General features: G+C 42.8%; 1 protein-coding gene across 1 annotated transcript; it reads right to left on the bottom strand.

The window, feature by feature from the left end:
- Positions 1-65785: 65785 nt before the first annotated feature.
- Positions 65786-268397, bottom strand: GC (GC vitamin D binding protein). Its single transcript, XM_077476444.1, has 13 exons — positions 268253-268397; positions 177955-178024; positions 163275-163407; positions 160602-160813; positions 148860-148992; positions 146270-146364; positions 134926-135055; positions 125688-125884; positions 115400-115532; positions 98006-98103; positions 85527-85659; positions 69294-69347; positions 65786-65935 (listed from the first exon to the last, which is right to left on the bottom strand). The coding sequence occupies exons 1-12, from the start codon at positions 268308-268310 to the stop codon at positions 69294-69296; spliced, it is 1446 nt and encodes a 481-aa protein (XP_077332570.1). The 5' UTR covers positions 268311-268397; the 3' UTR covers positions 65786-65935.
- Positions 268398-288358: the final 19961 nt, after the last annotated feature.

The following is a 288358-nucleotide window of genomic DNA, read 5'->3' as shown; positions in this document are numbered from 1 at the left end:
GTGAACGGACCCTGAATGTTAGATAATCTAAAATGAAACGGAATGTAATGCCGTGTACACACGAACGGACTTTCCGGCAGACTAGGACATTCCAATCATGTGTGGACTAATCCGATTGTTTTTCATTAAAAAAATCTGACGGACCTAGAAATAGAACATGATTCAAATTTGTCCGACTGACTCAATTGCTATCGGGAAAACCGTTCGTCTGTATGCTGGTCCGACGGGCCAAATACAACGCAAGGGAAGCTATTGGCTACTGGCTATTGAACTTTCTTTTTCAGTCCTGTCTTACGTCATCACATTCAAAACGAACTGACTTTCGAATGGACTTAGTCCGTTCCTGTGTGGCCAAGTCTGTTCATTCAGAAAGTCTGTCAGAACTCCGCTGAATAGTCAGTCGGGAAAACCATTGGACCTAGTCTGACGGAAAGTCGGGTCATGTGTATGCGGCATTACCGTACTACTACTTGCAGGTGGGCTAATGTTAAAAAAAAAACACAGAGGGCGGTTGCAATGCTCATGATCATTCACCAACCAGCACCACTGGCAAGGGCAAAACTATGTTTTCTTTGGTTAAGGTTTCTGCAAACTGATGTTGCAGGCTTCCATTCTAAGTTGTAATACTTTTATCTTTTTCCGTGACTGTTCAGATTCTGGCTTCTTTGTGTTCTTCTGTTGCCTAGAAATATATTTTGCTGTGATGAGATAATAGAACAATACATCATATACGAGTATGTAGCATAAAACAATAATTTGTTGCTGGTTGGGGAGCAATAGATTTCAAAATGGCACCCTACTGCCACCATGTGTCTGATTATTAGATGGCAAAACTGGAGAAGTGCACAAGCCAGTGCTGAGTGAAGGATAATTTAAAACATAAATTACTTGCTGAATGATAATAGGAAACACTAAACACCTGTAAAATATGTTACTCATGCTTATGCAGGCAAAATGTTTATGTATGATATATATCAATATCTTATACAGTTAAAGCATTGTATTACTGCTTAAATAGCAGCTTTTCCCTCGAGGTCAGCGAAATTGTTTGCACGGTAAAAATTATTATGACAAGCTTTACAATTTTTCTTTATGCCGTGAACCATATTTCACAAAATATGGATTTCAGTGGTGCCTTTGTCACCCTTTATTGAAGATTATAATTCATACAAATTCATACGAAAGGGAATTTGTCATTAAGCAATACATCTTCCCATTGCCTCTTGTCTTTATCCTGAACATAGCCATATAAAACAGCATACCTAATCATAACTAGAGAAGAACAAACCAATGTAAAGGTTTGTGAGGCACTCTAAAGCTGAACTCTAGGGATAATATATTTTGCATACTTACATTGGGTCAGCATGAGATACCTGATCAATCCTAGTGGAAGATAAATCACTGTAGTAGCCTGAGCTACTTAAGTGAGGTCTGGGGCACTGGTGGCTTGTGATCATTTTTTTTTTTTGGGAGGGGCAGCAAACACACCTAGGTGCGCTCCGAGCGCATTTTCAGCACCCCAAGCCCATCCGATTTTGAAGCCTATTAGAGCGTCTGGCTCTAACTGGTGCTTCAAAAAAACACTCACTCCACATTGGAATTCATGCGCCCCGCATCCTGATGCATGGATGAGGGGTGGCAGTGGTAGATAAGGGATGCGGTGCCCTTAATGGACAGACTGCTCCTGGTCTTTCAGGCCCTGAGCGGCTTCCCTTCTGCAAAGTAACCGCGGGGGGTCACTTGGTTGACATGGCTGCCATTCAGAGAATGCCTTAGCCCTTGTACACACGTCGGAGATTCCGATGGAATGTGTCCGATCGGACTGGTTTGTTGGATATTCTGACTGTGTGTGGTCTACATCGGACTGTTTCCATCAGAGTATCAGACGGACCAAGTTTTCCAACTTGTTGGTAAAATTTTCAGACAAAATGCTCCGATCGGACATACTCCGATCATGTGTAGAGAATTCCGATCGGACAAAGTGCCACACATGCTAAGATCAAATTCCTACACCAAATTTATTGGCTACTAGCGTGAACGTAGTCCCGTCATAACGAAATAATGAAATAACGTAATCACGTCGGATTTTCCGACAACTTTGCCCGACCGTGTGTATGCAACAGTTTCGGACAAAATCCGTCGGACAAAATCCGACGGATTTGGTTGTCGGAATCTCCGACCGTGTGTACAAGGGCTTACATTTTTTTCTTATTGAACAAGGAGGAGGGGGGCAGAGACATCACTGCCGCCCCTCTCCACGTCATCCAATTAATTACTTGCCTGCTGGGCATTTTTACTCCCTTCCGGCCCAGGCCAATTTTCAGCTTTCAGCGCTGTCACACTTTTAATGACAATTGTGCGGTCATGCTACACCAGGGGTTGGGAACCTATGGCTCGCGAGCCAGATGTGGCTCTTTTGATAGCTACATCTGGCTCTCGCCTCTCAATCCGCGGATCGCGTGGTGTGCCGATCCGTGGATTGAGCCCATAGGAAAGGCCGCGGCTTCGGCCTAGCTCCGGAGCCGTGACCATCTTGGTACACCCTGGATCCTGGATCTGCATATTACAGTGGGGGAGATGTGCATATTACAGTGAGGGAGATGTGCATATTACAGTGGGGGAGACGTGGATATTACAGTGGGGGGAGATGTGGATATTACAGTGGGGGGAGATGTGGATATTACAATGGGGGACACATGGATATTACAGTGGGGGGGAAACGTGGATATTACAGTGGGGGAGAGATGTGGATATTACAGTGGGGGAGAGGACGTGGATATTACAGTGGGGGAGATGATGTGGATATTACAGTGGGGGAGATAAAGTGGATATTACAGTGGGGGAGACGTGGATATTACAGTGGGGGAGACGTGGATATTACAGTGGGGGGAGACGTGGATATTACAGTGGGGGGTGATGTGGATATTACAGTGGGGGAGATAACGTGGATATTACAGTGGGGGAGACGTGGATATTACAGTGGAGGGAGACGTGGATATTTCAGTGGGGGGAGAAGTGGATATTACAGTGGGGGGGGGGGTGATGTGGATATTACAGTGGGGGAGATAACATGGATATTACAGTGGGGGAGACGTGGATATTACAGTGGGGGGAGACGTGGATATTACAATGGGGGGGGGGGGTGATGTGGATATTACAGTGAGGGAGATAACGTGGATATTACAGTGGGGGGGACGTGGATATTACAGTGGGGGAGATGACGTGGATATTACAGTGGGGGGAGATGTGGATATTACAGTGGGGGAGATGACGTGGATATTACAGTGGGGGAGATGACGTGGATATTACAGTGGGGGGACGTGGATATTACAGTGGGGGGGACGTGGATATTACAGTGGGGGAGATGACGTGGATATTACAGTGGGGGAGATGACGTGAATATTACAGTGAGGGAGATGTGGATATTACAGTGGGGGAGATGATAATAAAGAACACTTGATTCTTATTGTGAGACTTATTGTACTTTAAAAGTGTTGGTCTTACATAAAATGCACACATTTACTTGTATTTAGTTTTAAACATATTGTATGGCTCTCACGAAATTACATTTTAAAATATGTGGCGTCCATGGCTCTCTCAGCCCAAAAGGTTCCCTACCCCTGTGCTACACTGTACCCATTCGACATTTTTAGATTTTTCTTTTCACACAAATAGAGTTTTCTTTTAGTGATATTTAACCACTTACAGACCGGAAGATTTGGCCGCTTAATGACCAGGCCATTTTTTTGCGATACTGTGATTTAACGGACAATTGCACGGTCGTGCGACACTGTACCCAAACAAAATTGACATCCTTTTTTTCTCACAAATAGAGCTTTCTTTTGGTGGTATTTGATCACCTCTGCGGTTTTTATTTTTTGCACTGTAAATAAAAAAATAGCGACAATATTGAAATAAAAACAATATTTTTTACTTTTTTTACTTTTTGCGATAATAAATATCCCCAAAATGTTTTTAAAAAACAAATTTCTTACTCAGTTTAGGCCAATATGTATTCTTCTACATATTTTTGGTAAAAAAATAAATAAATCACGATAAGCGTGTATTGATTGGTTTGCTCAAAAGTTATAGCGTCTACAAACTATGGGAAAGATTTATGGTATTTTTGTGGCATTTTTATTATTATTATTTTTTTTTTACTGGCAGTGATCTGCGATTTTTAGTGGTACTGTGACATTGTGGCAGATCGGACACTTTTGACACATTTTTGGGATCATTGACATTTTGTTTACAAACGTTTTTTATTGAGGGTTATTGAAACATGTACAATAAAAAGGTCAACCAGTACAAATGTTGCCATAGAGAATAGCATACAATGGAACATCAATAAACCGTTAATCTCAGATATGTCAAAGTTTGATATGCTAAACCCAACCAAGAGATCTCATAGAAAAATTCTGTTGAGCACTTGTACCTCATTGAGTAAAAATAGAAAGAAAAACAAAACAAAGAAAGAGAAAAGTAAGAAGAGAAAAGAAAAACTAAAAAGATAACAAAAATGCTACCACAAGTGAGTGTCATCGAAAACTTTCACATACCCTGCCATTAAGCACTGTGCTCAGCCAGACTGTCTGGCCTTGGGGTTATCCATCGCAGAGAAGTCCAAACGGACCATTTACGATCAAAAATCTGCATGGAGTCTTGCAACGTGTGGTGTAAACGCTCCATGAGCTTGATCGACTCCATGCGTTGCAGAACTTGTTCCCATGGAACAACCGGGGATCTCCAGTGCAACGCCACAGTCCAATGAACTGCATTGACTAGTGTATGAGCTAATTTCTGAGCCGGGGGAGTTAGTCCCGGGATGTCAGCAAACAAAAGGCCAATCCGGCACGTGATATCAATATTAGAACCCGTAACCTGGAGTAATTTATCAGCGACCCGTTGCCAAATGGGCTGCAGTACTCCACAGCCCCAAAAGATATGGGAGAAGGAGCCCGGCTCCGGACATCCACGAAAGCAACTCCCCGGGACCAGTGGGCTAAATCTATGCAGCCTAGCAGGGGTATAGTACCATCTTGTGTGCAGTTTTAATGCAGTTTCCCTGACTGCCAACGATTTCGTGCATTTACGCATGTTTGAAATCATATCTTCCCATTCCTCAGGGGTCATTTCGAAGCCAACTTCCCTCTCCCAACCCAGCATAGCCTGTGATTTAGCCGGTAGCTGTACCTCTCCAAGAGAACGGTACAACCAGGAGATATTTCCCCGATCCCTGGATGAGGACTTACAGATCCTTTCAAAATCATTAGGAGGGGGACGCCCCCTCTTCAAGTAATGAGTGGTGTAGAAATGCCGAACCTGCAAATATTTATAAAAATCTTCTCTGGGCAACCCGAACTGCTCCTGGAGAGAAGCAAAGGTGCAAAACGGCGGTTCTTGGGAAAGGGCCTCAAGGGTAACCAGGTCTTTCTGAGACCATCCCTCAAAGCTCTCCGGTGCCGAAAAAGCCGGCGGGAATCTGGGGTCCCCCAAAAAAGAGGCCAGGCCGGGGCAGGGTGGGCACAGGGCATATCGCTTTTTATATAAAGACCAGAGTTGAAGGGATTGTGCAACCACTCCATTCAAAGTGGCTAATTGTTTGGGGCGAACCCCATCCATCCACAGGAGGCCCGGGAGGTAAAAAGGATTCACCGAGGATCTCTCAAATTGGATCCATGGGACCGTACCCGGGGGATAATGCCACTGTGCCAGCTGCACCAGCCTGGCCGCAAGGTAATATAACCATAGATGAGGGAGCCCCAGACCCCCGCGGACCGCTGGCCTGAAAAGTAGCGTCTTGTGCAATCTAGGTTTTTTGTTTTGCCAAACGAACCGATTGATCTCTTTCTGTATACCATCAATCGTGTTCCGGGAGACATATAGGGGCAGTGCTCTAAAAAAAAATAAAAGCTTCGGAAGGATAGTCATTTTGATGGCCTGGATTCTACCCAGAAAGGAAATCCGATAACTGTCCCATGATCGCAATAATTGTGTGACGTGAGCAAAGGCTTTGGGATAATTTGCATAATACATTTTAGGTAAGGAAGCAGCCAACTTGATACCCAGGTAAGGCAACGAGTCGCAGCACAAAGTAAAACCGAAGCTCGCCTGTATACCTGCAAGAGTGGCATTGGGAATGTTAATAGGAAGGGCCGCACATTTTGCAAGATTGACTCCCAGACCAGACATGCCATGGAACGAATTCAACAAGGGGATCAGGTTCGGCAGCGAGACCACAGGGTCAGATAAAAATAATAGTACATCATCTGCATACATACTCAGTGTGAAAACCTGATCCCCTTTAGAATACCCATTGATATCTGGGTGTAGACATATCGCCCTGGCAAGCGGCTCCACCGCCAGGGCAAATAGCAGGGGGGAAAGGGGGCAACCCTGCCTAGTCCCCCTACCAAGCGGAAAATACTCAGAGGAACATCCCGGGAGTTTAATTCGGGTGCAGGGGCGATGGTACAGAGCCCTAAAGCCATGCACAAAAGCCCCTCCGAACCCGAATCTAGACAGGACGGATTCTAGGTAAGGCCAGGTGACGCTATCAAACGCCTTATGAATATCCAAGCTTAGCAGTAGTACCTTTTTAGAAAATAAATTGGCGTCCTGAATAATATTGGTGGTTAGACGGATATTGTCCGTAATTTGGCGAGAAGGGATAAATCCTGTCTGGTCTGGGGATATCAGAGTGGGGATAATATTAGAAAGTCTATTTGCCAATAGGCGGCCAAATAATTTCAAATCATTATTAATAACCGAAATTGGTCTATAATTTTGGGGGAGGGAGTGGTCTTTGTTCGGTTTGGGAATCAAGGACATGTTCGCGAGAAGCATGTCCTCGGGAAAAGTGTGGCCTTTTAAAACATAATTGAACAATTTCGCTAAATATGGAAGTAGTTGGGGTGAAAATTTTTTATAATATGTAGAGGTGAAACCGTCTGGTCCAGGGGCCTTAGAGGGTTTTAGTGATGAAATGATAGTCTGGAGTTCCTCCGTACTGCAAGGGGCATTCAAAGACAGAGATTGCTCCACTGTTAGGGAGGGGAGGGGAAGGCCATCAAGCCAATCCTTGACAGCTGGACCCGGCATGGGGGTCGGGGCTGCCAACAAGTCCCAGTAAAATTTAGAAAACAGTCCCAAAACCTCAGCCGGATGAGTGACCAATTCTCCCCTACCATTCCTGTAAGTGTGTGGCGGTCTCAAAGTAGCATTCAACTTCCTGGCAAACATCGCAGAAGCCGAGTTACTGTGCAATAAAAATTTTGCCCTTGACCACCTTAACGCCTTCTCCGTCTGCTCAGAGAGAAGTGTGTCTAGTTCCGCTCGTTTAGTCAGGATCTGTGCAAATATGTCCGGGGAATGGGAGTGGCCATGCGTGTGATATAGTTTCGCCAATTCCTCAGTGAGTCTAGAGATGTCATGTAGTCTCTGTTTTTTCTGCGTGGCTGCCATAGAGATCAAACGACCTCTGAGGACCGCCTTATGAGCGGCCCAAAGGGTAGAGGGGGAGACGTCCTCATTGTCATTTAAAGTAAAATATTCCTTCATTTGTTCCGCAATCTCCATCACCAGGGCCGGATCCGAAAGCATGGAGTCATTAATGCGCCACGAGGCCTGGGATGGGGCTATACCAATATGTGCTACCGAGAACGACACCGCCTGATGATCTGACCAGGGGCAAGGGATAATACAAGCCTTAGATGAATTCGCTAACAGTACCGGAGTGCTAAATATATAGTCCAGTCTGGAATAGCTGTCGTGAGGATGGGAATAGAACGTATAGTCCTTGGCTCCCACATTATGGGCGCGCCATGTGTCAAGTAGTTGATGGGAACCGAGCAGACGGACAAGGGATCTCGGAAAGGCATTAGCAGTACTCACCACTCGGCTTCTATCCAGCTTAGAATGTGCCACCAAGTTGAAGTCACCACCTAACAACAGATGGGGGGAAAGGTATCTGTCCAAAATCTGGAAAAAAGAAATAAAAAAAGATGCCTGCGAGGTGTTAGGAGCATAAACATTAGCCAAAGTGATCTCCTTACCATTCAGCAAACCCTGCAGGATGATAAATCTACTATAGGGATCTTTATAGACGTGTTTAACCTCAAACCGAACTGAATTTCTAATAAATATAGCCACCCCCCTAGATTTCGAGCTAAAAGTAGTGAAATAATGTTGCCTGTAATGTCGGTCAAAGAAGCGAGGGTGATTGGTTTCTGAGAAGTGCGTTTCCTGTAGAAACAATATATCCCCCCCCCATATGTCTATAATACCGAAATGCTTTCCTACGTTTTTGAGGAGCATTAAAGCCCTCTACATTATGGGAGATTATTTTAAGACCCATGACAGGAGAAAGGAGAACGCTAATATTAGATAAGAACCCTTACCTAAGTGCAAAACAATTCCCAGAGCAATCCGGCCCAGCAGGGGAGAACCCGGAAACAGGGACCCCCCTGTTGAGTTACACACATATCCCACCTTGCTAGCATTTGACAGTAAGCACAATAAGGGTATACGATAGTACATTCCAGGATGGCAGGGCACCCAATACAAAACTGAAGACAAATTCGCATGTGGTAAAAGAAGAAAAAAAAAACTAAAAAAACACCTGAAGAAAAAGAAAAACAAAGCATTAGTAAAACACCATGGCTTCGGGGGTATACCAAAAACAAAACCAAACGTGTGGGTACCCCCGACAAAAGAACCAACAGTCATCAGTCAAATGGACTCTAAAGTCCAATGCTCTATTCCGTAAGCACTGTCAAGTTAGAATGCAGTGCGATTCCAGACCCCAGGGTCCAAGATCCGGAGCCCGAATCCTGATAGCAGTAAAGACCGGGGTCACCAGTCACTAAATAAGAAGAGCAGGGGGACACTCAAGCGTGAGCAGTGAGAATAGTTCTGGTGAAAAAGGCGCCGACCATTCGACACCAAATAAAAAAGTGATTGAAGCATATATTAAAAGGGGAGAAAAAAAAAAGAGAAAACAAAAATAGTCATGAAAACCTGGGAAAACCTGTAGTAAAGCTGGTAGCGCCACAAATGATTCTCAGAAGAGGGAGCTCATTCGTCCGGGAGATCTTCAAAGATGATCACATTTGCAAGTCACGGAGCTCTTGACGCTGTCGTCTACGGTCCCGCTGTGGAGACGGAGTAGCCCAAATAGGCGAAGGACGAGGGGTGGAAGGAAGCCTCTGAGGTTGTTCTGGAGCCAGCAGGCCGAGTTTGATAAGCAACTCCTTTCCTCCTTGCAAAGTGGTGACGGTATGGGTTGTTCCGTTGTGAGGGACTTGCAATTTGAAAGGAAACCCCCAGCGGTACCTGATTCTCGCCGTTTGCAGAGCCGCGGTAACTTCCTTGAGGTTCCTCCTTTTTTCCAGAGTTGCTGGGGACAGATCAGGGAAGATTTGAATTCTCACTCCATCTAGCTGAATGTTAGGGGTATTGCGGGATGCACGCAGAATTTCCTCCTTAATGAGAAAGTCCTTAAGGCACAATACAATGTCTCTGGGCGGCTTATCCTCAGGGGGTTTGGGCCTCAAAGCCCTGTGAATCCTGTCACAGGCAAATGCGGTTTCCGGGGAGTCCGGTAAAAGGGACATAAAAAGCCTCTTAATGGTTGGAAGCAGATCTGTTATCTGTTCCGGGACCCCTCTCACCCTGAGATTATTGCGCCTGTTTCTGTTGTCCAAATCTTCGAGATTGGCCTGCAACTGAGTAACTGTATCTGAGATGGAGTCATAATCTCTGCGTAGGTCTGAATACGCCAGGTGCAGTTCATCATGCTTGGCTTCCAATAAATCTGTCCTCCCTCCCAGCGCTGCCAGCTCCTGTGTCAGAGTGTTAGTTGATTTATGGAGTTCCACTTGGAACTTATTAGCCAGCTTTTCGTACATGGCTGAGAGGCTGGCATCTAGCTCTGCCTTAGTGAGGTGCACAGCGTACTCACTTGATGGTGCGGTGGACGCCGGAGGGAGACTTGGGCCTGGCGTGGCTGCTGAAGCCTGCGGAGGCTGGGCGCCATTTTGCGACATCCCGCTCTGTTCCCTCGTCCGGAGAAGATAAGTAGTCAGGGACTTCTGAGTAGTTTTCCCACGGCGAGCTTTACGTGTCGGCATGCACCTCTGAATCCCCAAGGGGTATAGGCTGTAACCGATCGAAATTGCAGGCTGAAATCCCCTCGGGGAGTGATATTACTCTCACGGGTTCACGGAGCTCTCACTCCATGCGTCCTCTCCTCACCGCGCCGCGCATGCGCCCCGGGATCATTGACATTTATACATTGATCAGTGGTATAAAAATGCACTGATTACTGTGTTACTGGCAGGGAAGGGGTTTACACTAGGGGGTGATCAAGGGATTAAAAGTGTTCCCTAGTTAGTGTTTCTAACTGTATCGGGATAGGACTGACTGGGGGAGGAGACATTGTTACTACTTAGTATATGTTTACACACACAAATCTCTGTTTCTGCTCTCGTGCCTGTGATTGCAGGTGGCCGGCGGCGATTGTGCCTGCCGGCCATGCGCATCGGGTTCCTTGCTGTGCGCATGGCGTTCCAGCGGTGCGCATTCACCTGCTATCACCCTTAAAAGGTGCAGATGTACGCATACAGCGGTTTGCGATAATGAACCACTTTGCCAACGTTTATATGGGCGTGAACTGGTTGGCAAGTGGTTAATCCCTACTAGGTAATTTAATTTTTGCTAAACAAATGAAAATAGATCGAAAATTTGGGGGAAAAAAAAACTTTTTTCATAGTTGGTTAGTTTTGCAAACAGGTAATTCTTCTTCTTCACTGATGTGCTCTAATGAGGCTGCACGGATGGGCACTGATGGGCACTGATGAAGCGGCAGTGATGGGCACTGATAGGCTGCACTGATGAGCAGTGATGAGACAGTACTGGTGGGGACTGATGAGGAAGCACTGATGAGGCAGCACCGATAGGTAGGAACTAACAGGTGGCACTGATAGGTGGCACTGATAGGCGGCACTGATGGGCACTGATAGGCAGCACTGATATGTGACACTGATGAGGAGACACTGGTGGGCAATGATTGGCAGCACTGGTGGGCACTGATAGGCAGCACTTTGGGACTGCACTGATGATCAGTTTAGATATCCCTTTCACACAAGCCAGCTTACGTCGTGATCAGCTATCATTGGACACAGCTGATTACATGGTAATGGGCCACTGCGATTGCCCATTTACCCTAATCTATGATCAGCTGTGTCCTAAGGATGCAACGATCACAGAGCGCACCACCCACGTGCCCGCGGGGGGCACGCAGGCAGCGAGATCAAATGAGGATGTCCATGGATGTCCTTCCGGCAAAGTAAGTTCATGCTGTAGCCGTCCTTCGGCTATAGTGCGGGCAGGAACTGGTTAAAGAATGCTTTGCATTCATAGAACAAAATAGGTGTTTCCTAAATGGTGCCCTTGCTTAAGCAACTTTCCTGCGAGAAATAAGCACAGTTCAAAAATAGTATAATCTATAGATTACACAAAAACAAAAAATGAAGAAGAATGTCCACAAGTGATGTGATGATGAATCATATTCACAAATAATGTGACGATACTAGAAATATAGGGAGAGATAAGGATAAGGAGGAGGATTATAGTGGTGCCAAAGACTACATCGACACAATTATGTAAAAAACATAAAACAATATATTTTATTTGAATACACAGTACAAAAACAACTAGAAAGTGTGACAATACTCCTGATGTGCACCTCCACCATCCAACATCTTATAAAGTGACTTGTGCGTCAATGCCAGCACCAAAGGCTAAATTGTCTGCTTACCAGCTCCTGTGGGCCTCTTGTTACAGAAAGTCATTTGCAATTGTGGCTATAACCCAGCCAGGACCTGTGCAGATTCCCTGAACGTTCCTACCCTTAACGTACTCCTTAACTTGGTACGATTATCACAGGATTCACCAACAACATAAAAAGCTCCACATGGTGTAAGAGCCTTAAAACTTTATTCAGGTACTGTATACCTCATCATCCAGGGGCACGGGCAGTGTGCTGAATCAACACTTATATACAATACAAGATAGCCAAGCCTCGATCCTGAACCTTGGCCCGCCATATTCCTATTATACAAACTTAGTAATCATACCTCACTCTGATATAAGCCCTTGTACACACGGTCGGAGATTCCGACAACCAAATCCGTCAGAGTTATTCCGACTGATTAATTCCAGACGAGGTCCGGAAGTGATGTTGCATACACACGGTCGGACCAAGTTTTTTCGGAATTTCTGGCTGCCAAGAACGCGGTGACGTAAGCCGCGTACGGCGGGACTAGAAAAGGGAAGTTCAGCACCACGTCCGCCACCCTTTGGGCTCCTTCTGCTGATCTCGTGTGTATCGTGTGTTAGTAGAAGTTTGGTGAGAGACGATTCGCACTTTTCAGATTTGTGATTCAGTTTGGTACTGCTCTTCAGTTTCTGCTTGTCTTTGCGTATCTGATAATCTGTAGTCAGTAAGTATTTGTTTCTCATTGTGGACTATATCTTGGTATATTACGCTTTGATTTACATTGCTTATTGTCTGCTTGCTTCTGCTATTCAGGTCGTTCTTTCAGGCATTGCTGTTTATCTGTGCTTTCTGTTGTCCGTTCTGACCAGCCGACCGTTTTCAAACCATGTTTCATCTACGTACTCATCCTAGAGTTTGTGCTATTCAGGGGCTTCGTGTTGGGGTTCTTACTTTGACACAAGCCCGGTCCATGAACAGGGAGGGGAGGTGTTTGTGGACCAAGAATTGGTTGCGCCAGCGTGACCAGTTCTCGCACATGCCTTTGCTCTGTGAGATCCGGGAGAATAATCCTGATGATTTCAGGAATTATCTCCGGATGACGGACCCCGTTTTTCACTGTCTGCTGGCTTTGCTGACCCCTTATATCAGCAGGCAGGATACCTGCATGCGGCAAGCCATCACTCCGGAGCAGAGGCTCATCGCCACGTTGCGCTACTTGGCGACAGGGAGAAGCCTTCAGGACCTCAAGTTCTCTACAGGCATCTCCCCTCTGGGGATCATTATTCCAGAGACCTGTTCTGCCATCATTCAGGTCCTGCAGAAGGACTATATGAAGGTAAGTTTTATCCTTTAACATCACATTCTATGTATTTCATGCTTGCTAATGTCTTGCATTTCTTTCCTCATTCCTTAATTACCATCATTGCAATATGCTCTAATTCATATGCTCTGCCCCTTTGTCCTCATGCATATTTGCCTCACTAACTTCCCCACCATGCTCTTCTTGGCCCATAAAACTATAGTCTAGTCACTTACCAATGTCTTTTGTCAGCTCCATAGTATTTCTTTCCCCTAAACACCCCCTAAAATGTCTACAAATGTTATGTGTGTGCTTCAATTCATGCAGAGTGAGTTTTTTTTTTCTGGTTGTGCCAAACTCATTAGGAACCCCCCTCCCCCCAACTGCTAGCTCAGCTGATAGCAATCCTCTATCTGCTGACATTACCAAACCCAATACACACTATATCTACCTTTTTGATGCTCACATTTATGGACAAATTCACCAAAGCATGTAGTGCAAGGGCCTGCCTCAATACTTTCAAATTCTATAATTTTTTATTTTTTTCCCCCTATTATTATCTTGATATGTAATAGCAGAATGTCAAAATGTGCTTCCATTTTGTTTTCTTTTTGGTATTATGACACTTCTTACCTGTCCGGTGGGCTGCCAATAGTGTAAGTAAGGAGGGGCTTCCCAAAGTATCACACATTATTTAGGCATTCAGCTCTCAATCAAGTGGAGAGGGTTACCTGTCCAAAACACCCCCCCCCCTCATTTTTTAGCAAGGGCCCATCAGATGGGGGGGGGGGTGGGGGGTGATGACTCTGATAAGGGGACCTTATACTTTAGGCTTTAAATACTCCGTTCCCAAAATGTTAGACTGATCTTGGCCAAAAATGTTGGTGTCTAATCTGCTTGCAATGTTGATTTGCAAAATTACAAATTTTTGGTCTTGTTTCACTCCACAGTATCCTTCAATGCCACAGGAATGGCAGACTGTGGCCTCCCACTTTGCCAGTCGTTGGGATTTTCCCAATTGTGGAGGTGCAATTGATGGGAAGCATGTCCGCATCGTCCCACCACCCAACTTGGGGTCATACTATTTTAACTACAAGGGGTTTAATAGTATCATGATGTTAGCGGTGGTGTCTGCGACCTATGACTTCCTGTATGTGGACGTGGGGCAAAATGGAAGGATGTCGGATGGTGGAGTGTTCTCACGGGCAGAGTTCTACTGGCGTCTCCAGAGTGGCAGTCTGGGCTTGGCACCCCCAGAAGAGAATCAGGAAGGACTCACGTTCGTCTTTGTCGCGGATGAGGCGTTTGCCCTGGCAAAACATCTGATGCGACCTTTCCCAATGAGGACCCTCACCCCGGACCAGAGGATTTTTAATTTACGCCTGTCCAGAGCCCGAAGAGTGGTGGAGAACACCTTTGGAATACTGGCCAGCCGGTTCCGCCTTTTTTTACTGCCTATCCACATGGCGGAATACAAAATCAATCACATTGTGCTGGCCTGCTGTGTTCTGCACAATTTCCTAAAAAGACATTCTGCAAACTATGCGGTCTCAGTTGGCCAAGAAGCGGACTTGCTGGAAAATGAAAATCTCATGGGCCTTGAAGCTGCTCGTCCTGGCTTGCCCCCCCAAAGCGCCCGTGAGGTCAGAACCCAATACATGGACTAATTTGTGGGTAGGGGGGCCATTGATATGCCAGACAATGTCTGAGTGGCATTTTAGGAATAACTTTTTCTTTGAAACTCCAAGATTTGTTTTCATTTATTGCTTGGCTTGGTTTTAGGTGTCTCCTAGGTAAATTTATGTTTTTTCTTGTTGTGCCTTTTTCACCAACAGTGCAAACCCAAGTTCTGAGCGAGATGAGGGGACAGTCTCTTCTTCAGATAATCTTATTATGTTGTGGGTCTGCTACGCACACACCTTGTTTTTTGGTAACTAATGTATGTAGTGCATTACTGACCAAAATCTTGCTCATTTTTAGCTCCATGGCAGGAAAATGGCATGATTGTGAAAATTAACACATCACTGTGGGTGTTATTTACTAAAGGCACATCCACTATGCACTACAAGTGCACTGCAAAAGTACACCTGAAACTGCACTTGGAGTGCAAAGTGGAGTTACCTTTAGTAAATAACACCCATTCTCACCGAAAACAAAAATTTTATTCCAAATACATCTTTTGCGCAATGAAAAAGGAAGCCACACATTGTTGATAATTTAACTTTTTAATCAAAGCACATTCACATGTGCATTTAGAAAAGTGTTTTACAACAAACCAACAAAGTGGGTGTATCAAAAACAGTCATTCAGGTAATTTTTTTTAACTTTGTGTTTTTGTGTAAACAGGCATGTATCAAAGCGTAACATACAGAACACAGGAACTAACAAAGTTCAACTTTGAAAAGTGAACACAATATCAGACATGAGTATGTACAAACTGGGCTGATATTGCCTTCATCACATGGGGTGTCACCCCTGGAAAATCCAAATTTGGAAGATGCACACATGGGGGATCATGGGGGATCAATGTACATGTTTTGGGGCTGCAACCCCTTCATCTCAGCCACTTTCCACAAAACACGTTCATTGATCCCCCATGATGGGAGATAGCGCATGTTGACACACTCTGTGCATCTTCCAAATTTGGATTTTCAAAAAATACAAAAGTTGTGGTTTAAAAGCCAAAAAATAAAACCCTAGCTAGGTTGGGATGTTTCACACTCTCCCCAAAACATCAATGATGTTCTTCATTTTATTTTTAACGTCATTGATGTTTTGCTGTATATTTTCTAAATCCCGATTGCACCCCATTATCTCCCCAATCAGGATCTGGGCACTTTCACTGGTAAAATGGGATTCTTCTTCCACATCACCTACAAAACAAAGCAAAAAAACACACCATGTATTATAAATATGGTGACATACATTGATGAGCTTACCGGAAGCTGTGTTCTTCGACACTCACCTGTTGTGGTGACAATTTTTCCAACTTCAACAATCTCTCCTTCCTTCTCCTCCTCCTGCACCTCTGCTTCTGGTTTTGGAATTTTGCCTTCTTTGGGAGGGGTGGGTTCCCTGGTGTCCTCATACTTGCCGAGTCTTCTCTCCCCTATGAGAATGTAAAAAAAGAATAATTAGCACACAGAGGGCAGAAATAGGAATATGAAACATTGCTTGGAAGTGTAGTACAATTGTGTTTTTTGGCCGAGTTCCAAGGTGAGAACATTATTGTGGACACTTTGTTAAGCTGGAATACTTACCTGCAGAATTATGTTTCTTACGAACGAATGAAACCATGAACTTGAAAGTGGCCATTTTAAAATGCACAACATGAAATCAAAGCACATGGAGCATGTATGCAAGCAAGCATAATCATATGAACACACGACAACTACTTACTTTTTTGAAGAACACGCTTGATCCTTATGTACTGCTCGTGCTCCCTCAGTTTCAGGTCTGACCAGCGTTTTCTCAGTTGATCCATGGATCGGCGTACCCCAAAATTCTTCTGAAGACTCTTCAGAACTTTATTCATGATCTTGGCCTTTCTGATATTTGGGTTTGGGTAAGGTCCATACTTCCCATCATAGTCGGTCCTGTTCAATATGTCCACCATCTCCACCATCTCTCCAAAAGACATATTTGAGGCCTTAAATCTTCTCTTCCTGGATCGGGACGTTTCAGGCTCTGGGCTTTCCTCACCCTCCTCCTCATTAGTGGAACTCTGATTGCGCACCTGCGTTCTCTCCACCATGTGCTCTCCCCACTGTGCCGAAAGCGAAAGGGCGGGGAATAGTCTAGAAAGAACGTCAGGGGCGGGCGGAGTTTCACGCATGTGCACCGTATATAAAACGCAACACACGTGTGTCGTCCGTACAATCTGTGAACAGAGGGAGAAGCTGACGCGCCGAACGTGCAAACGAAGGTAAAATTTTGAACTTGGTACATCACTAGGCTATACTGCTTCTAGATTGAGGCCTGCATTAGTGGAGTTTAGCCTGACATTAGGGTTTGTCTTGTGTTATGTCTTGCAGACATTATGGACAGGTTCAATGATCATAGCTTCCTCCCTCTGTTCATCGATAAATACAGGGAGATGCCCTGCCTATGGCAAGCGACACACCCTCAGTATAGTAACAAACTAAAGAGGCAGGCAGCAATGGAGAAACTGGTTGAGTTTGTGAAGCCGGTGGTCCCCAAGGCAGACGTCAACTATTTAAAAATGAAAATCGGTGGCCTGAGGAGTACATATCTGAAGGAGAGGAAGAAGGTGCTGCAGTCCATGCAATCTGGTGCTTCAGCAGATGACGTTTATGTCCCCAGGCTGTGGTATTATAACAGGATGCAGTTTCTGTCAGACCAGGCTGAGGTCAGAGAATCCCTCTCTACTCTTCCTTCCACGCGTCCTATGCTACATTCCACACCTGCTGAGTCTTCCGATGCCCAACCTGGGCCTTCCACTCAGGAAGAACTGGGGGAGCCCAGCTTGAGCCAGGTATAGTATTGTTCTACATATTTTCGGAGTATAAATGAATCATGTTAACTTGATTTTTGCTCACTAATTGTTGATTTTAGAAAGTGTTTCACATATCAATAGACAGTAGTGGCCAAAACCTTGGGGACAAGAATGAAAAATGCTGGGCTCAGAATGATAGTCTTTTCTATTGGTTAACAATTTGCAACAGTCTTGATGTTAAAATTGTGTGTGTTTGATGAACCAAAAACTAAAACTATGTCCCTATTTCATACACAGAAAGACATCAGCCAGGAGGAGGGTGTGGAATGCAGCAGCCAGGAGGTGGCTGTGGAAAGTGGCAGCCAGGAGGAGGCGTGGGTAAGCGGCAGCCAGGCGGTGGGCGGGCAAAAGAGCCTGACAGAATGTCAGGTCCCTCCCCTCCGCCTTCCACGCAAAAGGGCGAGAAAGGGGGGGAATGTGGAGGAGTGGGCCCTAAGGCTGATTGGGGAAGCATCAGCGGCCCTCCAAGCCAAACCCACCTATCAAGAGGCATTTGCCGCCTTGGCTGCGTGCAAGATGGAGAAAATGGAGGAGGGGCAACAGCTCTTGTGTGAGGAGGTAATTATACACATCCTCAACAAGGGTCTGTTGGGCCAAATGACACAAACAACAAACTTGTGTGATTTGGGCCATGCCCCTCCTCCTCCTCCTCCTCCTTCTGCCACACCTCCAGCACCACAGCCACAGCCTGGAAGGAAGCGTGGAAGGAAGACCAGAGAGTGATGACCTGGGTTCAGTCTGGTCTGACAGAAGATGCAGCCTGTTGTAGTACCACAGCCTGGGAACATAGATATCATCTGCTACTGTTCTGGGTTTCTTAGACTTCAGGACCAGACTTCTCTCCCTCCCCAAGTTTTGCATTTAAATAGTTGATGTGTGCCCTGGGGGCCAAAGGCTTCGCTAATCTCCCCAGTTTCTCCATTGCTGCCTCCCTCTTTATTTGTTACTGACACCTAAATAAAGTTTTTTTTTTTTGTTTGAAGAAATACTTGCGTATGTGTTTTACATCAAAAAGGCCAGTTTATTTGTGAGCAGGCAGGTACATTTCAAAAAAACAAAGTGAAATGAATAACAAGGGGCACCAACATTAAACAACCTCCTGTAGATTAAAAAAGAAAAACAAAATATAAAAAATATAATAATGTTGTTGTGGTAAGTTTACACACAAAACACACCCCAAAAAATGGAAAGATGAGCAAACTGTCAAAAAAGGAGATGTTTATGAAAAAAAACAAACACAAAATTCACCCAAAAAACAATAAACAAAAAATACAATTGTGCAGATGTGACGAATTCAAAAACTGTATTGATGAAATGAGTAAAAAAGAGTCAGGAAATACGTTCGGGAGAAGTGTGTGTAACTATGAGCATCAAAAGAAGTTCCTTCTTGCAGCATTGTAAAGAACAAGAGAATGCGCTTCATAAACGAATTTTTAACATTGCAGTGTGACGAATGTGCTATATCGATTACGAGCAGTAGTTTTACCTGAGCGAGCGCTTCCGTGTCCGAATTGGATTGTTAGAATGCGTGGCACCTTGTCCATCGGAGTAGGCTACACATGATCGGAGTATGTTCGATCAGAGCATTTTGTCTGAAAATTTTACCGGCAAGTTGTAAAAGTTGGTCCGTCGGATATTCCGGCAGAAACAGTCCGATGCAGACCACACACAGTCGGAATATCCGACAAAACGCTCCGATAGGAAACATTCCGACGGAATCTCCGACTGTGTGTACAAGGGCTAAGAAGTCAGTGTTCCATGTAGATCAATCTTTGTTCTTGTAATAAACTCCTAAATGACCTTAAAGTCAACTTAGTCCTTAGTCTTCCAAGATCCTCTTATCTCATATACTTGTTTGGGTAAATCAAAAATCTCTAAATATAAAAATTCAAAAATTTTAATTTTAAAAATAATAAGGAAATGTGATAAAACTAAAATTTTAAAATTATGTAGGGGACCACAACTTTGTGACAAAAAGCGAGATCTGCAAAATACTCACCATACCTCTCAGCAAATAGCTTGGGGTGTCTACTTTCCAAAATGGGGTCATTTGGGGGGGGGGGGGGGGGGGTTGAACTGTCCTGGCATTTTATGCACAACATTTAGAAGCTTATGTCACACATCACCCACTCTTCTAACCACTCGAAGACAAAGCCCTTTCTGACACTTTTTGTTTACATGAAAACATTTTTTTTTGCAAGAAAATTAAGTTGAACCCCCAAATATTATATATTTTTTAAAGCAAAGGCCCTACAGATTAAAATGGTGGGTGTTGCATTTTTTTTTCAACACAGTATTTGTGCAGCAATTTTTCAAACGCTTTTTTGGGGAAAAATACACTTTTTTTAATTTTAACGCACTAAAACACACTATATTGCCCAAATTTTTGATGAAATAAAAAAGATGATCTTAGCCTGAGTACATGGATACCAAACACAACATGCTTTAAAATTGCGTACAAACGCACAGTGGCGACAAACTACATACATTTTTAAAAGCCTTTAAAAGCATTTACAGGTTACCACATTAGATTTACAGAGAAGGTATACTGCTAAAATTACTGCCCTCGATCTGACCTTCGCGGTGATACCTCAGATGCATGGTGCAATTGCTGTTTACATATGACGCCAGACCAACGCTTCCGTTCGCCTTTGCGCAAGAGCAGGGGGGACAGGGGTGCTTTTTTTTTGCTTTTTATTTTATTTTTAAATGGTTCCTTCCATTTTTTTTTAAATCATTTTTATTGTTATCTTGGGGAATGTAAATATCCCCTATGATAACAATAGGTAGTGAAAGGTACTCTTTTTTTTTTTTTAAATGGGGTCTATTAGACCTTAGATCTTTCCTCTGCCCTCAAAGCATCTGACCACACCAATTTTGGTGTGATAAAATGCTTTCCCAATTTCCCAATGGTGCGGTTTATATCCGGGAGGAGGGACATTCCCTCTCACTGCTTGTAAAAGCAGTCTAGAGGCTAATTAGCCGCTAGGATTGCTTTTATATGAAAGCCAATCACTGGCTGAAAAGAATGATACCAAGATGATACCTAAACCCGCAGGCATCATTCTGGTATAACCATTCAAAGCTCAGCAACATACCAGTATGTTGCTGGTCCTTTTTGGACATATATTGTTGGCTGAACGAAAAAAAGAGATTGATCTGTGGGTATGCCCACCATTAGAATACCTCCTTTCACCCACTTCTAATGATGGGCATACATGCACCATTTATATATGCCGAAGAATGGGGGCATCCTCCCGCAAAAGTTATGCCGCGTACACACAGTTGGACTTTTTCACGGGCAAGCCTCCGTTGGAATTTCGACCATATGTACGCGGCATTAGGAGAAAATCGCTCCTCCACCCCTGCTGCCCCCATGTTTCAGCATATATGCTCTTTTTTTTTTACATTACAGTAAAACAGTAAGAACTTACCATACCATACCTGCAAAGCAAATACCAAAAAAACATAGTAAAAAATAAAACTTTTTTTTTTTTTTTTTTAATCTTTATTTAAATTTTTCATTTAAGTTGCGTACAAAACATAATCAAGTATTAAAAGAAAACCATAGGACCAAAATACATTCATGCCCTTCAATTTTTCACATTATCCTGGTTTTCTTTCTTTACTTCTCGAGTTCTTCTAAAATATCTCCCTCCCACCCCTCTCCCCACCCCTACCGACCCATTACCTCGTTAAAAATCATAGATTGTCTAAAGATTTTCCAGTATTTCCATTTCACATGGAATCTCTTTCTTTCTCTTTCTTCCTCCATTCCCAGCCCTTCAATACTATACATTTCCTTAACTTTTCCTAACCATTCCTTTACTTTGGGTGCTTCTATTTCTTTCCATTTTTTCGGAATCAGACTGTTTGCCACATTTATTAATGAACTTGTAAGGGAATTCCTATACTCCTTAATTGGGGTATCTACTGCATGGAATAGGCATAACCATGGGTTCTCAGGTAACTGTATTTTAGCTATTACTTCTATATATCTTATTATTTCTCTTCAATATTCTTTAATCTTGGGACAGTCCCACCATATATGGGCCAAACTTCCCGTTTGTCCACAATTCCTCTAAGGCCGCGTACACACGCGCGGACTGTTTGCCCAACCTTGTTCGTCAAACAGTTTCGGCAAACAGTCCGCTCAAAATTTGCATGAGCGGACTTGCCCACACACGAGCGGACTGTTTGACGAACAAGGTTGGGCAAACAGTTCGCTCAACTTTTGAAATGAACGGACTCGCCCACGTAAGGAGGAGGCAAATCCGCCCATTTCGAGCGCGTGTACAGGTAGGCGGGGCCCGCGAAGGAGACGTCGCGGGCTCCGCCGCCTGGAATGGGCTTAAAGGGGAACCCCAACGCCGAAAAAAATCGGCGTGGGGGTTCCCCCAAAGTCCACACCAGACCCTTGTCCGAGCACGCTACCCGGCCGGCCAGGAAAGGGGGGCGAGCGAGCGCGCCCCCCCTCCTGAGCCGTACCAGGCCGCGTGCCCTCAACATGGGGGGTGCCTTGGGGAAGGGGGGGCCGCGCGGCCCCCCCCACCCCAAAGCACCTTGTCCCCATGTTGATGAGGACAAGGGCCTCTTCCCGACAACCCTGGCCGTTGGTTGTCGGGGTCTGCGGGCGGGGGGCTTATCGGAATCCGGGAGCCCCCTTTAAGAAGGGGGCCCCCGGATACCGGCCCCCCACCCTATGTGAATGAGTATGGGGTACAATGTACCCCTACCCATTCACCTGTGAAATAAAGTACAAAAAAAAACACAACACAGGAAAAAAATATTTTATTGCACAGCTCCGGGGGTCTTCCGTCTTCGGGGGTCTTCTCGCCGGACTCCTCCGCTATCTGTGTGTAGCTCTTTTACTAGCGGAGGAGTCCGGCTTTCTTCCTCCCCGCCGCCGGCCTCTTCTCCCGACTTCGGGGGTCTTGTCCCCCTCTTCGGTTCTTCTGCCGGGCCACCGCGCCTTCTTGTAGCTCTTTTACAGGCGGTGGCCCGGTCTTCTGTCGCCGCTGTCGTCGTCGCCGCCGCCGCCGCCGCCTTCCGTTCTTGTTCTTCTTCTTGTTCTTCTTCTTCTTCTCCTGGAGATGTTGACTCGACGATCTCTCCGGCCGGAATGCCAGGGACACGCTCCGCTGCCACTTATATAGTGACAATGGGGCGGTGTCACATGGTATATGTCACATGGGTTGGTCACATGGGTTGATGTCACATGGGGACTATGACATCGTAAGGGGGCGGGGTCACCATGTGACCAACCCATGTGACATATACCATGTGACACCGCCCCATTGTCACTATATAAGTGACTGCACAGCGCGGCTCTGGCATTCCGGCCGGAGAGATCGTCGAGTCAACATCTCCAGGAGAAGAAGAAGAAGAACAAGAAGAAGAACAAGAACGGAAGGCGGCGGCGGCGGCGACGACGACAGCGGCGACAGAAGACCGGGCCACCGCCTGTAAAAGAGCTACAAGAAGGCGCGGTGGCCCGGCAGAAGAACCGAAGAGGGGGACAAGACCCCCGAAGTCGGGAGAAGAGGCCGGCGGCGGGGAGGAAGAAAGCCGGACTCCTCCGCTAGTAAAAGAGCTACACACAGATAGCGGAGGAGTCCGGCGAGAAGACCCCCTTTATTTCACAGGTGAATGGGTAGGGGTACATTGTACCCCATACTCATTCACATAGGGTGGGGGGCCGGTATCCGGGGGCCCCCTTCTTAAAGGGGGCTCCCGGATTCCGATAAGCCCCCCGCCCGCAGACCCCGACAACCAACGGCCAGGGTTGTCGGGAAGAGGCCCTTGTCCTCATCAACATGGGGACAAGGTGCTTTGGGGTGGGGGGGCCGCGCGGCCCCCCCTTCCCCAAGGCACCTCCCCATGTTGAGGGCACGCGGCCTGGTACGGCTCAGGAGGGGGGGCGCGCTCGCTCGCCCCCCTTTCCTGGCCGGCCGGGTAGCGTGCTCGGACGAGGGTCTGTTGTGGACTTTGGGGGAACCCCCACGCCGATTTTTTTCGGCGTTGGGGTTCCCCTTTAAGCCCATTCCAGGCGGCGGAGCCCGCGACGTCTCCTTCGCGGGCCCCGCCTACCTGTACACGCGCTCGAAATGGGCGGACTTTCCGAGCGGGAACAGCCCGCTCATTTCGAAAGTACAGCGGACAAGCCCACACACGGGCGGACTGTTCGCTCAAACACAGTTTCAGCGGACAGTTTTTCGGAATTTCCGAAAGACTTTGTCCGTCCAACTGTCCGCTGAAACTGTCCGCTGAAAGCCCACACACGAGCGGACTGTCCGCCCAAACACTGTTCAGCGGACAAGGTTGGGCGAACAGTCCGCCCGTGTGTACGCGGCCTAACATTTCCCAGATTGTCCCTCCTGGTACTTTGCCATTATATCTGGGGTCCTATACCATCTTACTAAAATTTTATAATTTGTTTCTATCATCTTACTATTTTCCGTGGATCTGTGCACCATCTTCAATATTTTTTCTATATTTTGGTTTTCACCCCGTGCTCCTATCTCTTCTTCACATTTTTTAATGAAAGTTGGTACCTCCGCTTCACATTCCCGCCTCAAGACCTTATAAAACTGGGCAATACCTGCCCTTGGGGTTTTCCCCTCACATATCCGCTCCAAGGCAGTCAAATTTTCTCCATCTCTAAGCGGTTGTGGTAGTCTTGAGACGAAATGTCTAAGCTGCAGGTATCGCCACTCGTTCAAATCCATCCAATCATTTTCTTTCTGTAATATTGCTAGTGTTTTCAATTCCCCCTCTTTAATTATGTGTCGTAATTGCATATTAGCTTGTTTTATCCATTTCCCTCCTATTGTACTTTTACCAGGTGCAAAAAAATCATTATCTTTTAAATAAATTAAAGGGGAATTATATTTCCACTTGTTATGTTTGTGTATTCCCTCCCATACTCTAAACACATTTTTTGTGACCAAAGGTGTTGTCTTCCCTAGTGATCTATATTTTAAAGTCCAGATTTCTCTACCTAGATTTGTGCCTGTTCTCCCCCCCTCTGCGGTTTTCTTTTTTTTTTTTTTTCTCGTACCCTCCTGCCTCTCTTACGCTATACAGAGACCGGGAAAGAGGGATGAATGGTACGTTTTTCATAGGTTCTTTATAGGATTTTCATAGGTGCCCCAGCAAAATAAAATACAAAATAAAATACAAAAAAAAAAAAAAAAATCCACCAAGTCGCAGAATTTTCAATTCCATCTAAACTAGGGGGCCTGAGAGGGTTAAGTGACTGGAGACATAAGAGAGGTCTTGATGGAGCAATGATTTTGTTTTAAAACTATGAACCCATGAGATCTATGGAATTTAACGGTTTGTATGAACTGTACTAACGAGAGGACCTATTTAAATGTCAATGACTGCCTAATAACCCTAGGAGCGGCTCAACTGATTAAATGCTGGAATTACTAAACTGATAGCTGAAACTAGTATTGAGTTTTTAGTTCACTTAAGGACTATGTATTGATACAGCTTAGTACTGATTTGAAAGGTTATGAACTATGTGACGAACTAAGCTGTGAATTAAGTGATGAACTCTGCGATTTAACTATGCGATAAGCTCGGAGCGATATCTACTGGAGAGTAACTTTCCATTTTGTGGTGGATAGCAGCTGATTAGACAATTGGGTCAAGCTGAAATAGAGCTGCAAAAGTATAAGGACATTCCCTTTTATTTTTTTTCCCCTATGCGTTTTTTTTTTCCTCTCTCTCTGCGTGTCCTCCCGCCCCTCTTACGCTATATAGAGACCGGAAAAAAGGGACGAATGGTACGTTTTTTATAGGTCCTTTACAGGATCTTTACAGGTGCCCTAGTAAAATAAGTAAAAAAAAAAAATCCACCAAGTCGCAGAATTTTCAATTCTTAAAGCAAAAGTGAAGAGAAGTATCCCATCTAAACTAGGGAGCCTGAGAGGTGAAACGGCAGGATATTCTTCTCTCCCCTTACCCCTCCTTTCAAATCAATAAAAGCAAAGATTGGAACCGAGAGGTACTCCCCTCTATACAGGACAAGTAATTTGTCAAACAAGATAAATAAACAAGATACATGATGAGGGGAAGATCACATAAAACAACAGAACCTAAAACCCCGAGGGAGAGTTTAAATACTAGTGTAACTGCTAGTTCAATACAAAAATATTTGACAACTAAAGAGGGTAACCAAAAAAGCCCAGATGTAGAAAAAAAAACATCCTTGCCAACCAAAAACGCAAAAAAGGAAATGGCTAAGTTAAAAGGAGCCCAAGGAGATAAAACAAGAGAAGATACACAAACAGAGAGAGAGATGGAAACTAACGAGGGGGAAGGGGAAGAACAGCGAAGTATAGCTCAAATGCCCACAAAGATCGAGATGATGGCAATGTTTGAAAGGATGGAAAGTTTAATTAAGAGCGAGATTACAAATGTCCGGATGGATCTGGGCCATTTGCTGCGGAGAGTAGAAGAGGCTGAGGAGAGAACTGAGAAACAAACACAAGAAATTGCAGAATTAAAATCGCAAGTGAAAGCGCTGCAAATAAACCAAAGAAATACCTTTTATAAAATGGAAGCACAGGAAAATCAAAATAGATGCCAAAATCTAAGGATAAGAGCCCTCCCAGAGCAAAATGGAGAGAAACTGGAAGAAAAAATAAGGAAAATATTTAACCCCCTACTAGGACGAGAAGAGGACGAGGAGTTAAAGATCGATAGAGTACATAGAATCAGAAAGCCTCTAGGAATGAAGGAGGAAACCCCACGAGATGTCATTGTTAAATTCCATCGGTATACAGACAAGGAGAAAATATGGAGGAACCTCAGAGAGAGACACCCGTTGCAATACGAGCAAACAACTTTGCAAATATTTGCGGACTTGTCAAGTGAAACATTATCCAGAAGAAGACAATTAAAACCATTACTAGAACATTTAAGACAAGCTAATATTAAATATAGTTGGGGGTTCCCTGCAGCATTGATAGTACATAGGGATGGAAAGACGGTTAGATTGAAATTTCTGGAAGAAGTACAGGACTTTTGTACAGAGTTACAGATTCCAACCATTAGTATACCTAAACGATCGGAAAGAGAAGAAACACTAATTGAAGAGGGAATAGGGCAGAGAGCTTAATGTAGGGGGGGGGGGGGGTAGGGGGAGAGGGGGGAGGGGGGGCTGGTGTAATTTATTACAAAAGAAACGAGATGGGAGAGGTAAAGTAAATAAAAGTTAATGTGGGTATGGGTGGAAACGGGAAGAGCCTCCCTGGACTATCTGCTCCCTCCTCTCCCCCCCCTATGTCTACCGGGCCTTCATGGCTGGGGGGGGGGGGTGGAGGGACACGGAATGCCGGGCTTGGAGCTTCACCCCAAGGGGTGAGGTACATATTCCAGGATGGGGATATATTCTGGATATAGGTACAAGGACCAAAGAGGGGTCTGGGAGGGTTGGGAGGAGGTTGGGAGGGGGGGTGGGAGGGGTGGGGGGAGAAAGAAGACCCAACAGCAGAGAACCTCGCTAAGTGAGAAAAGAGAAAAAACCAGCTTGACTAAAATCTATGTCTATAGTTAATTGTTTGTCATATAACGTAAGGGGGCTAAATGAATCAGTAAAGCGGTTTAAAATTTTGAAAGAAATAGAACAATATGAAGCGGGTATAGTGTTCTTACAGGAAACCCATCTATCATACGAAAGCAAGATTAGAATATATTCCCCTAGGTTCCCGGTGTGGTTTTATGGAGATTCTTACTCAAGGAACTCAAAAGGGGTAGCTATCGGTATAGGACCGGAGGTATACTATAAAATAGAAGAAACATTAGTTGACCCGGAGGGTAGATTCCTCTTTCTGAAGGGGAAACTATGGGGAGTAGACTATACCCTCGCTAACATATACTGCCCAAATAGAAGTCCAACGGTTTTTCTGAAAGGAATATTGGAGAAATTATGGGATTTTAAAAGAGGAAGAGTAAATATAGCTGGAGACAGGGCCGGCGCTACCACTAGGCGGACTAGGCAACCGCCTAGGGCGCACTGCCGCCTAGGGCGCCCGGCCGCTGGTTATTTTATTCCTGGCTGCCTTGCTGCAACTGCTATGAATGTCAGTGCCATGTCAAGCAGCGGCGCCATCCGCCCTCCCCCTCGCCCCGCTCTGGCTTTCCACAGTAATCCTCCTCTCTTCTGGTATCATCTCGCTCACGCAGTGTATCATCATGTGTCCAATCAATGTTCAGACCAGTAACATACAGGGCACCGCACCGCCTCTCGGTGTCTCAGGCAGAAGCCCCCCCCCTCCTCCCCTCTGCTCTCTGTCAGACTCAGTCCTCGCTCTGTGACATTATCCTCATGATGATGATGATGATGATGACACACACCAGCAGCCGCCCCCCCTCCACTTCATTCCAATCATCCAATGGTCTGTGAAAATAGTTATGCCACACAGGCAGGCACACTGCAGCCGTTCCCCCTCCCCATCCCCCTCACCTGTCAGTCCGACGGTCTGGGACATTAGCTAATAGCTATGATGAGTCTGACTGACACACACACAGGCACAGTAGCAGCCGCTCCGCCCCTCCGCTCTCTGTCAGTCCTCCTCTGAAATTACACATGCCCTTTGATAGCACGGAGCCCCTGGCCCCGCCCCCACGCTCTCCTGGAACGAATGATGGACAGGGATGGATGCAGGCAGAATGCTTGCATCATGGGATACAGGCTACAGCATGACGGCGTCAGCGTGGCGCCTGACGGCCACTCTCTGGGCTTGGGGTCAGGTACATGCAGCCTGGAACAGGAAGAGAAGAGGCACCGCACCACACGAGGCAGGTACACAGGCTAGCAAATACAGTGGAGTTGGTGCCAGCAACAGGTGTTACTGGTGTGACCGTGACGTAAGTAAAAAAACTTTTGCTTTCTCTCTGTTACACCCCTTTCACACTGGGGCGTTTTTCAGGCGCTAGAGCGCTAAAAACAGCGCCTGTGTAGCGCCTGAAAAAAAACGCCCCTTCCACTCCAGTGTGAAAGCTGGAGGGCTTTCACACTGGAGCGATGCGCTGGCAGGATGGTGAAAAAAGTCCTGCTAGCCGCATCTTTGGAGCGGCGAAGGAGCGGTGTATTCACCGCTCCTAAAATGCTCCTACCCATCTAAATCAATGTGGCAGCGCAGCTATACCACCGGCAAAGCGCCACTGCAGCAGCGCTTTGCGGGCGGTTTTAACCCTTTTTCGGCCGCTAGCGGGGCAGTTTTAACCCCCGCATACCGCCGCTAAAACAACAGTAAAGCTCCGCTAAAAATAGCGGCACTTTGCTGCTGAAGCCCGCACCGCCCCAGTGTGAAAGGGGCCTTAATGTGAATGACATTATGTGAATGTGATGACCATGAAATGTAATTTTAAAATGTGAGTGTATATATATCCATTATATTGACTGTTGACTGATCTGCCAAATGTTCCCCCAAGTCTGTAATTTATGGGCGCTGGTGAGGCGGAATTGTTGAGCGCTGGTGAAGCGGTATTCTGGGGGTGGAGTCAGGGGCAGAGCCAATTGGGGGCGGCAAAATGAGGTTTCGCCTAGGGTGCCAAAAATCCTTGCACCAGCCCTGGCTGGAGATATGAACATTTGTATGAATCCACAAATGGATAGTTCGTCCCGTGTGCAGGGGATTGGGAAGGAGCAGAGGAGAATAATAAAACATAGGCTATATCAGTATCAGCTAATGGATGCGTGGAGAACAATGCACCCAAGGATACGAGACTACTCGTTCTATTCCCCTGTACACGGGACGTACACAAGGATCGACTACTGGTTAGTGGAACATAGGGTTCTGGACGAGGTGATATCCACAGATATAGGAATTAGAACATTGTCTGATCATTCTCCAATATGCCTGAAGATCAAAATCCCAGGATTTCAGAAATCTCCTTTTTCCTGGAAATTGAATAGGGAACTGTTGGACGAGAAGGGAGAGGAAGTAATTAGAAAGGAATTGGAGTTTTTTTTTACCACTAATTTAAATGAAGAGAATATGGAAAATATTATTTGGGAGACACATAAAGCTTATATAAGAGGGATATATATTTCACTAGGTACAAATAGGAAGAGAGAAGGTATTAAAAAGAGTAGGGAGTTGAGGGAGGAAATCCATGGATTAGAGCAAGAACATAAAAAGGCAAATGGCAGGGAAAGTGGACAGGTAGTGGACCTATTACATAAACTGGCTATGAAAAGAGTGGAACTTGGGGAATTAATGGAACAGGAAATGAGGACGATATATAATAGGATTACTAAAGAGAGATATTATAGCGGCATTAAAAATAGTAAGATCTTAGCAAAGATATTGAGGAAAAAAAGATCGAAGAATTATATAGAGAAAATATTAAATAAAGAGGGAGAGTCGGTCTATAAAACTAAGGAAATAGCAGAAGTTTTTAGAGAATATTATGGGCAGTTATATTCCGTGAGAAAAAAAGAGACAGAAAAACAAGAGATGAAGAGAAGGGGAAAAATCAAAGACTATATATTTCAAGCAAATATCCCTAAAATACCGGGGGAATTGGCGCAGGAATTGGAGAATCCAATCTCAGTCCAAGAAGTAATACAGGCAATAAAAGAGACCAAAGGAGGGAAGAGTCCAGGGCCTGATGGCTATATAATAGAATATCTAAAAAAGTTTGGAGACATACTAGCCCCAATTTTATGTGCATATTATAATGGACTAGGTACAAAATATGGACTGAGCGAGGAGGCCTCCACTGCGACAATCTCCACGATATTGAAAGAGGGAAAAGAGAATACAATATGCTCAAACTATAGACCGATCTCACTACTCAATACGGACGTTAAATTGTTCGCAAAAATATTGGCCGCTAGAATAAAGAAGTTAATGCCTAGCTTAGTCCATGCAGATCAGGTGGGATTCATTGAGGGGCGAGAAGGAAAAGATAATGGAGTAAGGTCAATATTACTGCTTCAGAGGATGAAGGAGAGTAGAATCCCCAGTCTACTCCTATCAATAGATGCTGAGAAAGCTTTTGATCGAGTAGACTGGGGATTCATGATGGGTACCCTAAGGGGAATGGGGTTTGGACCCAAAATTTTGAAGTGGATAAAGGCACTATATAACAGCCCCAAGGCAGTGGTAAGAGTTAATGGGGTACTATCAACAGCCTTCAGAATGAACAATGGGACTAGACAGGGGTGTCCGCTGTCCCCCCTATTGTTCGTTCTGGCATTGGAGCCACTCCTGGAGACGATAAGGAGAAACCCAGATATAAAGGGGGTTGAGATAGAGGGGGAAATACATAAGACAGCCGCATTCGCGGATGATATTCTGTTTTATGTATCTAGCCCACGAATCTCCATGCCAAACTTGTTAAAGGCTTTACAGGAGTACGGGGAATTATCTAACTTTAAAATTAACCCAAGCAAGTCAGAAATCTTAAACGTAAATATAAATTCGAGAGAAGAACTTGACATTAAGAGAGAATTCCCATTTCTATGGCAAAAAGAAATTAAATATTTAGGGATTAAACTGACTGCATCAATAGAAAAAATATATCAAATAAATTATATCCCCCTTCTAGAAGAATTGAGAGAAGAAATAAGGAGAATGAGAACAAAGCCCCTGTCATGGTTGGGAAGAATTAATGCCTTAAAAATGATTATTCAACCTAAAATCCTTTATAAATTTCAGCTATTACCAATATATATCCCCCCTCTATATTTTAAAATGATAAATTCTTTAATTTCTAAATTTATCTGGAACAACAAGAAACCTAGAACCCCACTAAAGACTTTGCAAAAGGGAAAAGATGAGGGGGGTTTGAATGTCCCAGACTTTAGAAAATATTACGAAGCAGCAGTGTTAACACGGGTGGAGGAATGGGCAAAATTTGAAAGTAAAAAAAGATGGGGAAAAAAAATAAAACTTTTTTTAACGCAACCTGTGCCTAAAATATATATATGCCGAAGCATGGGGGCATCCTCCCGCATAAAAGTCATGCCGCGTACACACAGTCGAACTTTTCCACAGGCAAGCCTCCGTCAGAATTTCGACCGTATGTACACACATTAGGAGAAAAATCGCTCCTCCGCCCCTGCTGCCCCCATGCTTTGGCATATATGCTCTTTTTTTTAACTGTGGTGGTGAAATCACCTCCTACAGCACTGGAGTCGCAGCTTTATGTATCGTGAGAGCAAACGCTGTTGCTGTCAAGATAAATAAATTTGCGCTGCAGCTGAATGGCACACCTGAAAACAAAAAAATGGTTAACAAATGGTTTACTGTTTACTGTGTTATTAACATAACACAGTAAACAGTAAAGTATAAAAATTACATACCTGAAAAGCAGGCATGATAAAACATAATAAAACATTTCAGAAAAGGAATACAGTAAAAAAGAGCAACAATAGAGAGAGAATATAGAGAGCAAGAACAATAAAACGACAACTATTTTTCTTTTTTTTCGTTTATATTATTTTTGTGTTTTTTTTTGTGTTTTTTTTACGTTTTTTTATTTTATTTTTTTTACACTTTTTTTTGTAACTGTAATTGTAGCAATTGTAATGGTTCAGGTCTCTCAAAATGCGATGGCATCTTGGGAGACCCTGTGTAAGTGTGTCCTAGTTTGTGAAATGCTGTACACTACGCTAAAACTTTACTAGTGTGTGGTAGCATTCAAAACATTCACTAATGCAAAGACTAGGATTGTCAGGACAGCGTGGATAATAATAACGGGTTTCACGCCTATATCCGCGCTTGGTACAGACACAACATCTTCTTTGGAGGGTTCGTTGGGTAGGAGTACTCTGGAGGACATACAGAAAATGCCTCTCATGCAGCCGGCTTACTGCATTTGGTTGGGAATGGTGAGGTGCAGAACCGTCTGGATACAGAAGGTCTGTGACAATCTCTTCCTTGAATGTAAGGGATAACATCCCACCTGAAACTCTGTATAGCACATGAGCGTTCAGCAAAGCCAATTGAAATAAGTAAACAGACACTTTTTTGTAGCAGCGTCTGGCCTTACGGGCAACTAGATACGGCGCCAACAACTGGTCGTTGAGGTCCACCCCACCCATATTTTGGTTATATTCGTAGACACAGAGGGGTTTCTCCACAACACCAGTCACCATTGTAATTTGGGCTGTCGTGTCTGCATGAAGGGAGATAAGAACGAAAACATTCTTATTATCCCTCCACTTAATAGCGAGCAAGTTAATACACCGCAAGCAGGCTCTCTTCCCCAGCCTAAGACGAGAATCTACAAGCCGTTGGGGAAAGCCCCAGCAATTAGGTCGCACGGTGCCACATGCTCCAATCTTCTGATCAAACAAATGACTAAACAGTGGCACACTTGTGTAATAATTGTCCACGTACAAGTGGTACCCCTTTCCGAATAAGGGTGACACCAAGTTCCACACTATCTTGCCAGCGCTCCCTATGTAATCTGGGCAGTTCTCCGGCTCTACGTAACTATCTTTTCCCTCATAAACCGTAAAGCTCCATGTATAGCCTGTTGCCCTGTCACAGAACTTATAGAGCTTGACCCCATATCTGGCACGCTTGCTGGGAAGGTACTATTTGAAAGACGAGTGGCCATAAAATGTAATCAGGGACTCATCATCATCAACGCAGACAACTTGATCAGGAATAAACAAGGCTGCAAAACGTTGGTTGAAGTGGTTTATGTGGGGCCAAATTTTGTAGAGCCGATCGCATTCAGGGTCTCCACGAGGACGACAAAGTTCATTGTCGTGGAAGTGCATAAAACGCAAGATCTGCTCGTTTCGTTTTCCTGGACATGGAGATAGAGAACACGGGCATATGGTCAATTGGGCGCATGGACCTATATGTCCGCAACGTTGTGAATTTATGTATGCCCATATAGAGGGAAAGGCCCAGAAAGGTCTTAAATTCGGAAAACGTAATTGGTTTCCAATCTGTGGCAAGGGAAGGCAACTGGAGATTAGAGGCGATGTGTTGGTCCACAATAGATCTATAGAGATCTTCCATGAAAAACAGCAAATAAAAATCAAGTGGCATAAAATCAACTGTTTCCACCTAAAAATCCGGATTGGCCAGTGAATGGGGGAAGTATAGGTTCTACAAAAGTGGTGGGCACCCAATCAGGATTGGCGAATTCGGCAGGAAGGACACTATTGGAACAACGGGCCTGCCTTTGTCTTCTTCTTGGTGGCAGCGGGACACTACTTGTGCTTGTCACCTCGCCAGCTTGAACTGCACTTATGGGACTTGCCACGTCAACAAGTGTTACTGCAGTGATGGATGTACGTCCAGGGTGTACTAGGCTGCTGGTGCTTGCCAGTTCACCAGAAGAAATAGCGGCGCTAGTACTGGCTCTCTGCTCCATACGAGGGACCTGCAGTTCTTGCACCTCAACAACATCAGAAGATTGGGATCAGGCACGCCTGACCTTAGCAGAGACCTCACCTTCATCACCAGAGCTATCTGTCATGGAGCCACTGTCCTCTACAGGATTGTATTCTGAGCCTGAATCTGACAGATGAGTGACCTCCTCTTCACTATCTGTCATGCTCAGAAACATGTAGGCCTCTTCACTAGTGTACTTTTGATTTGCCATTTTGGGCTCTAAATTTACTGGAACAACTAGTGAAATTCACAGGTAAAAAAAGCACTTAGGCTGTCAGCAACTGTATAAAACTCTACCAAAAAAACTGTTAGCGATCGCAGGGATCAGGCCTGACTCTGCGAACACTGCAGTTATGTGTTTAGTGTTTTGTAAGTGACAGTGATCGATCGATACTGCACTTGGGTGGGCTGGGCTGGGTGGAGGGGCAAAACGCAGGTGCTAGCAGGTATCTGGGCTGCGTTTTTTGGAACCCTAAACTGCTGGGGACGCTAGTATAGATCTGATCAGATCAGATATTGATCTGTTCAGATACTATACCACTAAGGGAGGTGTATGCTTTGAGCGTGGGTGTTAGCGGTACTGGCACGAACCTGATGCTGCCTGGGGCGACGCAGACCCTATCTAACCCTAAAACCTAATTGATATCACCCGCCGGGCGATCAGGGGGTTAAACCTTTATTGGGTAATAAATGGGGGGTGCCCTGATGCTATAAAAAGCAAACCAACCAGCGTAACCCATAACACTTATACGGTGATCACTGGTGAAATGGTTAACTAGGGGCAATCAGGGGGTTAAAACCTTTGTTGGGTAATATATGGGGGTACCTGACGCTATATAAAAACCTGACAGAAAACCTAAATAACTAATTAACTAACTGGCTAACCAGCATCACCAGTGACACTTATACGGTGATTAATGGTGAAAGGGTTAACTCTAGGGGCAATCAGGGGGTTAAAACCTTTATTAGGTTGTAAATGGGGGTACCTAACGCTATAAAAACCTGGTGGTGAACCTAAAAAATAACTGGCTAACTAGCGGCACCAGTAACACTAATGAAGCGATCAGAAAAACGATCGCTGGCAAAAGGGGGTGAAAGGGTTACCTGGGGGGCAATCAAGGGGTTAAACCTTTATTAGGGGGGGTCGGGGGCTACCCTGGACCTAAAGGGGAATAAAGCTAACTGCCCTGACACTTTTTACAGTCACAAATGACACTAAATGCAGTGATCAGTAAATAAATGACCACTGCAATCAGTGACACTGTGACTGAGGGGGAAGGGGGTGATCTGGGGGGTGATCGGAGGGTGACTGGGGGGGGTGATTTGTGTGCCTATGTGTACCTATGTGTCAGTGTACTGTTGGTGCATTTACTTGGATGTCTTCTCTCCTCGCCGTTCCGGTCAAAAAGACCACCACGAGGAGAGTGACATCACTTCCTCCTGCCTGTGTTTACAGTTCACAGTCGGGGAAGCATCTCATTCGCCAGGAGCGATAGCGAGGGGGCTGGCCAGAAATCAATGGCCGTCACCTCATCACGGATCGCTCCTGAAGTGAAACGGACCGCCGCCGCCAGATCGTACCCCCCACCCGCTGGAAGGCAGGCATGTACAGGCACGTGCATGTGCCTGTCCATGCCATTGTGCCGATGTATATGTACAGGCGGCGGTGCTTATATGGTTAATACAGCGCATTCTTTTCTTCTTTAGAATGCTGGAAGAATTAAGTTGTTTTGCTGCTCATAGTCACACAAACTGATTTCTTCATTATTTATCCTCATCTCATGACTAATATTCTAGTTTTTAAAAGACCGATCTCCATAAATAATGTTTACAATTATTTTTTTATACTCATCTTTTATCCTTTTTTATTTCATCAAGATTTATTTTACAAGTACTTCAAAATTATTTTATAGTGATCTCCATATAATTAGAATTTTTGGAGTGCCAAGTTACCACAATAACATTATTATCTTGAATTTGTTCTTAACCTTAAGGAGGTTGGTGTCCCTTGTTAATTTGACATAGGGGGTTATTTATGAAAGACAAATTCATTTTGCACTACAAGTGCAAACTACAAGAGCAAAGTGCACTTGAAATTGTACTGAAAGTTCACTTGGAAGTGCAGTCGCTGTGTATCCGAGGGGGACATGCAAAGAAAATAAAAAACAGCATTTTAGCTTGCACATGATTGGATGATAAAATCAGCAGAGTGTCCCCTCATTTCAGATCTACCCCTCAGATTTACAGCGAATGCACTTCCAAGTGCACTTTGCACTTGTAGTGCAAAGTGGATTTGCCTTTCATAAATAACCCCCATAGTATTTTTGAAATGTACCTGCCTACTCAAAAACAAACTGTCCTTTTTGAATAAAAACACATAGGAAAGTATTTAGTGAAAATAAAATATCCATTTATTCTGGTTAACAAAATAAAGAGGAAGGCAACACTGGAGAAACTTTTGGAATTTGTGAAGCCTTTTGGTCCCCAGGGCACACATCAAGTCAGTGGAAAACAAAATTGTGTCCATATAATAGGGAGCACAATCTGGTCCAGGAATTCCAGAGATCAGGACAAGCAGTATCTGTCCCCAGGCTGTGGTACTACAACAGCCCGCGTCTTCTATCAGACCAGACTGAACCCAGGCCATCACTTTCTTCTCTTTGCTGCAGCCTTCACTCCACGCTTCCCTACAGCCTTCCTTGGAGGTTGTGTCTCTGCTGGTGGACTTGTGGCAGGAGGAGGAGGAGGAGGAGGAGGAGGAGGAGTAGGGGCTTGCTCATTTATATGGCTGTTTTCAGTGAGCTGGACCCTCAAACCCTTCTGAAGGGCCTCAGCAAAAATTCCCTCACAGAGGAGGTGCTGGCCCTTCTTCAATTCCACCAACCCGGTGGCCAGATAGCAGCCATAGGCCTCTTCAGCGTTGGGGGGGGGGGGGGGGGGGTTCCTCAGGAACTGACTGGCTTCCCTAATGAGGGCAAGTGATGCCTCCTCTGTCATTGTCCCCTTCCTGGGCCTTTTGGTGGTAAGGCGGAGGGGAGTCACCTGGGATTGTGTGAGGCTCCTACTGGACCAAGACGCCTCTTGGCTGCCACTGGTCACGGCCTGCTCCTGGCTGCCACTGGCCACAGACTCCTCCTGGCTGACACTTTCCAGACCTTCCTCCTGGCTGAGCTCATCCTGTGTATAAAAAAGGGACATAGTTGTAGTTTTTGCTTCATCAATCACACACAATTTTCAGCTCATGACTTGCAAATTGAATGTTAATAAATAGAAAAGGCTATCATTCTGACCCCAGCATTTTTCAAGCTGGTCACCAACATTTTTGACCACTACTGTCTAGTGATATATATATACATAATTTTTGGTATAAAATCATTGATTTGTAAGCAATTATAATATCTTAGTTAACATCATTAATATTAGGACAATAAATATTTCTAAAAACGAATATGAATGAATGAATGAAATACTTGTATAGCGCACAATGCGAACTGAATCGCCTCTAGGCGCTGTGGCGAGCTTTGATCATCTGCTAAAAGAGGAAGGTCTTGAGTTTTTTCCTAAAAGCCAGGTGATTTTCTTCCAGGCAGATGTTGATTGGTAGAGCATTCCATAGCCGAGGCCCTTGGACAGCGAATCTCCGATCACCCTTGGATTTATACCGGGCTTTGGGCACGAGGAGGAGGTTTTTGTTGGCTGATCAAAGACTGCAGTTTGGTGTGTAATGATTTATTTTCTCCATTAGGTATTGTGGAGCTTCTCTATGCACGGCTCCAGTATAACTGGCTCCAGCTGGGTGCATTCACTTCTTCGAGGATGGAAGGCCCAGGTTGTTCCTGGGAAGCCTCTGCTGGGGCGGAGGAAAGGGTGGAGAGAAGGCTGTAGGGAAGGGTTGAAAGAGATTGCCTCGCTTCAGTCTGGTTGTCCAGAAACCGCCATTTGTGGAAGTACCACAGCTTGGGGACATAAACATTATCTGATGCTGCTCCTGATATGAGGGGAGCCTGGATCTTCTTGTGCTCCCGCCTATACAGTACATGTTCCTCAAGATCCCAATTTTATTTTCCAAAAATGTAATTTTTACTTCGGGGACCCGAGTCTTGACAAATTACAGAAGTGTCTCCAGTGTTGCCTTCCTTGCTTGCTTATATAATACAAACTGTGTTTGACCTCCCACAGATTCCTCATCTCCCTATACTTGTCAATAAAAATGCACAAAAAAATGTGTTCTTTAAAGGGATTAATTTTTTTCTGTAAGACAATACACAAGACAAAAACACTAATGGCAGTCCAAACTCTCATTATTATTATATTATAATATATATGTAATATATTATAATATATTATATTACATCTTATCCCAAAATTGGGCACACACACACACACACACACATCGGACGTACGACGCGTGTTAGCTTGATATGACAAAAACAAAAATGTCAATCTAAACTCTTGTTATTATCGTAGCCCAATATAGGCCTTAATCTGGGCCTAGTTCAAATGTTACCTTTGTTTAGGACGCTCGTCGCTGCCGTTCATCTGACACAAATTGGACCTATGACAGATGCATGTCAAACTCCGCTTGTGTCGCCCGCTCCTGACGTTCTTTTTGATGATTCCCCGCCCCTTCTCTCTTCGGTGCGCAGTAGGAGTGGATTAATAAAAAATAGTGGAGACACATTGTGGAAGTAGCACGGAGGAAAGCCTGGAGCCACAAATATCTAGATCCATGAGGAGATTGAAGGCCACCAACATGGCCTTTGAGGAAATGGTAGAGATGGTGGGGATTTTAAGGAGGTAGGATTATGATGGGAATCATGGTCCATACACCCATCCGAATTGAAGAAAGGATGACATCATGTCAACTGTGGTCAGCACCCTGGAGCAGAAGTTTGGGATAAGCCAGTCAAAAGAGCAGTTGAGAAAGCGATGGTCCGACATAAAACTGAGGGGGCGGATCAGTATCACAACATCAAGAAGGAGCTTCAAAAAAGTAAGTACTTGTCGTGTGTTCCTATTATAATAATTAACTTGCATGCTGCTCCATGTGCTTTTCTTTACTATTGTACAGTTTGAAATAGCTACGTTCCTGTTCGTGGGCAGTCGTTTGTAGAAAACATTGTTTGTAGGAAACAGCGTTTGTAGGAAACATTGTTCTGGTACAGGGTTATACCTACATTTTGGTCATGCTAATTTGTTCTATTTAAATAACGTTTAACCAGATTTTAGCAATGCATATGTGTCTTTTAACATTTTAAAAGACAACAATGTGTGGCTTCTTCTTTCAATACTCAATACCAGTTTTGTGATCATTTTGTGTTTACAGTGACAATGGGGCTTATTTACTAAAGGGAAATCCACTTGGCACTACAAGTGCACTAGGAGAACCTAGTAGACAGCCAAAAAGAAAAGCAAGCAATAAATCAAACTCTAGATTTTATCAGAAAAAAAATAAAAATTAATACATTTTAAACATTTTCTGGCATTTTAATGGCCCCCATACCCATAAAATAATTGACATATCTCTCTCGAACTCGACGGGTGCTTTGGGGTGCCAAGCCAGTACGGCCAGTATCCAGACCTGTCAGGGAAGATTCAGGAATAAGTGTGGCCTCAGGCCCAACTGAGGATAGATAATTCTGAGATTGTTTCCTTAAAAAAGTATGTATTATGCAACAGCACAGGATGATGTGGTTTATTTTGTAAAAATATAGATATGGATTGCTGTCAGAAACAGGTGGAACCGGCTGGCCATTATCCCAAAGGTATTCTCAACAACTCTTCTCGCTCTGGCCAGCCGGTAGTTAAAAACCCTCAAATGGGGTGGTGGCGCAATGTGTATATGCTTCCAGGGCCGTCTTTATCGCAGGGCAAAAGGGGCAGCTTCCCAGGGCCCTGTCATTGTTGGGGGCCCTGTGCTGCCCACCTTTTGAGCCCTGCACTGCCTGCCGGCTGCTTGCTAATGTCACTTGGAAAAACAGAAGCGCTGCTTCTGTATTTCCAAGTGATAGTGCTCCTCTCCCGGCAGCCGTTCTGGGGAGTGTCTGATACACACATGCTCTGTGAGAGCAGAGGAGGAAGGGGGCGGGGAATCTGCACAGGGAAAACTACCTCCCACTGGCATGCTGCACGGACATTGGGGGACTGGACAACATACTGTGAGTAGCTTTTAGGACAGAGGAAAACTCTGTACTGGAATGGCAGGTGGGGGGGGGGGGGGGGCTTTGAGGGAGGAAAGTTTTACTTTGTACTTGGGGGGAGAGTGGAGTGTGGAGCTCTGTACTGGAATCTGGAGGGGAGAAGAGCCATGCATCCCTACACTCTGCACTCACCTCACCACCTGCACTCTGCTCCCACCCTTCACCCCCTCCCTGCACTCTGCACCCACCTCACCACCTGCAATCTACACCCACCCCTCACCCCCTGCACTCTGCACCCACCTTACCACCTGCACTCTGCACCCACCCCTCACCCCCTGCACTCTGCACGTACCTCACCACCTGCACTCTGCACCCACCTCACCCCGGCACTCTGCACCCACCCCTCAACCCCTCCCTGCACTCTGCACCCTCCCCTCACCCCCTCCCTGCACTCTGCACCCACCCTCACGCCCTCACTATGCACCCACCTCGCCCCCTCCCTGCACTCTGCACCCACCTCACCCTCTGCACTCTGCATCCAGCCCTCACCACCTGCACCCTGCACCCACCTCACCCCCTGCACTCTGCACCCACCCCTCACCACCTGCACTATGCACCCACCCCTCACCCCCTCCCTGCACTCTGCACCCACCCCTCACCCCCTCCCTGAACTTTTAACCCACCCCTCACCCCTCACCCCCCTGCACTCTGCACCCACCTCACCACCTGCACTCTGCACCCACCTCACCACCTGCACTCTGCATCCACCCCTCACCCCTCACCCCCTGCACTCTGCACCCACCTCATCACCTGCACTCAGCACCCACCCCTCACCCCCTGCACTCTGCACGCACCTCAACACCTGTACTCTGCACCCACCTGACCCCGGCACTCTGCACCCACCCCTCACGCCCTCACCCTGTACCCGCCTCGCCCCCTCCCTGCACTCTGCACCCTCCTCACCCTCTGCACTCTGCACCCAGCCCTCACCACCTGCACCCACCTCACCCCCTGCACTCTGCACCCACTCCTCACCCCTCCCTGCAGTCAGCACCCATCCCTCACCCCCTGCACTCTGCACCCACCCCTCACCACCTGCACCCTGCACCCACCTCACCACCTGCACTCCGCACCCACCTCACCCCCTGCACTCTGCACCCACCTCACCACCTACACTCTGCACCCACCCCTCACCCCCTCCCTGCACTCTGCACCCACCCCTCACTCCCTCCCTGCACTCTGCACACACCTCAACACCTGCACTCTGTACCCACCCCTCACCACCTGCACTCTGCACCCACCTCACCCTCTGCACTCTGCACCCAGCCCTCACCACCTGCGCCCTGCACCCACCTCACCCCCTGCACTCTGCACCCACCTCACCCCCTGCACTATGCACCCACCCCTCACCCCTCCCTGCACTCTGCACCCACCCCTCACTCCCTCCCTGCCCTCTGCAACCACCCCTCACCCCCTGCACTCTGCACCCACCGCGCCCCCTCCCTGCACCCTGCACCCACCTCACCCCCTGCACTCTGCACCCACCTCACCCCCTGCACTCTGCACCCACCTCACCACCTGCACTCTGCACCCACCCCTCGCCCCCTCCCTGCACTATACACCCACCCCTCACCCCTCATCCCATGCACTCTGCACCCACCCCTCACCACCTGGACTATGCACCCACCCCTCACCCCCTCCCTGCACTCTGCACCCACCCCTCACCCCCTCCCTGAACTCTACACCCACCCCTCACCCCCTCCCTTCACTCTGCCCCCACCCCTCACCCCCCTGCACTCTGCACCCACCTCACCACCTGCACTCTGCACCCACCTCACCACCTGCACTCTGCTCACCCCTGTCCCTGCACTCTGTAGGTAGCGCACCCCTTAACCTTGCACTCTGCACATAGTGTTCCCCTCAACCCTGCACTCTGAAAGTAGCGTACCCCTCAATGCAGAATTCTGCACATAGTGCACCCCTCAACCTTGCACTCTGCACCTAGCACCCCCCCAACCCTGCACTCTGTAAATAGTGCATCCCTGCACTCTGTACCTAGCATACCCCTGAATGCTGCATTCTGTGCACCCTTCAACCCTGTGTGTATGTAGCACACCTTTCAACTATGCACTCTGTACATAGTGCACCCCTCAATGCTAGTGCAGTTTAGTCACACCCACAATTTGATGCAGAGGTTATGATGTACAGTAACCTCTAGCAACCAATCAGTGAGCAATAATGATTTGCAGTTACCTCTAGAAACCAATTAATGAGCAGTGATGTTTTGTAATCTTTAACAACCAATCAGCAAGCGGAAATGATGTGCTGTAACCTCTATCAACCAATCACAATCGCTACCTGATCTGCTGCAGTAAACTCATTGTGAGTCTAGCTGGGGGGCGGGGGAGGGCATTAAAATGTTTGCCTAGGGTCCAATCAATATTAAAGACAGCCCTGCATGCTTCCCATCTATCACCTCTCCACAGTTGGGAAAGTCCTAACGGTCGGCAAAAAGGGAGGCCACAGTCTGCCATTCCTGTGGCGTTGAAGGAAACTGTGGAGTCAAAGAAGAAAAAAACACACAGATTACACAAAAACATTCTTGCACAACATCAGTATAACATTTATTTGAAGGAGTATTTAAAAAAGACAAAAATATAAGGCCCACTTATCAGATTCCTCACCCCTCTCTGATGGTCCATTGATAAAATTGTATGAGGGGGTGGGGTGGATGGTGGAGAGTTATAAATTAATTTAAGGACACTCATTACATTTGGACACATTTTAGTGGGTGGGGGAGGGTTAGAAATTAATTTAAGGACACACATTACACTTGGACACATTTTAGGGGGTGGGGGAGAGCTAGAAATTAATTTAAGGACACACATTACATTTGGACACATTTTAGGGGTGGGGGAGGGTTAGAAATTAATTTAAGGACACACATTACATTTGGACACATTTTAGGGGGTGTTTCAGGGAAAGCAGTACAATGGAGCTGACAATATACATTGTTAAAGGGACTAGGCTATAGGTGCATATGGGCCCAGGATAGCATGCTGGGGAGGTTAGTGAAGGCAAATATGCATGTAGGCCAAAAAAAGGAGTCTTAAAAAAGCTTCCAGCATGCATGAGAATAAAGGGAACATTCACAGCATAGTCCAATCATGATAATTAGGTAAAGATGAAATAAATACAATACATTAGCAAATATTAAATACATATAATGTAATGTTAAAGGATAAAACTTACCTTAATATAGTCCTTCTGCAGGACCTGAATGATGGCAGAACAGGTCTCTGGGATAATGATCCCCAGAGCCTGGGGGGGGATGCCTGTCGAGAACTTGAGGTCCGGCAGACTTTTCCCAGTCACCAAGTACTGAAACGTGGCGACTAGACTCTGCTCCAGGGTGATGGCTTGCCGCATGGCTTGCTGCATGGCTGCTCATATAAGGGGTCAGCTTAGCTAACAGGCGATAAAAAACAGGGTCCGTCATCCTGAGATAATTCCTGAAATCTTCAGGATTATTCTCCTGGATCTCACGAAGCAAAGGCATGTGCAAGAATTGGTCACGCTGGAGTAACCAATTCTTGGTCCATGAACTCCTCCTCGCCCTGTTCATGGACCAGGCTTGGGTCAAAGTATTAACCCCAACACCAAGCCCCCACACAGCACGAAGTACGAGTACGTCCACTCACCATGGTTTCAAAATGGTCGGCTGGTCAGAACAGACTTAAATGAACATACTGAAGAACTGCAAGGCCGTGAAGAGCGAGCTGAAGAACAGGAACAAGTGGACAAGAACGTCCTGATATACAGGTATGAACTGACCAACACACACTGAAAACCAGATACAAACCCCACAAGCACAAAATGAACTGCAGTAAAATGATCCGAATAAGCTGGAGTCTGAAAAGCATGAAACGTCTCTAACCAAACTTCTACTAACACGAGATAAACATGAGATCAGCAGAAGGAGCCCAAAGGGTGGTGTACTCGGTTTTTAACTTCCTTTTTCTAGTCCCGTCGTACGTGCTGTATGTCACCACGTTCTAATGTCTAATGTCTATTTTCACCGCGTCAGACTTTTGGAGTGATTGTGGGTGGGCAAGTCCATTTCAGCGGAACTTCATCGGAAAGACTGTTGGAGTTTAGTCCGATGGAAAGTCCGGTCGTGTGTATGCGGCATTAGTTGCATAAATTGGCTTTTAGGCACTGATCTTAGCCAGGACTCATGGTGGCAACTGTCCAAGGGGATTGTCAGGGAAGGTTCCATTTGCTGGTGTCACTGCCTGATATTTGGCGTGCAGTACTGTTGTCCACCAGCAGATGTCTCCTGGCAGTCTGGAACTGCAGGGGAGCTTTTCCCTGTGGATAGTACTATGTCATATTTGGGCCGCAGTACTGGCATCCGCCAGCGGATGGGTCCTGGCAGCGTGGAGCAGTCAGCACCTCTTGCTTTTACTTGAGACATATTACAGGCATATAAATACCCGGCAAACACTCACATGCTTGCCTTGGTATTGTCCTTGCGCCCTGACCTGCTGCTTTGTGATCTGATCCTGATAGCTCACATCCTTAACCTGGTGGTGCAGCGGTTCTTGGGCAGGTACCCGGGCTTACAGGATGCCCTGAAGCAGGCCAGGAAAGTCTGTGTGCATTTCCGCCAATCATTTAATGCCTGTGCTCGGCTGGCTGAGCTCCAAAAGGAGTTGAACCTTCCCAAGAACCACCTTATATGTGACATGCCCATCAGGTGGAACTAAACGTTGGCCATGCTGCAGCGGCTGTACACGCAGCAGAGGGCCATCAATGAGTACCTGTGCGACTACGGCACCAGGACAGGGTCAGGGGAGCTCGGTTTTTTGGAGGCGTGGTGGCGGAACAACCTCCAACACTACTGCACCTTGTCCTGCATCCTTCCCAGCTGCCAGAAGAGTGACCCAATGGGCCGTGAAAGACAGGTAACATCCCTGTCCATGCCTGCTGGACCATGAGTCAGCGGTAATATGCACCTTACCACTGACCGCCCTGTCCAGCGAGGCAAGGACATTGCCTTCCACATGCTGGTAGAGAGCCGGAATCGCCTTCCGTGAGAAAAAGTGGCATTTGGGGACCTGCCACTGAGGAACCGCACATTGTACAAACTCACGGAAGGGGGCCGAGTCTACCAACTGAAAAGGCAGCAGTTGAAGTGCTAGCAATTTAGCCAAGCTAGCATTCAACCGCTGGGCATGTGGATGGCTGGGAGTGAACTTCTTTCGCCGCTCCAGCAGCTGGGGCAGGGACATTTGCCTGCTATAATCGGACGTGGGTGTACTGCTAGCAGAGTGCCCGGAAGCACTTGGCTGTGACACACCTAATTCTACACCTTCATTCCTCTCAGAGCAGGTTTCAGAGAGGACTGAAGGTCTAGTGGGGTTGGAGATGCCAGCTGATGAGGAGCAAGGAGAGGTCCGCTTTGTTCTTTGGTGTGGGTCTTTGAGGTACGCTTGCCAACGAGCTGCATGGCAGGTCAACATATGTCTGGTCAAGCATGTGGTGCCCAAGCGGCTGATGTTTTGGCCACGCGAGATACGCTTGAGACATATGTTGCAAATAGCAGCGGTGCGATCTGATGCACTCGTCTCAAAAAAGGCCCACACCAAAGAACTTTTAGAATAACGCGCAGAGGCAGCTCCCTGCACAGGCGGAGCTCTGCGGTGTGATTTAGTCGGTGTGCTGCCCCTAAGCTGGCCCCGGAGGGCATCCTGCCTCGTTGGACATGTGCCTCCTCCTCCTCCTCCTCTCTCCTACCAGGCACCCACGTGGAGTCAGTGCCCTCATCATCCCCTCCCTCTTCATCGCTGTAGCAAACCTGGCAATATGCTGCAGCTTGTGGAACATGACTGCCAGATTGCTGTCCTTCTTGAGCATCCCCTCTCTCTGCATTCACGCTACTGCCTTCCTCTAGCTGAGTGTCATCATCAGAGCCTACAAAACACTGGGCATCCTCCTGGAGCATGTACCCAACACTGTGCTCAAAGAGTTCACGAGACTACTCAGGAGGACGTGGTGGGTCTAGGGAAGGAGTCACTGATGATGACATTGAGACGAGGGAAGACGATGCGTTGGCAGCTGCTTTGCTAGTACCCTGAGACTGGGTGAGAGAGGATGAGGAGGATGAAGAGGGCTTGGTCATCCACTCTACCAAGTCGTTGGCATGTTGCGGTTCAACATGTCCAGCTGCCGAAAAGAAGGACAAGCGTGTCCCATTGCCACGTGCTGATGACAATGCACCGCGTCCACGACCAGCACTGTTGTCTCTAGACACAGAGCCTGCTTGCCCTCTTTTATCGGCTCGCGCCTGTCTGCCTCTCCTTGCTGGCCTTCCAGACATGGTAATGGCCTGAAGGGAGTTGGGTAAAACAGCAGTTGGGTAGTGTATATTGTGCTGGAGGCACACAACACCCTCTAACTCCTGCAGATGCCTTTATTATAGAACACCAGAGATAAAGGGGTATACTGTAATGGAGTCACACAACACCCACTAAGCCCTGCAGATGGCTCTATTAGAGAACAGCAATAAAGGGTAGATACAGGTGTATATTGTGCTGGAGGCACACAACACCCACTAACTCCTGCAGATGCCTTTATTATAGAACACCAGAGATAAAGGGGTATATATACAGATGTATACTGTGCTGTGCTGGATGCACACACAACTTCCAATAACTCCTGCAGATGGCAAGTGGGCTCAAATAGAGAAGAGCTATGTAGGTGGATATAGCAGTGTGTACTGGGTACAGAGCACGCAGACAGCACGCACAAGCTCCTAACACTACTGACTGCAAGCTCTATTATAAAAGATAGATCACTAGCTATATAGGTGAGGTGAATATAGCGGTGTATACTGCTGTCAGGGCACGCAGACAACAACCACTACAGAAGAGCAAGATCGAAAATCGGCCGATAACGATCGGTGTGTACTGTGTTGAAGGTACACAGAACACCCACTAACTGCTTCAGATGCCAACACACTACACAAGGCCGCCGCGCTGGCGGCCTTATATAGTGTGGGGCTTGTACTACACAGCCTGAGCTATGATTGGCCACAGGCATCCTGCCTGTGGCCAATCATGGCTCTCCTCGCTGCTGGCGCTGTGATTGGCCAAGCATGCGAGGTCACAGTGCATGCTTGGCCAATCATGAGCCAGCAATGCACTGCGATGACGCAGTGCATTGTGGGCCATGAGCGCCACACGAATTTGGCGCGAACGGCCCATAACGTTCGGAATTCGCAGAACGGGCGAACAGCCGATGTTCGAGTCGAACGTATGTTCGACTCGAACACGAAGCTCATCCCTACAGTCCACACAGTTCTGGTCTTATCTGATACGTGACAGGGATATAGGAACTCCTGTCAGTGTGCTTAAAGAAGGTAGATGTAATACGTTTATCCTCTTTCATTGAGATCCTCAGATCTAAAAAATGTATCTCTTCCATACTAGCTTCAAAACTCAAAATATTTCTTTATTATTTTTAAACTGTTCCACAAATTCTCGTAGTTCAAGATTACTACCATCGGCCAGGAGGAGGACATCTATCTATATACGGTATCTGGCCATAGGACAACCTGATGTCTCTGTTGGGCATAGACAATGTACTTCTCCCATTTAGCCATGAACAGATTAGCCAAACTGGGGGCGTATTTCGCCCCCCGTGGCTATTTCTCTGTCCTGGTGTTAGTCATAAATTCCAACAGCTCCATAATAAAATCTAACTGCAACCGAGAAAGACCTGAACTTTGATCAAGATATACTGTAACTTTATGGCTTATGTCATGATAATTGTGTGTAATCACTGTCTTTGTGTTCCTTTTCCAGAGACCAGGAAAGAAGTAAACGGCTTTGGATACTAACATTTGTGTTCTGTTTGCAGGTCCATCAAAGTGAGAACAACAGTGGACAAATATAGCAGAAGAGGGGTTAGATTATTGTAAATGCATAATCGATTATCACATGGTACCATGAGCTCATTAATTAGTAATTGTTTGCAAACAATGAAAAAAAAAGTTAAACAATAGTCAGACATTAATGGAAGTTACAAATGTTGTGATGAGGTACAGATGTTTTGTTTTTGTTTTTCCCATTAACTAATTGTCTTTCAGATTAAAAGGAGCACTTACTGTTCTCAGGAGGAAAGTCCATGGATGCCTTTAATTAAAAGTTGAGTGTTTGTCATTGTTTTATGGTGGTTGTCTTGTCATGTTGTTCTTGGGTGATAATGGCCAGATTTTTTATTTTTTTCTAAAAAAAATTTTGGTATTTGTTTAGTGATCTATTTTATTTTTATTTTGTTCAGGTGGAAAATTTGTATGTTTAGTCCACCTGAAAGGGGGTAATGAGGATGTCCTCAATTAGCAGCTGGATACATTTTGTTTAAGACAAAAAGTTGGTAGGAAACCATTCTAAGCCACTGGAGTTTTGTGTTTTTTCTTTGTTTTTATTTTCATTCAGGTGGAAAAGAGTTCCAAAAGGTTTAGGCTTTGTCCACCTGAAAGGGGGTAGTGCATACATTGTAAAGATACAGAAATGCATTGTCTTTTTAGCTTGTAAAATTAGAATTTTTTTGAGAAGCAACATTGACATTTGTTTTTAAACATTTTTGATCATACTATGGGGATCCATTTTACAGTGGGTTCAGCCTAAATAGGTCGGGTTGTGTGGATAGTTTGGTCAGAGTTGCAGAAGCCAGGAATATGAAGTTCCTGGGTTCCAAGGAGGGAACTATAAGTAAACATGGTAAGCGAGCAGATGTTATGGATAAGAATTTGATGCTGCTCTTGTTTTTCACTTTCAGAATCCTGGTGGAGCGAGATTGGAGAGGTTTCTGGAACATGGATGACAGATGATCATCTGGTTGGCAGTTTGTCTGTGCCACACCACACCACAAATTTGTTTTGATAAACATCAGGAGAGACGGGACAAATGGAAAGATTCACTTTAATACTTGTTTTTTTCTTATGGACAATTTGGTGCTAATGCTGAATCTGAAAGACTGTGCCTATCAAGAGAACTTGTGAATTTTTTTTGCCGGATTCTCTCCTGATGAATGCAAACATGTTATTAATATATGAGCAATAGGTTGGAGGTTGGGGAAGGAATATGACACATCCAATCCGTTAGAACATGAAAATGTAAAATTTGTGTTTTTTTGTTGAAGGGAGGAGTTGAAAGAAGAAAGTTTTTTTTTTTTATGTATGACATGTATTGATATAACGGAGTTAATATGGTGCAGGTACCCAGGAGGCAGGTTGGTACTTATGCATAATAAGGTATCTGTTGGCCAGACTAAAGGGTGCCAGGTGACACATCAATGGGGTGAAAACTTCCTCGTAGGGGTGGTGTCTCAATCCTAGCGGTCCTATAGAGAAGCTTTTGGTTATTGGACATGTGGGACACTAAAACTGGACATGGGGGACATATGCCTGGTTGGTGTCTCACCTGAGAGGTCGAAACCCTGCACAAACAATGCCAGTGAATACACACGGGAGCATGCTCTGTTAAATAAGGGAACAGACGCTGGCTACCAGGGTACAGTATGCCTTCACCACATGGCACTGCAACATCTCACGGTGGTTGATAAAAACCCTATAAATCACCCTATATGTGCTGAGTATACACTGAATCAAGTGCGGTCATTGTACCAGTTCCTTACTCCTAGAGATGTGCGAACACAGAATAAGGTCCATGCAGGATGCTTATTTCTGAGGAGTAACCCGAAAGAGGAGGGATGTATTCAGCACTATATTGGGGGGGAATAATAGCTGGGATGGGTGTTGTTAATGGAGTGGACATCGGCCTCCTGAGGAACAAACTCACAGCCATAGCTTCAGAGAAGGAGCATGACTTTGTTACCCAGAGAGATTGGTGGCATCCTTGAAAAAAATTGACGAAGTCACAGAAACACCCAGGTTACAGTGGCTCTGGATTTTGTCAACCATGTTGAGAGGTTGGTAGAGAGTGTGACAGTACAGGACAGAAATCTGTCATTGGCTCTGGCGTGCACGCCGTGGCAGGCGGAAATATCAGCCAACATCAAGCTGATTGTAACATCTCTGTATGGCAGTGGCCTGATGAGTTAGCATCACCGCTCAGTAAGATTTTGCCAAAACACGTCGCTTACACTAATCCAAAGTAGTGGTCGAATGCCTGGATGGGCTGCACTAATTTGGATTGTGAAAGGTGTTATGCTTTATGTTCCCATATACAGAAGTGCAGACTCGGTCTGTACATTTGGTGGCATCAATGGGCTTGCTGACTGGGGATTCTATCTTGTTGCATTTGAGGCTAAATCACCCACATATGATCAGAGAAGATGGAAGCTGGAGGCAGGTTGATATTTCCCTCGGTCGGAAGCATGACCATGATGTCCTTTGTATGCCAGGTCAATACATGGGGATGAACGAATAATGTTGGGAAGTCATTTCTCTCTGTGTTCTGGATGGAGAGATCATTGCTGGGAAGGAAGCACCCGGGTATTATCTGGGATGTAGACGAGTTTGTTTCTTTGTCCTAAAGAATACCGGTGTAGCGTTAGTCATGGAACTAGAGGGTTCCTTGAACCTAACCATAGGTAGAGGTGCATGGTATACCCTGGGCATGTATGGTCTCTGAAATTCAGGCACAGGGGTGGAATTGTGTGGGTAGATTGTTGTAGATTGCTATGTGTGGTTAAACTCGATATTTATATAGAAGGGTCTCCCATTTCTCTATGCAAGTTGAGGGACGATTTGACGGTAAGGTCTCTGTGTACAAGTTAGAGACTTTGCTGCCAAGTCAGAGCCCTGCAATACCGCTGTAAGCAAGCCTGGCGAATCCCAACCTATATTTACAGTAAAAGGTTATAGGAGGTTGGGAGTGGGGTGCGTAATACATATATATGTATATATTATGGTAATAAGTTGATTAAGTTATTTTTGTGGTATAGTGTGACCTATGGGTATTGTAGGCTAGTAATATGGGCAAGAAAGGCCCTCCTCAAGACTCGGTATTTGAAAGCTGGTTGATATGTTACTCTGAATGCGTGCTGGTGAATGGTGAATGAATGGACACCCCTTGCCTGTACTGCCGTCCTGAAGATACCGAAGATACAGAATGGTGACATGGAAGCTGTCGCTGAAGAATGATGGTGGTGTATCACTCAGTGGCAAAGCAGCACATTTTGGGAAGCACAATACTGTAAAACAATTATGGACTGTTCCCTAGGACCTGTTTCTGCACATGTTGAAAAACACAACACGGTAAGACCATTATGGACTGTTCCATGGGAGCTGTTTCTGAAGCACATGTTGAAAACCACAACACCTTACACAGCTAAGGACTGTTCCATAGGTACTGGTTTGGAAACACATGTTGGGGAGCGACATGCGTTAAGACAGTTATGAACTGTTCAATAGGAGCCATGTCTGAAGAGGGGTGGTATGCACCTTTTAGGATTTAATTCATATAATACTTCTGGTATTTGTTCCTGATTGAGACCGCTTTGTAATCAGAAGAACAATGGCTTGGCTCAGACCCACCTGCTGTGATATGTATGATTTCAGGCTTCAAAGGGAATAAGAGCTAGCTAGACGGCTCAGGGCTAATAGAGACACTGCCCATAGTGGACAATACAGCATGCTTCCTGAAGAATGGGCAGACATATGAAGGATTAAGTCTTGGCGATAGCTATTGGATGGAAGGCAAATGGGGGGGGGGCTACGAGTGGGCGTGTATGTTTGAATGAAAGGATCACACACACACAGACAATGCTCTCTCTCTGTTTGCTGCAAAGAGCCTGCCATAAGGCTGTGTTTCTGCTAACCTGATGATTCGGCCATCTTGAGGCCAACTCTGGGTGATGACTCCGGCCTAAACCTCATGATGAAGGCCCTCTCCTGGTCTGAGCCTAGCCAATGCAGCAAAGCCTCACGGAGGGCCTTGTGATAAGTATCTTTCATATTCTTGTATTATATGTTCTGTTTGTAAGCTTTGTGAGATTGTAATGTCTTTTTAATACTTTACGTTAGCTTTCCTAATTTCTTGGGAAATAAATAAGATAGTGTTTTACTAGCAGCAGTGTGTGTGTTTTCATAATTAACTTTATATCAGTGTGCCCAGCAGGGTTTTATAAACTAGATAATTATGGGAAGAGACAAGTTAATAGTAGTTTGTAGAGTACATAATGTCCTTCAAGGCCCAAGTGATGTGGTATAACCGTATATAGAGAACATACATCGGCCGTAACCAACCATAACCCTTTTTTTGGTCTGAGATTATATAACAAATTAATAATGTGCCTTGTGTTTTGACATACAATGGCATTATCTGCACAAGAGATTAGAGATAGTGGTCAATGTCAATGATCATATATTATTGGCGCACTCGGCACTAAGAACAGTTTCTCTTTTTTATTCATCATGCCTTGTCTAAATCCCCTAATAGTGATCATTTCACGCTCCCTTTTGTATTTAACAACGGGATGCATTTCCAACATGTATTTGCATCTATCAAGTAATCACGATTCCACCCCCTTTATTGCTGGTCTGATGATCAGCTCCCTATTTTTAAATAAGGAGTCTAGGCCCAACTCTAAATCTTTTTGCATTTTCACTTGTTTTACCTTTATCTGGTCTAAGTCTCTCAAGACAACATCTTGAAAAACTTTAAGTGAAGGAGCTAATGCTCCAGGTAGGTTAAACAAGGTAGCATTAAATAGATTAGAGTGTTGAAATTCCGAAGAAACAACTATATTTTCTTTGATAGGATTCAACAAGAATCGCTTACTATTGAGTTTTCGCACATACTTGTGTACGTCCATATATGTCTGGAACTAGCTCAATCTCCTCGGTGGAGCAAATTTCAGATCCATTATCCAAAATTATTTTCTCCTGGTCTGACAAAACCTGTTGGCTTAGATTATAAATCCTCACTCCTTTTATGTTATTTTTATATTGTACCCACCTCCCGCTCTAGATCCTCTCTTTGTTCCACGGTTCTCTTTATACCTTGATTGGGTCTGGGAAAAATCAAATTTTGGTTGCCTTGATTATTAGAAAAAGGTCTATAAAATTGGCTTTTTCCATTGTGACTGTTATATCCCTTGGGGGCATCATATTGATATGCCTCTGGCTGTCTATTAGAAGTGTTACCATTGTACCATCCATTAATAGATCTATAATCTGCCCCCCCCCCCCCCCCACCATGTTTTTGAGTAAAAAAAATTAAACAGTAAATAGCAAACGCACAGTTTTTACTGCGGCAGAATGGCTCTCATGGGAGAAATCCCATATGGGTGGGTCCTTCCCTTTTTCGGCCACCAGAAAGCACTGTGGGGGAACCCATGCACGTGGTTTATATACACAAATCCCCATGCTGACGCTTGTGCACATGATCATGAGTGCACAAGCGCCAGCATGGGGATTTGTGTGTGTAAACGTGCTGTCTGACTCTCCTATTTGGTCACATCCCCATACAGTTAGAACACACTGAGGAAACACACATTTAACCATTTGACAGCCCCTTAGTGTTAACCCATTCCCTGCCAGTGACATTTACACAATAATCAGTGCATTTTTATAGCACTGATCTCTGTATAAATGTCAATGGTCCCAAAAATGTGTCAAATATCTCTGTTCCATCCGTCACAATGTCAAAATACTGCTAAAAATCGCAGATCACTGCCATTACTAAAATAATAATAATAAAAATACCATAAAAATGCCTTAAAACTTTCCCATAGTTTGTAGCCGCTATAACTTTTGCGCAAACCAATCAATTTATGCTTACTGTGATTTTTTTTACCAAAAAATGTAGAAGAATATATATTTGCCTAAACTGATAAAGAAATTTGTTGTTGTTTTTTTTGTTTTTTTTTAATTTAGGGATATTTATTATAGCAAAAAGTAAATTTTTATTTTTTTCCCAAATTGTCACTCTTTTTTTTGTTTATAGAGCAAAAAATTTAAAATTACAAAGGTGGTCAAATACCACCAAAAGAAAGCTCTATTTGTGAGAAAACGCAAAAAACGCAAATTTTGGTACAGCATTGCTTGACTGTGCAATTGTCAGTTAAAGTGACGCAGTGCCATATTGTAAAAAGTGCTCTGTTCAGGAAGGGAGTCAAATCTTCCGGGGGTGAAGAGGTTGAATTAAAGAAAAAAAAGAGAAAAATGTTCCATGATGTGTCACGTGTCCATATTTGGTCATTGATCTCAACCGGCAGACCCTGTTTTCTCTTAATTGTCCTAGGACGTGTCACAGATCCATATTTGTTCAATAATATCCCCCAGGAGACTCCACCCCCTTTAAAAAAAAATCTGTCTGACCCCATTAGGGAGATTTTCCCTCATTTCCTCCCCTGCAAAAAAGTAGTATGTAAAAAAAAATCATGTAACATGATTCAGATTTGTTGCTAAAGAGCTTCTGAAAAAAAAAATGTTGGATAAACCATTTAACACTTGATGTAGTACTTGAAAGTGAACACTGCACATACAAATGTATGCTTGTGGATCAACCCTGTGGCAAAATGAACGCAAAATATTTACAGCTTTGCTTTATTTGCCGTTTTAATAGCATAAAAACAACATGGGGGGCACTCAAGTGTGATATGCATGTATAATTAGAATATTCAATATCATTGCTGTAAGTGTGAATAATAAATGTACATTATTTTTATATATGTGACTAACGTTTTAAGGATCTTACACCATGTGGAGCTTTTTATGTTTTTGGTGACTCCTGTGATAATTGTACCAAGTTCACAAAGGTCAGGAGAGTTTCGGGAACTGGCAAAGGCCCTGGCTGGCTCATGGCTGGGTTATAGACAAGTGCAAACAACCTACTGTAATGAGAGGTCCACAGGAGCTGATAGGCAGGCATTTCAGCCTTTGGTGGTTGCACTGACACACAGATCACTTTATAAGGTGTTGGATGGTGGAGATGCACATTGGGAGTATCATCGGATTATTTGTTAATAGGATTCATCATCACATTACTTGTGGACATTCTTCTTCATTTTTTGATTTTGTGTATTAGTGCAACTCTATAAGTTATACTAGATGTGTAGCTGATGTCAGATGAGGGCTGGGAGTAAGCAGAATATTAGCCTCAAACTCTAATGGATGTCCCCCTATCCTAATAGATCCATGCAAATGCATTGTGAAATAGGTGGTAACAATGTTGACTGGGGTACCTGGGGCTTATCAATGGACATGAGAGCAATGATAACTTCAGCTTTGGTGGTGTTGCCCCAACTCCCCTGCGTGCAGGTAGCATGGACTTATCCTTCCTTTAGCCCCAATACAGAAATTTTCAAGTGCATGGATCCATCTGACTCCTTTTCATTCTATGCATGTGCACCAAAGCCACATTCATTCCTATAGAGATAGCTATAGTACACTGCAAGTGACTGATGGAAGCTGCCATGAATATGGCTTTTCCCATAGAAATAATTGGGGCTGCGGTGAACGTGTGTAAGCAGATGGTTCCAAGAGAGCTCTAAAGTGTTAATAGTTTTCTGTTGCCATGTTTATGCTCTAAGGTTCTTTCAGGTCAACTGTGATTATGTGTACAACTAAATGTTACATTGTAGCTTGTTGCAACTGTTAGCCCCTGTACACACGGTCGGAGATTTTGCCAACCAAATCCGTCAGATTTTGTCCGTCGGATCTTGTCCGAAACTGTTGCATACACACGGTCGGACAAAGTTGGCGAAAAATCCGATCTTTCAGTACGTGATGATGTAATTTCGTTACGATGGGACTACATTCAGGTTAGTAGCCAATAGCTTTGATGTAGGAATTTGATCTGAGCATGCGGGGCACTTTGTCCGATCAAAATGCTCTACACATGATCGGATTAGGTCCGACCAGCCCAGTTGGTCGGGAAGTATTTCCAACATGTTGGAAAATTGGGTCCGACGGAGATTCGGACGGAATCAGTCCGATGCATACCACACACAGTCGGATTATCCGACGACACGGTCCGATAGGACACATTCCGACGGATTCTCCGACCGTGTGTACAAGGCTTTAGTTTGACTTGCAGATTCGGAAGGGTTAACAATGCTGGTCAGGTTTTTCAGCTCTTTTTCAGAAGGTTACCGCCCCCTGTAGGTCATACCATATATATATATATATATATATATATATATATATATATATATATATATATATATATATATATATATATATGGGCTCAGTAATGACCAAGAGTGAAGAAGAATTCCAGATCTTTGGTCAAGATGTAGCTGTCGGTTTGCCCCTTGTGTGAAACCAGTCGGGGTTCCAAGGGGCCGAGATCTACATGGACTCATGATGGACTTTTGTGGCTTATTTATTGCCTTATGAATTTACTACCTATGTGAACTCTTGTCTTGCTATGGATTACTTGCATGGACTTTGTTGCTTAACTCATGTATGACTACTTCATAGGGCACTTAGAGAGCTTTGTACAGGAATGTATGCTGAAGATGTCTTAGAGACCTCTTCCTGTGTACCTTCTACTGCTTTAGTAAATATCTTTGTCATTTAGTTCAACTGCCTAGTCTGAAGTCCTTAAAGGGGTGCATATAAGGCGTATTAAAAGAATAGGTCTTACAAAAAGGGGACTAAAAATTTTGAGAAGATACAGTAAAGAGGTCTAATGAGCAGAATTCTGTCCAGAGGAAGCTAGAGTGCCATTGCTAAGGATTACCATATTTGTGTCACTTGTCTCTGTAGCCAACCAACCAGGAAATGGGTGACATGGCAGGGGTGATGGATTCTCTGGTAGCGAAGGGGGGTCATGCTTTGACCCCTTTATTAGCAACCAGTTCCCCAAATTACTAGGAATTACCTCATGGCATAGAGTACCCTGAGACCTAGCCTGGAGTCATGGGAGAGAAAGAGACAGATGTAAAGGGGCCCTCGGGAAGAAAAACAAGCAAGGAGTTACGGAGAAGTGTGTATTTCCTGTATCCATTAGTAATATATGGAACATTTGCACTGGGAGTGAGCTGACGGGACTGCTGCGTTGGTGTAGGCCCTGGTTAAAATGGTAAATGCACCATGGTTCTGGCTCAGAAATGCTGCTTAGTGCATGCATGCACACGCCCCCTGCCTTTTTTTCATGTGCAATATACTTGCTCAGTTACTCAGAAATTGTGGCCTGCTCATACAGACTGAATAGCTGTGATGCAAATTTGTAACAGTTTTCTGTCTTCAGTAGCCAAAAAGACTCTTCATTTTTTATTTCTAGATGCAGACTGCTTGCTGCAAATCTGTACAAATTTTCTCTTTACAATTTAAAGATACACATTTTTTTTCCCACAATGCAATATTCCCATACAGAGATTACAGCTTGTGTGCAAAACTATAACAGTTGTAGTTCAGATGAGTCAAAAGTACCTGGGGTCAGTGAACATTACAGAAGTTTGGGTGGCAAATCTGCACCCTATTAAAGTCAAAATGAGCCGAATGTTAAAGATCAGTTCTGGCTATTTTCCAGGCTAATAGGCAGAGGACTGTTAAACAAATAAAATGAGGGGCCATATGCCCTAAACACGAGGGGGTACCATCAACCATGTTAAGGAGAACAAATGCCTTTTCCCCCCAATCCTGGTCCAGTGGTGTGGGGGTATGTGGAATCATAATCTGAAAGCCCCCTTTAACAATAAGGAGGCACACAGATACTGTCGCCCCAACCATGTTTTTGAGTTAAAAAAAAGTAAACAGTAAATAGCATACACACAGTTTTTGACAAATCCTTAAATAAAGGAAAAAAATTTCCATATTTGGTCATTGATCTCAACCGGCAGACCCTGTTTTCTCTTTATACTCAGATTGATGTGTCCTAGGACATGTCACAGATCCATATTTGATCAATAATGTCACCCGGGAGACTCCACCCCTTTTTGTATGCTCAGCTGTCATCTGTCGGAGCTGTTATTCTTGGGTGAACAGTCCTTAGGATCGGATCCTGTCAGTGTTTCTTTTTCTCAGCACATCAGAGGGTATTGTTCATCACGATTGACGTGGCTCTGCAGTTGTGGAAGTCAAGCTACCTACCATGCTAACTTTATGGCTAAAGTTAGAATTCACAAAAGTAGTGCTTATTCTTTGAACTCAGATATAGACAAGGGGAAAAAAATATATGATTGTTTTTTGTCCAAAACAGGAATTACACTTGGAATCTGGTGTCCAATGACATGAGGGAAGAACTAACACTATTTTGTATCACTGTAGTATTATTACTATCTTGTATGCCATGCAAATTCTCGATATAGTTTCATGAAAAGGAAGGTATTGCAGAGTTGGGTTGTGATTGGAGGAGGAGAGTTACATTCTCTCGGCTTTTGGGTAGTGTACTACAAAGGAGCAACATATGGAATGACATATAAAGAGAGGCCCCCAAAAGAGGATTGGGACTTTAAGGGCAACTGGATATAAGTGCAAGAACCAAATTTATGGTAATATGATTTATTAAATATTATCATAAAAAAGTCAATGTATACATAATACTACAATTGTCTAATTAAGAACAATATAAAAAAAACTATACATATGCAATAAGTGTACAATGGCAATGATGTAGTCGGCTAAAATAGAGATAAATTCTGGCGCGTTTCAGGATCTTGTCCTTTCTTCAGGGGCATACTGTTGTGGAGAACAGTGTGCATCTTTTGTCAAAGAGAAGAAAAAATCACTGCTGGGAGTCCCCCAAAGGTAGAGGGAAGTGAAGTCCAACCTGTTAGATTAAAGCAATGTTAATAGACCAAGTGATGAAAATTGACCACTAAATATTGATGTTAGCTATACTTTGAACATATATATGTTCTCTTATGGGATTCCTGCAACCTAAATACTTGGCTTTGATTGCCTTGTGACAGCTAGCTTCAATACTTAGTGATTTATAACTGGTTTTGTCCAATTAAAAACACCTGTGTAGAGACAGTATGGCACCCAGCTGTGTTAAATCAAAACCTCCTCATCCTGATAATACAGATTTATGACTTTGGGAGAATGAACTTTCTATAACCCCACCAAATGTGTTATATGTGTTATTGTTTCTCACTATACAATTCTATGTGCATAACTTTCCCATATTCCACATAATTATTTCAAAACCACCTGTGTAAGATGAACTTATCTTATCTCTGTGATTTATATGCATTTCAAGGATTGGAGACAATTCTGTATAACTTGAATCTATTCTAATGAACTTGCACCCAGTAAAAATATCAGCATGAAGCAGAGAGGTCATCAACATTTAAGCAATCTCATGCAAGCATTCATTAAATGATTATAAAGCTGAAGTGCTAAAAGAACTATCATAAATGAATATAAACAGGGGGGAAATGTTAGAGAATTTAGATTCTTATTTTATAATCATTTAATGAATGCTTGCATGAGATTGCTTAAATGTTGATGACCTCTCTGCTTCATGCTGATATTTTTACTGGGTGAAAGTTGAAGGAATCGTTGAAGGAGTCCTCAGACACAGGGAATGCATCAGCAACCACACAGGGTCAGTACTGTGGTTGCCATCACTATTTAGATTACACATATTTCTCACTAGTTCACCCCATTTATCGAACCATGTCTCAAAGAGTCCAGCTAGAGGATTTTCCACACAAGAATTTTCCACCAATTCTTCGGACAGCATCTGCAATCCTTGCAGGGCCGTCATTATGCTACCATCGGGGGCTGTATTGTTAGGAATGAAAGTGCAAAAAAAAGTTCCGAACATCTTGCACTCCCCTCCCTTCTCTGCCAACAGCATATCAAGAGCAAAACGATTCTGCCAGGCTGTCAATGAGGTTGCATCCAGTTGGCTGGCTTCTCCTTTAAGAGCATCTCTGGTATAGTTCACAAACCTTTGCTGGTTATAGTAGATGTAGTTTATCCAATCAACATTCTTGTTAGGTTGAATCCACAAAAAGATGGAGGTGAATCTGGTGGATATCTGGTCTTGTGCTTTGAATTCATTAGGGACTCCTCGTAGTACATCGTACTCTTGCGGTGTGTTCCTTTTCATTAGGAAATATTGTTTCTGAAACTGTGGTGACTTTATCTCATCACCTACAGGTATCATATAAAAGAGGAGAAGCAAATAGGTTAAAGCACAGCTCCCTTTCCATTTAGGAGGGAGTTTGGGCCTAAGTTTCATATCACTGCACATTCACCACACATCAGCTAATTGTTTCTTTTGGTTTTTAAACCTACCTGCTGTCCACTATCCTCGGTGCTGACAAACCAGGTGAAATTCCCTGGGACCGCTCCGCTCTAACAGAGGGGGGTATACTTCGTATCTTGGTGGTTGAATATAATTTCTTCTCTTTTGTACATTCAGTATTTGTGACATTTTCTTTGAACATTCTTATTATACATTGTCAGTTTTTTTTTCGTCAATTAGGAAAGGAACAGTCACTAGCTGGGGTCGTGAGTTAGCACATAAGATACAATTCCCCAGCCCCTTGGTCTTGGTTGTCCATCTTACCCATTCTATCCACTAATTTTTATCTCCAAACCCAGTTTCTATACATTACTGCTCTTTTTTAGATGAAGTCAGCTTTGAACAGGTCTGGATGTGACTTTATTAGTGGCATGCTGGTGACTAGGGATGAGCTTTGTGTTCGTGTCGAACACATGTTCAACTCGAACATCGTCTGTCCGTTCGGTGAATTCAAACATTATGGGCCGTTTCGTGCCAAATTCGAGTGGCGCGCCACGGCCCATAATTCACTGCGGCATCGCAGTGCATTGCTGGCTGATGATTGGCCAAGCATGCACTATGACCCGCATGCTTTGGCCAATCACAGTGCGGAAAAAATGGAGAGCCGTAATTGGCCAAAGCCAGGGGGTTTAGTATACGCCCCACACTATAAAAGGCCACCTGCGTGGAGAGAGATAGATGGAGAGACAGTGTGATTTAATTTTATTTGAAGCTGTTGCAAATACAGTGGGTGTATTGTGCCATCTGCACAGTGTACACCTAAAGCTACCCCAATTGCTGCTGTTCTGCTGATCCTATCCGCAGGCAGCTGTAGCAATTACAGACGGTGTATTGTGCCATCTGCACAGTGTACGCCTAAAGCCACCTCAATTGCTGCTGTTCTGCCGATCCTATCCGCAGGCAGCTGTAGCAATTACAGTCGGTGTATTGTGCCATCTGCACAGTGTACGCCTAAAGCTACCCCAATTGCTGGTGTTCTTCTGATCCTATACCACAGGCAGGCAGCTGCAATAATTACAGTCAGTGCATTGTGTCATCTGCACAGTGTGCACCTAAAGATACCCCAATTGCTGGTGTTCTTCTGATCCTATACCACAGGCAGACAGCTGCAGTAATTACAGTCGCACCTAAAAGACCCACACCAAAGAACAAAGCAGACCTCTCCTTGCTCCTCATCAGCTGGGATCTGATGAGTGTCTTACCCTGATCTTAACTCAGTTAGTACACAGACTGTTATAACAGATACATATAAACATATATACACCTATAGTACAAAGATGATACATACTTTTTAACTTTGTTAGCAAATGGAGCTCCAAAACCTTTACCTTATTTACCTGTCAGGACTTACCTTTCCTGACATTTCTAAACTCGTGAGTATTATTCTCCTGCTTTTAGTGCCCGCTTCAATTTAAATTCTTCTGCATAATTTTAACACAAGAATCCTTGCTTAATGATATATTCAAATCATAACATTTTACCCATTTCTCGAGATATTGTACATTATCATTGTCTAATTTGTACATATGTTTAATATCATCACTTATTTAATTTCACACACTTCTGGCCATTTTAACGTACGTACGGGGTACTTTAAGGTCTTCTCACACAGACACTTATACACAATGTTTTCGTTAACTTGCTGATTGGCACAAATTCAGAGGTTACTGTACTTTTTCAACCCTCCTAGTCCTGTGCTCTACTAGAAAACATTGGTATTCCTATACCTTTATACACAATATTTTTGTCAAAAGTCAGATTGGATTATGTTGTCAGAAAATCCGATCGTGTGTGGGCTCTATCGAACTTTTTCTGTTGGAATTTCCGACGGAAAAAGTTTGAGAGCTGGATCTAAATTTTTCCACCAACAAAATCCGATCGGACTTTTTCTGATCGTGTGTAGTGAATTCCGATGCCACGCATGCTCAGAAAAAATTTGGAGACAAAAGCTATTGGCTACTAGCCTCTACGTTGTCCCGTCGTATGTGTATAACGTCAACTCGTTCTGAACGATTACATTTTTGTGTGACCGTGTGTATGCAAGACAAATTTCTGTCAAAATCCGTCGGAAAAAATCAGACTGATTTTGTGGTTGGAATGTCCGACCATGTGTATGGGGCATTCGTCTTTTCTGCCAATTCTTGGGAACCTGTCATCTGATAGGGAGCAGTCTGTCGACCGGCCTCTGTTAACATCAATTCAGACGGAGGACTTTGGAATAAGGAATCTTGTGTGTTCTGAGATTCTCCCGTACGGTAATGGTCACTGGTGGTCAGGTCCCTTCACAGGATATTGAGTTCTGGCTCGAAGACCAATTTGTGAGTGAAATTCACTTGAGACCACACTCTGGATCAAGTAAAGAAGTTTTCTTTATTTTTGACTCGTATGAGGAGACAAGTTACAATAAAAGGACTGATATTTGCCTATTGGTTCGGACTGCCTGTCACCTGTGCAATAGGGCTGCATAGACAGCCAGCCTGATAGACACCTATCTGAACAGATAATTGCCCACTGGTTTGGACCTGTATGACCTGTACAATAGGGCAGCATACATAGAGTTCAGTCTTATCCACGCCTATCTGACTTGTCTGTCTAACAATTGTAGAACTTGCATTCATATACCCTTTTACAAGCCTTATCTTAGCCACCTCTCCTAGATATGATTGGTTACTAAGATCTATGTCAATGTAACTAACCATACATTTGACACCTGTTCTACAACCAGACAAACTTATTAATTCCCAGAATTTCTATATGTTCATTAAAGTGATTTATAACTTGTTTTGTCCAATTAAAAATACCTGTGTAGAAACAGCATGCCACCCAGCTGTGACCTCCATGTCCTGATAAGACAGATTTAAGACTTGGGAGAATGAACTTTTAATAACCCCACCAAATGTGTTATATGTGTTATTGTTTCTCACTATACCATTTTATGTGCATGTATACATATTTGGATCTCACAAAAAGTACTGTATTATCTACATAATAAATAAATATAAATATATATATATATATATATATATATATATATATATATATATACATACATACATACACACATACACATACATATACATACACATGCATCAGTGCTATCCCATTCAATGTATTTTAACAATTTTAATGAGGGCTCAAGCAGACTTTTGTTTGAACCTGTCAAACTTAACTAATGTACTGTACATAACGTTCCCATATTCCACATAATTATTTCGAAAGCACCTGTGTAACATGAACGTATCTTATCTCTGTGATTTGTATGCATTTAAAGGATTGGAGACAATTCTGTATAACTTGAATCTATTCTAATGAACTTTCACCCAGTAAAAATATCAGCATGAAGCAGAGAGGTCATCTAAAGTTCAACATTTAAGCAATCTCATGCAAGCATGCATTAAATGATTATAAAATAAGAATCTAAATTCTCAACAGTAGTATGAAGCCCCTCCTACTGTTAGCAAAGTTTTGCCACACCCACAATTCACTGCAACTTACTGTGTGCGCTGCCTAATTATGCTCCTCTAGGTGTCTAAGGCTGACCCCTCTGGAGAAAAAAAGGATCTATCTACAGATAATTGACTTGGAAAGCCATTCCATTTTTATGGTGGTGTTCTTTAGGAAAAGTTTTCTCTTTGTTTCACGGCAGATTATTAATGAATATTTTAATTATACATGCGCATCGGACTTGAGTGCCCCCAGTGTTGTTTTGTATGCTATTAACCACTTCCCGACCAGCAGACGATGATGTATGTCGGCAGAATGGCACGGGCAGGCAAACCGGCGTACAGGTACGTCCATTTAAAATTGCTGCCAGCGGAGCACCCGCGTGCCAGTCGGGACCCCCGTGAGTCCGGTCACGGGTCCCGCGGACTCGATCGCCACGGGGATACCCCCGATCATTTCACGGGGAGGCTGAACGGGGAGATGCAGAAGTAAACAGCATCTCCCCATTCTGCCTAGCAACAAGTGACACTGATCTCTGCTCCCTGTGATTAGAGCAGAGATCAGTGTTCACTAACACACAGCCACGCCCTCCACAGTTAGTAATACGCCCCTAGGACACACTTAACCACTACACTGCCACACCCTGGTTAAACCCTTCACTGCCAGTGTCATTTATACAGGAATCAGTGCATTTGTATAGCACTGATTGCTGTATAAATGACAATGGTCCCAAAACTGTGTCAAAAATGTCCGATGTGTCTGCCATAATGTCGCAGTTACAATAAAAATCACTGATCACCACCATTACTAGTAAAAAAATACCATAAATCTATCCCCTATTTTGTAAACGCTATAAATTTTGCGCAAACCAATCAATAATTGCTTATTGCGATTTTTTACTACCAAAAATATATAGAAGAATACATATTAGCTTAAACTGAGGAAAAGATTTATTTTTTTATATATTTTTGGGGGATATTTATTATAGCAAAAAGTTAAAAATAATGTGTTTTTTTCAAAATTGACGCTCTTTTTTTGTTTATAGCGCGAAAAATAAAAACCGCAGGGGTGATCAAATACCACCAAAAGAAAGCTCTATTTGTGGGAAAAAAAAGGAAATCAATTTTGTTTGGGAGCCACGTCGCACAAAGTTAAAGCGGCACAGTGCTGAATCGCAAAAAGTGGTCTGGTCTTAAGCCAGCAAAATGGTCCGGTCTGAAAATGGTTAAAAAGGAAAATAAAGCAAAGCTGTGAATATTTTGTGTTCATTTTGCCACAGGGCTGATCCACAAGTATACATTTGTATGTGGAGTGTTAACTTTCAATTACTACGTTAATTGGTTTATCCAATGGCTCCAGTTGCTGTCTCTGAATCTGTGAGGAGAGAGAAACTAGCACAGCTACAGATGGCTCAGCACTGGATCTAGATAGGGAATGCATTAAGGTAAAAAATGTCTAGGCTTTAGAACCACTTCACTTTAAGAAAAAATTGGCTATATACACAGTTTAAAAAAGTTTAAAAAGTTAACCATTTATAAAGTTGTTATGTTAATAATTTTGTTCATTTTAATTGTGTTTGCATTTTAATTGAGTGAAGTCTCAGCCAAGAAAAGATATGAAATACTTTCTTCTCCGGTTCATTATGTTATCTCTGATAAATTAGTCCAGCTGGGCACGCCCTGGTGTGTCTGTTTTCTTCCCTGAATCTCTGCTCAGACCCATTAGCTTTGAAAACTACTATAGCTTTCTAGCCAATATCAAACATAAGAAGAGAAAAAGCTGGGTCTGCTCTTTTACATTTACAGAAAATGATAAATGCAAAGATTGCAGAAAATAACTTCTCTGAGGTTATCAGTAACTGAGAGATAAAAAATTATTCCACGCCAAGGGTCTTTTTTTTCCTTTTTTATAAAAATTGAACAACTGCGCTTTACATCTGTTTTTGGTCGTTTATCTTGTAGTAAATAAATGATAAACTTTAATATTCAAGTTATGACTATAACATTTATTTAAAATTCATGATCTAAAAATCCACAGAGACAAATCATTTGCTTTAAAAGATTTACACTTTGGAATTGATAGTTTTCCTTCTTCATCAATATATCCTCATTTCTTGTATTTGGTTCGAAACCACCTAGTCAAAAATAAACAATAATCAATATCATCACTATCGTCACCATAAGTTTATCAAAAACAGCATTAATATAATCAACTTAAAGTGTTTCTAAATGCAACCACTTTTTTTTTTTATTAAAATAATAAACATGTTATACTCACCTACTCTGTGCAATAATATGGCAGAGAATGGCCCCAAACCACTTCTTCTGGCGTCCCCTGTTCGCGATCTTGGCTCTTTCCCTTCTGTGTCTGCCCCTATAGCAAGCAGCTTGCTGTGGGCACAGATGTATGGTATTCCCAAGCAAGGCTGTGTATCCATAGACACACACAGTGTGGCTGGGCCCCACCCCCACTTTCTGCTCACAGAATTTGACTGACAGTAGCAGCAGCCAATGACTCCCACTGCTCTCATTGTAGTAAAGTAAGTGCATGGAGATGGGAGAGAAGACTGTAAATGTAGGACTCAAGGGTAAGGGTTGGACAGTGGTGTAGTGGGTAGTACTCTCGCCTACCTTTGAGCTGCTGTTTCTGGATATCTGTCTGCTTTGATGGTTTTGACTACCTGCCATGGGTGTCAATTCCATCCACTGAGTATAAAACTTACCTAGAAGTTGGAATCCCAACCAAGACACTACCTGCCTGGAGTTTGCATGTTCTCCCTGTACTTGCGTGGGTATCCTATGGTATCCAAAAATTGTTCCTAGTATATTAATGTTATTTGAGGACCTTGGATTGTGGGCTCCTTGAGGGTAGGGACCAATGTGAGTGTGTGATGTATGTGTGGAGCACTGCGTAAATTGACGGCACTATATGGGTACCTTAAATAAATAGACAAGCAACTTAATGAGACACAATGTACAGGGATAGGGACAATTGTAGACACTCACAAATAGGAACTGGATGGACTGGTGTCTTTATGTAAGTGTGTGTGAAGGGAAGAGGGGCACAGCAAAGCTGACAAAGCCTATCCGCGGCTATTGTACCTGCTTATACAGGCCAGGCATAGAGGTCTCAGCAAGGGAAAAGTCACTAATACAACAGTGGGAGTCAGAATTGTTATATTTTTCCATTTTACATGAATCGTCCCCCAATCTGAAAAGTTTTCCAAGGTAGAAAGCATTGAAGCTACTGAATTAACATGCTAGCTGGGCAACTACAATTTAAAACGTATAGATCAGAAACAACTGCCACTATATTTCTGCCATGACTGGTTTCCTTTAAATCTGTAATGCGTACAAATCCTATACTCTAAAATACACTTTAGCAAAAATGATAATATGTCTGCTTGAATAGAAAATGATGAATATCATATTATAATAATATAAATTTGAAGTATAATTATTGAGGCAATCATTTATTTATGGTGTAATAGACATTTTCTGATGCGGAACAGTGGGTTAAAAAGTCAAAGTACATAGATTAATTAAAGCTGGCATAAACTGATAGGTCAGTGTTTCACACTGTTTAAAATCCAGAGTTTTCTGTACTAGTGTCTCTCTGTAAAATACAATAGAGTGGGATGATAATGTGTTATCAAAGAGGAAAATACCAGGAGATTATACAGAATGAGTCTGTATCATTTGCCTTTTATATGAGGTGACTTTTTTTGTGTTTCTGATTTCTAGCTCCTCTTCCCTTATTCTGTCATTTAACCTATCAATCAAAAGTTTTTTTTCTATATCTGACTTTTAGTACTTTTTAACTTTTCTGGCTAACAGGGGTTTTAATAATTCTTCTCTATATGAAAAAAAAGCTTACGTAGACTTTAAAGTACAACTAAAAGCAAAACTTTTTCTTTTGTTTTATATTGAGTGGAGAGCGATTAGAACACTTATCAGGTTTTATTGCTGCCTGCACCTCAGTAGAGATTCATCCTCTCTATTTGTCCTGTTTATCATTATCATTGAAAGTAAGTAAAAAATAAAATCACACATTTTAGGTTGTCCCCAGAAAAGTAATAGAGGGGAACTCTTCCAGTAGGGACACTAGTTCAGATGATCTAGAGGACTCCAAGGGATTCCCTTAATGTGCATGGATTTTCTCTCGCTTTCTGTTTTGGCTATGGGACAGGAAGTGAAGGAAAATCTTCCTAATGGGACACAGATGACAAAAAATAAATTGACAAGGGTTATGACCTCCCCTTAATATATCTAAAATTAAAAAAAAAAAAACGATTTGCCTATAGTTCTACTTTAAGCGTGGCTTGGTATACCATGATACTTTTTTGCACTGGGACTAAAACTATTAAGAAAAAAAGTATAAAGGGATCTACAAACCCCTTTCAGCTGCGTACCCTGGAAATTATATTAAACAATGTGATACACAGTGCAATGTGATGGGTGAATAATATATAAATCAAGCAGCAGATAGTAAAGCTCAAAGCCTCAAAATCGAATTACTGTGATTTCATACCACGCTAAACACATAAATGTGAAATGATTAATAAATGCAATGTGATTAAAAAATAAAAGTATAAATGAATAAATTAATTTAAATTAATAATGTTAATATAAATAAATAAATAAAAAAATGAATGTCCACTAGTCCACCACCAAATAAATGATCCCATACAAAAGTACTGATTGGGTCTTCTAATTCATCAAATGTGACGAGGAGAAACAATAAACTAGAGTGTCTCCAAAAGTGTTTCTCCTTCCACCAACTTCTAGGTAAGTATCCTACTCAGTGGATGGAATTGACACCCATGACAGTTAGTCAAAACCAGAGAAGCAAACAGATATCCAGAAACAGCAGCTCAAAGATAGGCATGATCACCAAATGGATATGGTATATGAATCAAGAAGAAAAGTACAGAAGATCCTCATAGTGCAGTAACATTCAAAAGGGTAATTTATTAAAACTACAGGTCACATTTACAAGCAGGAAATAAAATCATGTTCATAGGAAATGACATGGACGCCGTCCGCGTTCCACCTGCGCTCCAACAAGTGGTGGAAATGATGTGGCACCTATCACAGGACCCGATGCGTTTCGTCAGCAGCATCAGACTTCATCAGGGTCATGTGTGGGATCATTTATTTGATGGTGTAGTATTGGACATTTATTCATTTATGTATTTATTTGTTAATTTATATTAACATTATTCATTTATATTTATTAATTCATATTTTATTATTTAATCACATTGTATTCATTAATCATTTCACATTGTGTTTAGCACGGTATGAAATCACAGTTGTTTTTCTTTACCCAAAACTATTAAGGCTTATTTATACCTTAGCAATGTGTTGTATTTTACCGCACATTACCACAATGTAAGTATGGGTGTGCCTTAGATAAAAAAGTGAGCCTTAAAAAGAGACAGAATTGATAGGCATTTATAACAGACAAAAAAAAACAGAAACATTGGTTACCTATTGAAGAAGACAAGGTTCCTGAGAACAGTTGTTTCCGATGATCTTGTTTATCTAAAAACAAAATAAAAGAAAAAAAGTGTATGTTAATTTGAGCAATTTCTCTGAATTGTGTTTAAACTAAATTGAACTTTGGAAGAAAGCTCTGAAAAAGTACAGCACATAAGAAATCAAACTAAATTATTGAAAGTTCCACTAGTTACTAACTGTCTGTTCCATATACCTACCGGTATCTTTCTTTCTCGGCAATGATTTGAACAAGATAGTAATTAGTATCCTATATACATTACAACAAGGGTCAGCAACAGGTTGATCACAATTGTTCTGTTGATCTTGGCCATCATTGACGACACTAGCATCAGGTACCCTGGGCTCTTGCCTGGTGCCTGGGTGCCAATGCTACTCCTGTGCATATTCTCTATTGCTGTGTCTGGCTGACATAAAACATCTGGGCAGCCGCTATTCTGTATTAGGGATGAGCTTTGTGTTCGAGTCGAACGTACGTTCGACTCGAACATTGGCTGTTCGTCCGTTCGGCGAAATCCGAACTCTTGGTCCGTTCGCGTCAAAATTCGTGTGGCGTTCACGGCCCACAATGCACTGCGATGGCGCAGTGCATTGCTGGCTCATGATTGGCCAAGCATGCACTGTGACCCCGCATGCTTGGCCAATCGCAGCGCCAGCAGCGAGGAGAGCCATGATTGGCCACAGGCAGGATGCCTGTGGCCAATCATAGCTCAGGCTGTGTAGTGCACGCCCCACACTATATAAGGCCGCCATTGAGGCGGCCTCGTGTAGTGTGTTGGCATCTGAAGCAGTGGGTGTTCTGTGTACCTTCAACACAGTACACACCGATCGTTTTTGGCTGATTTCCTATCTTGCTCTTGTGTAGTGGTTATTGTCTGTGCCCTGACCGCAGTATACACCACTATATTCACCTCACCTATATAGCTAGTGATCTATCTTTAATAATAGAGCTTGCAGTCAGTAGTGTTAGGCGATAGTGCGTGCTGTCTGCGTGCTCTGTACCCAGTACATACCGCTATAATCCACCTACATAGCTGTTCTCTATTTGAGCCCAATTGCCATCTGCAGGAGTTATTGGAAGTTGTGTGTGCCTCCGGCACAGCACAGTATACATCTGTATATACCCCTTTATCTCTGCTGTTTTCTGGTTATTGTCTGCGTGCCCTGACCGCAGTATACACCGCGATATTCACCTCAGCCTAAGGCCCAATTTTTCTGCCCCTGTTTAACAGGGGCGTTTAAGTACAATTTTTGATGCAATGCTTTGCAGCAGGGCTAATTCCAGCAAAAAAACTAGAGTATATGGAAGAGGTTGCAGTGTGGTGGCACCAGCAGCAGTGCCTAAGGCCAAATTTTTCTGCCCCTGTTTAACAGGGACATGTAATTACAATTCTTGATATAATATTTCACAGGAGGGCCCCTTCCTGTGCCCACCCAGAGTAACGGTGAGGACTTATAGTGTTGTGGCACCAGCACCACAACCACCAAAGGTCAATTTTTCTACCACTGTTCAACAATGGCATGTAATTACAATTCTTGATATAATCGTTCACAGCAGGGTGCTCCAGCGCCCACCAAGAGTCACTTTGAGGGCTTACAATGTTGTGGCAAAACCAACACCTTGTTCCGCCATTTCTGCAGAGCATATAGGGCAGGCCCCTACTTTCAAACATCCAACTTACAAACATCTCCTACTTGCAAACGCAAGGAGACAGCAGCAAGTGAGATGAAAAAAGATGGACGACAAAACAAATTATACAGGGGTGATAACCCTTCCCTATGTTTTCCAAAAAGCTTAAAAATAGTTTTTTTGACTGGAGCTACACTTTAAAAATGTACCAGTTGAAAATTACAAACAGATTCAACTTAACACAACAAACCTACACAGTCCCTGTCTTGTTTGCACCGCCTGTATACTGCTGTTCTGAGTATATAGGGCCTGGGGGCCACACGCATTTCCTTTTTTTAATATGGGTACAGGGTTCCCCTTAATATGCGTACAAGACCCAAATAGGCTGGTAATGGGCAGGGAGGGCTACCCATGCCATTTTTCTCAATGATTTTCAACCATATTGCAGGAACCAGATATAACATTAAAACCGCAAGCAGTTTTAAATGGTGTTATTTCCGTTTAATGTCATTTTGTGCAGGGACTGTTCTAAACATGGGAAACACGTGGCACTTCACAGGCATACTACAGACACCCCCAGGCACCATATTTAAAGGAATATTTCACTTTTTTTTTCACTTTCATTGTCAGTAAAATCAGTGCTCCCGCCAAAACGGCAATTTTTAAAAACATTTTAGGCATTGACCCATGTCCCCTGGGGCAGGAGGCAGGTCCCCAAACCCTTTTTAGGACAGTATCTTGCATATTAGCCGTTAAAATTAGCACTTTCCATTTTGAACGTTTGAGTCCCATAGACTTCAATGGGGTTCTAACGTTCGTAACGAACGTGGGGTCTGTTCGAAAGTTCTGGTACGAACCGAAGCGGGGGGTGTTCGGCTCATCCCTATTCTGTATACACATGAGAAGGGTGTCCTTAAACAGGGCAAAGCCAATCATGGAGCTTTTCAGGACTGCTGTCTCCATCTTTCCATCTCGCAGGAGTAGGGACAAGGAACGTATGCACGTAGGTGTAAGTGTGCATATATATGTAAATGTATGGGTGTATGTATGCGGGTGTTTGTGTGTGTGTGTGTGTGTGAGAGAGTTGTTGAAATGCCTTATGCGGGCTTCTGCTGTGCTAAGGTTAAAGAGGTGTAATAAATCATAGAGGATGCTGTGCACTGGGTTCTATATACAGTACTTCGAATGTGGATGTATATGTTACATACTTCTGACCCCTACACTTCATTTGTTGGTCTATATGTTACTTTTACTTTTGACCCTTGCACTCTGTACATTATACACTTCTGATTCCTGCACTTTGTACATTACTTCCACCCCTGGCCTTTGCACTATGTATATTACACACTCCCAGCCCCCTGTACTCTGTATATAACATCATTTTGACCCCTGCATTCTATATGTTAGAGAATCCTGACCCTGCACTCTGTATGTTACACAATGCTAACCCCTACACTCAGTAGGTTACATACTCCTGACGCCTTCACTCTGTACTTAACACACTCCTAACTCCTGCACTTTGTACATTACACACTCCTGGTCTGTACCTTGTACATTATATAATGTTTACCTCTGTATTGTGTGTTTGAAATGTTCCTGACCCCTGAACTCTGTTTGTCATGAACTCCTGATCCCTTCACTCACACATTACATATTCATGACCTAAGAGCACTACATTTTTGAAAGCCACATAATAAAATAGAATTTAAAGTGTTTGGGTAGATTGACATTTATCTTTGCTGAATATAAAAATGTACTTCTCATTGTTTAATCATATACTGTACAGTACATCTGCACATTTTTGACTATTTTTTCGTTTAGTAATGGTCTTGTTATTGTGTTATTTGCCTGGTTTGTCTATGTAGTTTTAAAACTGTACATGACTTTTACTCTGTTTTTTTTAAATATAGATTTATACTTCTACCCTCCTTTGGCAAACTGTATATCAGACAATATACTAAGAACCATTGATGAATGATTCTAAACAAGAAAGTATACAATCGCAAATAGCAAAAAGTCCACTTCACCTCAGTGCTCAGGAATAGTCTAATATTTCAGTAAATAGAAAGCCGTTACTATAAAATGAATAATAATGTAATTCATATATGAAAAATGCTTAAGAATCCAAAGAAATGTAAGCAAATGTAAGCACTAGCAGAGCTAGGTAATGGATAACTCCGTCCATATATTGGTAAATCATGATAACAATCCCGAATTCTTCATAGCAGCACTGACACACTGCTGATAATCCATGCCATCTGTATACTACTGTAATAGTTGAAAGTGAACCTCCTCTGGTCAGCGGATCCACAGCTGGACTAGTCCTTAAGAATAGGATGCTCCTTTCTAGCAACGCTCTCACTGTGGGTTGGCAGCCTCGCAATATTAGTGAACATATGGGGAATGCAATCTCATAACATGATACTGTTTGATAAGCTTTATTTTCAAATGACCCCCCAAAAAGTTGCACTTACAAAATGTAAAATTCATATAAGCACGTAGATAATAGCACATCAGATCGAGTGTATCACTCTCATTGCTCCTAGCTGGTGTCAGTTGCGGTAATTCCCGGGTAGAGCTCAACAATCGTGAGTCTAAATAGGTGGCAGTGTGGGCACAGCTAACGCATTTCATCATCAACTTCATCAGAGGGCGGGGCCACACTGCACAGCTCACTTTATTTATGAGCTGTCAACAGAGCATTTACCCTGTATCTTCTCAGTTGCACTAATCAGGATTAGACATAACAGGATCCCATCAGTAAAGCAACAGGTAACACAATGAAGCAAGAACTCTATAGATCATTATTCCATTAAAGGCATGTTGTTGAACAGCTGCTATTCACATATTAACTATATATATATATATATATATATTAATCACTGAGCAGTAGATCTATAATGCATCCGATGTTATATCTTCAACTGAGTCTATACATTGTCTGATTAAAATTATAATATAAAATAACTTCATATTAGTGTGGTTATTTTCACAACCACTCACGTGTGCTCTGCTAAAAAATGTCATCCTGTTATATATAAAGAAAACATGTAACTAAAAACATTCCATTACATATAAAAAAAACATTATTACATATAATGATAAAATTGGAGATAAACATGGATATGTAAAATTATAAAAATAGAACACATTAACATTACAGTGCTGCTTTGCAAACAGCTTCGCAAATCTATGTTAAATAAACGAAAATTCTAAAAATGTTGACACATTTAAATAATTTAGAATTAAATAAAACAAATTTTTATAGTGTTAATAAAAAGATGAATGGTGATTCAATCTCACACAATAACTCCCCATTCGTAATATATTCCTGTATGCAAGTTGATGAAAGTGGTGTAATTAATAGCTATCTCTGCATGACTCGAATTGTGTATAGGGGTGTATATATAAAATGTGTATACATGCGACTCATTAACAGTCAATGATGAAACAATTTCAATCTAATTTGACATTTATACCTTTAGGCCTAAGCTTGTTGGTCATAAAAATTCATTTGGTTTCAAATTTGGATAACTCTCTGAACAATCAAATGTGTTTTTAGTTACAGCTGATGTAGCATCACCATATACTATGATTCAACATGATAATGCTATGTGAGCTCTTAAATAAGGCTTACCTGTAGCTACCCCGGATATCTCCTAAACCTGCACGGTTTAGGAGATAACACCTGTATCAGCATGTGCCAATGTCATTGGCACATGTACACTGAAGCAATGGCATGTTTGTGCCGTTGCTTCAGCTAGTATGCCATTACCAGCAGCTCCCACACGCATGTGAGGGAGTAACGTCATCAGCGAGCTGTGTACTGGGACCACTGCGGGGGCTTTGATCTAAGGTGAGTATTTGATAATGAGCTAGTATGCTATGCATACTAGCTCATTATGCTTTTGTCTTGCAGGGTTTTTTTTATTTGTGGGTTTACAACCGCTTTAATTGGGCATTAAGTCAAAGAGATGACTTTCCCTATGAACAGAAGAAGTTCTTGGGGCTGGTGTTAGATTTTTGTTGATCCCATCATTTTTTTTGGTATGGTGGTAAATTCTATACACAGAAGAGAGGTGTAGCAATGGGTGCCAAATTTTCACCAAGTCACGCTAATCTGTTTATGAGCTAATGGAAGGATAGGTTTATCTTTGGTAGGAGAAGAAGTGAGCTTCTCTTCTACAAAAGATTTATTGATGACCTACACTTTATTTGGGTTGGATCTGAAACATTAGTAAGAGAATTTACTGAAGGACTAAATATGAACAATAACAATATTCAATTGTGTTGTCACTGGAGTAAGGATCATGTTAACTATTTGGATGTCACTATAATGTTGTACAGTGATGTTATAACCACTAAAGTATTCTTTAAACCAACGGATAGGAATAGCTTTTATCTATATTTATCTATACACAGTGGATACCATCCCCTGTGGTTAAGAAATGTCCTAAGTGGACAATTCATGAGAGTAAGGAGAAATTGTACTTTGGATACAGATTATACTTCCCAGACACAAATCATAAACGAATGCTTTGTAGGAAAAGGTTGAAAAGTATCCTTTTTGGATAAGGCGATAGATGAAGTTGGTCAGACTTCTCAAGAAATATGTTTATGTCAGGTCAGCTAAGACCAGGTGACAGATGCACTCCATAGGAGTCGGAAGTGCACCACTAGGTAGTTGACCTTAGGACTGACTGCTGCGGATTGTACCCAGGGAGATTCAGGACACAGGTCTACAGGATCAATAAACACAGATCCCAATGGGAGCTGGAGCATAGATTCCCCAGTGCGCGGAGTCTAAGAGCCAGCGGGTGTTCACTAGAGCCTCCACTGGTAAGGATGGACTTCGCTGCAGTCTGGCTCCAGGTCGTGACCCCTAGGGTCTCACAGCTCATGTTCACAGTAGACTACAGGAGAAGGAAGCAGCAGACTGGAACGACAAGGATAGTAAGGGGATACGGTAGAGGTCAGGGCAACTAACAGACAGGAACAACAGAGTACACGCCAAAGGTTCAGGGTCACAGGCAGACAGGGATGGTCAGGGACATGCAAAAGGTCAAGGTCACAAGCAGACAGGAATCGTTGAGAACACGCCAAGGTCGGTAACAGAGTCAAACATAGAGCACACGGCAAGCAGGAAGCCAAACACACAATGAATACACAATGGTTGATCAGCACTGTTGGCTTGCAGTGCACAGGTTAATATAGGGTTCCCTTATAGGGCCTGGGGTGGAGCCATGCTTAGAGGAGAGGTTATAAAAACCACCAGGTGGAAGGGGCTGGCCTCTTAGTCAGAACACATGAGGGGAGGTAAGCAACCAGAGGAAGATCACTGCATAACCATGACAGTTTAAGAGGAAGAGACAGAGTTGTGGATAGCAAACATGAATGGGGATTCATAAGCAATTTCCACACACAGTATAGAGAGGTAAAGGCCATTTTTAGGAAGTATTGGAAGTTATTGAATATGGAAAAAATACTGGGTCCAGTACTCCCTAACAACTCAGTGTTCATTTACAGAAAGGCTCCTTACTTTGGGGATAAGGTAGTCAAAAAAATTCTGGATCCACAGATACGCTCACAAATGTTTTGGCACATTTCTGGGTTCTATTCTTGCAGGAAGTGTAGAGCAGGTGTAGTGCCAGGCAGTGCCCTTGGTGGTTAAGGTATATAGGCTGCACTACGAGGACCTTAGGTAAGAGGGTGTCAGAACATATCCATAACATTAGCATTGGTTTCAAGGACCAGAGTGTGTCCTTACACTTCAGACAAAAACATAATAGGAATTCTTCAGGTTTAAAGTTCTGGGGTATTGGCAAACATCAGCAGGTGTGGCATGGATCTAATAGAGTAAGAGAGTTATGCAAATGTGAAACCAAATGGATTTTTCTGACCAACACGCTTAGGACTAAAGGTATGAATATCGAATTAGATTTAAATTGTTTCATCAATGACTATTAATGAGTTGCATTAATAAACATTTTATATACACTTCTATACACAGTTTTTTTTGGGCTTTGAGTCATGCAGAGATACCTATTAATTACGCCACGTTTTATCTTTTATTTGCATACAGGAATATATTAAGAATGGGGAGCCATTGTGTGAGATTAGCTCACCATTCATCTTTTTATTAGCACTATAAAGACATGTTTTATTTAATACTAATTTATTTAAATGTGTCAACATTTTTTGAATTGACATCGATTTGTGGAGCTGTTTGCATAGCAATGATGTAATGTTAATTTTTCTATTTTTATCATTTTACATATTCGTGTGTAGCTCAATTTTTTATCATTATATGTAATAATGGATGTTTTATATGTAATGGAATGTTTTTAGTTACATGTATTATTTATATATAACAGGATGACATTTTTTAGCAGATTGCAATTGAGTGGTTTTGAAAAAAAAAAAAAATACACTAATATAAAGTTATTTTATATTATACATTTATATTATAAATTTAATTGGACAATGTATAGAAGATATAACATTGGATGATGCATTATAGATCTCTGCTCAGTAATTAATATATATATAGTGAATTGTATTACATGAATAGCAGCCATTCAACAACATGCCTTCAATGGAATAATGAAGTTGCTTGACTGACGGGATCCTGTTACATCTAATCTTGATCAGTGCAACTGAGCAGATACAGGGTTAACACTCTTTTTACAGGTCATGGTGTGAGCCACGCTGTGTGGCCATGAAACGTGTTACGGTGTGTCCATACAGCCACCTATTCAGACTCATGAGTGTGGAGCTCTACCTGGGCATCACTGCGACTGACAACAGCTAGGAGCGATGAGAGTGATACACTCAATCAGATGTGTTACTGTTTACATGCTTATATGAATTTTACACTTTGTATGTGCAACGCTTTGGGTGATAATTTGGAAATAAAGCTTATCAAACAGTATCACGCTATGAGATTGCTTTCCCCATATGTTCACTAATATCATGGAGGCTGCCACCCCCTGTGAGAGAGTTGCTAGAAAGGAGCATCATATTCTTAAGGAGTAGTCCGGCTGTGGATCCGCTGATGGGAGGAGGTTCACTTACAACTGCTACAGTGGTATTCAGAAAGCGCATTCCCTTTCGGCTTCTGGTGAATTCAATATACATGGGGTGAGAACCCCCGTGAGGTGTGGTGATGGGACTAATTATCCTGGCTTGGATTATCAGCAGTATGTCAGTGCTGCTATGAAGGATTCAAGATTGTTATGACGATTTACCAATATATGGACTGAGTTATCCATTACCTAGCGCTGCTAGTGCTTACATTTCTTTCATTTTTTTTTATATATATATTGACGAATGACTGCTTAGAGAATATTATTTCAAAGATAAGCCATTTCAAAGGTTTATTGGGTTCCAGATTTCAAAAGATTTTACCATATTTGTAATATATACATGAATTTGATCACATTTTAAATTAATGTACATATGTTTTGGGGATAATGCCTTACTTTTGGGTAGCTTATGATATACTTTTCATTTGTTTTTTAGCTGCTTCTGAGATTCTTTAGTGCCAATGATGTTTTTTTAGGATTACCAAGATTTTTCTGGGAAAAATACTCTAGCGTCAACAACGTCAGCCAGCTCTGTGCTCCTTTGTTTACATTCAGCTGCTAGATCCATGATATATTTGCATTGTGGGAATTTTGTTTTAACTCATTTAAAGGAGGGCTCACAAATTCTGATAAGTCCCCCTACAGAACCCAATATCCCCCAGGCCAGGGACAAGAAAACCTTGTCCTCGTAAACATGGGAACAAGGGACTTCTGGAAAGGTACCCTGCTTATGTTGTGAGCATGTGCATGTGCCTTGACATGGTTCAGGATAGGGGGGCAGTCACTTACTTGCTTCCCCCCTTCATCTCTGGCCAGCTAGGCTGCATGTTCAAATGAGGATGTGGTATGCCATTTTTATTTCATGACCTTGAAAAACCCTCACCAGACCCTCATCAGGGCTAGGAGCACTGAGATTGGCCACTTTGGTTACACCCACCAGTGCCACCTATCAGTGCCCATCATTGTCGCATATGAGTGCCCATCAGTGCCACCTATCAGTGCCCATCAGTGCTGCATATTAGTGTCTCATTGTCAGTGTCCATTAGTGCCACCTCATCAGTGCCACCTTAGTTCACCTCATCAGTACCCATCAGTGCTGCCTTATCAGTGCCCATCACTGCAGCCTCATCAGTGCCCATAAGTGAAGGAGAAAACTTACTTTACAAAATGTTATAACTTTTTTTGTTTTCACATTTTTTTATCTTTTTTTATTTAAAAAAGCTCTATTTGTGGGAACAAAATTATAAAAATTTTGTTTGGGTACAGTGTAGCCCCATATTCAAGTGTTTAATAAAATAGTTGCTCCCTCCCAAATGGCATTATTTCTGTGCAATTATTTTTTTGAGTTTTCAGGAAAAGTAAACAAGATTCAAGTTCGCCCATGCAGGGGGACAAAATTAATTGCACACAATGTCAAACAGATAGTAAAGCAAAGGAAAACATAAACGTATACAATTTTAGTTAATATCTCAGGAATGGATTAGTAGCTGGATATTAACCACTTCCCACCCGGCCAATGCATATATACGGCCGGGTGGGAGCCGTCTACTCCTGATAGGACGTTCAGGAACGTCCTTCAGGAGTAGCGGGATCGCGCGGGCGCGTGCCCGCGCAGCGGCGCGATCCCGATGTGCTCGTGTCACCCGGACACGGCACATCTCAGATCGGCAGGAGGGCTCTGTGATTGGCCCTCCTGATCACATGACGGCCGTGTCCAATCACGGCCGTCATGTGATGTAAACAAACAGCCGGTAGCTAGACAATCGGCTCTCCTCTCCTCACACGGAAGTCACCGCTGAGGAGAGGAGAGCAGAACGCTGCAGCCGGCTGATGATCAGTGAGTATGGGCTGCTTTTTACAGCTTTTTACTCACTGATCATCAGTGTAGTGTAAACACACAACACACCACACAGTACAAACACAGTCCCCACATATGTCCCCAAAACACACCTGTCCCCAAAACATACATGTCCCCAAATAATAAAAACACATGTCCCTAATAATAAAAACATGTCCCCCACATATGTCCCACTAAAATCACATGTCCCAATGATTATCTGCACACATATGTACGTGATCACCTGCACACATATGTACATGATCATTTGCGTACATATGTCCCTGATCACACAAACCAATTATTATACACTTAACGGATTTTTTTTTACCAAAAACATGTAGCAGAATACATTTTGGCTTAAATTTATGACAAAATTTGATTTTATTTGATTTTTTTTTAAATAGAAAAAAGAAAATATTGTTTTTTTTCCAAATTTCCGCTTTTTTTGCGCTTATATCGCAAAAAAAAAAAAACGGAGTCGTGAATAAATAACACCAAAATAAAGCTCTATTTGTGCGAACAAAATGATAACAATTTCATTTGGGTACAGTGTAGCATGACCGCGCAATTGTCACTGAAAGCGCTAGAGCGCTGAAAGCTGAAAATTGGGCTGGGAAGGAAGGGGGTGAAAGTGCCCTGTATTGTAGTGGTTAAGAGCCCTATAAAGTTCCACTGGACTAGATTTCCTGGTTGCAACCAAAGTGCAGCCAAAGAGAGGAGGACAAATGTGACAAGGAAAGAGACTCCAGAAAAGAAAGAGATAGAAAGGCAAGAGAAGGTAAGTAGGGGGAAGGAAGGGAGAGGGGGAGTCCCCACAGACTCAGGGCTGTTTCAGGTATCATGCTATAGACGGCCTAGGCTGGTTGGGTGTATTTAAGGTAAGAAATAATTGATCCAAGATTCCAAAATTTTTAGAGACTTGGGATGGACATCTTTTCATTAATCATTAATGTGATTATACAATCTATACTTCCTGAGAGCAGAAGGATAGAGATAATTGATTTTCAAAATCCAACTAATATTAGCTTTATTAGGGTTCTTCAAAGTAATTAAACTTTGCTGTTTTGTGGATATTTGGATGTGTTTACAGAACCTGTCCTTGAATGGAACTCAAGCAGATTTTCTTATTACAAATAATACACATAATTGAGCAATTGTTGCTAAAAAAAAAAAATCTTGTAAATGCAATCTTCCAGCCTTAAGCTCAGAGGTAAAAGAAAACTATTAACTGTCATTAATTGACATATAATGATCCATAGCTCTCTAGAACCATGTAAAATTAGAATGAGTTTCCCCACAGAGATTATTTTCAATATGACAGATGGAAAGCTAATGATGTTTAAATGTTTCTTATTTTGCTTTGTATCTTGTGGATGTTGACTAGGTTGTGTTGGCAATCAGTTATAAATAATAACAGATACTTTAAGAGGAAAGTTGATTTATGATGAAGTCTATTATTATAAACCCAGCAATCTTTGTTTTCTCCTCTATAACATAGTTGTATTACAAGTTAATCCTGCCAGTAGATGACATGGTCAGATTTTATTTATGTGGCTTTAACCTTCCAAAAGTGTTAGCTGAATTTAGGTTTTAATTAGCTTATTTTTTACATAAAGACCAAGCCTTTCTGGATTTTTTTTGCTTTACAAGTTTAAATCGGTATTTTTCTGCTAGAAAATTACTTATAACATCCAAATATTATACATTTTTTTTTAGCAGAGACGCTAGGGAATAAAATGGTGATTGCTGACATTTTTTATGTCAGTATTTTTGCAGCAGACTTTTAAATGCAATTTTTTGGGAAAATAATACACTTTAATTTAAAAAAATAAAAAAAAACACAATATATACCCCAATATATACCCCAATTTTTTTGTAAAATATGAATGATGATGTTATTCCGAGTAAACAGATACCTACCTGTCACAATTTCAACTGCACAAACCTTGAGATAAAATTGTACTGTACATCTGTTCTACATTTATATTTTCATGTTTAGATGCTTTCGGTCAATACACACATACACTATTTTACCAAAAGTATTGGGACACACATGCACTTTAATGGCATCCCAGTCTTAGTCAGTAGGGTTCAAAAATGAGTTTGCCCACCCTGTGCGCTATAACAACTTTAACTCTTCTGGGAAGGCTGTCTGCAAGGTTTAGGAGTTTGTCTATGAGAATATTTGACCATTCTTCCAGAGCGCATTTGTGAGGTCAGGCACTGATGTAACCAAGAAGGCGAGCAATTTATCCCAAAGGTGTTCTATCAGATTATGGATTTTGTTTGTGCACTGGAGCACAGTCATGTTAGAAGGGGAAGGGGCCACCCCCGAAACTTTTCCCACAAAATTGAGGAGCATGAAATTGTCCAAAATGTCTTGTTATGCTGATGCCTTAAGAGTTCCCTTCACAGAACTAAGGGGCCAAGCCTTGAAGGACAACCCCACACCATAATCCCCCTTCCACCAAATAATTTGGGGCAGTGCACAAAGCAAGGTCTAATGGTCCATAAAGACATGGATGAGTGAGTTTGGGATGGAGGAACTTGACTGGCCTGCACAGAATCCTGACCTCAATCCAACAGAACACCTTTGGGATGAATTAGAGCATAGACTGTGATCTAGGCCTTCTTATTTACATCAGTGCCTGACCTCACAAATGCGTTTCTGGAAGAATGGTCAAACATTCCCATAGACAAACTCCTAATCCTTGTGGACAGCCTTCCCAGAAGAGTTGAAATTGTAACAGCTGCAAAGGGTGGGCCAACTAAATATTAAACCCTACTAAGACTGGGATGCCATTCAATTTTATGTGCGTGTAAAGGCAGGAGTCCCAATACTTTTGGTAAAATACTGTAATATATGATGGGGCTGCAGTTTTTCCTATCCCATTATAACACTGTGACTGTTCATGTAAAAGCATACTCTCTTACTTAGCGATCAGTTTTAAGAAGATGCCAAGGTTTAAATGAAATATCTGAAGAACAGAAGCAGGTAAGGAACTGCAGTAAATTTGCCAACATCCTCACAAATAATATAGACTAGATGTGATATTTTCTCAACAGAACTAGAGCTAAACTCAAACATGGAATATTGATGTTTTAAATTTGAACAGAAACATTTGTGTTATGGATTTTTTACAATAAAAGTCTTCTGTACTTGGTAAACAATTTAATAATAATGTGTATGAATTCCCACAAAGCAGAAAATATCAATGAAGGTCATTTTAAAAGGCTTATTCTGTGTTTATGCCTTGCACTGGCAAGGAATACATAATACTGTTTTCCTAGTCCAAATGCATTCAAAATACCAGCTCTGCATAATACTAGAATCATTAACAGTAAAATTAAATACTTAAAAAAATGTAGATTATAGCAAGTACAGCATAAGCAGTTCAGGGAAAACCAATTTTCTGTACAGCGTCTGTTATTAGGGATGCAGTACTTGTTTAGAATGTAAGCTCAGCCAAAGTTTTAGCCAATAATGCAATAAAAAGCAGTGGCTCAAATTAAAAAGTAAGTCCAACCAGAACTGATTTATGCATATGCCGATCACAAGGTTTTGTTAATAGGCAAAGCCACATGATCACCAGATATTTACTGATCTGGTGATCCCATGGCTTTTTTTTTTTTTTTATAAACCCATATCAATTCACACTGAAATAAATAAAAAAGGAAAATTGCAAATAGGTCAAAAAACAAAATACATAAAAATAAGGTAAAACATAAAAAAAAAAATTATGTACATTTTTAAAATTACTTTTATTATGCCTTTTTGTTTGAAAAAAGAGAAAAAAGTACTCACAAAAAAAAGACAAAACAAAACAGTAGCCATCTAAAGCCCAATGCAGCCTTAAATATCATCTTAAATTATCCATAACATCATCATTTAGCCTTCCACAATGACTTCCATGCATTGCATTGAGATTCTGATACATGATCTAATACAAATAGGTGTTTTCATTTTTTACGGGTTTTGTAAAAGGAAATGTGGTTCCCTCCTCTAACGATGACAGCCCATTACACCAGGTGTATGGGCCGGTAACCTTAAAAGTAGATGTATATTAGCATGCTGGTTCCCTAACATGCAGATAGAAGCTCATATTCACTTTAGTACAGAAGGCTGCCCTTTGAGGCCTCTCCGCAGCCGGCCATCTACCAGTTTAGCCATCATGCCTAGGGGGGAGGCAGATACTATAGGTCAGCTGACCTGTGACCATAAAGAGGGAGGAGCTGGAGCAGAGGCTGGACTAGAGAGAAAGCGAGTGCTGTTTCCTGTGAGTCTGGGCAGGAGGCGCGTCGGGCAGCTGCATATAGAGGAATCAATCTCTCTATTTTCCTCCTGTAGCCTCTGAAAGGCACTTTTCCTCTTCTAACTTCTGCAGGCATTCAGCCACTGAAAGCTGCTTCTCCTCCTCTAACTCCTGCTGGCTTTCAGAGGCTGTAGGATGAAAATAGAGAGATTGATTCTTCTATATACAGCCGCCCTACTGCTCCTCCTTTACAGCTTCTTTCAGCTGCCCCCATGCTCTCCGGCACCCACAGTTCTCTTTGCCTCCCTAGTGCTCTTTGCCACCCACCCAGTGCTCTCTGAACCCCCAGTGCCTTCCGCCCCCCCATGCTCTTCACCCCCCATGCTCCAGTCCTCCTGTGTTTTCCAGCCCCCCTGTGTTCTCTGGCCCCCCCATGCTATCCAGCCCCACATGATCTCCTGCCCCCCCTCCATGCTCTCTGCCCCCCTGTACTTTCTGCCCCCCATGCTCTTTCCAGGCCCCCCTCACCTCCGACAAGAGGGAGAGTGGGGAAGGGGCCAGTAAATATGTTATGGGCTGCTCCATCTAAAATACCTATTTTTGTCCCAGTCTGGGCCTGTGAGCTTGTATCCATACTCTTTGATACTACTGACAGGATCTACTAACTTGGTGACAAAATAAAGGCATCAACTGAATCCTGCACCTATTCACCACATATGCAGCTGCCCCAGTGCTCCTCCTATACAGCTTCTTTCAGCTGCCCCATGCCCTTCGGCCCCACCAGTGTTTTCCGGCCATCCATGCTCTCCACAGCCTCCTAGTACTCTTTGCTCCTCCACCCGTGCTCCAGCCCTCCTGTGTTCTTCAGCCCCCCCATGCCAAAATAAAGGCATCAACTGAATCCTGCACCCATTCACCACAGAGGTGTTAACATACAATAATGGACACTAGCTATAAACAAGAGATCAAAATATATATAAAAAAGAAAAAAGTAAAGCCTAACATCACCAAAAATGTGATGTTTTTTGTTTTGGAGAGAACGTGGGAAGTGTCAGGATTTTATTGCCGTTTCTGTTCTTATTTGGAAGCGTTGATGTAAATTTCTCTTTCAAAAAATGTTTTTGCTATACATACACTTAAAGAATACCAAGTGAACTATAGTTTATGTCTACCTACTGTGTGTTAGAGTATATTTTCCTCTTTTTCTCCCATTTTTTCAATCCTTTTACTAAACTTTTTCATTTTTCCCACATACTGGTAGAGGCTATAGTTTAACATTTGACACCTGCAGGTATTTGTTTTTACTTGATTTAAAATCTACAAATTGCATCTATTATCTGTTCTGTAGAGTTTCAATTAAAGCCTAGTATTTCTAGGAATACACTGTGTATTGCTTACCTTCTCTTTGCAGTATACTGGGGGAGCATTTATTATACAGCATGTTGATGCCAGGTTGGCTCGCTCTTCTGCTAACTCTTCTGTTTTCTTTGATGTTGACTGAGGCACCCTCCTGCTGAGAGCATTAATTAACCTGTGACAACAAACAAATCCACATTCATTAGTACTAGTTTTGTACATCAGGCTTTGCTTCAAGCTTAAACTCGGTGGCTGTCTAACTATGGCAAGGAACTTCCAAACTATAACTAATTGGCAGCCCAACAAATGAAAATAAGTGTGAACATTATTTATTTTAATAACATGATAGTGTGATAGCAGTTTTCGAATGTAAACCAAAGTATACATGCATTTAAATAATCATTACAATATTTTAATAACTAATGATAATAGTTATGATATCCAGAAATATCCCTTAATGTTTGTTTTTTAATTGATACTACCCAGTATTACAGTTTTACGTTTTCTCATTATCATGAATGGTATTGATTTTTTGATAAAATGTTTAGCTTTAAAGAATTTAAATCATGTCTCTGGTTTGTCTAACCTTAATCTGCTTGCAATTTCATGTTCTGTCATTTTATGTCATAGTGGTATTTCCATTCACTTTCATGGTTAGTGCTATAATAATTACTGCAATGCTAAATATTTGTATCATTTTATCTATCTCCTATAAACAAAAACTCTACCAAAAACAATATTAATAGTGTAGTGAGTAGCCTGATTGCAAATTGACCTACCAGGTGGTGGACATGGACAAAAGATAGTTCCTGTGATAAAGTATTGTTTGGAAACCCATTGCAGTACAGATCTTTGCGGGCCTATATAACTGCACATGCTCTCTTTTTATAAGAAGTTGTCTTTTTGTCAGTGGGCCCCATGGTCTTTGTTTGTATTTCCGTCAAGACCACTGTAGGCCTAAATTTTCTTTGGAAGTTATTGTTAGACGCAGTTTCAACAGTTGCTTAGAACGTGTATAAACCCGAATACCCACATCGTTGTTTGAATAGCTCGCCTTTGTAAATGTAGCTGTTTAAGTTTTGTTTTGTTATTATGGTTTTAAAAAAAGGGTCCTAAATACATGTTAATCCTACCAGTTCCTGCTCTATCCCTATAAAAAGCTTTTCTAATAGGTTGACCAACAGCAATCAGTTGTGCAGGACAGTGATGTTCCTGTTTCTTCTTCCAATCCAATGAAGTTGGTGCCTCTTGCTGGTTGACTGACTGCTGCTGACCATTTAGCAGCTGAAATAAGGACTTCCTGTAGATGCAACTGTACCTTTTGTTGGACAATTGGCCTGTTACCGTTAGGCCCCTTTCACACATGTGAACCTTTTGTCAATTTTTCATCCATCCATTGATGGATGAAAAATGGACATCAATGCATCTCTATGGAAAAATGGATGTAAATGGATGGTCAAAAAAAAAAAAAAAAAAAAAATAGTATTGATACATGTCCCCCATGGCAGTAGCCAAGCCCCTATACCCTTTTTATGGCCAATAACTTGCATATAAGCCTTCAATATGGGGACTTGATTTTTCAAATTCGGGTCTCATGGACTTCAATGGGGCTTGGGCTTCAGGTCTGAACTTTTGTGATGTTTTAGAGCTCTGGCGCAAACCGAACCGGGGGGGGGGGGGTGTTCGCCCCTACTCTAGTGCTGTCATTCTTTCATGTTATACATGCATAGTCTCCCAGGAACTCCATTGTAGCTCCACTGGGAAATAAAGAGCTGACACATAAGAACATTTATTTTGTTCAGTTGACCAAGCACGGACAACTAGCTAGTCAATTACAGTAACTAGCATTTTCTTCAGAAAGCCACAAATGGCAGCCTTCATATTTACAGTGACAAAGCATTATTTTGTTTAGACCATTCAGTCTAATTTGCTATAGGCTTGTGCAATTCGTTTCATAATGAATCGAAATTCGGCCGAATTTTGCATCTTTCGGACATTCGGATGCATCCGAATGTCCGAATAAAAAAAAAACAAATTACAACGAATACGAAAGAAATATAACGAATGAATTCGAATGAATTCGACATGATTTGAAATTATTTCAACCGCATTCAAAATTATTTCAACATGATTCGACATTATTTCAACTGCATTCAAAATGATTTTTTTGTATCAAAAAATACAAATAAGGAAAGAGAAGAAATCAGAAGAATTACATAGTTTGTCTTGTCCAGAAGAGGGAAGATAAAACAATATATTGGGAATTATACAGTATTGCCCTACTGAAAGTTTCATATATAGTAATTAAGAAAATGATTAAACTTATTATTCAATTTGTATTAATTTCTAAGTTAATAAGCCTAGTAATAATAGCACAAATATGGTAAGTAAAGTAAATATGCAAAGACAAAGTCCATAGCAAATTAGACATGTGCAAAAGGAAAAAATTTGTTTAGTTTAGTTTAGTTTTAATTCGTTAATTCATTAATTTTGTTTAGTTATATTCGTTAACTTCCTTAAATTCGTTTTCGGATTTCGTTTAGTTTTCTACCGAATTCGAAAAATTGGCCACATTCGAAAATATTTCAACCAAATTCGAAAATATTTCTTCGAAATGATTTTAACATGATTTGACATTATTTCAACCGCATTCTAAATGATTTCAACATGATTCGACATTATTTCAACCGCATTCGAAAATATTTTGTGACCCGACTTTAGGGCCATGTATCTCGGGGTCACTTGGTGCTAGACACTTCAAATTTGGATATGTTGTAGTGCTAGTATTATTGTGTTTTCATACCAAATTTGGGGTTTCTAGCTATAAGTGACCCCGAGATATGTGGCCCCAAAATCGGGTCGCAAAATGTTATTAGTTATTAGAGCAGAGAATGACATTTTGCGACCCGATTTTGGGGCCACATATCTCGGGGTCACTTATAGCTAGAAACCCCAAATTGGTATGCAAACACAATAGTACTAGCACTACAACATATCCAAATTTGGAGTTTCTAGCACCAAGTGACCCCGAGATACATGGCCCTAAAGACGGGTTACAAAATATTTTCGAATGTGTTTGAAATAATGTCGAATCATGTTGAAATCATTTAGAATGCGGTTGAAATAATGTCAAATCATGTTAAAATCATTTCGAATACGGTAGAAATATTTTCGAATTTGGTTGAAATATTTTTGAATGTGGCCGATTTTTCGAATTCGGTAGAAAACTAAACGAAATCCAAAAACGAATTTAAGGAAGTTAACGAATATAACTAAACGAAATTAATGAATTAACGAATTAAAACCAAAACTAAACTAAACAAATTTTTTCCTTTTGCACATGTCTAATTTGCTATGGACTTTGTCTTTGCATATTTACTTTACTTACCATATTTGTGCTATTATTACTAGGCTTATTAACTTAGAAATTAATACAAATTGAATAATAAGTTTAATCATTTTCTTAATTACTATATATGAAACTTTCAGTAGGGCAATACTGTATAATTCCCAATATATTGTTTTATCTTCCCTCTTCTGGACAAGACAAACTATGTAATTCTTCTGATTTCTTCTCTTTCCTTATTTGTATTTTTTGATACAAAACAAAAAAGTCTGTCCCTCTGTGTTACATCAATTCTGTAACCCACTTCTCCTGTACTTTATGTTTTTTAGTTTAATGGCCAACAATTCTGTCAATTGGACTTCTTAATAGTCATTTTGTTAGTCTATGTTGTACATTTCTTTGTTTGTATAACAGTTCTTTAAAGTATTTAGCCCAGAATGCTAACATTTTTTCTTTGTTCCATTTAGTTTCTATGTCTATCTCCACACGAATTCAGGGTTTAAAATCTTTATTTTCTATAACAGCAATTTTGAACACATATATCTTTCCAGACAGCTTTTCTATTCTTTGCACTATTTCCTTTTCTTTTTTCCCTTATGCGTATTTTATTTACCATTCCGCTTATTAAATTCAGATCATTGAAATATTCTCTTTTTTTTTAAACAATTTAGACCAGGGTGTTTTTTTTTAATCAAGTCGATTTAAATCACTATTTAAATCATTATTTAAATCTCTAGTAAAAAGGCTCGATTTAAATCAACTCAATTTAAATCATAATTTTTAAAGAGCAACTGTTATCTCTGTCCTGCAGCAGATTCTCCTCTGATCCGCTGTTGACTCACCGACAATACTATTCACATTAATAGAATGGCTGGTGATGCAGCAGTGACACAACAAGGTGAAGGACGTGGCAGCAGCAAGTGAGTTGATGCTCGCTAACAGGGGCTGCCATGATGGATCTGAAATGACAGGTACTCTTTAAATGTAAAGACTCATTCTTAATGTTGGTTAGAATATTTAATATTTGCAAACAAAATGAAGGTTTCCTATTAAGAATAATAAACTGTCAGCTTAGTAAAACAGCGATATCACAACCAATTCAATCACACAGTTTGAATTGTATGAAGGAATTTTCCTGAACTTTGGTTTATCTCATGGTTACTGTGGAATTATGTGAATGCATCAATGCACTGCATGTTATCTCAGCTTGCAGAGCTTCGATTCATTGAATGAGTTTACCAAAAATGTAAATACTGCAGAACATACAGCCTCATGCTACACGACTAAGCTCTGTTTCATGCTGAATAAACAAAATTATTAATGTATCTTAAATAGAAAACTATCTTTAGTTAGATTTTTACTCCAAAAGCATTTTATTAAAATAAATTTGATAAAAAAAAAAAAAAAATGGTTTTATTAAAAAACAATCATTGATTTATATCCACCCTGATTTAGACCCGTCATTTCTCGTTAATTCATTACCTTTTTAACCACTTCCCATCTCGCGTATAGTAATATGAGGGCCGCAAGGTGGCTCTGCCCTCCAGGGCGGCTGTCATATGACATCCTCGGCTTCCCGCTGCACTCAGGAGCCGAAGCCTGTGCCCGGTGGCCTCGATGGCTGCCGGACACCCGCAATTGCTTGTCACAGAGCAGGGAAGTGGATCTGTGTGTGTAAGCACACAGATCCATGTCCTGTCAGGGGAGAGGAGATAGGCGGTGTGTTCCTTGTATATAGGAACACCGATTGGTCATCTCCCCCAGTCAGTCCCCTCCCCCCACAGTTAGAATCACTCCCTAGGTAACACATTTAACCCCTTGTTTGCCCCCTAGTGTTAGCCCCTTTCCTACCAGTGACATTTATACAGTAATCAGTGCATTTTTATAGCACTGATCATTGTATAATTGTCAATGGTCCCAAATTAGTGTCAAAAGTGTCGGAACTGTCTGTCGCAATATCACAGTCCTGGCAAAAATCGCAGATTGCCGCCATTACTAGTAAGAAAAAAATAAAAAAATAAAAATGCCATAAATCTATCCCCTATTTTGTAGGCACTATAACCTTTGAGCAAACCAATCAATATACGCTTATTGCATTTTTCTTTTACCAAAAATATGTAGAAGAATATATATTTGCCTAAACTGAGGAAGACATTTTTGTTTTGTTTTTTTAAATTGGGATATTTATTTTAGCAAAAAGTTAAAAATATTGTGTTTTTTTCAAAATTGTCGCTCTTTTTTGTTTGAAGTGACAAAAAAAAAATATCTGAGGAATATGCTGATAGAGAAAATAAATGTATAGCTGTTAGGGGGGGGCCGGATAGGATTCTCTGAAGAGATGAGTTTTCAGGGATCATCTGAAAGTAGACCAAGTAGGAGATAATTGGACAGATTGGGGTAGAGCATTCCAGAGGATGGGAGAGGTCGTAAAAAGTCCTGGAGGCGAGCATGGGATGAGGTGACAAGGGAGCTAGAGAGCAGGAGGTCTTGGAAGGAGCGAAGAGAACGATTTGGTTGTTATTTTGAAACAAGGTTAGTGATCTAGCTGGGGGCCAGGTTGTGAATGGCTTTGTAAGTTATTGCTAGTATCTTGAATTAAATTAATTGGTTGAGTGGCAGCCAATGGAAGGATTGGCAGAGAGGAGTAGTAGATGCTGAGTAGTTTTTAAGGTGGATGAGCCTGGCGGCAGTGTTCATGATAGATTGAAGGGGGGGACAGATGATTTAGAGGTAAACCAATGAGTGAGTTGCAGTAGTCAAGGCGAGAGATGACCAGGTAGTGGATTAGAAGCTTTGTAGTGACATAAGTTAGGAAAGGGCTTATCTTGGGAGATGTTGCGGAGGTTGAGGCGGCAAGTTTTGGACAGCTTTTGGATATGGGGCTGAAAGGATAGTTTAGAGTCCAGAATTACTCCTAGGACCTTGGCATGGGGGACATGAGTTGATAGTTGAGCCGTTGATTTCAAGTGGCACGTGGGGGAGGAGATATCATGACCTCGGTTTTGGATAGGTTAAGTTTGGTTGGTTCCAAATGAATTGTTTCCATGTTCTTTACCCGCTTCAGCCCCAGAAGATTTTACCCCATTCCTGACCAGAGCACTTTTTGTGATTCGGCACTGCGTCACTTTAACTGACAATTGCGCGGTTGTGTGACCTGGCTCCCAAACAAAATTGATGTCCTTTTTTCCTACAAATAAAGCTTTCTTTTGGTGGTATTTGATCACCCTTGCGTTTTTTATCTTTTGCGATATAAACAAAAAAATAGCATCAATTTTGAAAAAAAATCATTATTTTTTACATTTTGCTATAGTAAATATCCCCCAAATATATATAAAAAACTTTTTTTTCCTCAGTTTGTGCCGATACATATTCTTCTACATATTTTTGGTAAAATTAATTGTAAAAAAATATTATTGATTGGTTTGCGCAAAAGTTATAGCGTTTACAAAATAGGGGATAGTTTTATGGCATTTTTATTAATAATCTTTTTTTTTTACTAGTAATGGCGGCGATCAGTGATTTTTATTGTGACTGCAACATTATGGCGAACACATCGGACATTTTTGACACATTTTTAGGACTATTGTCATTTATACAGCAATCAGTGCTATACAAATGCACTGATTCCTGTGTAAATGACACTGGCAGTGAAGGGGTTAACCACTAGAGGGCAGTGTAAGGGTTAAGTGTGTCCTGGGGAGCGTTTTTAACTGTGGGGGCATGGCTATGTGTGACACGTCACTGATCTCTGCTCCCGATCACAGGAAGCAGAGATTAGTGACACTGTCACTAGGCAGAATGGGGAGATGCTTGTTTACATTAGCATCTCCCCGTTCATCCTCTCCGTGAGGCGCACATGCGATGGCATGGCGGCAAATTTAAAAGGGCATACAGGTACGCCCATTTGCCCAGCTGTGGCATTCTGCCAACATACATCGGCATGCGCCAGTTGGGAATCGGTTAAAAAAAATGTTGTCACCAGATTTTTATTTAATGAATAGTTATCATTCATATTTCTTACAGTATATGTACACCCTAACTGAAACAATTTTTTTATCTTTTTGTTCTTGTTTTTTTGGCATCTCAGTGCAGCTGATTACCCACAGCCACTTTGAAGACAATTTCTGTGTAAGTATAGGTACCATGGCCAGATCTAGGGGGTCCTGGGCGGGCTGCGTCTCTCCAGATTACATTTGTGTCCCCAACAGCCAACTGCATTCCCCCTTCCTGCCTCTACCCTGGCCACTGTGTCCAGCCGCCAAACTCTTTCTCCCCTCATTTCTTCTCACCTGTCACACTGGTCAAACCAAGCCAGGGAAACTTCCCTTGGCTTCTCCCTATAATGATCAGAATTAAGAAAATGGTGGTGAACAGAAGCAGAGAGACAGCGATAGAGGAGAGAGGCAAGAATGGAGATAAAATAGAGAGTAAAGGATCACAGAAGCACAGAGAAAGATAGTGTGGATGGTTTGGAAGATTGGAAGACTGGGGGGAGGGGGGGGCGGTGATAGTAAGATTTATAGTTGGAATTTGTACAGAAAGTGAGGGGGGTTGGATGGGGAGGATCGGATCCATGCTTGTGGTTGTGATGGTGGGGGTAAAAGGATTTGTGCTTGAGGGAGGGGTTGGGGTGCTGGATGGAGTGGGGGGGGGGGGTAAGAGGATTTATGGTGGAAATTGCACTGGAAAGGGGGGGGGGGCGAGAAATTAGTTTTGAGACGCTCTTTATGCAATCTGACAGAACTTGAGCTATTTTGCAAAAAAGAATGGGCAAAAATGTCACTCTCGAGATGTGCAAAGCTGGTAGAGACAAACCCAAAATGACTCGGGTGGCACAGTGGTGTAGTGGTTAGCACTCTCACCTATTAGTAAGAAGGGTCACTGGTTCAAATCTCAACCATGACACTACCTGCCTAGAGTTTGCATGTTCTCCCTGTGCCTGCGTGGGTTTCCTCACACAATCCAAAGACATGCAGGTAGGTTAATTTGGCTTCTGTCCAAAATTGGCCCTAGTATATGAATGGGGACCTGGTATTGTGGGCTCCTTGAGGGTAGGGACCCATGTGAGTGTATAATGTGCAGGGATAGGGACAATTGTAGACACTCACTCAGGATGGACTGGTGTCTTTATTCAACCTTACTAACTATGAAACTATGGAACTATGAAACTTGCAGCTGTAATTGCAACAAAAGGTGGTTCTACAAAGTATTGAATTGACAAATGCACGCCACACTTTTGAGATATTTATTTGTAAAAACTCTCGAAAACCATTTATCATTTTACTTCCACTTCACAATTCTGTGCCACTTTATGTTGGTCTATCACATAAAATACATTTATGTTTTTGGTTGTAACACGATAAAAATGTGGAAAATTTTAAGAAGTATGACTGCTTTTTTTAAGGCACAGTACATGTCTTTGCTCAGAGTGGGCTCTCTGATGGTAAGAATCGTGCATGGCATAAGGAACATACCTACAGAATAAATGCTAACACAGTCCTTTGTAGTCGCTGCAGGAAGTGCATGTTACCACCCCCTAATCCATGTGCCCCTAAACTAATCTCCATGCAGGGCACCAGACACATGGATTACAATTGTTTGTTACAACTGACCCAACAATGCACATGAGCTGAAAGCCACTTTCAAAGAAACCTGGGCTTCCAAATTCATAACACCTCAGCAGTGCCACAAGCTGATCGCCTCCATGCCACACTGAATTGATAAAGTAATTCATGCAATAGGAGCCCTGACCAAATATTGAGTGCATACTATACTGTACATGGACATACTTCCCAGTAAGCCAACATTTATGTATTAAAAATATTTTTTTTTTTTTATTGGTCTTCTGAGGTGCTTTTACTCCCCTGCTAGCGGCCGAATAAAGGGTTAAAAGCACCCACGCTTTGCAGGCGCTTCGGCAGCAGTGCCCATTGATTGCAATGACAGGGGCAGTGTATACACGGCTTCCGCACCGCCCGAACGATGCTGCTTGCAGGACTGTTTTTCCTGTCCTGCAAGCGCACCTGGCCTCTCACACTGGGGCTGCAGGGGAGGCATTTTTCAGGCACTTTACAGGCGCAATTTTTAGCCCAAAAGCTTCTGAAAAACGCCCCAGTGTGAAAGGGGTCTAAAATTTGTCTTTCAGTCTCACCTTAGAAAGTATTAATATTTTGAAGAAAATTTTTCTGAAGATATGCTGATTTATTTTGGTAAATAAAAAGGTAACATATTTATTCAGGCACACAATGATAAACAACACAAGCAAGCTTACAAAGAAAACATATATGAGCCCAAAAGGACATTCAGTCTAATGTTTGATATGCCACCAACACGAGTGGAAGGAAAGACAAATCACTTGATTCCCCCAACAACACAGTCAGTGTTGATGGGGGAATGCCTCCCGCTGCACTATTGTATTCTGCACTATGGGAAGCGCCACGTCTCTGCAATCACGCGATTGCAGATGCGGCGCTTCATTTGCAGGCTTTTAACCCGCCTTGTGGCACGAACCATCACGCCAAATAGCTTCTGCATATTATATGTTATGCACTATGATGGCCGGGGCTTTGAGTGACATTCAAGTTATGATGTCACTTCTGCTTTTATCTTCCAGTGCGCCCGAGCAGAGGACGCATACGGAGTGGACTCCTCTACTGCTGTGTGACTACACAGTCACACTGAGAGAAGACAATGCTGTCTCGGAGCCATGGCTAGCCTTAAGGCTGGATTCACACCTATGCATTTTTAGTGCTTTTCTGCAAAAATGCAAAAAGCACTAAAAATGCATAGGTGTGAACCCAGCCTTAAGACCCGTACATACATACGAAAACCATAACTAAAATTTCATCCGATGAACGATTTGCCGATTTTCAGACCGTTTGTATAGTGCTATCGACAGCCGAAGTGGGGTATGCCTGTACTGTACCACAAATGATATAAATTATATAATTCATAAAGGAGGGAAGCATAAGTATGTTTAATGGCCGCTGCCTTTTATTATAGGTATATAATATATTTAGTATATATTCCATTTACTTTTTAACCACTTGCTTACTGGGCACTTAAACACCCTTCCTGCCCAGACCAATTTTCAGCTTTCGGTGCTCTCACACTTTGAATGACAATTACTCAGTCATGCAACACTGTACCCAAATGAATTTTTTGTCCTTTTTTTCCCACAAATAGAGCTTTCTTTTGGTGGTATTTGATCACCTCTGGGGGTTTTTTTTTGCGCTATAAATGAAAAAAGACCAAAAATTTTGGGAAAAAAAACGCATATTTCTTTGTTTCTGTGACAGAATTATGCAAATGATTCATTTTTCTTCATAAATTTTGGCCACAATTTATACTGCTACATATCTTTGGTAAAAATAACCCAAATTAGTGGATATTATTTGGTCTTTGTGAAAGTTAGAGAGTCGCACAAAATTGATCACATCTGATGTACTGGTGGCTGATCTCATTTCTTGTGACCCGAACAAGTCAGGAAAGTACAAATACCCACCAAATGACCCCTTTTTGGAAAGTAGACATTTCAAGGTATTTAGTAAGAGGCATGGTGAGCTTTTTGATGTTGTCATTTTTTTCCCACAATTCTTTGCAAAATTAAGATTTTTCATTTTTTTTATTTTTTTCCACAAAATTGTCATTGTAATAGGTTATTTCTCTCACATGGCACGTGTATACCACAAATGACACCCCCAAAAAAATCCCGCGGCAGCGCGCATTGCGGAAGTAAACAACAGGACGTCCAGGGACGGCCTCCCGGACGAAAGCGCCTGCTCTACGGCCATCATTCGGCTATAGGGCGGGCGCAAAGAGGAGGTTAATATCATAAAATGACAATAACATATCAATAACAACAACAATGACCTAGCTTAGCTATTAGAGCTCAAGCCAATTAAATTAGCAAACACAGTCCCTTTTCTAAGAAAAGGACAAAAACCTCATAATATAAGCCGTGACATGGGATGAGAGGGTGGGATGTGATCTTCTCTCTTTGTCCGGTCAACTGCAATATAATGACGCATTTTTCTTTCTTTTATAGGTTTACAACTCGTGCCATGGCCGTTAAAATTCATTTTGACCAATCAAAGGTAAGTATATTTAACTGCTTAAACCGTTCAAAAATGCATTTTTTATTTAAAATTAAATTTGTTTGCCAGCATCCCATATGTGGTGGGTGGGACATTTCTTGCCCCTCTCACCATTCATAATCCTTCATATTCAGCATTGCTTTAAGGCCTGGTTCACACCTTTGCATTTTTTTAGCACGTTTTCAGTTTTTCAGAAACACACTACAGTCCATGAATATGGTTTCCTATGGCTGTAGTTCACATCTGTGCATTTTATGGAAAGGGCCAGGGATTTTTTTTTCTGTTTTTTGGTTCCATAGATTTCAATGAATTGAAATGCGTATGGAAAAACACAAAATGCACCTGGAATATGCAAACTGCAACCTGCATAGGTGTGAATCAGGCCTAAGTAGCAAGTGAGTTGATTTAATATGTTAATGGTGAAATGTCAATTTCTAACCTGAAGGTATTCACTCTTGAAAATACTTTGGTGCATTGCAATTTGATTACTTCACATTATGTAATCATGAAAAACACATTTTCAGTCTACATTGGCCTCTTGAGCTTTTTGCTTTTACACCCCTTTCACACCAGGGCATTTTGCAGGCGCTATAGCATTAGAAATAGCGCCTGCAATCCGCCCTAAAGAAGCTGCACCAGTGTGTGTAGTGTGAAAGCCCCGAGGGCTTTCACACTACAGCGGTGCGCTGGCAGGACATCAGAAAAAAGTCCTGCCAGCAGCTTCTTTGGAGCAGTGAAGGAGCGGTGTGTTTACCGCTCCTCCACCGCTGCTCCCCATTGAAATCAATGGGGCAGCGATGTAATGCCGCCGGCAAAACGCCGCTATTGCGGCGTATTGCCGGCGGTTTTATCCCTTTTGCGGCCGCTAGCGGGGGTAAAAGCGACCCGCTAGCGGCCGAAATGTGCTGCAAATCCGCTGCAAATCCGGCGGTAAAACGCTGCTAAAATTAGCGGCGTTTTACCGCTGACACAAAGGGTGGTGTGGTATGAAAGGGGTCTTAAGGGTAAATTATTACGGCATCAGCCGGCGACAAGCAGCATACTTTATAACTACAACTTTCTACAATAGCAGTTCTTACCTTTTCTTGAATTCTGAGAATGGATATTTATGATAATCTCCACACAGTTCATTACCTTCATTGACGTAATTTTTAATTTCATCGTTTAGCTGTGATTTCTGAAACAGAACACAGATGCTCATTTGTTGAGATTTGCTTGAGGCTGGGAAAATGAGAACTGTCTCTAAAATGTTAGGCTTTATGCACACTGGACAATTTGCTAACTCTCCTAGGCCCCTTTCCTCCTGGCAACAGAGCTTTGGCAGAAAAAATGCTTGATGCTTGTAAACTTGTATAGTGCATTTAGGCGCATCAAGCTCTTGGACGTTAATTAATTTAATTGCCCAGAATAATAATTTATTCTGGCTATTGAAATGAATAAACACCTAAGCGCTTAACTTGACTAGCACTTAGGTGAGTTTAGCTACATTTTCACACGTGTTTAGGCACATCAAGTTTTGCCAAAACTCTGCTGCTCCTGGACTCACTGGTTAGGGGCCTCTAAATGCCCCTAGGGGATGGGTGCATGGACACATAGGGGGTTATTTACGAATGGCAAATCCACTTTGCACTGAAAGGGCACTTGGAAGTAAAGTCGTTGTAGATCCGAGGGGGATATGCAAGGAAAAAAAAAAAAAACATTTTAGCTTGCACATGATTGGATGATAAAATCAGCAGACCTTCCACTCATTTCAGATCTACCCCTTAGATTTAGAGTGACTGCACTTTCAAGTGCACTTGCAGTGCAAAGTAGATTTACCTTTCGTAAATAACTCCCAAAGACTAACATGTAGGGGGGTAGAAAAAAAAAATCCTAAACTCCACTAGGAGCAGCAGAAAAAACATTAAGTGTTCATAAGGCCTTATACTTTTGATGAGAGCAGATGTGTCTATATTCCAGTTTTAGACTGGATGTCAGCATAAGTACAGCTAAAGTTCCACATGACATCCACATAGTGGACTTTCAAAAACAGCAGATATGACAGCCTGATTTACACACAAAAAAAATGTACATTAATGCAATTCATCCCCCTGTAGTCACACAGCTACATCATACTCTAATAGCATTTAAAACAAGTACATGTAGCACCCTCTACCTAGTTAGGTGCTAGAGTTGGGGTTTCTGTAGTGCAGGTAAATTTAGGCAGGCCTTGCAAGCAGCTAGGCCTGTTTGTTTTGATCTGCGGGGGGGTTGTACTGGGAGTGGCTCAGAGTAGGCTGGTGACCCACAGAGAGCATCATATTTTGGTTACCTCCCTCTGGCTTCTAGAGGATTTTAGAAGAGAGGAGGGGAAGAAAGGTGGAGCTGTCTGGGGTGTTCTAAGGAGCCCTGATCAATCCCCAACCTGGATTGGCAGGGGGCAGGCCTGCTTAACCAGTTGCCGACCGCCGCACGCCGATGTACGTCGGTAGAATGGCACGGGCAGGCATAAGGACATACATGTACGTCCCTTGCCTCCCGCGGGTCGGGGGCCCGATCGGGCCCCCGCCCGGTGCCTGCGGCGGTCGGTTTTCGTCCGGGAGCGATCCGGGACGAGGGGGCGGCCATTCATTCATGGCCACCCCCTCGCGATCGCTCCCGATGAATAGAAATCCCCGGTGACATCACTTCCTCTCCTGTAATGTAAACACAGGAGAGGAAGTGATGTATTCTCTCCTCCGTGTCGGTATTTTTCGTTCCGACACGGAGGAGAGCGGATCGGTGAGTTGCACCAACACTCTACACACACAGTAGAACATGCCAGGCACACTCACACCCCCCCCTTTACCCCCCGATCACCCCCCCAATTACCCCTGCCCCCCAGTCACAGTGACACCAATGTCATTTTTTTTTTTTTTTTTGCATTGGTGTCATTTGTGACTGTAATAACTGTTAGGGCAGTTAGAGTTAGCCCCCTTTAGTTCTAATGTACCCCCCTAACCCCCCCAATAAAGGTTTAACCCCGTGATCACCCCCCGTCGCCAGTGTCACTAAGGCTGGGTTCACATTGCAGCGGTTTATGAGAACGAATGTGATTCGCACCGCACTGCAGTGCAAATCACATCCGATCTCTGTGCGATTCGAGTTCAGCCATTCGCCGCACCCGCCACACCCGCCGCAAATTCGCACGGGACCCTTTTTTTGGCCCGCAGCAGAATCGGATCGCATGGGTGTTCACACCATGCGATCCGAGTTTGCAGATCGCACTGCGATATGCGAACTGATCTGGGGGTGTCAGTAACATTTCACTGACACTCCCAGCAGTTCGCATAGGGCAGTGTGAACTGCCGCCGGGAGGCATGCGATGCGGGAACCCGCCGCGCATTCGTGGCGTTCCCGCATCGCTCCAGTGTGAACCCAGCCTAATAAGCGATCGTTTTTCTGATCGCTGTATTAGTGTCACAGGTGACGCTAGTTAGGCAGGTAGGTATTTAGGTTCGCTGCAGCTTTTTATAGCGCCAGGGACCCCCATATACTACCGCATAAAGCCCCCTAATTGCCCCCTAGTTAACCCTTTCACCAGTGATCACCATATAACTGTTACAGGTGACGCTGGTTGGTTAGTTATTTTTTTATAGTTTCAGGGCACCCGCCACTTATTACCTAGTCTCACTAGTGTACCCCTAAATTTAGGGGTGTCTACTTTCCAAAATGGGGTCATTTGGGGGGGGTTTGTGCCATCTTGGCATTTTATGGCCTTCAAAACTGTAACGCCCTTAGAAAGCCTGAAGGCGGTGCTTGGTTTTCGGGGCCCCGTACGCGGCTAGGCTCCCAAAAAGTCCCACATATGTGGTATCCCCGTACTCAGGAGAAGCAGCAGAATTTATTTTGGGGTGTCATTTCACATATGCCCATGGCATGCGTGAGCAATATATCATTTAGTGACAACTTTGTGAAAAAAAAAAAAAAAAAGTTTGTAATTTTCCCGCAACTTGTGGCAAAATATAAAATATTCCATGGACTCAACATGCCTCTTAGCAAATAGCTTGGGGTGTCTACTTTCTAAAATGGGGTCATTTGTGGGGGTTTTGTGCCATCTTGGCATTTTATGGCCTTCAAAACTGTAATAGGTAGTGAGAAGTGAACTCAAAAATTTACGCCCTTAGAAAGCCTGAAGGCGGTGCTTGGTTTTCGGGGCCCCGTACGCGGCTAGGCTCCCAAAAAGTCCCACATATGTGGTATCCCCGTACTCAGGAGAAGCAGCAGAATTTATTTTGGGGTGTCATTTCACATATGCCCATGGCATGCATGAGCAATATATCATTTAGTGACAACTTTGTTAAAAAAAAAAAAAAAGTTTGTAATTTTCCCGCAACTTGTGGCAAAATATAAAATATTCCATGAACTCAACATGCCTCTCAGCAAATAGCTTGGGGTGTCTACTTTCTAAAATGGGGTCATTTGTGGGGGTTTTGTGCCATCTTGGCATTTTATGGCCTTCAAAACTGTAATAGGTAGTGAGAAGTGAACTCAAAAATTTACGCCCTTAGAAAGCCTGAAGGCAGTGCTTGGTTTTCGGGGCCCCGTACGCGGCTAGGCTCCCAAAAAGTCCCACATATGTGGTATCCCCATACTCAGGAGAAGCAGCAGAATTTATTTTGGGGTGTCATTTCACATACGCCCATAGCATGTGTGAGCAATATATCATTTAGTGACAACTTTGTGTAAAAAAAAAAAAAATTTTTTTTTTTGTCATTATTCAATCGCTTGAGGCAAAAAAATAAAATATTCAATGGGCTCAACATGCCTCTTATCAATTTCCTTAGGGGGTCTACTTTCCAAAATGGGGTCATTTGGGGGGGTTTTGTACTGCCCTGCCATTTTAGCACCTCAAGAAATGAGATAGGCAGTCGTAAACTAAAAGCTGCGTAAATTCCAGAAAACGTACCTTAGTTTGTAGATGTGACAACTTTTGCGCAAACCAATAAATATACAATTATTGACTTTTTTTTTACCAAAGACATGTGGCTGAATACATTTTGGCCTAAATGTATGACTAAAATTGAGTTTATTGGATTTTTCTAATAACAAAAAGTAGAAAATATCATTTTTTTTCAAAATTTGCGGTCTTTTTACGTTTATATCGCAAAAAATAAAAATCGCAGAGGCAATCAAATACCATCAAAAGAAAGCTCTATTTGTGGGAAGAAAAGGACGCAAATTTTGTTTGGGTACAACATTGCATGACCGCGCAATTACCAGTTAAAGCAGCGCAGTGCCAAAGTGTAAAAAGACCTCTGGTCATTTACCAGCAAAATGGTCCGGTCTGAAAGTGGTTAAATACACAGGGTCATCCCAGCTGGGGAGGAGAGTTCAGTGCTAGGTGTCGGGGCCTTTGAGGGAACTCCCCAGTCTGGGGGATGACCTTGGGCCTGGAGCTCGGGAATGGAAGGGACCCTCCTACAAACCACAGGGGTGTTTTTGATTAGGAGTAGGATAGGACAGTGGAAGGTACTGGCAGGCAATGTCTCCAGGAGGGATCCATAAGGTGTCGGTGAGTAGCAGACACAGTTGGGAGAGCTGGGGAGGCATGCCAGAGCAAACTGGGAGTGTGCAGTCTGAGATGGATGTAGAGCCAGCGAGAGCAGACTGTGATGCCATGAGCAGTGGAGTCGGACAGCTGCAGCCAGGAGAGCTGTCAGGGCCTGAAGAAAACTGGCTGGGATCAGTAGTCCACCAAGGACAGCTAGCGTTTAACCAATTTAACCTTTTCTGGCTACACCACAGGGGCCAGCGGTCCCTGCCTGCAAAAGGCCTTTCTACAAGGCCTGGCTGGAACCAGAGTCAGACCTAACCATGTGCTAGCTTTGCCTGAGGAGGAGTGATGTTCTGGAGAGAGATAGGAGGTAAAAGTCTGCAACAATTTTTTGCAGGAGGAGTGTGAAGTGTAAATATGTACAGGGAGTGTACATAGTTTTGTCCCAATGAAAATGTTTCTACTCAAATTCTGGGCATCTCATAAATCCCCTAACCCATCCAAGTTATACTCTCTCAATAAAAACACAAAATGTAAGTTAATGGACTATTCATTGACTCTGTGTGCTTGAGAAAGTGAATGCCTGGCTGGGCAGGGTGACAGACGGACTACAACTTTCAGCAGCCCCTAAGGGGGTACCACTAAATACATGATGCTAGTGGAGATGCACACATGATAGTATACATAGGGTTCATTTACAAAGAAATGTTGCTGAGTGTATGCCAGCTAATTGAGAACAAATCTAAAATAAAAATAGGATGTTCTCTAATGTTTTTGGTAGTTCTCTTATATACGTTAGCTATTTTGCATTCATATTTCCTACAGGAATAAAACTGCATGATATACGAATTAATATAATTGAATCTGACAGTGAAAAACAACTGAATGTAAAAAAAGAAAATATAGTGACATGTTTTTCAAGGTTATCACAGTGCACATTTATATACTTGCCCACAGGCAACTGCAATCACAATTTCATATGTTGCTGCCTGTATACGCATGCTGTAATATAAAATACCCATACATAAAGTGCTTTTAAAAGTAAAAACATATTCTATTGCAGCATACCTATCCATAAATGTGGTGGCTGCCTTGGTTTACTTTTTTTAAGGCACTTTTATTCTTTTATTTTTACCTGTTGATCCTGCCAGTAAGTCTTTTATTTTTCAACTTTCTTTACAAGACCAAGCTGTCTAGTAAAAGTGGCAGTTAGAGGGTTGATACAAACATTTACCAATGACAAGGGTGCTTGCAATGGTCAGACTTTATCCTTCATTGTAAAACTTTTGTCCCAAAAGGAAGAGAAATCTGTTGATGCAACTGCTTAAGTGTTAGCTGGAGTTGGACTTGACAAAAAAATCTTTAAATCTGCTACTGCATCTAATGCCGCATACACACGACTTTTCGACAGACTTGGTCCGGTGGACAATCCAACGGACTTCACAGCTGTGGTCCGCTGGACTTTCAAACGAACGGACTTGGCCACACACGATCGCTCCAAAAGTCAGACCGATTCGAAAGTGATCACGTAGAATAAGGAAGTTCATAGCCAGTAGCTGTCCTAGCGTCGGTTTTAGTCTGTTGGACTAGCACACAGATGAACGGATTGTCCAGCGGACAAATTTGAAGCCAGTCTTATTTCTAGGTCCACCAGACTTTTGGGAAGAAAAAGTCTGCTGGAGCCCACACACAATCGAATTGTCCGACGGACCAAAAGTCTGGAAACTCCGAACGTGTGTATGCAGCATAACTCTAAACTCTCCCTAGACTGACAATGCTGCTGTCCAAAGGCATCTCCATTGCTCCTCCTTCCAGACTGGAGACACCATGAGGCAGTAAATGTGCCTGTTTGGATTGCTAGGTAAAAAAGGATAAAAAAAAAGCCTAAAAAAGAAAACAAATGCTTAAGTTCTAGGGCACTGTCAAATGACAGCATAAGGAGAGCAGAAGAGAGCTGATAACCAGTGTCCTGATTATCAGTGCAGTCCTACCAGTGCCACCAATCTTTGTGCTGAAAATCTGTGCCTATCAGTGCTGCCAATCAGTGTCACCTATTAGTGTCACCTACCAGTGCCCATCAGTGTCGCCCTTTAGTGCCACCCATCAGTATCACCTATCAGTGCCCGTCAAGGCTACCTATCAGTGGCCATCAGGTCCACCTATCAGTGCCCCTCAGTGGCGTCTATCAGTGCAGCCTCATCAGTGTCCCCTCGTCAGTACCCGCCAGTACCACCTCATCAGTGTCCATCAGTGTCCATCAGTGCAGCCTATCAGTGTCCATCAGTGAAGCTTTATCAGTGTCCTTCAATGCATCCTATCAATGCCCATCAGTGCAGCCTCATCAGAGCACATCAGTGATAGAGAAAAATTAGCTGTTTGCTAAATTTTATAACAAACTATAAAACACAGTTTTGTTTTTGTTTTCCAAAAAAAACCCTATGGTGACTAAATACCACCAAAAGAAAACTCTATTTGTGTGAAGAAAAATAAATAAATAAATAAATATATATATATATATATATATATATATATATATATATATATATATATATATATATATATATTGTTTGTTACAGTGTTGCATGACCGTAAAATTGTCATTCAAAGTATGACAGTGCTGACAGTGGAAAATTGGCCTGGGCAGGAAGGGGTTACAAGTACCCAGTAGGCAAGTGGTTAAGGATTGGCAAGCTGTAATATATTCCATTTTTGTTTTCTGATTTAATATCATTTTAAACTGCTGTATTTGCTCTTATATCACAGGTATTGTTTTTTAGGAACTATTACTTTGTTAGGTGCATGCATGTGCCTAAATATATCATAGTCAGCAATTATAGAGCTTTTTACATAATTTAACACATCACTCCAACTTATCCACACAAAAGGCACAACATTGTTCAGTTGTACGAGGCACAATGCAAGTAAGGACTGCAACATATGCGTTGAATATGTGAGTACACATTAGCAGATCACATAAGGGATTAGTATTGCATGATAGTGTACAATAGAGTGTACAATACAGTGTACCAATAATCTTCTTGGTCCTGTGATATATAACTAGTCCCCCTTTACAATATAAACATCAACATCAAATAAAAATGCTAGGACAATACAATTGCTCCCCAAATTGCCCTTTTTGGAAAGTGGACACCACAAGGATCTTTTTTTTCCCTGAATTATTTTGGACATGAAGAAACACCCTTGTAATGCGGTGGTTAAGAATAAATTAAAGTGGTTATAAAGCCTGAATTCTCTGCATTAGGGTAAAAAAGCTTCTGAGTTCAGTTCCCAACCCCCCTTATACTTACCTGAGCCTGATCTCGAACCAGCACTGAGAGCAGCATCTCTCTTGGCTCTCTCCCTCCTCATAGGCTGAGAGACAGCAGCAGGAGCCATTGCAGTCAATCACAGCCAGTGAGGAGGGAGCAGGGGGTGGGGCCTATCCACGCTCCCTGTGTCTATAGACACACAGAGCTGGGCTTGGGAGCGTGCACACACGAGTACCTCCAGAGCAAGCAGCTTGCGATAGTGAGCACTCAGCAGGGGAGAGGAGCCAGGAGAGCCAGCAGGGGACCTGTGAAGAGGAAGATGGGGTTGCTTTATGCAAAACCGTTGCATAGAGCAAGTAAGTATGACATGTTTGTTATAAAGAAGAAAAAAGATTTGGGTTTACAGTCACTTTAAGGTGCATGTAGGCATTTCAAAGTCACCCATGGAAGCCAAATTCAAGTTATGGACAACATTTCTGCATAAAGGCATACCCCACTTTTAAGTACACAATGGGGTTTATTTACTAAAGCTGGAAAGTGCAAAATCAGGCTCACTTCTGCATAGAAACCAATGAGCTTCTCGGTTTTATTACCAAAGATGAATTGAACAAGCTGGGGTTAGAAGCTCATTGGTTTCTATGCAGAAGTGAGCCAGATTTTGCACTTTCCAGCTTTAGTAAATAAACCCCATTGTGTACTTAAAAGTGGGGTATGCCTGTAGTATTATCAACATTACAAGAAGAAAATCTGGAAAAAGTTGACAAAACACGCATCATTACAGTTTATGTATCTGACCCCCTAAATATTTAGTCCTGTATCTTCAAAGGCTTAATTGGACTAATATTGTATTTTTTGGTAATTTTTGACCAAAAGAATATCTGTGCAAGTAAAAAAGGTGCATATAGGTCTCTTTAAGTTCTCTCTTACACATTATTACTTCCTTTACTGATTACTTCTGTCTAGCAAGTACCACGTAAAGCAGATCATGCACACATAGATCTTTTCCATTTAGTCTGTAGGCTGAAAGGAAAAAAATCTAACATGTTCCCTATCCATGCTATACTGTATAGATATACTGTATGGATCATCCATACAGCTATTGTATTTCGACAGCCGGCCCTGCCACCTGTCAAAATATCAGAACAGTGACTACTCCTGTTTGGATGCAGCCACTGTTTGGCTGACAACTTTTCACCCACTTTGGATTTCAGTTGAGAGATGTCAGGTAGAAGGGGATGACAGGGCCACCCCCTGAGTGAATTCACTCAAAGTATGCCCAGCTTAAGGAAACACTCAGCTTGCCGGACGCCTGGTAGCTTCATGTCCTTGGACAATCTGTGGAACACAACAGAAACCATAGGGTTGCTAAGACCACATGGTCTGTGCCATTGCTTTTCTCTTAACCTTTTAATCTTTATCCTCTACTCAGTAATTTATGCATCCAGAAAAAAATGCTACAATATGAGCTATTTTGTTGTACATGCATGGATATACAAGCAAATGTGTGCCAAACCTCTGGTCGTATACTGCACACTTAAATGCTTTGAGACCACCTCATTCTACACTTGGTGGAAGGAACAGTAGACCCTTGATATGTGTAGCACCCTCTAATGTGCTACTAGTGTTAGTGCAGGCAAATTTATGTTATGGCTCAGGGTTAGTTTGTGAGTCTGAAATTGAGTCAGGGTTTACTGCAGGTCAGGATGGGTGATTCAGGCTGGGTGACTCCTGGTACCTCCTCCTGGATATGGAAGTTTGGAGAAACTTCTAGAAGTACATGAGGCCAGGAGGACTGATTTGCATACTTAAGGGAACTTGGCCAATCCCTAGGCAGAATGCTCTGGCAGGGTGGCTAGGTCAGCCCTTAAATATGGAGGACCCATGCCAGCAGGCAAGTTGAGTGGAAGATGGAGTGCTAAGGAGTCTGTCAGTGGCCTAGGAGGGGCCCCTGGGTCGGGGGCAAAAGCTGCCTTGAGAAGATCCTAACTGTATTACAGTTTGAAAGGAATCTTGACTGAGTAATAGCAGGGAGCAAAGAGGATAGTGTGAGTACATCAGCACACCTGGGAGATCTTTGGGGAAGCCAGGTGGGCTGGTGGAGAAGCTGTGCTATTTTTAAAAAAGAACAGAGAGTTCATAGTCATTAAAGGACTTTTGCTTTTGATCACTAAAGACTGTTGGAGGCCAGGAAGGAGAACATTCTAGGATTTTTGTACATAGGGAGGAAGTTGTCCCCATCTATCGTTTCAGTCAAGTTGGGCATCCCATAACAGCATTTACCCCATCCAAGCTATCATCCCTAATAAAACAAGCTCAATGACTGTTTCATGTGTTTCACCTTCTGGATGTGAGTGGAAAATACTTGTTGCCTGGCTGTGTAGGAATAGGAGAACCATTCTCAAGCAGCTTCTGCAGTGGTAGGGTTACATATGTTTACTGTGCTGCACAAATATAGCTCTATAGAACTCCAACCCGATGCTTCTTTGAGATATTAGCTGAAGGCAAGCATACCATTGGCAAACCATCCTAAAGTTTTTTTTGTCAAAAACATTTTATTGAAGTGTACACATCAATACAGGAGATCGAAACAGTGCATAGTCTGTTGAAGTCATTAGTACAGTTACATTTGCTGGAACATAAAGGCGAACGCAGTCGCCAACAAACAAAAAAAAAAAAAAAAAAAAAAAAAAGGTAAACTTCAAGATGCTATGCGTAACCTAAAAAGGAACAATATCATAAGAGAAGACAGAATAGAACAATCTAAACGATCAGATGGCAAGCTATATTGCTACCTAGATAACAAAGGTGCTCTACCGAATCTCGTTGTATTGTGTAAAATGGGTATCTCTGCCATACTATGTCATTTGTTATGAGTATAGACAGAGGAAATAGCTGACTTATGCGAATAGTGATTTTTGAGCATGGGTAGATCAAAAAGACACACAAAATTTGTAAAATATGTAAGGGATTTTGTCGAAATCCGAATCCAAGAACTCTAAGAAGTTTTATGGTGGGAAATGATTTTAATTCAGCGGATATATTCCTGTGGAAGAGGTCTGTACCTCAGTCTATGCAGTCAGACCTGCATGATACGTTTATATGGATCGGTGGTCTGAAAATGAATCCAACATGCCCATGTAGTTGTGAACTTCGAAGGAGTATCATTGGCCTGGTGGACCAGGTCTTCCATTGTCATAATATTGTTAATGCAATTAAACCAATCTCGGAGTAATGGGGTGTCAGGGGAGCGCCACTTATGTGGAATGCATGTTCTGGCAGCATTGACCATGTGCATGGCTAGAGACTTATAGTATGAGTGGTTAGACTTATCGGAGTAGTGCAGTAAAAATTGGGCCGGAGTGTTATCTAGGTGATAGGTTGTAACCTCTGCTATTGTTTTTTGCACTTCCGACCAATATGTTTGTATGGCGGGGCACGTCCACCAAATGTGTAAGAATGTTCCTACTGCCGTGTTGCATCTCCAACACATCTGGGAAATGGAGGGGTTAATTATGTGAAGTTTATGGGGCGTGAGGTACCATCTGGAAGCTATTTTAAAGGCAGTCTCTTGTGTGTTAGCGTTGACCGATCCCTTATGGACATACCTGTAAATATTATCCCAGTCAATATCAGATACTTCCACTTGGAGGTCGGTAGACCATTTTTGCTGTGTGTGAAGGTTACTCTTATCACTGTTATGAAACAATAGAGGATAGGTGTAAGAGATTAAATGGCGCTGGGGTTCTTCCTTGGAGCATAGCTCTTCAAAGGTAGTCAAGGCTCTAGACCAATATGGTCTAGTTTTGTGATTAAGTAGAAAATGGCGGATCTGTAGGTATGCCCATATCGGAAAGGTCTCCTGTTCTGTAAGGGATGCCAAATCCTCCCTAGAGAGGATTGTGTCATTACGGAAGAAATGTGTTGCTCTAACTGTAGTATATGGCCACCTCGACGTTGGAAAGGATGGATGGATACCTGGTGGAAAATCTGGATTGCCCCGAAGAGGGGTCATTGGGCCTTTCGTGGAGGAAATGTTGTGGTGAGTATTAGCCCAGCGGAAAGAGTGCAGTGTTGGAGCTATCAGAGGGTGGGTCTTATATGTTCGCGATTGGTAAGTATGATTGAGCCATGGGAGAGAGGTCAGCGGGTCGGGGGACATGGCCTGTTCAAGATGAACCCAGTCCTTAAATGGGGCATGTATATGCCAGTCGATAATCCGAGTAAGGTGGCAAGCCACCTGGTATTTGTGTATGTCCGGGAGTCCAGTTCCTCCCTTCAGTTTAGGTAAAGTAAGTTTGGAAAAATTTAGGCGTGGTCGACTTTTGTTCCAAACGAATTGTGTACATAATTTGCGATATGTGGAGAAGAAAATAGGAGGGAGTTTTATTGGGATAGTCTGCATTAGGTACAGAATCCATGGGAGAATATTCATTTTGAGTATGGCAATTCTACCAAACCAAGAAAATCGCTCCGGGGACCACTTCTGAAGATCTGAACTAATCTTCTGTAGCAACGGGGCGTAGTTTAAGGTGTATAGGTGTGATAAGGAAGCTGGAAGTTGAATTCCTAAGTAAGTAATCGCTGTATCTTTCCACTTGAACGAAAAGTTAGTACGGCATAATGAGCATAATGGTTCAGGTAAGGATATATTTAGGGCACTAGATTTGTCAAAGTTTATCTGTAAGTTGGAGAGCATCCTAAATTCCGTGAAATCTTGTAACAAGTTGGGGATAGTAGTTAGTGGGGCAGACAGGAAGAGGAGAATATCGTCTGCAAACGCTGCAACCTTGTACGTGTGATTCTTAATGTCGATTCCTCTAATGTCAGGGTTAGCTCTGAGCCTTCTTAAGAGGGGTTCTAGCGTTAATATAAATATCAAGGGGGATAGAGGGCACCCCTGACGTGTACCATTCGATATGGAGAAGGCGTCTGACAGATGACCATTTACCCTAACCTTTGCTGTAGGGACAGAGTAGAGAGCTAGAATTGAATTCAACAAGCGAGGTGGGATATGTATAGCTGTGAGTACCGCAGACATATAGTCCCAGGCCACCCTGTCGAACGCCTTCTCCGCATCCAGTGATAGCATGAAACCAGGCGTCTTAGAAACTGACAGCCAGTGGCCGACATTTAGCGCTTTAAGGGTGTTATCCCTTGCCTCCCTGCCTGGTATAAACCCGACCTGATCAGGACTGATGAGCTGAGGCAAGAGTGGTAAAATTCTATTTGCCAAAGCTTTAGCATACCACTTAAGGTCTACATTCAATAAAGAGATTGGTCTATAATTCGTTACTACCAAGGGATCTTTGCCCGGTTTTGGGAGGACCGTTATATGTGCTTGCAAAAATTCTGCAGGGGGAGGAGTAGGGTCAGAGAGTGAACGGAATGCCTGAAGAAAGTGGGGCAGAAGGATGTCTGCAAACGTTTTGTAATAGGCCACTGTGAGCCCGTCAGGGCCCGGGCTCTTCCCTGGTTTGAGCTGCTTAAGTGCCGCAGTAATTTCTTCCGACGTTAAGGGGGAGTCTAAGTCTTGAGCTGTGTCATCTGAAATGGGAGCGGGACTATATTGATGTAAGAATTCCTTAATTTTTTCTTGTCGTAAAGCTGATTGGTCTACCGTCGGGGCCGTTTGGGAGAGATTATAAAGTTTTGTATAATATTGAACGAATTGGTCGGCAATATCTTCAGATTTATGTACTCGTTTACCGTTTACGTCAGTCAGAGAATGAATAGTGTTGGCGGCTCTTCTGATTTGAATCGCCCTGGCCAGCAGTTTGCTAGTTTTGTTGCCAAATTCGTAAAATGATTTCTTGTAGAGAATATATTTGCGTTTAGTTTGTTTATCCATCCTAAAGTTTTATTAACTTTTTTTTTTTAATATGGGATAAGATCTAATGTTAAAAGAGAAAGGATTTTTTTGCATTTTTATACTTACCTAAGTGGATTCACCATTGGCCCGATGCTGCATCTGTCCCCCGACGCCTCTGCACTGAGAACTGAGACTGTCAGTCACAGCTCCCTGCTTTGCTCCCTCCTCGCTCATTTGAGCTGTCAGCCAGCTCAGGCTCTCAGAGGGTTGCTGAGAATCTGAGCTGGGTGTCAGTCCAGGCACCTAGAGGATCCAGACTTTATTGTCGGGGTGACACAGTATCTGGATTGATATCCATGACATCAGCAGAGAGTGGACTTTAGCCTGCACTTTGCTGAAAATGGGTCACAGGAGTACAAAAGGAACTGGACTCCTGTGATCCATAGGAGAAGTACAGCCAAAAAGAACTTTGGCTGAACTACTCCTTCAAACGGACTCTGTAGTTTTTAAAACAGAAAGGAAGAGTTTACTGCAAAGAAAACAATACTTACCTGTCCTGTTGCCTGTGTCTTTGGACTTTGCGGGGCTGAAGAGAGAAGCTTGCTGAAAAATGTTCTACACTCAACACTTCTGGTAGTGTTGGATGCCCGATACCCTGCTCTGTGGTTTCCTCTGTTGGTCCCTATATCACTGAAACAGTGGGGTTGATTACTGAACCTGGAGCATGCAAAATCTGGTGTGGCTATGCATAGCAACCAATCAGCTTCCAGGCTTTATTGTCAAAGCTTAATTGAACAAGCTGAAGTTAGAAGCTGATTGGCTACCATGCACAGCTGCACCAGATTCTGAATGCTCCAGTTTAGTAAATCCCCCCCAGAATTGCTGTAGTGGCTGGTGGAAAAAAAGAGAGCGAAATGAGGGACCAAGTGCCTTAACCACTTGCTTACTGGGCACTTAAACCCCCCTCAGTCCCAGACCAATTTTCAGCTTTCAGCGCTGATGCACTTTGAATGACAATTGCGCGGGCATACAACACTGTACCCAAATGAAATTTTTATCTTTGTTTTCCCACAAATAGAGTTTTCTTTTGGTGGTATTTAGTTACAGCTCGGAGTTTTATTTTTTGCTAAACAAACAAAAAAAGATGCAAAAAAAAAAAAAAAATCATGTTTAATAGTTTGTTATAAAATTTGCAAACGGGTCATTTTTCTCCTTCATTGAAGTGCGCTGATTAGGCGGCACTGATAGGCTGCACTGGTGGGCCCTGATGGGCTGCATTGGTGGGCACTGATGGGCTGCACTGGTGGGCACTGATAGGCTGCACTGGTGGGCACTGATAGGCATAGTTAAGGCGGCACTAATAGGCACAGATAAGGCGGCACCGATGGGCACAGATAAGGCGGCACTGATGGGCACAGATGGGTGGCACAGATGGGTGGCACGGATGGGTGGCACGGATGGGTGGCACGGATGGGCACTGATAGGTACCACTGATAGATGGGACTGATGGGCACTGATAGGTGGCACTGATAGGTGGCTCTGATAGGTGGCACTGCTGGGCACTGGTAGATGGCACTGATGGGCATGGATGTGGCACTGGGGTGCAGCACCTTTGAGGCAGATTGTGGGCACTGTGGGTGGCACTGTGGGTGGCACTGCTGGGTGGCACTGTGGGCACTGCTGGGTGGCACTATGGGCACTGCTGGGTGGCACTATGGGCACTGCTGGGTGGCACTGACGGGGGGGCACTTACTTTTAATGAATGAATGAATGAATGAAATACTTATATAGCGCACAATGCGAACTGAATCGCCTCTAGGCGCTGTACATTAATACATTTGGCACTGCATGGGGCAGGTGGGCACTGGCAGGGGGCAGGTGGGCACTAGCAGGGCTGCCCGTGATCGGGACTGATGTCCCGATCAGGGCCACCGGTGATCGGCTTTTTTTTATAATAATAGCCTATTACCGCCTCCGTTATATCACATGATCAGCTGTCATTGGCTGACAGCTGATCACGTGATAAGGGGTCGGGATCGACCCCTTGCACGGATCTGTGATCAGGCGAGTCTCATGGACTCGCCGATCACAGAGTGCGCCGCGCGCGCCCCTCAGGGGGCACGCAGGCTGCTCGTGCACGGGACTACGTCAATAGACGTAGTCCCGGAAAAGGAGATCTGCGCTGTAGCCATCATTTGGCTATAGCGCGGATCTCAAGTGGTTAAACACCTGAAAATCTGCTAGATTCTGAATATTCCTCTGCATGCTTCTGTTTTCAGAACAGGAACAATTTAGTGGCATGGGCAGCAGGACAGGTAAGTAATAATTGTTTTGTTTGCAAGGAGCTCTTCTTTTTAATTTCTCCCACCCGATATCCTTTGATCTGAAAATCAAAAGCGCTGAAACATTGATGGAAAAACAGTGGTTGTATTTAGCCAGACGCAGCCACTGCTCAGGTATTCTGACAGCCACGGGGGCCAGCTATACAATAGCTGGTGGCAGTGGTGATGCGTCCATAAAGGGCGCAGGAGCGCCGCCCCCTCTCTCTTGCACCTCTCTAATCACCATAGATAGATTCTTGCATTGCATGAATCTATCTATGGTCAATGCTGACATCCCCTATTCAGGAAAATGGAGCGGGCGAAGGGCATCTGAATTACAACGGTGGAGGTGTTTTTTTTGTAAGCACCTGATTCGAGCCATAGGCTCTAATAGGCACCCAAAAAGGTAAACAGCGGGCACAATGCTCTGCATTCGCTGTTCACTCAGCTGTGTGTTAGCAAAGCGAAGGAATTTGCTTTGCTAACACTGAATCCGCCTCTCAGCCAATCAGGTTGCTGGGTCTGTTACCAGTCACCTGATTAGCTGAAACATCAGGAGCTGTGATTGGATGCCTGAGAGAGGACAGAATAAGACATGGAGGATGTGCAGGAGACCGCCGCTGACCTGCTCCGAGACAGGTAAGTGCCAGGCAGCATCTGATGGAGCACACTGGCAGCATCTGATGAGGCACACTGGCGGCATCTGATGGGGCACACTAACAGCATCTGATGGGGCCCACTAGCAGAATTTGATGGGCACAGTGGCTGCATTTGATGGGCACAGTGGCTGAATTTTATCTGCACAGTGGCTGCGTTTGATGAGCACAGTGGCTGCGTTTGATGAGCACAGTGGCTGCGTTTGATGAGCACAGTGGTTGCGTTTGATGGCACAGTATCTGCGTTTGATGGCACAGTGACTGCATTTGATGGCACAGTGGCTGCGTTTGATGAGCACAGTGGCTGCATTTGATGGCACAGTGGCTGCATTTGATGGGCACAGTGGCTGCGTTTGATGAGCACAGTGGCTGCGTTTGATGAGCACAGTGGCTGCGTTTGATGAACACAGTGGTTGCGTTTGATGGCACAGTGGCTGCATTTGATGGCACAGTGGCTGCATTTGATGGCACGGTGACAGCATTCGATGGGCACAATGGCTGTGTTTGATGGCACAGTGGCTGCATTTGATGGGCACAATGGCTCCGTTTGATGGCACAGTAGCTGCAAATTATGTTTTTTTTTTCTCAGCTTGTTTGCGCCCCCCAAAAGTTTTGAGCACCAGCTGCCACTGGCTGGTGGGAAGGATTCATCTGCCCATTCTATTAACTGTGGAGGAAGGGATCAAATTTGCTTTTACAGTGTATGGCTGGCTTAGGTGGGCCTTTTGTTCTTTGCCTCAAGGTACCATGTTCTGACTTAGATGGAAATCATCCGGATAACTCAACTAGATGTTGGTGATGTGATAAAAAACATATGGCTTATGCAGTGACACTTCAATTTTAATCATACTCCAAATATAAAGGCTGTGGAAAGGACAGCAAGCTTTAAAGACGTCACAGTACCTTCTTATCCAGACAAGAATTTGCATTTTCTGAACCGCAGCACTTCTTCACAATCTCTGTAACAGACTCATACAGCTTTTCAACAAACACTTCTGGCAGCTTAGTGTTTCTCCTTGCTATCTCATACATGTACCTGCAGATGAGAAAAAAGACTGCCGAGATAAAACTTTCCTTTCATCTGGTAAATTAAAAATACCCCTTCTTCAAAACAAGCATGGATATAGGCGATAAAGTATTATTTATGTTTTTCCATTATTTTCCTTCCTTAAACCAGAGTATGAAAAAGTATTCTATATCCTGTTATTGATTTAGGAAAATATTTACAGAGACTTTTTCTAGTATAGATGAATTAAAATATTACTTTATAGCTTTTCCTATATTTTACTTCTTGTATATATACAGAAAACTGATTGCAAATAATCACCAGAGTTTTTTTGTCACTTGGCAATTTGTGGACTTTGCTTACAGTATACTTTCTATTTGATTGAGGCTGGGTTCACACTTTACTACATGACAATAGTATGACTTTCATCCTACTTTGCTCTGCGACATCAGTCCTACATTGGTCCTACATCCATCTGACTTTCATGAACAGGATACTACTTTGATCCGACTTTTCAGATAGTACAACTTGTCCTTTGACCACACAATGGTAGGGGCAACAGCAGGTGGCAGGAAATAACACAATAACACAATGTCGGATGCCAAAGTTGGATGGTTTAGAACAAGGATCCAACTTTCATCCTACTTCAATGATAGTCAATGGACTGAAGTGGGATGAAAGTAGGACCAAAGTAGTACAGGGGGCAGTTTCAAAGTCACACCGCCTTGCGTCGTACCAGTTAAGACGGCTCCCATAGGGAAACATTGATTTTCACACGTCGTGCAACATGAGCTCCCAATGTCGGAGCGTTTGTCGTACCAGTGTGAACCCGGCCTGAAGGCCCTTTCACAGACATATCAAACAACAGTGGGACTTTGAAGTCCTAGATCTAAACCTAGTTATACCTCCACACACCTGCAGCAGCTTCTGTTGGCCTTTCCATAATCAAATGGTGTGCTTCTCTTATTTTAGGCCTGGTTCACACCTATGCATTTTTAGTTCATTTTCAGTTTTGCAGAAACACACTACAGTCCATTAATATGGTTTCCTATGGATGTAGTTCTGTGCATTTTATGGAAAGGGCCTGGTTTTTGGTTCCATAGACTTCAACGGATCAAAAGTGTGTAATGAAAAACGCAAAATGGACCTGGAATATGCCACTGCAACCTGCATAGGTGTGAATAAAGTAAAGAGGGCGAAGCTGTGTTTACAATCATCCAATTATGTGCATACAAATCCTGCACATGATTGGGTATTCAAAGATAACATAGTGTCAGCTTTTTTTTTACAAATTATGGCAATTAGGGAGGAGCCGAACACCCCCCGGTTCGGTTCGCACCAGAACTTTCGAACGGACGCCAAATTCGTACGAACTTTAGAACCCCATTGAAGTCTATGGGACTCAAACGTTCGAAATTAAAAGTGCTAATTTTAACGGCTAATATGCAAGATACTGTCCTAAAAAGGGTTTGGGGACCTGGCTCCTGCCCCAGGGGACATGGGTCAATGCCTAAAATGTTTTTAAAAATGGCAGTTTTGGCGGGAGCACTGATTTTAACCACTACAATACAGGGCACTTTCGCCCCCTTCCTTCCCAGCCCAATTTTCAGCTTTCATCTCTCTAGCGCTTTCAGTGACAATTGCGCAGTCATGCTACACTGTACCCAAATGAAATTGTTATCATTTTGTTCGCACAAATAGAGCTTTATTTTGGTGTTATTTATTCACGACTCCGTTTTTTATTTTTTGCGATATAAGCGCAAAAAAATCGGAAATTTGGAAAAAAAAGCAATATTTTATTTTTTCTATTTTAAAAGAAATCCAATAAAATCAAATTTTGTCATAAATTTAAGCCAAAATGTATTCTGCTACATGTTTTTGGTAAAAAAAATTCCGTTAAGTGTATAATAATTGGTTTGCGTGATCACGGACATATGTACGCAAATGATCATGTACATATGTGTGCAGGTGATCACGTACATATGTGTGCAGATAATCATTGGAACATGTGATTTTAGTGGGACATATGTGGGGGACATGTTTTTATTATTAGGGACATGTGTTTTTATTATTTGGGGACATGTATGTTTTGGGGACATGTGTGTTTTGGGGACATATGTGGGGACTGTGTTTACACTGTGTTGTGTGTTTACACTAGACTGATGATCAGTGAGTAAAAAGCTGTAAAAAACAGCTCATACTCACTGATCATCAGCCGGCTGCAGCGTTCTGCTCTCCTCTCCTCAGCGATGACTTCCGTGTGAGGAGAGGAGAGCCGATTGCCTAGCAACCGGCTGTTTGTTTACATCACATGACGGCCGGGATTGATCAGGAGGGCCAATCACAGAGCCCTCCTGCCGATCTGAGATGTGCCGTGTCCGGGTTACACGAGCACATCGGGATCGCGCTGCTGCGCGGGCACGCGCGCGCGCGATCCCGCTACTTCTGAAGGACGTTCCTGAACGTCCTATCAGAAGTAGACGGCTCCCACCCGGCCGTATATATGCATTGGCCGGGTGGGAAGTGGTTAATGACGATTAAAGTGAAAAAAAAGTGAAATATTCCTTTAAATATGGTGCCTGGGGGGTGTCTGTAGTATGCCTGTGAAGTGCCACGTGTTTCCCGTGTTTAGAACAGTCCCTGCACAAAATGACATTAAACGGAAATAACATCATTTAAAACTGCTTGCGGTTTTAATGTTATATCTGGTTCCTGCAATATGGTTGAAAATCATTGAGAAAAATGGCATGGGTAGCCCTCCCTGCCCATTACCAGCCCCTTTGGGTCTTGTACGCATATTAAGGGGAACCCAGTACCCATATTAAAAAAAGGAAATGCGTGTGGCCCCCAGGCCCTATATACTCAGAACAGCAGTATACAGGCGGTGCAAACAAGACAGGGACTGTGTAGGTTTGTTGTGTTAAGTTGAATCTGTTTGTAATTTTCAACTGGTACATTTTTAAAGTGTAGCTCCAGTCAAAAAAACTATTTTTAAGCTTTTTGGAAAACATATGGAAGGGTTATCACCCCTGTATAATTTGTTTTGTCGTACATCTTTTTTCATCTCACTTGCTGTTGTCTCCTTCCGTTTGCAAGTAGGAGATGTTTGTAAGTTGGATGTTTGAAAGTAGGGGCCTGCCCTATATGCTCTGCTGGGCGCTGGAGCGCCCTGCTGTGAACGATTATATCAAGAATTGTAATTACACGCCATTGTTGAACAGTGGTAGAAAAATTGACCTTTGGTGGTTGTGGTGCTGGTGCCACAACACTATAAGTCCTCACAGTTACTCTGGGTGGGCAAAGGAACGGGCCCTCCTGTGAAATATTATATCAAGAATTGTAATTACATGTCCCTGTTAAACAGGGGCAGAAAAATTGGGCCTTAGGCACTGGTGCTGGTGCCACGACACTGCAACCTCTCCCATATACTCTAGTTTTATTGCAGGAATTAGCCCTGCTGCAAAGCATTGCATCAAAAATTGTAATTAAACGCCCCTGTTAAACAGGGGCAGAAAAATTGGGCCTTAGGCACTGGTGCTGGTGCCACCACACTGCAACCTCTCCCATATACTGTTAAACAGGGGCAGAAAAATTGGGCTGATGGCATCATCCAGAACCAGAAATGTTCTTCCAACATATCAGCGGAGGAGGAAGAGGATAGACAATCAACATAACAGGACAGTCAGTCAGCATCAGCATAGACAGTCTTGAAGGGATGTGATATTTCCAAAAAAATTATTTGGTTACATCAGCTTCAGGTGCTTGGTAGCTGTGGGTGATTCAAGACTGATTCATCTTGATGAAGGTCAGTCGATCAACTTATTCGGTGGACAGGCGCACCCTGTGATCGGTAACAAAGCCACCAGCAGCACTGAAGGTGTGTTCCGAAAGAACGCTGGATGCAGGACAGGCCAGTAGCTCAATTGCATACTGTGCAAGCTCTGGCCAGTGAGCCATTCTCAAGACCCAGTAAGCCAGAGGATTTTCGGTGGGAAAGGTGTCCAAGTCTGACCTTGCCCCTAGGTATTCCTGCACCATGTAAATCAGACGCTGGCGATGGTTGCTGGAACCGATCATACCTTGGGGCTGCGGACTAAAAAATTGTCTGAAAGCATCAGTCAGACGGCCACCTTCTCCACCGCTCCTTCTGACCGATGCCTCAGCAACACGTTTTCCAGGACCAGGAGTTAGTAACCTCCCAGTCTCTGGGAATGCGTTGCACAGACCTTTCTGCAAGGCCTCCCCGAGATGTCTCATCCTCTGCTCCCTCTGCGATGGCAAGATAAGGTCGGCAACCTTACCCTTGTACCGTGGATCAAAGAGAGTGGCCAGCCAGTAATGGTCCCTCTCCTTGATCCGAAGAATACGAGGATCCTTCCGCAGGCTTTGCAGGATCAGGGAGGCCATGCAGCGTAGGTTAGCTGAGGCATTCGGTCCGGAGTCCTCTGGGTCACTAAGGACAACATGATCCGCAGCTACCTCCCCCCAGCCACGTACAAGTCCACGTGCTTCTTGGGACTGTAAATCATCCCTACAAGACTGCTGCTGCTGATGCTGAGTGCCAGCCTCCACCTCCATGCTGACACAATCATCCTCCTCCTCCTCTTCCTCCTCCTCATCCTCTTCCTGTGTGATGGGTGGCACAGCAGGAACACTGTCTGGATAAAGGGGGCCTTGAGAGGCAAGGAAGTCCTCCTCTTCCTGCCTCTGTTCTGCCTCAAGTGCCCTGTCCATTATTCCACGCAGCGTATGCTCCAAGAGGTGGATAAGAGGTACAGTGTCACTGATGCATGCACTGTCACTGCTCACCATCCTTGTGGCCTCCTGAAATGGTGACAGGACAGTGCATGCATCCCTGTTTATGCCCCACTGGTGTGGTGAGAAAAAACCGAGCTCCCCTGACCCTGTCCTGGTGCCGTAGTCGCACAGGTACTCATTGATGGCCCTCTGCTGCGTGTGCAGCCGCTGCAGCATGGCCAAAGTTGAGTTCCACCTGGTGGGCATGACACATATAAGGCGGTTCTTGGGCAGGTTCAACTCCTTTTGGAGCTCAGCCAGCCGAGCACAGGCATTAAATGATCGGTGGAAATGCACACAGACTTTCCTGGCCTGCTTCAGGACATCCTGTAAGCCGGGGTACCTGCCCAAGAACCGCTGCACCACCAGGTTAAGGACGTGAGCTACACAGGGCACATGGGTCAGTTGTCCCTGTCGGAGGGCGGAGAGGAGGTTGGTGCCATTGTCGCAAACCACCATTCCTGGCTTAAGCTGGCGTGGCGCCAACCACCTCTCGGCCTGCCCCTGCAGAGCTGACAAAACATCCGCCCCAGTGTGGCTCCTGTCCCCCAAACAAACCAGCGCAAGCACGGCATGGCATCGTTTTGCCTGCGTACTTGCGTAGCCCCTGGAACGCCTACGGAGCACCACTGGTTCTGAGGACAGAGCACTGGAAGAGGCCATGGAGGAAGAAGAAGAGGAGGGGGTGGAGGAGAGAGGTGTGTCACAACCAATAGTAGCATTTTGGAGGCATGGTGGCGGAACAACCTCCAACACTACTGCACCTTGTCCTGCATCCTTCCCAGCTGCCAGAAGAGTGACCCAATGGGCCGTGAAAGACAGGTAACGTCCCTGTCCATGCCTGCTGGGCCATGAGTCAGCGGTAATATGCACCTTACCGCTGACTGCCCTGTCCGTTGAGGCAAGGACATTGCCTTCCACATGCCGGTAGAGAGCCGGAATCGCCTTCCATGAGAAAAAGTGGCGTTTGGGGACCTGCCACTGAGGAACCGCACATTGTACAAACTCACGGAAGGGGGCCGAGTCTACCAACTGAAAAGGCAGCAGTTGAAGTGCTAGCAATTTAGCCAAGCTAGCATTCAACTGCTGGGCATGTGGATGGCTGGGAGTGAACTTCTTTTGCCGGTCCAGCAGCTGAGGCAGGGACATTTGCCTGCTATAATCGGACATGGGTGTACTGCTAGCAGAGTGCCCGGAAGCACTTGGCTGTGACACACCTAATTCTACACCTTCATTCCTCTCAGAGCAGGTTTCAGAGAGGACTGAAGGTCTAGTGGGGTTGGAGATGCCAGCTGATGAGGAGCAAGGAGAGGTCCGCTTTGTTCTTTGGTGTGGGTCTTTGAGGTACGCTTGCCAACGAGCTGCATGGCAGGTCAACATATGTCTGGTCAAGCATGTGGTGCCCAAGCGGCTGATGTTTTGGCCACGCGAGATACGCTTGAGACATATGTTGCAAATAGCAGCGGTGTGATCTGATGCACTCGCCTCAAAAAAGGCCCACACCAAAGAACTTTTAGAATAACGCGCAGAGGCAGCGCCCTGCACAGACGGAGCTCTGCGGTGTGATACAGTCAGTGTGCTGCCCCTAAGCTGGCCCCCGGAGGGCATCCTGCCTAGTTGGACATGTGCCTCCTCCTCCTCCTCCTCCTTCTCTCTCCTACCAGGCACCCACGTGGAGTCAGTGCCCTCATCATCCCCTCCCTCTTCATCGCTGTAGCAAACCTTGCAATATGCTGCAGCTTGTGGAACATGACTGCCAGATTGCTGTCCTTCTTGAGCATCCCCTCTCTCTGCATTCACGCTACTGCCTTCCTCTAGCTGAGTGTCATCTTTAGAGGCTACAAAACACTGGGCATCCTCCTGGAGCATGTACCCAACACTGTGCTCAAAGAGTTCAGGAGACTCCTCAGGAGGACGTGGTGGGTCTAGGGAAGGAGTCACTGATGATGACATTGAGACGAGGGAAGACGATGCGTTGGCAGCTGCTTTGCTAGTACCCTGAGACTGGGTGAGAGAGGATGAGGAGGATGAAGAGGGCTTGGTCATCCACTCTACCAAGTCGTTGGCATGTTGCGGTTCAACATGTCCAGCTGCTGAAAAGAAGGACAAGCGTGTCCCATGGCCACGTGCTGATGACAATGCACCGCGTCCACGACCAGCACTGTTGTCTCTAGACACAGAGCCTGCTTGCCCTCTTTTATCGGCTCGCGCTTGTCTGCCTCTCCTTGCTGGCCTTCCAGACATGGTAATGGCCTGAAGGGAGTTGGGTAAAACAGCAGTTGGGTAGTGTATATTGTGCTGGAGGCACACAACACCCACTAACTCCTGCAGATGCCTTTATTATAGAACACCAGAGATAAAGGGGTATACTGTAATGGAGTCACACAACACCCACTAAGCCCTGCAGATGGCTCTATTAGAGAACAGCAATAAAGGGTAGATACAGGTGTATATTGTGCTGGATGCACGCAACACCCACTAACTCCTGCAGATGCCTTTATTATAGAACACCAGAGATAAAGGGGTATACTGTAATGGAGTCATACAACACCCACTAAGCCCTGCAGATGGCTGTATTAGAGAACAGCAATAAAGGGTAGATACAGGTGTATATTGTGCTGGAGGCACAAAACACCCACTAACTCCTGCAGATGCCTTTATTATAGAACACCAGAGATAAAGGGGTATATACAGATATATACTGTGCTGTGCTGGAGGCACACACAACTTCCAATAACTCCTGCAGATGGCAAGTGGGCTCAAATAGAGAAGAGCTATGTAGGTGGATATAGCGTTGTGTACTGGGTACAGAGCACGCAGACAGCACGCACAAGCTCCTAACACTACTGACTGCAAGCTCTATTATAAAAGATAGATCACTAGCTATGTAGATGAGGTGAATATAGCGGTGTATACTGCGGTCAGGGCACGCTGACAACAACCACTACAGAAGAGCAAGATCGAAAATCGGCCGATAACGATCGGTGTATACTGTGTTGAAGGTACACAGAACACCCACTAACTGCTTCAGACGCCAACACACTACACAAGGCCACCGCGCTGGCGGCCTTATATAGTGTGGGGCGTGTACTACACAGCCTGAGCTATGATTGGCCACAGGCATCCTGCCTGTGGCCAATCATGGCTCTCCTCACTGCTGGCGCTGTGATTGGCCAAGCATGCGGGGTCACAGTTTATGCTTGGCCAATCATGAGCCAGCAATGCACTGCGATGACACAGTGCATTGTGGGCCGTGAGCGCCACACGAATTTGGCGCGAACGGCCCATAACGTTCGGAATTCGCCGAACGGGCGAACAGCCGATGTTCGAGTCGAACGTATGTTCGACTTGAACACGAAGCTCATCCCTAATGGCAATATACAATTTTCAAAGTAATCATTCCCTTTGCTATATGAGCACTAAATAAGCCCAAATGTTGTATGAAATGTTAATGAATATTGCTGCTGTAATACATCAAAAGGAAGACTTAAAAAAAAAGAACATGATTTTTTTGCCGTGGGAGGTGGTTTATGGAAATCTTCAATAGGACAAGAAATGGCCCTAAATCCATTACATTTTTTTTTTTTTTTTTTAAGTCGGTTGACTGTTTTTTAAAAACAAATCTTACTATTGATTGACTTGGTGTGCAAAAAGTTTGGTCAAAGTTACTTTGATCTTGGTGTGCAACACTTTGAAGGTGATTTACTAATACTGGTGCAAACAGAATCTGGTGCAGTGGTGCATAGTGACCAATCAGCTTCTAACTTCAGCTTGTTCAGTAAAACCTACAAGCTGATTGGTTACTGTGCACAGCTGCACCAGATTCTGTGTGTTCCAATTTTAGTAAATTTCCCCCAATGCATAATAGTTCTCTGTTTAAAGAAACGTGACCCATGTAAAAGTTCTGCACAGTGATTTTTCTTCTTCTTTTTTTTTTTATGTATTTGTTTTTTTTTGATAAATCGGTACAATTTTTTGTGAGTTTTATGCAGTGACTTTTAAGACTGAATAGTACATGCATTTACCATACAATGAGCAGAACCTCCTAATCCTAATCAAGTTTCATGTATAATCCCACTAAACTGTACCCAAATCTAAAATGGCCACATAATTCCTTTAAACGTTTCCAAGATTAACCTTGAGGCTGGATTCACACCTATGCAGTTTTAGTGCTTTTTGTATTTTGCAGATTTGCACTACAGTCCATTTATCATGGTTTCCTATGGAATATGTTCTGTAGTGCAAATCTGAAAGCGAAGGCTGGATTCACATCTATGCATGTTGATTTTGAGCATTTCTGCAGTGCTTTTTGCAGTGCTTGCTGCGTTTTTGGACGCACGTTTTTACCTCGATTTTTCAGTGATTTGCTTTTTTGCATTTTTTTTACACTGTATATAGCTGGTTGCTAAGGAGGAGGGTCAGAGCGGTGCTCTCTCATCTCCCCTCTTTCCTGCGGCCTGCCAGTTTGCGTGCTTGGATAAGGGTCTGGTATGGATTTTTGTGGGGACCGCACGCCATTTAAAAAAAAAAATTGGTGTGGGGGTCCCCTTAAAATCCATACCAGACCCTTCAGGTCTGGTATGGATTTTGAGGGGGACCCCCACGCCATTTTTTTTTTAAATTTTGACGCAGGGTTTAATTTTTGGCACGGGGTTCCCCTTAATATCCATACCAGACCTGAAGGGCCTGGTATGGAATTTAGGGGGACCCCCACGCATTATTTTTAAATTTTGGTTCAGGGTTCCCCTGTAGGGAAATCCCCATGCCGTTTTTAATAAATTACATTTTATGTGTATCGTGGACCAACAATTGTAGCTGCGAGTAGTTTTAAATTACTTTTTTTTTCCTTTAGAAATGTCATTTTTTTGTCAGACTGTTCTAAACATGGGAAACATGCGCCCCTACAGGCATACTATAGACTTCCCCGAGGTACAAAATTTTAAGGAATATTACACCTTTATTGTTTCACTTTAAGCATTATTAAAATCACTGCTCCCGAAAAAACATCCGTATTTAAAACTTTTTTTTGCATTGATACATGTCCCCTGGGGCAGGACCCAGGTCCCCAAACACTTTTTATGACAATTCCATGCATATAAGCCTTTAAAATTAGCACTTTTGATTATTCATGTTCGTGTCCCATAGACTTTAACGGTGTTTGCGTGTTCGAATCAAATTTTTTGCCTGTTCGCATGTTCCCGAACAGGGGGGGGGGGGGGGGGGTTCGGCTCATCCCTAGTTAAAACGTGATTTTGATTTATATGACAACCTAAAGAAAAATGTAGGTATAGGATTGCTATTCTTGGATTGCTCTGTCTTCAAAATATGCAATCAACCTATTAGAAAGGATAATATGGCCTTAATTGTATAGTACAGATGTCTGCTTACTTTTCAAGCCCTTGATTCTTGCCTTTTTTACATAGTTGGTCAGTCGGTGGCAACTGAAGCTTTGGAAGCTTGATTGACTCAGCAGCACTCATGGAATGTAAGCAATGTAGAGTATCTATTGGTGATTTCTTACAGCATTCAGTAACTCTGGCATCTCTTGATAGCTTCTTACATACTTGTTTGATGTGCACAGACATCTGCAAAAATAAACACCTAGTTAAAACAGTACTTCAAGCAAACAGATAAATGCACAGATGAAATACATATATGTTTTCCCTTCTCAAGGGCTTGTATTTCTGTCTATCCAGTCCTAACATTTGCACAGCACAGACACACATCACAGTCCTTTCTGGCAACAATGGATCAACATATTAATTTAATAATAAATACTGATTTAAACGTGAAAGAAAATTACAATGAAACTTTCTTAAATTGTTTACAAAAGATGGAAACAATGAATTAACTCAAAGGAATTAAAACTTTACATTAAAGACTTTATAGAGCAAAAAACTGAATTATTGTGATGTATCCAGTGTGTCCCTTAAAAGCACATCTTCTTTCAGCTGTCAGTTTGTAAAAAATGTTGGCGCAACCTGCGTTCGTGTAATGTACAGTAGCGATGTTCATCTCCACCTAGTGGCTGCTGTGCACACTACTTAGCTCAATGTTATCCCACTAGAGGGCACATGAGAAACCTAAAATAAAACCTGTGAGCGGGGCCCTAGCATTTTGACTGCTTAAGGCAGTGATTCCCAACTAGGGTTCCTCCAGAGGTTGCTAGGGGTTCCTTCAAGATTGGGCAATTTCTGCCTCTCAGATAAGTTTCCACTCACACCATTGATCTTTTTAGCTATCTGTAAGGAGGTTAGTCTTCCCAATGACCACAAGTGTAAGGACCATTCTTCCCACTGACCATCACACTAATGTATCATGAGTTGTAGACTTCTAATTTTTAACAGGTGTTCCCCAAAACCGGAGAACTATTTCAAGGGTTCCTCTGTGTTGAAAAGGTTGAGGACGGATGACTTAAGGGCTTCCATGGAGTTTAATCAGGCACTGTGTGATATAGATGGAATACAAGAGGCTGATACTAGGCTGATACTAGGACATATTCAAGGGCATACACTGCTTGCATTTAAAAATAAATTTACTGAGGTATAGATGATTAACAAAAATGGCATTCATTTGTGTTTACTGTACATCTGCCTGAAGTTTAGGTTAAAAATATGTGTAATTGAAATTAGCTTATATTGCACACATTACAATTTTTTTTTATTAAGGACCATGAGTTGTTTTACTGCTACACACTGTTAATTTATGAGATGCTGTAAAAAAATAAATAAAATCTTTTTGGAGTGCTTCCGGTTGTCTTATAAAAGTCCAGATGTTCATACCAATCTAAGGTTTGTATTGTCCCTTTTCTGCACGAAGCTTTAATGGTATATTTGCCTTTAATATATACGTTTTTTATTGTATAACCATTTTAAATGTAATAAAAACAGCAAGCAGTATATGGTGTCTGTTCCTGACTTATTTGTCTTGCATTGTGTGGTTTATAGTAAATGTTGTATTTTTTCCACATAAGCGAATGTCTAAAAAAATGAAATAAAAGTAATTTTCATATTTTATTGTAGTAACTGCCATTGTGTTCTGAATAACAGATGCTTAATGTTCTAACTTATTAGTTCACATTATCTACAAAAATATTTCCTTTTTTACAAATCAATTTTCTGAAATGCAATTGAGCATTAAATGGAACAAACTATAATTCTCGAGTATTTAAGATAACTGAGGATGTTTATGATAACAAGCAATGAACAAATAACTAGTCATCTTGTCTTCTCCTTAATTTTTAATAATCTGTCATTGTGTTCGGAATAGTAGATGCTTAAATATTATATCTTCTTTGTTCACATTGTCCACATCAAAATATTATCTTTCATTGTCTTTTTACAAATCAATTTGCTAAAATGCAAAAGAACGCAAATACAATGGAACAATGTGTAATTCTGGAATATTTAATAAAATTTAAGAAGTCTATTAAAAAAATCCAGTAAACAAATATCTAGTAATATAATGTACTGAAATACAGCATTTCCTGTGACAAAAGAGATAAAAAAACAATTTATGAGGTGAATCAGCTATTTTATAGATGGCAAATTGTTTTGTATTATTTTGTAAATATTTGTTTTCAGCTTTGGTAGATAAAGAAGTTTTGTTAGAATTGTTTTCAAGTTTTAGAGCACCGTCCAGCCACAGCAGCTTTCTCCTCTCATAGAGTTTAACAGAGTGCTGTATGGTGGGCCTTTGCCTTCTGGCCATACAAAAATTCCAGAATCTCATGCACAGGGGACTAAACATCCAATGTCCATGAGGCCTTTGGATGTTCAACAGGCTACTAAAATAGCATTCACCTGTGTGGTATCTGAAGGCTGAGCCTCCACAGGGTGGGAGTATGGGACCCTAGTAAATCTGTACAGCAGTGCCTCCACCCAATTGGGCCTTGTGTAATTCATTTGTGACATACAGTTGAGAAAACCTTGTCCCCAGACATAGTACAGTTGTTGTATCTCTTGCAATAAAGGCAGTCCAACAATCCTTGAATGTTGTTTTAAAGGTTTATTCCAAATAGAACGAGGTTAGCGTGGGCTGGAATACCCAAAGCAGTCCCTACATGGAGGTCAGACTTCACCTGTCCATAGCAAACAGAGGTGGCATCCATTACAACAAAAATGCTAATTTGGCATCCTTGCAAATGGGTACATGGAAAACGGTGAACTGAAGCCCGAAAATCCTTGACCAGAATCCAAACAAGCGCGAAACAATAAAAAACAGAAGTGGCATTACTCCGTTCTGCGCATATAAATACCATGAGTGATGGCTTTCAGTGCCGAGAACAGAATCATGCCGCTTCTGTTTTTTATTGGTTCACCAATTATTCAGTATTTGTATTTATATGTCCCAGTTGAAGTTCATTAGGACAAAACACGAGTTGGCTTCTACTAGCCAGCTCCATACATTGCAGTTCTATTTGTGATCACATTTTAGTTGTGCACATCCATATTGATGTTTGTACTTTTTTAAATTAATATCCATCATTTGACCTACAAAATGTGGGGGTGCATTCTCTTTTATGATCCTCATGTTTGATCATCGGCTGGATGGGATTGCTGTGTATAACACCAGGGTGGCCCCTAACAGAGTTCCGATTCCATTTCCAAACTTGATTGACTCACTGCAGCTGACACGTGGGTCCACTGTTTCCGATAAGAGTACCTACCCCTCTTCCCTGGTGGAGGATACACTACCCTGGGTGATTCAATATCAGGTCACTGCTCTTCATTCTCCTTCCTTGACATAGATTTGGATCTACAAGTTTTGTTTCTTCCAGTCTGGTTCACATTGGGTACGTCCATACAGACTTTGGCGGACTAGGATTATTTATATTTTTTGTTGCACCTTTTTTTATAGCGATCATTATCAGCACCTAATTATCTCAATGATTTAGTTGTTCTTTGTATCACTCATTGAATTGTTTTCAGCATGGATGGACTTTTGTGCCAATTTGAATGTTCCCATTTATTTGCATACATATTGCATTATTCACATGCACATAGTATTTTTGTATCTAGGTATATTTAATTATTCCCTTTAGCTCTGCACTTTTTACTTACATTATTCAGTGTAGCGCAAATTGAACCAAAATCGTGCAGGACCCTTTTTTTTTTTTTGCCCACCAGAATTGGATTGCATGGGTGTTCACAGAAAAAAACTGTGGAAAACAGTTCACATTACCCAAACAGATGTTGGCTATGATGACCCAGCCTAAGTCTAGGCATTAGGCATATGGTGCATCATGTAGCCGTTAATTTTTTGGCAAGCCTTCTGTACCCTTGTGATGTCCTTGCCAAGAAGCAGGAAAATAATAAGCATTACTGTCAATAGCTGGTATGTGGTCAGCTATGCCCCTAAACTGAGAGTGGTGAGAGGCAGCTGCAAGAGTAGGGATCTCCTCTCTGCTGGCTGGAATCTGGTTGCACTCAATGAGAGTGGGCAATGGTATTTTTACATGGCCATTTGGGGGGGGCTACAAAATCTGAGGCTCTCCTTCCTGAAACATCTGTGATGTCAACACAGGTACCTAGGGTGTACGGTAAGGCATCTTCTGTTATGTTTACCAGATCAGAAAGCTTTGATCTTTCAAGAAACCTGTTTCTTTGAATGTTTGAATTGTATATAGTTGTACAGTTTTTTTTCAGATTTGCCCTTGGGGGATACACAAACTAAACATATTTTGGCACAGGATTTGTATGAGGCACTGTTCTGTGTTTGCTTTTCGCCTTGCTGTGCTTTGGGAGGATTAGTTTTAAGATTACCTGTAGACAGATTGGGATTGTCTTGAAACGGACGAAGCACTTGCATGTGATCATCACTGTCACATTCTATGCATTTAATAGTAACATTACAGTCTTCAGCATGGTATTCTGTGGAAGCACAGCATATGAAGCAAACCTGGAATTTTTTTAAATCTTCTTTTAGAAGCTGATATGCTACCTAAGCGGGACTAGTTTGCTATGTATGGGACATTTTCTCGCTCAAAAGTTTTTATTTTATGTTAAAATAAATTACATGTACAGAATATAAGACAAATTATGTGATACCAAAAATAAAAAGACATATTGAAGTACGGATGATACAAAGCAAAGAAGAATTTCAAGATATTCTCGTGGGAATGACAATAAATGGCCTTATATATTTTAGAATTTGAAAACATTCTTATAGCTGAGTTTTAAACATTTTAATTCCAAGAAAATATAAATATGTCTAAAAGAAAATATATGATTTTAAAGTTTTGACCATAACTTCTAAAGTATGTTTATAGTAAGTATTATATAGTAAGGGAAGAACATAAAAGGTATATAGGAGGGGAAGGGGAGGGAATAATTCTCCGGAGGAGGTTTTATGTATCAGCTAATGTTGTAATTCTATAAAAAATCTTAATCACCATAACAATAAAACTCGGTTGTCAATATTATCTGACGTATAATATTTAATCCAAGGTTTCCATATTATATCAAACTTTGTCATGTATGGGACATTTTCAATTTAAGCTCTCGATTTAAATTTTCTGACCAGTCTTTTCAGGGACTGGAGTAGGCTCAGGTAGGATATCAGTCCTTTTCACAGACACTGGGCATTTGCAGTCTCTTTGTATAATGCGTGAGCTTGCAGGCCTTGGAGGGGGTGGACCAAGAGAAACTTGGATCCTTCCTAATATTTGCAATTCTGTTAACGAATTCATAGAGGTAGGAAAAGGAAGGAAAGGAAACTTTGTTTTCTTCCTTGTACTTTGATCCAAGTGATGCCCATTTTTCATGTATACTATAAGGTAATTTGGAGACTATTGGGTTAACCCCACGAGAAGTATCTAGGTAACTGGGTAGGTAGGCATCAGCTTTGGCGATTGGAGCTCCAAAAGAAAGTCACTGGGTTCTTGAGAATTTAGATCTCTGTTAGATATTTTCGGGAAGCTTTGCAACCTTTTAATTAAAACATCCTTAATGGCTTCTGGGCTGCCAAAGCTACTCTTAACTCTGTCCTAAGCAATGTTAAGACCTATGGCAGGGTTGTAAATGTGAACAGCTTTAAGTGTTTTAATACATTCAGAAGACTTGGGACCTAGCCACCTGCTAAGCAGATCTACTTTTTCTGTATTTTTGACATTTAGTTCACTGAAGGTGGCTTTGTAGGTAGATTTCCAGCCTCTGTAGTTTTCAGGCTTATTGTCAGACTTAGCCCTTGTACACACGGTCGGAGATTTCGACAACCAAATCCGTCTGAGTAATTCCGACGGATTAATTCTGGAAGAGGTCCGGAAGTGCTGTTGCATACACACGGTCGGACTAAGTTGTCGGAAAATCCGATTGTACATAACGTGATGAAGTTATTTCGTTACGACGGGACTACGTTCAGGCTAGTAGCCAATAGCTTTGGTCTAGGAATTTGATCTGAGCATGCGTGGCACTTTGTCCGTCGGAGTAGGCTACACATGATCGGAGTATGTCCGATAGGAGCATTTTGACGGAAAATTTTACCGGCAAGTTGGAAAACTTGGTCCGTCAGATATTCCAATGGAAAAAGTCCGATGCAGACCACACACAGAATATCCGACAAAACGATCCAATAGGAAACATTCCGTCGGAATCTCCGACCGTGCGTACAAGGGCTTAGTGAGATCTGCCTTGGTGAGGTTTTTTTTTGCAGGTCATGTATTTAGTGAACTGTGACATGTCTGTATTTTCAGGCTTTGTGTGCACAGCTGCATATGGAACAAGATCAGTTACATTGGCCAGTGTGCTGAGATTGAGCGACTTTGGGAGCAGAAATTGGGGGGCAAGGCGTTCATACCTGACACTGGCTTAGAGTTGATTACTGTGCTAGGTTGCGGCTGTGGAGCAGTATAATTGGTGAGCGGTAATTGACTAGCATCATGGTATGATGTATTATCTATTATCTGCATATCAGTGCCTAAAATTTGTTATGGTGCAAAGGCTTGGTGTATTGAGGGATGAGTAGGCAGAATGTCTTGAGAGGGGGTGGGCATGGTGTACTAACCTTGGTTGAGAAATACAGCTGCTGTGTCTTTGAGCAGACGTTTTCAGAGAGAGTGTGAGGAATATGATACATACCACACAAGCAAGTGTCTGTTGCTGCTACCTCCTTCACTTTGGCAGCTTGCTCTAAAACCTTTAACCTTACCATGGCTGGGGTACTCACATTGTTTCTCTAAAACTTTAATCTCTGCTCTCTTGTGTTAAGCTTTGGGTTCTACCTCTGCTTTCTTGTGCACAGCTTCTGCTTCTGCCTCTACTTCCATCAGTGCTTTCTTACCTGTAGTTTCTGAGGGTTTTGCTTCCATCCCTGCTTTCTTTCAGGCAAATGCTGCCTCAATTTTAGTAGCTTCAGCATTGGAATGGGCTTTAATAAATTGCTGGCTGAGAGTGAAAGATCTTGATTGTAGAGTCTTGGTGTAAGGAAGAACATACCAACAGACAAGATGGCTCTTCTGGACAGCGTCCTGTGCATAGTCAAAAGGCTAATTGATATTCCTTTACATGCACATAGGAAATGCAAACTTGCTCACTCATGCACAACCAAGTGTGGACTACCCTGATGAAGTCACATGTCTTGTGACGCACCGCATCAGGAGGAACTGGGTGACATCAACCTTCGAGTCTCGGCCAGACCGTAGGTGTCTTTAAAGTGTTACAACCTACAAACTTTGCTGGATATCTTGTTCTTAAATGTGAGTCTTACTTTTATTTCAATAAAATATGCAATGGTTTTACACTATGTAGTAAATGACATTTTGGACAAAATGTCACACGCATTTAAATTTATTTTTTTCCTCAGAACAGTAGGGGTTCTGAGGGTAATTGTGAAGGTGGGCCTTAACACCAGTCTGGCCAGGCTGTGTTTGGAAGTTCTGCCTGGTCATGTGAATGGTGAGGTGCACATGACAGGCCAGAACCAGGTCTGTTTGGATGTTTAGGTATCGGCCTTCTCTGAGCCAATCGGTGGGAGTGCCGGGGCCCACTGAGGAGTCTGGGAAGGGGTACTTAAGGGGTGTGGGTCACGTGTTTCAGGGAGAGGAGTTTGTGAGACCCGTGTGGTCTGTTCTGGTTCCAGGGCCGAGGTAGCCCTGTGAGGGGTAATGGGGTGTCCGACATCCTGCAACATGTTCCTGTTAGTGGCACCTGATAGACCTGTCTGGTCTGGGGTAGGGATCCGTCTGTTCCCGAATCTTGGACCCAGCTGGTTTTGAGGCGCAGTAACTGAGGGAGGATTCAAGGTGTACGGGTGTGCTCTCGGCATGGAGAGGCACCACAGCTCGTGGAAGTGACCGGGGTAGGATTCTTTGGAGGAGGGCCGGCAAGTGGCATTCTGGGAAGTGCCTGGTTACTGAGTTGGGAAGTACATTGACGAGTTCAAGTTTTTCCAGTACAATTGAGGAAATGGGAAACGTTCCAGGTACGGAGAAAAAAGGTTCCTGTTCACCCTTAGTTGATTGTTTAAGTTTTGAGTCAATGTGCTGAATACCATGATCTCTGGCTATAGATCTGTTTAGCCTTGAAGTACCCAGCTGCGAGTGGCTAATCTCTGGTTGGAAGTAGAGACTTTGCTAGACCTGCAGTTCAAGGTGCCCGAGTTCTTCATCCGTGCCCTCTGTTCCCTAAGAGACTGTGTTATTTGAAAGTTCTTACTGCAAAATAAAACCTTTTAAAGAGGACTTCATCTGTGTCAGTGTTCAAGTCGCTGGGTATCAACCCTAGGAACCCCTAGATGTGGAAGAGCAGGCCGAGAGAAGGTAACTGGTAAGCCCAACAAATCAAGGCCGCCCTGCAACGGGTTATGGCTACTATACTATGAGAGATTTTTTTTACTATATATGATCTAACGTGGGGGCCAACAGGGAGAACATACACAGGAAGATTGCCCGAGGTGACCGCACAAAGACGAGACATACAAACAAGCATGTTTGGTCTATATGAGAATATAGAACAAACTCTGATGTCAGCTGCCATCTGCACTATTTATTTATTTCTCACACGTGGTGGACTCTACTTGCATTTATTAAGGAGTTAAATCAAGCTTTAAAATGGAGAAAGAGGAGTACCACTTCATATGTGTTTACACACATTGAAGGTTGTCTATGGGACCTATATCTACTTATACTGTTTGAATAATCATATCTTTTGGGACTATTTTTCACATAGCTCTTTGGATTATTTGCACATTTGTAAACCAACAATTTATCTGTTATTGGTTTACTCACTTTTAAGCATGCGGTGTATTGCACATTTACCAGTTTGATACACTTTATTTGTATATAAATTAAATTTGAGTTAATATTGAAAATGTCTTGGTTTATATTGATTCCATGTATTCTGGTATTGTCTTTGACTATTGATATACTTAATGATTAGACACTACACTTTATTTACACTACACTATTATAATATTTGTTTATTAGCAAAGCGCCACATCATTTGGTAATTTCAAAAGCTAAAAAATGTTTTACTCATTCCCCACTTTCCAATTCATAAAAAAATTTGGTTGTTTTTTTCTTCTTTTTAAGCTAAGCTTTAAATACAGTTTCACTGTGTATACAAAAAGGACTTGAGACTGATCAGATTAACTATAGCTTTAGAAAATATACCAGTATAAATTGTCCTACCTCATTTTCCATGCAGTTTTCAGAAAAAGATCTGCAGCACTTAGCAAGCACCTGAGTGCCCTGCTCCACAATTGGCATGACATCTTTAAACTCAGCAGACGGAATCTTTTGGCTGAACATTACTGCAGCACTAAGTAAAAGTAAATGTGAGAATAGATTAGGTTTGTTCTGATTACGGTATTTATTTTACTGGTGAATTGTTATCAGCTAAATAAAAGAAACCACAATATTTTTGGTGGAAAATTACAGATCTAATTAAAATAAGCTTTTCAAAATACAAATAATATTGCAAGTCCAAAAGACTATTTTTAATTGCTGAATCAGTGGTATAATAATAGAGCTAGCAATTATAAGGTCCAGTTCAGATCCTTTTAGGCATGCTTGTTCTTTTTGGTTTCCTTTAACCAGTGGCAATGCCATCATATTGTATATAAAAGCTAGGAGTTGGGTCCTGGGTCTCAAATTACAGCTAGAAATTAGCAAATTGCTTAAACGCAGCTCCACTGACAATTTACATTTTGGTTTGCAGTGTGAAAATCGAAAGTAATGAGTTCCTACACCCAATATCCATTGAACTTTCAAATAGAAATGTGTCAACATACAAGGACAAAAGTACAGTGCCTTGAAAAAGTGTTCATATCCCTTGACATTTTCCACATTTTGTCATGTTACAACCAAAAATGTAAATGTATTTTGTTGGAATTTGATGTGATGGACCAACACAAAGCTGTACATACTTATGAAGTGGATGGAAAATGATAAATGGTTTTCAATTTTTTTGACAAATAACTATCTGAAAAGTGTGGCGTGCATTTGTATTCAGCCCCCTTTTCTCTGATACCCCTAACTAAAAAATAGTGGAAACAGTTGCCTTCAGAAGTCACCTAATTAGTAAATAGAGTCCCCCTGTGTGTAATTTAATCTCAGTATAAATGCAGATGTTTTGTGGAGCCCTCAGAGGTTTGTTAGAGAACCTTAGTAAACAAACAGTATCCCAAAGTCACAAAGGCCAAGGAACACACCGTACAGGTCAGGGATGAAGTGAAGTTATGGAGAAGTTTAAAGCAGGATTAGGTTCTAAAAAATATCCCAAGCTTTGAACATCCCACGGAGCACTGATCAATCCATCATCTGAAAATAGAAAGAGTATGGCACAACTGCAAACCTACCAAGACATGGCCATCCACCTTAACTGACAGGCCAGGCAAGGAGAGCATAAATCAGAGAAGCAGCCAAGAGGCCCATGGTAACTCTGCGGGAGTTGCAGAGATCAACAGTTCAGGTGGGAGAATCTCGCCACAGGACAACTATTAGTATTGCTCTCCACAAATCTGGCCTTTATGGAAGGGTGGCAAGAAGAAAGCCATTGTTGAAAGAAGTCATAAGAAGTCCAGGTTGCAGTTTGCGAGAAGCTATGTGGGGGACCCAGCAAACATGTGGATGAAGATGCTCTTGTAAGATGAGACCAAAGTTTACCTTTGTGGCCTAAAAGAAAAATGCTATGTGTGGCAAAAATCTAACACATCACCCTGAACACACCATCCCCACCGTGAAACATGGTGATGGCAGCATCATGTTGTGTGGATGCTTTTCTTCAGCAGGGAGCTGGTCAGAGTTGATGGAAAGATGAATGCAGCCAAATACAGAACAATCTTATAAGAAAACCTGTTAGAGTCTGCAAAAGACTTGATATTGGGATGGAGGGTAACCTTCCAGCAGGACAGTGACCCTAAACATACAGCCAGGGCTAAAATGGAATGGTTTAGATCAAAGCATATTCATGTGTTAGAATGGTCCAGACCTAAATCCAATTGAGAATCTGTGACAAGACTTGAAAATTGCTATTCACAGACACCCTCCATCCAATCCGACAGAGCTTGAGCTGTTTTGCAAAAGAACAATGGGCAAATATTTCACTCTAGATGTGCAAAGCTAATAGAGACATACCCAAAAAGACCTGCAGCTGTAATTGCACCGAAAGGTGGTTCTACAAAGTATTGACTCTGGGGCTGAATACAGATGCACCCTACACATTTCAAATATTTATTTGTAAATAAAAAATGTAAAACCATGTTCCTTCCACTACACAATTATGTACCACTTTGTGTTGGTCTATCACACAAAATCCCAATACATTTATGTTTTTGGTTGTAACATGACAAAATTTGGAAAATGTCAAGGGGTGTGAATACTTTTTCAAGGCACTGTATGCTTTTGCTGAAGAAGTTGTTACTTGTGTTGCTTTATTATACAGGCATACCCCACTTGTAAGTACACAATGGGGTTTATTTACTAAAGCTGGAAAGTGCAAAATCAGGCTCACTTCTGCATATGAGCTTCTAACCCCAGTTTGTTCAAATAAGCTTTGGTAATAAAACCTGGAAGCTCATTGGTTTCTATGCAGAAGTGAGCCTGATTTTGCACTTTCCAGCTTTAGTAAATAAACTCCATTGTGTACTTAAAAGTGGGGTATGGCTGTAGTTGTTTTAGGTTTTCCTTTGGAGTAACAGTGTTGGGATACTATCAAGAGAGAAGCCAATAACCAAAAAAGATAATTTTCTTCTTCTTCTTCTTATTATTATATATATATAAAAAAGCTTTTATTCCTGAAGCTAGAAACAGCTTTTATTATTCCCATAGACATCATCAGACTTCTTGTAGGGACAGTTTCTGAAAGCTCATTTGCCATTGCCATAGGTCTGCCTCCAGAAATGCGTCACCCAGGAGCCCTTTCCCTACAAAAAGAGTCTGGGGAGACTCTTGGAATGTAAGGCAGTAAACCCTTCAATAGACAGACTGAAATGTGGCTGGTTCAGAAGGAACTAGCTGAATTTCAATCCATGTATGGGCAGGCTGATTGTACTGAAGTCGATCTATCTATTGACAATACAACCAGCTTGTTGGGTTTTTTCATTCAATCACTGCTGGTGGCCTTAGCTGCTGGCAGTGATTATTGTATTGTAATGGCAGGGAAACCTCCCACTGTCAGAATACAATAGAGCAGCGGGAGAGATTCCCCCATCAACACAATCAGTGCACTCCCAGAAACTGTCCCTGCAAGAATTCTGACGATGATGTCTATGGTAATAATAAAAGCTGTTTTTTGCTTCAGGAATAATAGCTGTTTATAATAATAATAATAATAATAATAAGATAATAAAGATAGTTTGCTTTTTTGGTTGATGTCTTTCCTTTACTGTTACTCCAAAGGAAAACCTAATCGAGCAGCCTAATACCTAGTATACATGGGCCCCAAATGTTGGCCCGCATCCCCCCCCCCCCGTGTAAATTGCAGCCAGTCTGACCAAAGCTGGCTGTTCAGTTGGCTTCTGTCGAAGGCTAGTGACAGAAAAAGGTCTGCCGACCAGCTCACAATTAGCACTCTCACTGGGTTCAATGAAAAAAAACTAGTGGTGTGTACGAGGCTTAACTGGGAAAGATATCAGTGTATGCATGTGAAGTGGGATTGAGAGGGGTGGGTGAGAGGCAATGTTCTGTATTCCAGAAAACTGTGCTGACAGCACTACTTAGAAATTCAGAAGATCAAAGGTGCTCTGCTGTCAACTCAAAAAAAAAGTTAGAAGCACACTGGATTTCAGACAGTTTAAAAATAGGATTTTTTAAATACAGCTTACCTGTAAAATCTTTTTCTTGGCAATACATCACAGAACACAGAGACTTTGATAATTACTTAGTGGGTTAGATAGTCACCATCAGGTGATTGGACACTGGCAACCCTAATTTCGAGTTCCTCCCCTATATAACCCCTCCTATATGGAGAGTACCTCAGGCCGCGTACACACGGGCGGATTGTCTGCCCAACTAAGTTCGTCAGACAATCCGACAGACAATCCGTTCAAAATTTGCCTGAACGGACTTGACCACACACGATGAGCAGACAGTCCGCTGAAAGCGTGCGTGATGACGTGTACAGCACGTACGACGGGACTAGAAAAACGACGTCCTATACACTGCAATGCAACCTTCGGCCGTGTAAATCCTTTCTGAGCATGCGCCATACTTAGATAAAGGAGTGCTATGAATAGATCTGGCGCTATACCTGTGTATCAGAAACTTAATTAATGTGCTAAATTAAATTTGAAATTGTTACATTAATCCGGTGTGTAAGAGTTGGTGTGCAATATATTAGTGTTGGGATAAAGTATAAAATATAAACTGTAGGTGGGAAGTAAAAACTCAAAAATATATGTGTATAAATTGTTAAAAATTTACCAGCATGCTGGCTGGAAAATAAAATATTGTCTCAGGTGCGATAAACCTAAATGGGTGATTACCTTATGCACTCTTAATCACATGAATACCTTAAACATGTGAACTACTTAATAAATCAGGTAAAAATATTACATGTAAATATGAACCATAAACATAATACAATTGTGCACAAATGTGACAAATAAAATCTATGCGTGCAATAATACAATTGTGCACAAATGTGACAAATAAAATCTATGCGTGCAATACTAAAATGTACAATAAATCCGTGATAAATATCAATACCCCACGTGAAACATGCCAAATATTACGAGTGAAAAAAGAAAAATTGAAAATGGAAATAAATTTAAAAGGAGGTGGAAAAATTCCAGAAATAGAATAAAATAAAATAAAAATGAAAAATAAAAAATATTAAAAATAAAAATAAAGGATTTTTTTAGGTATTTGTCCCAAGTAATAAAAATATAAAAATGTGTACAAAGAGAAAAAAAGGGGGAGTAAAAAAGTAAAATTCCGTAAGACTTTGTTCGTCAGATTGTCCGCTGAAAAAGTCAGCTGAAGCCCACACACGAGCGGATTGTCCGCTGAAACACGGTTCAGCGGACTAAGTTGGACAGACAATCCGCCCGTGTGTACGCGGCCTCAGTTTTGTAGCAAAGCAATAAGAATCCCCATGTATAATCCCGAAGAGGGACGGGAGCTCTGTGTCCCATGATGTATTCCCAAGAAAAGGATTTTATAGGTAAGCTGTATTTAAAAAATCCTATTTTCTTGTTCATACATCACGGGACACAGGGACTTTGATAATTACTTCAATTGTTCAAATTGGATGGAGACACAGATCAGAAAATATAGACCGCCAACGGACCAATGGAACTATATTGCTGCCTGCAGCACACTGCACCCGAAAGCTGCATCTTCATGCCCTCTTATATCCACCTGATAGAATCTAGTAAATGTATGGACTGAAGACCAAGTTGCAGCCTTGCAGATCTGAGCCATGGAGGCCTGGTGATGCACTGCCCATGAAGCACCTACTGCTCTAGTTGAGTGTGCTTTAACCTGAAAAGGAGGAATCTTCTTTTTTACACCATAAGCCTGAACAATAACCTGCCAAATCCATCTAGGGATAGTGGATTTTGAAGCTGCCTGCCCCTTTTTGTGGCCTTCTGGCAAAATAAATAGACAATCAGTCTTTTGTATCTGAGCCGTTGCCTGCAGAAAGATTCTGCCTGCGCTTACAACATCTAAAGAGTGTAACAACTTCTCCTCCGTGAACTGCAGATCTGGAAAAAAGGACGGTAGGACTACATCTTGATTCAATGGAATCCCAAAACCAGTTTAGGCAGAAAAGTCGAGAACGCAACACCACCCTGTCTTTGTGAATAATCAAATATGGCTCTTTACACAAGAAAGAGCTGCTAACTCCGATACCCTTCTAGCCGAGGATATGGCTACCAGAAAAAAAAAAATTTCTTTGTCAAAAATCTAAAGAAGCATGATGCAATGGTTCAAAAGATTTTTCCTGTAAAACAGACAAAACAAAGTTCAAATCCCATAGGCACACAGGAGGTTTAACTGGCGGATACAAGCGTGGTGCTCTCTGAACAAAGGCCCAGACGAGGGAATGAGAGGCAATTGGTTTTTGAAAGAATACTGACAAGGCCGAGATCTGGCCCTTGATAGTACTCAAGGCCAGTTTAATTTCTACGCCTAATTGAAGAAAGGCAAAAATCCTGCTAACGGCATACTTTCTAGGATGCCACCCCCTGGATTCACACCAGGAAACATATGCCTGCCAGATTCTGTAGTAGATGAGCCTGGAAACCAGCTTCCTAGTATTAACTAGAGTGGACAGGACTGACCCCGAGAGGCCACAACCCTCCAAAATGTGGGTCTCAACTGCCAAACCATCAAATTCAGACTTCGTAAGGTAGGATGGTATATTGGACCCTGTGAGGGTAGATCTGGGCGCAGCGGAAGAACCCAAGGTCTTCCTTCTGCCATCTTTATGATCTCCGCAAGGACACCTGGACCAAGCTGGAGCCACCAGAATTACCGGCTTTCCTTCTCTTTTGACTCTCCGAAGGAATCGCGGGAGAAGAGGAAATGGAGGGAACGCATAGATCAGAGAGTACCGATCCCATGGAAGTTGTCGTTAAGGCATCTGACCCTTGGGCTAGCGGATTCATTGTTCTTGACAGAAAGTTGTCTAGTTTCTTGTTGAACCTGGAAGCCAACAGGTCTGCATCCAGGGTACCCCATTTTTGACATATGAAATATGTTGGGGTGTAGAGACCATTCTCCTGGACACAGCTACCAGCGACTTAGGAAATCAACCTGCCAATTTTTGCCAAGAGCGGTGCTAGAATTTTTGTGAACACTCGAGGTGCTGTGGCAAGATCAAAAGGTAGGGCCACGAATTGGAAGTGGCACTGATCCACCGGAAACCTTAGAAATTTTGTTTAGCGGGAAATATTGGCACATATAAATAGGCATCTTTGATGTCTATCGATGCCAAGAATTCTGCAACCTGAAGGCCGGAAACTACTGAACAGATTGACTCCATGTGGAAATAACGAATGTCTAAAAAATGATTCAGGTCTTTTAGAACTAGAATCGGTCTGACACCCGTTCAGTTTTGGAACAGTAAAGAGGTTTGAGTAGAACATTTAGCCTTGCTCTTCTGGGGTCACTTCTATAATTACCCCTTAGGATAGTAGACATTCTAAGGCCAGAAACAAAGGTCTTCTTTTTTCTGAATCTTTGGAGATTCTTGACCTTAGGAAATGAGATGGTGGAAACTCCTGGAACTCTAGCTTGTAGCCCAGAGACACCATAGAGGTTACCCATTTGTCCTGAATCTCTTTCCGCTAGGTGCCACAAACTGCAGCAGCGTTCCTGGCCGAGCAGGGGTGTCCCTTCATAGGGAGGTTTTGTGGTTCTGTTTAACAGATTTTGGACCCCAAGACTTCTTTTGCCCTTGAGTTTGGCCTTGGACCTTTCCCCTAGTATTGGACTGGGGAGGCTGTCGCCACTGCCTGTAGGACGAGGCTCCAGGGGCTAGGGAGAGAGAACGTCTAAATGAATGACGTTTATTCTTCTTTTTAACCGGTAACAATGGGGTCTTACCCCCGGTAATCTTCTGGATATATTTGTCCAGATTATCCCCAAACAGGCATTCCCCATAAAACGGGAACCCAGTCAAATATTTTTTGCATGAAGCCTCAGCTTCTCAATGCTTAAGGTCTGCATAAACCTTGCCCTTCTCAGTGGAGGAAACAGAGGATATGGCAGCCTCAGCAGAGGGCAATCTATATGTGGTATGCACCAACTCAGTATAATATTGCACCTGCACTTTGAGAGCCTGAGAGGCAGAAGAGAGCTTCTCCTGAATCATCTGACTGCTCCTGATCCCCATCCCTGGATAAGGGATATTTCATCATCATTATCAGATTGCTCATCCGATAGGGAACCCAGAGCAGAGGAAGGGGATCTACCCCTTTTTCTCCTACTCGTTAAGGAAGCTGTGATAAAAGTATTAATCCTTCCTTCTAAACCATCCAGTGCAGCCTTCATAGTATCTTCAGTGACATATACAGGGACTGTAACATTGGGAGAGGCTCCAAAACCTGACAGGGGCACAGACTCATCCTGTGAGGCTGCCTCCAGTCTTCCAGGGGGGGATGGAATCCTGCACGCATACCCAGAACCCCTTGATGTAGGCCTAATTTCTTAGTGCCTCTTTTACCTCCCCTGAAGCCCTCTTATGAGGAGACATAGTCCTAAGCTGCAAAGCAGAGGTACTAGTACAAATGCAACCGGTGTTGTGCCTTAGTCTTACAATATGTACATTAGCTCAGTCTGCACAACCTGATGTTGAGTAGGTGTCTTAGGTATGCCTGGATCTGAATTCACCGAGATTCTTACTGCCCACAGCTCTGTGTCCACTGCTTACAGGAGCTCTGGCGTGCTAGGCTTAAAACATAGCCTCTTTGCGCCCGCGCACTGTTGCGCCGTGCATGCCACACGTGCATGTCGCCACAACCATGCCCCCTCCTTCCCCCACTGAAAAATGCCATAAAAGTGCATCCCCTGCGCAAGTGCGCGTGTAAGACTGTCATGGCAGCGGCCAGGGGCGAGGGGGGAGAAAGGAGACCCCTGAGGACTGCAAGGGACCCCCGGACCCCCGGATCCTCCCTTTCAGCTTATGTGGCAGAGCCTGCAACAGAGGAGGTGAGTGGTTTCTCAGACCAGCTTCAATGAGCATGCATGCTGGAAGGCATGTAAGTATACACCAGGTATGTCTCTTACTCCCTCTAGTGGAAGAAACCAGGTAAGGCATGCAAATTACTCAAAAAGAAGATTATCCATAATGTATATACTTTAGGATTGTCTTCACTTACCTTATCCCCACCGCAGGAACTGCTGAGAACAGTCAGATCCAACCTTAACCCATCACGGCTGGTGTGCCAACCTTCAGGGTTCTGGGTTACTACTCACAGGATCCTCTTCCCTGGACCTGTAGAAGACTCCACCAGGAAAACTTTTTGTGCAACTTAAATTTGTGCACCAAAGCACTGGATTGCATAGCCTAGTCCTCAAAGAGAGACATTACAGGTAAAACCTTGTTTCTTCTTTCATGAGGCCTGGGTACCATTCATCTTAGGAGTATTTATTGGCCTGAGGTATGGATCCGGTTGTATAGCTCCTAGGACCCCGCAGAAACCATCAAGCAGAGCTTTCTTCTTAGTACATCTTTAGCGTGACCAACTACCTTAGACACTAGCGAAAAAACTGAGGTACTCTCCATATGGGAAGGGTTATATAGGGGAGGAACGCACCTTGTAATTAGGGTTGCCAGTGTCCAATCATCTGATGGTGACTATCTAACCCATCAAGTAATTATTAAAGTCTCTGTGTCCCGTGATGTATGAACAAGAAAAGTATTTTTCTGCACTTGCATGATTTCAAAGAGAAAAAGCCTAGGGAAATAGACATGCATTTTGGAGATGTACTGAATGTGATTTATTTTCTTAATTTTTCCCAGACATGCACTTTAAGAAGCTGCTCATGTTTTTTGGCTGGGTTATGCAGTGGGATACAGAAGCTGGAAAAAGATTCTGAGTATATACTACCATTGTACCACCTGACATCTGCTCTGTGCTAACTATAAAATCAATCAGATGGCTTCAGTAACCCCTTCAAAACTAAAGTCAGAAAAGTGTTTGTTTTGAGTAGTGGGATTCAATAATGAGTCTGAAAGTTACTACTTAACCATGACTTTTGCTAGCAAAAATGCTATTAGGAGGTTTTCCACTAAGCTCTAAGTGACAATTCAAGTTGTCAAAGGCATAATGATTAGCAATTCCCACAAAATGTACAGTCAGGTTTACCAGCTGTAGCAAGAAAATGTAGACATTTTCTCTGAGACTACATAATTAAAGTATAATTCACAAAGTGTTAGCAGTCTGCTAAGAGCACTTTAATGCATTGCTTTTTCTCTTTGAATTTTGCTAGATATGTATTTTACATTTTAAATGTTGTAAAAGGGTACTTCGTGCATCTGCAGATTACAAAGGAGTTTGTAAACCTATTCTTGAAAAAGAGTCTGTAAACCTATTCTTGACAAAGTGTCTGTAAACCTATTCTTGAAAAAGAGTCTGTAAACCTATTTAAAATAGGCAGCAATTATATATACTAAAATAGTCACAATAATAAAAAACAGTATAGGAATCCTAGTAAATTAACTCTACAGACTATACAGTGAATCAAAGTAAACTATTGCCACAAATCACCTGCTAAAAACGAACAAGTAAATGGGTACTTTGGACCCATTACTAATTAATTTTTATAAATTGCATTTTATTGCCAAGGCCCCCACTTATGCTTCCTTTCTACAGTGTAGGTCCCTTGTCCACTTGTGCTAATCAGACCATATAAGGTTTTTATTTTATTTTTACAATGGCATGATGCATCCTTGCACTTGTATGCTGGAACGTAGATTGTATAGCAAACCACTTTTGTTAGTAAATTCCACATGTTAGAGACAGCAAGGGGAATGCAATGCATGTTCTCAAATCATAATATTTTTGAGATAATGTGGTGGGATCAGGGCCGAAACTAGGTGGGGGGCAGGGGGTGCACTTGCACTGGGAACCACTGTTCTCAGGATGTCACTGCTGCCCGATCAAGTGTAATGGTCAGGCAGGTCTCCCTCCTAGTCCAGTGCCCAAACAGCGTATGTCTTTTCTGTGTGAGGCATCCCAGAGAAGTGGAGGCTTCAAAGAAGGCCCTGGACTGGACAATGGGGTGCAGAGGAGACCCTGGACTGGGTGCAGGGGGTGCAGAGGAAGTCCTGGGCTGGGGGGTGCAGAGGAGGACCTAGATTGGGGGTGCAGTGAAGGCCCTGGGCTGAAAGGGGGGTGCAGAGGAGACCCTTGACTGGGGGGTGCAGAGAGTGCCCAGGACTGGGGGGTGCAGAGGAGGCCCTGGACTAGGAGGGGGTACACAGAAGGCCCTGGACTGAGGGATGTAGAGGAGGCCCTGGACTTGAAAAGTGGGGTTGATAAAGGACTTGGATTTGGAGAACAGGGTGCAGAGGAGGCTCTTAACTTTGGGTAGGCTGTAAAGGAGGCATTGGACTAGGAGAGGAGTGCAAAGGAGACCCTGGACTGTGGGGGGGAGGGGGGATGCAGAGGAGGCTATTGACTAGGAAATGGTGGTTGGTGTGGCAAAGGCCCCTGGATAGGGGGGTACAAAGGAGATACTGTCTGGAGGCCCTGGACTAGGGAAGTAGGTGTCTGGAGGCCCCTTTGGACTAGGAAAGAGGGTGCCTGAAGGACCTTCCAGCTTCAGAGAGAAATATGAGATAATATAGGTATATAGCTCCAAGCCAGCCTTAGACATTGGATGATGACAAACTAGTCTTGTCTCGCTTGAGAAACCTCCGTTTGCCATGGAAAAAAAGAGGGGCAAACATACATAGTGCATCAATGAAATAAAAATAATGTTTGGCTATATGTCATGCTAGCATGCATTATACCAATTTTATAAATCTATTGCTAATCAAATCTTACTGGACTTAACTAAATGCTACATATGTTTGTACCTGAATTTTAGTTTTTCTTCTCCATAACTTGCAAAGCGAGAGCACAGCCTGTTGGACATCACAGTAAGTAAGTGCAATGGGTGCATTTGAAGTCTCTGGGCATGAAAATATAATCAACTAGTTAAACATAAATAGTTACAAAAAAAATCTTGCAGAAGTATTTACCATACTTTTCTGTATTATTTTGCTTAACCACATCAATACCGGGCACTTTCACGCCCTTCCTGCCCAGGCCAATTTTCAGCTTTCAGCACTATTGCACTTTAAATGATGACAATTGCGAGGTCATGCAACACTGTATCCATATGAAACTTAATTTTTTTTCACACAAATAGAGCTTCCCTTTGGTGGTATTTAATCACCACTGGGTTTTTTATTTTTTGCTAAATAAATGAAAAAAGACCAAAAATATGGAAAAAAAAAACAAAACATGGTTTTCTTTGTTTCTGTTTGCAAATTTTGCAAATAAATAACCCTTCTTCATAAATTTGGGCCTAAATGTATTCTGCTACATTTCTTTGGTGCAAAAAAACAAAGTGTTTATTATGTACTCTGTAGGAAAATTATAGAGCCCACAAAGCTATGGTAGATATATCTAAAAATGGATCAACCCTGTTGTACTGACAGCCTCATCTAATTTCTTGAGGCCCGAAAATGCCAGGGCAGTACCAATATTCCCCAAACGACCCCTTTTTGGAAAGTAGACAGTACGAGCAAGGTATTTAGTAAGAGGCATGGCAAGTTTTTAGAAGTTTACATTTTTAAACTGGAAAATTAAGAAATAAAATTTTCTTTTTTCACAATTCATTTTTTTTTTCCATACTGTCACCAGTTCAGTACAGTGTTATCATATAACTGGGGTGGCGGTGATCAAGGAGACTGAATGGTGAAAGCATGTAAAAAAATTTAAATAATTTTAACACAGTGACCAGAACACTTACACATTATGATTGCTTATACCAGTGAATTTATGATGTCCAACCAGAACAACAATTGTCATTGGACAATAGGCTGGATGGGAAGTGGTTAAATTAACCTGTTAAGAAATATTGAGGTGGTCGTAGGCTCTAGGGCTGTCACTTATCCTTCCTTCAGTGCTTGGTAAGTCACCCAACAGAAACAAGAACATTAAAATAAAGATACCATATAGGAGTTAGCCTATTCGGGGTCATTGGAATAGGAATAACAGTGCTGGAGCTAGCAACATTAAAAGCAAGTAATAGGGGCATACCCAGGGAGTACAGTGGTACATTAGGATGGTTGTAAATAGACATGTGCGATTAGTTTCTTACAAAACGAAAATTCGTACGAATTTCCGAAAATTTGTACATTCGTACAAATCCGTTTTTTGCATACAAATTCCGTACAAAATACGAAATTTTGCTTACGAATTTTGGATCCAAATTCATAATTCATAATTAACGAAAAGTTAACAAACCTAAAAGTTAAAAACTCAGGAAGTCAGCACAGCACAGGGATGGTGGGAGCCCCTCATAATGATGATAAATTCATTCATCCTTGTTTCCCAGAAGAGTTGAAGCTGTTATAGCCGCAAATGATGGGCCAACTCAATATTGAACCCTACGGACTAAGCCCTTGTACACACGGTCGGAGATTCCGACAACCAAATCCGACGGATTCTGTCCGTCGGATTTTGTCCGACGGATCTTGTTCGAAACTGTTGCATACACACGGTCGGACGAAGTTGTCAGAAAATCCAATCGTTCAGAACGTGATGACGTTATTTCGTTACGACGGGTCTACGTTCAGGCTAGTAGCCAATAGCTTTGGTGTAGGAATTTGATCTGAGCATGCGTGGCACTTTGTCCGATCGGAATTCTCTACACATGATCGGAGTATGTCCGATCGGACCAGTTTGTCGGAAAATATTTCCAGCAAGTTGGAAAATTTGGTCCGACGGATATTCCGACGGAAACAGTCCGATGCATACCACACACAGTCGGATTATCCGACAAAACGGTCCGATAGGACACATTCCGACGGATTCTCCGACCGTGTGTACAAGGGCTAAGACTGGGATGCCATTAAAGTTCATGTGTATGTAAAGGCAGGCATCCCAATACTTTTAACAATATAGTGTATATACATACCCTTTTTATGTCAGGTTGAGTCCATAACTAGTATTGTTATATTCTTAGGCAATTCATGTAGAACTGTACCAGACTCGTGTGGCCTGGTTTGGTATTGGAAGGGGGTGCCACATACTTGCTGCCCTCTCTTTCCTGGCCACCCAAGCTATATACCTGAGTAAGCATCTAGTTTAAATATTCAGGGAAACATTTTTTTTTTTTTTTAAATAAAGGCATACATTCACTTTAATTTTCTAACAGTATTGGACTCAGGATTCAACTTTATACATTTTTTTACACTATTTATCTATATTAATAAAGGGTAACAGGAAGTTTCAACCAAACTTTTTGCAACCATGCAAAATGTATTACTTGGCAGCAAATAGTTAAGGAGCAAGGCTTTGTCCACATATATTAGAGACACAGACCACATGCTGGGGAAATATTACAAACATAGCAAATATGTTCAAAATAGGAAATAGAAAACAAACAAGACAAACCTGTTTGACAAAACATGGTGCTGATTTTTTAGCTGTACAGCATTCTTGTATCATTTTTAGGTAGTTTTCCGTGGCGTTTTTGACTATTAGAAATGGAGCTTGGGCAAAATTACTGGAGTATTCATAGAGAAATCTGTAAAGCAGACAAGGTAATGTTTTAAATAGGCTATTAGAAACGGAATCTACCAAAAATGTTACCGCTATAGAGAAACAATCATTCAGTTATCTTCACAATCCTCTGCTCACGCAATGTCTCTTAATATGCCTATCATACGGTTACATAAAAGAGATTGGTGTCTGTGCCAGTATCACATAAAGTGTACCTTACTTATCTGTTCTTATAAAGTACTTTTACACAAAGCGGTCCTCTCTGTATGAAACGTCTTGGACACTCTATAATCAAGGCTGTTTTAACATAATTGCACATGTAGGCTAGTGTCTGGGACAGCAGGGTAAAAAGAGGAAGCCTCAAAGTGCACAAATCGTAATACCTTTTTCTTCTTTAGTTTTTCCTTTGTACCACCTCTGGACCTTCGTGATCATATTAACCACTTGCTTACTGGGCACTTATACCCCCCTTCCTCACCAGGCCAATTTTCAGCTTTCAGTGCTCTTACACTTTGCATGACAATTGTGCAACCATGCAATACTGTACCAATATGAAATTTAAAAAAATACTAAACAAACAAAAAAAGACTGAAAATTTTTGAAAACAAAAAAAGTTTTTAATATAAATTTGTTATAAATTTTGCAAACAGGTCATTTTTTCCCTTTACTGTGTGCCGATGAGGCTGCATAGATGGGCACTGATAAGCTGCACTGATGGGCACTGATAGGCTGCACTGCCGCTCTTTTTTTGTTTATAGCGCAAACAATAAAAACCGTAGAGGTGATCAAATACCACCAAAAGAAAGCTCTATTTGTGGGAAAAAAAGCATGCTAATTTTGTTTGGGAGCAACGTCATGCGACCGCGCAATTGTCAGTTAAAGTGATGCAGTGCCGAATCGCAAAAAGTGCTCTGGTCTTTGGCCAGCAAAATGGTCCGGGTCTTAAATGGATAGGCGACACTGATGGGCACTGGTAGGTGGCACTGATAGCAGCCAAGATAAGTGATACTTGTGGGGACTGAGTATCAGTACTGATGGGCACTGATAGGTGGCACTGGTGGGCACTGATTAGCAGCACTGGTGAGCACTGATTAGCAGCACTACTGGGCACTGAGGGGGTCAATGTCCCTCTAACAGAAGCCGCTTAACAGCTTTCTTACTTTTTCCTCACGCTATCAGCGTGAGGGGAAAAAAGCAGATAAATGGCTTCTGTTTATATCCATGATTAGCTGTCATTGGTTGACAGCTGATCACGTGGTAAAGGGCCCACTGTGATTGGCCCTTTACCCTGATCTGTGATCAACTGTGTCCCAAGGACTTGGCGATCACAGAACGCACCGCTCGTGCGCCGCAGGGGGTGTGTGGGCAATGCGAGAATAGGAGGACGTCCAGGGATGCCCTCCTGGCATTTTAAGCCTGTGCTGTAGCCATCTTTCTGCTATAACGCAGGTGCCAAGTGGGTAAAGCCCAACTCAGGGAAACCATAAAATGATCCTGTACAGTGGGGCTGCACCATCACTGCAAGGGTTAACTGCTCATTTTGTCCAGTGGGGGAGAGGAGAAATGCATCCGCTTACAAAATCCTCCAGTCTTGCAGCAGATAGCATGGGGGAGCGCTACAGCATTAGAATGTCCCTTTGCCTCCTCTCATCTAGTGTGGGGCTATGGACCCTGCACTGGTCTTGATGATGTCAGGACCTTAGATTGGTAGAGTTTAGGGGAGAAGACATTGAAGGGTCTGGTCTAGCTGTGGGGAGGAGTGAGGGATCAGGTAAGTATACCTGCTTTTCTGTATCCCCTAAACCTAAATGAGCAAATAACCCTTGCATTGAAGGCACAGCCCCACAGTAAGGGAAACATGTATAGTTTTCCCACAGTTGAGCTTTAAGCAAAATGACTGTAGGGAAAAGGTGGTACAGGAAATTTGAAGGAGAGTTAGAATTCCCTTAATAGTTTAACTTTATAGCTGACTACCTACAGGGGTCAAGTCCTGGGGAAAAAAGTGTGGGAACTCCCAACCAAGATCCACTCCCCCACCAAAAAAAAAAAAAAGAAAGTACGCTCTTATGCATATATATTTCACAGAAAATACAGTATACCATTTATTGTAAAGTGGCAGTTTACAAAAACAAAATAAGTTAACTTGTCAAACAGAATAATCAACACAATGGGTGATGATCTTTCTCTCGCAGGGAATTTCTAACACAAATACACCCTGTTCCAAATTCAAATACAGCAAATTAGAAAATATCAAACTGGAATAACGTTGCCCTTGCCGTGCAAGATTATCAGCAACGGATCAAAAAACTCACGGATCGGATCATTCCTTGGATCAGAGTCACGGATCGATCATTTTTCGGATCAGCAAATAATAATTGAATTTGCAAAAACCTGTGAAAATGTCACCACCATATAGTCCCCACTGCAATATACATCTCCCCCACTGTAATATACATCTCCCCCACTGTAATATCCACGTCATCTCCCCCAATAATATTTCGGCTGAGCATGGATGGGTATGGCTGGGTATTAGCAGAATATGTATTGGCAGGGTAAGTATTGGCAGGGTATTGCAGAATATTGGCAGGGTAAGTATTGGCAGGGTATTGCAGAGTATTTGCAGGGTATGGCAGATTATTGCTGGGTATTGCAGATTATTGGCAGGGCATTGCTGGGTATTGCAGGGTAAGTATTGCAGAGTCTTGTCAGGGTAAGTATTGCAGAGTAAGTGTCGTCAGGGTATGTATTGCACGTATTGGCAGGGTATTGCAGAGTATTGATAGGGTATTGCAGAGTATTGGCAGAGTATTGGCAGAGTATTGCAGAGTATTGGCAGAGTATTGCAGGGTATTGGCAGAGTATTGCAGAGTATTGGCAGGGTATTTATTGGCAGAGTATTGGCAGGGTATTGCAGAGTATTGGAAGAGTATTGCAGAGTATTGGCACAGTATTGCAGAGTATTGATAGGGTATTGCAGAGTATTGGCAGGGTATTTATTGGCAGAGTATTGGCAGGGTATTGCAGAGTATTGCAGAGTATTGCAGAGTATTGGCAGAGTATTGCAGAGTATTGATAGGGTGTTGCAGAGTATTGACAGGGTGTTGCAGAGTATTGGCAGGGTATGTATTGCAGAGTATTGGCAGGATATTGAAGAGTATTGGCAGGATATTGAAGAGTATTGATAGGGTATTGCAGGGTGTGTATTGGCAGAGTATTGGCAGGGTATTGCAGAGTATTGGCACAGTATTGCAGAGTATTGATGGGGTATTGCAGAGTATTGGCAGGGTATTGCAGAGTATTGGCAGGGTATTGAAGAGTATTGGCAGAGTATTGGCAGGGTATTGCAGAGTATTGGCAGGGTATTGAAGAGTATTGGCAGAGTATTGGCAGAGTATTGAAGAGTATTGGCAGAATATTGAAGAGTATTGGCAGAGTATTGGCAGAGTATTGGCAGAGTATTGAAGAGTATTGAAGAGTATTGGCAGGGTATTGCAGAGTATTGGCAGGGTATGTATTGGCAGAGTATTGGCAGAGTATTGTGGAGTATTGACAGGGTATTGCAGAGTATTGGCAGGGTATTTATTGGCAGAGTATTGGCAGGGTATTGCAGAGTATTGTCAGGGTATGTATTGCAGAGTATTGACAGGATATTGAAGAGTATTGGCAGAATATTGAAGAGTATTGATAGGGTATTGCAGGGTGTGTATTGGCAGAGTATTGGCAGGGTATTGCAGAGTATTGGCAGGGTATGTATTTCAGAGTATTGCAGAGTATTGACAGGATATTGAAGAGTATTGGCAGAATATTGAAGAGTATTGATAGGGTATTGCAGGGTGTGTATTGGCAGAGTATTGGCAGGGTATTGCAGAGTATTGGCAGGGTATGTATTGCAGAGTATTGGCAGAGTATTGGCAGAGTATTGACAGGGTATTGCAGAGTATTGGCAGGGTATTGCAGAGTATTGATAGGGTATTGCAGAGTATTGGCAGGGTATTGCAGAGTATTGATAGGGTATTGCAGAGTATTGATAGGGTACTGCAGAGTATTGGCAGGGTATGTATTGCAGAGTATTGGCGGGTATTGCAGAGTATTGGCGGGGTATTGCAGAGTATTGGCGGGGTATTGCAGAGTATTGATAGGGTAGTGCAGAGTATTGATAGGGTACTGCAGAGTTATGGCAGGGTATGTATTGCAGAGTATTGGCGGGGTATTGCAGAGTATTGATGAGTATTGGCAGGGTATTGCAGAGTATTGATGAGTATTTGCGGGTATTGCAGAGTATTGGCGGGGTATTGCAGAGTATTGGCGGGGTATTGCAGAGTATTGGCGGGGTATTGCAGAGTATTGGCGGGGTATTGCAGAGTATTGATAGGGTACTGCAGAGTATTGGCAGGGTATGTATTGCAGAGTATTGGCGGGGTATTGCAGAGTATTGATGAGTATTGGCGGGGTATTGCAGAGTATTGATGAGTATTGGCAGGGTATTGCAGAGTATTGATGAGTATTGGCAGTATGGATGAGTATTGGCAATTTGGCAGGGTATTGCAGAATGCAACTTACTTACACACTACTAGTGACTGACCTCCTGGTATTCTCTTCCCTTCTGTTCTGGGGGAGAAGAACTAAGTAAACTCAAAGTGCAGCGGCTGTTTCCACAGGAGGCACTGGGTAGAGGGGAGCGGGAGGACAGTCCGGCGCGCGTGTGTCACACTGACGGTCTCGTGCCAGTGCGTGCCCACGCCAAAGTCATGTGACCGGTTGCTAGGCAGGGGCCGCTCCGCATCTAGCAACCGGTCACATGACTTCGGCGTGGGCACGCACAGTCACTCGGCGGCTGAGGAGCAGCGCGGACTACGCGCTGCATAGCCTCAGCCGGCCCGGCTCAGATAGCTAATGGGAACGGCGTTCCCGCTGTGGAAATAGTACGGGAACGCCGTTCCCATGCGTTCCCGCAGCACTCGAGCCCTGACTACCTATAAATGTAAAATGCAGCCTGCCTTTTAAAGCAGGCAAATATACTTCCTCCAATGGTGCATCCTCTTTACTGTAATAATTACATGACACAAGGGGGGATGAGGCTGTACAATAGGTCATGTCTGAAGCGGATGAAGCGTGGACAGAACAACAGCCATATGGCAACCTGGCATGCAATTTGTTAGCAACAGCACTTGAAAGACCCGCAGCAAAGAAAAAGGCGGACTTTTCCTTGCTCCTCATCTGGGATCTCCAACTCTACTATACCACCAGTCCTCTCAAAAACCTGCATTGAGAGGAATGCAGGTATAGCAATAGGTGTCCTAAGTACTTGCAGCCAATCTGCCAGCAATACACCACCATCTGGTTTTAGCATTTACCTACCCCAGTTGCTGAACCGTAAAAAGAAATTCGGTCCCAGCCATCCACATGCTCAGCATCTAAATGCTAGCTTGACAAAATTGTTAGCACTTCAACTGCTGCCTTTTCAGCTGGTAGACTCTGCCCCCTTTCGTGAATTTGTGGAATGTGCTGTACCTGGCATTTTGGCAGGTTCTAAAATGCAATTTCTTTTCATGGAAGGCTATTCTGGCTCTCTACCGGCATGTGGAAGGCAATGTTTTGGCCTTGTTGGACAGGGAGGTCAGCAGTAAGGTGAATATTACCGCTGACTCATGGTCCAGCAGGCATGGGCAAGAATATTGCCCTTCCTTCACGGCACACTGAGTAAGTCTACTGGCAGCTGGGAAGGATGCAGGACAGGGTTCAGTTTTGTTGGAGCTTGTCCCGCCATCACACCTCCAAAATGCTAGTAGTGATTCTGCCACAGATCTCTCCTCCACCCCTCCTCTTTTTCTTCCTCTATGGCCTCTTCTGCATATTTGTCCTCTGAACCAGGGGTGCTCTGTAAGCGTTCAAGGGGCTACACAAGCAGTCAGGATAAAAAATGCAATGCGGTGCTTGAGATGGTCTGCTTAGGGGACAGGAGCCACACTGGGGCAGAAATTCTGTCAGCTCTGCAGGGGCAGTCTCAGAGGTGGTTGACGCCACGCCAGCTTCAGCCAGGAATGGTTGTATGCGACAATGGCACCAACCTTCTCTCTGCCCTCTGATAGGGACACTTGACCCATGTTCCATGTTTGGCACACGTCCTGAATTTGGTGGTGCAGTGGTTCTTGAACAGGTACCCAGGCTTACAGGATCTCCTGAGGCAGGCCAGAAAAGTCTGTAGTCATTTCTGCCGGTCATACAATGCCAGTGCTCGGCTAGCTGACATTCATATGGAATGCAACCTTTCCACCAAGAGCCTCATTTGTGACATGCCCACCAGGTGGAACTCAACATTGGCAATGCTGCAGCGGCTGCACACACAGCAGAGGGCCATCAATGAGTACCTGTTCTAGTATGGCACCAGGACAGGGTGCTTGGTTTCTTTTCACCATGCCAGTGGCTACTGATCAAGGATGCATGCACTGTCCTGTCACCATTTGAGAGGGGCCACAAGGATGGTGAGCAATGACAATGTATGCATCAGTGACACTGACCCTCTAGTCTTCCAGTTGGAGCACACATTTCATGGAATCATGGACAGGGCACTTGAGGCAGAACAGCGAGAGAAGGAGGAGGACTTCCTTACCTCTCAAGGCCCCCTTTATTCACACACAGGGAGAAGAGGAGGAGGAGGAGGATTGTGTCAGCATAGATGACACTCAGCAGCAATCTTCAAGGGATGGTTTTCAGTCCCCAGAAACACAAGGATTTGTATGTGGCTGGGATAAGGTAGTTATGGATCATGTGATCCTTAGTAACCTAGAGGACTCAGAATCGAACACCTCTGCAAACTTACTCGGCATAGCCTCCCTGATTCTGCAAAACCTGCAAAATGACCCTAGGATCCATGGTATCAAGGATGGTATCAAGGATCCACGTTACAAGGGTAAGGTTGTAGAACTCATCCTGCCTTCGCAGAGGGAGCAGAGGATGAAACATCTTCAGGAGGCCTTGAAAAAAGATTTGTGCAATGCATTTCCAGACCCTGTGAGGTTACAGTTTCCTGGTGCTGGACAACGTGTTGCTGAGGTTTCATTCAGTCAGAGGAAGAGTGGTGGAGAAGGTGGCCGGCTGACCGATGCCTTTAACCTCCCTGGCGGTATGATTATGTCCGGAATTTTGAACCAAAAGCGGTACAATTTTTTGCATGGAAATTTGGTGTTATGTATTATAGGCCTGCAATTCTTAGTAATTACTTACTTAAACCTGACCAAACAAGGCTCTAGTAGACATCCCAGATGTGATAAAGTTTGAAACACAAAATCATGAATTATAATAAATAATATCATTTTATTCAATAATCTAATAAAAAATAATGAAATTTGTCAAACAAAAAAAATTCAATAAACATCGCGAGTGTGATATATTTTGAAACAAGGTACAGCACACAGTCCGACGTCACAATCCAGACAATGCAACTTGCTTTCTTTTCGGACTTTCTTTCCATTGCTATCTCTCTTTGAACAGCAAACCACACACATCCTGGTAGGTGCTGCCTTTTTTGGTGGTATGTAGTTGGTGGTATGTAGTCCATAAAGTGACGACCTGTTAGGCATTCTGGGTTGGCAACGTTAACAGCACGTCATCCAGATCTGTTCACAGCTACTGATGGCGTCTGATGTTTGACAAAAATTTGCTCAGCCACCTTCCAGATAAAAACTCTTTGCTCTGTACAGGATATATGCATTCCAAAGGTGTTGTTCCAGAAGATGCCTGTAAATCTTGTTATCATTTTTTTTTTCTGTTTGCGCATAGCCGGATAAAATGTTATTGCCTGATGGGCTCTGTCGACACCTCCCATAGTGTTATTATAGTCTATCGCGACTTGTGGCTTCAGAACATCTTTCCCACCTTTTGTGTGGACCATGGCAGTGGAGGTATTGTTCACAGTACTCATGAGACACACGTCCTTCTTGTCTCGTCATCGCATTACCATCATCATAACCTTCTGCCAGGCAAACATTTCTCCGGTTTTTATTTTTTTCTTGGAAAACATAGATGGCATGTCACGTCGGTTAGACCTAACAGTACCATACGCATCAGTCTTGTTTTGTAGCAAAACCTCAAACGGTTCCGGAGACGTGTAGAAAATGTCCATGGTTACTCAATATCCCTGGTTCAGCAATGGCTCCAGCAGTGTAAGGACAAATGATGTGGCCATCCCATAGCCGCTGTACCTGGGGTTGAACTTCATGCCTTTACCGGTGTAAATTACCGAATTCCAGAAGTACCCAGTGGATGACCCGCAGAGCATGTAGGATTTGATGCCAAACCACGCTCTTTTGGATACAATAAACTGTATCCAGCTTAGGTGTCCCTTGTAGGCCATCAAACTTTCATCCACGCTGACATCCCTTTCTGGCACGTAGGTCTGCTGGAAATTGGTCACAATAATTTGGCATACCTCTCAGATTTTTTTTAGTCTGGGTGCAGGATTCGTGGCCTCATCAAACTCTTCATTGTTCGTGAAGTGGAAATACTTCATTATGAGGGAAAACCGGTATTCTGACATCACAGTGCCAAAAACGGAGTGGCCAGTGATTTATTGGTGGTCCAGTACCATTTCTGGAGTGGTTTCCCAACCACCCCCTGAAGAATGATGAATCCCAGAAACTGCCAGATGTCCTCTTTGGTCACCGTTTCCCACTTTCTGCTTCTGGAAAACCTGGCATGCAGCGTAGCAGATTTCTGCTCTTGGTAGGTTTGTCTCTGTGACAATTTTTTCAATTACCTCCTCAGTGAGGAATAATTGCAGGTATGCCAGAGGGCTGTCACGCTCAACATCTACCTTCATCCCAGGTGATTCAGTGAAGGGGAATCTTGGGGGCACTACCTGGTCCGTTTTGCAGTCAATAGGGCACCAAGTGCACACATTGCTGAGGTCAGGTGCAGGATCATCACTGCTGTCACTTACTAGATCAGTGTCAGACAACAAATCTCCCCACGACTCACTATTGCCCAGTTCTGTGAGCAACTCCATGTCACTGTCACTCAACTGGTCCAAAAGCGCTTTTGTAGCAAAGTGGAGCTTTTTTGATGCCATGTTATAAATATTTTATGGGCAGAAATTACAGTACAATGGAGGCAAGAGGCACTATACATTGATCAGTGTCAGATCTGAGAGGATACAGTGTAATCATCTGGGATTACAATGTATCACCTCTATTTATGTGTGTGTGTGTGTTTGTGTTTCACTTTTAAATTTCCCACCCAGTTCCGCTCCCATGCGCCACTGCTGCTCACAGGGAATGGAACCAGAAAGTCAGATGCTCGCCGGCGATCACATCGGAGGACATTGCTGGATCACCAGGAGAAGGTAAGGGGCTCCGCTGGCAGCTCTGCAATGTTCCCTGAGCGTGACTCGGGATTACTGCTCCTGGCAGAGAAAATCAACCCCGAGTCACGCTCAGGGATACCACCAAGGAGGCTAAAAAAAATTTCAGTCCTCAGCACCATGGTCTGATCGGTTCAAGAAAGGATCGCCAGCCTCTGCATTACATGGTGCAGAAATATCTAGGGGCAAGAGCAGACTTGGAGACCTTTCCAACAGAGCCACTGGGTTACTGGGTCTTGAGGATGGACCACTGGCCAGAACTTGCTCAATATGCAATTGAGCTACTAGCCAGTCCTGCATCCAATAACAGAATACATATAGATAGAAGAAAGATCAATTAATAACCATTTGCACGTATAGAAAGTGAAATGCAAATCATGCAAAATTAATTACAACTGTAAATTAATAAGAAATAAACCAATGCAACACTAAAGTTCAGAATTTTAACCCTCGGTGCAAACAATTGTTTAGTCCATTTCCAAAAGGAAACAATTTTCCATGTGATCTCCACTGTGATATTACACACAACACCGACTAAGAAGTGTCACCAAAGGGAGAGAAAGAATCCTTCACCACCAACAATACTGCCGTTTCGTCAGAGACGTCTTCAGCAGCGATCACTGATGAAGATGTCTCTGACGAAACGCGTACAGCGTCATTATGCACACTACGTCACTTCCGGCTCGCCTGACCCATTGGAGCGCAGCTGGAATGCACGCCGCTCGCTCGAGGGGTTCTGGTTCGATTTGGCAAGCCGGTGACATTCTCTCTTTCAGCGCTAAGGCGCCAAGGATTTTATAAATCGTAATTCATTTTTAACCTACTAAGTTTTATTTTATTTTTTAATTCATTCCGTAATAGCCTTAACATCTTTGTATAAGCAGCTCCCTTGGGGATAGAATACACCTAGATAGTGGCACTCTGGAGGATATGGAGTCTAGTTCCCCATTGAATAAGGAGTGAAACTGCTTTACAATAGGCTATACATGATGGATTTGTGAGATGTTTTTTGCATTGTTTTTTGCATTTTTTATATCTTTGTAAAATAATTTTTTTTGATTACATTTTTTGATTATATATTTTTTATTATTTTTTCTAATTTTGCAATAAAACATATAACTTTTTAGATAGTGGCCACAGTCCTCCCACTTTTTTCAATATAGCCCTGTAAAGAGTATAATATTATGTGGCAATAGCCTGTTCCCCCAAAGTTTTTTCTGGACACCCGACATACTACACCATGAGAGTTGGTTTCTTTCCCTTTTGAGGAACTACCACCGGATACAAGATTGTTTTTTCCTTTACAACGAACAAAATCCTGTGGAAGAACTTGGAAGACAAAGCCGAGTGGTGGAATTCCCAATAGTAAAGTGGAACAGAACCTACATGCCTATAACCCCTTAGGGGGCGCGTGGATCTGGTGAGTGGGGACCCATGAGGGGGAATGAGCACGGAAGTCACCAATAAGCATTCATGATCACAAAAGTCACCTTCTTTTATCCTGAAGCAGAAAATTTGCACATTTGTGGACATTTGACAGAAGAACTATTGTGGACTATTTTTGTGTTTTTAAAAAAAATTGTTCTAGGCTTTTCACGTTTTTGTTTTTTTTGTTCTGTTTCTAGTTTTATTATAATTATTCGGGTCTTTATGCTGATACACGTCCCATGTGGATGGGGAATTCTTTTCACAGGTTTTCACAAATTTTGGATTTAGTTTTTCCTCCTTGATACATACCCCTTTGCTGGGGTTCATATAGAAACCACTCATTTTTTGGATTAATCATTAAGGGATTGGTTTAGTTTAACCCACATCAGTTGATAGGAGGTGTATTAAGTACATATAGATATATTCCAGGCCTGAGGGCCACTAACGGTATTTTTTTAATAATCTTAATATTTTGAATATATATATATTGGAGGTAGCGCCAGTAGCCCACATTAATCATTTATCTCATAACACGGTCTTTTGATTAAAGCCCGTGTATCTAGGGAGGCAGCAACCCCTTGATAAAAATAAATAAATAAATAAATAAATAGATAACTTTTTGGTAGTGCGATAGCACGTATTTATCTTCCTATCTATTGTGTTCTTTTCCATAAGCGCGGCTACTTTCTATATAATCATTTAATCGAAAAAGTGAGCAAATCTTGAACATCTCAGTATGTTTTCTGGGAACACAGTTCAAATAGGGAAAGGAAAAAAGTTTTTTGAACTGCATGGCCATTATTTGTCAAAGATATGGATATGGATAGATATGGTATTTTTATACGTACTTAATAGAAAATAACTGAGGATTAGTCTTAAAGGCAGTACACAGTTCTTCATTTGATGGTTCCAAATAAGTTGGGAATTCCTTTGGAGGTTGCTTTAAATCAGCTAAACACAATTTTCGTTCAAGACCCTTATGAACACAACAACTAGTGACTCCAGGATGTTTTGGAAATGGAGACTTTGGATCACAGGATTTTCCTGACAGAGCTGATGCCTAAAAGTAAAAAATATAAAAAATATGTTTATATTTACCTAAATAAACTAATTTATTCTGCACACCTATAAATTTGAGAGATGTACATTTATTCAAAAAGAGAAAAAACTAGAAACAACAGTTTAAATCATCTTGCAACTTGCAAATGAAAATGCTTTTCTGTTATTGAGGACCATCTAAAAGAAATGTATTAGCTTTAAAGGTAGGAAGATTTAAAAACAGTTTCAAATTTCATAGAAACTGCCCTCCTAAAACAAGCGATCTACTAATGGCCAAAACCAATGGACACTATTTTCTACTCCTATTCCTGGACCTTTCTGCTGCCTTTTATACGGTTGACCACGCCCTCCTCCTCAAAAAACTCCACGTCTTTGGTCTCTGTGACTGTACTCTTCCCTGGTTCTCTTCCTACTTATCCAACCACACTTTTAGTGATACTTACAATTCTACTTCCTCCTCTCCTTTTCTTTTCTCTGTCAGAGTCCCCCAAGATTGTATTCCTGGACCTTTCCTATTCACGATCTACACCTCCACCCCGGGTTAGCTGATAGCCTCTTCCCCTAATCTATCGGTCAGCCCATTCCCGCATGCCAAGGTTCTAGGTGTAATCCTGAACTATCTTTTCAACCCCACACTGTCCCACACCAATCACTGTCCAAATTTAGGCATCTCAACCTCCACAACATCTCAAAAGTGTGTCCCTTTCTAACCAATGACACCACTAAGCTCCCAATTCACTCCCTGGTAATCTCTTGACTCAACGACTGCAACTCTCTTCTCATTGCCTTACCTTTACATAGGCTATCCCGCCTTCAGTCTGTTATGAATGCTGCTGCTAGGTTCAACCACTTTACGAACTGCTCAGTGTCTGCTACTTCTCTGTGTCAATCCCTCCATTGGCTTCCTCTCACCCAACAAATTACTTTCAAAATACTAACAACAACTTACAAAGCAATCCACAACTCCCAGCTACATCACTAACCTAGTCTCAAAATACCAACCTAATCGTTCTCTTTGTTCCTCCGAAAACTCTAGCTCCCTTGTCATCTGCTCCCATTCTCACCTTCAGGATTTTTCCAGAGCCTCTTCCATCCTATGGAACTCCCTATCCTAATCTGTCCGATTATCTCATACTCTGTTTGCTTTTGGACAATCACTAAAAAACCCATCTCTTCGGAGAAGCCTATCCTGCCGTCACTTAACAATTGTACTTTCATTTTCTCCATCAGCTCCTCCTCCACAGCTATTACCTTTTGTATCACTTGACCCTCCCTCCTAGATTGTACGCTCTAATGAGCAGGGCCCTCCAATTCATCCTGTATTGAACAAATCATCCTGTATTGAATTGTATTGTAACTGTACTGTCTGTCCTCATTTTGTAAAGTGCTTTGCAAACTGTTGGCGCTATAAATCCTGCATAATAATAATAATATTACATTTTTATTTAAAAGTAATATTTTAACAATGTAGTAAAAAAGTAATGGTATGACAACAAAAAAAGCACATTTAGGCTACTTTCACACTGGATCGTTGCGGGCACTGGTGGTAAAGCGCCACTATATTTAGCGACGCTTTACCGTCGTTTTAGCAGCGTTATTCGGCCCCGAGAAGGGCAGTTTTAACCCCCGCTAGTGTCCGAAAAAAGGGTTAAAACTGCCCACAAAGCAGCGCAAACCGGCGCTTTGCAGGTGGGTTTACAGCACTGCCTCATTGTTTTCTAAGGGAAGGGGCGCTTTAGGAGCAATAAATACACCACTCCTACAGCGCTCCAAAGATGAGGCTTGCAGGACTTTGACCGTCCTGCAAGCGCACCGCTCCAGTTTGAAAGCCCTCGGGGCTTTCACACTGGAGAGACAGCAGCGGATGTTTCAAGGCGCTTTGCAGGCGCTATTTTTAGCGCTGTAGTGCCTACAAAGCGCCCCAGTGTGAAAGGGGCCTTAAGGATTATTATAACTACTCTTTTTTCCAACTGTTTATGATGTATGCCAATGACACATTAATGTTCTTAAGGTATATTCTATTATCCACAGTTCATCTTTACTTGACCCAAAACAGTGAGATTATTAAAAACTACTAGTTAATGACAGGTTGTACATTCAGAATTAGGGTAAAGGTGTATGCTAGCACTGTCAGTCCACCACTCCAAACTAATAGAGGGAGGAGACAAACTTGGAGCTCCCACCACATGCTAAATTGCACTTGGTATCAATTTGACAGAGGTAGAATGCTCAAATCCATCCAACTATGGGGGTACAGACCTGATTTTATTATTTTATTTTTTTTAAAACAAAAATACTATCGGTTCAGTGATGAATAATGCCATGCTTTTTGTAATCTGCTCTGCTAATTTGCTCCATCTTAGTCAAATTTTAAACTAGGTGGATTGATTTTTTTGTATTTTATTTATGTATCTGTGGAAATCAGTGTATTTGTTAGGCACAGATGGATGCTATAAATTTACCTCATTATCATAACAGTCAGCAGCAGCTCCTTCAGCGCAGCATTTTTCTGTCAGCGAGACTATAGCCTTCACTATATTGTTTATTTCCTCAAATGTAGCATTGGAATACTTCCTGCTGTTCATAATGACAGTTCTAAAGAAATACATTTTATTAGTAGATTTATTATTAGAAGAAAAATAATCAAAATATATGCTGTACCTAAAGAATAAGACAATACCAATATGCATAATTACAGGCATTACATGCAGATATTGCAGAACGGTGTGCAGATCTCAGTGATCGTTTTCAAGAGCCAATATATGCAATGACATACCCCCTAGACTCACAGACAGCCTATGCAGACAGTAAAACAACTTGCTGAATTGGCAGAATTCACAAGCAACTTTAAGTTGTAGGAGCAGTACAGTCACTGCTGTTCTCTCTCTTTGTACAAGGTATCATCTAGTCTAGATAATTACAGCACCTTGCACTGTGCATGTGAGTTAAACACCAGTTTGATTTGTCCAGGATTTGTTTGTGTGAATGATAAAGTTTAAAGGATGGCAGATGCCAGCATTCTAAGGCCGCGTACACACGCGGGGACTGTTCGCCCAACTTTGTCCGTCAAACAGTTTCGGCAAACAGTCCGCTCAAAATTAGCAAGGACGGACATGGCCACACACGACGGACGAACAGTTTGCTGAAACCGTGCGCGATGACGTGAACGGCACGTACGACGGGACGAAAAATACGACGTCCTATACACTGCATTATAACTTTTGGCGTGAAAATCCTTTCTGAGCATGCGCGCAACTTTGTTTGACGAACAAGCCTACACACGCGGGGACTGTCCGCTGAAACAAGGTTTCAGCGGACAGTTTTTCAGAATTTCCGAAAAACCTTGTTCAGCGGACTGTTTGCTGAAACTGTCCGCTGAAAGCCCACACACGAGCGGACTGTCCGCTGAAACTTGGTTTCAGCGGACAGTTTCAGCGAACAGTCCCCGCGTGTGTACGCGGCCTAAGTTATATTTCAAGGTCAGAGCTGACTTTTCATGTTTATTGTCATGTTTCTTCCACATGATTGTGACAAATTATTTTCTCATATCCAATTTATTTTTCATTGTGTTTTTTTCAGAGACATTAACCTCAGTTCAGCTTATTGGTGGTTGTTTGGGAGGCTGACCCTTGGGATTTAAAAGTGCAGTGGAGCTAGCCAACTGTTGGAGTCATCTTATTGTCCTTGGCAGTAATCTGGAACACTCCCTCTCCAGTTTCATTGCCATATTCTTCCTGGACACAATCACACATGCTGTTGAGTATCCTTGTATTTCGTTTTTTGTTTCCATTCACTTGATAGTGGTCGGGCATGCTCTAAAATGGGAACCCCTTCCATTCTATTCGTTAAACTCTTTTTATTAAAGAAGAATAGTACAATAAACATATCTCTCAATGTATCAAATTGAAATACAGTGTTCTATTCACAGACATGGAAGCAAGTACATAAGTGTAAGTACAGTATCTCACAAAAGTGAGAACATCCTCACATTTTTGTAAATATTTTACTATATCTTTTCATGTGACAACACTGAAGAAATAACACTTTGCTACAATGTAAAGTAGTGAGTGTACAGCTTGCAGAACAGTGTCAATTTGCTGTCCCCTCAAAGTAACTCAACATACAGCCATTAATTTCTAAACCACTGCAATAAAAGTTCACCTCTAAGTGAAAATGTCCAAATTGGGCCCAATTATCCATTTTCCCTCCCCAGTGTCATGTGACTCGTTAGTGTTACAAGGTCTCAGGTGTGAATGAGGAGCAGGTGTGTTCAATTTGGTGTTATTGCTCCCACTCTCTCATACTGGTCACTGGAAGTTCAACATGGCACCTCATGGCAAAGAACTCCCTGAGGATCTGAAAAAAGAATTGTTGCTCTACATAAAGATGGCCTAGGCTATAAGAAAATTGCCAAGACCCTGAACCCGAGCAGCAGCATGGTGGCCAAGACCATATAGCTTTTCCTTTCAAAATTTTTTATCAACAATTGACAGAAAAAGTACACAGTACGTTGCAATCAGAATTCAGATAGAACAATGGATAAAGAACAAACGATCACTAAACTTGCGACTTATGCCTAATAAGACAGTTATAAGGAGGACAGAAGGATATGTCGCATAGATCAAGATGGAGAGTAATTGTTTAGTTAAACAATCGGGAACCCAATCATTCCGGTGTCACCGGGGTCGGAGTACTAAGTTACTCCCAATAGCAAAAAAAATATACTGATTAGGGGAATACTGGTACTGCGTGGGCAAAGTTTTCAGATATAGGAAAGAAAAAGGGAAAGAACAGTTAGATTAGGAACAAGAATAAAAGTAGTGGGATAAGAGAGAAAGGGAAGAGAAGTGAGAAGCGAGAGAAAGAGAGAGAGAGACTGGTCGATCGGCCCGCACGGACCCAGGCCGCCACATGCTGGAGATGATCTCAAATAAATGGGTATTTCAGGGCTCCAAGAGATAGGGGTCTAAATCAGGGGGCAAAAAGTGTTGTATCCAAGGCTGCCAGACCTTATAAAATCGAGGCATACGATCTAAGAGTTTCGCTTCAATCTTACAATGAATCATGGCCTGTGTAACCCTGTTTTTAAGTTCTGCCACCGGGAGTGTCGGAGTTTTCCAGGCTCTGGCTATTGTTTGTTTAGCCGCTGTGGTTAGCTGAAGGAATAGGGATAGTTGACTGCAGATATAATTGCGGGGTGTTAAGTTGAGTAGGGCCAGAGATGGGTCTGGTGAGAGGAGGTCTCCCATAAGGATTGATGCTATCTGGAAGGTCGCTATCCAAAAACATTGGGCAACTGGACACGTCCACCAGATATGGATATGTGTGCCTGTTTCATTACAGCCTCTAAAGCATGTAGCGGGGTACCCAGGGACAAACTTAGCTATTCTGGCTGGAACCAGATACCAGCGCATAAGAACTTTAAAGTTAGCTTCTGAGGCGATAACATTTTGGGAGGCTTTACTGGTATTGGTCCAGATCGTAGTCCATGCGTCGATGTCTAGGTCTAAGTTGAGGTCTGTGGACCAACTAGTGGTATAAGGTGGGAGGGATGCAGGGGGAGAGGAGAAATGGGAGTATAATTGGGAGATAATGCCTGGAGCATGTGGATCAGAGTCACATATTTTCTCATAAATTGACATATGATCATGTGCGCTAATGGGTTTGGGTATTGAATTGAGAAAATGGGCAATTTGTAGGTAACGGAAACATTCGCTATTGGGGATGTGAGATTGGGCTTGCAAAATGGGGAAAGCTTTGATGCGTCCATTTTTTGTTAGGGTGCAAATTCGGTCTAGGCCTGCCCTAGACCAAGCCGCAAATAGGCCAGGCTCGGAGAAGGCCGGGCCAAACGATGGGTGACCAAAAATGGAAAGTAAAGGTAAGTGCTGGGATTTGAGCCGAAAGGACTTGTGGATCCTGTCCCAGATTTTAAGGGAATGCAATGTGACCGGGTTATTAGGCTTGCTTCTCTGCGTGGGGGGGGAGCCACAGGAGATTGGATATATTCACATGAAAAGTGTCTACGGCCTCGAGACTAACCCATATCGGTACTTCCGTTTTGGCATGGTACAGGGTGAGTTGGGCAAGCTGGGCTGCATAGTAATAGTTGCGAAAGTTGGGTACTCCCAGTCCGCCTTGTGTTTTGTGGCGATAAAGGGTAGATTTAGAGACTCTGGGTCTAACAGCTCCCCAAATGTATTTAAATACTTTGCCTTGCACTAGGCAGTGGAAATAAGGTGGGACTCGGATCGGGAAGACCCGATATAGATAAAGTAATTTAGGTAGCAACGACATTTTAACTGCCACGATTCGACCCAGCCATGAAACACAAAGCGGTTGTTAGGCGGCCAGGAGATTGGTCAGTTTCCGTAATAGTGGGAGATAATTATATTGGAACAGGTGCGAAGGGTCTTTTGTTATGTGAATACCTAGATATGGAATAGAGGATGTGGACCATTGGAAAGAGAAATTGTTACGGAGGAGGTTAAGCTCATCCCCTGGCAGAGATACGTCCAGGGCCCTAGACTTAGCCTGATTGACCTCTAAACCTGAAATTTCAGTGAACCTCTCCAGCAACCTACATAAGTTAGGTAAGGTTGTATGGGGTGCCATAATGAACAGCAGGGCATCGTCCGCGAACATGCATATCTTATGAGTTGTGCTTGCTACTTAAAATCCCCTAATGTTCGGGTCCGCTCTAATTAGTGCAGCCAAGGGTTCGATAGCTAACGCGAACAATAGGGGGGAGAGGGGGCAACCCTGTTATGTTCCTCGCTGGATGGGGAAATATTCTGATCTATAGCCTGCATACCGCACGTAAGCACGAGGTTGGGTATATAGAGCTCCTATCCAATTAAGGAAGTGAGGACCAAACCCCCAATGACGAAGACCATATAGCTTTTTAACAGGACAGATTCCACTCAGAACAGGCCTCGTCATGGTTGACCAACAAAGTTGAGTGCATGTGCTCAGCATCATATCCAGAGGTTGTCTTTGGGAAAAAGACATATGAGTGCTGAAGGGGCATTACTGCAAAGGTTAAGGGGTGGGGGGTCAGCCTGTAAATGCATCAAATTGGTCTGCATGGCTGTCAATTGAGAAGGAAGCCTCGTCTAAAGATAATGCACTTGAAATCCTGCAAACAGTTTGCCGAAGACAAGCAGACTAAGGACACGGATTACTGGAACCATGTCCTGTGGTCTGATGAGTCTGATGAGACCAAGATAAACATATTTGGTTCAGATGGTTTCAAGCGTGTGTGGTGGCAACCAGGTGAGGAGTACAAAGACAAGTGCCTACAGTCAAGCATGGTGGTGGGAGTGTCATGATCTGGGGCTGCATGGGTTCTGCCAGCACTGGGGGGGGCTACAGTTCATTGAGGGAAACACGGATGCTAACATGTACTGTGACATACCGAAGCAGAGCATAATCCCCTCCCTTTGGAGACTGGGTCGCATTGGCAGTATTTCAACATGATAACGACCCCAAACACACCTCCAAGACAACCACTGCCTTGCTAAAGAAGCTGAGGGTAAAGGGGATGGAGTGTAGCGCTGGCTCCAGACGAGCATGTGCTATATGTTTTTCAAAGTTAATTCTCCTGAAACCACAGTTGGGTTTGGGGCTAATTTGACTAATATTATGGTTTCAGTACCAGTCTGGCTGGGTTGCACTGGGTTCTCCTTGACCGAAGGTGTCGCTGTCACCGTCGGCAAGTGTGAGAACGCAGTCTAGCTGGGTGTATTGGGTGTATTGAATGCCATGTTTTCTTTTCGGAACCAGCCCAGTGGGAGTGTTCTCCTGCTGTGCATTCTGGGAGGTGGTATTTAAGGTACTGACATCACATGGTCAGGGGTTCTGGTCCAGAGAGGTTGTCTGTCTGTTTGGTTCAGGTCCTCCTGACCAGCCCCCATGGGCCTCCTGGCCTGGGATGCGGAATCATGCATTTCCAAGTCTCGAGGCTGGCTTGTCTAAGGCGAAGCAACTGCAGGGACAGACCTGAATGGATATCGGGGTCCTATTGAGTCAAAGGTGGTCCGGTGGCGTCTTGTCTAAGGGAGAGGCCCAGCAACTGGAGAAGCACCCAGGGGAGGACTCTTCAGGAGAAGGGCGTGCGTGTTTGAACACATTTTTTGTTTGTTCGCATGTTCTGGATGCGAACCGAACAGGGGGGGTGTTCGGCTCATCCCTAATGCGGATGTCATCAACTCCAACCCCCTGTCTGCTATAATGTGTTTATTGTAAATAAGTCTAGTGTGGCTTTTAAGAGTCTTTCACCCATTTTTTATGTTAATTAAATCTGCCATTGTGTGAAGGAGTTCTATGTTGATATTTATGATAATGTGTATTGTATAAGGATGAGCCGAACACCCCCCGGTTTGGTTTGCACCAAAACTTGCGAACAAGCAAAAAATTCAGACAAACACACGAAGACCGTTAAATCCTATGGGACACGAACATGAAAAATCAAAAGTGCTAATTTTAAAGGTTTATATGCAAATTATTGCTATAAAAAGTGTTTGGGGACCTCCTGGGTCCTGCCCCAGGGGACATGTATCAATGCAAAATATGTTTTAAAAATGTACGTTTTTTTGGGAGCAGTGATTTTAATAATGCTTGAAGTGAAACAAAAAAAATTAAATATTCCTTTAACTATCGTGCCTGGGGGGGGGGTCTATAGTGTGCCTGTAAAGTGGCACAGTTTTCTTGTGTTTAGTACAGCAAAATTACATTTCTAGTAACTCTCTTGTCCCCCTCTTTTCCTGCAGCCTACCAGGTTGTGTGCTTGGATAAGGGTCTGGTATGGATTTTGAGGGACCCCTAAGCCATTTTTTTAAACTTTGGCGCAGGGTTCCCCTTAAAATCCATACCAGACCTGGAGGGCCTTGTATGGAATTTGGGGGGACCCCCACGCAATTTATTTAAACATTTATGGTTTGGGGTTCCCTTTAATATTCATACCAGACCCAAAGTGCCTGGTAATGGACTGGGGGGGGGGACCATTCAGTTTTTTTCAATGAATTTAATCTATATTGCCAAGACCCAACAATTCATTACAGCTGTGATCAGTTTTAAATGAAAGATAGCAGTGCATTTCTGTATGATGATTGGCCAAAGCATGCACCTGACCAGCATGCTTTAGCCAATAACAGCGTCCTCTGTTAAGAGAGCCATAATTGACGAAAACCATGGTGGCTTTGGCCAATCATGGTTTAGGGGGACTAAGTCTACACCCCACACTAGATAAGGCCGCTTACATGGCGGTTGTGTGTGCATTGTTGGTATGGATAGAGAGATAGCTTGGTTTAGATTAAGCAGGCAGGTATATATATATATATATATATATATATATATATATATATATATATATGTGTAGAATTTTTGTCATGTAAATGCTATATAATAATGTCATGCTATTAGATTTGTATTTGGCTCCCTCTAGTGGGCAGAACATTTATGCTTCTTGTGACTTAACCACTTGCTTACTGGGCACTTAAGCCCCCCTCCTGCCCAGACCAATTTTCAGCTTGCATTTTGAATGACAATTGCGTGGTCATACAACACTGTACCCAAATGAAATTTTTATCATTTTTTTCCCACAAATAGAGCTTTCTTTGGGTGGTATTTAATTACAGCTGGGAGTTTTATTTTTTGCTAAACAAACAAAAAAAATGCAAAATAAAAAAAAATAAAAAATCATGTTTAATAGTTTGTTATAAAATTTTGCAAACAGGTCATTTTTCTCCTTCATTGAAGTGCTCTGATGAGGCGGCACTGATAGCCTGCACCGGTGGGCACTGATAGGCTGCACTGGTGGGCACTGATAGGCATAGTTAAGGCGGCACTAATAGGCACAGATAAGGTGGCACCAATAGGCACAGATAAGGCAGTACTGATAGGCACCGATAAGGCGGCACTGATGGGCACAGATAAGATGTCACGGATGGGTGGCACGGATGGGTGGCACTAAGGGGCACTGATAGGTACCACTGATAGATGGGACTGATGGGCACTGATAGGTGGCACTGATAGGTGGCTCTGATAGGTGGCACTGCTGGGCACTGATGGGTGGCACTTTTGGGCACTGATGGGCACTGGTAGATGACACTGATGGGCACGGATATGTGGCACTGGGGTGCAGCACCGTTGTTGAGGCAGATTGTGGGTGGCACTGTGGGCACTGATGGGTGGCACTGTGGGCACTTATGTGTGGCACTGTGGGCACTGATGGGTGGCACTGTGGGCACTGCTGGGTGGCACTATGGGCACTGCTGGGTGGCACTTACGGGGGGCACTTATTTATTCCTGAGGGGGGCAGGTGGGCACTGGTAAGCTGGCCGTGATCGGGACTGATGTTTACCGGCTCTGTTGTATCACATGATCAGCTGTCATTGGCTGACAGCTAATCACGTGGTAAGGGGTCGGGATCGACCCCTTGCTCGGATCCTCATGGGGCGCGCAGGCCGCTCGTGCATGGGATGACATCAATAGACGTAGTCCCAGCAAAGGAGGTCCGCGCTGTAGCCGTCATTTGGCTATAGCGCGGATCCCTAGTGGTTAAAGTTTTGTTTCTGAAAAGCCTCACCTACCCACAGTGCTCACTTACCTACCCATGAGGCTAAATGACAGAACTGCATGCTGGGTAGGAAATACAGCGCGTCCCTCTTCTTTCTCTTCTACCTGGGATGTGAGACCTGCCTGTAGGGACCTGTGGGTGTGTGCCTGGAAGAGCTGTGGCCTGCTTGGCATGGAACGAAATCTGAGCCACCGGAGTGTTTCACCACAGCGTACGGAGCTAACCGAGGGTCCTGATCGTCTTGTGGAGTGTGCAGCGTGACTGGCAGACGGCAGTACTGAGATCACTGGAATAGAGGCCTCCAATTATCCAGGCCTGGTGTGGGGAGAGGGCTGTTGCCCAGAACTTACATAAAGCACTTAACACACTATAGACTAGTCACTACAGTGCTGCTGAGACCCACAGTCCCACAAACACAGTTCCTTCCAAATAGACTGTGTTCAATCAGGCCTCAAAGCCTATTCTTCACTAGGAACTGACTGACGGTCGGGGGTGCATCTTCAAAGAAAAGGAAGTTATAAGTGAATTGCATAATTGAAGTTGCTATTGTTCACTATTTTACGTTACACTACCATCTGCAAACTCTATGGAATACAAACACTGAGCTAGCTGAAGAAAGAAGACAAGAGACTTATCATCCAGTATAAGGCCTTTTATTCTGTAGTGTGCACAGGGGGAGGTATTGAAATCTAGGGGGAGCCCTTGAGCATATGTGTCATAACATACTGATATTCCGTGTGGTATAGTAGACTACAAGCTGTGTGGGTTTGCTTGGCTGTACTGGAAGTGGGAAAGTGCCCAGTGTTACGGGTTTACCACTTTGAGCACCAGTCCCACTTGGAGACATGCCTGCCCATGGTATTTAGTATATTCTGGGGTCTGAATGTTTGACTGCCTCATTATTATTATTATATGTTCTGACCTTGCATATCACCACTAGTATTGTACTACTTTGTATATTACCATTGTTACTGTGTTACTGTGTTTATGATTTTGAACTCAGTTTCCAGTAACATTTTTGGTTGGTTAAAGCACGATTGGCGTGAGATTGTTTCCTAGCTTTCCAGCAAGAGGAGTTCAGGTAACGGTACAAATACAATATTTGATGTTATTGTGGGGTTGTTGCCATTGGGTTTCGCATCAATAGCACTATACAGCTGTGTCAAGGAGGGAGCAAGAGCAGAGTACAAGCCCAAATAATTACCAGCAGCTCCTTCGGGATTAAGTGCTATATATATATCTATATATACACATACACACACACACACACACACAATACAGGACTGGTGCAAGGATTTTTGACACCCTTGGCGAAACCTAATTACCGGTCGGACAGAGCAGCTGCCTGAGACTGAGTTAGTTACATGCTGCAGCCTGCAGAGGGAAACCAGTGGCCGGGCGCCCCTAGGCAGCAGTGCGCCCTAGGCGGTTGCCTAGTTTGCCTAGTGGTAGCACCGGCCCTGTATATATACTCTGCATTTAGCATAGTCTATATGTTCAGTGTTTACTCGATATTCAGTCAGTGCAGGCAGTGTATTAATATATATGTATATAGAATCATCAGGGCTGGACTTACCACTGGGCTTGACTGGGCTCAAGCCCATGGGCCCCGCCCAACAGGGGGCCCCACCGAGATATATAGCTGAGTGTACTCGGCTTGGCTCTGCTCACAGTGACGCTCAGTCCCGCCCTATGATGGACATAACACAGGGACTGGGCATGACTGTGAGCCAAGCTGAGTACACTCAGCTACTCTCGGCACCGAGAGCCACCGAGAGGATCCGAGAGCCGCTGAGAGTCAACGAGAGGACCCGAGAGCCACTGAGAGGAAAAACACCATTTTGTTCATGGAAGGCCATTCCAGCTCTCTACCGCCATGTGGAAGGCAATGTTTTGGCCTAGTTGGACAGGGTGGTCCAGCAGGCATGGGAAGAGACATGCCCTTTCCTTCACAGCACACTGGGTAACTCTACTGGAAGCTGGGAAGGATGCAGGAAAGGGTTCAGTATTGTTGGAGCTTGTTCCGCCACCATGTCTACAAAAAGCTAGCGGTGATTCTGTCACAGCTCTCTCCTCCACCCCACTTCTTCTTCTTCTTCCTCTATCGCCTCTTCTGCAGATTTATCCTCTGAACCAGCAGTGCTCCGCAAGCTTTCAAGGGGCTACGCATGCAGTCAGGCAAAAAGATGCCATGTGGTGCTTGAGTTGGTATGCTTAGGGGACAGGAGCTACACTGGGGCAGAGATTCTGTCAGCTCTACAGGGGCAGGCTCAGAGGTGGTTGATGCCACGCCAGCTTCAGCCAGGAATGGTTGTATGCGACAATGGTATCAACCTTCTCTCCGCCCTCTGACAGGGACACTTGACTCATGTTCCATGTTTGGCACACATCCTAAATTTGGTGATGCAGCAGTTCTTGAGCAGGTACCCAGGCTTACAGGATCTCCTGAGGCAGGCCAGAAAAGTCTGTGGTCACTTCCGCCGGTCATATAATGCCAGTTCTCGGCTGGCTGACATTCAAAGGGAATGCAAGCTTCCCACCAACCGCCTCATTTGTGACATGTCCACCAGGTGGAACTCAACAGTGGCAATGCTGCACACACAGCAGAGGGCCATCAATGAGTACCTATGCCCTCGCACCAGGACAAGGTCAGGGGAGCTTGGCTTCTTTTTGCCACTCCTGTGGCTACTGATCAAGGATGCATGCACTGTCCTGTCACCATTTGAGGAGGTCACACGGATGGTAAGCAGCGACAATGCATGCATCAGTGACACTGTCCCTCTAGTCTTCCTATAGCACACGCTATATGGAATCATGGACAGGGCACTTGAGGCAGAACAGCGGGAGGAAGAGGAGGACTTCCTTACCTCTCAAGGCCCCCTTTATCCAGATAGCATTCCTGCTGGCCTCTCAAACACACAGGAAGAAGTGGAGGAAGAGGAGGATTGTGTCCGCATAGATGTAGAGGATAACACTCAGAAGAAGTCTTCAAGGGATAGTTTTCAGTCCCAAGAAGGAAAAAGGAGTTGTACGTGGCTGGCATGTGATCCTTAGTGACCCAGAGGACTCAGAATCGAATGCCTCTGCAAACTTACGCTGCATGGATTCATGGTATAAAGGAGAGGGATCATTACTGGCTAGCAACCCTTGTTGATCCACGTTACAAGGATAAGGTTACAGAACTCATCCTGCCTTCGCAGAGGGAGCAGAGGATGAAACATGTTCGGGGGGCCTTGAAGAAAGGTTTGTGCAATGCATTTCCAGGCCCTGGGAGGTTACAATTTCCTGGTGTTGGACAATGTGTTGCTGATGCTTTGTTCAGTCAGAGGAAGAGTGGTGGAGAAGGTGGCTGACTGACTGATGCCTTTAAACATTTTTTCAGTCCTCAGCTCCATGGTCTGATTGGTTCAAGCAACCATTGCCAGCATCTGCATTACATGGTGCAGGAATATCTAGGGGCAGGAGCAGACTTGAATACCTTTCCAACACAGCATTCCACTGGGTTACTGGGTCTTGAGGATAGACCACTGGCCAGAACTTGCTTAATATGCAATTGAGCTACTGGCCTATCCTGCATCCAGCATGCTTTCTGATCGCACATTCAGTGCTGCTGGAAAGTTTGTAATGGATCGAAGTGTGCGCCTGTCCACAGACTCCGTTGATAAGCATTCATAAAAAGCTGATGTAACTTATTGAATTTGCTATGGATGTGGGATCCCTTGAAGACTGCCTATGCTTACTATCCTATTCCTCCTCAATCTTGATGATGCAAGCTTCCAACAATATTTTTGGTTTAGGGCACCACCACCACCCAAGGCCCAATTTTTCTGCCCCTGTTTAACAGGGGCATGTAATTACAATTTTTGTTATAATATTTCACAGCAGGGACAATTCCTGCGCTCACCAAGAGTACCACCGTAGGACATTCCGACGGAAAATGTCCGATCGGACCGTGTTGTCGGATAATGGGTGTGTGGGCTCCATCTGACTTTTTCCGTCGGAATGTCCGACCAACAAAGTTTGAGAGCTGGATATAAAATTTTCCGCCAACATGATCCAATCTGACTTTGTCCGATCGCTTGTAGAGAATTCCGATCGGACAAAGTGCCACGCATGCTCAGATCAAATTACAAGACCAAAGCTATTGGCTACTAGCCTGAACTTAGTCCCTTCGTAATGAATGAACGATCGGATTTTCCGACAACTTTGTCCTACCATGTGTATGCAACACCAGTTTCAGACAAAATCCATCCGAAAAAATAAGACAGATTTTGTGGTCGGAATGTCCAACCATGTGTACCAGGGCTAATTGTGACGGCTTACAGCGTTCTGGTACCATCAACACCTAATGCCCAATTTTCTGCAGAGTATATAGGGCAGTCCGTATAGTATAAATACTACTGTGCAGAGTATATAGTGCCCGGGGGCATGGGGGACCCCCACTCCATTGTTTTTTTAAATTTGGGTGCAGGGTTCCCCTTAATATCCATACCAGACCCAAAGAGCCTGATAATTGACTGGGGGGGGGGGGGGCACATGCCATTTTTTTCAATGATTTTCATCAATATTGGCAGGACCTGACAATACATTACAGCTGTGAGTAGTTTTAAACTAAATTTTTTCCTTTAGAAATTTAATTTTGCTGTAGTATTGTTCTAAACACGGGAAAAATATGCTACTTTACAGGCATACTAAGGACCCCCCCCTGCACAATACTTAAAGGAATATTACATTTTTATTGGTTCACTTTAAGCATTATTAAAATCACTGCTCCCGAAAACAATTTTTTTAAACTTTTTTTTGCATTGCTACATGCCCCCTGGGGCAGGACCTGTGTCCCCAAATACTTTATGGCAATAACTTGCATATAAGCCTTTAAAATTGTTACTTTTGATTTTTCACATGCGTATCCCATAGACTTTAACGTTGTTCCCGTGTTCGAACACATTTTTTGCCTGTTCGCATGTTCTGCTGTGAACTGAACTGGGGGTTGTTCGGCTCATCCCTACTTAGGAAGCAATATACCTCTGATGAAGTAATATATACTGATGGAAGTACTCAAGAAGAGTGTGGGACATTCTGTCACAATAGGTTTTATAATAAATCCATTGGCTCTTGTACCTAAAGTTTTTGCAAGATCAGTACAAGTACCCATGGTATAAAATGAAACTTCCCCCTCTTAAACAGATCAGAGAAACTGCTAAGGAGTCTTTTCATAGATCAATTAGTGTAACATACATTCTTATGGCCTTTTCTATTTGTGCACACTTCAACAAGGCAAATTTTTGAAAAAGACTTGCCACAGAGTCCACCCCATACACTTCTGGGAAACATAGGCACATGGTTGATCAGCACTCTCCCCACCGCGATCTGCTGCAGGTTTGTGATCATCAAGGATTTTGGGCCCTTTAGGCCCCTTTCACACATGCAGACATTATGTCCATATTTCATCCATCCGTTTGCGGATGAAATACGGACATACATGCATCCCTATGGGATGGCGGGTGTCTGCGGATGAACATCTGCAGACACCCGCTATTGTCCGCCTCCGCTACTGTCCGATTCTGCAGACGGAGGAAAATCCTATTTTTCTATCCCTCTGCAGAGCGGATCTGATGAACACGGACAGACGGTCTGTGCTCATCCGATCCCCAGAGAGGAGAGTGGAGAGCTGACAGGGTGGTCCCTGCACGTGTGCGGAGCCCGCCCTGTCCGCCGCCGTCTCAGCGGGGACAACGGAGTGATCTCCGCTGAGCAAGCGGATCATCACGGGCGGATCATTACTGATCCGCCCCGTGTGAAAGGGGCCTTAGAGGAGCCTGGGTGAAAAATTAACTCTAGGACTGGCAGACAGCAGATGTGGTTTATGCATGAGGCACTTTATGTATGAATGCGCAGGAGGGGGCACTCATCATGGGCAAACACAAGCTCACTTTAAGAATTAACAAACAGCATTGTGTGGCATGTACCTACTACAAAATTATTTTTCTAGTAAAAAACATATAGATGATATTGGTAATGCTTACCAAAATGTGATTATCATAGTAAATGAAATAAGCACAGTAAATATAAATAAATAATATAAAGCAGTGTGTGTACTGGTAATGCGCTAACTTATCAAAACAAAGCACTAGTGCATTGGATCAACTTTAAATTGGCTGCAAACATTTCATTTAAAATAATAGAAAAATTGACAAATCAACTGTTGTGCTAAATTTATGGTATGTCTTAACTAAAACTAGCATTTTCTAAAATATAATTAAACATCACTCAATGCTTATTACATTTCCATTAATGTGTTAAATCATCTTTTTTTTCACCACAAGAAAATGTTACAACGTGTAATTACTTTCATAAGTAGTCATCTAATACAGCTTTTACAATGCCACTGACATTTAATTAAACCTGGACAATGTACATTGATGAATGTGCTCACCAAGACAGAATTTATTTGTAGGGCATCTCTTTTTTATCAGTACCATTAATCAAACATTCATATTCAGCATTTCATAGTTTTAGAGTTGATCATGTGGAAATGGATGCACTTTTTAATTTCAACTTACAGGGCAGCAAAGTTTTCTTTTCCTAAATATTTAAATTGCTGGCATACTATATCTTTTTCATATGGTTTTCCTGAAAAAAACAAAAAAAACAAAAAAAATAAATTTAGAAACTGTACATGTTAGATGTTATGAAATGATTGATAACATAATTAATATACAGACATCCCAAGTCTCCCACATTTCAGCTGCGGCTTCTGGGCACCTGCAAGTGGCGGGCAATATCCCTGCTGCAGGGATGATCCAGGGCCACAGGCTTATCAACTCTCCAGGCATTGAGAGGAGAGAGGCACCTGGAGTTTGTCAGTGGCTGTGCCTCGCCCTCTACCCCTCCCCTGTCTGGTGGCTATGTGATCAGTAGCATAGTGTGGGAGGAGACAGGCGGGGTTTCCGCCCTGGGGCCGGGTGAAAAACTTAAAGGAGCACTGCTGTACTGTGCCCAGTGTGATGGCCATCTAGCAGGGGCAAATAGGAGCGGGGCTGGTGGCACTACGGCAGCAATCAGCACCGCATCGCCCTTTGGGTGCAGGTGGCCGCCAGCCGGGCATCCATCGCCACACATGGCAGTAATCAGTGAGCCAGGGGCAGATAGGTGGGCGAGCTTGAGAGAGCCTGGGATTCGGAAGAAGAGCTCCACCAGCACTGCCTCCTCCTTCTTGATCCTGCCCCCGAAGAGGCGAGAAGCAGTGGGGTGGGCGCATCGTACCGTACCCCGCGCTTCCAGAGCAACATGGATTGCTCCAACTTCCTCCGCTCTCTAGCGTCACGTGAAGCCCAGAGCGAGGACAGGCTGACTTGGGGCACTGAGGATGGCCAAGAGCAGCTGAATGGCTGAAAAGATCAAAATCGATGTTCACAAGAAGACAGACTGGCATGGAATGGAATGTACTGTACCATCATCATACACATACAGGCCTGCAGGCTGCAGATAGACTCTCTCACCCCCCTCACTCCCCCCCCCTCTCTCTCTCTCTCTCTCTCTCTCAGCACCCCCTCTCTCAGCCCTTCCCTCTCTCAGCACCCCCTCTCTCAGCACCCCACTCTCTCAGTACCCCTTCTCTCAGCCCTCCCCTCTCTCAGCACTCCCCTCTCTAAGAACCCCCTCTCTAAGAACCCCCTCTCTCAGCACCCCCGTCCTCTCCCTAAGTCCCACTTCTCTTTCTCTCTCAGCCCCCCTACCCATTTCAAGCAGTCATGGTGGTTAGAGTGTTCCTTTAATATCTTTCAGAAGACGTAAATCTCTGTATACTGATTCCATTTCATTTGATCTTTCTCTAGTTCTGGTAAATTGGTGGGAGGGCGTGTGTGGAGTACCACCTCCTTGAAATGAGTTTGCCCCCTCCATGAAATTCGTTTTTGCAGATTGGGATGTCTGATTATACCTTGTCAACTATATAGCAAATACAGCAGTTTTTACAACGCAGTATACTATTAAAGCAGTCTTTATTGAAAAAACAAATACATGAATAACAAGTTGAACTTGCTTAGAATTTATCATCAGAAGGAAAAAAGGTTTCACATTTTTTGGTGATGCTGAGGTTGATTTACTAAAACTGGAGAATGCAAAATCTGGTGCAGCTGTGCATAGAAACCAATCAGTTTCCAGTTTTCATTTTGTCAAAGCTTAACCACTTGCCGAACAGCTCCCGCGAATCAGCACACTGGTACGTCGACTCCTTTAAGAGCCACATCAAGCACATGCTGGGGCCCCTGATGAGTGAAGCCGATGGCCGCTAATTGTGATCACAGGCACGAGAGCCAGAGCAGGAAGAGACAGATCTGCTGTTCCTAGTAAATAGGAACAGGGATCTGTCTCCTCCTGCAGTCAGTTCCATCCCCCCATAGTTAGAAACACACACGAGGGAACACAATTAACCCCTCGATTGCCCTTAGTGTTAACCCCTTCCCTGCCAGTGACATTTACACAGTAATTAGTGCATTTTTATAGCACGATTGATAAATGTCAATGGTCCCAAAAAAAGTGTCAAAAGTGTCCGATCTGTCTGTCGCAGTTCATTAAAAAACACAGATCACCACCGTTATTAGTAAAAAAAAATTAAATAAAAAATTCCATAAATCTATCCCCTATTTTGTAGACGCTATAACTTTTGCGCAAACCAATCAATATACACTTATTGCATTTTTTTTTTTTTGCCAAAAGAAAGCTCTATTTGTGGGAAAAAAGAATGTCAATTTTGTTTGTATACAGCATTGCACGTTCGCGCAATTGTCAGTTGAAGCGACGCAGTGCCGTATCGCAAAAAATGGCCTGGTCATTAAAGGGGCATAATCTTCCAGTCCTTAAAGTAGGGTACCCCTTAAAAAAAAAATTAAAAGTCAGCAGTTACAAATACTGCAGCTGCTGGCTTTTAATAATCGGACACTTACCTGCCCCAGGGTCCAGCGATACGGGGGAACGAAGCCCCCCCCTCGTTCCCCGCTCTGCAGGGCGCCGTTATACGCCGTACAGTCACCTGGGACAGGTGAATGTGCGGCGCAAGGGGAAGTGATGTCACCAGCCCGGGCAATGAAGAAGGCAGACTACGAGGGACCCCCTAGCAACCGGTATTTAGAGGTGAGTAAAAAAAATTTTTTTGCCCAATTATTTTTTTTTTTGTTTTTTTATGAATTTTAAGCAGCTTTTCATTTTTTGGTGGCAACACCACTTTAAATGGTTAAAGTATAACTAAAGGAAAAACTTGTTTTTAGTTTTGGATAGAGTGGAGAGAGATTAGAAAGCTTGTCAATTTGTTTTTTTTTTTTTTTTGTTTTTTTTGCTGTCTGTGCTCTCATTAAGGGGATTCACCCTTTCTATTTGTCCTGTTTATCATTATCATTGAAAGTGAAAGTGAAAGAAAATCCCAAAGCTTGGGTTGTCCCCAGAAAAGTAATAGAGGGGAAATCTTCCAATAGGGACACTAGTTCTGATGTGCTGGGGGTCCCCAAGGAATTCCCTTAATTTGAAGGGATTTTCTCTCACTTCCTGTTTGGCTGTGGAACAGGAAGTGAAGGGAAATCTCCACAACGGTAGACTAATGGAGGAAAAAAAAATTGACAGGTGTTCTAACTCACCCTCGCTCTATCCAAAATGAAAAAAAACGTTTTTGCCTATAGTTCTACATTAACTAGTTGCTGACCGCCGGCCGTCAAATGACGGCCAGGCGGCGCACCTATTGTGGCGGGAGGCCGTCATATGACGGCCTCCCGTTTAAACAGGGAATGCGCGCGATCGAGCGCGCGCATCCCTGTTTCTTCGGTGGCGGCGTGTCACGGAGACACCGCTCGCCACCGAAGGGGGTGAACAGCCATTCGTTATGGCTGTTTACCACGTGATCGGCCGTGATGAAGTCACGGCCGATCACAGATGGTCACACCCCGAATGTGCACGGCGCATGCGCGCGATCGCGAGCGCGCTGCGCGTGCACGTCGGTGGCGGCGTGTTCCCCGGGAACACTGCTCGTCACCGACGCTGGTAAACAGCCATTGGCCGGCTGTTTACCCACGTGATCGGCTGTGATCCTTTCACAGCCGATCACAAAAATGTAAACAAACTGCGGTAACGGGATGTTACCGGGTTCTCCTCCTCACACACCGATCGTGTGTGAGGAGGAGATTGCGGTAAGAATCTCGTTACCGCATACAGTGTACACCAATCATACTGATTGCCCCCCCCCCCCAATAAAGAGGACCTGTCACCACCCCTCATAGTACCTGTCAATCACAGTCCATCAGAGTACCTGTCACAGTCCATCAGAGTATTTGAGTACCTGTCACAGCCCATCAGAGTACCTGTCAGCCCATCAGAGTACCCGAGTACCTGTCACAGTTCATCTGAGTACCCGAGGTCCTGTCACAGCCCATCAGAGTACCCGAGTACCTGTCACAGCCCATCAGAGTACCCGAGTACCTGTCACGGCACACCAGAGTACCCGAGTACCTGTCACGGCACATCAGAGTACCCGAGTACCTGTCACGGCACATCAGAGTACCCGAGTACCTGTCACGGCACATCAGGGTACCCGAGTACCTGTCACGGCCCATCAGGGTACCAAAGTACATGTCACGGCCCATCAGGGTACCCGAGTATCTGTCACGGCCCATCAGGGTACCCGAGTACCTGTCACAGTCCATTAGAGTACCGAGTACCTGTCACAGTCCATCAGGGTACCCGAGTACCTGTCACAGTCCATCAGGGTACCCGAGCACCTGTCACAGTCCATTAGAGTACTGAGTACCTGTCACAGTCCATTAGAGTACCCGAGTACCTGTCACAGTCCATTAGAGTACCAAGTACCTGTCACAGTCCATTAGAGTACCGAGTACCTGTCACAGTCCATCAGGGTACCCGAGTACCTGTCACAGCCCATCTGAGTACCCGAGTACCTGTTCCAGTCCATCTGTGTACCAGAGTACCTGTCACAGTCCATCTGAGTACCCGAGTACCTGTCACAGTCCATATGAGTACCTGTCACCGCCCTTCAGAGTACCCAAATACCAGTCACCAAACCATCAGAGTACCTGTCACCAGGCCATCAGAGTACCCGAGTACCTGTCACCAGGCCATCAGAGTACCCGAGTACCTGTCACTAGGCCATCAGAGTACCCGAGTACCTGTCACCAGGCCATCAGAGTACCCGAGTACCTGTCACCAGGCCATCAGAGTACCCGAGTACCTGCCACCAGGCCATCAGAGTACCCGAGTACCTGCCACCAGACCATCAGAGTACCCGAGTACCTGTCACCAGACCGTCAGAGTACCCGAGTACCTGTCACCAGACCATCAGAGTACCCGAGTACCTGTCACCAGACCATCAGAGTACCCGAGTACCTGTCACCAGACCATCAGAGTACCCGAGTACCTGTCACCAGGCCTTTAGAGTACCCGAGTACCTGTCACCAGGCCATCAGAGTACCCGAGTACCTATTTGCAGCCCATGTCTCATAGAATATACGTTGGGGTGTTTGCTTTCCAAAATGGGGCCATTTTGTGGGTAATTTCACTGTCCTGGTGGTCCAGGACCTTCAAAAGTGTGATGGGTAGGAATGAAATGAGATGTGTCATTTATGCTCCTAGAACGCCTGAACGTACTACTTCAATGTTCGGCCTCTCTATGTGGCCAGGCTGTGTAAAAGTCCTACACATGTGGTATCGCCATACTCGGGAGGAGTAGCAGAATGTATTTTGGGGTGTAATTTTTGCTATATACATGCTATGTGTTAGAAATATCTTATAAATTGACAATTTTGTGTAAAAAAAAAATGCGTTTTAATTATTTTCCACATATTCCAAAAACTTCTGGAAAAAAATGAACCGTTCAAAAGACTCATTATGCCTCACAGACTATACGTTGGGGTGTTTGCTTTCCAAAATGGGGTAATTTTATGGGAAATTCCATTGTCCTGGTACTCCAGGGCCTTCAAAAGTGTAATAGGTGGTTGAGAAATGAGATGCGTAATTTTTGCTCGTAGAACGTCTGAAGGTACTACATCAATGTTAGTGCTCTGTATGTGGCAAGGCTGTGTAAAAGTCCTACACATGTGGTATCGCCGTACTCGGGAAGAGTAGCAGAATGTATTTTGGGGTGTAATTTGTTGTATGCATATGCTGTGTGTGAGAAATAACCTGATAATATGACAATTTAGTAAAAAAAAATAAAAAAAAAATAAAAAATCTTCATTTTGCAAAGAATTGTGGGAAAAAATGACATCTTAAAAAAACTCACCATGCTACTTACTTAATACCTTGGGATGTCTACTTTGTAAAAAGGGGTCATTTGGGGGGTATTTGTACTTTCCTGACTTGTTAGTGTCTCAAGAAATGAGGTACACCTGATGTACTGAAGGCCTGATCAGAAGTGATCAATTTATAGTGATTGGCACCATAGTTTGTAGACTCTATAACTTTCACAAAGACCAAATAATATATACTAATGTGGGTTATTTTTACCAAAGATATGTAGCAGTATAAATTTTGGCCAAAATTTATGAAGAAAAATTACTAATTAGCAAAAATTTATGACAGAAACGAAGAAAAAGGCATTTTTTTCACAAAATTTACGTTTTATTTTATTTATAGCACAAAAAATAAAAAACCCACTAGTGATTAAATACCACTAAAAGAAAGCTCTATTTGTGTGGAAAAAAGGACGCAAGTTTCATATGGATACAGTGTAGGATGACTGAGTAATTGTCATTCAAACTGTGAGAGCGCTGAAAGCTGAAAATTGGTCTGGTCAGGAAGGGGGTGTATCTGCACTGTATTGAGGTGGTTAATTGAACAAGCTAAAATTAGAAGCTGATTTGCTATCATGCACAGTTGCACCAGATTTTTCACTATCCAGTTTTATTAAATCAACCCCACTGAGTCATCTTTATGACTGTTCAATTTTTTGAAATCCATGTACTTAAAGGAGTTGTAAAGGCAGGTTTTTTTTTGTTTGTTTTTTGTTTTGTTTTTTCTTATCTTAATGCATTATACTGTATGCATTAAGATAAAAAGCCTTCTGTATGTAGCAGCCTCCCCAGCACCTCCTAATACTTCACTGACCCCCATCTCTGCGAGGTCCACAAATCCCTCAGCCGTTCCGGACTCTCCCTCCTGATAGGCTGAGACACAGCAGCCATGCCATTGGCTCACAAGGCTGTCAATTAAAGTCAGTTAGCCAATAAGGGGAAGAGGGGGCGGGGCCGAATGGCAGCTCCCTGTCTGAATGTCAGGTAAATAAGTGGTGTTGTGCTCCACAAAAATTAATCAATCAAGTGAAATGAAATCAATATATAACAATAAATAATGCCCAAAGTGATGGCTACATATAACTAATCTAAACCTATTCCTTTAAATGTGCCCTTTCCAAAGTGCATAAATGCCAATCCAACAATGTTCCATCCAATACAATGTGAATAAATGGATAATCCAGATAAGGTGCATACAGTGAAATTAAATTTTTAAAAATATAATAAAATAAAAAGAAGACACAGTGAAAATAAATAATTACTAGGAATACAAGAGAGTCCAAGTTTGTGTCTAAGTCCATAAAGTGCATACAGTGCAAAAAATTGAATAGATACTAAAATTGTAATAAGGTCCAAAAAACGTGTCTCAATCCATAAAGTGCATGAAGTGAACAGAGAATAAACATTAAATGAATAAATAGAGTCCAATATAAATTAAAGTAGAAGAACGGAAGGCGGCGGCAACGGCGGAGACAGAAGACCGGGCCACCACTAGTAAAAGAGCTGGAAGAAGAAGCGGTGGCCCGGCAAGAAGAACTGAAGAGGGGGACAAGACCCCCGAAGTCGGAAGAAGAGGGCGGCGGCGACGAAGAAGGAAGCCGGGCTCCTCCGCTAGCAAAAGAGCTAGCAGAAGATAGCGGAGGAGTCCGGCGAAAAAAGAACCCCGAAGACGAAAGACCCCCGGAGCTGTGCAATAAACTATTTTAACCCTTGTGTGTTGTGTTTTTTTGTACTTTTTTCACAGGTGAATGGGTAGGGGTACCTATTGTACCCCATACTCATTCACATAGGGTGGGGGCCGGTATCTGGGGGCCTCCTTATTAAAGGGGGCTCCCGGATTTCGATAAGCCCCCCAACCGCAGACCCCGACAACCAACGGCCAGGGTTGTCGGGAAGAGGCCCTTGTCCTCATCAACATGGGGACAAGGTGCTTTGGGGTGGGGGGGCCGAGCGCCCCCCCTTCCCTAAGGCACCCCCCATGTTGAGGGCACGCGGCCTGGTATGGCTCAGGAGGGGGGCCGCTCGCTCGTCCCCACCCCCTTTCCTGGCCGGCCGGGTAGCGTGCTCGGATAAGGGTCTTGTATGGATCTGGGGGGACCCCCACGCTGTTTTTTTCGGCTTGGGGCTTCCCCTTAGATTTCATACCAGACCTAAGGGCCTGGTATGCTCTCGGAGGGGGAACCCACGCCAATTTTTTTTTCATAAATTTGGTGTGGAGTTCCCTCTTGAGAGCTGATAATGCTGTCAGAGTCGCCTCCGTATAGACGGAGATCCGACTTGGAGGCGACCTCCATTGAAATCAATGGGTACCGGTCGCCTACAAGTCAGATTCAAGTAGTACAGGAACCTTTTCTGAAGTCGGAGCGACTTCAGTAGCGTGCATTAAGACGGCTCTCATTCACTTACATTGATTTTTAAATGTTGTCCGACCTGAGGCGACTAGGGGCGACCTGAAGTCGGATCTGAGTTGCCCCTGTGTGAACGGACCCTAATTCTAGTAGGTTTAACATCAGTGTCAAAATAAACGTGGAGGCATCTGTACTCCAGTTTTTCATAAGACCAACAATACGCATGCAAAACTGTTTCATATTTTAACAATACAGTTTTAATTAAATTTTTCTCAGATCTGTAGTTTTCAGAAAATGTATTATCTATTATTTGAAGGCAAAGATTGGCACAAATGAACAAGCCCTGTTTCCACATGTGTGTGCTATCTTATATTTGCACATTCACAGTGGGAACATTCTGAGATTTTCCCCTGTATGGAGTGCTGTACTGTTACATTTGAATGCTGCCCTGGAGGTTATTAATCCTTATTTTAATGTATGCTGCTGCATTGGAGTCTTGCTGAGGAAGATGTTGACCCTTTCCAAGCAATGCAAGGCCTACTGATCTTAGCTTAAAGTGGTAGTAAACCGCAAAAAAAAATCTCCCTGAAAGTCATTGGCATAGTGTGTGCTAGTACGCATTGCATACTAGCACATTATGAAAGACTACTAGCGTACTAGCACATTATGATAGACTTACCTGAAAAGGGAGCCCACCAGCGGCTGTTGACAGGGCTTCTATCTTCACCTAGTCTTCTTTTTGGGTTCGCGGGCTGTGGGCACCCGATTGGCACCCGTGACTCCATGCATGGGGGCGTTACGGCCATGGCACAGCTCTTTCAATGGAATGAAAATCATCCATTGAAAGCACAGTGCGCATGCGCTGGTGACCTCACTGGTGCTGCTAAAGCAAATATCTCCTAAACAGTACATGTTTATGAGATATTTTTCTGTACTTACCGGTAAGCCCTATAAGCTTACCTGTAGGTATAAGTGACATTAACACCTTTACTACCACTTGAAGGTTTTTACACTGCAAAGCTTTCAGTTTTATGCCTATGATTATCCAATGGAGATGATGATTAATGAGTTTAATGTCTGTCCTTCCTTGAGGAACCCCCTTAGGAACATCTTGGGAAAACCCGGGCCGGGTGGTTTGGCCATTTGTTCTGCAGACTTCTTTAATTAGAAGGTCCATTAAAGTCGGTAAGCCTGCACTCTTTATTAAGGTGGCAGTGTCATGGAAGTGTTAATGGTGGTGATCGAGGTTCACTTTTCATATGGCTGTTTTTGAACACTTATGAAGAAGATTATTACGTCTGCACATCAATTTGTCACTATATTTTCCTTTCTGAATATGGACTTTTTTTTGTATGGTTATCTCTAAAAAAGGGGATTCTTGTATGAACATTATTATTATTTTTATTAATATCACTTTATTTTAGCTCAGCTCTTTTGTTAAATATTTGAGTTTATTCTGTGTTAATTATCTTACAGCAGAGTTGCTGCTTATATCACCAATTAGTTATGGTTTTAATAATGTTTTTCCAAGCGCAGTTTCAAAATTTGGAATATATATATATATATATATATATATATATATACACATATATATATATATACACATATATAGTGTTTGCTCCTCAGGCTGAAGTGAAACTGCAGCGCAGAATTACTACCTGTCATTGATTCCTACTATAACTAGGTATCTGAGATTGTGGAAACTGCTGGCAAAGTTCGTTGATTGAGGCACTGGGCTGAGTCTTATATAATTGACTTTGTGTTAGTCTGTTAGGCCTTGACTGTACACATGTAGCAATTTGGTATTGTGGGCAGAATAACGCTGTAAATTTTGCATGCTACAACACCTGGATTCCAATCCAAATGGCACTGCAATTCTGGCAAAATGCAGCACATGTCTTTATGTTCCATTCATTTTTAGTGGCACCGAAATGTGGTGTGGTTTTGCTGTGATTTTTGAGAAATTTATCGTGCAAGGATCCAAAACCACACTGTGTTTTGGTGCCACTAAAAATGAATGGAACACAAACACACTTGCTGTGTTTTGCTAGTATTGCAGTGTGATTTGAAATTGCGGGCAGAATTGCCATGATCCCAAATCACTACATCTGAACGAGAATGAATGAGAGTGAATGAAAATGTTAGAAAATAGAAGTAAAGATATGCTTATTATGGGCAATTTGTTTTTCCTTTTTACAATCTTTATGAATTTGGCACAAGTTATGTTATTTAAAATGACTTCCACATGGTATCTGATGTTGAACCCCCCCCCCGAACAAAAAATTACCTACGGGAATGAGTTTGTTCCATGTAGTCATTGTTACAAGAGCAGTTCCTTTTTATGCACATAAATGGACCCTTTGGAATGGCCATCTTCTATTTTGGATGGCGACAGCTTCTGACAGGAATGTAACCATTTCTGTCAGTGCTTTTGAAGTAAGTTTTAGTATTAAGTTTGTTTATCTCCACCTTTGAAGCTGTTAAAATCCAAAAAAAAATCCATTTGTTGTCTATGCTCATTAACTGGAAAATTGATACAATATTTATTGTTGTTAATATGGCCAATAAAGTCATTGAGAGTACTTTCTGAAGATAGAAGATAGATTTGTTCAATCCTTGTTCCAACACGAATAATTCACCCTCGGTTAGATCAATATTAATTGATGGAAGACACCTTCTCCTAGCTTTCCCTTTTTCTTTTTCTTTTATTTCCCCCCTCTGCATCCTCATTTGCTTTTCTTGGTGTATTTCAGTTCACCCATTCCCACTGAGGTTGTGGGTTGGGGGCTTGGGGGTAAGGCTTGTATGGTTCTCGCCATTCCCTCCACCCCCCCACTACAGTGTTGCATTATAATGGTTAGGTCTATTTCTCCCTCTACCTCTGCCTCTCCCTCGTCCCCTCCATGGTCTAGTATATGGTGGTGGGCCTCTCTGTGGACTTTGTGTCTGGTGATACGTGTCCTGTAAAGGTTAAAACCTATTGTAGGTGGGAATGGGATATTTTGGTGAATTAACCCCTTCCCGTTCAGCCACCACAGTTATATTGCGGCAGGATGGCTCCCCTGTGCAAGTTGTCGTAGCTGTATGTCAGCTCTTTAAGACACTTTTGCAGATGCGAGCACATGCCCGCAGCATGTCCCCAAAGCCGATGCGAGTGCCTGGTGGGTGCGATGACCACCAGGCACCTGCAATCGCTCGTGACAGAACAAGAACCAGAATGTGTATGTGTAAACACACACATCCCAGTTCTCTCAGGGGAGAGGAGACAGATTGTGTGCTCCTACTAAGTAGGAATACCAATCGCTCTCCTCCCCTAGTCAGTCACATCCCCCCACAGTTAGAACACACCTAGGGAACACAGTTAACCCCTTGATCACCCCTAATCTTAACCCCCTCCCTGCCAATGGCATTTATACAGTAATCAGTGGCTATTTTTAGCTCTGATCGCTGTATAAATGTCACTGGTCCCAAAAAAGTGTCAAAAGTGTCTGACCTGTCCACCGCAGTTGCAGTTATGGTAAAAATCACTGATCACCATCATTACTAGTAAAAAAATAAATAATAAAAATGCCATATATCTATCCCCTATTTTGTAGATGCTATAACTTTTGCAAAAACCAATCAATATAAACTTATTGCGATATTTTTTACCAAAAATATATAGAAGAATACATATTGGCCTAAACTGATGAATAATTTTTTTAAAAATTTTTGGGATAATTATTATAGCAAAAAATACAAAATATTGTGTTTTTTTCAAAATTGTTGCTTATACAACATACAACAAACTGATGCCATGAATGCAGTCACATTAAATAAATATACCAACCTAAAATTGAAATAAAAAATGGTTTATATTGAATAGTTTACTACATGACTAATAACTTCTTTTGGTATGGAGGGCAACACTACAACCAAATAAAAGGGGTTTCTATGGGGGCTAAATATGCCCCCAGTATTGCTAACATCTTCCTTAACAAATGGGAGAGTGAAGCAATACATAGAAAAACATGGCTGTGCCTTCATTTATATCGAAGGTACATAGACAATATTTTAATAATCTGGCAGGGAACAGAAAGTTCTCTCAATGACTTTATTGGCCATATTAACAACAATGAATATGGTATCAGATTTACAGTTAATGCACATAGACAACAAATTGACTTTCTGAATATTAACATCTTCAAAGATGGAGACAAACTTAATACTAAAACTTACTTCAAAAGCACTGACAGAAATGGTTACATTCCTATCGGAAGCTGTCACCATCCAAAACAGAAGATGGCTCATTCCAAAGGGTTCACTTGTGTGCATAAAAAGGAGCTGCTCTCGTAACAATGACTACATGGAACAAACTGATGTATTGATTAAAAGGTTTATAGATAAAGGATACTCTCATGCTAACACAGCTGGTAAAAAAAAAAAAACAGTAGGAGAAATGGATAGACAAAAACTCTTGGAAGATAAAGTTAGAGAACAAAAATCTTATGATATGTCATTTATCACAGGTTTTAATAAACAATTCAAACATTTAGAAAAAAGTATTAGGAAACATTGGCCATTTTAAAAAGAGAGCCAACCTTGAGGAATCTCCTACCCAGTAATTCTTCCTTTATTTATCGCAGGGCACCAGGCTTGAGAACTAAAGTGGTTCATAATATCCCTGACCCTCCAAAAAAGAAATAACCATGTTTGATTTTAAAGGTTTCTACCGTTGTGGTAGATATGGTCCCTGTGCAAGTACCAAACCAGCACTCAGGAAGAGAACCAGATTTATCTCCCACCAGACACTTAAACAATATCCCATCAAAAATTCCATCACATGTGGAACTAGGAACTATGGAACTATGTTCTGGAATGTACCTGTGGGTACCAATATGTTGGAAGAATGTCCAGAACCTTAAGTAAATGAGTAAGTGAGCACATAGCGAACATACATAAAGGGTTTTCAAAACATAGTGTCTCCAATCATTTTACATTAAAACATCATAAAAACCATGCTGAGATGACTTTTTACGCCATTGATAGTGTTAAGGGACATTGGAGGGGTTCAAATATGATTACAACAATATCCCAAAATTAAACTAGATGGATATTTGAACGCCATACGTTGACACCTGAGGGGTTAAACTATGAAACTATACCTTAATTGTTTCATTACAGATTATGAAACAACTAGAGATCACTGTCTATACTAGGCACTATTAATTTATCTAATATTCTTCCCATTTAAAACAAAAACCCATCTTATATTAATTAGGTCAACCTATTTCAATTTAACTTTAATTAATAATTAATACTATACATATACTTCATAGCCCATATTTAATTTGAAATTTGTAATTTAAAATTTATATAGACAAAATAGATGTCGTTTTTTATTTTGACCACAAGATGGAGTTTTTTCTTCTAAGCATATAGTGTGGATTAATTCCACTTGTAATTACCATTGGTATACCACCAGATGGCAGCATCTACACTATTCCAATGGTATATAATTTTTTTCCCTTTTCTTTCTTTTTCCTTTTTTTTTTCATTTAGTTTTAACTTGTACATTTTTTATGCTATTATGCAACTAATTGCAAGCACCCTGAAGTGTACAGCATGTACAGCATGTGTGGAGCATGTGTGGAGCAATTAGCAAATTAACAATGCATCAAAAGGGATGCTATTGCTCGTATAGGTATATAAGCCCACATCAAAGATGGCGGATTCAGAGCTTCCCGATGACGGCCTTTCCTAATGGCTAAAATGTGTTGAGGCTTGATCATCCCAACACCAGATCTGCCTGAAAAACGAGTACAAAGGACTGAGCCGCACTGCAACAGAGTGGCGTCCAATGGAGACCGGCCTGATCACGCCTTGTTCAAAACACATGCTGATCACACTGAGTGCATCCCATTTGTTTTTATACTGCAATCTTTTTAATAAATAATGTTTTTATGCTATGGATACCCCCTTCTGTCGTTTCCCCCCCCCCCCCCCCCCAATCCATGAAGGACCATCTTAAAGTGGAAGTAAACTCCCCTATCGTTTTCAGCCAAGGAAGCTGCCATCTTTGCCTCTGTTTAATCTTCAACTGCTATGGTGCTGCACATGTGATTCATTATGACACCAGCCATTGGATGGTTTGATAGTTTGGCTGAGAGCAGAGCCAATATGCAGTTAGCATTCCCGGCATGCCTTTTTTTTTTAACTGTTTAAATCGATCGGTTTACTTCCACTTTAAGTGCGGCAGATCTTGAAATATACCATCTAGGGGTCTTTTACCCACAAACTGACCACTCTAGCGATAGTGATCAATGCCGAGGGTGAGTTAACATCCATGTGGGGCACATTTGTTTGAACACTGTACATTGGAGCACCAATTATTTATCAACGCACGAACACTTTCTTTCACAATTGTGGGACGTTTACAACAATTGAACATTTGATTCACTCTTTTATGTTCAAAATGTATTAATTTTTTACCAGCTAAGCGTGGTGTTTTATTAATTTATCATTGCAGTGACGCTAGTCAGCCCACATTCACACTGCTGCTGGCAATTGGTTGATTATTTTATATTCATTATTTCTTTGGCGCAATTTTTTTTGTTTTATATATACCCTTTATTTTACAAATAAAGATTAGGAACAAATTGAATATTGGATTCACTATTTTATGTTAAAATTTATTAATTTTCTACCAGCTAAGCACAGTGTTTAATTACTTTATCAAAGGTTATATATAATTACAAGATATCATTTTATAAACTTCTAAATTAAAAAAAAAAGTAAAACAAAATAAACCAAAATGTATTACAATTCCCATAAAAATGAAATATCCCATCATGTGACACCTCTACTGAGTTTATGTAAACTGCCAGCAGATTATCTGCCAGTACTTATTTCTTGACTTAAAATGTGGTCTGCAGGATAAATGCTCTTTAAAAATGTATTTCTAAGGTGCATCATTTAATTTACTATACTAGTAATAAAATACATACTTCAGTTATGTCTTTGCAATGGGCTTATATGATTTGTATACAGGGGTAAGCAGCTGTACGCATGTAATAAAAGTAAAATTGGTTATTTTCTGTATTCTTAAACATGCATATACTCTATAAATTCATTTGGCTACCTGGAGAAGACAATTCAATTTACATTTTCTAAGTGGATTTCTAGTGATATTATCAAAAAAGGTCAAAAAGTCAGAATGCATTCTGAGAGTATGTAAGAAAAGTTGGTTTCCATAGAAACAATAAAACACTTTCACATTATGAAATAAGAGAGAAACATAGTTCATTTCAAGTACATCTGATTTTTACACACCATTATCATCGCCTAAAGCTGAACTCCAGGTGGGATTTTAATTGCATACTTACTTGTGTCTATTGGTATATATTCAAACCTAAAGGATTGCTGTGGAAGCTGACCATCATTGTAGTAGCTGTTGCTGCTACAACAATAGCCATAGTCTTTTGGGTCCTGTGCCAAGAGGCTACCCCACTCCACACTGACAACAGGGGGATGCTTGCAACCATTCACAGAATACTTTGTATTTATTTCAATAAATACAAAGCACTGAGCAAGGTGGAGAACATGACATTACTGCCTTTCCTCTCCATTTTGTTCAATTAAAGAATGAGTTGTGTTCTTTAAAGAAAATACAAGGCATTCTGTGAATGACAGCAATGCCAAGCAAGTGATCCCCTGTGGTCATTGTGCAGTGGGGCAGCTAGCACAGGACTTGGAAGAGTGTGGTGGTCACTGTAGTAGGACCAACAACTATAATGATAGTCAGCTTCCACAGCAGTTCCTTAGGTATGAGATACTCTATGTATACTTACATTGGTCCAAGCTGGACCAAGTAAATATGCAATGAAGATTATATCTGTAGTCCTACTTGTAATTAATTAACTTCTGTATATTATTATGTAGTTTTTTTTTCTGTTATGTAAAATATGAATATTCCAGATGAATACAAGGTTTATCAGTAAAATAAATATTCACTTAAACTGTCTTTTTAAATCATCAATGGAAACGCTAACACCCTGGGCAGGTACCTTTGGTTTTATGCCAGGTGCTTTACGTGTCATATTTGTAACTTGTTTTCTTATACAGAGGTTCTGCTCATTATGGGAGCCAAAGCCTTTAAATACACATCAGCCTCATTCTAATACTCCTTTTATTTACTCTATTGGTTAGTGTACTGCTGCTCCCCATCCTCTTCCTCCTGCATGTTGGTACTAATGCTCTAGTATGTTTGGTGATGTTATAGTTTGTCCCATCATCTACAGTTATCACAATACTGTATTTTTTATATTAGTGGTCCTCTAACACTTCAAAAAAGTGTATCTCCCCTGAAACATTGAGTTGAGTGTGGCTTCCTTAATTCATGCCAGGGCATCTTTATGTACCCACATTTAGGGCCCGTTCACACCATAGTGCATATCTGTTAACTTGCAGTGACAATGCTTGTTGCAGTGTGTTTCTCTTTTCATCCTGTGCATTTTTTTTTTCTTTCTTTTTTTTTTCTGGACATTGTTTTTTCTTTTTCATAATGCAGAGCATTCCATGTGTGACCAGCACATACCAGTGCAGCACATCAGTTATATTTGAAACTAGGGTGATTAGAAACAAATCAGTTTTTCTTGTCTATGTGTTGGGGTTGCATTAAGTAATGCAGTTCAGTGGAAGTGATGTGAGTGGGCTCTGAAGCCCGCGTCTTATGAGTAGTCGTTTATACATTATATTACATGGTTACTGCAAGATTTTGGGGTTGATTTACTTAAGGAAAAAAGCGTGTTCACGCTGCAAGGGAAGTTGCATTTTTCAAGTCAATTTTCCCTAGAGCTTAGTGAATTAGGTAAAGCTCTGCTGACTTTCATCATCCAATCATGTTCAAGACACAAAAAAATATATATTTTTTAATCTTTCTTGCACGTGATGGTGTTTACTGTGGGAAGCAAAAACGTTTTCTTTTTTTTTTGTTTTTGTTTTGGATAGAGAGGAGAGGGATTAGAACACCTGTCAGTTTTTATTGCTGTCTGTGCCCCTGTTAGGGAGATCCATCTTCTATTTGTCCTTTTTACCATTATCACAGAAAGTGAAAGTAAAAGAAAATCCTACATGTTGGGTTGGCCCCAGAAAAGTAATAGAGGGGAAATCTTCCAATTGGAACACTAGTTCTGGTGACCCGGGGGTCCCTAAGAAATTCCCTTAACTTGCAAAGATTTCCTCTCACTTCCCGTTTGAGACACAGATGGGGAAAAAAATAAAGGGTTGTTATAACCCTCCCTTTGCTCTAAAATGAAAAAAAAAAAAAAAGTTTTTCCTATAGTTCTACTTTAATATAAATATTAAAAGTTTTCTTTAAACTTTTTAAAACATTATGCAAACATCACTTTTTGTACAAAAAATAATATATTTTTTTCTGGCTAGATACTAGTAATTTAACTTAAAAGGGCATGTTCTTGCATTCTGGAACATTGCCTACAATTACCATGTAATTTGTTAGTGAGATACACATCATTTTTTTTAGAGAAGGTTTGTCTCACCCACACAGCTCCTGGAATAGCCAAGAGCATATATTATATAGAAAAATAAGCATTCATATAATTTGACTGCAATTTTTTATTGCATTTCTTTAGTTGAAACATTTCTGAAAGTCAAAATTAGATCATCAGATATTCTGAATATTTTCAGCAGTTACAACTTTACTCGACTAAATTCTTGCAGGTTTTTGATTTGGTCACATTATTTACTAAGATGACTAATCATAGGATGCCAGAATGTGACTGGTCATCTGTTGATAGCCGTAGGGGAAATGTTTTCAGGCTTATGTTACCTGGTAAGGCTGCATTTAATTGGCACTGGTAAGGCTGCATTTCATGGGCACTATACACTATGTAGGAAGATTTGTTTAATCCCTGTGTATCATCTGAGGCTGTTCACTTCACTGGGTATATGTCAGGTTTTACATCCACTTTAATATACATACCAAAAAATATATATTTTTAATATTCTTTGCACCCAAAGACTTGAAAAACATGTGGAACAATTTGATCATTACACTCCATCATAGCGCATAACTAAAGAAGATCCTGGCTTAATTCACTAAATTATCATTTGTAACAGTGATCATAATTGTTTGGCTATGAGCCAATGACAAATGAAAGTACCATTCGTAAGGTTGAAAATAAATGTTAAAGTCTATATCTAGGCACAAGGCTTCATAATGCTTTAGTAAATTAACCCAAATGTGTCTATGTGAACTGCCTCACCCCTTTGATCAGGATTTCTATTTGTAATAATGGTGCCCTTTCAGCTGATATGAGCGATGTGAGAAGGAAAAGTATTTTTTTCTCTTCATTGGGACTGATTGCAACACCTGCTGCCCATTGACACCATTGTGCTGTTTCGTTCCTCTGTTATCAGCATGATAACTTCTGACAAGTTCTCCACCATGTGAGATAAAAGCAGCTGAAAATGTATGTCGGGGTGATCGCTATAAATAGTTTAGCAGCGAGCTTGTCTTGTCACAGCACAGCTCTGAAAGTATCTCCAAACTTCTGCCAATGTGGGGGGGGGGGGGGGGGGGAGGGGACTAGACAGCCAATAAACTAAATAAAAGCATGAAATTTGAAAAAAAAAACCTGCCTGCTGATCCAGATCTTCCATTAGACAAAGTTTTGTCATTCGGCAGGATTCTAGAGACTGCAAAAGGTGGCAAAAGTCAATAAGACCTGACAGTACAGGACATGATTGTATACTTCATGGCACATCCCCATCTCTCCAAATATCTTTAGCTGACCCTCTGAAGGGAAAAAAAGTTGAGTTGGATTTTACTGGCCAATAATATCTTAACTATTTCAGTTCTCAGACCTGAACACCTCCCATGGCAAGTTTTTCCCCACAGGCACTTTATGTGGTGCCTGTGGGGATAAACTTGCAAGCAGTGCTACTTTGTGTCTTTCTGTTGCTCACTTCTGAGTAGTGTTGACAAGCACTGTGCAAAAGGTCAACTTCTTTTTTCTCCAGTTTTAGCAAATCAGCCGCTATAAGTCAACAGAGAAATTTAGAAAGGATCACCAAAGCCTTCCCAACAAATATGGCTGGTGGTTGTGAAGTTCTACAGGCAGGTGGCTTATTGGAATCTGGCCGTCTGCTGCAGGCTAAGCCATTTAACAGTTCTTATATAGGTATAGGGGTGGGGCCACCTGACTATGTCACCTGACGTCACTGATCCTGCATGCACCCAGCATGATTGATGATGGATTTACATCGGGGGACACTTTTTTTTATAAAGGATTTGTCAAAATTGTCTCTGTGTTTTTATTACTTTTTGACACTTTTGTGGTAAATGGGTATGGGTACTATATACCCCATACTCGTTCACATAAGGGGGGTGGACCGGCCATGGTTTTGGGGATGAGGCCCTTGTCCCCATCAACATGGGAACAAGGAGCTTTGGAGCACCCACCCCTCATGTTGAGGGCATGTGGCCTGGTATTGTTCAGGGGGGGTACAGCTCTCTCAACCCCCTTTTCTGGCCTGCTATGCTGCATGCACGAATAAGGGTATCGTATGGATTTTGGGGAACCCTATGCTGTTTTTTGAAACTCATTGACAGCTTATGACTCATCGGTTGTTAATGACTCTGCAAACGACTTCCCAGCCCTGCTTCTTAACAACCAGCTTATACTGCGCCCTGATTGGGCAATGCTTTACCCAATCAGGGAGCAAAATGCACTGTGTAGCACGCAGTGCATTGCAGGGTGTTCGGCGAGGCAAAAACCCAACAAACACCCTGCAAATTTGGGTGCTCCCTGAACAAGGCAAACAGCCAATGTTTGGCCCGAGCATCAGTTCTGTTCGCCCAACTCTAGTGCTGTGTATATTCTATGTACTTCAATGAATTATTGTGTATTTATTGCAGCTTACCAGTGTTTAGTTGTGATATCTGCTCTAGTTTTCTTTTTATAATGCCTAAAGTGGCATTTGCTAGTTCGCTGGAAACCAGCCAACAATCACCCTGTGTGTTTAGCTGCCTTCTGTTGAAGGGTCATGAACGAAAAAGCTCCCGATCAGTGCTCTTCCTCTGACTGCAGTGTTCTTGCAAATACAATTGTCAAAACACAATAGCACAGCAGGGGAGATTGCTGGACTAACATTGCATTATTAGCACAGCGGCTGTGACCTGAGCTGTCAGCTTTTTTTATTTATTTGTTAAACCCGCTGGTAGGAACAAAAAGAACTAGTAGTACAAATGAGGCTTTAGGCTTTTTCCTTTTATTTTTCGTCTTGTAATCCTGTGAATAACACACTTCCTTTTGAGACTGACAGGCTGGACAAACATGTCTGCCTTTTTTTTATCTCCATTACATGGTAGTTCATGGGGGTCAATAGTTTAACCATTTAAGCTCCATAAAGTTTACCCCTTTCTTGACCAGGCAATTTTTTGTGATACGGCACTGCGTTACTTTAACTGACAATTCACGGTCATGCAACACTGTACCCAAATAAAATGTATTTTCTTTTCCCCCACAAATAGAGTTCTTTTGGTGGTATTTGATCACCTCTGTGTTTTTTATTTTTTGCACTATAAACAAAAAAGGCAGACAATTTAGAAAAAAAAAAACAATGTTTTTTACTTTTCACTATAAATCATTTCCAATAAAAAATAAAAAAATTCGAATTTCTTCATAAATGTAGGCTAATTTGTATTCTGCTACGTATTTTTGGTAAAAAATCCCAATAAGCGTATATTGATTGGTTTGCACAAAAGCTATAGCGTCTACAAACTATAGGATAGATTTAGAGATTTGGTGGGGATCAGCAATTTTTAGTGGGACTGCGACATGTCTGACAAATTGGACACTGAGGCTGCATTCACACCTGGGCGTTTCAAAATCGGGCATTTTTACTGTGATTTTTCTGCGATTTCGCTCAGGTCACCAATGTAAAAGACAGAAAAACGCCTGTAATCTGCCCCAAATAACCTCTTGTCCTTTTTTGAGCTTAGAGCATTTTTCAGGTATTTTGCTTCAACGCTCAGATGTGAATAGGTGCCATTAAAATTAATGGAATTTTGCATGTTGGCTGTTTTTCTGGCTTTTTTTGGGCGGTCTACGAGCGTTTTATGAGGTGAAAATGCTCAGGTGTGAATGCAGCCTTAGTGACACTTTTTGGGGACCAGTGACACCAATACAGTGATCAGTGCTAAAAAAATGCACCAACACTGTATAAATGACACTGGCAGGGGCTCTGGCAGCACACGCCTGTGCATGAGAGCCGAAGACGAGGATCATGTACAGGTATGTGATTTTGCGCTAAAGGGCCGCCCTGTCGCAGTAAATGTACGTTGGGGTGGTCCTTAATGTGGGGTGCCCCCTAAAAAAAAAAATTTAAAGTCAGCAGCTACAAATACTGCAGCTGCTGACTTTTAATAATCGGACACTTACCTGTCCCAGGGTCCTGCGATGTGGGGGAACAAAGCCCCCCCTCATTCCCCGCTCTGCTCGCGGCACAGTCGTTCTTACTGTGGGCACCCGGCTGTGGCTTCACAGCCGGGCACCCACTGCGCATGTGCAAGCGGCGCAGGGCGCCGTGATACGCCGCACAGTCATCTGGGACACGTGACAGATCCCAGATGACTGTGCGGCATGAGGGGAAGTGATGTCACCAGCCCGGGCAATGAAGAAGGCAGACTACGAGGGACCCCCTAGCAACAGGCATTTAGAGGTGAGTAAAAAAAAAAAATTTCCGATAATTTTTTTTTTTTTTTTAAGAATTTTAAACTATTTTTTTTTTTTGGTGGCAACACCATTTTAAGCAGTTAAAAAAGGTAACATTTTTGCTGTCTTTTCGGCTTACAGAAAGTGACAATTACATTGATTGGCAAGGTCAACAGGTATTTTCTGTACTTTCTGAAAAATTGTACTTAGCCTGAAAAACAAAGGCAGCCTGCACCATTAGCAGTAGGTAAGCTGCAATGTTTTACATTTATGTTTCTGAGTTTTGATACACTTTACATTTCTTTATTGCAAAGCCATTGAAAGGTATCATGCAATACAGTGGAAAAATAAGGTAGGCCATAAGAAGCAATCTTTTTAAATTCAGATGTTTCAATAGTTCTAAATTTCCCAGTATAAAGCTGAATTTATTCTCCTGGGGCTGTACAGACAGGAAATACGATTTGTATGTGTTCTTACGAATACTATTGTCATTATAATGCATTTTTTTTATACAGCAGTAAATGGAACGATGACAGCCCAAGGGATTAACTTTCTTATTTTTTAAATGATGGCCTATGCTGTAAACATCTTGATTGAAGCTGCAGAAACACTCATTGAACCAATGTTATCTTTTATGATGTATAAACCATGCTGCCAGTCTAAGTGTGTATTGAAATAGGAAAAAGTAATTTCTACTTCACTTGCTATAAACTGGAGCAATAATGTATTAAACAGTTGGAATGCACATCCACCACACATCAAAAACCCTCTAGGGACTATAAACCAAACCACAGGTGTATCTCTGTATATCAAACATCACCAAGAGAGTGGTTGGGTTTGAAAGAGTCACACAATAGAAACTACAATTATGGGCTAATAAAACCAAACTGAAAGCACAGAAAACAATAAAACTAAGATAAAGACTTCATGCAATATTTTTGTATATTAAAAATAAGTAATTCATTTACACAAACCTAGATTTTTGGCATCATTGCCCATAATATAAATGCAAAGTATTCACATGCAAGAACCGCGTTTGGCTGGCAAAAAAAAAAAAAAATGGCATTCTGGAGGCAGCCACTCAAAGCCTGCCAGCCATGCCTGCGCTGCTCTCTGAAAAGTGATACACTGCAGATAGCTCTTCAAAGAACATAACAGGTAAATATGAACCCAACCAGAGCAAACCAGCTGCAAATAATGCTTTGCTCGCTGTGCTGTCTCCTTAACCCATGGCGATTTAAAAATCCTATGTCATATATTAGGCATTATACACCCGGGAGCTCAAGGCTGTACAATCCTGGCAGCTCGGACGCTTTGCTTGGTGCATGCAGTAAGCCCACTCTCTCCGCAAAGGAGCAGTTCTCATCGGATGCATATATGCAGTGACTTGGCATTAGGCCCACCTTTCCTCCGCTGCAGATACACATACACCCACACACATAAAAGACTACACACATTGTGATATTAAGCACTTTCTGTGTTGGTGCATTGTAGTGTAGAACAGCTATTCACTCCAATCAGATGCACATTGTGTGCTGGTGTGTGCTGTTCACATGTGCCGCAGTGCATTGCTACAACACAGAGTACTGTACTTTTTTTTCTTCTTAACTTTTTTTAAAAATTACATTCGTTGAATGCATTGCAGCACTTTGTACCACATTATTATACTGATAAAATGTGAGCCTGGATCCTTTTTGTTTGCAGCACACATTAATACACTGCAGATTTTGTTTTACCACAAGACATAGGTGTGAAGCCAATCTCCAGGTTTATAGCATTAGTTGCTTATTTCCAGTTTCGTGTACCTTAAATTTTCAATTTCACTATTTTGCAAAAAAGCCCAATTTAAAATTTGCAAATATTTGTTACCGTATATGTTCTTTATTATCTAATACAATTTTTTTAAGATTTAGTAGGAGTTTTATATTTGTGTGCATTAAGAAAATGTTTAGTGTGCTTTATTGAAAATATTCGTTTGATAAACATTTATACAACTATCACGGGCAAAATCACTAATGCTATCTTTTTATTCTACTAGTCAATCCTTTCTGTCAGAAAATGTATGATTTGAGGTTTTCTTACAAACTCTGTAGTGAAAAAATAAAAAATAAATGTAATATTGCAAAAATGTTCTAGCCACCTGAGGGTAAAAGTGAAGAACAGGGTCTTGTAGCAAAAGGGTTAAACAAGGAGTAAGAGTCCAACAGAAACAAGATAAATATGTATAATACCTGATCTGACCTTAAATAGTGCTGATCGCCAAACACTGATCCAGACACAACCATTTTCCCACTTCACTATTTATGTTTATTTTTTTCCTTGGAAGGCTCTCATTGTCCTGGTCAAGCAAACATGGACAGGGGTGACAAGGCTAAAACTGTAGTGTTTAAAAGTAACTATAGCCATGGACTAAACAGGTAGTATAACCACTTGAAGACCAAGCCTTTTTTGGCACGTTTTTTGTTTTTACAAGATTAAATCAGTATTTCTTACTAGAAAATTACTTAAACATATATATATATATATATATATATATATATATATATATATATATATATATATATATATATATATATATATGTGTGTGTGTGTGTGTGTGTGTGTATATATGTATATGTGTGTGTGTATATGTATTTTTTTTAGCAGACACTCTAGGAAATAATATGGCGATTATTATTATTATGTCACACGGTATTTGCGCAGCTGTTTTTCAAACGCGTTTTTTTTGGAAAAAATACACTTTAATGAATTCTAAAAAAACAAAACACAATATATACCCTATTGTTTTTGTAAAATATGAAAGATGATGTTATGCCAAATAAATAGATACCTAACATGTCATGCTTTAGAATTGTGCACGCTAGTGGTATGGAGACAAACTACGGTACTTAAAATCTCTATAGGCGACATTTTACATTTTTTTATGTGTGGCGAGAACACCGTTTACATATGTGTGCATGACCTACGTATGCGTTCACTTCTGCATGTGAGCATCTAATAATGGGATGAGAGGTCCACTTTATAGAGAAATGTGGGGTTAAAAAGACCCCACATCTCTCCTTTACTTCTAAAACCAAAGAATTAAGAAACACCGTTGAGGATCTGGAAAAAAAAATAATTGTTGCGCTACATAAAGATGGCCTAGGGCTTTAAGAAGATTGTCAAGGCCCTGAAACTGAGCTGCAGCAAGATGGCCAAGACCCGACAGCGGACAGGTTCCACTCAGAACAGGCCTCGCCATGGCTGACCAAAGAAGTTGAGTGCACGTGCTCAGCATCATATGCAGAGACTGTCTTTGGGAAATAGAAGTATGAACGCTGCCAGCATTGCTTCAGAGGTTGAAGGGGTGGGGGGTCAGCATGTCAGTGCTCAGACCATACTCTGCACACTGCATCAAATTGATCTGCATGGCTGTGGTCTCAGAAGGAAACCTCTTCTAAAAGATGATGCACAAGAAAGCCTGAAAAACTATTTGCTGAAGACAAGCAGACTAAGGATGTGGATTACTGGAACTATGTCCTGTGGTCTGATGAGACCAAGATAAACTTATTTGGTTCAGATGGTGTCAAGCGTGTGTGGAGGCAACCAGGTGAAGAGTACAAAGACAGGTGTGTCTTGCCTACAGTCAAGCATGGTGGTGTGAGTGTCATGGTCTGGGGCTGCATAAGTGGAGAGCTACAGTTCATTGAGGGAACCATGAATACCAACATGTACTGTGACATACTGAAGCAGAGCATGATCTCCTCCTTTCAGAGACTGGGCCGCAGGGCATTATTCCAACATGATAATGACCCCAAACACACCTCTAAGACAACCACTGTCTTGCTAAAGAATCTGAGGGTAAAGGTGTCTCCTGACCTAAACCCTATTGTGCACCTGTGGGGGCATTCTCAAATGGAAAATAGAGGAGCACAGGATCTCTAACATGCACCATCTCTGTGATGTTTTCCTGGAGGAGTGGAAGAGCACTCTAGTGGCAACCTGTGAATCTCTGGTGAACTCCATGCCCAAGAGGGTTAAGGCAGTGCTGGAAACTAATGAAGGCCACACAAAATATTGATACTTTGGGCCCAATTTCGACATTTTCACTTAGGGGTGTACTCACTTTTGTAGCCATCGGTTTAGACATTAATGGCTGTGTGTTGTTGAGCTATTTTGAGGGGGACAGCAAATTTACACTGTTATACAAGCTGCACACTCACTACATTACATCGTAATTTCTTCAGTGTTGTCACATGAAAAGATATAATAAAATATTTACAAAAATGTGAGGGGCGTACTCACTTTTGTGAGATACTGTACAGTATTTACATATTATGGGGAGTAGAGGTGTACTACCCTTAGCAATTTATCATGGGTTTATATTTAGAGAATAGATGCTCAGAAAGGCATCGATCACTAAAATGTGGGTACCTACATCATAAATAATATCAAGAATATTTGGGAAAAGGGTGGGGTAACAGGATATACGTTTTATTTCACATATAGTTACAATGAAAAAACATCCTTTTAGGACATAAAACACAAGAGGAAATTGGTGTGTTTCATGTCCTAAAGGGACATTTTTTCATTGTAACGGTATGTGAAGTAAAAAGTATATTAATTTTAAACTAACCTTGTAATGTCTTTTGACGGTACCCAGAAAATCCTGCTGCCCAAACTTTTTCCAAAATATTCTTGATGGGTTAAATTTATTTATTACACTCTGGCTTATATGGGTTCATCCAGTTTTGCCCTGTATTAATAGGTTGCTGACAGTATGATATTTTGTAGCCCTTTATTTGTGAGTATTGATACTTCTAGGGTACTTTTGTATTTTTCTTTTAGAAAGTTGGATAACCACAATATACCACTTAAAGCGGGATTCCACCCTAAAGTGGAACCTCCGCTGATCGGATCCCTCTCCGGTGTCACAATTGACACCTTTCAGGGGGGAGGGGGGTGGAGATACCTGTCAAAGACAGGTATTTACACCCACTTCCGGGCATAGACTCCCGTGGGAGTCTACGCCATTTCCTGCCCTGCCACGCTGTCTGCTGGGACGCACACGGGTCCCAGTGACAGCGCGGAGATTTCCTATTGCGCGGCGCAACTCGCGCATGCGCAGTAGGGAACCGGGAAGTGAAGCCGATTCACTTCACTTCCTGATTCCCTCACCTCGAATGGTGGCGGCAGCAGCCGAGGGCCGAGCGATCGATCGGCCTCGGCATCGCTGGAACCAGGGACAGGTGAGTGTCCATTTAATAAAAGTCAGCAGCTGTAGTATTTATAGCTGCTGGCTTTTAATATTTTTTTTTTTTGGTGGAATCCCTCTTTAACTAACCATCTTTCTATGCTGACTGGAGACTTGCTGTTTTATATAGGATTTTTTATTGGTTTGTATATTTTGTTAACATTTTATAACAAGTAGTATCGTACAATAAGTCGATCATCTATATACATATTGCATACATGTTAATGTGTGTTTAAAGCCAGTTAATGCTTGTCTTTATGTTCTAGGGACACTTAAATTTTGTGCTCTTTCTGAAGAAGCAGACCTTGTCCTGTAAAATGTGTCAAAGAAATGGTCAAGATGATTTAATATGTACTATCGATTTTGGAGCTGCATCATTCTGTGATTTTCAAATTCAGGTCTTAAATTGTGTAGGCTAAGCTTTTGTCTGATGTCAACTGATTCTCAAATCTTCCTAAGTCATCAATAACAAAGCATGACATATCAAATAAATGAAATCATTATACATGGATTGCAAGCAGAACATAATATAATTAGGCATTTTTTCATATCAAATGTTTATATGATATCATCTAAGTATAGATAATTAGAAAGTAATGAGTTATCCATATGTTTTAAAGCCTCAGAGACTGAAGACTTACTATTTTATTATTATGATGTATTACTTTATTAGTTTGGCTTGAAAATTAAATCTGTAGAGTCCTTTACAGAGAAATGAACCAAAAGCATTTACAATTTCTGCAAATTATAGCATTCTAACCTTTGACAGAATGTATAAAATGTTACAAAACAACTTGTTCATTCTGGTTTGCTATTGCTATTAGCATATTTAATAGGGCTTGTCTATACAGTGTCACAACTAAGGATGAGCCGAACACCCCCCCGGTTCGGTTCGCACCAGAACCTGCAAACAGACCTGAACGTCGTGTGAACTTTATAACCCTATTAAAGTCTATGGGACTCGAATGTTCAAAATCAAAACTGATCATTTTAAAGGCTAATATGCAAGTTATTGTCATAAAAAGTGTTTGGGGACCTGGGTCCTGCTCCAGGGGACATGTATCAATGCAAAAAAAAGTTTTAAAAACTGACTTCTTTTCGGGAGCAGTGATTTTAATAATGATTAAAGTGAAACAATAAAAGTGTAATATTCCTTTCAATTTCCTACCTGGGGGGTGTCTATAGTATGCCTGTAAAGGGGCACATGTTTCCCATGCTTAGAACTGTCCCTGCACAAAGTGTAATTTCTGCAGGAAAAAACGTAATTTAAAATCACTCGCGGCTATAATGAATTGTCGGCTCCCCGTAATACAGAGAACAGTCATTGAAAGTCATTGATAAAAAAATAAAAGCACGGGGTTCCCCCAAATTCAATTACCAGACCCTTCAGGTCTGGTATGGATATTAAGGGGAACCCCACGTAATAAAAAAAAAATGATGTGGGGTTCCCCCCAACTCAATCATCTTTGAGACATCCTACATAGAATCCTACAAGTATGTTGAGGTGAGATTGACACGTTTCACTGAAATACCACTACCTCAGGACCTCTTTGACCTCTCTTGTATCCACATATAACACAATGTAGAATTAAAACTCAAACCACATTCATCCTGCACCCACAATGAGGTGGGCGGAAGTACTGTGTTTAAAGAACTGTGTTCTGGGTGGCCCGTGGGGGAAAGAGAGGGATACTGCACAGTGTTGTACATAGATTCATCCAGCCGGGTTAGATCTCTAAAAGATGTTCAGAGGGGTATCCGTGCTAGGATGTAGGAGGAGAAGGGAGAATTTAATACCCCAACAGATCTATATCTCTCCAAAAGATGTTAAGGGGTGCCAATATCTTAATGTAAGAAAAGAGAAATTCTCATACTCCAACACATATATGACTCTTGTCTGAGTGTACACAGGAAGCAAGATCGCACAATGCATGTGTCTATCTCAAGGTAGATCCCATTATTCTGGCCAATGAAATGAATTAATGCCTAAGTGCTTGATGCGTTTACAAGCATCAAACAGTTTTAATGCCAAAATGCTGCTGCCAGGAGGAAAGGAGTCTAGAAGAGTTAGAAAAATCTCCAGTGTGCATGAGGCCTAAATGTAAAGTGTCTGCACTTTAACCCCTTCCCGCCGAGCGTACGCAGATGTGCGTACTCGGCTTCCGGGGGGTATACTGGGATGATGCCCGCACCTGCAGGCATCCTCCCGGTACCGTTTTTTTTTCAGCAGGCGATTGGCTATCCAGGCATAACAACCGATGCGGCTAAAAGCCGCTCTGCTGTTATCCCCTCCCGCCGCCTCCCGCCGCTGTTACCGGTGCTCCCGCTCGATCGGGAGCACCGATTCACGTTCCGACGCCTCCGGCTGCTGGGGAGGAACTGGAACGAAGCCGTAATCGGCTTCGTTCCAGTCTCCTCATAGTAAACACGGAAAGCGACGTCATGACGTCACTTCCCGTTTACTCGGCTGCCAATGGCGCCGGTTTAAAAAAAATATCCGGTATTCAGAATCGCAGTTTTTGGCGATCTGAATACATTGAAGTGTAAAGGAGGGGTGGGGGGTCTTTTAGACCCCCGATCCCTCCATAAAGAGTACCTGTCACCACCTATTACTGTCACAAGGGATGTTTAAACCTGAAGAAACGTCACCTATGGAGATTTTTAAGGGTTAAAGTTTGTGGCCATTCCACGAGTGGGAGCAATTTTGAAGCGTGACATGTTGGGTATCAATTTACTCGGCGTAACATTATCTTTAACAATATAAAAAAAATGTGGGCTAACTTTACTGTTGTCTTTTTTTTAATTCAAAAAGTGTATTTTTTTCCAAAAAAAGTGCGCCTGGAAGACTGCTGCACAAATATGGTGTGACAGAAATGTAAAATGTTTGGGGGTTCTAAGTAATTTTCTAGCAAAAAAAAATGTTTTTAACTTGAAAACAACAAATCTCAGAAAGAGTCTCGGTACTCAAAGTGGTGTTGCCACCCAAAAAAAAAAAGCTTAAAATTCATTAAAAAAAATGTAAAAAAAAATAATTGGAAACATTTTTTTTACTCACCTCTAAATGCCTGTTGCTAGGGGGTCCCTTGTAGTCTGCCTCCTTTAGTGCCCGGGCACTGACATCACTTCCCCCCTCGGCGCCGCACAGTCATCTGGGACCTGTCACGTGTCCCAGATGACTGTGCGTTATATTATGGTGCGCGTATTGTGTATGGTACCTCTGCGCTAGACCCTATAGGTATAATATGAAGGGAAGATGGGCTACTGCTGCATGTACTGATAAAGGGGATTCCCTGATGAAGTCACGTGACAGTGACGAACACGTGCGGAAAGAGAGAGAGAGAGACACCGGAAGTGACGCCTAGACCCGCTGTCCATCGTTTTATTTACATTCAATGCCTGTTTTTAACCTCTAAAATGTGAGTAGCCAGACAACTTTATTTAATAAAAAAACGATTTATCAAAATACTACACTATTTGGCAACGTTTCTTGCATTCTATGAGGTTCATCTGCCACAATATCATCCGATATAAGAGAGAGGAAGCCCCATAGTGACCAACATATATTGTTATACACTGTAACCTTACAGCGGTAAGGTAAGGGGACATCCACCCATTTATCCCACGAAGGGGAAAGAAGGAGTGTGCCACTGAATTGTTTGCATGATTTGCACAGCACAAAATATGGATTTGGTTTTTGTCTGAACAACACGACTGCAATAGTTGCACTGCTTTTACTCCCAGTCTTTTCATCTATGCGACTAATTGCTTGGACTCATTGGCACTTAGCACTTTACATATATGGATTGCCTTACGGATTTATTTCTGAGTGTGATTATTTTATTTGATCATTTTATATATGTGTGCACTAGTCACTTTATTTGAGTGTGCACTAGTCACTTTATTTGAGTTTTATTTGAGTTTTTTGCACTTGTACTTTTAGCACCTGCCAGTGTATTATATATAGATCACTATGACACTTTGATTCACATTATTTATTCAACAATTGTTGTTTGATTTCATTATTATTCATTTACCATAGGGAACATATAGCGTGTTTACGATTAGCTATTTTTATGGTGTAATATATTATTTTTTTATTTTTTCATCTACCCCCGACCATCCACTTTCCCCCCCCTTTTTCCCTTGTTCTTTTCCCCTTTTCCCATACAGCGCAGCACTATTACACTTTCACTTGTATTATGGTGCGCGGCGCCACTCGCGCATGCACAGTGGGTGCCCACAGTAAGAATGCCGGCACCGCGAGCGGAGCGGGGAACAAGGGGGGGGGGGGGCTTCGTTCCCCCCCATCGCTGGACCCTGGGACAGGTAAGTGTACGATTATTAAAAGTCAGCAGCTGCAGTATTTGTAGCTGCTGACTTTAAAAAAGATTTTTTTAGGGGGCACCCCACTCTAAGTGGTTAAAAAGTGCATACTGTCTTCCAGTTGTTAAAAGCAGTGGGCTTTATTCTATGAATCTGCATGATTCCCATATGACACTCGATCAATTGCTGTCATTTATCTAAGAACCAAGAAAGATCAACTGGTTATATACTAACAAAAATACAAGTAGTCTGGAGGAAAACTGTCATTGGTAAATCACATAATGTACAGTATTTAATATCTTGTTTAAAGTGTAACTGGGATATTTGCAAAGATCCTAGAAATGTTGTAAGTCTCTTCTCATATCTTTCAAAATGTTTAAATATTTCCCCCTAAACTTTGCCAAAAGGAACCAGAACACTTTTTGACTCGTTGTTTATCTCATCTGTAAGGGTTGATCTTGGTTTCTAAAGCCCGGGGGGTTCTTTATATTTTATGGTATTGTTTTCATCTCTACTTGACTGCTTTTATGTATTTGAGTAAACACATTAAATCTGGTTGTTTGAAACAGATCTAAGGCCTCAGTGAAATGCTTTTTTTCCTCTATTCAACAGGCCTAAATTTAATGGCTGTGATTATATTTTTTTCATTAATATTAAATTTAATCCATCAGCACTTCCAACAGAGTAAAATGCATCCAGCTTCAATTGAAAAGCTTGTATATCAACAACAGTGGTTTTTAATCGGCCCCTAGGCTCCCAGCCTTGTTGCTCTGATATTAATCAGGCAATTAGGAATGAAAACACTCACAACTATAGTGAAAATGATTTTCAATACTTTTTTTTTTGTGTTTTGATCCTTAGAGTATATGTATAGACAAAACATTTTTTTTTCCCAAATGGGGCTTCAGAATTATGAACATTTGGTGAAATAATTTTTCTTTACTTTAGTGTACAGCCAAAACTTTTGTTTAACTTTGGATAGAGCTCTGACCTCTGTGAGGTTTTTATTACTGCCTTTTCCACCACTGGGAAAATTACATTTTTTTGTTTGTCATTAGTCATTTTCTCATTGTCATTAAAGTGGAAGTAAACTTTCATGTATTGTTTGTACCGATATGTAAGTCTATAATAAGGCTTACCTATTGGTACTTTAACCAACTGACCACTGGGCACTTAAACACCATTAATAACCAGACCAAATTTCAGCTTTCTTTTGGTGGTATTTAATCACCGCTGGGTTTTTTATTTTTTGTGCTATAAAAGAAAGAAGACCAAAAATTCTGTAAAAAAAAAATTTTTTCTTTGTTTCTGTTATAAAATTTAGCAGATTAGTAATTTTTCTTCATACATTTTGGCCAAAATTTATACTACTACACATCTTTGGTAAAAATAAGTACAAATTGGTGGATATTATTTGGTTTTTGTGAAAGTTATAGAGTCCACAAGCTATGGTGCCAATATCTGAAAATTGATTACACCCGAAGGACTATCTCATTTCTTGAGACCCTAACATGCCAGAAAAGTATGAATAACCCCAAATGACCCCTTTTTGGAAAGAAGACATTCCAAAGTATTTAGTAAGTATTTAGTAAGAGTCATGGTGAGGTTTTTGAAGTTGTCAATTTTTCCTACAATTCTTTGCAAAATCAAGATCCCCCCCCTTTTTTTTTTCTCACAAAATTGTCATATTATCAGGTTATTTCTCACACACAGCATATGCATACCACAAATTACACCCCAAAACACATTCTGCTATTACTCCAGAGTATGGTGATACCACATGTGTGAGACTTTTACACAGCGTGGCCACATACAGAGGCCCAACATGCGGGGGGCACCATTAGGCTTTCTGGAGCACCCAGGCCAATTCTGACATTTCTCCCTTACATGTAAAAATCATCATTTATTTGCTAGAAAATTACATAGAACCCCAAAACATTATATATGTTTTTTTTAGCAAAGACCCTAGAGAATACAATGGTGGTCATTGCAACTTTTTATCATGCACGATATTTGCGCAGCAATTTTTTGAATGCGTTTTAAAAAAAAAACAGTTTTGTGCTTAAAAAAACTGTAAATATAAAGATACCTAACATGTCACCCTTCAAAATTGCACACGCTCGTGAAATGGCGCCAAACGTCGCTACTTAAAAATCCCCATAGGCGACGCTTTAATATTTTTTACTGGTTACATGTTTTGAGTTACAGAGGAGGTCTAGGGCCAAAATTATTGCTCTCGCTCTAACGTTCTCAGCGATACCTCCCTTGTGTGGTTTGAACACCGTTTTCATATGTGGGCGGGACTTATGTATGCGTTTACTTCTGCATGCGAGCACATGGGGACAGGGGTGCTTTAAATTTTTTTTCATTTTTTATTGTTCATTTTACTTTATTTATTTTAGTTTGACATTTTTTTCCCCAAATATCATTTTTTTGATCACTTTTATTCCTATTACAAGTAGTGATGAGCTTCGTGTTCGAGTCGAACGTACGTTCGACTCGAACATTGGCTGTTCGTGCGTTCGGCGAATTCCGAACGTTTTGGCCATTCGCATCAAAATTCGAGTGACGCGCGCGCGGACCATAATGCACTGCGTTGGCGCAGTGCATTGCTGCCCGATGATTGGCCAAGCATGCACTGTGACCCCGCATGCTTGGCCAATCGCAGCGCCGGCAGCGAGGAGAGCCATGATTGGCCACAGGCATCCTGCCTGTGGCCAATCATAGCTCAGGCTGTGTAGTGCACGCCCCACACTATATAAGTCCGCCTTTGAGGCGGCCTCGTGTAGTGTGTTACTTAGCATCTGAAGCAGTGGGTGTTCTGTGTACCTTCAACACAGTACACACCAATCGTTTTTGGCTGATTTCCTATCTTGCTGCTGTGTAGTGGTTGTTGTCTGTGCCCTGACTGCAGTATACACCACTATATTCACCTCACCTATATAGCTAGTGATCTAGCTTTAACCACTTAACAACTGCCCATTGCCGATTAACGGCTTCAGGGGGGTTGTTTAACTCTGAGAGGCCGTTAATTAACGGCCTCCCAGAATTCTGCTCTCGCGTGCCCCGAGGTGTGCGCACTCGAGAGCATCCATGACCGCCGGGTCGCATCACGGATCACGGTAAACGGCCGCTCATAGCGGCCGTTTACCACGTGATTGCTCCGTCAAATGACGGAGTGATCACTTGGAAACAAACCGGCGTCATGTTATGACGCCTGTTCCTCCCTCCCCTCTCTGTACCGATCGGTACAGCGGAGGGGAAAGAGATCGGTGTCAGCAGCGATGTGGGCTGCATCTGCAGTGCCCACATCGCTGCTCACCGAATTTAACCCCTCAATTCCCTGCCAATACTCTGCAATACCAGTGCATACTCTGCAGTACCCTGCCATTACTCTGCAGTACCCCCCATTACTCTGCAGTAACCCCCATTACTCTTCAGTACCCCCCAATACTCTGCAGTACCCGCCATTACTCTGCAGTACCCCCCATTACTCTGCAGTAACCCCCATTACTCTGCAGTACCCCCAATACTCTGCAGTACCCCGCCATTACTCTGTAGTACCCCCCAATACTCTGCAGTACCCTGCTATTACTCTGTAGTACCCCGCCAATACCCCGCCAATACTCTGTAATACCCTGCCATAAATTGCCATACCCAGCCATACTCAGAGATACCCAGCCATACTCGGTGATACCCTGAAATACCCAGCCATAGACGCCCCCCACCCCTCACCGCCCTCCGGTGCTTCTACCAACTCGCCAGTACGATCAAAGCCAGAATCTTTTTTTTATTTTTCATTTCAGGCTTCCCAGCCTAGAGGTGAGATGTGGGGTCATATTGACCCCCCAGATTTCACTGTAAAGAGGACCTGTCACCCCATATTCCTATTACAAGGGATGTTTACATTTCTTGTAATAGGAATAAAAGTGATCAAATATATATTTTTGGGGAAAAAAATGTCAAACTAAAATAAATAAAGTAAAATGAACAATAAAAAAATGAAATAAAAATTAAAGCGCCCATGTCCCCATGTGCTCGCATGTGCCACACATGTGAGGTATCGCCGAGAATGTTAGAGCGAGAGCAATAATTCTAGTCCTAGACCTCCTCTGCAACTCAAAACATGTAACCAGTAAAAAAAAAAATTAAAGTGTCGCCTATGGGGATTTTTTAGGTAGCGACGTTTGGCGCCATTCCACGGGCATGTGCAATTTTGAAGAGTGACATGTTTGATATCTATTTACTCAGCGTAACTTCATCTTTCACTTTATGCAAACATTGGGCTAACAAGTGGTTAATAATAGAGCTTGCAGTCAGTAGTTTTAGGAGATAGTGCGTGCTGTCTGCGTGCTCTGTACCCAGTACATACCGCTATAATATAGGGCAGGCCCCTACTTTCAAACATCCAACTTACAAACATCTCCTACTTGCAAACGCAAGGAGACAGCAGCAAGTGAGATGAAAAAAGATGGACGACAAAACAAATTATACAGGGGTGATAACCCTTCCCTATGTTTTCCAAAAAGCTTAAAGATAGTTTTTTTGACTGGAGCTACACTTTAAAAATGTACCGGTTAAAAATGACAAACAGATTCAACTTAACACAACAAACCTACACAATCCCTGTCTTGTTTGCACCGCCTGTATACTGCTGTTCTGAGTATATAGGGCCTGGGGGCCACACGCATTTCCTTTTTTTAATATGGGTACGGGGTTCCCCTTAATATGCGTACAAGACCCAAATAGGCTGGTAATGGGCAGGGAGGGCTACCCATGCCATGTTTCTCAATGATTTTCAACCATATTGCAGGAACCAGATATAACATTAAAACCGCAAGCAGGGAGAGCGCATGCGCGGAGTCTCCCAAGATGGCCGCCGACTTCTAGAGCTCCGCTCCACCACAGCCCTGTGAAGACCACCACGGAGCACAGAGCGCCCTAACGCACAGCAAATAGGCGGATTTGAACGAGGGAATACTCCGGGATCCCGCGGATGGCGACCCCGAACGCCAGGAAGGATTTATCCGGCCGCATGAAGGCTGAAAGCGGCCCTGTCAGCTATGCCAAGATGGCGGCGGCGTCACGAGGCCTCCCGGCCACAGCGCCTCAGGACACCTCCATCGCGGATCAGGACCAAGAACATTTGCCATTCCAAGGTACAGACTGTGCCCCCCTACAGATAACTAACTCTCCCTCCTCCACTGAGTCCCTGCTGGGTGAATTGAGCGCAGGATATCCCTCCACCCCTATGAGGGATCCACATACAGGCCTGCTGCTTGCAGTCAGTGAGGCACAAGATGATCTCCCCCCCCCCACAGACTTTCCTTCCATGATGGCTGCTTTCTCTCACATGTTGTCCAAAAGCCTTGCAGTGCAGGCAAACCAGATCACTACATCTCTACAGGCAGACTTACAGCAGATAGGTCAGAGACTGGACACTGTGGAACGGAAAACTGACCAGGCAGTATCCCGGATCAACCAGAATTCGGCCAGATTAGAGGAGGTTCAGGACCAACTGGAAACAGCGTTTGCAAAAATCGATGACCTTGAAAACAGATCGAGAAGATACAATTTCAGGGTGAGGGGGATCCCCGAAACTGAAAAAGAGGTACATAAGGTGATGAGATCTCTCATTAAGAATTTGATCCCAGACATCCCAGAGCGCCATTTGGAATTGGATAGAGCTCACAGGGCTCTCCAGGCTCCCCGTACTGACGGCTTACCCAGAGACATTATAGTCAAACCCCATTATTACTCGGTGAAAGAAGAGGTCATGCGTAAATCCAGATATGTGGAGAACCTATCGTTTCAGGGTCACAAGATCCAGATATTCGCTGACCTCTCCCCATACACTATACAGAAGAGACGATCGCTCAAACCATTACTACAAGTGTTACTGGATAAAGAAATCGCATACAGATGGTCATTTCCTTTGCGGCTGAATTTTTCGTATAAGAACAAAAGCTTTGGTTTCTCCTCGTTCCAGGAAGGCGAAAAACTTTTGACTCGAATTGGCCTGATACATTTGGAACCCACAACGGAACAATCCAACAGGGGGACCCCTGCATCAGTCAAGAGACCGTCCCCAGCGAGTCCGCTGCAACAGATCTGGCTGACACAAAGCTCCAAACGTTCAAAGGAAAATTTACCACCTTGAGACAGCTTTTGTTTCCCCTTATGGGGATGATCTTCTACCCCTTTTTTTTTTTTTTTTTTTTAATGGATCCCCTGATTGTACCACATGCTCTGGGACACAGGGAAATTTGGGAGCCCCCCTCACGCCCTCTTTGATGTACAGGGAAATATGAGGGAGGTATTCTCACATCTGGAGAAATACATTTTTTATATTTTTTTATTTTAAATAAATTTTTATTTTTTTTTCTCTCTCCCCTACAAAGCCTCCCTCCTTTGTAGGGGAGAGAGAAAAAAAAATAAAAAATGTATTTAAAATAAAAAAATATAAAAAATGTATTTCTCCAGATGTGAGAATACCTCCCTCATATTTCAGAGAAAATATTTCAGTGAAAAAGAGAAAGGGAAAAGAGAAGGAAAAGGGAAAAGAGAAAGGATCTGTTCTTTACCATAGATCCAGGATGGCCTCTTTTATTTCCTGTCTGAGGTATCGGTAACTGACTCTCATAACTTTTGCAGTTGGTGAAACAGACTATTTTCACAGCGGCAAGATCAGACATGTGACTATCCTGTTGTTGATAAAATTGGGTCTGCTCTCAGCGGCTACAAGGGATGTCCCAGGGGGCCTGCTTTAGTTCATGTTTATGTTTATCTTGTTGTACAACTTAATACGGGTCCTAGGTAGAGATTCGATAGAGGTTAGGTCAGTGCACCACCATACCTATGTGCGGGAAAGGGGGAGTGGGGTGGTGGGACTGGATCGACTTACCGGGTGCATACCTTTTGATATGAGTCTAGAATTTCAGTTACCCTATTTCAGCTCATTATGGGCGCTCTGTTAGCAGTTGACTGTGGGCCCTTGCCGGCCCAATAGTTTATATAGTTAAAGGTGGCGGGGTGGTGGTGGTTTCAGTGCGCTCCTCCTGGTTCAGAGGCACTTTCGGCGCTTCTGAGCCGCATTCGGGATACCCTCTTCTAGGGTTTCCCCGACTTTTTGCAATTAAGGGTTGGTTGGGGGGATTCTGACCACTCAGGGGGGTTGATGGGGACTGGGGTCCCCCGTAGGAATTTATTTGATAGCATACTGATCATGCGACATGGTTTTTCTCATGCTACTGTCCGTTCTCCTTTTGTATCTCCTTTCTTCTTCATGTTCTTTTCTTCCCTTCTTCTCTCTTTCTATGTATTTTGCAGGTATCTCCAATTCAGCTTTGACATCCAGCCTGCACTCCGGGACTTTTGTGGTTATTACTGGTGGCTCATGAATCGCAGACAGTAAGGCCCTCTTCATAGGAGCGGTGAGTCTTTGATCTTTTGTGTAGTTTGCCCTCCTCTGGTCCATGACTGATACACCCATTAGGCCGCCCACCCTTAAAATTCTTTCACACAACACTCAAGGCCTTAACTCCCCACTCAAACGACGGAAGCTCTTCGAACATTACCGCTCCGTACACGTGGACATTCTCTTACTTCAGGAAACACACTTCCCTTCTACTTTCAAACCCACATATTTACATCAACATTATCCTCAATTTTTTCTAGCCTCCGCAGAGAACAAAACTAGAGGGGTAGCAGTGTGTATCTCCAAACATATTAACCTATCTCAACCTGAGACTTTTATGGACCCTCAGGGTCGATATATACTGGTATCCGGATACATAGATGGGGAATGCTACACTTTTGTTTCCTATTACGCGCCCAACAAGGGCCAAAGCACCTTCTTTACATCCATGCTGGGGAAGCTGCGACACCGCCTTAAGGGCACGGTGTTTATCGGAGGAGACTCGAATGTAGCATTTGATTTTTCTCTTGACAAGTTAGCATCGGGTAGGTCCAAACCTAAACGTCCGTCAAAACAGAGCATTAACATTGCCCACACGATCCACTCTGAGGATCTGATTGATACTTGGAGAGAGATGAACCCACGGGCAAAGGACTATACACACTTTTCGGCTCCACACCACACTTATGCTAGAATAGATCACATTTTTACAAAGCCCCAAAGGATCCCCTTGCTAGAACATGCGAGAATTCTTGACTCGTCATTATCGGATCACTCCATGGTGGTTGTAGTGTCCAGGAGACCTATGGGTTCAGGGAGTCGCCCGTGCTGGCGCCTCCGGGAATCCATTCTGAGCGATCCTGCACATAGCGCAGATATAGCGGCTTCTATCAGAGAATACTTTGAGCTGAATGATACAGGGGAAGTATCGCCGGTTACACTATGGGCTGCACATAAAACTGTAATAAGAGGCAAGTTGATACAGTTGTCCTCTAATCTCAAAGCACAACATCAGGCCGACACTCTCAAATTCACAAAAGAATTCCGTTCACTAGCTAAGGCACATAAACAACGACCCACGGCAGATTCCCTGGCCAAACTAGATGAGGCCAGGGCCCGACTAAACATGTCCTTGACTACAGCGGCTGCTCAGCATCTTACCTGGACGGGGGCCAGATTTTATTCTCAGAAGGATAGGATTGGCTCAAAATTAGCGGTAAAACTGACCCCCAAGCCACGTTCACACTCTTTTCCTAAGATCAGGGTACATTCAGGGGACCTTTCTCAGAATCCCTCTAAAGTAATGGAAACTTTTATGCGGTTCTTTTCGGACTTATATAAACAAGGCCCTGTCCCCCCTACAAATGTCCGTGAGACACTCCTGAATGCTCTCCCATTGCCCGAGATATCCAAGGCACATAAGGATCTGTTGGAGGATCCGTTCACTCTTGCAGAAGTCCTTGACACTATTAAATCTCTTACCGTGGGCTCTGCTCTGGGTCCGGACGGATTCTCCAATGGGTATTATAAGAAGTTTGGCCCTGGTCTGGCCCCTTATCTGGTGAAAATGTTCAATTCTCTCAGGGATGGAGCCTCCTTGCACCCGGATATGAACTCGGCATTTATTTCAGTGATTCCAAAACCCGGAAAGGATGCCAGCGAGGTGGGCAATTATCTGCCTATTTCGCTTATGAATAATGACATTAAAATAATGACAAAAATTCTGGCGAACAGACTTTCAAGCTTTATCCCTAGATACATACACAAAGATCAGGTGGGATTCATCCCTGGGAGACAGGGACCAGACCAGATTAGACGTGCAGTAGATATTATAACACTCCTTAAGGCACAGTGGGATGGGGGTACCCCGCAACAAGGGTTTCTGTTATCCATCGACCTTCATAAGGCTTTTGATTCCATTGACTGGTCATACCTAACTGATATTCTGGGGAGATGGGGGTGCGGCCAGTACTTTCTTAAAGTGGAGTTGCCCCCCAAAAAATAAAACTACTTAAAAATCTTAAAAAAAATCAAAAAAAAATAATTGGCAAAAAAAAAAATTTTTACTCACCTCTAAATACCGGTTGCTAGGGGGTCCCTCGTAGTCTGCCTTCTTCATTGCCCGGGCTGGTGACATCACTTCCCCTCGCGCCGCACATTCACCTGGGACCTGTCACGTGTCCCAGGTGACTGTACGGCGTATCACGGCGCCCTGCGCCGCTCGCGCATGCGCAGTGGGTGCCCGGCTGTGAAGCCACAGCCGGGTGCCCACAGTATGCATGACGGCGCCGCGAGCGGAGCGGGGAGCGAGGGGGGGGCTTCGTTCCCCCGCATCGCTGGAACCCGGGACAGGTAAGTGTCCGATTATTAAAAGCCAGCAGCTGCAGTATTTGTAGCTGCTGACTTTTAATTTTTTTTTTTTAGGGGGTACCCCACTTTAACCTTATATCGGCACTATATTCGCATCCCACGGCTCAAGTACGTCTGATGGGTAGGTACTCTGACGCATTTAGCATCGGTAGAGGGACAAGACAGGGATGCCCACTATCACCGCTTCTCTTTGCCATAGCCATAGAAACTTTGGCCATTGCCTTACGCTCCAACCCTGACATTAGGGGAGTCATGTGCGGGTCTTGTGAACACAAATGTGCTCTTTATGCGGATGACCTCCTCCTTTTTGTTACCTCGCCCTTAACCTCTATGCCCATAATTAACCGGACTTTATTGGATTTTAGTAGGATCTCGGGCCTAAAGGTCAATATGGAAAAATCTTTAGCTCTGAACGTTACGATCTCCGCGGATATGCTCTCCCAACTGTCGAACAATTTTACCTTCTCCTGGGCTCGCTCCCAGCTTCCTTATTTAGGGATTAATCTCACTTCGGACATACACACGCTATTTCAAGCTAACTATCCTAACATGGCGAAAAAATGTAGAACGGATTTGACTCGTTGGTCTGGATGTGGGATTTCCTGGCTGGGTAGGATTAATGCGGTGAAAATGACACTTTTACCGCGTCTTTTGTACTTGTTTCGTTCCCTCCCAATTCCGATCCCCAAAACATTTCTGAACAAATTACAATCAGACATTGTGAGGTTTGTTTGGGGGAAGAAAGGTTACAGATGCTCCTCAAACACGCTATACCGGCTGAAATCTCAAGGGGGTTTGGGTCTCCCCAACCTGTGGGGTTATTATCAAGCAGCGCAATTGGCCCAGATATCTATGGCTTTTTCCGGTTCTGTAAAACCGGATTGGTTGTTGATGGAAAGACAGTCTACTCCTCACCACACGATAGATTTCCTGATGACTTGCAACCCTAAACGCAAACCGGCGATTCTAGCTCCCACCCTTTCACACTCCATGGCGCTGAGCTCTAACCTTTTTAAGCGGGAATCGCTGATCTCCCCACTGAAACCGCTAACACACATTTTCCACAATGGGGATTTCCCCCCGGGGGAAGATATAGAAGCCTTTAAATGGTGGACGGATAAGGGGTTATACAGAATTGGACACTTCTTTTCCCACACAGGCCCTCTATCTTTAACACACTGCAGGAAGAGCCTAGATATGCCCGATTCGGAATTATATAGATTTACGCAACTCTCACACTTTTTAAATTCCATTTGGACCTCTAAGCCACTTCCCCCTTTTATGACACAATATGAACAATGGTGTGCTCAGGCTACGGACCAGATGGGGGGCATCTCACTGATCTACACGGCTCTTTTGAAGACGGACAATAAGCCCCCCTATGCTCGGGCTTGGGAAGCTGACTTGGGCCACACCTGGGAGTCGAAACAATGGTATGGGGCCGCGATGAGAGCTCACAAAGGTATCCTTAATATCTCGCTCATAGAGGCGAGTGTCAAAGTTTTATTTAGATGGTACTATGTTCCTTCCAGGCTGGCCAAGATCTTTCAGGGCTCCTCGTCAGTGTGCTTCAGGGGCTGTGATCTGGAAGGTGACATGTCTCATGTCTGGTGGTCTTGCCCTCGCATCCGCACTTTTTGGCGGAAAGTGTTTTGCACAATTAGCTCCATTACAGGGACCACCATAGCTCCACATCCCAGTACAGCCCTGCTAAATCACATTATTCCGACTCTACCCAAACATTTGCAGCAACTGGCGTTTTTTATTTTTCTTGGAGCCAAAGTTACGATAGCTAAAGCCTGGAAGAAACACACGGTCTCCTTTAAGATGTTTAAAACCAAGGTAACTTGGATTATGGTACAAGAACAAATAGTGGCCAAATGGAAAGACAAAACAGAGAGATTCCGGTTGATTTGGGAACCTTGGGCAACAAAGTGTAATATTTCTCTCATTCCGGGGGTGCGGCCTGGAACCCTAGCCTATGGAGTGAGTAATGCCTGAATAGCAATTTACGTTCTTTATTCCTTTTTCTATCATTTCACACGTTTTCTCTTTTCCCTCCTTTGCCACCTCTCTTGGTGTACTATGCGGCACCCCGAAAGGGGTTTGAAGACAGACAGTAGCTATCTTTTGGACTAATTGATTACACAATTTTCTAGCGGTACCTCCACTTTTGGACCTCGGATGAGATGGATGGGGAGTGCCCTGGTCTTGGTGAGCGAGCCCAGCCCCTGGTCTGCAGCTTGATTCCGTTTGGGGCATCAGGGGCTACGGGCTTGTGAGCCTTGCCTGGACATTTTCCACGGTTGGGAATTATTTGAATGCTATGGGTCCATGACACTGCAGTTGATATGGAAACACCATGTCTGGTTGTTATACAGATCTGTACTGATAGGTTTTTGTCTAGATCTTTGTTCTTCTAGATTATCCTTGTATATGCAAAAGTGGATTTTACTTGCTTATTATAAGGAATGTTCATCTATTTTGCTTTGTTCTGCTGAAAATCTTCAATAAAAATTATTGAAATAAAACCGCAAGCAGTTTTAAATGGTGTTATTTCCGTTTAATGTCATTTTGTGCAGGGACTGTTCTAAACACGGGAAACACGTGGCACTTCACAGGCATACTACAGACACCCCCCAGGCACCATATTTAAAGGAATATTTCACTTTTTTTTTTTTCACTTTAATCGTCATTAAAATCAGTGCTCCCGCCAAAACGGCCGTTTTTAAAACTTTTTTTTGCAGTGACCCATGTCCCCTGAGGCAGGAGGCAGGTCCCCAAACCCTTTTTAGGACACTATCTTGCATATTAGCCGTTAAAATTAGCACTTTCCAATTCGAACGTTCGAGTCCCATAGACTTCAATGGGGTTCTAACGTTCGTACCGAACGCGGGGGTCGTTCGCAAGTTCTGGTGCGAACCGAACCGGGGGATGTTCGGCTCATCCCTAATTACAAGGAATGTAAACATCCCTTGTAATAGCAATATGGCATGAAAGGTCCTCTTTACAGTGAGATATAGGGTCAATAAGACCCCGCATCTCACCTCTAGGCTGGGAAGCCTGAAATAAAAAAATAAATAAAAAAATGGCAGGGTATTGCAGAGTATTGGCAGGGTATTGCAGAGTATTGGCAGGGTATGGCAGAGTATTGGCAGGGTATTGCAGAGTATTGGCAGGGTATTGGCAGGGTATGGCAGAGTATTGGCAGGGTATGGCAGAGTATTGGCAGGGTATTGGGTATTGCAGAGTATTGCAGAGTATTGACAGGGTATTGGCAGGGTATTGGCAGGGTATTGCAGAGTATTGGCAGGAAATTGAGGGGTTCGTTTTCGGTGAGCAGCACTGTGGGCACTGCAGATGCAGCCCACAGCGCTGCTGACACCGATCTCTTCCCCCTCAGCTGTACCGATCGGTACAGAGAGGGGAGAGAGGAACCGGCATTATAACATGACGTTGGCTTGTTTAAAAGTGATCGCTCCGTCATTTGATGGAGTGATCACATGGTAAACGGCCACAATAAGCGGCTGTTTACCGTGATCCGTGATGCGCCGGGTCCTGCGGACCCGTCGGTCATGGATGCTCTCGAGTGCGCTTGCCAGGGGGGTGCGTGAGAGCGGAATTCTGGGAGGCCGTTAATTAATGGCCTCTCAGAGTTAAACAACCGCCCTGTAGCCATTAATCGACTATGGGCCGGTTGTTAAGTGGTTAAATAAATACATTTGAATTCTAGATGAACTACTTCAATGAAGAGAAAATAGGACAAGTAGCAATATTACAATATTGTCCCGGCTATACCAACCTATCACCTGCCGATACCTGCACCTGCATAAATTGTCTTAGGTGCAGTCCATGTGACCAAAAAAAATGAGCAATGGAAAGGTTGATTCTCTAAGCAGTCGCTAAGTGGCACTAAGTGTTGAATAAAAAAAATTACAGCTTTAGTGAAGTATATAAAAAATTCAATACAAAAATGCCAACCATAAGTACCTTCACCAACCACAGTTAAAAATAATGAAAGCGTTGTCTATTTGCAGGAAAAATGGCTGTGGTCACCCATACATCCAGTGATTCACTCATGTAGAACTAGATAGTATCACAGTTGAAGCAGTTTTGGCAAACATAAAACCCCAGCCGAGGTATCCACTTATAACCAGATGGTTTGTTGTAGGTAACGCTTCATACATAGACAGACTCAGCTCTCATGAGCAACACCATTGCATAGATTGTGGCTGTATGTTGGGAGGGGTCAGCCTGTCAGCTGTATGTTGGGAGGGGTCAGTTTTCTGAAAGTCTCCTAATCAGTATAGGGACAAACTGCCCAAGGACAAACAACATCCTCTTCTATGAAAGAAGGATGTGCACAGACTATCACTCCTCAGGTGAGGTGGATGTGCTGATGTAGATTGGACCTGTGGCTAGTGGTAGAGTCCTATAGGTGATGGGTGCGAAGAGAAGACACTGTAGGCTTATCAGAAAGGTCTTACCATTTATATCTCATGTCCAGTTTGTTTTCCATATCGGTCCATCCCATCCTACAGTGCCGCTCGGGTTCACCAAGTGCCGGCAAAGGAATGCATAACACAAAAAGTAAAGGAGGCATGAGTGCATATCACACAGGGCACAGGGCTCAGGAGTGCATATCCCACAAGAATAGGCGCAGGAGTGGGTAACACAGGCCAGTGTAGAACCTAAATGTACCTTCCTCCCAACCGCCTCCCAGTAAGTGCCTCTCCCCACACCCCCGCTCCCCAGTATAGAGCTCCCCTCCACAGTACTGAGCTCTCCCACCACCCCCTTCCACCCAGTACAAAGCTCCATCCATAATAGTACAGAGCTTAAAACAATAAAGAGACCCTCAATATCAATATAGCCCACCCACACACAGTACAGAGCTCCCCACAAATACAGAAACCCCAACACAGTGCAGAGCCCTACAAATTACAGTTCCCCCCACAGTATAAGGCCCTCCCCCCACAATATAGCAGAGCCCCCACAGTACTGAGTGCTCTCACCACTCAACTGAGAGTGCCAGGGAGAAGCCCCCATAAGGAGTAGTGAGATTGGTGGCTGAGCAGCACCCCTGAGCTGCCCAAAGAGGACAGGATGTCACTGCAAACAGGGAAGCCAGTGGAGAGTAATTCAGAAAACTTTCTTTTTCTGCTTTTGTGTTTACAGTGACTGGTTGGAGAGAATAGGGCTGCCAGATGTGGTGGAACCGGGTTCTGTCACATTCTGGCTGACAAAAGGCCTAATTGTAATACATTTAAAACATACTCACTGAAATCAAAATGTAGCCAACAATGTGTGTTGCATTTTTTGTTTTTTTTCAGAAACAAGTTAAGTTTAATTTATGATCATTGACTGTAATACTATAGGGGGCAATAGAACAATGGCTCCTTGAGAACAATAAGCAGGGAGAGTCTCAGGACCACAACCACTAAGGTACTCTCCCAACAGAGGCCCAATCATAGGGGAATTTTATAACGTGTTACAAAATCTCCATGTGCAATAACAAAGGTCTTCAGTTGACAAAGACACTTGTTATCACCCCCTCCCCTCACCCATCCACATGAGATCAGATAGAGCCAAATAATCAGAAGTGATGCTCACATTTGGAAACAACAATAGTAATTATGCAATGTCTATAGCCCACCTAGAATCTAATCTAATGATGGTCTTTACATTTCAGCACAAACCTAAATTTGCATAGAGGGAGATAAATACTGAAATAAATCCCTGAGTGTGCAGTCCTCACCTTTGTTTCTACACACATTCTTATCTTTCCTGCAAGAGGGAACAAGCATCATTTTCTTCTCTGACCTTTAAAAACTCTGGATACATTACAGAGATTTATTTGCATAATGAGCGTTTACTTAGATAGAAAGAAAATCTTGTTCTATATAAAGGACAACCTTATTTATTTAGTTCTTAAGCAAGAGCTAACATCTGCTTTAATGAAGAATGCATATTGAATGTGATTAAAATTAACTGACTGCTAAATAAAAGTGCAACACTTTTTATTAGTATCAAAATTCACTAGGGGAGATTTATTAATTTGGCTGTGCAGAAAGTGAAAAAACAGGTACAATATGACAAGCGTGCTAGATTAAACAATACCCACCTCTATTACTTGGAAGTAGCAGATCAAAGTGACAATATCTCTGCAAAGGAACAGCCCCCACACCTCAGCCCAGTTATACTAACCTTAACAATCCTTCGTAGCTCCTTCTTTCTTCCCAGCTGATGATACTACCCAGCATTTTTGGGTTTGAGGTGACATGTGATCTTCTTCACTGTGACAATAATGCCTGGACATAGCAACCAATCACCAGGCCCAAGCACTATCACGTGACCAAAAGTCGCTGATGCCTGTAGGCAGATGTCTACAAGAGGTTAACATGTCTTCCTGTGCAAGCACTTGTCCTTAGGTTGACCTGTGAGCTGGAAGTGACCAGGTTGTAAGGGTTAAGAATTTTACAGCTATTTTTAGCAAGGTTACTGCCCCCTACCGGTCAACCAACATTAAAGGGGCCGGCAACAAGTCACTCGGTCAAGCCCTAGGGAAATACTGCCAACATGTAGCTGGTTACTCTGCTGGAGTGATCACTTCATTTGGGGGGCGATGGGAGCCTAATCTGGGCTCCTGGTGAGGGGTCCCAAGCCTGAATATCCTATGGAACTAAGGAGAAAAGAGAGAATCCCCAGAGAACTGAGGAGGAAGCATATTGACTTCCCTCTTCCTCAGACCCCCCAGGACACTAAAAAAGCCCCCTACCTTTCACAAATCTCCCAAATACTATATATATATTGTGAGTTTGGGGACTTTGGATTGTGGGCTCCTTGAGGGTAGGGACCGATGTGAGTGTGCGGTGTATGTGTGGAGCATTGCGCAAAAGTGTCGGCGCTATATGGGTTCCTTAACCACTTCAGCCCCGGACCAATAAACACCTTAAGGACCAGAGGTCTTTTTCCAATTTCGCACTGCGCTGCTTTAACTGGTAATTGCGCGGTCATGCAATATTGCACCCAAACGAAATTTGCGTCCTTTTCTTCCCACAAATAGAGCTTTCTTTTGATGGTATTTGATTGCCTCTGCGATTTTTTTTTTTTGCGATATAAATGGAAAAAGAGCGAAAATTTTGAAAAAAAAAGATATTTTCTTCTTTTTGTTATAAGAAAAATCGAATAAACTAAATTTTAGTTATACATTGAGGGCAAAATTTATTCAGCCACATGTCTTTAGTAAAAAAAATGTCAATAAGCGTATATTTTTGGGTTTGCGCAAAAGTTATAGCATCTACAAACTAGAGTACATTTTCTGGAATTTACACAGCTTTTAATTTATGACTGCCTATCTCAATTCTTGAGGTGCTAAAATGGCAGGGCAGTACAACCCCCCCCCCCCAAATGACCCCATTTTGGAAAGTAGACACCCAAAGGAAATTGCTGATGGGTATGTTGAGCCCATTGAATATTTATTTTTTTTGTCCTAAGGGATTGAATAATGACCAAAAAAAAAATTTTTTACAAAAAGTTGTCACTAAATGATATATTGCTCACACATGCCATGGTTATATGTGGAATTGCACCCCAAAATATATTCCGCTACTTCTCCCGAGTATGGGGATACCACATGTGTGGGACTTTTTGGGAGTCTAGTCGCGCACGGCATCCCGAAAACCAATCACCACCTTCAGGATTTCTAAGGGTGCAAATTTTTGATTTAACTCCTCACTACCTATCACAGTTTCGAAGGCCATAAAATGCCAAAATAGCACAAAACCCCCCAAAATAACCCCATTTTGGAAAGAAGACACCCCAAGCTATTTACTGAGAGGCATGTTGAGTCCATGGAATATTTTATATTTTGCCACAAGTTGCGGGAATATTACAAACTTTTTTTTTTTTTGCACAAAGTTGTCACTAAATGATATATTGCTCACACATGCTATGGGCAGAAGTCAAATTACACCCCAAAATAAATTCTGCTGCTTCTCCCGAGTACGGGGATACCACATGTGGGGGACTTTTTGGGAGCCTAGCCACGTACGGGACCCCGAAAATCAAGCACTGCCTTCCGGATTTAAATATAAAATGCTACCAAAAAAACTGTTAGCGATCGCAGGGATCAGGCCTGACTCTGCGATCGCTGCAGTTATGTGTTAAGTGTTTTGTAAGTGACAGTGATCGATCGATACTGCACTTGGGTGGGCTGGGCAGAGGGGCAAAACGCAGGTGCTAGCAGGTATCTGGGCTGATCCCGCTAACAATGCGTTTTTTTGGAACCCTGAACTGCTGGGGACGCTAGTATAGATCTGATCAGATCAGATATTGATCTGTTCAGATTCTATACCACTACGGGAGGTGTATGCTTTGCGCGTGGGTGTTAGCGGTACTGGCACTAACCTAGCATTGCCTGGGGCGACGCAGACCCTGACCCTAAAAATTACCGCTGGGTAATAAATGGTGGGTGCCCTGATGCTATAAAAAGCAAACTAACCAGAGTCACCCGTAACACTTATACGGTGATCAGTGGTGAAAGGGTTAACTAGGGGCAATCAGGGGGTTCAAATTTTTATTAGGTAGTATATGGGGGTCCCTGGCGCTATATAAAAACCTGACGGGGAACCTAAATAACTAACTGGCTAACCAGCGTCACCAGTGACACTTATACTGTGATCGCTGGTGAAAGGGTTAACTAGGGGCAATCAGGGGGTTAAAACCATTATTGGGTAGTATATCGGGGTACCTAGCGATATAAAAACCTGGCGGTGAATCTAAAAAAATAACTAGCTACCTAGCGACAGTAGCGACACTAATGCAGCGATCAGAAAAATGATCGCTTAGTGACAGTGGCAAAAGGGGGTGAAAGGGTTAACTAGGGGCAATAAGGATGTTAAAACCATTATTGGGTAGTATATCGGGGTACCTAGCGCTATAAAAACCTGGCGGTGAACCTAAAAAAATAACTAGCTACCTAGCGACAGTAGCGACACTGATGCAGCGATCAGAAAAATGATCGCTTAGTGACAGTGGCAAAAGGGGGTGAAAGGGTTAACTAGGGGCAATCAGGATGTTAAAACCATTATTGGGTAGTATATCGGGGTACCTAGCGATATAAAAACCTGGCGGTGAACCTAAAAAAGTAACTAGCTACCTAGCGACACTAGCGACACTGATGCAGCGATCAGAAAAATTATCGCTTAGTGACACTGGCAAAAGGGGGTGAAAGGGTTAACTCTAGGGGGTTAAATCTTTATTGGGGGGGTGATAGGGGGCTACCCTGGACCTAACACTAACTGCCCTGACAGTTTTTACTTTTACAACTGACACTGAATGCATTGATCAGTAAAGAAATGATCAATGCAATCAGTGACACTGTGACTGGGGGGGGGGGGCGGGTGGGGGGGATCGGGGGGGGGGGGTTTGTGTACCTATGTGTACCTATGTGTCAGTGTAGTGTTTTGGTGCACTTACTTTTAGTCTTCTCCTCGTAGTCCGGTCAAAAAGACCGCCCCGAGGAGAATGACATCACTTCCTCCTTCCTGTGTAAACAATACACAGTGGGAGGAAGTTCGTCATTGGCCAGGAGCGATCGAGAGGGGGTGGCCAGAAACCAACGGCCATCCCCTCATCACGAATCGCTCCTGGAGGGAAACGGACCGCCGTATCCAGCGGGAGGGGATCCGATCGGACCCCCCACCCGCTGGAAGGCAGGCACGTACATGTACGTGCTTGTGCCTGCCTGTGCCATTGTAATGACGTACATTGGCAATACGGCGGTCCTTAAGTGGTTAAATAAATAATAATATAATAGATGAGCATCTTAATGAGACACAATGCACAGGGATAGGGACAATTGTAGACACACACCCACACTCGGGTTGAACTGGATGGACTGGTGTCTTTGTTCAACCTTAGTAACTATGTAACTATGTAATATATAATGGTCGCTCTAATGCCCTGTACACACGGTCGGACATTCTGACCACAAAATCCGTCTGATTTTTTCAGACGGATTTTGTCCGAAACTGGTGTTGCCTACACACGGTCAGACAAAGTTGTCAGAAAATCCGATCGTAGGCTGATATGTATTCTTGTACATATTTTTGGAAAAAAACCCGCAATAAGCGTATATTGATTGGTTTGAACAAAAGTTATAGCGTCTACAAAATAAGGGATGGATTTATAGCATTTTTATTATTTTTTTTTTACTAGTAATGGTGGCGATCTGCGATTTTTATCAGGACTGCGAAATTATGGTGGACACATCGGACACTTTTGACATATTTTTGGGACCATCGACATTTATACAGTGATCAGTGCTATAAAAATGCACTGATTACTGTAAAAATGTCACTGCCAGGGAAGGGGTTAACACTAGGGGGCGATCAAGGGGTTAACTGTGTTCCCTGCTACGTGTTCTAACTGAAGGGGGAGGGGACCGACCTAGAGTAAATGACAGATCATGGTTCCTAGCTATTAGGAACTCACGATCTGTCTCTGCTCACAGAACATAACAGGGATTTGTGTGTTTACACACACACGTCCCTATTCTGCCTCTTGTCCCACGATCTTCGGCACCCCTGCAGCACAGCGGGCATGTGCTCCTGCTATCCTGCTTAAAGGAGCCAACATATAGCTACGACGGCTCGTGGGATCGTGCCGTCCTGCCGCAGTATAATGACAGCGGCTGGTCGGCAAGCGGTTAATAAACAGACACCTTTGTGTTTCACTGACTTTCTGTTACTGTAATCTCACTATGTCTCACAATATTACAATAACAGAAGACGTTCTCCACAATTTCAAATCATTTGTAGATCACTTCACTCCTCAAAAGGAGAAGAAATCCACACTGCTTCATAAACAGGCACTCAGAGCAGAGCGATCTCCTTTGGCAATGCCGGAGAACGGACACTTATGACTAAAACTAAATCGAAATTTGATGTACATTTTTTTTTTCTTAAAATATGTGCCATGCCATTACAGCCAATAGTTTTTACAGTTTTTTTTGTATTTATATTTTAAAGTTGCCCTTCTGTTTGTCAAAAAGTTATATTTTTTTTGGTGGTATTTAATTACAGCTGGAAGTTTTATTTTTTGCTAAACAAACAAAAAAAGATGCAAAAAAAAATAAAAATAAATCATGTTTAATAGTTTGTTATAAAATTTTGCAAACAGGTAATTTTTCTCCTTCTTTGAAATGCGCTGATGAGGCGGCACTGGTGGGCACTGATAGGCACAGTTAAGGTGGCACTAATAGGCACAGATAAGGTGGCACTGATGGGCAAAGATGGGCACAGATAAGATGGCACTGATGGGTGGCACGGATGGGTGGCATGGATGGGTGGCACGGATGGGCGCTGATAGGTACCACTGATATATGGGACTGATGGGCACTGATAGGTGGCACTGATAGGTGGCTCTGATAGGTGGCACTGCTGGGCACTGATGGGCATCACTGATGGGCACTGGTACATGACACTGATGGGCATGGATATGTGGCACTGAGGTGCAGCACTGTGTGTGCGAGGCAGATTGTGGGCACTGATAGGTGGCACTGTGGGCACTGATGGATGGCACTGTGGGCACTGATGGGTGGCACTATGGGCACTGATGGGTGGCACTTTTTGCTATATTTTAGGTGGCACTGGCAGGGGGCAGGTGGGCACTGATGAGCTGTCCCCAGCTCGCCGTGATTGGGACTGATGTCCTGATCACGGCCGCCGGTGATCGGCTTTTTTTTTCTCCTCGTGCTGTCAGCGCTAGGAGGAAAAATAGCCGATTACCGGTTCTGTTGTGATCACATGATCAGCTGTCATTGGCTGACAGCTGATCACGTGGTAAGGGGTCGGGATCGACACCCCTTGCTCCGATCTGTGATCAGGCGAGTCTCATAGACTCACTGATCACAGAGCGCGCCGCGCGCGCTCCTCAGGGGGCGCGCAGGCCGCTCATGCATGGGACGACGTCAATAGACGTAGTCCCGGAAAAGCAGGTCCGCACTGTAGCCGTCATTCGGCTATAGCGCAGATCTCAAAAAGATAAAGACGTTATGTATCACAATGGATACATTTGTATCTGTAATGCATGTCCAAACCTTAATACCATAATGTTATTAGATTTTTACTTTAGGAGTATATAATGTGTTTGATAATTGTAGAGAAAAGCTTAAATAATGCATTATAATTTAACTAAACCCATTCGATTTTAGTAGACTAAAATGTACTGGAGATTTTAATCGACTAAAAAATGACTAAAACTAAAACAATTCAGATGACTAAAATATGACTAAAGCTAAGATGACGGTTTAGTCAAAAGACTTTGACTTATGCCGCGTACAGACGACTGGACTTTTTGACGGACTAGGTCCGACGGTCTTCCCGAAGGACTTTCAGCTTAGGTATGTCAGACTTTCTGAATGGACTTCTGAATGGCCACACACGACCGGATTAAGTCCGTTCGAAAATCTGTTCATTTTGAACGTGATGACGTAAATGGGACTAAACAAGGAAGTTCAATAGCCAGTAGCCAATAGCTGCCCTTGTGTCGTATCTGGTCCATCGGAATAGCACACAGACAAACGGTTTTCCGGATTTTTAGTCCGCCGGACTTGAGTCCATCAGATAGATTTGAAACATGCTTTTTCTAGGTCCGCTGTAGCCCACACGCGATCTAATTGTCTGCTGGAATGTCCAATCGTGTCTACGCGGCATAAAACTAAATTGAAATTTGATGTCAAAATGAACACTGCAGTAAAGGATATCATTTTTTTACTTGCATAGCCAGGTCTGAAGTCTCCTAAAGGGGTGCATGCACAGACTATCAAAAGAACAGGGCTTTAACACAACAAGGGGACTGAGTTAAAGGAAGATGCAACGAACAGTATATCTCCTCTTCCAGCTTCCCCCTTTTTTTTTCTACCGCCTCTCCTTCTATCCATTACCGCTCCCACCCCCCCCCTTTTTTTTACCACCCCCTCCTCATAGTCTGTGTGTATATCCATCGCCTTTAGATATGCTGATAGGAATTATTACCTGGTGTGTATCTCGATAAATTTATAATTTGTATTTTTTAGTGTAATTAATTATGTAGTGATCATAATAGATTATTTTATTTGAAGTCACCTTTTATATAATTAATTAATAGTTTTTTGACCATTTATTATAAAATACTATCATAAATGTGTTACTATGCAGTCGTTCATTTGGATCAGATGACATTTTTTAGCATTTTTAAGGATATTTTCTAATCATGCCCATTTTCCTTTATTCTATTTATTATACTTTTTAGCTCATTGCCCGCTGCGCTGTAGGTACACTTGTGCCATGCTATGACAGCTATACATTTTGGAGATTTGATTACAGCTAAAAAAAAATTGGCCAGTATAGCTCTGTTGATTGGACGACTGGCCACGCACAGTCTCTGTACTGATTGGGTGTTTTTATTCTGCCTGAAAGAGACGACGCCCTGGAAACGCTCTGCGGCCCACCCCCATCCTGATTTGGTCTCTTGCTAGCTCTGTGAGTGCTGGAGACACTGCTGGTTATACACCTCCATATGGCAGGTCTGAGCTTACCCCTACAGTGGTCTTCTCATCACTTGTGACTGCTTAATTGGTGATCTAAATCCACACTGTGTGCATCTTGCAAGATATTTTTATGTAAATGTATCTGAATAGTGTTACTTGTTTTTACTATCACACTGACCTAGGCACCCACTTTTTGCTGTTTTTGTTTGTCTGAGGGAGCTCCCATTTCCTGCTGAGGAGGATAAAAATTTCTCTGATAAAAAATTAAGAAGTGGCCAAATTTTATACAATTTACCATATGCTGGGTAATTTCAGGGAGGAAATTGAGTGTTAGCGTTGTAATGGAGGAACCGCATAATCATTGAATATTTTGTTTACTTGGCTTTACTGATGAGTAATTTGGCATGTGATGGATGAGGTGGGTGGACCAGTAAGAGCATCATTTTTTCTTTTTTTTGTCCCATATTAAATGTGAGACCCAAAAAGATCTTGAACTCCTCCACTGTTAATGCTTCCCATTCACAGGGAAGGGCATATAATGAAGTTGGATTATTGCTCTGGTCCACAATTTAATATAATAAGTCATCCGTGAAAACTAAATGAAAAAATCTATGGGGGTAACATTTTCTGTATTCACATGGACACCTGACTGAGCAGTAAAAGTAGGGGATGTTAGCTGCGCCTGAGTTATGAAGAAGGAGGAAGCCATAGAGGGCTTTGAAGTGCTTATGGTAAACTGGCATGGGTCCTAACCCTTTGGAGCTGATGTGACATCCCACTAGTACCTGGCCTTTCTTGCAAAAGTTCTCAATTTCTGGTGGAGGCCACTGTGCTTCTGTTGGATGCCACTGCACTTCTGGTGGATGCCCCTATGCTACTTGTAATAGCCTGCTCCTTGCCAGAACGCCTTTGTTTGGTGGGCACACTATCCTCCTCCTATGACATTGTTAGTGTCTTACTGCTTAACACTGGCTCATAATCAGAATCAGAATCCGACATAGAGAGATCCCCCCTGCTCCCATCGGCCGCACTTAGAATTTGGTATGCCCCCTCACTTGTGAAGAATTTTTTAGACACAATGGTGACTGTTGGCTATGGTGACACTGGTGATGATGTGGCTGCACTGATGTGTACTGATGAGGATGCACTGATGTGTACTGATGAGGATGCAATGATGGGTGCTGAAGAGCCTGCACAGATAGGTGCTGATAGGCCTGCACAGATGGGTGCTTAAGGTTGGTGAAAAGCCTGCATGAATGGGTGCTGATGAGGCTGAACACATGGGAGCTGATGAGCCTGCAATGATGGGCTCTGATGAGGCTGCACACATGGGTGCTGATAAGCCTTCACTAATGGGTGCTTATAAGTCCGCACTGATGTGCATTGTGCACTGATAGGCACTGATCAGGCTAAACTGATGGGCACTGATATGAACTGATGAGGTTGCACTGATATGCACTGCACAGATAGAACTGCACTGATCAGCTACACTGATGTCCACTGATGAGGTGGCACTGATGGGTACTGATGAGGTTCCACTGAAGAGGAGGCACTGATAAGAGACACCAGTGTGCACTGATAAGCAGAGCTGATGTGCACTGATAAGCAGCACTGATAAGGCGACACTGTACAGCTGCACTGATGTGCACTAATGTGTACTGATAGACGCTGATGAGGTTCCACTGATGAGGAAGCACCTATAAGCTGCACTGTTGGGCACTGTGTGACACTGATGGCACTCTGTGACACTGTGTAACACTGAAGAATAAGTATAGTAAACTCACATTTGCACAGATTTTTGTCCTTCCCTTGTACTTGGTCTCTGTGTTTGGGAAGGAGAGTGGTCAACCACTGATATTCTAAGTTGTTTACATTTGAGATTGCTTGTCATTGGACACAGCGAACGCATGGTAAAATTCCGCTGTGATTGGCTATTTACCACTGTGATTGACTTTGTTCAAGGGACACAGCGATCACAGTTTCTTCCCAATGCGTGGCAGCACCTTTTTTCCTTCCACTTTAAAGTGGATATTCCCAGTGAAGTGACTGGCCTCAAGTGATACACAGGTTGTACCTGTTTATCTGTAGTATCCTCTTCTCCACATCAGATTGCACAATTTATAAAGCTTTTCTGAGCTGTTATGCTTTGAAGAGCTCAGTGAGGAGAGCTCTGACAGCTGATTGGAGGGTAAGGACACACCCCCTTAACACGGCACACAGGAACAGAGCTGAGGCTGTCAATCAGCTGGAGGTCCCTCCCCTGTCACCTTTTTCTCTTCAGGAACACTTGTCAGAAATTATTCATGCTGATAGCAGGGAAACAAAGCAGCAGACAGAAATGTAAGTTGTGCTACAGTGCTATAAAGGAGCATACTGATAAAAATTAGTGTGCAAATTCAAAGAAAGGTGAGCTCCTCAGTCTGCTACTTCTCCTTTCACTGTTCAGTCATATTGGGGTGGGTGAGAAGACCTGCAGGTATTACCTAACTGCCTGGAGTTTGGCTTTACGTTTGTATGAAGAGCTCATAATAATAGGTTCTATGTTAGTTTATAAATGACACTTCATGACACAGTCCCTGGAAATTCATAAAGACTTACAGATTTTGTTAAAGTGTCTTGCTTGCAGACTAAAACTGGTGCAGGTGGTCTACTTGTACTTGTACTTAAACGCTGTGCCACTTTTAGAACAGTTGCAAGAAATATAAATTTCTGGCAAAATCTGTCTGCACGCCAAAAGAAAGTTGGTCTTCATTAGCTCCACTTTGGTAAGATACAAACTGATGGTATTTAATTAGCAATTTGGCACAGGTGTTGCGTCACAACGTAGAAGTGCAGCAGACCGGAAAAAGTTTTTTTTGGGCAACAAATTAACAAGAGCAATTAAAGTCAGAAAAGTTCCACAGCAGCTTTACTGAATTCTCTCCACTGTCTGCAAACAACAGTACAAGACCAGAGTTTCAGGTAATAGATTGGTGTGACATCTTTTTGACTTTTAATCTTTTTTTTTATATTTTTTACTATACAATGAGACTACTTAACTTCCTCTATTTAATTCACCTCATGAGCACATTTTTTTTTTTTTTGTTACATGGCATATCCCTAATTTAACTAACCCATTCAGTGATTAACGTATAATAAATCAGTAGAATGTCTATAAACATTCTTTTTATGCATTTTTAAAATTGAAAAGTCATAAAGTAATTCTACTTATGTAGAATTACAATTTAGTAGAATTACTTTTAAATAATTTAACGGCTCTTTTTTGTGCGGCTTAACATTCACTATTATACAGTGTCAGGAGGACCATATGAACGTTAGCCATTTTTATTTTTAGCAAGGGATCATGGAGGATACTGCAATTTGCAAGGAAAGCCGACAGCTAAATAACGTACACTTGTCTTCTATTTAAAAAAGTACTAAAATAAACAAATATAATTATATTTCAGCTGTAACCAATGATAATGACATTTTGGTATAAAAGATGGAAAATAATTCTACATTGTACTGTTTATAATTTACCTTGAGTTTAATATGACAGACAAAACTGGCGGTTTGACATTTCAATTCACATGTTTGATGTACAAATGTCTATTTCATAGACAACATATCTATCCGTTTCTCATTTTCAGAGCAGAGTGTTTAAAATTACCTTCAATGAAATTTTCCTTACTGTAATCAAGACCATATTTTTTGTCTGAGAGCTTATAAATATGCTTTTAACTGTGTGTGTATAATTGAAACCTTTATAATAAAAAAAAATAATAGTGTGCCGCTAGTCAGTGGCCTAGATAGAATGGCACTTATTTTTATCAGCCTTTATTTAATGTTTAATTGTTATTTAACCTAGTTGCAGTTTTTTTGGCATCACATAAAAATGGGCTGGAAAAAAAAAGGAAAATGGACCCCGAATTTTTTATCAGCTTCCCATTGACTGCAAAATAAAAATCAGCTTAAACAGAAATGCAACATGTCATTGAGCCACTAAGCAGATAGATAGACTCTCTTTGGTTAAAAGAGAGACTAGTGAACGATCCCCAACCAATAACCCAGAAAAGAGCATTGAATCAGGACTGTCGTGGTCCTCTCTGCTAGCAGTGTTAACTCTCGGCAACAGCTTCCCCCCAGTCCCAGCGATAAAGCCAACCTCAATCCAGGTCTTCAGATGTTGGCAACCTTTCCGGCTGTGCACCTGGGCGACTCCGGTCACTGCATGCAGGATATCAGCACTCCAGTTCACAGATTTAGGTCACAGAGTTAAAGCAAGCAGGTGTGTGCACGAGAACAGCAGTGCACACTCTCCGCTCTCCTCACAGCAAAAGAGAGTCCTCTGGTCTATAATCTGAGAAAACAGCTCCTTTCTCCTCCTCCTAACAATCTCTTCCTGGTAATTGTAATCCAATGGTCTCTTTCTGAACTACATCTCCATAGGTCAGTGCAGCTTATCAATGGGAACCATTCCATTAGAGGTGCAGGGGCGCCGCCCGCCTAATCGATGCGCCCGGCCCCTAATATACATGCAGGGCGTCAGACGCATGCATTTCATTGGGAGCCTGAGGCTCTAATTGGCTTAAAAAAAGGATGGGCTCAGGGTGCAGAGTACCCCCCCCCCAAAAAAAAATATATTGAGCACCAGCTGCCATTGCAGCCTACATTAAAGTCCTACTCTTGCTGCTTGTAGACTTCCTAAATTGCTCTCTCTCAAGCCAACCACCTGGCTACAAATGCTTTTGTGGATAAACAGGTAAAAAAGTCTTAGCCCTTGTACACACGGTCGGACTTTCCGACAACAAAATCCCTTGGATTTTTTCCGACGGATTTTGTCCGAAACCGGTGTTGCATACACACGGTCGGACAAAGTTGTCGGAAAATCCGATCGTTCAGAACGTGATGACGTTTGTTCGTTACAACGGGACTACGTTCAGGCTAGTAGCCAATAGCTTTGGTCTCGTAATTTGATCTGAGCATGCGTGGCACTTTGTCAGATCTGAATTCTCTACAAACGATCGGACAAAGTTCGATCGGATCATGTTGTCGGAAAATTTTATATCCAGCTATCAAACATTGTTGGTCGGACATTCCGAAGGAAAAAGTCCGATGGAGCCCACACACGGTCGGATTATCCGACAACACGGTCCGATCGGATATTTTCCATCGGAATTTCCGACCATGTGTACAAGGGCTTAGGCATATGCATTCCCTTAGGCCCCTTTCACACCAGTGCTAACCAGTGCACTGGTTAACTGGCTAACCAGTGCCACCAGTGCAGGGCGGTGCAGCCGTCGGCGGTAAAGCGCCGCTATTTTTACCGGCGCTTTAACGTCATTTTAGCTGCGGTCTGCGGGCGCTAGCGGGGTAGTTTTAACCCCCGCTAGCGGCCGAAAAAGGGTTAAAACCGCCCGCAAAGCGCCGCTGCAGTGGCGCTTTGCCGGCGGTATTGCCGCGCTGTCCCATTGATTTCAATGGATAGGAGCAGTTTAGGAGCGGTGAATACACTCCAAAGATGCGGCTAGCAGGACTTTTTTTACCGTCCTGCCAGCGCACCGCTCCCGCGTGAAAGCCCTCCGGCTTTCACACTGGAGTGAAAGGGGCCAGTTTTTTCAGGCGCTACACAGGCACTATTTTTAGTGCTGTAACGCCTGAAAACCGCCCCAGTGTGAAAGGGGCCTTAAAGTGTCCTAGATTGTTGGAGCCAAAGTAATGTGCCATGAAGCAACTACTGCAATATATATTATATTCAAATGTAGAATAAAAGTGAAAGATGAGTTAGGAATCATTTTTTTTTATGCATCTAGAAACTCTTGTATGAGCTTGGAGGCTTTATGCATTATTATGCACTTCATTGTTAATTTCCTTTGTTTAATTTACTAACATGATTATATAAAAAATTCAGATAAAGAATATCTTCATTCCCTCCCCCTCCACAGTTCGGGGAGCACTAGAGGGGTAGAACAGAGAGCTGATGACTGACAGTAACTGGCTCTCTGCTCACTGAAGACTTAGAACTAAAGCGATCAGCGGTCTTTGATGGCTCAGTTCCTGGTCTTAGAGGCGGCGGGGGACAGATACTGTATCCACCTAGGTAAGCAGGTCACTTTTTTTTTTTTTATCCCACACTTCTCTTTTAAGTCTCAACATTAAAAAGAAAATAGCACTACATACTTTTCTTTACTACGTTTTAATGGGTATCTCTCTATTTGGGAGAAGTACACAATAAATAATGGCATTTTCTTACATGTAATAAAAGGCAAATGACCTTGAAAGTGAACCTTTCAACATAAGTATGCTTGTGGAATAAGAGCTTGCTGTTATTAGATATGATTCACTATATATGCACCCGCTGATAAAAAAAATAGCAGTAAAGCTGTCCAAACTCTTGCTTTCTGTACCATCCATTATATAAAAATGCTTACCCTGCCAGCAGAGCAGCCTTCTTTCATTTGAAACGTTAAAGCCGTTGCTTTGATGTCTAGGAGAGGTAATGCTATCCAATTTTTATCCATTGTGCAACATTGTAAACGAGAACCTAACAACCCACTGGCTTTGCTAAAGCACAATTAATTCTCTTTTAAACCAAGTTGTACAGTTAAACATGAATACACTAAACATATATGGATTATGTAATACCGTAACTTACAGTAAAAATTCCATATATGGACATTTTACATCTTGGACCTTTTTAACTAATGTATATATATATACATACATAGAATGAATAAAGTTTGAAGACACATACGCAAAATTACATCACATGTGAATAAAGTACAATAGTGCAAACAAAAAGTTCATATGAAGCTGGATTCCATCAAAGAAAGTGCCATGGGAGAAAAGACTATCCGCGGTGTGGGCAGGGGCTTGCCGCGCCCTGCATTGGCGCCATGCGCACACCTGACCGGGGGTTTCCCCATGTTGCGCTGTCGAGGTTAACCCTCGGTTTCCATCTGACGTCAGGTGCAGGTTGGTGTTACTCATATCAGTTGCATGCGCCGGATGTGGACTGTCCTTCTCCGCCCAGTTGACGTCTACATGGCGTTGGTGGGGACCCGCCCATTCTCATTGGGGTTATTTGTCCCTCTATAGTGTGTGCTTGTCTCAATCCAGAGCACTGGGTGTCATTTCTGTCTGCTGTCCTATTCCTCTGCTCTCTGCATAAGTCACTTCTGAGTTTGACATGTTTTCCTGACACAGGGGGAAAAAATGTGACAGCACACAGCCTGTGATTGACAGCCTCAACTCTGTTCCTGTGTTCCTGGGTGTTGTATGAAGGGGGTGTGTCTCTTCCCTTCAATCAGCTCTCACTGAGCTCAGAGTATAACTTCAGCTTCCTGGCCAGTGTCGCTATGGAGGTGCAGACTGAACCAGGATGACTCCTGCCTGAGGGGTGACACCATCAAATAGCACTGTGGCAGGCTGTGGGGTGGGGGGAGAGAGCCATGCACTAGCTTGCTCAGTGCCCTACTGCCTATCCTGCTGTCACTCCACAGCAGCAGGACAGAGCACTGTGGCAGGCTAGTGGGGGGTGACACCAAGTTTTACTGCACCAGGTGACACCAACCTTAGTGACGCCACTTCTGGGGAATTCAAAAATGCACATCTATCACATCTATCCGCTTTCTTTTTTACAATAGTTTTTTAATTATCTACATATCCTTTTTGTTTGGAGAGTCCCCAGTCTTCAACTCAGATAGGTAAACCTATCAGTGATCCATCATGTTTGAGGACAAATGTCTAGCTACCGGAGACATTAAAGTTCACCTTATCCTTTAAAAAATGATAAATGCACATGAGTCTGCAGGTAAAACAAATTGCATTTATTATTCTTTTACACTGGAGGCAGTTACTGAATTGCAGGAAGAATGAATAATAATAATATAATAAAAACTATGAGAGCCCTCACCAGCACTTTTGCAGTTCATTGAGAACTACAAGCCAACTACTGTGGTGGCAGATGTGACTTATTGTTCATTCATTCACAGAACTCAATGAATGAATGACGTGCCTGTGTGGCTGGAACTTTGCACAGCTGTGCTGTTTTTAAAATTGTGACAGCGGGTGTGGGGAGAGGATCCCCCATCCACTGTCACATTAGGGGATTTAGGTAGGTGTGGGGACTGGGACACAGTAACATGGTACACCCTATATACAGATGTAATAGCATATTACAAAGGGTGAACTTCTGCTTTTTAATGATATGTTCCCATATCATACAGATGCTGACAGTTGTCTGTTTTCGGTCTTTTCAATACAAAGATGACCACAATCACAGCCATATGTGTAGTCATAATCACATAGTCATCTCTTTGATTGAGTTACAGTTCACTGAAAATGTACATAAATGTTTCCCTTTTACATTTATTTTTTCATGATTTTTATTGTTTGTACACTTTTTGAGTTGTGTACATTTTGTTTGTTCATTTTTGTAGTGCAACATTTAAAAGGAACATACAAACAAAATGCCTTTAGTCCTTTGTTTTCTAAGGCTGGGTTCACACTATAACCTGCTGCGGATCGCACAAGTGTGCTGTGCATCCCTGTTCCCCGTTTCAGGGAGGAATCGAGGCCGATTCTATGCTTGAATTCAGCCCTGAAACTGAGCCAAAGATGCACATCGTTTTTGTGCAGTGTGCTCTGCAGCCACAACGGAGATATGTGAATCGGATCCATAGGGAGCCAGTCACATTCTCCTGCTATGCGAATTGGATGCGGAGAAACCCGCATCTAATTTGCATAGGTGTAAACGGGGGCCTTATTCACTATACAGGTTTGATAAGCTATAAACTATGTTAGTTCTCATATTAAAGAATAAATGATGGCTAAAATTATGCTAATGAAAATGTGTCTGTTTTCCTGGGCTCAGTTGGATGAAACCACACTGTTTTAACCATGTCATCTTGTTTACCATTCCATAGACCAATATGTGGCAACCCTAGAGTAGTACTTTGGCATTTTTACCCTGTGTGACTGACTGATGACCTTGTTTTACACTGCATGTACAAACAAAATACTGTCTCAGTTCTTTGTCCTCATTTTAGTTGTGTATAAAGTTGTCATATTATTCATAGATATTAATGAAAATATACAATTTGTAAAGCTATAAACCACCTGGGGCTTCAATCACTAAAGCACACCGCATGCAATATTTAGGTGATCGGACACATTTTTCCCAAATTCCGCATGCATTGATGAAAATGTCAACTCACTATCATCCTTATGCAGTATTTTCCTTTAAAGCAAAAATGCTTGGTAAATACCTCATAAAACAATGGTAACCACTTGCCCCCCAGAAGATTTACCCCCTTTCATGATGAGGCAATTTTTTTGCGATACCACACTGCGTTAATTTAACTGACAACTGCATGATCATGCGACACTATACCCAAATAAAATGTATGTCCTTTTTTTCTCCACAAATAGAGCTTTCTTTGGTGGTATTTGATCACCACTATGGTTTTTATTTTTTGTGCTATAAACAAAAAAAGAACAATTAAAAAAAAATATATATATTTTTTTACTTTCTGCTATAAAACATATCCAATTAAAAAAAAAAAACAAATCAAATTTTCTCATCAACTTAGGCCAATATGTATTCTGCTACATATTTTTGGTAAAAAATGCAATAAGCGTATATTGATTGGTTTGCGCAAAAATTATAGTGTCTACAAACGATGGGATATTTATTTATTTAATTTTTTTAACTAGTAATGGCAATGATCAACGACTTATAGCGGGACTCCGATATTGTGGCAGGCAAAAAAAACATTAACTCACACTTTTTGGGGACCAGTGACACTAATACAGTGGTCGGTGCTAAAAAATATGCACTGTCACTGTATGCCAATGGCACCGCTGCTGTGTCTCAGCCAATCAAGAGGGAGAGTCCCGGACAGCTGAAGGGCTCATGGACATTGCTGGATAGAGATGGGGCTCAGGTAAGTATCGGGGGGCTGAGGGGGGCTACTGCACACAGAAGGCGTTCTATCTTAATGCATAGAATGCATTACAATAAAAAACCTTCTGCCTTTACATGGCAAGTAAGTAGTGGTCCAGGCATACAATATTTAAGGAATGTTAAACATATAATAGCCAATTTTGAGTATCACAAATTTTTTGGATCAGTTCACTCAACAGTAAATATAGTATATATATATATATATATATATATATATATATATATATATATATATATATATATATATATATATATATATATACAGTAAATATGGATCAGTTCACTCAACTCAAAATATGGAAAAACACAGAATCATTGGGGTTGATTAACTTAGAGTAGAACTATAGACTTTTTTTTTTTTTTTTTAGCTTTGGATAAAGTGGAGATAGATTAGAACACCTGCCAGGTTTTTAGAAGTGTCTGTGCCCCTATTAGGGAGATTAACCCTCTCTATACTGTTTACCATTATGATTGAAAGTGAAAGTAAGAGAAAATCACAAATATTGGGTTATCCCCAGAACAGTAATAGAGGGAAAATCTTCCAATGAGGACACTGGTTCTGATGACCTGGAGGGCCCCAAGGGATTCCTTTAACCAGAAAGATGGCTACAGCACGGTCAGGTTATTCTGGGTGGTCGTCCATGGACATCCTCCCAGAATCTTGCCCCTGCGCGCCCCCTGGGAACATCCATGACCACTGGGTCCTCATCATGGATCGCAGGAAAACGGCCGCTGATAGCGGCCGTTTACCACGTGATCGCTTGTAAACAAACCAGTGTCACTTCATGATGCCGGTTCCTCCCTCCCCTTTCTGTACTGATCGGTACAACAATGCAATACTCTGCAATACTCTGCCAATAATCTGCCAATACTCTGCCAATACTCTGCAACACTGCAATACTCTGCAATACTCTGCAATAATCTGCAAATACTCTGCAACACCGCACTAATCTGCCAATACTCTGCAATACTCTGCAACACTGCAATACTCTGCAATACTCTGCCAATACTCTGCCAATACTCTGCCAATACTCTGCAACACTGCAATAATCTGCCAATACTCTGCAATAATCTGCAACACTGCAATACTCTGCAATAATCTGCCAATACTCTGCAACACTGCAATACTCTGCAATAATCTGCCAATACTCTGCCAATACTTGCAAATACTCACCAATACTCGCCAATACTCTGCCAATATTCGCCAATACTCTGCAAATACTCAGCATTAAATTTTAAACGAAACTAAGATTTTTTTTCTTTACTGAATTTTTTGATGAATAGCGCAATAAATAAAAAAACCCAGCGGTGATTAAATACCACCAAAAGAAAGCTCTATTTGTGTGAAAAAAAAGAACAACAATTTAATTTGGGTACAGTGTTGCATGACTGAGTAATTGTCATTCAAAGTGTGAGAGCACCGAAAGCTGAAAATTTGTCTGGTTAGGAAGGGGGTTTAAGTGCCCAGTGGTCAAGTGGTTAGTTTGTAGGGATTTCCTCTCACTTCCTGTTTTGGCTATGGGACAGGAAGTGAAGTTATATCTCCCCAATGGGACACAGAAACAAAAATTTACAGGGTTTTTAACCCTCCCTTATTCTATCCAAAATGTAAAAAAAAGTTTTGCCAATAGTTCTACTTTAAGGCAAATAAACTGTACACTTTGCAAGTTGCTCCAGAGCTTAGTAAATGAGGTAAAGCTTCACTTTACAAAGAATATCCAATCACATTGCTTGCAAATGATTGGATAATGGAAGTCAGCAAAGCTTCCCCTCATTTCACTGTACTTGCAAAGTGCTCAGTTTTGTGCCTTTAGTAAATCCATCCCATTACATGTAGTAAAATATTGTCATTTTCTCCTATCATTTGGCCAGATTTTTAGAGATTCTTTTTTGTATACGAGCATATTTGATGAAAAAAACTTCCTAATCACTCCAAACATAATAGAATGTACATGCACATCACAGTGGTCTAAACCCTTGTTAGAACACATGTCATATGAAGTGGGGATACTTACTTTTTCACAATTATTTTTAAAGATATTTTTGGCTTAAATATTCGCAGGACAGAATGGGATTAGTAATAGACAAATATTCTTACAAAGATGTGGAATTTGAGCTGTTAGGAGAGAGGTGTCATCAATTTGAAGGTTTGACAGATGGATACCAATGTACCAGTGTGACACTTTCTAGAGACTGACAACGAATATTCTTTAACAAGAAAAAACAGACATGTCTAAAAATATAGCAATGACTTTGCCAAATATCACAGCAAAAATTGCTTTTTTTGACAGTTTTCTCAGCCAGGGACTCATAGAACCTCAGGGATCCTCCAGAGGTTACCAGTGGCTCATTGAGCAATGAACAATTTCTGCCTCTCAGAACTCTCTCCCACAGAAACCAGTAAGCTTTTTAGATATTTGTAAGGGGGTAATTCTTCCCAGTGACCACAAGTATAAAAAACATTCTTCCCAATGACCACAAGTGTAAGGAACATTCTTCCCAATGACCACAAGTGTAAGACACATTATTCCCAATGCCCACAAGTATAAGGAACATTCTTCCCAATGACCACAAGTGTAAGAAACGTTCTTCCCAATGACCACAAGTGTAAGGACCATTCTTCCCAATGACCACAAGTGTAAGACACATTATTCCCAATGCCCACAAGTGTAAGGAACATTCTTCCCAATGACCACAAGTGTAAGAAACATTCTTCCCAATGACCACAAGTGTAAGGAACATTCTTTCCAATGACCACAAGAGTAAGGAACATGCTTCCCAGTGACCACAAGTGTAAGGAACATTCTTCCCAATGGCTACCAATATAAGGAGCATTCTTCTCAATGACCACAAGTGTAAGGAACATTCTTCCCAATGTCTACCAATGTAAGGAGCATTCTTCCCAATGACCACAAGTGTAAGGAACATTCTTCCCAATGACCACAAGAGTAAGGAGCATTCTTCCCAATGACCACAAGTGTAAGGAACATTCTTCCCAATGGCTACCAATATAAGGATAATTCTTCCCAATGACCACAAGTGTAAGGAACATTCTTCCCAATGGCTACCAATGTAAGGAGCATTCTTCCCAATGACCACAAGTGTAAGGAACATTCTTCCCAATGACCACAAGTGTAAGGAACATTCTTCCCAATGACCACAAGTGTAAGGAATATTCTTCCCAATGACCACAAGTGTAAGGAACATTCTTCCCAATGTCTACCAATGTAAGGAGCATTCTTCCCAATGACCACAAGTGTAAGGAACATTCTTCCCAATGACCACAAGTGTAAGGAACATTTTTCCCAATGACCACAAGTGTAAGGAACATTCTTCCCAATGACCACAAGTGTAAGACACATTATTCCCAATGCCCACAAGTGTAAGGAACATTCTTCCCAATGACCACAAGTGTAAGAAACATTCTTCCCAATGACCACAAGTGTAAGGAACATTCTTTCCAATGACCACAAGAGTAAGGAACATGCTTCCCAGTGACCACAAGTGTAAGGAACATTCTTCCCAATGGCTACCAATATAAGGAGCATTCTTCTCAATGACCACAAGTGTAAGGAACATTCTTCCCAATGTCTACCAATGTAAGGAGCATTCTTCCCAATGACCACAAGTGTAAGGAACATTCTTCCCAATGACCACAAGAGTAAGGAGCATTCTTCCCAATGACCACAAGTGTAAGGAACATTCTTCCCAATGGCTACCAATATAAGGATAATTCTTCCCAATGACCACAAGTGTAAGGAACATTCTTCCCAATGGCTACCAATGTAAGGAGCATTCTTCCCAATGACCACAAGTGTAAGGAACATTCTTCCCAATGACCACAAGTGTAAGGAACATTCTTCCCAATGACCACAAGTGTAAGGAACATTCTTCCCAATGTCTACCAATGTAAGGAGCATTCTTCCCAATGACCACAAGTGTAAGGAACATTCTTCCCAATGACCACAAGTGTAAGGAACATTTTTCCCAATGACCACAAGTGTAAGGAACATTCTTCGCAATGACCACAAGTGTAAGAAACATTCTTCCCAATGACCACAAGTGTAAGAAACATTCTTCCCAATGACCACAAGTGTAAGGAACATTCTTCCCAATGACCACAAGTGTAAGACACATTATTCCCAATGCCCACAAGTATAAGGAACATTCTTCCCAATGACCACAAGTGTAAGAAACATTCTTCCCAATGACCACAAGTGTAAGGAACATTCTTCCCAATGACCACAAGTGTAAGACACATTATTCCCAATGCCCACAAGTGTAAGGAACATTCTTCCCAATGACCACAAGTGTAAGAAACATTCTTCCCAATGACCACAAGTGTAAGGAACATTCTTCCCAATGGCTACCAATATAAGGATAATTCTTCCCAATGACCACAAGTGTAAGGAACATTCTTCCCAATGGCTACCAATGTAAGGAGCATTCTTCCCAATGACCACAAGTGTAAGGAACATTCTTCCCAATGACCACAAGTGTAAGGAACATTCTTCCCAATGACCACAAGTGTAAGGAACATTCTTCCCAATGTCTACCAATGTAAGGAGCATTCTTCCCAATGACCACAAGTGTAAGGAACATTCTTCCCAATGACCACAAGTGTAAGGAACATTTTTCCCAATGACCACAAGTGTAAGGAACATTCTTCCCAATGACCACAAGTGTAAGAAACATTCTTCCCAATGACCACAAGTGTAAGAAACATTCTTCCCAATGACCACAAGTGTAAGGAACATTCTTCCCAATGACCACAAGTGTAAGACACATTATTCCCAATGCCCACAAGTATAAGGAACATTCTTCCCAATGACCACAAGTGTAAGAAACATTCTTCCCAATGACCACAAGTGTAAGGAACATTCTTCCCAATGACCACAAGTGTAAGACACATTATTCCCAATGCCCACAAGTGTAAGGAACATTCTTCCCAATGACCACAAGTGTAAGAAACATTCTTCCCAATGACCACAAGTGTAAGGAACATTCTTCCCAATGGCTACCAATATAAGGATAATTCTTCCCAATGACCACAAGTGTAAGGAACATTCTTCCCAATGGCTACCAATGTAAGGAGCATTCTTCCCAATGACCACAAGTGTAAGGAACATTCTTCCCAATGACCACAAGTGTAAGGAACATTCTTCCCAATGACCACAAGTGTAAGGAACATTCTTCCCAATGTCTACCAATGTAAGGAGCATTCTTCCCAATGACCACAAGTGTAAGGAACATTCTTCCCAATGACCACAAGTGTAAGGAACATTCTTCCCAATGTCTACCAATGTAAGGAGCATTCTTCCCAATGACCACAAGTGTAAGGAACATTCTTCCCAATGACCACAAGTGTAAGGAACATTTTTCCCAATGACCACAAGTGTAAGGAACATTCTTCCCAATGACCACAAGTGTAAGAAACATTCTTCCCAATGACCACAAGTGTAAGAAACATTCTTCCCAATGACCACAAGTGTAAGGAACATTCTTCCCAATGACCACAAGTGTAAGACACATTATTCCCAATGCCCACAAGTATAAGGAACATTCTTCCCAATGACCACAAGTGTAAGAAACATTCTTCCCAATGACCACAAGTGTAAGGAACATTCTTCCCAATGACCACAAGTGTAAGACACATTATTCCCAATGCCCACAAGTGTAAGGAACATTCTTCCCAATGACCACAAGTGTAAGAAACATTCTTCCCAATGACCACAAGTGTAAGGGACATTCTTTCCAATGACCACAAGAGTAAGGAGCATGCTTCCCAATGACCACAAGTGTAAGGAACATTCTTCCCAATGGCTACCAATATAAGGAGCATTCTTCCCAATGACCACAAGTGTAAGGAACATTCTTCCCAATGTCTACCAATGTAAGGAGCATTCTTCCCAATGACCACAAGTGTAAGGAACATTCTTCCCAATGACCACAAGTGTAAGGAACATTCTTTCCAATGACCACAAGTGTAAGGACCATTCTTCCCAATGACCACAAGTATAAGGAACATTTTTCCCAATGACCACAAGTGTAAGGAACATTCTTCCCAATGACCACAAGTATAAGAAACATTTTTACCAATGACCACAAGTGTAAGGAACATTCTTCCCAATGACCACAAGTGTAAGAAACATTCTTCCCAATGACCACAAGTGTAAGAAACATTCTTCCCAATGACCACAAGTGTAAGGAACATTCTTCCCAATGACCACAAGTGTAAGACACATTATTCCCAATGCCCACAAGTATAAGGAACATTCTTCCCAATGACCACAAGTGTAAGAAACATTCTTCCCAATGACCACAAGTGTAAGGCCGCGTACACACGGGCGGACTGTTCGCTCAACTTTGAAACACTGTTCAGCGGACAGTCCGCTCGTGTGTGGGGCTTCAGCGGACAGTTTCAGCGGACAGTTTGACGAACAAAGTTTTTCGGAAATTCCGAAAAACTGTCCGCTGAAACTTGGTTTGAGCGGACAGTCCGCCCGTGTGTAGGCCACTTTCGAAATGAGCAAACTGTTCCCGCTCGAAGGAAAGTCTGCTCATTTCGAGCGCGTCTCCAGGTAGGCGGGGCCCGCGAAGGAGACGTCGCGGGCTCCGCCGCCTGGTATGGACTTAAAGGGGAACCCCAACGCCGGAAAAAATCGGCGTGGGGGTCCCCCCAAAGTCCACAACAGACCCTTGTCCGAGCACGCTACCCGGCCGGCCAGGAAAGGGGGGCGAGTGAGCGCGCCCCCCCTCCCGAGCCGTACCAGGCCGCGTGCCCTCAACATGGGGGGTGCCTTGGGGAAGGGGGGGCCGCGTGGCCCCCCCACCCCAAAGCACCTTGTCCCCATTTTGATGAGGACAAGGGCCTCTTCCCGACAACCCTGGCTGTTGGTTGTCGGGGTCTGCGGGCGGGGGGCTTATCGGAATCCGGGAGCCCCCTTTAATAAGGGGCCCCCGGATACCGGCCCCCCACCCTATGTGAATGAGTATGGGGTACAATGTACCCCTACCCATTCACCTGTTAAATAAAAGTACCCAAATAAAAAACACAACACACGAGATAAAATATTTTATTGCACAGCTCCGGGGGTCTTCCGTCTTCGGGGGTCTTCTCGCCGGACTCCTCCGCTATCTTCTTGTAGCTCTTTTGCTAGCGGAGGAGCCCGGCAGAAGAACCGAAGAGGGGGACAAGACCCCCGAAGTCGGGAGAAGAGGCCGGCGGCGGGGAGGAAGAAAGCCGGACTCCTCCGCTAGCAAAAGAGCTACAAGAAGATAGCGGAGGAGTCCGGAGAGAAGACCCCCGAAGACGGAAGACCCCCGGAGCTGTGCAATAAAATATTTTATCTCGTGTGTTGTGTTTTTTTTTGGGTACTTTTATTTTACAGGTGAATGGGTAGGGGTACATTGTACCCCATACTCATTCACATAGGGTGGGGGGCCGGTATCCGGGGGCCCCCTTATTAAAGGGGGCTCCCGGATTCCGATAAGCCCCCCGCCCGCAGACCCCGACAACCAACGGCCAGGGTTGTCGGGAAGAGGCCCTTGTCCTCATCAACATGGGGACAAGGTGCTTTGGGGTGGGGGGGGGCCGCGCGGCCCCCCCTTCCCCAAGGCACCCCCCATGTTGAGGGCACGCGGCCTGGTACGGCTCGGGAGGGGGGGGCGCGCTCGCTCGCCCCCCTTTCCTGGCCGGCCGGGTAGCGTGCTCGGACAAGGGTCTGTTGTGGACTTTGGGGGGACCCCCACGCCGATTTTTTTCGGCGTTGGGGTTCCCCTTTAAGTACATTCCAGGCGGCGGAGCCCGCAACGTCTCCGTCGCGGGCCCCGCCTACCTGCACACGCGCTCGAAATGAGCGGACTGTTGCCTCGTGTGTGGGCGAGTCCGTTCATTTCAAAAGTTGCGCGGACTTAGTACGACGAACAAAGTTTGCCTTATTTGTCCGCTCAAAAAGTGCCGTGTGTGGGCGTGTTCGTTCATTCAAAAGTTTGAGCGGACTGTTTGACGAACTTAGTTTCGGCAGACAGTCCCCGCGTGTGTACGCGGCCTAAGGAACATTCTTCCCAATGACCACAAGTGTAAGACACATTATTCCCAATGCCCACAAGTGTAAGAAACATTCTTCCCAATGAACACAAGTGTAAGGAACATTCTTTCCAATGACCACAAGAGTAAGGAGCATTCTTCCCAGTGACCACAAGTGTAAGGAACATTCTTCCCAATGGCTACCAATATAAGGAGCATTCTTCCCAATGACCACAAGTGTAAGGAACATTCTTCCCAATGTCTACCAATGTAAGGAGCATTCTTCCCAATGACCACAAGTGTAAGGAACATTCTTCCCAATGACCACAAGTGTAAGGAACATTCTTCCCAATGACCACAAGTGTAAGGGACATTTTTCCCAATGACCACAAGTGTAAGGAACATTCTTTCCACTTACTAATGTATCATGAGTTGCAGATATAGTCATTTTTAGCAGGCATTCTCAGAGAGCGGAAAGTTATGTCAAGGGCTCCTCAGTGTTAAAAAGCTTGAGAAAGGCTGGTCTAGAGTTGTTGACTGCCTGGCCTCAATGTAGTGTGGGATGGGCGGCCCATGCAGGCAAAACTACATACTACCTGCTAGGGAACATGCATGCGCCCCCCCCCCCCCCCATGCCAACACCCACTGTGATTGTACACAGTGGGAGTCTGTCAGCAGATTCTGGCCAATGGTTCATAGTTTATGTCTATAGTTTATGTCACAGCCCAGAGCCGTGTGTTGACAACAAACAATCTCTCTATTTCTTATCACTGCAAAGAAGGGATTAGAAATAAAGTGATATTTAGTAAACACACATTACACACAGTTGTTAGGCACACATTTAATACTTTGATTGCCCTAGATGTTAACCCCTTCCCAGCCAGTGTCATCAGTACAGTGACAGTGTATAGTATCATCACTGATCACTGATCACTGTATTAGTGTAACTGGTGATGTTAGTGTCAGTTAGTTCCCCCCCAGTATCAGTTAGTGTCAGATTGACTGCTGCACTAAAGAAGGTATAGTGCGACCACAAATGGTAATGTAAAAATAAAAAAAAACTTTATTAAGGACTATATAAAAAAGGAATATATACAAAAAGTGACACATAGGTGGCATGATGAACCATATCCACCAATCACCAGAAAAAACAACATGATACATATTGTTTATCAATAACAATGTTAATATTCTGGTGATTGGTGGAGGTGGTTCACTTTTTGTCTATTTGCTATTTCAATAGTCCTCAATAGTCCTCAATAAATAATTTTTTACTTTTACATTATCATTTTTGGTTGCATTATACCTTCTTTAGTAGGGATTATTTCCCCTACAGTGTGTGTTTTGCTATTTACCTTAGGTATGCTGACCTGCACTGATTGGTGCTTAAATGGAATTTAATTAAATTCCTCTCTCTATTTTGGTGTCTTTCTGGTTGATGATACCGATTTCATTTTTCGGTTACTATTGCAGTGCCATTATAAGTCATTGATCACGGACATCGGTAGTTAAAAAAAAAACGTGTCCCTTATCAGTTCTGTCTATTAGTGCCCATCAGTGCCACCTATCAGTGCCGCCTATCAGTGCCACATATAAGTGCCCACCAGTGCCACTTATCAGTGCCAATCAGTGCCTATTGGTGCTGCCTCATTAGTGCCACCTATTAGTGCCACCTCATCAGTGCCCATTAGTGCAACCTATCAATGCCCATCAGTGTAGCCTCATCCACGCACATCAGTGTGAAGGAGGCAAATTACCTGTTTGTATGAAAATGTTTCTTTTTTTTTTCTTTCTAAATTTCTGATCTTTTTTTATTTGTTTATCAAAATTTAAAAAAAAAACAGTAGTGACAAAATACCACTAAAAGAAAGCTCTATTTGTGTGAACAAAATGATAAAAATCTCATATGGGTACAGTGTTGCATGACTGCACAATTGTCATTAGAAGTGTGACACTGCTGAAAGCTGAAAATTGGCCTGGAAGGGGGTAAAAGTGCCCAGTAGACAAGTGGTAATTAGAAGTGTGACATCACTGAAAGCTGAAAATTGGCAGGAAGGTGGTAAAAGTGCCCAGTAGACAAGTGGTTAGAGTCCAGTCTGGGTGGCAAACATGGCTCCCTCAAAAGATACAGTGGAGTTAGTGAGTGCAGCCATCCGGGGCCACAAAATGTATTATTAGCAGCAGGTTTACCAGGTAAAAAATAAAGGGAAAAAAGCCTGAAAAACAAGAAAACTAATGCAGACCTTTCACTTAAGGAGTTTATTTTTTGTTTTTGGGGTTTAGATACACTTGAAAGCGGTAGTAATCAGTATAAATTTTCATGCCATAGTGTGCTAGTATGCATTGCACTCTACCACGTTATGGCAAACTTACCTTTTAAACAGAGCCCTGCGCGCTGCACAGTGCATTCTAAGCCCTAATTGGGTAAAACTTCAAATCAAATCAGGGCATACTGAAGCCCATAGAGATGCATAGTGAAGGCTTCCTGGCCCACTTAACAACAGATGAGTCATCAGTTGTCAATGTGCTTCCCCGCTGACAGCTAAATGAAAAAAAAAAACATTGCCAGCAATAGATGTGGTGTCCTCCTTATGGCATTGAAGGGCACTAATGGACGGCACTGATGGGCAGCACTGATGGACACAGATGAGCAGGCACTTACGGACACTGAAAGGCAGAAATGACTGGCATCACTGATGGGCACAAATTGACATCACTGATGGCCACATGTTGGTGTCACTGATGGGCACAGATTGGCATCACTTCTAGGCACTGCTGGGGCTGCCCAGATAATAAGGGCACTGATGATCAGTGCCCTGCTTACCTGTACAGGTCTCCCCTGTGACGGGATGCCGCTGATCAGCTCTCCTCTCTTCACACTCTGTCAGTGTGAGGCAAGGAGAGCCGATTACCAGCACTTCCATGTTTACATATTTACATGTGTCCAATCACAGCCGATTACATGGGTACATCATCGGCTCTTTACCGAGATTGAGGTCACATCATGTCCCAGGGACATGACGTGCCCGCAATCGCTGCACTGCATTCCCCCCACGGGGGCACAAGAGCGACAAGGTCATACAACATAATCCCAGAATGAAAGGGGATCCCGCCCACTGTCATTTGACTATACGGCGAGCGGCATATGGTTAAAAAAAACACAGTGCAACTCGATCGCATGGTGCTTCAAAATTCTTAGTAATATAAAGAGAGGTCAAGGATGCACAAACACACACAGTGCAAAGACAGATTTCCTAGTTGTCATTCAGTGAGGTTGTGATGGGGGAGCTAGCCAATTATGGTGGCACTGGCTTTACTGGACAATCACAAGGTGCATAGGTGGGCAGCTACAGGTGATAAGGACGACCCTGTGACAAACCTGCATCATTAACATCTCACATACATGAGCCAAAAGACATGTTTTTTACAACATGGCGATATGTAATTTTCATAAATATGGCGGCTGTTAACATACAGTGCATTAACAACATGCAAACAGCTACAAAAAGAGGGCCTCATGTCATACACAGGTACATGGGGTTATGCACATGGGGCTTTAGAAATATGGAAGGAGACAATATAACACTTCGGCCAACTTTAATGAGATGTCTGCTAACATGGCCTACAACTAAAGCTTAGGGGTTGTGTTCTAGATGGCCAATGGAACTTTCTATCTCTGTATGGGTAAAAATCCTCTATGCACATGATAAGTGCAATCCAAGCCATAAAGTTATAATATAACCCACTGTGATTCTAAAGCCTAAAAAAAAAAAAAAACGCTTACACATAAGTATTAAAAAAGCACTACGTAAGGGGCGCACTTTGTTAGTTCTGTATAATATTTTCTTTCCCCACTATATGTACACATAAAATGTAGCATGTTTTCACCTAGATATTTTCAACTATAATAAATTCTGCATTTGAACAGATGCAAGTGACGTCAATGTTTTCCTAAGCCAGAAGCAAATTTGTTTCCTATATGTTCAGTGCTGTTGTTGCAGATGTATTCGTATCCTGCCACTTACATAAAGAGTTGTTACACCCATTTTACATTGTTTATGCTACTTCACATATTTTTTTTATTTCATAGATTTAACCTGAAGGATTTCTTACATTCCATAATTTCCTGAGATAATGCACAACTATGTTTTTCACCGCTAACAATAATTTTAACACTTGGGCTTTCAAGAACAATTCCACAATGCTTATTCATATATAGCAAACAGGTAACAAAACACCTACGTCACATGCAAACATAGACACATGTCTTTGCTTTAAATAGGAATTTACAAATAATAAAGCAATCATTGATGTTTGAAGCAGTATATTGTGTGGCTTGAACAGGAAAGTGTGGGTAGCACAGGGAAAGAAGCAATGGTATGCACTTTCAGGAATAAAGGTTTTGAGAGCTAGCCACTATAATGACCACTGCAATCACTTTTGCAATACAATAGGTTGGTACAGGTGACCCTGGTAACTATAGGACATGGGCTGATCTGATTCATTTTAACAGACATTATTACATTTCAAGAGGTCAATTGGTCCTTGTTTGTCTACAGATGTTGCTCACATCTCCACTCAAACAATGTAATCAGAGAACGAAGAAATTGTACATACCTTTTGGCTATGATTTGTTTAAAGCGGAAGTTCCACCCAAAAGTGTAACTTTCGCTCATCTGATTCCTCCCCCTGGTGCCACAATTGGCACCTTTCAGGGGGGAGGGAGGGCAGGATACCTGTCTTTAACAGATATCCTTTCTCACTTCCGGAAGCCTCAGCCGTGGCTATTGACGTCACAGCTGGGGCTCTCTCCTCCTCTCTCCTCATTCCCCTGTTGCGGGCCTTGCCCATGCGCAGTACGGTTCCTGGTGTGAAGCCGAAAGGGTACACTGCCGGGTACCCTTACCCGCAATGGTGGCGGCAGCGCCTGTCAGCTGATGGAAACTTCAGCTGTGGTGCCAACATCCCTGAACTCCAGGACAGGTAAGTGTCCTATTATTAAAAGCCAGCAGCTGCAATATGTGTAGCTGCTGGTTTTTATTAATTTTTTTATTTTTTGGGCGGACCTCCGCTTTAATGCATCTAGTCTAAAATAGTGTATTTTGCAAAGCTGGTAAGTTAAAATATGTAGGTGATAACTTTTGTTGACTAACTAAATATATTCTGTAGTGCAAGATTATAATTAATTCTTTTTTAATGCCTGGTATCACAAAAATAGCATATATCTACAATAAAATAGACACTGTGGATTTTATTAATAAGATCAGGAGATTATAGTAGTGCCTAATTCCATCCTAGTCACTTGGGATACATCTACCATTATTCCCTATAAATTCAGTATTGAAGCATGTTGTCTACTTTTAATACACTCCGGACTGTATGAAAATCCACAGATTACTTTCCTGTTGAAATTGTTTTACTTAAAGAAAAATATTTTCTGTTCAAACAGTCTAATTTTCTTCAATTGAGAGGAGCAGCGATAGGTTCCAATGTTGCACCTCTATATGCAAACACTTTTATGGAGATGATTTAAAGTTCTTTCATCTATAATAATAAAAAAAATATTGGACCACTGTAGTGGGTAGTCTAAATTCACAGATGACATGTTTGCACTGTGTACAGTCAACATTGGAACCCTTTTATTATTTAATGGCTATTGCCCCATACACACGGTTGGACACTCCGCTGGATTTTGGCCAAAACTTGTCTGGCATACACACGGTCGCACAAAGTTATCGGAAAATCTGATCGTTCAGAATAAGGTGATGTAAAACAAGTAAAAATGCGACTACATAGAGGCCAGTAGCCAATAGCTTTCGTCTCCAAATGTTTTCTGAGAATGCGTGGAACTTTGTGTATCGGAATTCTCTACACACGATCGGAAAAAGTCTGATCAAATTTTGCTGTCGGAAAATTTTAGATCCAGCTCTCAAACTTCCGACAGAAAAAGTCAGAAAGAGTCTACACATGATCGGATTTTCCGACAACATAATCCAATCAGACTTTTTCAGTCGGAATTTCCGACCATGTGTATGGGGCATATCTCAATTATCTAGTGCCGGGTCTTCAATTTAATATTACATTACATTCTACTCAAATGTCATTTCTGGATACTATGTTACGTATACAAGGACAAAATATTGTTAGTGATCTATACACTAAACCTACAGATCGTAACCAATTACTACATTATAGGAGCTTTCATCCTCCAAGAGTGTCAAATCAACACCTAAGAGTTAATTGCCCCGAGTGACTAGGATAGTTAATGATCCAATGATATGCCAAAAACATCATGATGAGATGGAAGAAAGACTCACATGGAGGGGATACCCTTTAGAGCTTATACAGAAAGAACGAACAATGCTTACACCTTCTTCTAATAAAAAGACTTCTATACAGAGGAGAATCCCTTTTGTTTCTCAGTTTCACCCCTTCTCATTTTGGGTTTTGGGTACTGGTCTATACCCAGGGAAAATTATCGAAACATCCCTGAATTTAATAGACATGGGCGCTGTCAATAAATTTGTTTCGTTCTGTTCCGTTTCGATTCGTATTAAAATTAATTCGTACTTCGTATTTCGTGTCCGAAATTCCGTTTATTTTCGTACGAAATACGAATTGTCGTTAGGTTCGCTAACGTGTACGAACGTTCTTTATGATGAATTTAAAGGCAAAAATATACCTCAATATGACAGTCGATGCTGATGGAAGTTTGGTTTTTATCCGAAATACGAAATTCCGTTGAAGAATTTCCTATCTGAAATACGGAGTTTCATTAGATGAGAAAGAGAGGAGCAGATTGGTTGTCTGCCATTGTAGTGTCATATTTTGCTCCCTATCATAGAATGCTCCGGAAGTGACGTTGCGGCCAGAAATTTTGCACTGCGCATGCGCGATGCGTTCCAAATGCTTGCACCATGCGTTCCAGAGGATTTCCGACAATGTAGTTCAGTGAAACCATCAGATAATGTCACGGGAGTGAGGGGAGGTAATCGTGACATTAACTTTAGACAGAGCAGAGAGCGGCGGAGAGAGAGCGGGTAACTGTGGCTCAGAGAGGGAATTAGCTCCCCTCACTTCTCTGACATTATCTGACGGTTTCACTGGTCTGCATTGTCGCAAATCATTTGGAACGCATGCCGCAAGTGTTTGGAACGCATTGCGCATGCGCAGTGCTAAATTTCTGGCCACAACGTCACTTCTGGAGCATTCTATGATGGGGAGCAAAATATGACACTACACCATGCACCACTGGTCCAGTTTGCGCCTGCTCCTCCTGGGGCTGCTTATTATGAGGGGCTCCTACCATCCCTGTGCTGACATAAGCATAATGACGACAACTAATCCGAAATCCGAAATTCGTAAACAAAAGTTCGTATTGCGTACAGAATTCGGACGCACGGCAATTCGTATTTTGAATCCTCCCGAACGTACGAATTTTGGGAAATTCGTACGAATTTGAGATCCATACGAAACGAATCGCACATGTCTAGAATTTAATGTACCTCCTTTTCCTTCTTATAGATGTGGTAAAACACTACGTATTTTACTACATCACAGATTTTACCACAGATTTTTATCAAGAATGTCTTGTTACATTTTTCCATTCATCCTTCCTTCAATGATATGAAGTTGGCCATTACCGTATGCTGAAAAACAGCCCCACACCACGATGTTCCCACGTCCAGCACTGTTGGTATGTTTTTTTGGGTTGATGTGCAGTGCCATTTGACCTCCAAACATGGTGTGTATTATGGCATGCAAAGAGTTAAATTTTGGTCTTATTTGACCAGACTATATTATCCCAGTATTTCACAGGCTTTTCTAAATTAGGGAGGCACCGATACCACTTGTTTAACACAGAGTACGAGTACCAAAACTTTTTTGCAAGTACTCGCCGATACCAACTACCGATACCTATCGCCTAGGAAGAGGTTTGGGAGGGGTGGGGGGGTGCTGGTTGTTAGGAAGTTGGGTGAGGCTGATGTGAGGGCAGGGTAGTTGAGGCTGAAGTTAAATAGGGATTGTGGGATGGGAAAGTTGGGATGGAGAAGGCTGTGATCGCTGGGGAAGGAGGATGGGATGGGAGGGTCATTGGGAGACTCTCCTAAAATGTTGGACTCACAGAAGAAAATTTCTACAGTATATGCCAGCAGTGCAAATCACAGGGCTTGCAAATGAATGTTAACTCTTAGCTGAGCGATTTACAGGTTTCCCCCTCAGAAGTAGGATATTTCTAGTATTTTCCTAGAAAAATGGTGACTTAGTGACTTATTTTACCCGCTGTAGATACACTGCTCAAAAGAATTGAAGGAACACTTTGAAAACACACCAGATCTCAATGGGGAAAAAATATCATGCTGGATATCCATACTGATATGGACTGGGCAATGTGTTAGGAACGAAAGGATGCCACATCATTTGATGAAAATTAAAATTATCAATCTACAGAGGTCTATATTCAAAGACACTCCGAAAATAACAGTGAAAAAATAATGCAGCAGGCAAGTCTATTTTGCTGAAATTTCATTGCAGCAACTCAAATTGGTACTCAGCAGTTTGTATGGTCCCCACGTGCTTGTATGCATGCCTGACAATGTCAGGTATGCTCCTAATGAGACGACGGATGGTGTCCTGGGGTATTTCCTCCCAGGTCTGGACCAGGGCATCACTGAGCTCCTGAACAGACAGAGGTGCAATCTGGCAGCATCGGATGGATCGAAACATAATGTCCCAGAGGTGTTCTATTGGATTTAGGTCAGGTGAGAATGGAGGCCATTCAATGGTATCAATTTCATCCCGATACCCAATGGCACTCAGGATGCCATTGTCTAGCCTGCAGTGGTCTGTGCGTCCCTCCATGGATATGCTTCCCCAGACCATCACTGACACACCACCAAACCAGTCATGCTGAACGATGTTACAGGCAGCATAACATTCCCATTGGCTTCTCCAGACCTTTTCACATCTGTCACATATGCTTTATTAACCATTAAGCACAGCTTAGCTGTTGTGGCAAGCATTGGGGCTTCCAGACAGTGGAAGCACATTCTGCTATGGGCAATGCTGGAGCCAAATAAAGCAGAGAGAATCTGTGTACAGACCCAAACTGAAGGGGAAGTGGGCTGGCTTGCTAGCTGGTGGGCAAGCAGATAGCACACAGTAGCAACAGGCAAATCAGGTGGGCAGGGGCACCTAACAAAAGATGTGGGGCACATGCCCCAGATGTTAGCCACACCCATGTTGTTAGCACCACACCTGACCCCATCAGAGGGCAGGTACAGTGCCAATAAATGTGTAATGGATCTCTATTAAGCTGAAACTGCATGTCGCAGGCATGGCTGCAGTTCAAATGATGGCATCACAGCCATGAACAATGTGCGCAGTGAATGAATGTACAGTGGACCCCTGCCCCCTTGGGAATTGTGTGCCCTGCACATATTACACATACAAATTTCCTCTGCCAAGGGAAATTATCTGCTGTGTAAACTGATATAGGTTTTGTTTTAGTTTTTTTACAATCCACAGGTGCCCAGGACCCATTCTTGTGGCACTGGTTGATTGGATGAATTTGTGAACGTGCATTATATTAATGTAATAATTAGGTAAAAACTTAAAAAAGGAAAAAAAAAAAGTGAATTGGTAAGGGGTACATTTTACCCTTAAAAGGTTTAAAAAATAATAAAAAAAGACAGGAGACACTTTGGGACAAGTCCTTTATTAAAAAATAAAAAATAAAAATGTCCCGCGATGTAGATCCATCTCACGTCGCCTGACGAGCCGAAAAGCCGCAACAGCTCCGCTTCCATGGGAGTCTCCCACCGAGTGACTCTTCTTCTTGGTGATAGCTGTTATATAGCTGAGGGTGGGGCCAGCCACATGACATCAGAGGAAGGCAAGGTCGCCCGTTTACATCACCAAGTGGCCCTGCCCTCAGCTATATAACAGCTGTCACCGAAAAGAAGCGACACTCGGTGGGAGCTTCCCATGGAGGTGGAGCTGTTGCGGCTTTTTTTGTTTTTCAGCTCTTTGGGCGACATGAGATAGATTTACATTGTGGGACATTTTTATTTTTTACTTTTTAATAAAAGACTTGTCCCAAAGTGTATCCTGTCTTTTTTACTATTTTCAACACTTTTTTAGGGAAATGGTAGGGGCACAATGTACCCATTGCCAATTAACTTAGTGGGGGAGGCCAGGATCTGGGGGTCCCCTTGTTAAAGGGGGCATCTAGATTCTGATAAGCCCCCCACCAGCAGACTCCCACAACCACTGGGCAAGGGTTGTGGGGATGAGGCCCTTGTCCCCATTAACATGGGGACAGGGTGCTTTGGGGGGCTACTCCTAAGCACCTTCCCCATGTTGAGGGCATGTGGCCTGGTATGGTTCAGGAGGGGAGGTGCTCTCTCATCTCCCCCTCTTTTCCTGTGGCCTGCCAGGTTGCGTGCTCGGATAAGGGTCTGGTATGGATTTTGACGGGGACTCCTACACCATTTAAAAAAAAAAAATATTGGCACAGTGTTCCCCTTAGTTTCAGGTCTGGTATGGATTTTGGGGGGACCCCTACACACTTTTTTTAATTTTTGGTTTGGGGTTCCCCTTAATATTCATACCAGACCTAAAGGGCCTGGTAATGGACTGGGGGGGGGGCGTTTTTTTCAATGAGGTTTAGCTACATTGCCGAGATCCGACAATTCATTACATCCGCGATCAGTTTTACATGATTTTTTTCCTTTAGAAATGTCATTTTGCTGTAGTACTATTCTAAACATGGGAAAACTGCGCCACTTTACAGGCATACTATAGACATCCCCAGGTACGATATTTAAAGGATTATTTCATTTTTATTGTTTCACTTAAGCATTATTAAAATCACTGCTACTGATAAAAACGGCTATTTTTAAAACGTTTTTTGCATTGATACATGTCCCCTGGGGCAGGATCCGGGTCCACAAACACTTTTTATGACAATAACTTATATATAAGCCATAAAACATAAAAATTAGCACTTTTGATTTTGGGGGGGTGTTCGGCTCATCCTTAGTAATAACTAGTCTATGAGGTTAAAATAAATCCGTGGTTATACTCTGAATGAATAATCTACATATAGGAAAAAGTTCCATGTACTTTTCTTTGAGAATTATATGTTTCTTCATGGTTGCGCAGCTCTGAAAAACTTGAATGAACAGGGTTTTTTTATTGTTAGACTCCTTATTTCAATAAAACTACTTATGCTTTATTACAGATTTGAATTACAGGAAAGCTGTTTCTCTACTTAGCTTCCTAAAAGCTTTTCAAAGGGCTTCTTTTGTATTTTGACAACATTTTTTTTAAAGCAAACCTAGTTTTATAAGTAAAACAAAATTGCTTACTCCCACATTTAGCTTTTGTCAGGTTTGGCTCTATAATGCTTTGACTCTCTGATAAGACTTTCATTTTATATAGGATAAACTGATGATTATTTTCTGACTAATTTGCCCATCATAAAAAAACTGTTCTTTTTCACCCTTGAGTGGGATCACAACATTGCAGCATGGAAGTGCTCATAACAGATGCTATACTGTAACAACACTACCCAGTCTAACTGAGATACCAGGGAGCTTACTCGCAAAAGGCTCATAGATCTATATAACTTAAACTACTGGACAATCTTTGATTTGGTGGAGTTGATTTATTAAAATTGGAGTTTTGCAAAAACCTGGTACAAATGTGCATGGTAGCCAATCAGCTTCTAACTTCAGCTCATTCAATTAAGCTTTTACAATAAAACCTGGAAGCTGATTGGTTTCTGTACAGAGCTGCTCCAGATTTTGCACTTTCAAGTTTTAGTAAATAACCCCCAATATTTGCATATCTGTAACAGGACTATAATCGGGCAAATGATCAGACAGGAAGTAACTGTAATGGTGCGTACACACGATCAGACTATCTGACGGACTTGTGGGCTCCAGCGGACTTTTTTTTCCCAAAAGTCCGGCTGACTTAGAAAGTAGTTTTGACTCAAAAATTGTTCGCCGGACTGCGAGTCCTGCGGACAATTTGGCCGCCTGTGCGCTAGTCCACTGGACTTTTGAAATGAATGGACTTTCCCGCACACGGAGAAAGTCAGTTTATTTTGAACGTGGCTCCAGGTAGACGGGACTAGCGAAGGAGGTCAATGTCGCTGCCTCCATGGGCAAGATTGACACATCACTGGCCCCGTCACCTGGTATGGACTTAAAGGGGAAGCCCTACGCCAAAAAAACGGCGTGGGGGTCCCCCCCAAAGTCCATATCAGACCCTTATCCGAGCACGCAGGCGGAAAGGAAAGGGGGTGGGGACGAGCAAACGCTCCCCCTCCTGAGCCGTACCAGGCCGAGTGCCCTCAACATGGGGGTTGCTTTGGGGAAGGGGGGCCGTGCGGCCCCCCACCCCAAAGCACCTTGTCCCCATGTTGATGAGGACAAGGGCCTCTTCCCGACAACCCTGGCCGTTGGTTGTCGGGGTCTGCGGGCTCGTCAGAATCCGGGAGCCCCCTTTAATAAGGGGGCCCCCAGATACCAGCCCTCCACGCTATGTGAATGAGTATTGGGGTACAATGTACCCCTACCCATTCACCTGGGGAAAAAATGTAAATAAAACACGACATAAGGTTTCAAAATAATTTATTGCACAGCTCTGGGGGGTCTTCTTCCGTTTTGGGGGTCTTCCCGCTGGACTCCTCTGCTATCTTCTGCTAGCTCTTTTACTAGCGGAAGAGCCCGGCTTTCTTCTTCGACGCCGCCCGGGGGTCTTCTTCCGACTTCGGGGGTCTTGTCCCCCTCTTTGGTTCTTCTTGCCGGGCCTCCGCTTTCTTCCTTTAGTTCTTTTACTAGCGGTGGCCTGGTCTTCTGTCACTGCCGCCTCTTATTCCGACTTCGGGGGTCTTGTCCCCCTCATCGGTTCTTCTTGCCGGGCCTCCGCTCCTTCTTCCAACTCTTTTACTAGCAGGGGCCTGACAGAAGACTGGGCCACCACTAGTAAAACAGCTAAAGGAAGAAAGCGGAGGACCGGCAAGAAGAAACGAAGAGGGGGACAAGACCCCCAATGTTGGAAGAAGACTCCCGGGTGGCAATGAAGTAGAAAGTCGGGCTCCTCCGCTAGTAAAAGAGCTAGCAGAAGATAGCGGGAAGACCCCCAAGATGGAAGAAGACCCCCGGAGCGGTGCAATAAATTATTTTGAAACCTTGTGTTGTGTTTTATTTACATTTTTTTTCACCAGGTGAATGGGTAGGGGTACATTGTACCCCAATACTAGTTCACATAGGGTGGGGACCCCCTTATTAAAGGGGGCTCCTGGATTCCCAAGAGCCCCCCGCCCGCAGACCCCGACAACCAACGGCCAGGGTTGTCGGGAAGAGGCCCTTGTCCTCATCAATATGGGGACAAGGTGCTTTGGGGTTCCCCAAAGCACCCCCATGTTGAGGGCACGCAACCTGGTACGGCTCGGGGGGCACTCGCTCATCCCCACCCCCTTTCCTGACCGGCCGGGCTGCGTGCTCAGATAAGGGTCTGATATGGACTTTGGGGGGACCCCCACGCCGTTTTTTTGGCGTAGGGCTTCCCCTTTAAGTCCATACCAGGTGACAGGGCCAGTGACGTGTCAATCTCACCACAAAGGCTTCAAAGTCCGGAGGTTTGTCTGTCGGACTAAGTCCACTGGATAGTCCGATCATGTGTATGCGGGATAACTTGCAGTTTACTAGACAGGTACAAAGTTATCAAGAATGCAAAACATGCTCAAAATGGCAAAATGGCAAAGAGCAATGCATACACTGCAGAATAATGCAAAACAGATTATGAAAGCTTCAGAAACATGGACTCTTCACAGCAATGTCTCTGTGGCTCTATCAGGGTAACATGTGGCTGCTTAGCATAGTCTTTGTAAAACTCTACAGCAGGAGTGTTAAAAACTATGGTCCTAGAACCACATCTGGCCAGCTAAAAGATTTTACCTGGCCCACAGATACTCCAATTCGACAGGGGGGATTTGATCCGAAGGGGGGACTTTGATGTGAAAGGGGGGAGTGTGAAAAATGAAAAGGGGGTTCCCACTGGACTTGAGCACTTTGATGTAATGTGAGAGCTTCTGATGTGAAGTTATTTCTTGGAGCATGTTTATTAATTAAAACTTTATTCATTTGTTTATAAAAACTTATTTTTTTGGCCCACGAATATTTGCAAAATATACAATAAGCCCTTATACTAAAAAGATTAGAGACCCCTACTCCATAACAACAGAGAACTAAAAACCAAGCACATGAAACTGGCGTAATCACATTTACAAACAGATAGACCTGTTTTGAATCTATGCCAGTTTCTGTTTCGCAGTGATAGAAAACTGTTACAGAGCCCTGCCAGATTGAATCTGCCACACGGGATGAGGACTGCCTGGAAACAGCTCATTTACTTCTCTACTCTGCAGTGATTACACTGCCTGACCAAAGCCTGCATATTGGCAGAATGGCAGGGAAAGCTTCTGTGTCCCTTTGTTCGGCTCAGGATCTGCTCATTTTTCTCAGTCCTATGCCTGTGACACTCTTATTTCCCCTTCCCGAAGAGTCTAGCTGAAAATCACTACTTCAATAAAGCATTTAAAGAGGAAGTAAACCCTGATGAGTTAACTTCCTCTTTCATTCCCTGTGAAGGCAAAGCATAATGGACTACTATGCATCGCATAGTAGTCCATTATGTGTCACTTACCTGACACAGGAGCCAGCGATGTCACCTCTGTCCCCTGTAGTCCGGCGCATCCATCTTCTCGGTGAGGTCTCGCTGCTCTGCCGCTGTCATTCGGCGAAGCCACGATGATGTCACTCCCGCGCATGCACACGGGAGCCGACACGTGCGGCATCATCGCCGTTGACGATGCCGCGCTCAGTGCGCCTGTGCGCCACTGTCTACGGTGCATGTGCTGTAGACAGCAGTGCCTATCTTTCGGCAGATATCTCCTAAACCGTGTAGGTTTAGGAGATATTTCTTGGACCTACAGGTAAGCCTTAATCTAGGCTTACCTGTAGGTCAAAGTGTGTTGTAAGGGTTTACAACCACTTTAAGAACATATTAGGAATTTAGGAATTAGAAATTAATAGTAAAAAAAAATCTTTATTGAATAAGAGTAAAAGTCATGGGTAGGCATAAAGGGATACCACAGGGAGTCAGTGTCTGCATTTCCTCTGCTAACTCTACTGTCCATATTATCAAACCCATCCATATTAAGCAGGGTATGTCTTTGGGTGGTATTGATTTCTGAGGGACGGGGTGCTGTTATTTAAAAATACCTGATAATCCTGGTTATGAGGAAACATGTAAATCTGTCCAAACATGAACTGAATTTCAACTAATTTTTTTTAAAGGAGTCAGGTAGAAATATCTTGGCTGAACAGTCCCTGCATCTAATTAGACGTAGGCCCCATTCGGGTATTCTGACAGCTGCAGGTTATGGCTGTCAGAATACAATAGTTGGTAATGCAGCATGGCCCATTCATGCTATATAGTGTGAAATGGAGAATCAAGTGAGTTCTCTCATTCAGTTTGTGGGGCCGAACAAGAGAAATCTTAATGTGTATGCCCAGCTTAACTCTTCTCTTCCTCTTGTGATGCAGTGCTGGGTACCTGATTTCTGTCACATGCGTTTCAAGGGAGGTTCTTTAACCATATGTAAACTCGAACCAGGCCATCCTGTAACCTCTAGATGGTGCTTTCTTGGAACTCTGGAGGACAAGTGGAATGGAGTAGCACAGGGCAGTAAGGGTTTGCTATTGAAATTGCAACTGAAATCATTTACCAAATGTCATGCACCCTGATGTTGTAAATTCTGCTTTTTATTCATAATTAGATGGTCCCCCAAGTGCTGATCTCAACATCTGGATGTAGGGTAAGCTCCTTTCTTTGCAAAGTGCCATGGAGTCACCCTGTGCCAAGAGGGCTGCCTCCGGCCACTCTTCTGAAGCCCCATACACACGATCAGATTTTCTGCTGAGTTTTTCCTTCAGATTTACTAAAACCATATAATATGAGGTCAAACCTTAGGTGTTTCAATTTGTATGCAATCAGGCAGGCCCTTGCACTACATGGTTTTGGTAAATCTGAAGGAAAGAAAAAAATCTGCAGAAAATCTGATAGTCAGTATGGGGCTTAAGAAAAGTGATTGACAGCAGCTTCCAAGACAGTGGAGTCACTTCTTAAACTGAATTTATAAATAATTAGGAGATGGCATCATGCACACGAGCACTAGCTAGGTATGGTGGAATGTGTATTCTCGGTGTATGCAATGAATGGAAATTATGTTTTTAATGCATGCTTTTGTACAAGCATTTTGGTGAGGCAGCACACAAGAAAGCTGGAGTATGTGGCTGAATACAAGCATTTTTTTATTAGAAAGATGTTTATAAGGGAATCATTTCCCATAAAGTAATGAGCTTATGAATACTGATGTGATGTTTAAAAAAAAGACTTTAAAACTTTTTAACTTTAATAATTCTTTTTTAAGCTATATACTGTCACACATTTTATCTAAAATGTAGTTTTCATTTTTCATTTTACCTGCCCCCTAATGTTTGCTCATTACATAAACCAATGTGATATAGCTATAGAGCTTGAAGGATAAAAGTAAATTCAGAAAATTTAAATTTAAATCACCTAAAGCAGCATTCGCCCCGTGGCTTAGCATCAACACATAGAGCCCCCAATAGCTGTTAGCTTGTTGTAAATTGTTAACAACAAAGAGTAGAGTATTTTACTATAACTTATCCAACTGTTCTTCTACCTCCAAGCTGCTATTGCCTCAGTGGCATATATGTGTTTGTAGTCTCAATATGTGCTGGCTTAGTTTGAGATAAACAACAGTATCCACTTTTGCAAAAAAAAGTAATATGCTTAGCAAACAGTACATTAGCTAACAGCAAACTGAAAAAAATAAGGTGCTTAATCATACAAATGGCTTTTATATATATTAGCATTTACTATAGTAGGGTTACAAAGGTGCCTAAAGGCATCAAGCTGTAATTTGACATGACTGAAGTATAATCAATGAATGCCTAGAACACTTTTCACATATTACTTTAGTGACATATGTAAAGCAGTGCTACAAGCAATATCACATCCACAAGTAAAGTTTAAAAGTTTGTAATTTGGAAAAGACTTAAATGGGCATCATGATGGGTAATAGTGTCTTAAATATCAAAAATCAGATTTAATTTTCTAAAGTAAACTGGCAGATTGAAGTACTAAAGCAAACAGACTGATAAGGACAGTAACGTCTTGTGCATAGACCCTAATATGTAAAAAATACAGAACAGAAAGAAAATGGAATATTGTTCCTTAGATTCTTTTTATACTATAATCTGTGCTAGGAAAAAGTGTGCATTATGGACAACACTGTAGCTTTCATTTCATGCACCATGGCTAAGTTCCATTGTTCTTTAAAAATTAGATTCTTACAAAGAGAAAATAGTTTAAAAAAATAGCTCCAGCCAAATTACATATACTTGTTTTGTTCCGAAACTGTCCATTACTTTTACCACTAGTATCCAGCTGAGATTTGACCCACATCGTCCGAAGGCAGCCTATACATGACTCACAGTAACAAGTACAGAGCTTTCCTACAGACACATATCATTTTGTATCTCACCTCTGGGATCTGCATGGCTGGAGGATAAGAAGAAAAGCAGGAAAATGACTTCTTTCATTTTGAAAATGTTACCTCCAGATGGTTCAGTAATGTAAGTGCCAAACACCCTGGAGGATTTATATAGGGGGTAAGTAGATAAATGATTAATTATAGGGTTGCTAGAAGGGGCGTACAACCCTGACCTTTACTTCTAACAAAAAAAAAAAAAGAAGAAACTATGTGAAGTCAAACAAAGATATTCTGTTGGGAAATTTTGCAACTCAATCAATGATTAACATTGGTAATAAATAAACATTTTAATTTATACTTTCATGCACACCTCAAAGTAAAAACTTTCATCCCCCAGAAAATTGTGTGGATTATTATATCCATTAAACCTTTACTTACTTTTTTTTTAAAGTGCAAGTTTGAAACATTAAAAAGTATTCCAAAAATAAAATGTAACTTTTTTAGTTCATTGCTGGAGTGTAACTCTTGTAGCAATAGACATGTTGTCTGAGTCCTTGAAATACTGATTATCCAACCTCCTTGTAAAGCATTCTAACATTAATATAATGTAGGGTGACTCTTTTCAGTGTGTGTTACAGTATATTTTTCAATACATGTATTTATAATATATATATATATATATATATATATATATATATATATATATACATACACACACACACAGTACCTTCAAAAAGTATTCATACCCCTTGACATTTTCCACAATTTGTCATGTTACAACCAAAAATGTAAGTGTATTTTATTGGGATTTTATGTGATAGACCAGCACAAAGTGGCACATAATTGTGAAGTAAAAGGAAAATGATAAATGGTTTTCAAAATTTTTTAATTTACATAGTTACATAGTAGGGGAGGTTGAAAAAAGACACAAGTCCATCAAGTCCAACCCATGTGTGTGATTATATGTCAGTATTAAATTTTATATCCCTGTATGTTGCGATTGTTCAGGTGCTTATCTAATAGTTTCTTGAAACTATCAATGCCCCTCGCTGAGACTACCGCCTGTGGAAGGGAATTCCACATCCTTGCCGCTCTTACAGTAAAGAATCCTCTACGTAGTTTAAGGTTAAATCTCTGTCCAAGTTGCCTCCAAAAGTCGTGTTGCCGCTGTGTGAACCGGCTCTAACTGAAGCACCGAGCATATAAAGGCTCCATCCCCCCACACACAGGTGTAGGATAATTCAATCAGCTGTGTCGAATGTTTAACAAGGCAATCCTAATACACCTGCATAACCATACCTCTGTGTTACCATATGACAACATGGCATAGCATGTAAACTTTATACAAAAAATATATATAATATTATAAAAAATAATAACACCGCCAAACATTGTTAGATTGGTCATACAATATAAGTATAAATATGTTAAAGTGTAAAGGAGAAAAACTTAGATGACAAATAGCATAATATTGAGAATAATAGAAACTAACCCAAATATATGGATGAGAAGTATAAATAAAATACTAGAGAAATAGTGTCCTATATTTATAAAAAAATTTTTTTATATAACATTCCATATGCAAATAACCTAGCAATTCGTATAAAAAAACAAAATAAAAAGGAAAGAATAAAAAGAAAAAACACATCCCAATATCATAAAAATAAATAAATCAGTTTGATATTGTGGATGCACAAGGACAAAAAAGATCTCTAAATGGGAGATGTGGAATATGTGGTGCTAATCGAAACTACTATGTTAAAAGGGATAAGACTAAAAGGCAATGTTTCCCCTGGCACACCACATGGTGACCCCAACCTAAAGCCATAGAAAAATACTCCACAAAAGACATCTCCTAAGTACAATACAAACAATGTCCACAGTCCCATCAACCCGCTATAATAAATTGTCAGTTAATTGTATATAATAACCAATTTTGAACATTTACAGGTGAAGGAGTGGAGAACATGGTATTGATCAACAAATGGCAAGAAACATAACAACATCTCTAGGCACAGCGGGTCCACAATATGGCAAGTATCTAATCATGATAGTGGCTAACATCCACTCAAAGTTGAGACGAGAAGGGATGCGAGTCTGGAGCCGGTATATCCAGAACACCTCCCTTTGACATAACATCTGGAAGTCATCATCCCCCCACACCTTTTTGGTGCACACACTTTTTCTATAGCCTGTACTTTCAGAGCCTTGATGTTACCATCATGGCACTCTCTAAAGAATTTGGCTATGTTGGTTCCCTTATTTTTGACTATACTGTATACATGTTCATAGAAATGGCTTTGCAGACGTCTCGTAGTCCTTACCAACATATTGCATATAGCAAATGTCACAAGTAACTGCAAAGCGATTTGGCAGTGGCACTTTTTGGGCGCTTTTAACCCCTTGTTAACCCCTTTGAGTTAAAAGTGCCCCTCATGGTACCGGTAAAAAGCACTTTACTGCTAACATGGCCCAGCCCCATTGTGAAAGGGCTCTATGAGTTGTGTCACAATTATATACACTATTATTTTTGTTATTTGCTATTTTTTTTCCCCACAAAAGTGGAGTTACCCTTTAAGCTTTGAGCAAGAAATATTACTACTAAGCCAACTGTTGTGTGGTGCTGTCTATGTGGACTGCTATGATCCCTATCTTTTGCTCTTGCCACAATTATTACATTATAATTATGTTGTAGATATGTGTACATTTAAAGAAAGGTTTTGTTATATTCAGGTTTTCCGTTACCATTAATATCATTCTATAAAATGTTGCCATACAGTTTGAAAGTTTTTGAACTTTTATTTATAACATGTACTTGGGATATGACATAGCTTTTAGCAGACATGTGCACTACCGAAAATTCGTTATGATCGGCATTCGTTACTTCGGAGGCATTCGTATTCGTTACATTCCATTCGTTTAGATACAGTATTCATTACTTTGGGCTCAGAACCTTCATTCATTCGGACTTTGGTGGTTGTATTCATAATCAGTCCACCACACCCTGTCTAGAGTCCGGATTCTGAATGGAATGCAGTCTGGCACAGGAAAAGGAATAAGGAACAAGCTCAATGGCCAGAGATAACACACTAATGCCACGTACACACGACCCGACTTTCCGTCAGAATAAACTTCGACGGTCTTTCTGATGGAGTTCCAACTGAGTTCTGACCGAACGGACTTGCCTACAAACAATTACACCAAAGTCTGTTCGTTTTGAACGTGATGACGTGAAACGGGACTAGAAAAGAAAGTTCAATAGCCAGTAGCCAATAGCTGCCCTTGTGTCGTATTTGGTCCGTTCCGACAAGCATACAGGCGAACGGTTTTCCCAATAGGAATTGATTCCGCCGGAAAGATTTAAAACATGTTCTATTTCTAGGTCCGTCAGAATTTTTGAAGAAAAAAGTCTGATGAAGACCACACATGATCGGAATATCCAATGAAATTATTCTGTCTGACCTTTTCTGCCGGAAAGTCCGGTCGTGTGTACACAGCATAACACTGCCCATCTGAAAATAAAAAAATCAAATGAATCCAAATATATCCAAAAGAAATATGAATATGAATGCATTCATCAATTATTTATTTATATTCAGTGATAACAAATAGTCGGAAAGAATGAAAATATGAAAATATAATCGATTCATTTAACCCATAGGTTGAATCGTTTTGCGCTCTTTCGGATTTTTGTATCTTTTGGATTTTTGTTCTTTCTGACAAGTTGTTTTCATATGCACTTGTCAAAAGAGTCTTTCATTCATTTGGATGCTCTGGAATTAACAAATATGTTGAATTTCACCCAAAAAACTAATTTGTAACTAAACTACTTGCACATGACTAGCCTTCAGGCAATTGTAATTTCCATTGACCTCCTGTTTTGGCTTTACACTCTTGTCTGCCTATGTGTGGCAATAGATCATTTGTGTTATCTGCTCAGTGAAAAAATATAACATGCATGAATATGGAAAATGACTGCAATGGTGGAAAAAGGCATATACACAGTTTGTATTAGGACACATATTTTATTATAATTATACCAGATATGAAAAGGCCACATATTAAAAATAGTTCTGAAGCTTATTTGGGGCGATTGCTGTGAGTTAGGGCAGCCCTATGTGTGATGAGTGAAAATGCTCCTAAAAGTCTCCCCTTCTTGCAAAAAAAAAAAAAAAATGCATGTGAGAATGCGAGTTCCGGATATGCAGAGATGTGAACGGGGCTTGACAGCTGAGTGTTTCTGTTCACTCCCTCCTATGTACTCGTATAAAGATGTCCATACACTATGCAGTCTGATTGTGCATTTAGTGAGAATGGTGATCACTGATTGATTGCATTTCATTTAAAAAACGTGCACCTGGGAATGGATGGCTGGATGATGCAGTGTGTGTGCTAATGAGGTCAGCTGGTCAACTCACTCCTGTGTCATGACCTAAAATCTGATCAGGTAGAAGACATTACTAATGGAAATGTCTGGAAACATGGACCAGGACAAGAAAAGCAAGTGACTCTAGATTTATTGAAAAGCTTTGATATTTTTGCACAAAAAGTACATGAATGCTATATTGGTGCATAGGGGAGCTGGAATTTAGAAAAAAAGTGTACAAAGGTAAACGTACACTTTAAGGATAAATTCCAGGTATATATAAAATATATTAGTGCAGCTCTGTATTCATTACTACATTCCTAAATGCAACCTACGTAAGTACCCTAATTTCAATTTGTATCAACTTCTTTCAGTCACTGTACAGAAGAACTGAAACTGGAAGTAGAGAGAAAACCAAAGCAAATTACCATCTCATCTTACCGACTAGCCTGCAACCAACCAAATTATCCTAACAGTCTGTGTTAAAACAGAGGTTTAGGCCAGTTATAGGTGGGGGCAGTGGTCATTTGTTTATAATGCTGGAAGTAGAGAGAAGCAGTGAAAGGAGACATTCAACTGTGATGGAATGCAATAAGCATGCTGATAGAAGAAGAGAGGGTTCCTTGTGCAGTTGCAATGCAGTATGCAAACATCACAAATAGGCATTTAGTAATTAGGGATGAGCTGAACATCCCCGGTTTATTTTTGCACCAGAACCTGCGAACGGACCGAAAGTTTGCGCAAAATTTAGAACCCCATTAAAGTCTATAGGATTCGAACGTTCGAAATCAAAAGTGCTAATTTTAAAGGTTAATATGCAAGTTATTGTCCTTGTTTGGGGACCCAGCACCTGCCCTAGGGGACATGTATCAATGCAAAAAAAAGTTTTAAAAAACTACAATTTTTTCAGGAGCACTTATTTTAAAGATGCTTAAAGTGAAAAAAAGTTATTCCTTTAAATATCGTGCCTGGGGGGTTCCTATAGTATGCCTGTGAAGTGGCATGTGTTTCCCGTGTTTAGAACAGTCCCTGCACAAAATGACATTTCTAACGGAAAAAAAAGTCAATTAAAACTGCTTGTGGTTTTAATGTAATTTCTGGTCCCGGCAATATGGATGAAAATCATTGAGAAAAATGGTATGGATATCCCCCCCCCCCCCCACCCAGCCCATTACCAGGCCTTTGGGTCTTGTATGGATATTAAGGGGAACCCCGTACCCAAATTAAAAAAAGGAAAGGTGTGGGGCCTTCAGGCCCTATATACTCAGAACAGCAGTATACAGGTGGTGCAAACAAAACAGTAAGTATGTTGTTAAGTAGAATCTGTTTGTAATTTTGAACTGGTAAATTTTTTAAGTGTAGCTCCAGTCAAAAAATCTATTTTTAAGCTCTTTGGAAAATATAGGGAGGGATTATCACCTCTGTAACATTTTTTTTGCTGTCTGTGCACCTCTTCAGAAGATTTCACCTCACTTTTTGTCCCAATGACAAATGTTTTTTTCAAAATATGGGGTTTTTACTAAAACAAGGATTGGGATAAAGCATCAGTGGAGAGGAGACACGTTTTTCCCATATCAACTCTTACAGGAGAGAATTTCCCTTCCTAGGGGTAGATTTATCTCACTTCCTGTTCTCTCCTTCTGTTTGTAAGTAGGAGACATTTGTAAGTTGGATGTTTGAAAGTAGGGGCCTGCCCTATATGCTCTGCAGAAATTTGGGCCTAAGGTGTTGGTGTTGCCACAACACTGTAAAGTGACTCTTGGTGGGCGCTGGAACGCCCTGCTGTGAACTATTATATCAAGAATTGTAATTACATGCCATTGTTGAACAGTGGTAGAAAAATTGGGCATTTGGTGGTGGTGGTGCAGGTGCCATAACACTGTAAGTCCTCACAGTTACTCTTGGTGGGCACTGGAACAGGCCCTGCTGTGAAATATTATATTAATAATTGTAATTACATGCACCTGTTAAACAGGGGCACAAAAATTGGGCCTTAGGCAGTGGAGCCACAATACTGCAACACCTCACAGAAACTCTAGTTGGAGAGCAGGAATGAGCCCTGCTGCAAAGTATTGGATCAAAAATTGTAATTACACGCCCCTGTTAAACAGGGGCAGAAAAATTGGGCCCTCCTGCAAAACATTGTATAAAAAATTGTAATTACACAATTACACAGTTAAACAGGGGCTGAAAAATTAGGCCTTAGGCACTGGTGATGGTGCCACAATACTGCAACCATTCACAAATATTGTAGTTAAGAGCAGCAACGAACCCTCCAGCAAAATATTGCATCAACAATTGTAATTACATGTCCCTGTTAAACAGGGGCTGAAAAATTGGGCCTTAGCCACTGGTAGTGGCGCCCAGAACCAAAAATGTTGTTACAAGCTATCAGCATTATCATTGAGGAGGAAGAGGATAGTCACTCAGCATAACAGGATGGTGACTCAGCATCAGCATAGGCAGTCAGTCGATCAACTAAGTTGGTGGACAGGCGCACCCTGTGATTGGTTACAAAGCCTCCAGCAGCACTCAATGTGCGTTCTGAAAGAACGCTGGATGCTGGACAGGCCAGTAGCTCAATTGCATACTGTGCAAGCTCTGGCCAGTGATCCATCCTCAAGACCCAGTAACCCAGAGGATTTTTGGTGGGAAAGGTGTCCAAGTCTGATCTTGCCCCTAGGTATTCTTGCACCATGTAAATCAGACGCTGGCGATGGTTGCTGGAACTGATCATAACTTGGGGCTGCGGACTAAAAATTTTTCTGAATGCATCTGTCAGACAGCCACCTTCTCCACCACTCCTTCTGTGATTGTGAAACCTCAGCAACACGTTGTCCAGGACCAGGAATTTGTAACCTTCCAGTCTCTGGGAAGGCATTGCACAGACCTTTCTGCAAGGCCTCCCGAAGATGTTTCATCCTCTGCTCCCTCTGCGACGGCAAGATAAGGTCCGCAACTTTACCGTTGTAATGTGGATCAAGGAGGGTTGCCAGCCAGTAATAATCCCTCTCCTTGATCCGACGAATACGATGATCTTTCCGCAGGCTTTGCAGGATCAGGGAGGATATGCAGCGTAGGTTAGCTGAGGCATTCGATCCGGAAAAAAAAAAGGTCCATTTCCTAGCACAAATCCTTAACCCCTCAAATTTCCTCACCAAGCACAAATCCTCCCCTCACTCCAAATTCCTCCCTTTCAGCACAAATTCTGCTCCCTCAATCCCCCTTTCTAGCACAAATCCCCTCTACAAATTTCCCCACCTAGCACAAATTCCCCCCGATCATCCCTACTAGCACAAATCCCTCTGACCTCCAAAAAATATATTCTCTCCTACCATATTAGCTTTTTGCTAAAAAAAAAACTCCCAAATCCCCCCTCCTAGCACAAATCCTCTTCCCCGTCCCCCTTCCAATTACAAATCCCCCCCGAATCCCCACTCCTGGAATACCTCCCCAAATTTGCCCTCCTAGAACAATTAACCCTTGCTGCCCTTCAAATTCCCCTTCTCAACACAAATCGCCTCCCCCATCTCCTTGTGTTTCCCCCCACCTCACATGATACCACAGTGTCTAGGGCAGCCACCCCTCCTACCCACCCCTTATCCTGACCCTGTGCCAAGAGCCATCTTTGTCTGTAAGAGATACACAGGTATTCTCTGTATCCACAAGCAGGCAGTCCCATTCATGTATAATGGAACACAGCGGCTGCACAGATACAGCCACTAATCTTAATTTGAGAGCCATGCAGATGCATGTCCCTGAATGTGGACAGTGGGCATTCAGGGACATGCAGGGCTGTCAAATGAGGAGCAGATGTCAAATGTGTCTGTGCAGGTGCTGCATCCCAATAGACATGAATGGGACTGCCCACATGCAGATACACAGACCACCCAACAAAGAGAGCCTATTGCACAGGTGGACCTCCCTAAATGAGCCCTAATGCATAGGAAACAGAGGTACCTAATCAGGGATAAATTTGACACTGTTCTATTTTATTTCCTAATTTTGTTTCATCCTTAGATATTATAATGTCAACGTCATTAAAACACAATACCATTATGTACTGTTTTTCTAGGTGGATGCCATATGACATCCTCTCTGAACATATCTCTTGTGCAGCCACAAGGCTGCACAGTGGCGTGATCTGTCACTGACTGTGACTAATCCTGCTGCCAGTGTCATGTAATCACTGTGACCACTCACAGCAGATCACATGACAATTGTGAACAATGGATGGCTTCCCTTCATGCCATCCCTTGTATATAATTGTGTTGCTACCTGTGATTGGTCACAGTGAACACATGGTACAGACAGGCCTATCACAGCCCATATGTACCAGGTGATTAGCTTTGACCAATCACAACAAAAGACACATAAAAAAAAAGAAAAAAGTGTAATAATAATAATAATTAAAAAAAAAAAATATATATATATATATATATATATATATATATAAAAAGCTGTTCTGCACTGGTATGTAAAAAACAATTGTAAAGATTTATTAAAATTTCTTAATTTTCCAAATAATTGTGTCAAAAAAAATTCCAACTTCAAAAAAGTCACCATGCCACTTACTAATTACCTTGGACTGTCTACTGTCCAAAAAAGGGGTCATTTGGGGGTATTTGTACTGTCCTGGCATTTTCAGGCCTCAAGAATTGAGATAGGGTGTCAGTTCCATGGGGATTGATCAATTTTCATATATATATATATATATATATATATATACCATAGTAGTATTGGCCGAATGGTTTGGCCCGAGCATGAGTTCGGGCCCAACATTGGCTGTTCGCCCATTTGGCGAACACCTGAATTGTCAGGCGTTCGATCATTTGTTTTCGACCCACTGAACGCCCCAAAATGCACTGCATCCTGCACAGTACATTGAAGCCCTGATTGGCTGAAGCAATGAATGCTTTGCCCATCTTTGGAGAAAGTAATGATGACTGTGCTCAATCATGGCTCATTTCTCATAGACCCAACCCACACTATAAAAGGTTCATTCCCAGAGAAGACATTTGCAGTCTAATATTAGAGTCGAGATCCAGAAGGGCTCTGTTTATTGATACTAGCAAGTTAGTGTGCTGTAGTGGGCTATTGTGATTCTGTTGTGAGTGTGAAGTATCAGAGTAGTGTGAATATAGTGATAGTGCAGCATGAGTGTAGTGGGACCTTCCTTTTTTACTTTAGTGTCAGGTTAGCGTGCCAGGGCAGGTTTACTGCAGTATACTGAAAGTATGTCAGTGTAAAGCAATGATGGTGAACCTCGGCACCCCAGATGTTTTGGAACTACATTTCTCATGATGCTCATGAACTCTGCAGTGTAATTGAGCATAATGGGAAATATAGTTTCAAAACATCTGGGGTGCCAAGGTTCGCCATCACTGGTGTAGAGTGTCAGGGCACTTTTACTTCAATATATTGAAGTGGGTCAGAGCTCTTTTATTGCAATATATTGAAGTGCATTAGTGCACTTTTACTGTAATATATTGAAGTGCCTTAATTCACTTTAACTACACTATATTGAAGTGTGTTAGTGCACTTTTACTGCAGTATATTGAAGTGCATCAGTGCACTTTTACTGCAGTATATTGAAGTGTATTAGTGCACTTTTACTGCAGTATATTAAAGTGCGTTAGGACACTTTTGCTTCAATATATTTAAGTGGGTCAGAGCTCTTTTATGCTGTATATTGAAGTGCGTCAAAGCACTTTTACTGCAATATATGGAAGTACGTTAGTGCACTTTTACTATAATATATTGAAGTGCCTTAATTCACTTTTACTACAGTATATTGAAATGCATTAGTGCACTTTTACTGCAGTATATTGAAGTGCATCAGTGTACTTTTATTGCCGTATATTTTAGTGGATTAGTGCATTTTACTGCAGAATAAAGTGCTTCAGGGCACTTTTACTGTAATATATTCAAGTACATTAGTGCACTTTTACTGTAATATACTAAAATGTATTAATTCGCTTTAACTACAGTATATTGAAGTGCACTAGTACACTTTTACTGCAGTATATTGAAGTGCATTAGTTGACGTTTACTGCAGTATATTGAAGTGCATTAGTGTACTTTTACTGCAGTATATTGAAGTGCATTAGTGCACTTTTATTTCAGTATATTGAAGTGCCTTAGTGCACTTTTACTGCAATATTTTTAAGTGCCTTGGTGCACTTTTACTGCAGTATATTGAAGTAAGCCAGTGCAGTGTTACTGTAGTATATTGTAGTGTGTCAGTGGAGTGTATCTGTGGAGTCTTCAAGTTAAACTGCACCAAACATCACTTTACATTGATTAAACTGCATCCTAGTATACATTTCCTTGTCTCTATGACATTTTGGTAATAGGCCCCCCCATAATGTCTGGGAGGCCATCTTACTTAGCGGGCACCCCTGGGCACTGCCTGGAGGCCCCGGGCTCACCTGGGGCCGCATCAGAGCCAGACAAATAGCACTAGTAGTGAGGCAAGGGAGTCGCACTGAGCTGGCACAGGTAGTCCAGCGTGCGGCAGAATCTTTGGTTTCACCTGCTGGCTAGGCTGTTACCACCTCTCCTGAGCCTCCCTGAGTGACTGAGTGAGCTAAGGCAGAGGGGGGGCGCCGAAGCTCAAGTCCCACAGATCCCACTCCCATATGCTCTACCTGCCGGCAGGCAAATAATAGGAGCGCCGACGGCGAGCGGGTCTGAGGAGAAGAAACTGTGCTGCCCCCCTCGAAACGCCACTGTCAAAAGAGGGCTCTATTTCCTGTCTATCCCCCCTCCTCTTGTCAGCATTGGGGCTGTGGCTGTGTCTCTGTCTGGAGAGAGCAACTGCAGGCTTCCCCGCCATCCTCCTCATGCTGCTGTACTCGGAAGCAGAGCCCCGGCAATCCTAAGAGGGAAACTGCATCTCCCAGCATACCCAGCTGAAGGGGAGGGATAGTGAGCCAGGCTATGGGTGGCAAATGACACACTGGATCTGGTGGTAGGGGACCGGTGGCAAGTGTAATGCTGAATCGGGTGGCAGGGGACCAGTGGCAAGTGACACGCTGAATCTGGTGGCAAGGGATGGTAGCAAGTAGGGATGAGCCGAACACCCCCCGGTTCGGTTCGCATCGAACGGACCGAAAATTTGTGCGAACTTTAGAACCCCGTTGAAGTCTATAGGACTCGAACGTTCGAAATAAAAAGTGCTAATTTTAATGGCTAATATGCAAGATACTGTCCTAAAAAGGGTTTGGGGACCTGGCTCCTGCCCCAGGGGACATGGGTCAATGCCTAAAATGTTTTTAAAAATGTCCGTTTTGGCGGGAGCACTGATTTTAATGACGATTAAAGTGAAAAAAGTGAAATATTCCTTTAAATATCGTGCCTGGGGGGTGTCTATAGTATGCCTGTGAAGTGCCACGTGTTTCCCGTGTTTAGAACAGTCCCTGCACAAAATGACATTTAACGGAAAAAAAGTCATTTAAAACTGCTTGCGGTTTTAATGTAATATCTGATTCCGGCAATATGGATGAAAATCATTGAGAAAAATGGCATGGGTAGCCCCCCGTGCCCATTACCAGCCCCTTTGGGTCTTGTACGGATATTAAGGAGAACCCCGTACCCATATTAAAGTTATTTAAGTAGAATCTGTTTGTAATTTTGAACTGGCACATTTTTAAAGTGTAGCTCCAGTCAAAAAATATATTTTTAAGCTTTTTGTAAAACATAGGGAAGGGTTATCACCCCTGTATAATTTGTTTTGCCGTTCGTCTTTTTTCATCTCACTTCCTGTTGTCTCCTTCCGTTTGCAAGTAGCAGACGTTTGTAAGTTGGATGTTTGAAAGTAGGGGCATGCCCTATATGCTGCCCTATCCTGCCCTATATGCTCTGCAGAAATGGCGGAACAAGGTGTTGGTGTTGCCACAACATTGTAAGCCCTCAAAGTGACTCTTGGTGGGCGCTGGAGCACCCTGCTGTGAATGATTATATCAAGAATTGTAATTACATACCATTGTTGAACAGTGGTAGAAAAATTGGGCCTTTGGTGGTTGTGGTGCTGGTGCTGGTGCCACAACACTATAAGTCCTCACAGTTACTCTCGGTGGGCACAGGAACGGGCCCTGCTGTGAAATATTATATCAATAATTGTAATTACATGCCCCTGTTAAACAGGGGCTGAAAAATTGGGCCTTAGGCACTGGTGCTGGTGCCACGACACTGCAACCTCTCCCATATACTCTAGTTGTAGTGCAGGAATGAGCCCTGCTGCAAAGCATTGCATCAAAAACTGTAATTAAACGCCCCTGTTAAACAGGGGCTGAAAAATTGGGCCTTAGGCACTGGTGCTGGTGCCACGACACTGCAACCTCTCCCATATACTCTAGTTGTAGTGCAGGAATGAGCCCTGCTGCAAAGCATTGCATCAAAAACTGTAATTAAACGCCCCTGTTAAACAGGGGCTGAAAAATTGGGCCTTAGGCACTGGTGCTGGTGCCACGACACTGCAACCTCTCCCATATACTCTAGTTGTAGTGCAGGAATGAGCCCTGCTGCAAAGCATTGCATCAAAAATTGTAATTGAACACCCCTGTTAAACAGGGGCTGAAAAATTGGGCTGGTGGCACTGGTGCTGGTGTCACCACACTGCAACCTCTCCCATATACTCTAGTTGTAGTGCAGGAATGAGCCCTGCTGCAAAGCATTGCATCAAAAATTGTAATTGAACACCCCTGTTAAACAGGGGCTGAAAAATTGGGCCTTAGGCACTGGTGCTGGCGCCACGACACTGCAACCTCTCCCATATACTCTAGTTGTAGTGCAGGAATGAGCCCTGCTGCAAAGCATTACATCAAAAATTGTAATTAAATGCCCCTGTTAAACAGGGACTGAAAAATTGGGCCTTAGGCACTGGTGCTGGTGCCACGACACTGCAACCTCTACCATATACTCTAGTTGTAGTGCAGGAATGAGCCCTGCTGCAAAGCATTGCATCAAAAATTTTAATTAAATGCCCCTGTTAAACAGGGGCTGAAAAATTGGCCCTTAGGCACTGGTGCTGGTGCCACGACACTGCAACCTCTCCCAAATACTCTAGTTGTGGTGCAGGAATGAGCCCTGCTTCAAAGCATTGCATCACAAATTGTAATTAAACGCCCCTGTTAAACTGGGGCTGAAAAATTCAGCTGGTGGCATCACCCAGAACCAAAAATGTTCTTCCAACATATCAGCGGAGGAGGAAGAGGATAGACAATCAACATAAAAGGACAGTCACTCAGCATCAGCATAGGCAGTCTTGAAGGGATGTGATTAGGGATGAGCTTCGTGTTCGAGTCGAACGTACGTTCGACTCGAACATTGGCTGTTCGGCCGTTCGGCGAATTCTGAACGTTTGGGCCGTTCGCGTCAAAATTCGAGTGACGCGCGCGCGGACCACAATGCACTGCGGTGGCGCAGTGCATTGCTGCCCCATGATTGGCCAAGCATGCACTGTGACCCCGCATGCTTGGCCAATCGCAGCGCCGACAGCGAGGAGAGCCATGATTGGCCACAGGCATCCTGCCTGTGGCCAATCATAGCTCAGGCTGTGTAGTGCACGCCCCACACTATATAAGGCCGCCTTTGAGGCGGCCTCGTGTAGTGTGTTACTTAGCATCTGAAGCAGTGGGTGTTCTGTGTACCTTCAACACAGTACACACCGATCGTTTTTGGCTGATTTCCTATCTTGCTGCTGTGTAGTGGTTGTTGTCTGTGCCCTGACTGCAGTATACACCACTATATTCACCTCACCTATATAGCTAGTGATCTAGCTTTAACCACTTAACAACTGCCCATTGCCGATTAACGGCTTCAGGGGGGTTGTTTAACTCTGAGAGGCCGTTAATTAACGGCCTCCCAGAATTCTGCTCTCGCATGCCCCGAGGTGTGCGCACTCGAGAGCATCCGTGACCGCCGGGTCGCATCACGGATCACGGTAAACGGCCGCTCATAGCGGCCGTTTACCACGTGATTGCTCCGTCAAATGACGGAGTGATCACTTGGAAACAAACCGGCGTCATGTTATGACGCCTGTTCCTCCCTCCCCTCTCTGTACCGATCGGTACAGCGGAGGGGAAAGAGATCGGTGTCAGCAGCGATGTGGGCTGCATCTGCAGTGCCCACATAGCTGCTCACCGAATTTAACCCCTCAATTCCCTGCCAATACTCTGCAATACCAGTGCATACTCTGCAGTACCCTGCCATTACTCTGCAGTACCCCGCCATTACTCTGCAGTGCAGTACCCTGCCATTACTCTGCAGTACCCCCCATTACTCTGCAGTAACCCCCATTACTCTGCAGTACCCCCCAATACTCTGCAGTACCCGCCATTACTCTGCAGTACCCCCAATACTCTGCAGTACCCTGCCATTGCTCTGCAGTGCAGTACCCTGCCATTACTCTGCAGTACCCCCCATTACTCTGCAGTAACCCCCATTACCCTGCAGTACCCCCCAATACTCTGCAGTACCCGCCATTACTCTGCAGTACCCGCCATTACTCTGCAGTACCCCCAATACTCTGCAGTACCCTGCCATTACTCTGTAGTACCCCCCAATACTCTGCAGTACCCTGCTATTACTCTGTAGTACCCCGCCAATACCCCGCCAATACTCTGTAATACCCTGCCATAAATTGCCATACCCAGCCATACTCAGAGATACCCAGCCATACTCGGTGATACCCTGAAATACCCAGCCATAGACGCCCCCCACCCCTCACCGCCCTCCGGTGCTTCTACCAACTCGCCAGTACGATCAAAGCCAGAATCTTTTTTTTTTTTTTATTTCAGGCTTCCCAGCCTAGAGGTGAGATGTGGGGTCATATTGACCCCCCAGATTTCACTGTAAAGAGGACCTGTCACCCCATATTCCTATTACAAGGGATGTTTACATTTCTTGTAATAGGAATAAAAGTGATCAAAAATATATTTTTGGGGAAAAAAATGTCAAACTAAAATAAATAAAGTAAAATGAACAATAAAAAAATAAAATAAAAATTAAAGCGCCCATGTCCCCATGTGCTCGCATGTGCCACACATGTGAGGTATCGCCGAGAATGTTAGAGCGAGAGCAATAATTCTAGTCCTAGACCTCCTCTGCAACTCAAAACATGTAACCAGTAAAAAAAAAATTAAAGCGTCGCCTATGGGGATTTTTTAAGTAGCGACGTTTGGCGCCATTCCACGGGCATGTGCAATTTTGAAGAGTGACATGTTTGATATCTATTTACTCAGCATAACTTCATCTTTCACTTTATGCAAACATTGGGCTAACAAGTGGTTAATAATAGAGCTTGCAGTCAGTAGTGTTAGGAGATAGTGCGTGCTGTCTGCGTGCTCTGTACCCAGTACATACCGCTATAATATAGGGCAGGCCCCTACTTTCAAACATCCAACTTACAAACATCTCCTACTTGCAAACGCAAGGAGACAGCAGCAAGTGAGATGAAAAAAGATGGACGACAAAACAAATTATACAGGGGTGATAACCCTTCCCTATGTTTTCCAAAAAGCTTAAAGATAGTTTTTTTGACTGGAGCTACACTTTAAAAATGTACCGGTTGAAAATGACAAACAGATTCAACTTAACACAACAAACCTACACAGTCCCTGTCTTGTTTGCACCGCCTGTATACTGCTGTTCTGAGTATATAGGGCCTGGGGGCCACACGCATTTCCTTTTTTTAATATGGGTACGGGGTTCCCCTTAATATGCGTACAAGACCCAAATAGGCTGGTAATGGGCAGGGAGGGCTACCCATGCCATGTTTCTCAATGATTTTCAACCATATTGCAGGAACCAGATATAACATTAAAACCGCAAGCAGTTTTAAATGGTGTTATTTCCGTTTAATGTCATTTTGTGCAGGGACTGTTCTAAACACGGGAAACACGTGGCACTTCACAGGCATACTACAGACACCCCCCAGGCACCATATTTAAAGGAATATTTCACTTTTTTTTTCACTTTAATCGTCATTAAAATCAGTGCTCCCGCCAAAACGGCCGTTTTTAAAACTTTTTTTTGCAGTGACCCATGTCCCCTGAGGCAGGAGGCAGGTCCCCAAACCCTTTTTAGGACACTATCTTGCATATTAGCCGTTAAAATTAGCACTTTCCAATTCGAACGTTCGAGTCCCATAGACTTCAATGGGGTTCTAACGTTCGTACCGAACGCGGGGGTCGTTCGCAAGTTCTGGTGCGAACCGAACTGGGGGGTGTTCGGCTCATCCCTAGATGTGATATTTAAAAAAATATATATTCGGTTACATCAGCTTCAGGTTCTTGGTAGCTGTGGGTGATCCAAGACGGATTCATCTTTATGAAGGTCAGTCGATCAACCGAGTCGGTGGACAGGTGCACCCTGTGATCGGTAACAAAGCCACCAGCAGCACTGAAGGTGCGTTCCGAAAGAACGCTGGATGCAGGACAGGCCAGTAGCTCCATTGCATACTGTGCAAGCTCTGGCCAGTGATCCATCCTCAAGACCCAGTAAGCCAGAGGATTTTCGGTGGGAAAGGTGTCCAAGTCTGACCTTGCCCCTAGGTATTCCTGCACCATGTAAATCAGATGCTGGCGATGGTTGCTGGAACCGATCATACCTTGGGGATGCGGACTAAAAAATTGTCTGAAAGCATCAGTCAGATGGCCACCTTCTCCACCGCTCCTTCTGACCAATGCCTCAGCAATACGTTGTCCAGGACCAGGAGTTTGTAACCTCCCAGTCTCTGGGAACGCGTTGCACAGACCTTTCTGCAAGGCCTCCCGGAAATGTCTCATCCTCTGCTCCCTCTGCGACGGCAAGATAAGGTCGGCAACCTTACCCTTGTACCGTGGATCAAGGAGAGTGGCCAGCCAGTAATGGTCCCTCTCCTTGATCCGAAGAATATGAGGATCCTTCCGCAGGCTTTGCAGGATCAGGGAGGCCATGCAGCATAGGTTAGCTGAGGCATTCGGTCCGGAGTCCTCTGGGTCACTAAGGACAACATGATCCGCAGCTACCTCCTCCCAGCCACGTACAAGTCCACGGGTTTCTTGGGACTGTAAATCATCCCTACAAGACTGCTGCTGCTGCTGCTGCTGATGCTGAGTGCCAGCCTCCACCTCCCTGCTGACACAATCATCCTCCTCCTCCTCTTCCTCCTCCTCATCCTCTTCCTGTGTGATGGGTGGCACAGCAGGAACACTGTCTGGATAAAGGGGGTCTTGAGAGGCAAGGAAGTCCTCCTCTTCCTGCCTCTGTTCTGCCTCAAGTGCCCTGTCCATTATTCCACGCAACGTATGCTCCAACAGGTGGACAAGAGGTACAGTGTCACTGATGCATGCACTGTCACTGCTCACCATCCTTGTGGCCTCCTCAAACGGTGACAGGACAGTGCATGCATCCCTGATCATGCCCCACTGGTGTGGTGTGAAAAAACAGAGCTCCCCTGACCCTGTCCTGGTGTCGTAGTCACACAGGTACTCATTGATGTCCCTCTGCTGCATGTGCAGCCGCTGCAGCATGGCCAACGTTGAGTTCCACCTGGTGGGCATGTCACATATAAGGCGGTTCTTGGGCAGGTTCAATTCCTTTTGGAGCTCATCCAGCTGAGCACAGGCATTAAATGATCGGCAGAAATGCACACAGACTTTCCTGGCCTGCTTCAGGACATCCTGTAACCCTGATACCTGGCCAAAAACCGCTGCACCACCAGGTTAAGGACATGAGCCACACAGGGCACATGGGTCAGTTGTCCCTGTCGGAGGGTGGAGAGGAGGTTGGTGCCATTGACGCAAACCACCATTCCTGGCTTAAGCTGGCGTGGCATCAACCACCTCTCGGCCTGCACCTGCAGAGCTAACAAAATATCTGCCCCAGTATGGCTCCTGTCCCCCAAACAAACCAGAGCATGCACGGCATGGCATTGTTTTGCCTGCGTACTTGCGTACCCCCTTAAACGCCTACGGAGCACTGCTGGTTCTGAGGACAGAGCACTGGAAGAGGCCATGGAGGAAGAAGAAGAGGAGGGGGTGGAGGAGAGAGGTGTGTCACAACCAGTAGTAGCATTTTGGAGGCGTGGTGGCGGAACAACCTCCAACACTACTGCACCTTGTCTTGCATCCTTCCCAGCTGCCAGAAGAGTGACCCAATGGGCCGTGAAAGACAGGTAATGTCCCTGTCCATGCCTGCTGGATCATGAGTGTTAGAATATAAAAATGTATAAATGGTCTGGGTCTTTTGAGAATGATTGACTTGCTTATGTATATCATTATATATTCTAGATATGGATAAAGTGAAATAGATATGTGTGTATGTATATATATATATATATATATATATATATATATATATATATATATATGTGTGTGTGTATGTATGTATGTATGTATTTATATACATGTATGTAAAAGTCTCTTTGAAGCTTCATATGCATTTCATGGGAAGCAGTTCTATGTACATTTCACATATGGCTGTAATTTAGAGTCAGTTGACTATTCACCTCCCCCATTGTAAGAGATAAGGTTACATCCTTGTATAAAAGACACGAAGTTTCAGTATGATACAAGTTATTTCTTTATATAACAGTATTTCCTGATTAGGATTATCATTACCGTATTTATCGGCATATAACACGCACTTCTTCACCCTTAAAATCGGGGGAAAGTCTTGGGTGCATGTTATACGCCGATCCCCACTGTCTGTGAGTCTCCCCACGGCAGCGAGCGCTGCCGAAAAAGACTGAGCCGACTGTACTGTGTACTCGGCTTGGCTCGGCTTGCAGTCCCGCCCATATTGGGCGGGACTGTGAGCCGAGCCAAGCCGAATACACAGTAGAGACGGCTCTGTCTTTTTCGGCAGCGCTCGCTCCATAAACAGCAGGGAGGCGGGACTACGAGCGGAGCCGAGCAGATGGCTCGGTCTTTTTTGGCGGCGATCGGTCTTTTTCGGCGGCGCTCGCTCTGTCTCGGCGGCGGGATATTTAAACATGGGCAAGGCTGCAAACGGCACTGGGCAAACTGGAAATGACACTGGCAAGCTGCAAATGACACTCTGCAAGGCTGCAAACAGCTCTGGGTAAGCTGCAAATAATGCTGGGCAAGCTGCAAATGACACTGATCATTCTGCAATGATGGACAAGGCTGCAGATGCACACTGATAAGGCTGCATTGACGGGCATTTAAATGTAAGTTTTTTTTCCCTTAAACTTCCCTCCTAAAACTTTTTTCCTTAAAATGCCCTCCTAAACTTGGGGTGCGTGTTATACGCCGGTGCGTGTTATACCCCGATAAATATGGTACGTACATTGCTTTTTAAACGTATATAATCTATTTACTGATATATGTAGTATTTGGTTTAGAAGATAGGAAACTTGTATATATATATATATATATCTATCTCTCTCATTTTCTGATTTCATATGTTTAACCTCAATTTTTAATTACCTTATACAGTGACCGAAGACTGTGTATTTAGCAAAGAATTCCTCACCTTTTTAACCTCTGCTTTAATTCTGGTAAGAAAAAAAAAATTTTTTTTATACATGTGTTTAAATTGTTATATATATATTTTTTTTATCTTACTTTTTTTTTTAATATGCATACATGTTTGAAAATACTGTTCTTATATGTATATATATTTTTTTATTATTAAACCGACAATCTAATTTTTTTTTTTTTTTTTTTTTTTGATTCCATAGATTGCACTGACAATTGGATTTGAATTTTTCAAAGCCATGCCTGAATAAAATGATGTTTAGATTTCGTGATTTATTATTTATTTAGAAATTTGAACTTATC

This window comes from Lithobates pipiens, unplaced genomic scaffold, assembly GCF_037356315.1.
Source record: "Lithobates pipiens isolate NorthernLeopardFrog02 unplaced genomic scaffold, aLitPip1_a1.2 Scaffold_13, whole genome shotgun sequence".
NCBI lineage: Eukaryota > Metazoa > Chordata > Amphibia > Anura > Ranidae > Lithobates > Lithobates pipiens.
The sequence above is the reverse complement of the archived record's forward strand: the minus strand, read 5'-3'. Positions and strand labels throughout refer to the sequence as shown.

Bases quoted from the DNA above. Each gene is read 5' to 3' on its own strand.
- GC (XM_077476444.1), bottom strand. From the start codon at position 268,310: ATGAAAGAAGTCATTTTCCTGCTTTTCTTCTTATCCTCCAGCCATGCA. The intron at 163,408-177,954 runs GTAAGTTGAAAT...GTATTTCTTTAG, and splicing joins AAAGAAAACTTTGCTGCCCT to AACTGTCATTATGAACAGCA. The intron at 85,660-98,005 runs GTAAGAACTGCT...TTGTTGTCACAG, and splicing joins TTCTCAGAATTCAAGAAAAG to GTTAATTAATGCTCTCAGCA.